General features: G+C 42.2%; 2 protein-coding genes and 1 pseudogene across 5 annotated transcripts; 1 reads left to right on the forward strand and 2 right to left on the reverse strand.

Moving 5' to 3' along the window:
- Positions 1-4,784: 4,784 nt before the first annotated feature.
- LOC127223919 (phosphoglycerate mutase 1-like) lies at positions 4,785-5,571 on the reverse strand (annotated as a pseudogene).
- A 14,184-nt stretch (positions 5,572-19,755) lies between these two features.
- Kcnk2 (potassium two pore domain channel subfamily K member 2) lies at positions 19,756-194,156 on the reverse strand. Of its 4 annotated transcripts, none has more exons than XM_051186603.1 (7): positions 193,822-194,156; positions 130,834-131,144; positions 102,935-103,052; positions 72,951-73,111; positions 69,655-69,841; positions 55,411-55,550; positions 19,756-21,902 (listed from the first exon to the last, which is right to left on the reverse strand). In XM_051186603.1, exons 1-7 carry the CDS (start codon positions 193,853-193,855, stop codon positions 21,585-21,587), a joined length of 1,269 nt encoding a protein of 422 aa, XP_051042560.1. In that variant the 5' UTR covers positions 193,856-194,156; the 3' UTR covers positions 19,756-21,584. The 4 variants fall into 4 exon arrangements, with proteins under 4 accessions (XP_051042560.1, XP_051042561.1, XP_051042562.1 ...); XM_051186604.1 differs by lacking the exon at positions 193,822-194,156 and adding an exon at positions 134,898-134,997; XM_051186605.1 differs by lacking the exon at positions 193,822-194,156 and adding an exon at positions 134,223-134,238.
- A 51,945-nt stretch (positions 194,157-246,101) lies between these two features.
- LOC127223920 (aurora kinase A-interacting protein-like) lies at positions 246,102-246,682 on the forward strand. Its single transcript, XM_051186606.1, has one exon. It carries the CDS (start codon positions 246,152-246,154, stop codon positions 246,665-246,667), a length of 516 nt encoding a protein of 171 aa, XP_051042563.1. The 5' UTR covers positions 246,102-246,151; the 3' UTR covers positions 246,668-246,682.
- The last annotated feature ends 41,676 nt before the right edge of the window (positions 246,683-288,358 follow it).

Raw genomic sequence — 288,358 nt, forward strand, 5'->3', positions numbered from 1 at the left:
TCCCAACAATGATTCTGTTTTTGGTTGTGAGCCTAGCCTTTAACGGCTGAGCCATCTCTCCAGCCCTCAACAATGATTCTGAAATCAGCACACACACACAAACACACAAACACACACACACACACACACACACACACATACACGTGCGCGCGCGCGCGCACACGATATACCATGATCATTGACATCAGGGTGAACCTGTATCATTCCTGTTTTTATATATTTGCAAGATTGAAAATCTCAATATTTTAAAGACTCAAATCATATTTCATTATATTATTCCATTATAATTTTCCAAGTATGTCAATTATTTACAATTGATGCTAATAAAAATGTAATGAAAATTCAGCTTTGAGCCTTGCTCAAAATGCAATTAAGTCTGGGCATCTTAAGGCTGGACTAGAGTCCCAGCAACAACGTTCTGGGACCAGAAAGGAGCAGTGAATGTCAGTACAGCATAGTGACTACCCCTTCAAACACACAGGTTGCCCATGGAGACTCATCTCTGTATCTGGGGCAAAGGACCTAAAACAAAAGTTAACATCCCCAGTATTGGGCCATACAGCAAAATTGCCTTCATTGTCAACCATCTTGACACTAATGATGGCATGTGAAGCTACACAGATATCAGGGATGGCTTGTCACCAGAGAGCAGGGACAGCAACAGAAAATGGGAGAAGGCACTAATGAGTATGGTAAAGTCCACCAGGAAATTTGTTTATGGCTACTCAGGGACATACATGTCTGTAGTTGCTTACACTCACCTGAGTGAAGATCATCTTCCAGAAGGGAGGAAAATCCCAAGAATTTCATGTTCTTGCCAATCATGTGTCTCCCTGGGTCCCAGCTATCTAATCATCCCTGGGAAAGTCAGGAACATACTTAACACATTTTCTAGTTTCATTTTTGTTGCTGTGATAACATACCCCAACAAAAAGCAACTTAAGTAAGAAAATAACTTATTTGACTTATAGTGCTCAGTTGTAGTCCATCATTCCAAGGGAAGAAAAGGTAGGAACTCAAGGCACCCAAGAGCAGAGAAAGAAGAAAAATGGCCTTACTTACCCCATGGGCTCAGCTCACTCTCTGCTCCTGTACATTTGGGGACACCCAGCCTGGGGAATGATGCTGGGACTTCCCATATCAATTAGCATCAACAAGATAATCTCATGCACACGCTGGCTCCTAGGCTAACATGATATAAACCAGTGGTTCTCAGCTAAAATCCACAACATGAGGAGCCATATTAAAGGATCACAGTGTTAGGTAGGTGGAGAACCACTGGTCCAGGGAGTCCCTCACTCACACTCTTCACCAGTGAGCCTACGTTGTTGATCTGGCAGTCAGAGCTAAGCATCACACATGCTGAAAACATTTTGTATTTGAGGGTTTTCTTCATCCCCCTCTTTAATTCCTTATTCCTTGGAGATAGTCATGTTGGGGTTGAGGAGGCTACAGACTGTTAAGTAATATTTATGAGTCTTTTGAAAATATATTTTACTCATGAAGACAATTGTATAAGTCAGATCCTTTAGGAAAAATGTTAACTGTGGCAATAGATACACAATTACTAGTCTTCTAGGCTGTGTCATTCTGCACAGCCTTTGCTCATTCCTGGGGAGATGTTAATTAGCCCCTTTTTTCACTCCTTTTAATTGACCAGAGGAAAAAGCATGGCTGCTAAGTAAATGTGATTGGACACAGTGCAATCATAAAAACTTATTTAAGATGATTACATCTAATCTCCCTAAGACATATTAGGAATGTGCATACATTGAAAAACAATGGGGGATAGCCTGGTTTATTTGGCTCACACTCACCAGCACCCCCAGGCTATTTCAGAAGCTTCCTTATCTCTGAGTCACTTCTGTCATGTTTAGCTTTTTATTTCTGATTTAGTAACCTAGTCTCTACAGTCCACCCCCATCTCAGAAAATGAGTAACAAGTCGAATTGGTCTTCATGAAGAAATGATTCTTAGTAGCATAAGGAAAACCCTACAAGGAAATGCAGAGACATCACACAAATGAACATAAACCAAGTAAGTGTGATTAGGCAGGGACAACTGGCTCAGCAGGTAAAGGCCATCTCTGTGATCCACCCTGTGCAAGAAAACTAACACTGCTTAAGTTGTTCTCTGACCTCCACACATGTAATGTGGCCATGGTCTCTCTCTCTCTCTCTCTCTCTCTCTCTCTCTCTCTCTCTCTCTTTCTCTCTCCATCTCTTTCTCCCTCTCTCTCCTTCTCCCTCTCAAATGCAATAAAAAGTTCAAAAAGACAGTGAGCCACCTGTGCGTGTGTCTTCTTCTGTATGTAATATTGCTGTAAGGAGGAGATGCCCTTCTGACTTTCATCTCTGTATCACTCTGCAGTGATGACCTCTTGCCTGTGGTACCATGATCCTTTCATTGAAGTTATAGTTAATATTTCATGACAACTTGTACATAGAATGAAAATCAAAGAGCCACAGCCTCAGGGTGTCTCAAAACCAACTGCTGTGAAGTTTTCAATTTTTATCACAGTTCTCCCCTCAGGTCATAACAAAGTATTCCCTTTGACACAGATTCACTTCTAGTTACAGGGGGTCAGACACAAATATATCTGGCTCTAGGATTAAGGTGCAGTCAAAATAAGAGTGGGTGAGTCTGGGGTTGTCTAAGTTTGAGGGCACAGGTGACCAGTAGAATTGTGTTTACTGTTGGGTCACTCATTTTTAGCTGAAGAATCTTAGTATCCATATCTTACCTATCAGGTGTGAGTTTATTAGGCTGTGAATAAGGAGGATTCTGACAACTCCTGTTGAACAACAGCTTGATTGAGGTGTCCCTTCTTTTAAAATTGATTTGGTTACGTGTACATTTGTATTCCTACATGTGTTTATGTGGACCACACATGTACAAGTGCTGTAGGAAGTAAGATTCACCCATAACTGGAGTTACAGGTAGTTGTGAGCTGCTTAATGAGGTGCTGGGAATGAACCCAGATTCTTTTCGAGAGCAATAACTTTATCACTGAGCCATTTCTTCAGCCCCTCTCCCCACTTTTAAATGGATATATTCTCACTTTTAAGTGGCCTATGCAATTATATCTTCCTTGGAGTGATGAAACTGCTTGCAATGAGACATGGCAGTGTCATCCATGAAATCCAGTTACTCACTTGGATTCAGGTTGATTAGAGTCATGTCCTTCCACGTTGCACCCCAAACACCAAAAGTGTGTCCAACAAGATGGTTATGTCTTCTGGGTATAGATCTGGCTTCGGTACATACAAATCCTCAACAAGTATGGTTTTCCAGGGATCTGAGGAATGCCAGACCCACATGATTGCAATACTCAACAACATGTCATTAACTAAAGGATGCACCTCACAGGGAGGGGAGTGTGGGAGTGGCCTGTGCTTATAACTCTGGGTTATATGTAAAAAGAACCAAGGAAAACACCCTGATCTGACTTGACCAGGGCTTGAAACCCCACAAATTCCTGAGCTTGCCCTAGAATCAGGCAACAAAACCCCACCAATACCAAGTCACCCTATCTCTCAACCCTACTCGCCACCCAAGAAACCCTGTACAAGCTGGTTGTTGGTGGTGCACGCCTTTGATCCCAGCACTCGGGAGGCAAAGTCAGGTGAATCTCTGTGAGTTCGAGGCCAGCCTGGTTTACAGAGCAGAGTTCCAGGACAGGCTCCAAAACAGTACAGAGAAACCCTGTCTTGAAAAACAAACAAACAATCCTATTCAAGCTCTGTATCCTGTTAAGTTTGCTGCTGCTACACCATGGAGGCAACCATTCTCCTGGATGTTTCCTCCCCAATAAATTTCTTGAGTGAAGTTTGCTGTGCAGTGTGACATTTTTCTCAGGAATGTAGCCCAGCTATAACAACTTTTTTTTTTTTTTTTAATTACACATCACTCCTTTATTATACTGATCTGGAAAGATTTAGTAGTTATGCCCAAACAAATTCTGAACCCACATGGTAGGGCCAAGCAGCTGGAACATGATTCAGACAGTGAAAGACAAAATCTGGACATGATCAAGGGCACTTCACCTCTACAAGACACAGCAGAGGTAACCAACACACAGCAAGCATTCCTGCCCCGGGAGGACAAAGAGTTTATCCCATCTGACAGGAATGGCTTATTTTCTGGTGACCACATGGAACTATTTCAATCACGGCTAGAAACAGCAGAGGGGCTTTTTTCTGCTGATAAATATACACGTACCCCCCTCCTTTTTTTTTTTTTTTTTTTTTTTTTTTTGTAAAAGTAAATGTAACACAGACTTGACAGGATTGATCCCAACCTTCCGGGGCCAGCAGCTCCTTTAGGCTCAGAGGAAGGTAGAAGGTTTTAATCACCATGTGAGTTACTTTCACCTTCCACTGGAAATGACTACAGCCCCCAGTTACCTAAATGCAGGAGAGTGCAGGATAAGCTCCAGGGACAAAACCTGGCTGCAGCTTCTCATTGGTCATTCTACTGCCTGGTTCCTTCCTGACCTCTTCCTAAAGCAGACCCTTAGTAAACAGAGGACTAAGAAAAACTAATTATTACTCTCAACCCTCCTGGTAAGAGGAGCCGTCCCTGGATGGTGAACCAAGAACCTGCACCCCAGGTGTTTTCCTGACTGGGTTCTATGAAGGGAGTGGATGCAGGGGATAAAAGACTAAATGAAAATGGGAGTCCCCATCTGCAGCTACAACTTAAATTTAAGATCCTAAAGATGTGGTCAGGAGTTGGGGAAGGGTGCAGGAAGTGTAAACAGGCAGGGAGGAGGGTATTAAGATAGGAGTCTGCCTGCTCGCCTCACTTCTTGACCTTGCCCTGAGCGGCCACAGCTTCCATAGCTTTCCGCAAGGTCTCTTCATCTCCCAGGAACTGCATGGGTTTAATAGGCTTCAAGTTCTTGTCCAATTCATAGACAATAGGAATGCCAGTTGGCAGGTTCAGCTCCATGATGGCCTCTTCTGGGAGCCCCTCCAGATGCTTGACAATCCCCCGAAGGCTGTTGCCATGGGCTGCAATCAGAACTCTTTTACCCTCCTTGATCTGGGGGACAATTTCTTCATTCCAGAAGGGCAGTGCTCTGGCAATAGTGTCCTTGAGGCTCTCACAGGAGGGCAGCTGGTCCTCAGTAAGGTCTGCATACCTGCGATCCTTACTGATGTTGCTGTAGAAAGGATGGTCGGGTTCCATTGGAGGTGGTGGGGCATCGTAAGATCGCCTCCAGATCTTTACCTGTGCCTCACCATGCTTAGCAGCAGTTTCTGCTTTATTGAGACCAATCAGACCCCCGTAGTGTCACTCATTGAGGCGCCAGGTCCTGACCACTGGCAGCCACATCTGGTCAATGGCATCCAGGACTGACTAGAAGGTCCGGATTGCTCTCTTCTGCACGGAGGTGAAACAGATGTCAAATTCATAGCCAGCATCTCGCAACGCCTGTCCGCCGTGCTTCGCTTCCTCGTGGCCCGCCGGGCTCAGGTCGGGCTTCATACCAGCCACTGAAGCGGTTCTCTAGGTTCCAGGCGCTCTTGCCGTGCGGGATCAGCACTAGCTTGTAGGCGGCCATGGCGACAGAGACTCAGCTATAACAACTTTTGCCAGAGTGAAGTAGAGAGCTCTCATACTTTCCCTGGGATGACTTGATGTTTTGTGTGTTAAGAAGGTAATTACATTGGTTTGTTTCTTGTATCATGGTAAGGGAGTCTTGCCTAACCCCTCTTTTGACTGGGTTATTTAAGAACGTGGAGCAAGAAACTTGAGGCTGGTCACAGTATTTACTGGATGCCCTCTTCTCTCTCTCTCTCTCTCTCTCTCTCTCTCTCTCTCTCTCTCTCTCTCTCTCTCTCTTTCTCTCTTTCTCTCTTGTCTCCAGTCTGTTTCTCTCTTCAATCCACACTCCTCCTTTCAAGCACGAACCAGACAAGTCTGCAGGATCAGACTCTGCTGGAGCAGAGTTGCTACACTTACACTGGGGAAACCTTTCCCTGGGGCAGGGCTGAAAGCTGCTATCTATGCCTATAGTGACTTTGTGCTATTCCTTGGCTCCCAGCTGCCAGAATCCCTTTCCATCTCTACTGCTACACTTACACGGGGACCCATTTATATAACATGCCCTGAAATTCAGACACAGCTGGCTTTATACATGTTTTTAAAATATTGAAAATATAGCTACTTGGGGTGCATTATTTTTTAAGAATGAGATGTTGCCCAGCTGGATAGAGGACATGCATTTAATCTAGACCTCTGCATGGCACTGTGCCCTAATTAGGATATATAAGTCTAGGAACCAAAAGATGGGAAACATGGCTCTATATTTTATCATGCCACATGATTCATTGGAAAGGCTTCAGAAGCATGTTGCACACCCTAGCTCCCACAGCAGAGGTCACACATGTTCTTACATGTGTACTGGAAGCATCCCATCAAGCTTTGTTTGGCATTAGAGTACTTTGAACTTTGTAGTTTCAAGGTCCTCAGGTAAAAACAGGAGACAGCATTTTGGCAATGGCAACTGACTTTAATAAGCAAAGGAATGTCTACAAGGATGACCACAATTAACAATCTAAGCAGTAGTGGAGAGACTACTTTAAATGCCCTTCCCTGATAATGAGATTGATGACTGCCTTATATGTCATCCTAGAGCCTTCATTTAGTAGCTGATGGAAGCAGAAGCAGATACCCACAGCTAAACACTGAGCCAAACTCTTGCAATCCAGTTGCACACAGGGAGGAGTGATGAGCAAAGGGGTCAAGACCAGGCTGGAGAAACCCACAAAAATTGCTGACCTTAACAAGGGGGAGCTCATGGACCCCAGTCTGATAGCTGGGAATCCAGCATAGAACCAACCCAAACCTCCTGAATGTGGGTGTTAGTTGGGAGGACTGGGCAATCTATGGGAACTCTAGTAGTGGATCAGTATTTATCCCTAGTACACGAATGGACTTTGGGAGCCCATTTCACATAGAGGGATACTCCCTCAGCCTAGACACATGGGGGAGGGCCTGGGCCCTGCTCTAAAAGATATGACAGACTTTGAAGGCTCCCCATGGAAGACTCCCTCCCTGGGGAGCAGAAAGGGGGTGGGATGGGCTTTGGTGGAAGGATCAGGGGAGGATGGGAGGGTGTGGGAAATGGGATTGACATGTAAAACAAGCTTGTTTCAAATTTAAATTTAAAAAATATAAAATAATAACAAGCAAAATAATGACAGGCTCACTCATATGTAATGGAGCAATGAAAGACTATGGAACTCAGGTGACTTTCTGGTATGTCACCTGACACTATCACTAACCTAACTGGGACTGGTCACAAGCAACAATCCAGATAAGTGGGAATTTGGTGTCTCCAGGAATAAATGTTAGAACCATTTCTTTAAGAAAGGTATGGACCTCCTTGAGGGGAATCTAACATGAATTGTGGATTAAAGAGACAAGTGCCAGTTGCAGCTACCAAGACCAACTGTAGCTATGGGGGCTAGACTGTCATACTGCCAAGTTTCCTCTCACGAAGACATAACCACAAGAACCACAGGGAGTTGCGGTCTGGATGTGTGGGAGGTAGGGCATGTCCTGTAGACCCCCCTCTTAGGAACTTCTTAGGGAGCACACTGGTTGACAGTCCTATCTTCCATTCAGGTCATGCTTCTGCAAGCTAACGTTGTAGTGGGGCGGCAGAAATAGGTCATTTCTTCTATGCTTCACCTACAGTCCCTTTATTGGTAAATTCTGGCTTTGGAGTCCTCAGCAGCCTGGACATAACTCAGAACTGTTGCCATCTGCAACTCTTCCTGCTGCTTCTTTAATTTTCTCTTTTCTGGGTATCTAATTTACACTGCAACATGAGGACTCTCCATGGAAACTCCTCTTGCCTTCTATGTTTTAAATCTTGTGATCAACTGAACAGTGTCTTGCAGAGAAATGTGTTGATGTTCTAAACCTCAGTTACCAGAAAACGCTACCTTATCTGGAGATTGGAGATGTAATGAAAATTAAGATAACACCATTAGTTTGGGGTCATAATCCACCATAACTGTTGACCTTATAGTAGGAGGGAAATTTGGAAACAGAGCTGGAAGATGGCTATGTGAAGAGAGAATCAGTTATCAAAGTTCTGACGGAATACCTGAAGCTTCTGGAACTGGAAGAGATGAGAAAAGATCTTTCACGGAGGCTGTGCAGGAATCATGGCGGCCCAGAGTTCCTTTCATTCTACTGTAGTAAAATGCCTTGGCTGAGGTGAACTAAGGGAGAAAGGACTTTGTCATCACGGCAGGGGAGCCAGGTGACAGGGGCTTGTGGCCATTGTTGACATTACGTCCACACTCAGGCAGCAGAAGGGAAGGGACAAATGCATGCTGCTGCTCAGCTCTCTTTCAGCATCTGCATCATCTAAGTGTCCAGCCAGGGCCACTGTGGTCCCACACAGTGGAAGGGCTTTCTCATCTCTATTAACATAACTAAGATAATCCCTCACAGCCATGCCCAGCGGCCCGCCCTTCTCCCAAGTGATTCTAGATTCTGTCAAGTTAACAATTGACACCTACCACCACTGTGGCCCTGCCACCTTGATTCAGACATGAAGATTTCAGAATATGAGCAAGAACTTGCTTGAAGCCAATCATCTTGTGGTGCTTTGGGGGGGGGGTCTGTGATGGTAATTAAAGTATTGCACCTGCGTAAGTCAAGAGACTTACCTACCCACCTGTTTTCTTCACTGTGTCTTGGTGAACACAGACAGTGACATATCTAGTTTAGAGAAACACTGAGTGACATGACCTATGAATGTCGAGGAAAAGGGGGGGGAGGAATCAAGAAGATTCAAACAAGGCTTGTTTTCTCCTGATGTCAAAATGACATGGTCATTACTGATTGTGTCACACCCACTGTCTCTTCCATGCAGTCTTCTGTGAGCCTTAAGATCAATGAGGCCTTCCTCTGTCAGGGTCTTTGCGATTCTATGGGCTGACACATATTGCTGGTAATCTGTGCCCTTATTGTTTGTCTCTGCATGAAATTCCACTTAAAAATTGGTAACTGCTATTTCAAAACTGATAGTAAATCCTTTATTATTTCTGATATTATATTCTGATAGATATCTTATTATTTTTGATTATGTATAAGATGACAAGGAGTCATGTATGTGTGATTACAGGTGCCCATGGAGTCCAGAAAAGAACACTGGACCCCTTGGGGGCAGGAGTTGCTAGTGCTTGTGGTCCCTTAAAGGGGGTGTTGAGTACAGAACTTGGGTCTTCCACAAGAGCAGCAAACATTCTTTTTTTATTCTTTTCTTTTTATGGAAGAAAGAATTTATTAAGGCTTATTTACAGGTTCAGAGGGTTAGAGTTCATCACCATCATGTTGGCAGAAGGCAGGAAGGCATGGCACTTGAGCAGTGGCTCTGACCCCCACACAAGAGGCAGAAAGAAAATAAAAAAGAAAGAGTATGAGACTGGGCCTGACATAGGCTTGTGACACCTCAAAGCCCACCTCAGTGTCACTCCTGCTAAAAATTCCTCAACAGTTCCACCAGCTGAGCACCAAGCACTCAGATGTGCAAGCCTGTGGAGGCCATGCCCACTCAAACAACCAAAGAGTCATTATTTCCTTTCCAGGGAGGATAAAACAAGTTTGCAAAGGAAAACAAGTCAACAGCCATCTTTGCTTAGTCCCGTGTCTTCTGTGGGAAGAGCAGCAAACATTCTTAAATGCTGAGCCATCTCTCTAGTCCAATATCATATGTTTTAAATACCATCTATCTTTGAACTTAGTGCTCTGTCCCTCCAATAAAATGACATCTTCATTTTGTTTCTCAAATAAATAAGGATGAGGGATTTGGGGAATAACAAGTCATGAGTTAACTCACAATTCTTTGATGTGACATGGTCTGTATGACTCATTGGATTATCCAGTAGAAATTTATAGTCTTTAAAATAATGTATAGTGTCTGGGAAAAAGGCTTAGTAGTAGAATGTGTGCTATGCATTAGCCTCTGAACTCAAACAGTATAAAATATAAAAAAAGAGAAAAAGGAATATTAAAAGGTTAAGTTTTATACACACACACACACACACACAAACACACACACACACACACACACACACACAAACCACGCACCGAATTGATACTTCTGTCTTCTACAATGCAATAACATAGTTTTTATTTAGCTATCCATAGTCCCCCATACCTTTGTTAATTATTCAGAGCAAACATGTGAAATACATTTCAAGAATTTCCACCCTGTGCCCTTGAAGTAGAGGTTGCTCTTTACAAATATGAGCCTTTCTTTTCTGTCACCCCCACTGTGCCCTAATCAAGCCAGCAAGCCCATCCAATCAGGGCTCAGCCAGTTGTCCTTATTCTTTCTGAATTATATGCTCACCTAGAAATGGAAGAATGGTATCAGCTAGTTGGATTTAAAAAGATTTGTCATAATTTAAGCTGCAGGTGTGTCACAGTCTCTCCCCGTTTGCATAGGACCATGAATAGTCTTCTTTTTCATATTAAAAAATAGGATTATAGGTGTTAAAAATAGTATTCCTCTGCAAACATACTTCCTGGTAACAAAACAACAAGGTAGTTAATCTAGGTATGTTTTGAGTATTTAGCATCATGGAACATACCTTATTTATGAGGAACAAATATATTGTATTTGTCTTAAAACAAGATTTGCATTTTTAAAGGATGGAGGAGGGTTATGAGTTATCTGAATATTGACATATAAAAATAATTTTCTTTGTGTCAAAATCTAAAATCAAATGTGGGTTTTCTTGGATATGGGAAAAGCCCTAAGTACCGCTTTATACAGTGCAATTATTTAACAGTTTCCATATAATGTCATCTTCTCCCCACTTTGAATATAGATCTAACTAGATCTCATGGTTCACTTTTAGTAAATACATCTTAAGTGAAATTGGCTATGTGTGATAACAGATATAAATCACAGATAGCCCTGTGGCTCCCTGTTTGCTCTCTTTCTCAGATCATTGCCATGCCATGAAGCTCCTCAGACATGTGAAGAGATAAATTCACTTAGGCCTCCTTTCCACAGCCACATGGAACATCATCTTTGGGGCTGAGACTCATACTCAGTCAAGCCAAGAGCTTTACCACAAACTATTAGGTCTCAGAGTTACACCACTCAGCCAAGTCTCATGATCCCCTGAAGGTCTGTTTTAAGTTAACTTCACCTAGGGGTAAATTAACTGGCACTCTTCATGCTGTTAGCTTGACCAATGGGAAATGCTCTACATAAAAATTGCCCCCACAGTCTTATGCATGTGAACACTTGGTTCCTGCATAGTGGTTCTGTTTGTAGAGGTTATGGGACCTTTAGGGGGTGGAGCCTTGCAGGAATAACATCACAGGGGGTGGGGCCTTGAGAATTCATAGCCTTACACCACTTCCAGTTCATGCTCTTCTGCTCTGTCTGTGTCTCTCAACTTCCTGCCCTGAATGAACACTTGCCGCTGTGCCTCCCATGTCATTAAGGTCTCTCCATCTGGGACTGCATGCCGAAATAAATTCTTCCTTTGGTAAGTTCCCTTGGTCATGGTGTTTCATTGCAGCAGTGAACTGTAACCCACTGAATTATTTATGGCATTTAAGAAGTAATTTACTTTAAAAAATGAAATCATAAAACATCCTGAAGGTGATGATTCATTAAACACCCTTGGGGAAAACTGGCATGAAGCTTTGGCACTTTTTAGTCATCAGTGAAAGCATGGATCTGTCCCTGCTGAACAGTTCCAAAGTGGTTGCTGTTCCTTAAGGCCCTCCTGGGCAATGTGGGTGCCTTGGTAAAAACCCGCCCACACCCTGAGCCTTTGTGTAGTCAGTCCTTTGCAGTGTGCAGAGGCGATGACTGCATCAAACTGACAGCGCATATCATCAGATTCTGGTGAAATAAATATCTCTCTGCTAAGACGACTTCATCAAAATCATTCATGAAAATGAGTGCCCCTTATTGTAATGTTGATCATGTTCCGTAGCTCGGCTGTAAAAGCGATGGCTGTAATATTTCAGATTCTCCACAACCCAGCTCTATCATGGGGAAAAGCATCCATAAATTAATAGGAAATGGGTTCTCTCTCTCTTTGCTGAAACTTCAAGTGGAGGCCTCATTTTGCTGAAGGAAATTGCTACTTGAATTTGGATGCATCGGAGACTTTTTCAAGGACATTCCGCCACTGCAGCTGACTTCCTGAGAGAACCACATGGGGAAAAGCTCAGAGAACATTTACAAAACCAGCAGGTATATGGGGCTTTGGGGATGTGTATTCCTAGGACACTCACCTCTCAGATTCACAACCAACTAACAGCTAGTTAGTTGTTCATAGGACACAGCCTCTGAAATTCACAACTAACAACCCCATGACAAGAAGAGAGTATGCCACACTGTCTGACCACTTCTCCTGGTTATTAAAGTTGCCCATGGCAAGGCATGGTGACTTGAAGGAGGGTCTCATTCCACTGGTTCCAAAGCCATAGCCCTGCTCCAGAGGACTCTGGGGTAGCGCTTTTAGGCCAACTCTAAGGGAGCCACAGGCAGCTGAGACAATATCCCTTGTGTAGCTGTTTCCCTCTCCTGGTTCATTGAGTCTTGCCTGTGAACCAAAGCTCAAGCAATAGTCAGTGTGTTTTTAAGGATCTCTCAACCATTTTTACAGAATTAGGTATTCATTATTTCTTTCCCCAGAGCATGCAATTTCCTTGTTGTGTCACTGAAGAAGTCCTTACTACAGAATACACATTTGATTTTTGTCCCACTGAAAACATTCGGCAACATCTGGAATCATTTTTGCTTTTGGCAATTGGAAGTACTTATAGGTAGTTAGTAGGCAGGAGCCTCTGATGGTGCCAAATACCCTACAAGGTACAAGAGAACACCCAGGCTTAGTTAAATGCCAATTTCCAGTGGTCTGCCTTTAGCTGTCTATCACTCTTCCTCCAACCACAGGAAACTTGTTTCTGAGTGAGCATTTTACCCAGAGTTCTTCACTTCCCAACTACCTCTGAAATGTGTAAGCTAAGGAGAAACTTAAATCATGGAAAAACCACACTGACTGTGTCTTAACTTGACTGACCTCAAGGACGATGAAGAAACTGAGTACCTCTCATCCTTGCACTCAGCCTAGAAAGCTGATCAACCTGGTTTCAATTTATTGTAGTGAGTCTCTGTATTTTGTTCAAATATCAAGGAAAATCACTACGTAACTTCTACTCTTTGTTCTTCTATTCCCCCCCCACACACACATATGCACTATGTATGAACACTTAGGGGGGCACCACACACACACACACACACACACACACACACACACACCATGAATGAATGAATATCTAGAGAGCCCTTTCTACCTCCACACCTAGATTGCTTTTCAACAGCGTAGAGCTGGAAGATGGAGGGGGGGTGCTTCTCTAATGACAGGTGCAAAATTTTCTTCCTAGAAACACTTATAAGACACAAATATATTACACTCTTCCCCATGTCTTGTTGGAAAGGGAGTGAGCAAAGCGCTTGTGGCTAGGAAGACGCAGTGGGAACTACATTTTCTCAACTTAGTGGACAGAAGATACACTTGTGAACTCACAGCCATTATGTTGCCTGAACAGGATCAAGGCAGTCAACATTTGAATCCCTACCTCAGGAGCAAACCACAAACAAACCCATTTCATTTATTATATTTAGGGTTTTATTCAAACAGAGTAGATCCTAGTAGACCATTCATGCTCCAACAAATTGGACTAAGTGGGTTATTTTTTTTTTTAATGAGGATATGAAGTTAGGAGTGGGAGGAAGGTGAAAAGGGAGGAGATGGAGGGGTGTGGGGGAATGTGATCAAAATATTGTGTATGCTTGCATGATAGTCTCAAAGAACAAAACTGTGTTATTATTTTAAAATATTTAAAATCAGCTGGGCGTTGGTGGCACAGGCCTTTAGTCCCAGCACTCAGGAGGCAGAGGCAGGCAGATCTCTGTGAGTTAGAGTCCAGCCTGGTCTACAGAGCAAGTTCCAGGACAGTCTCCAAAGCAATACAGAGAAACCCTGTCTCAAGAAACCAAGTGTGTGTGTGTGTGTGTGTGTGTGTGTGTGTGTGTGTGTGTGTGTATTTAAAATCCATCAAATAATTAAAAACCAACAACTATGGAAAGTCTGACCTTTACAAAGGCAAAGACCATGAAAATGTGTGCTTGAACCTTATTGACAAATAAGAAGATATGGCTCCACTCAGCTTAAAGGTGTCGTATACATAACATGCACATAAATACTTTAATATAACCCACTGAAATACTTTTCAAGGGTTACTGTGGGTAGTTCCCAGCCATGACTGTTACCTGCATGAGGCCTACTTATGCCTGTGTGCCTGGGACACTGTCTTCTATCTGGCTTCCTTCTTAGGATCTGGATACACTTTCTCACCAGTGCCAGTGAGCTCTAAGCCATTGATAAATATTTCCTTTTGGCTGCTCTGAAACTGAGAGCTATATCAGAGTCATCAGTTTCCTATTTAAAAAGTGAGGACTCAGGCAAATGTGAGGTTTATGGACGTGCACCAGGAGAAAGGGCATAAGAAAAGAAGGGGCGGAGAAGGCTATAGTGAAGGATGTGGTCTAGTGGAATATACCCATGTGAAGGCAAAAATCTCTGCCTTTCATTAGCCTTATGTCAGTTATTGTCTTTGGAGCATCCACTGTGGTGAGACTGGAGCTTGATACTTTCTCATAAAGGCAGTTTCCCATTTGCAGATCTGTGCTAGGGGTGGATCTGATTGTCCCCATGTGTCACTCAGAGCAGCCAGTGCCTGGGCTGGTGGTACATCCATGGCAATTTTGCTCAAGAAGCAACAGAGTCTACACTGCTGGGACTTTGCCATTGCTAGTTTTCTAGTTCTAATGCACTGAGTTCATTGTACTTCCATCTTTCAAAGAGGAAAAGATGTCCTGGGAGAGAGGAAGAGAGAGAGAGAAGAGAGTTTGTGTATGTGTTAATATTAGCAGCACCAAATGCAGTAGACAGGGCCAATGAAACTCTCATTCTCTTTCTCTCTCTCGCTCTCTCTCTCTCTCTCTCTCTCACACACACACACACACACACACATACACGAGGAACCAATATACACATACATGCATGCACACACTTTGCTGCTCAGAATTGCTGACAATGAAGACCCTTCACAGTAACACATACCACCAAGACAGACCATTCACGATGCTTGGTTAAGAGTTGAACATGTTCCATATTTTCCCACTAACCCTATGAGAGGGTTTTAGACTTGCTATGAAATAGACCTATACCTGAGCCACACATATCACTCCATGGTGGGTTCATATTTAGAAAGTTTGTTCTGATTAATTGTTTCACTATTACTACATTTAACTATTTATGTAGTGTATGTGTGGGTATGTACTTGTCACAGAATGTTACAGAGGGGAAGACAGCAGATACTGGTTCTCTCCTATTACCACATGTCCTGGGGATTGAACAATTAGACTGTCAGGCTTGGCTGTAAGCAGTCTTACCTGTTGAGCTATATCCCCAGCCCTTTTCAAAATAAATCATCTGTCTGTCTATATGTTCCAGTAATTAAATCCAGGGTCTGTGTGTGCCAGGCAAGAACTTTACTACTGAACCAAACTCCCAACTCCTCATTCCTATTTTTTTAAACCGTTAGCTCTATTGGCTTCAAGTATTCACTATTAACATGTAGAACTTCTAACATCGGCAACTGACACATCCATTCTTCGTGCTATCCCTGATCTGGACTCACGTGAGTACTTCAGCTGCCTGTGAGTGTTTGGATGTGAAATGCCCTCGACTGGCTCCTGTGTGTTTGAAAACCTAGTCTGCATCTCACAGTTCTGTCTGAGAAGGGTCAGGAGGCAGGGCCCACTGGAGGAAGTGGGTCTTGGGGAGGCTGTAGCCTGGTCCTGCTTCCTGTCTGTGGAGCTGTGAACAAGCAGCCTCTTGCTTCTACTTCCACAGCCCAAAGCTCTTTGTGACCAGCATGCTTTTTCTTCCATGATGATATGTACCCTCTATTGTGAGAAAAAAGAAAGCAAATCCATCTTTTCTCAGTTTCTCCTCTCAGGAATGTGTGTGTGTGTGTGTGTGTGTGTGTGTGTGTGTGTGTGTGTGTGTGGTGTGTATGTGTGTGGTGTGTGTGGGGTGTGGGTGTGATGTGTGTGTATGTGTGGTATGGTGTGTGTGTGTGTGTGTGTGTGTGTGTGTGTGTGGTGTGATGAGTATACACTGGTGAGCACATGCTATGATGAACATGTGGAGGTCACAGGAAAACTTCTGAAAGTCCCTTCTCTGCTGCCACTATGTGGGTTACAGGCTTAGAATTCAGTGATCAGGCAAGCAATTTTACCTAGGAGCCATCCTGTCAGTCCGTTTGCATAGTTAGACTCAGATCTGTCTCTCAGGGCAAGCAATTTTACCTAGGAGCCATCCTGTCAGTCTGTTTGCATAGTTAGACTCAGATCTGTCTCTCAGGGACCAGTGGGAGCTTCTCTGCCTTCCCACCATGCATCTCTCTGTCTTCCAAGTGGTTTTATATCTTTAGTGATTGACACATTGAAGGCTCTTGGTTCAATGCTAATAGGAGAAAAGGCCATGTTTACTTTGTACACATACTGTCACCACAGGGAGATATATGCATTTGGCTAACCTGCTTGGAGACCTTGGTAATGCCAGAATCAGCTTTGTTTATATGTGAGCAAACTCCTACCTGACAAGAAGCAAGGTGGCTTAATCAGATGCATGGATAGAATCTTCATGCAACATTGTCCCAAATATGAAACACTTGGTTACTGATTATATTTTAATCTGGGCCAGGAAATGTCACTGATGCTTGTTTAAAAATGTTTAATAAACTCCAGAAACATAAGTCTAATGTTAATATGATTTGAAGGTCTAATTTGTTGTTGAAACAAAGTAGACAGTACAAACTGATTGACATATTATTGTCTCTTCATGTATAATGCAAAAGGGAAACATCACCTACAATGTGAGCCATGTACCCCATGAGAAATACTCTGAGTTCATTTAAAAAATCACATTTTGAAAGTAACTAATAGTCCATATTGGAAATAGCCCAAACGTGCCAAATACTGGATTCTCTTCCAGATGGCTTATACAGTTATTTAAACATGAAAAAAAGTGAATTTTGTTTGACAAGGATATTAAGTGTGCATTTAGCTAATGCCAATAATAGACATTCACTTATTAGTATTAGAAACTATGTTCAGAGGCTAATATCTAGACAGACTTACAGAATTAAATAATTGAAAAGTTGTGACAGTAGGCACCAGGGATCAAAAGTAGGAACTGACAATAATAAAGCTCTTATTGATAGGAATAAACATGCAGTAACAGGCAAATGGCAAGCCTTTAAGTTGAGCTGGGACTTACAGACATCAGCTGGATTTGAACATTGTGTGCTTAAGATCCCCATCTTTCAGGGTGGGACAGTTGTGGGTTTTGTGGAGATCGATTATAAAAGAGACAGAAGTGTTTGATCTGGGTTGTGGGTGACAGGAAGATGAGCCTTATGACAACTCCCATTGTAAAGTAGCAAAGGGTGTCCTCTTCCAAAGTTCCCACAAGGTAGACAGATAGTGCCATACTACACTGGATGTGATGTCCGAGAACATTCCAGGCAGTAATGCCATTATAAACAATATTTAAGTGAACACATGCTAGCACAAAACAATATTAATAATTTGGGGACTCAAATAGACATCTTCATATAACCCCCACAAACTCATACTCCTACTTTAATAAGAAATGAAAACCATAAATGTAGTATGAATTTTATGAAAACAGCAAAAATTTAAAGAAATATGAAAAATAAAACCAAAAACTGAACAATGCATAGCTAGCTCAAGCCTCCAGAGTATCTAGATTTGTGTTTGGACATTTCATCTAAAACTTCCTGAGATCTCTTTAAACATCTGACTTCAAGAATTAAATCATTCTATTGACTGATATGTGACCCAGAATTTGGTGGGATTTTATCTCTTTTTATCCCATCTGTTTCTTAGAATTTGAGAAAGGTGCAAAGTCATATACTTCACCCCTCACCTTTTTTTTCAGAGGCTGAGGAACATATTTGAGTCTCTCTGAGCTTCAGAAATTTCATATTTTATTGCATTAAAAGAGAGAAGCATAAGAAAGCACACATAGCATAAACTATGGAGCAATGACTAAAAGTTTACAAAGGAATCACTTTCTAATTTAGTAGCTGAAGCCTTAGACGAAGAGCATTGCTCCTGCCACCTAGGTCTGAGAATAAGAACCTGGGAATTTCTGACATTTACTTCAGTACTAAATTGCTTTTTCCAAATATCCTCCAAGATAGAACTCATGCTCTTATTACTGATCCAAAAGAAAACCACCTTGCAAGAAAATAAATCTTAATCAGTATTCTTCATAGAAGAAGTTAAATAAAAAAAAAATAAAATAAAATCAAAGCTTGGGTAAGATAAAAGCAATCTCAATTGGTGTAATACTCAAGCCATGGTAAAATCTCCCCAGTCTAGAGGTGATTTCACATACGTGCTTCTTTTACACTGTTATAAACACCCTCACCAAAAGCAATGTAAGAGAGAAAAGGTTTGCTTGGCTTAAAGTCCCCGAGTGGTAGGAAGACCTGGCAACAAGTGGGGGGAGGCATGACAGCAGACACAGGAAGCTAACTGGCCACATTCCATTCCCACTCAGTAAATAGAGCAAGAAAGAAGTGAGCCCAGACTAGAAAACCCCAAAGTCCATCCTCTGTGATCAGTGATGTACCTCAACCTCTTAAAGGTCCCACACACAGCCTTCGCAAGCAGCATCACCATTTGAGGAGCCAGGGTTCACAACATGCATCTTTGGGGGCATTTTGTATTCAGACCACAGGTTTCAGACCAGTTTTTAGATATGTACACAGAATGAATTAGTACATATGTGCATGGTGTTGCACATCTGTAACTTGCCAAGACAACCTAGTGTAACCCCCACAAGAAGACAGAAAGGGAGTTGTGGCTATGGTTCCATGGTAGAGCACTTAACCAGCATGCTCAAGGCCCTAGACTTAATCCCCAGTACTGCAAAAAGGAAAAAAATATGGGGGGGAATGGTAAGTAGTCAATATTTGGGGATGAAGTCTAGACAATTGATTGGTAGCTGCCTTTCTTAAGTTTTAATTCTACCTAGATATTTATTATTTTCTACAAACAGTAGTTGCTTGTCTGTGCTCATTTTCCAGACTAAGTATCAAGACAAGTTCTAACAATGATAAAACAACTTAAGCATGCAGACAAAACATAGTAGAAATAATCTGGAATTAAATGACCCTACAAGCATCATCTTCTGAAAACTGCTGTCATTTGTTCTGGGCCAACACCCTCCAAAGATGAGCATGTATGTATTTAAGAGGGCAGTGTGAAGCATCATGAATACTTACAGAGGAACAGACATGGTAGCATATGACTATAGCTCCAGTACTCTGAGGGGAAAATGGAGGACTCACATATTGGGAATGGCCTGGGCTATTCTGTCCTAAAAACCAAGTAAACATCAGCGCTGTAGTCCTTTGTCTACTGTGTGTGCAAGGCCCTAGGTTCAATCACCAATAAGACCGACCCAAGCCATTTCTTGGCTACTGTGAATGAAGAAATGTCAATGACTCAGCTGGAAAACCGATACCCCTCAGTTCCTTTAGGCGTGGATTAGACTGAAGTTCTCACAGCAGACAGGAAACTCTGGCTTTAATTACAAACTTTATTTGTCCACCTGGTTCACAGTTTTTACGTGGCACATCCCACCATATATATCAGCTTTCAGAACGGTTACTGAAGGAATGGGTGGTGTAGCTTTCTTTGTAAAGGAGCCTGACTTGCTAAAATTTTGGTTAGAACTTTCATGGGTTTATAAAAGTACTCTCTGCAAGCTAACTGGATATTTACATTTTAGCTTAAATGCAAATTTTGGAAAATATGAATCTTTTAGATTATTTTTTAAGATCCTGGGTTTATTTCTTAAGACTTTAATCTGAATGCCACTTGTTCACAAATGCCCATCCCTCCCCCAAAAGGAAAAGAAATCAGTTTTGCAATTACATGTAGAGGAATCATTTTCCTTCTGCACTTTAAAAATTATATATACAGTATACAGTAGATGTAAGTATGAAAATAAAGGGAAGTGTAGTAGTTTACAAGATGCAGGTATTGAAATTTTTTTTCTGAATCTTGAAACATCCAAAAGAATTATAGGATATACATTTAAATTAAATGGATTATTAGCCTTTCTCTTATCTCAAAAAAAATAATAATAACTCTGGAGATGTAAATTGTGCTACTCAGCATTTTCTCTACTGGTAGAGATGATGTAGGTTGGCAGTCTGCATCATTCCCTGTGCAAAAATCACAGTGGTCCCCAGTCCAGAGTGTGTGCTCACACCCAGTCACCTCTGCAGAGGGACCCTAGATGGCTGGGACTGTACCCCCTTTTCCTGGGCATCACTCTACCCTACAATTTGGCAAGAACCACTCAAGAAAAGAAAGGGTGTTATCCTTCTATACCTCATGGGCTATTCCAAGCTGGCAGTGAGCCATTTATTAGCAAATACCCATCATGGCTTCACTATTTTCTTTCCATAAGAATGAATTCATACCAACTGATCAGTTGAGACAGCTTCCTTCTATTAGATCACTTATATTATAGATATATGTGCTCACTTCTTTTGCCTTTAAAAAATGACTAGTTACTAATAAATGATAAACTCCAAATACTGCCAGGAAAGGGGGGGGCTGTGTAGAAGTAGCCGATGTTACCGGCCTGGTAGTTATTACTCTGTACATATATATAGATGTACCATTGGTACCCCAGTCAAATAAATACTCAGAGGGCCTTCTCTGACCTCCCTTCTCTGCGGTGCCTTGTGACGTCAGAGCTCCTGAGTGTTGCTTCTATGCCCGTGGTTGGCATCTGTTTTTTCCATCAAACTACACATTGCTTCCAGCCAGGTACAGTATGCGAAGGGGAGGGGGAGAATGAGAAACGGCAGAGGTCAGCGTAGGGCAGGGGCAGGGAGGGGAAACCACAAACCCACTAGAGAGGGTCCTATTTCTTCATAAAGTTAAGGCACTGACAGAAAATTTCTTAGGTAAAAGGCTGCATAAGAATTTTTCTTGCCATTTACAAAAAGAAATGTTGTCATCCCTAAGTGGTCCGTATCCAGGCTCAGTTAGGTGAACCCTGAAAAGTCAGGGGCCGATCCCTCCAAGCTACATGACTACCAAAGCATCCTGATTCCTTCAGAGGCCTTATGGCACATTAGGAAAGAGGGGGAGGGGAACAGTCTGGGCATGAAAAGGCATCAGACACTGCCTGTCCATCACTTGCCACTCAGTGGACAGAGTGCCGCCTCAGGACTCCACACTCCCTGGATGTAAGGTGACCAGATGGTGTATCTATTTGCTTTCCCTTTGAACTCAGCATGCACAATGTTTAAATGCTACCGGCAATAGTCACAAAGAGCATAGAGAAGCACTGCCCTATGGCTATACCTCAGACTCTTCCAAAAGAGAGCTACTTCATGTTCTCAATGACAGCTATCTCTTCACCAGCACACGGAGGGGTGAGGCCATTAAGATAGATGCTCTCGGCCTTCAGCAAGGGAGGTAAGACTTCCCTCTCACTGGTCAGATGGTTCACAGACAGGGTCCTCCTACAAGGAGTCAGTTCCTGGCTGTGGTTCCCTGCCAGCTCTGCAGAGAGCTTCCGCTTCACGGACGTGGCACGCTGAAACTTGTCGTAGATCTCCACGCTCAGCCGCCTCCTTGTTTCCTTGAACTCAGCTGTGACGTTGGCTGTCCACTCAGCAGCATGTGCTCTGAACTCTCCTACCTGAAGCATAGAGGCCAAGAAGAGAGAGGAAGCCATTAACACAGGAGCTACATCTCATGTGGTTCTGGTTTCATTTGGGGGGATTTATAAAGAAGTTGTCTGTTCTGACAGTGACTGTGATTAGCAGCCATGCAGACAAAACATGAGTCAAATCACTATAGAAAAAGCTCTAAAATATGAACATAAACCCGAGAAGTAGAATTATATTTCTAAGGCTTTAGACATACTTTTTTTTTTAAATGCAAGAGTCCTGTCATAGAATTATCAAATGCTGAATCAAGTGCATTAGGGAACATGTGGATCCCTAAGGCTTACAGGCCAGCCAGTCTAACCTAGCTTGAGAGCTCTGGGCCAGTGAGACATTGTTTTAAAAACTAATGAATGAATGAATGTAGAAGCCACCTGGGGAACATCTGAGGTTGACCTCTGACCTCTGACCTCTACAGCTATGCATATACATATAAGCTATTCCAAATGTGATAAAAAGGGGAATATCTTAATATCCTCCAAATCTTTGAGGTATTGTCTATTGTTTCCATTGGCCGGTAGCTTCAAGGACCTGGATATAGAAGCAGTGGTACCAAGGAAGAGTCTGGAATATTAGCTCAGATGACTTGGTTGGCATCTGGTAACACTGTTGCTGTTAGCTCAGGATGCACTCAAGGGTTTAGAGCTCTCAAATCCTGCAGGACCTTTGTATCCAACCTTGTGTTACCACTTAGGAATCCTCAGTGTCTAAATGAGCAAGAAGATAGTTATTTCTACATTGGGGAGAACAAAGAGATGAACACAAGAATGTCTACTGTGAGATGGGCTTGAGGACCCATAATGATCAAGGCCATTTGACTTGCCTGACTGGCAGTCCCACAGATGTTAACCTGGCAGCATGGTTGAATCTAGGAACATCACCAACCATAAAGACCTCAAAGGTGAACCATTTTCTTCTGATAAACACCTTCCTAAGTTCTAGCACCTACAAACCAAAGGACCCACTCCATAACCTAAGCCACTTACAAGTCTTTGAAAGCTATGCATGCATGTTTGCATCCTAAAATAGAAAAAGGACCAATCTTTGAGGGACTCCACAATTTCCTCCTTAACTAGCTAAGTTTAGGGGTAGGTGCTTCCTAACAGGAAGTTGTTACTGCATTTAGCCTCACCTTCCTTGTGGTACCCAGAACACTATAGCATATGAGGAGCATGGTGAGGCCGTTGTACACAGAAATCACAGCAGTTGTGACTGCCTGCACAAGATCTGCACATGGCCAAGGCAGGCCAAAACCCAGCATGGAGAGGGTCTCATAGGGTTCTGTCCCTATCTGAGGAACAATTAGTAATTGCTGACTGCTTGGGGAATAGGGGGAGGGTCAACTTCCTCCATATATACCTCCCCTCCCCCCCAGATTCTATCCATGCTCAGTAAATGGTCCTATACCCATGTACCTACAAGCAGCACTAAGTGGACTTGGTGTGTTCAAACAAAAGAGCAAATGATATTGGGGGTGAAAAGTGGGGTGGATGGGGGAGGAAACAGTGCATTTGATCAAAACACAATATGTTAATGAATGAATATTAAATAAAATACATTTTAGAAAGCAAGTGACTGTTTGCTGTCTTGGTCTGCCCCTGGTGAGGGAAAAAGCTAAGCTGCAAAGGTGAGAACTCTTTGGTGACACACCATGTTAGATCAAACATATGGTTACCCCACAGCAGCTTAGTGCTCAGAAGCTAAGAGTGCATTTGAGCCTGCAGGTGGGGGCTGTCACACATAGTAGCCTGTCAACTAAGAACAGATGATTAAACTGTACCTTGATTTGGGGAGGGGGAGCTACTTGGGTTTTGCCAGCTTGATAGATAGATGTTAGTCATCTGAGTAGAGGAAGCCTCATTTGAGCCCTCACTAGATTGACAGGCAAGCCTGTAGGGAGTTTCCTTGACTAATGATTGATGTGGAAGTGCCCCGTACTGCTATAGGTTATGCTTCCCCTGGGCAGGTGGTCCTGGGTACTATAAGAAAGCAGGCTGAGCTAGCCATGAGAGCAAGCCAGTAAGCAGCATCCCTCCATGCTCTCTGCTTTGGTTGCCGCCACCAGGTTCCTGCCTTGGCTTCCCTTCATGGTAGACTAAAAGGTGTAAGCCAAGTAAATCCTTTCCTCCCTAATTTTCTTTTGGTCTTGGTGTTTACCACACCAATAGAAAGAAAACTAGGTCAGGGGTGCTCTTGGGCTAGCAAAGCACAGACATTGTCTATGGGCAAGAAACCCAACCACTCAGCTCTGTTTCCCTATGAATCTTACATGCAGTGGTAAATTGCCATCCACTGATCATACTATGCTCCCATTTCTTAACCAGCTATTTCCCTGCCCAGGCTAACTGTGTGTGAAAACACAGTCCACATCATCTTTACATCTAGAGTGTCTGCTGTCTGACACAGTGAAATGTTTTTCATGAATACTCACTATCCTTAGGTTTTGAAATAACACAGGTAACATTACAAGTTGTAAGATTTGGTTTTTCTGCAACTTATACTTAATTTTAAAGACAAATTATAGCTTAAGGATTAAATAACTCCATTAGTAAGGTCTTAGATAAAATAGTTTCTGTTTTCCAATGTGTTAGTTATCTCACTTTACTTCATAGCCAACAATCCTAAAAGAAATTCTTAAAAATATTTGCAACAAGGTCTCAGTACACAGCCCCATTGTGACCTGGGAGTCACTGTCTCCTTCAGCTCCAGGAATTTGGTTGATTACAGGCAAGCCTCCTGGCCAGGCCTGGTGTGAAATCTGAAGTTTATTGTAAAATGAGAGTAATTATTAACAAACTAAAATGATTCCACCTGAATCATTTCCAACATTACTCCTACTGCTTATGATTTTAGAGAGGAATCTGCCTACTCTATTTCACAATTCATAATTAACTAAGAATAAGTTCAACAAGTATTAGTATACCCTTTGATGAGCTTTTCCTAGCAGAAGTTTAATATAAACTTTAATATAAAGAGAAAACAAACTAATCTACATTTTCTGTTTAAATAAGTGTCTGTCCAGGAATGCAAGAATCAGATTTGAAGCTGGGCTGTGGTGGCACATGCCTTTAATTCCAGCACCCTGGAGGCAAAGGCAGGTGGATCACTAGAAGTCTGAGTCCAGTCTGGTCTGCAGAGTGAGTTCCAGGACAGCCACAGCTACACAGAAAACCATGTGTCAAAAAAAACAACCAACCAAACAAAAAGAATCAAGCATCTCAACTTATTTCCATACCCCCCAAAGGTGACTACTCTATTAGAAGACTCCCCTCCCTTTTCTTAGGTAAATCTCTCTCTCTCTCCCTCCTTAAAAATATTTTTTGCTATAAAATTTACACTTTGCTTATTAAAAGTCAACAGTTAATATTTTCATTGGTTAACTTTCTATTATTTCTAGCTAGAATATAAGTTCTCTGTATACCCTCTGAAGGCACCTGACCCTCACCCAGCCCCTTGCTTTAGCAGCCATGATAGGCTGCAGAAAAGACCCAGCAAGATATAGGCCTCTGACTCAGCACATGTTGCTTAGTTTCCCCAGTCTTCTGACCTTGACAGACCTGCCCTGGTCACTAGGAGTTCAGATACCCACCACGTGCCAAGGAACCAATTATATGTTAGTTGTGGGTTTCTGGACTGCTTTACAGTAATAGTGTTGTAACAGTGGCATGCAGAGCATAGCAACTGCTGTGGGAAAGCCTATAGACCATAGCAACCAGTTGACCAATCAACACAGGACACATTGCCCAAGCCCGGAAGTGTACCGATCTTGAGACTGTTGCATAACCCTAGACACTCCCCTTGTTCTATCCAATAAATTCCATGCCTTGTAGTCCCTTTGGGTCCCTCTTGCTCCTGCCCATCATGTGGGAGGGACAGAAGAGCTGTGTTAATGCAGTTAACTTGTTAAATAATAGACTCTATGCTTTTGCGTCGGAAAGGGTTTCTTGGTGATTTTGAGGTTCAGAATTTGGGCACAACACCTTGACACTAAGTACCTGGTGTGTAGCATATGCTCAATAAACGCCTATTGAATGAACAAACAGGGCACTAAAATCACATTCTTTCAACATGACACATTGCTGACAAAAGCTAATGTTGCAAAGCCCACATGCTGCCACCACTGTTTCTTTCTCTATATGCTCATCTTATTTTCTTCCTCTTACATATTTTGTAAAATAAATAAAGTCCTTAGCAAATGAGTTGTTTTTCAAGTGTGTTTCAAACCAGTCTGGGCTTCTTTCCATGTTAGTGCCTACTTGCCCTTTGTGGTTTGTCCGCAGCCTAAAATTTCTTAGTATGGTGGGTGCATCAAGGCTGGGATGTGTCATGTTTCCCATGAGCTCGTGGTTTTGAAGACCTGGTCTCCAGACACTGAAGGTTTGGGAAGGTTGTGAAACCTTAAGAGATGGATCTGGGGTGGTACTTGAGCCTTTGAAGCCTGGTCGTCACTTCCTGCCTGCTCTCTGCTTCCTGAATGCCAATGCAATATGACTAGCTGGCTGATATTTTGCTGCCATGCCTGTCCTGCCATGATTTGTATCCCCTTGAACTGTGGCCCCCAAGTAAATCAACCCTTCCCTTCCTCTTTTCCCTCTTTTCTTCTTGTTTTTTTCCTCTATCCTTCCTTCCCCTTCCCTTTTCTTCCTTTCTTTCCTTCCTTCCTCTTTTTCCTTGCTTGCATCCTCCTCCCCTCTTTCTTTCTTTTCTTCCTTCCTTCCATCTTTTCCTTCCTTCCTTCCTTTCTTCCTTCAGTTGCTTCATCAGGCATTTTGTCACAGATTCCACAGCAAGTTGTGAAGTCACTAATAGGAGGGTGGTGGGTGATGTCTTAGTGATGATAACTGGGTGGCCTTTTCTTCCTTGTGCATCTGGGTACAGTTAGACACAACAGTGAGCCTGTCTGGACCACATCTTTGCAAAATTTTCCCTATTGTTGCTGCAACTGGAAGCACAGAGACAGACTAACTTTCACTTTTTCGGACACAGATTTATTGTTATTATTATTATTGGGAACAAAACCCCAAGTATAAATCCTCACCCTGCCAGTTGGTCACTACAGAGCTGTGTTTCTCAATCTCTCTGCTTTAGTATAATAGTCTCTGTGGGTTGAAGACAATAATAGAATCTCCCCTATACAGTGTTAAAACAATCTAATAAAGAAGGTTTCCTATAAAAGCAACAGAACAATCTAATAAAGGTTTCCTAAAAAAGCAACAGTAAGCACACATACACACTACATAAACATCCAGGATATGACACAATACCAACCAGACCTGGGTTAGTGAGCACAGCTCTCTTTACTGGGTTCTAGTTGAGCATTATTTCAGGGAAAATTCTTCAGAGTACCACTATAACCTATTCTGCATAGCCACACAGAAACTCTGCCTTTCCAGGTCAGAAATAGGACCCAATTACTGGCACCCCACAGAAAGCTAAAAATCCCAGCTCTGTCTTCATTGCAACTTGAAAGTGAAGAGTCCTTGAAGGCCTGGAGAAAGCACAAACCTTTCCTTGGCCTTCACCTGAATTTTCTCAAGAAGCAAATTTTACAAAGTCAGCAGGACCTCCCAGGATGCTGGTGATAGAGGACTCTGTTCCGAGCCAAGAAATCCTCCCTGTGAGCATCAAGCCAAACAGGAAAATGGCAACTGCAAGGAGGCTTTGGCTTGCCTGAGTCCTGAGGCTGCTGGCCTCTCATCTTAGTTGTGCTTGATCTCTGGCATGGGTGTGTGTTTCTGTCTACCTTGGGGAATGGGATTTTCCTAATTTTGTTAGAATCCCCAGTGGTGGACAAACAACCTCTGGAGGGCATCACAGCTTAAGTAAGAACATTCAGAAATAGGCTGGGAAATGGGAGAATGAGTCAGTGTGCAATCGCATCCTGTGTGCCCATAGGTGGCCACTTGGCATCTCTATTGAGCATTAATGTAAAACAAGAGAGACAGCTGCTACACAAGAGAAAACTGAGTGTGGACACATATGTACTCATGTGAGTCTGTGAGTTTCGTTTTATTGTTGTTGTTGTTTTGGGGGGGTTGGTTTTTTTGTTTGTTTGTTTTTGTTTTTTGAGATAGTTTTTCTGTGAAACATTCCTGGTTGTTCTGGAATTCATTCTGTAGACCAGGCTGGCCTGGAAGTCACAGAGATCCACCTGCCTCTGCCTCCCAAGTTCTGGGATTAAAGGTGTGCACCACCACTGCCCGACTGTGTGTGTCTTTAAAATACAAAGGACCCTGTGGTTGATAAATACAATGAAACCAGTGGTGATATAATGCCTAAGAGTATCTTTATTATTTATTAATTCTAAGACTGGAAATCTTATGGAGAAATGCAAAGAATTCACACTAGATGGAAATCCACCCTACAACTAGTGATGCTACTAGTGTGTGGCTCCAATATCCTAAAAGAAACAATGAGTTAACTTGTAAAAACACACCCTTTGGCTCTTCATCAAAACCAACAATAGTGCCATTCTTTCCTAAGCATGTCTGTCTTCACTATTCTTTATGATACTGGACTTAGGAAACATAACTGCTAAGCTTTGAAAATATGGAAGAAAAAAAAATTCCTCAAACAAAAAATTGAAACATGCATATGAAAGAAAAATTATCCCCATTCCTTAAGAAAAAGATTAATTTGTTCCCAGTACTGAAGAAAGAAAAATGGTGACTTTATACAACTGTAGCATAACATACTCATTAACCATCAAATAAAGGGTCCTAAAGTACAGAATCATTTCAACACTGATCAATAATATATCCAAAAAGTGAAGATGCTATGTTAAAAAAAAAAAGACAAAGAAAGGAAGGAAGGATTAAAGAGAGTGAGAGAGAGAAGAAAAGAAAGGAAGGAGAAAAAAGGAGGAAATAAGGAAAATGAGAGGGAAGGAAGGAAGAAAGAAAGCAGGAAGAAAGAGAGAAGAAAAAGAAAGGAAGGAAAAACAAATCTGGGGTAGAGAGATGACTTGGCATTCAGGAGCATTTGTTCTCACAAAGGAGTTAGTTTGCTTCTTAGCACCTATATGGTTGCTCAGACAACCATCTATAATTCCAGTTCTGGAGGATCTGGTGCTCTCTTCTGACCTCTGTGGGCACTGTACTCACATGGTGAACATACATGCATGCAGAGAAAATATACATAGACATAAAATAATTAAAATCTTTTAAAATTTTTCAAAAGAAGTTCCTTATACATCAAATGTATATGAAAAAAATTTGTTGTCTGAAATGTTGATACAATATCCTGGAAAATTAAAATGAATTCTCATGCATTGAATTGGTTTGATTGTTTGATGTTTTAAGAATATCTTATAGCAGCTGAAATAGTACTCCCTCTTTCTTAGACACACAGTGTACATTATTTAGTGATGGAGCTGAAGGCCACACTGGGGTCCTGAACAGTCACCACGGACATTCCTCAGTGTAGGCATTCCCTAAAGAACCTTCTCTTGTGTGCTAACAGTCAGATCAGTGTTTCTCACCACAGATTTTCCTCAGTGTGGGCATTCCCTAAAGAGCCTTCTCCTGTGTGCTAATAGACAGATAGATCATGGCTTCTCAATCTACTTTGTGCCCATTTCATTGCATCTTCCCCTAACTTCCTCCAGACTCTGGTCTTCTCTCTTTCCTTGGATGAGCATGTCTTTCTGTTCATCAGTGGTCATATTTTCTGATAGCTCTTTGATCTATATGTCCAGGTGAGCTCTACTCTGAACACATAGTATCCAATGGACTGATCAGTGGGCATCTCACTCTAGAAGACATAAGTCATCATAAGTTCATGTCTCCCCAGGTGACATTGCTGAAGTTCTCAAGCCACACTTTGGATGTTTGAGGGCCCACACCAACACAGCGCTTGTAGGCACTAAGCTGCTAAGATGTCAGCATCATCTTCTCCTTCCTTGGACTTACTCTCACATCAAAAACACCTGCTGTTCCATTCCTGAAGATCCACTTTCTCCTTCACACCATCCCCCCCGTGCTGTCTCACCTAAACCACCCCATAATCTTCCAGTATCCCCCACCCCACCAAGCACATTCTCCACGCAGCAACCTCGACATTCTGTAACATTCCAACTTTTCCAAGGATCTCATGCAATGGGACTTGTCTACCCCACAAGAGTCAACTCTAACCAGCTGCCCTTGCCAGCTCTACTCCCAGCATCCCTCTGAATATTTCTTTCAGCTTCTGGAAAAGGGCTACACTTGCTCTGCCTCCTAGACTTGCCAATCCCTCAGTCCAGAGAATGTCTGTCTGTCCCTCTGGGATAGTTCCTGCTCATAGGGAACTGAATATTCTCATGAAGCCATTTCCCAATCACCTAGCATATATTCTGATCTCTTTGTTCCTGGGCCACTCTGTACATGCTGTTCTCTCCTCTCAGTGCTCTCAGTCTAACTTGTTATAATTGCTGGTTTAATTTGCTTATCTGGCTTCATGACAGGAGTCAGGTCCAGCTACTGGGTCCTGTTGGACATTCCCAGCTCCCAGATATGGAGAATCCCTCCAGTGTCAGCTGGACAAATCAGGTGAATAAATGGCAAACTAATCAGATTTTTTTTACACACAATCAAGTCAAAGGGCATCTGTTTCCTCAATCTGATAAAAACATCTTGTTCCTCTCTGCCCACAGAGGCAGCCTGTGAGAAGCACTCATGCTTAGTCAGCTCTGCAGAGTTAAGGTCCAGCATGTGTTTCCTCAAACCTGCTAAGTTTCTAGTCATGGAGCTGTAGGAGAATCACCAAGCCTTTGAGGATTCCTCTAACCAGATTCTCCTTCTGTGTCATCTGCTAACAAGTCCCCTGTCCAATTTCACATCTCCAACTGCTTGGCATGGCAACACCTTGTAAGCAGTCGTAGACTCTGGCCATCCCCATCTGGCCTAGCTAGTAATGGGTCTCGCAGGGCTTTTCCAGAGAGGATTAAGTGGACACAGAAGAACCATTCTGAATGCAGTGCAACTGTCCTATCAGGGGAGAGGGCTTTGGGGACAGACTAAATACAAGGCAAAGGACAAAGCCAGATGAGCTCCAGCATGAAACTCTCTGTGCTTCCTGACTGTGGGAGCACTATGACAAGCTGCCTCACATAGCCCTGCTACTGTGCCTGCCCCACTCTCAAACTGAGATCAAAGAAAAATAGATCACTCCTTAAATTGATTCTTGTCAGGTATTTTGTCACATCAACAAGAAACGTAACTAACACACTGTCCTTATGGGATGCATCCCCTAAAAGTAAAACACAACTTTCACTTTAGAAAACCAAACATCTTCCTTGGCAGCTATAGGCGTTTGCTTAGAATCTGAGGTCTTTGGAGGCAGCAGAACATCACAGCAACAGAGCCCTGTCTGCTTGCCTCTGCAGCAGTGGTCCAAAGCCTAAGTCTCTTCCTTCTTCCAGTTATCCTAGCAATACTAGGAAGGCCCTTAGAATTGCGACATTGTATTTTTTAAAAAAGCACTTGCAATATTGTATCCTTTTCAGGGTAAGTTTCCTAAATCGACTGATTGACAGACTGTTCTGTGAAGGGCAGCTCTATGGCTCTTTTGGGTGTTTACAATTAGAAGTTTTACATGAGGCTTAGTTGTTCATGGAAGTATTTATTACTCCATTGTCTCCCATCATGGATAGGGCAGACTCTTTGAAAGCTGAAGGAATACCCCTCCGTTTCCCTAAACGGGGAAAATTATAAGACAACATCTACCATTGTGCTTGAAAAGTAGTAACTCAGAGAAGTACACTCATTTTCCACCTTGAAGGGAATACTTCAGGAATCATACATATTTCAGAATTAGTGTGAAGCTGCCAGTGGCTGCCAGACACAGACATCCTCCTGTGTGGACACTAGGTCCTCCATTGTGAGGTTGCTATTTACATGATTACTGAGTGACTGCACTGGCACAGCTCAGGGACAAGGAAACCCAGAAACCTGGGGTTCTGTTCATTTGCTCAGTACAACCTAAGTATCAGAACCAATTTTAACAGTACAATATATTCATATCCCGTGACAAAGGCCAGTAAAATAAAGAAACATATTCTGGTCAAGAGTTTCTATAAAAGTCACAAAAAAAGTCATACTCTGAACACAGCAGCAATAAATATATAAGATGTCACTGCTTTCTGAGAATTCTATTGGCTATAGGAACTATTTTCTACTGATGGGGTTAAGTGTTAAATAAAATTGTTTCATAACTAATTATTACCATATATTATAATGAATATCTACTGATGGGGCTAAGTGTTAAATAAAATTGTTTCATAACTAATTATTACCATATATTATAATGAATACAAGCAGAAGTATTAAAAGAATATAAAATGGTAATTGGATTCTAATGATTGGGCACCTGTTAATATTGAGTGTTGGGATTTGTGTTGTTCCTTGGAAGGTATAAAATTTTTGGTGTAGGGCTGTTTTCTTTTCAGTTACCCCTTGGTGCCAATATCTGTCAGATGAAATATACTGGAAAGCTAACTTCAAACAACGCTGGAAGAAGAATCCTCAGATGCTTTTCATTTGCCCAGTACAGCTGATGCTCCAGGACTGGATGCAGACATCCCTGGGCATCTACATGAACAGGATGTCAAGGCACAAAACCATGGCTTGGTGGGATCTTCAATTTTTCATGTTATAAAGCAAAAAGAGAAAAAAAAATAAACCTGAATCTGAGTTCAGACTCCTGAACTATAACTCAACCTTGTTTACTTACTAATGTACAATCTCCTGCCTTTTGCTCTGTGCCATGAGACAAGGCTTTATCTGGTTTTTGTGGCTGTCTAAATGAATGCAATTAATGATGTCTCTTCTCTCCTCCCCCTAGTCTTCACCGGAAGGCAGAAAGCCCAAAATGGTTTTGGAGAATGTTCCAGTCTTGGAAATGATTTTCAAATTAAATATCAAAAAGTAAGGTCTTTTTAGGTGCCTGTATGAAGAGATCATTTTCTTCTATACAGCTCTAGGAAATATCAGCTACATACTTCCTCAAGAAAGGAGAACCCTCCTCTGAGAGGTAGAAAGTCAAGTGCATTTCTGAGAGGCAGTACCCCTATACTTTCTCTGCCTTCTAATCTAATTATATTAGCCACATTCCTATGAGAAGAAAATTTCCTGTCCTGCATTTTACTTCTTCTTCCTCTCTTCCCCATTGCTTAGCTGAGACTTGCTCATGGGAAGCAATTGTTCTAACATAGCTACACCACTCATTTTTAGTAAGAGACTCACTTCCAGGATAAAATTAATGGAAAAATGTCTTCCCCACAAAGCAACAGTCATGATCTTCCGACCACTGTTGGATCTCAACCCAGGTTGCTTCACATAAACCTCCAGTATTAAACAGAGCTGTCTCACGAATCCTGTTTTGACACAATTTTGTTACTAGTCACCAAGAAACTGGGCATCACTTCATTTTAACCATGCTGGCTATAATAATGAGAAATTCATCAAATTTAGAATAATTCCAAATAAAATTGTTTACTCACCTTGATCAAATAACAAACAGTTGAGTAAATTGGAGCCAATGTCACATTATATTTTCATGGCTACCTTAATTATGTCACTCAACCTCAAAACATTCCAAACCTCTGCCTCACCCCAACCACATCATCGGAGGCCCTGTGCTTCCTCTTGGAATTCTCTGCTTTGGTGTGCCACCCATGCAACACACTGCCCCTGCCATCTGCCACCTTCCAGATTCTATGATCTTTTGGGTTCTAGTCATGAAGAGAAGAAACCCAAGTTTGGCAATATTCTAAACAGACTCTCTCCAAAAAAATGAGTACCCCAATTACAGCACGTCCATCATCTGCAGCTGCCTCAGATGGACTCTTGTGTTTGGAGACATGGCGAGCATCTAAGGCAGCTTGGGACCAGAGAGCAGTCATACTTTCTTTCCCACAAAGTCCCTTCAATGACTTGTTCCACTGACTTGCTGCCTTCCCATGCTCACTCCCTGCACAAAGTCATTTCCTTTCTTCCTTCCTTCCTTCCCTCCCTCCTCTTTTCATCCTTCCTTCTTACTTCCTTTTCTCCATCCATTCCCCCTCCTGTCTCTTTCTTTCTTTTCTTTTCTTTCCTTTCTTTTCCCTTCCTTCCTTCCATCTGTCCTTTCTTTTTTTCTTGTCTTTATAATGTTTCTCTAGTAGTCTTTTCCCTATACAGCTTACCCGGCCTAATCTGTTTTTTCCTTCACTTCCCAAATGATCTTTTTGAGTAGCAACCAGTATGTCGGGTCAGCCAGTTCCTCTCCAAGACTCTAAGCTGATGAGCAGTTTCTCCCTGTAAGCCTGAAGTCTGTTCAGGTACCAGCACCCAGTTCAAACACTAGGCAATACTTGTGGGTGTTAGCCCTGTTTCTGGGGCTCTATCCCCTGTTGCTGGCGTAGGCTCAGTAACACAGAACCTCTTCCCTATGGCAGGTCCTCAAAGCCCAACACTTAGGACTTGGTAGAAACATGAAGGAACCATCATCAGGAGCAGAGTCAAGCGGGTCTTCCTAGGCCTTGACCAGAAATCTTCCTGTTCCCTTAGATGGTGAGATCATAGTGATGGGCTTTTCCTGGCACTCATCTGTTCAAAGACCTTACTTAATGCATCCAGGAAAGTTAAGTAATAAAAGCAGCCAGCTGGGCTGAAAACACCCCTCTGGTTCAATGTGTAAAAATAATCGGAAGCCTACTTTGCGTTCCATTTTCAGAGACTGCCAAGACATAATTCCTAACAATTAGCTTTATTCAGTTTCTGAAGTATTGACATTTCATTTTATTGTTCAACGGCACTGTTAAAAAGAACAAATTAAATAGTCTCTTTACCAACCAGGTTAAAAAGTCCCCCCCCCAACCCAATAGGAGTACTTAAGTGTCAAGTTATTCTGACAGAACAGAATGGTATGCAATTTTGCCCCCATTGTTTCAGGAAAGTTTATATAATACTCATAAAGTCTCCTTACCCTAAACTACCTGTTATACTTAATAATTCTTGAACAAACAATGAATATGATGCGTAAAGACTAAGAACAACAGCACAAGTTTTGTTATTAGTATTGAGATTCTCCTTGATGCTCTATAATTGGGGTTTCTGTAGCAGCCTGTTTTAGGAGAGCCATCCAGCTTACACAATACCTTACAAACTGAAATACTGAAATATATAAAATAGTTGAAAGCAATTGTGTACCACTTACTAAAATTTCTACGTGGTTACATGATTGAGTTGTTGAGATTAGATATTTGCTCAACTGTTGAGTCAATTTGGAAGTTTTTATGAGTGCCAAGGTGAGCAGGTGGGGTGGGAATGGGGTAAGAGGTGGGGCTTTCTCCATTGTCTACATTAAAGACCCAGTGAGGGGCTAGAGGTAGGTTGGGGGAGTTGAAGTGGGGACAGGAGGAGGAGTAGGAGGGAGAACTATGATAGAAAAATAATAAAATAAAAGAGAATACCAGACTAGCCTGGGTTATATAGCAAAAGTTAGTTTCAAAGCATCAGACAATGGCTAGAAAGACACCTCAATGGCTGAGAGCATGTACTAGTCTTGCAGAGGACTGAGTTTAGTTCCCAGCCTGAGCACCTGTAATTTCAGCTCCATGATTCAATACCCTTTGTCTTCTGGATGTATTTGTACTCTTGTGTGTACACCTCCTCCACACACAAACACTCTCTTTCTCTCACACACACACACATACACACACTCTCACACACATTCACACAGACACATACTCTTACCCACTCTCACACATACACTTACTCACACACAGATACACACTCATACACAGATACACACTCACACACATACTCTCTCTCACACACATACACAGACACACTCTCTTACATACATAGACACAAACACTCACACAATCTTTTAAAATATAATACAAATAAACAAATTGGCAATTTGAAAGCCTCCACACAAGATTGTCAATTATCCAGGGGAAAGGCTCATTTTAATGAAGAGGTCAGCAGTGTATAAACCATGTTTTATACAGTCCAGGCTCAGGGCTTCTGGCAGAGGAATCAGGGAGGGCTGTCTCCTTAGACATGCGCCAGGGATCCAGGGCAAGTTACTATGATGTTTGCATTTTTATTGTCACATGCAAGGAGGACCCCAGAAGACACACAGAAATGCCACAGTGTTAAATTTCACACCGTCACTGTGGCCTTTGCAAAAAGAAGACTATTAGAATTTAACTTAAATGCATATGGACAGGGGTGTTTTCAAGAAAATATTCTGGGATTTCACAAATAAACAAACAAAAAAATGTTAAGATTAAGGTTCAGCAAGATCCCTGTGCCAGTTAGGGCTTTGTTTGTTTGCTTGTTTTATAAACTTGACATGAGATTGGATGGGGAAGACTCTCAACTGAGAATACCTTCATCAGATTGTGTGAGTGGAAGCATTTCCTTGATTGATGACTGATGTGGAAGGGTGTAGCCCATGGTGGGCAGTCCTGCCACTGGAAGGTGGTCCAGGGTGGTATAAGAGAGTAGGATGAGCAAGCCGGGAGGAGAGAGTGAGTATGCGGCAACTTCTCCAAGGCCTCTGCTTCAGTTTCCTGACCTGACTTTGCTTCATGATGGACTACAACTGTATGCTGAGACAAACCCTTTCCTCTGCCCATCCCCCAAAGATTAAGGTTTAAAGTGACTGCTGGTCAAATACAGACATGGCTTGAACAAGTGCAAGAAAACATTTCTGTCACTCTACCCACTCCTTGTTCTTGGTCCATAGAAAGAAACCAGGGTCACTTTGTGTATGGGCGTACATACATGTGCTCACTTGCAAGTGTGTGTGTGTGTGTGTAGAGGCCAGAGTCAGAGTGGGTGTCTTCCTCAGTCACTAACCGAGGCAGGGAGTGCCGGTTACTTTTATATCAATATTACTCAAGCGAGCCAGTGAGAGAATGGCTCCATCAGATTGGCCTATAGGCAAATTTATGGAACATTTTCTTGACAAAGGTTGATGTTGAAGGGTTCAGGCCATTGCGAGAGGTCCTTGGGTGAGGAAACGGCGGTAAGTCATGACCTCCATGGTCAATGCTTCAGTTCTTGCCTCTAAGTTCCTGGCCTGCTGGAGTTCATACCTTGTTTCCCTTGTTGACGGACTGTGATGAGGATGTGTAAGCCAAATAAATACTTTCTTCCTCAAGATACTTTGGGTCATGGTCTCTATCACAGCAAGAGAAACCTGATGGATATGCAGGGTCTCTCACTGAACTTGGAGTTCACCATTTGCTTTGGCTGGCTGAAACGCTACTGACTCTACTCCCCTAGTCTGGCATTACAGACACATGCCACAGACATATGCCATCATGATGCCAGAGAGGAGAACATGGACAATAGAGAGGCCTAGGCAGAATGGCTGAGTGATGAGGAGATTGCAATTAAGAAACCCGGAAGAATGAGTTGCAAGGAAGAACCCTGTCCTCCAGGGCTCGCTGCACACTGGACAAATAATCACACAAAATAACACAAACTGGTGAAGTAAGATTAATACAAAAGTAAAGCCAGCCATTAAGGCACACACCTGAAATCTTAGCACTTGGGAAGTGAAGGCAGGAAAATAACGAGTTTGAAAACAGGCTGAGCATAAGGCCCACCAAGGCCACAGAAGACGCTATGTCTTAAGGTTTCTATTGCTGTGAAGAGATACCATGACCATGACAACTCTTATAAATAAAAACATTTAATTGGGGCTGGCTTACAGTTTCAAAGGTTTAGCCCATTATCATTGTGGCAATATACAGACAGATGTGGTGCTGAAGGAGTCCAGAGATCTATATCTGGATCCACTGTGTGCCACTGAGCCTGGGCTTAAACATCTGAGACCTCAAAGCCAACCTCTACAGTGACAAACTTCCTCCTGCAAAACCACACCTATTCCAACAAGGCCACATCTCCTAATAGTGCTACACCCTATGAGCCAAACATTCACACACATGAGTCTATGGGGGCCATTCCTAATAAAACCACCACACCCTGTCTCAAAACAAACAACAAAAGTAAGACAAAATGAAGACTTCCGATAAGATCCTGAAATGAAGGATAGGGATAGTTTAGGCTGAGTACCAGAGACTATTGGCTATTGGCAGAGATGTGGTACCAGACCTGTCATCTGAACAATCCACCATCAGCAGGGTGACAGGTGTTAATAAGTGGGATCAAGGCCATGGCTCCACACTTGGAAGGTACAGAGCCAATATGTAATGGAGCCTGGTACATCCAGAGCATGGAGAGAAGGCTCTGGAAAACCCACCAGAAAAATGTACAAGATGGGCCTAAGAAGTAAACAGAATGTGAGGTGCATGTGATTACCAGTCATGCAAAAGATTTTCAGCTTGATTCTCAGAGCCACACAGAGATTTTCAGAATAGAGAATAACACTATCAGTTTTGGATTGTTTTTAAATTCTACTTTAGTTGACAAACTATCATGGGGAGAAGGGGGAAATCTACTGTGATTTATCACCGTGTTACTATAGCACTCACTACACAGAGTCACAAAGGCGGTCTTATATAACCTCATGGTTCTGTGGTGTGGGGGTGTGGGAGGAATGCAGAGGGCAGGCAGATGCCCTGGGTGGGAAGGTGGACAGGAACCCTCCCCTCACTGCTTCCACCACACAGAGATGTGTGATAGGTTATGAGATGTCAGCAATGGGGGAAAGAATCCTAAATACAACTCCTGTCATGTTGCTTGGATAGATTTGGCCATGGGCATCTTATGTTCCAATACAATGGTTCTTTGAGGTAGGATATTTACAGATAAAGTATGTATTTTCTTTCTTTAAATTTCATGCTCTGCTCTATGATGAGAAATGACTTTGCAAGATGCCACATGACAGATATTTTGCAGGAAAAAAACCCCACCATACTTACTTCCTTAAGAGACATGAGATCCATGAAACATGAAACATAGGTTACTCTTCAATTGTTTTTTTTTTTTTTTTATGTGTTCATGGAAGGAGAACATTTTGAAATGCATGCTTAGAAATACTTCTATATATGTTCCAATAAAGAGTGTAAAACTTTAGAAATCATATTTAGGTAGCTTGGAAGAAGGGGTTTAGGCTGTTTGAAAAATCCCTAAAAAGAAGGTTTTCAAAAAAATTTTAACAGAACAAACCTTAAAAGCAACAGTTTAATATTGGTGGAGATGGCAGTTCCAGCTCTATTTACATATTTAGCAAAAGACAAAAACAAAGATATATTCTTTTTTCATTTGAATCTGTATGTATACAGAAATTGCCATTTTCAGATATGACAGCTATTAAGTTAAAAATCAAAATTAAAAAATTAGGGCTTAGTATAGCAGTGTTAAATCTATATATAGAAGCTGACAAAGCATATAAATCACACTGTTGTTACCAATTTTTACCAAGAAAAACAAAGCTTTTATAGTATGAAAAGTATAATTAAAATATATAAAAGCTAGCTCACATTCATTTTGTTAGCATTTATTTATTTGCATGCATTTTAATACCTTTCCTTTTAGAACAGGAACACTGTAGTATGTTTTTGTAATGTGTAGATAAATATGTAGAGGCACATGATCAATTCTTTTTTACTGGTAACTTGTCACACTGAAAACCTAGGGATCTCTAGAGAAGACAAGTGGATTGATGGAAGTTACAGAGCAAAGCAGGCTGTGCTGTGGGGCTGTTGGAGCAATGGATTAGATGGACTGGAGTAGTCATGGGGTTTGTGGATCTAAGTGATGGTGTGGAAACACAGTGTGAGACAAGAAATTAGATGTACTGTGGCCACAGCATCAGGAAAATCTGTGACACATGAGCCAAGTGGGTGAGGAAGAACAAGATATAACAAATGACAAAAACTCTTGTCGTGGGCTACTGGATGGTTGTTGGGTGATGTTTCCCAAGAACTGGGACATTTCTGGATGCTATGCTGACAGGACATCAGGGCCTCATGTGAGTAATGACAAAGCTGAGATAATAAATGTCTGCCTCATTGATTCTGTGTTTCCCCCTCCCCACATTCGAGATGGCTGCAGGAATACACAGCCTTCCCAAGATCTCCCTCAGCATCCTCAGCATCCCAAGATCTCCCTCAGCATCCTCAGCATCCCAAGATCTCCCCTAGTATCCTCTGCATTGTGACCTTGGCTGTAGGTCAGCTCTCACTTGGATGTTGCTATCCTGGACTGAACCCCTCACCACAGACCAATTCTGACTCCTTACCTTATTACTTGACACCATGAACTACACTAGTCACCTGGTCCTGCCCACTGGCATACATTCCTCCATCCCCCTAGCAGCCTATAAAATTTCCATTCCCTTAAGTCTTATTGGTGTATTAAACTCTATTGAAGTATAAATCTCAGCTCCCAGAATAGTCTACCATGCACCTCACAGTGGGCTCTTTTAATCACCAATATTGATCTCAATGTCTGAAATAAAATGTTTAAAAATCCAAATTATTGTTACCATACAAATGAATTAATTTATCTTTAAACTATTCAGTCCAATTTGTTGTACAATATCCATTATCAACTTGAGTCAATGTGGAATCACCTAGGATACACATGTCTGGCTGTGTATATGAAGAAATTTCCATAAAGGATTAATTGAGGGAAGAAAATCAACAATGAATGTGAGCAGTACCATCCCATGAGTAAAATGGGGGAAAGAGAAAACCAGAAGCGTGCCCAGGAACATGCATCCCCTTCTCTGACTCCTCATCCACCAATTATGATCCAGTAGCCTCCCAGTGCCACACACAGCACATTGTCCCCATGCCTGCCTGCCTGCCTGCCTCTTCTTTTCTTCCTTCCCTCTTTTCCTCCTTCCCTCCTCCCTCGCTCCTTTCCTCTCTCCATTTCCTTCCCTTCAGAATGGACTCCATTTCTGAACCACAGGGAAAAAAAAAACAAATATTTTTTTCTCCTAAGTTGTCTCTGTCAGGTATTTTGTCATAGCAGCAGAAAAGCAACTAATACAACTACTAATGTCTGAACACAGTGCAAGTGTGATAGGGATATTTTATATCTGGAAGCCATTGTGCAGAGCCTATATTCACTACACATCAGCACACTGGAAACTCTATCCCAGGCAAAGTAGATATGGACATTTTTCTCTATAGAAATCACAGGAAAGGTTATTTTTTGCTTTCCAGGCTAAAGTAGTCTAAGATAAAGCACATTGCCAGAATAGTGCAGCTGGGGTTCTTGAGAGTGTGATGCGCAGGACGGGACTGCAGGGTAAGGGCTGCTGGTCTCTACTCTGCTTCTCCCCTGCTGCTGCCTGAAGAAGCTGACACAGTCATCTCCAAACCAATGCTCTACTGGTCCCAAAATATTTTACCACTTTCTAACTGCACAGTGGCATGCTCAAGAAAATATTCATGAGACCCAGAAAGAAGTATTTATCCAACTTCTTTTTCAAAGGAGAAAATGCTTCCAGAAATTTCTCTTAAAAGCAAACTTTCTAGGGACTGAAGATGGCTCAGAGGTTGAGAGCACCGACTGCTCTTTCAGAGTTCTGTTTCTAGCACCCACAGGGAGGCTCACAACCATCCATTTCCAGAGGATTTGATGCCTTCTTTTGGCTCTGGAGGCCCTGTATACACATAGTTCATAGCTATACATGCAGAGAAAAAAATGCCCAAATACAGTAAATAAATATGCATGCTTGCTATTAATACATATACATAACATTAACTTCACTTTCAGTAAACAGTTTTGATGATAGTGTTTAGAAATTTTTTAGACATAGATGAATTGTGTTTGTGCTTGTACATTATTCACAACTATTGGGAATATAAAGTCAATGGAACTCATGTTTATTATATAGAGCAATGTATACTCTATGTACTATGTGATGCAAAGCATGAAATATAATGCTATATTAATAACTTGCATTACTAGGAATGCTATGTAAACTTTATATTATCTTATTATATACTGTGGTTTTACATATAATAGATATTATATTGGGACATACATGTTGATATGTAATATATCTTGTGTATTGTGGTTACGTTATGAAGCACTGGTCTAGAGATGCCCTTATGTCACGATCTTGAATTGGGACAGTGATGATTCACACTTTTGTCTTCTCATGAACAAGTAGGAAGCTTTCAGAGACGATCAGAGATACAAATGAATAGTCAAAGTGGATATGTACTTTCTAAAACCAGCAGTGTCTCCCACCCTATTTTAATGAGGGAAGGCAGCAGAGAGGGTCTAATAAGGCAGAGTGTTCCTGTACACTGTGCAAACGCTCCCAGCTGCCATTCATGAGCTAAATATAGCACCGAAAAATTAGTCCTCAGAAATACTGCCTGCTGCTGGGATCGCTCTCTCTGACAAGCATGGGGCTCTATTCTCATTATGGTGTCAGAGACACGAGAAAAAGGGGGAGAGAACAGTAGGACAGGCGATGGGAACAGGGATGTAGGGAGGGCTAGCCTCTCACTGCAGCAGAGCAGGATGGCATGCACCTGAGCCAGGTGTCCAAGTGATTCTATCCCCCAGGCTGCACCTCTGCTAGCCTGTGAGTAGGGAACTTAGGGAAAACAGTGACTCTAATGCAAACAGAAACAAAAAGTCAAAGAGCTCTGCTAGTGTGGCTCCTAGTATCTAGAAGACAGCGTAGCCAGAATCATGAGCCATACCCTGCCTATGGTGATCACAGCTGGCTGATGTAGTCACTCACACACTGTGTGAGAAGGAAGGGACTTTGTCAAGACAGAGGGAGCTCCCACTCTCTGTCCATCTTAGCAGACAGGCTGACTTCCACATTTGGTCCTTAAACCATCACTTTGTATCTCAGACTACACAACTTGATCTGTTTTTGTGTCCACGTAGCACAGAGCTGTGCAGCAAGGAGTCTCCATTATACCTCACTGTGGCTATTTTAAGAAGCCTGCATTACAACGAGTACTTAGGGAACGAAAAATATTCATGAAAACCAAGAAAAGCGAGAGGGAGCACTGTCATACCTACCCCTTCTCTGGGACTTTGTGGAGACACCATTGCTATTCATCCTAGACTGGTGAAAATAAACAGAGCTTCATTCTTTCTCACAATAAACCACTCTTGGAGGGGCTGAATCTGGTGGCCCTTCTGCCTGTGTTTGGTTCTGATGGCTTCAGGGCTTTAAATAAAACTCAGGGAGGCTTGAGTTTTTTCCAAGTCTTTATCTTTTCTGTCAGATGAGCCTGAAACTTGCACATATGATTTGCATAACAGGAAACAAAAACTTCCAGGGAAAGAGAAGAGCGAAGAGGGAATTGGGGTTCACAGATCCTCTTTCCTGTAGTCTAAACACTCATCACACTACCAGTCTCTCTAGGAGGCCACCCACAGACTGCTTTGTGGTGGAAACATACCTGAGCATTACAGTACACACAAGTCTACACCACTATCAGTGGGTGATAAATGGTGACAAGAGGAAAATATTTGTGACAGTTCAGAGGCCAAAGATGCAAACATAAATCCAACCCTCTTCTGCCTCATTAAACTGTGTCTAGTTGGAAATAAATGAACCGCAGTTAAAAACATAACTAAACACAGCATTAAATAACAATTATAACTGAACACTAAGGCTATCTAAGGTCCCATCTCACTCCCATCAGAATAGCTACAATCAAGAAAATAAATCACAGGGGATACTGGCTGCCTAGGGTGTAAGCAAAGAAGATCTTTAGGGCTGATGGGAGGTGTGTAAACTGTTGCAGCCTCTATGAGAATCTGTGTGGGAGTTTCTTTAAAAGCTAAAAAAGAACTACCTTGCGACCCACTCTTGATCAAACACCATATGGATGCTACAAGACTCCTACAGCAAACTGTACCTATCCATGTTCACTGCTGCTCTATTTACAATAGCTAGGAAACAGATCAGCCCGGATGCCCATCCACTGATGAGTGGATAATGAAATTGTGGTACATATATACAATGGGATTCTATTTAGGTATAAAGAGAAATTAAATTATGAATTTTCAGGTAAATGGGTGGATCTGGAAAGTACTGAGTGATGTAACCCAGGCCTCAAAAGACAAACATCCCATGTTCTCCCTTCATAATTGGCTCTTAACTTAGAATTTTAGACCTGTGTATTGGCTGGGAGTGCCTGCAGATTCCAGGAAGCTAGATAGGAACCGCTTGGCAGAGGGAAGAGGCCTTCATATAGGGAGAGGAATAGTTCCTCCAGGGATGGGAAGGTTTAAGTGGAAATTGAGAAGATTAAGAAACAGGGAAGAATGTCAACTAAAACTAAGGAAGTGTGAAAAAGCCGTATAGAACCCTACTATTTTGTAAGCTACTAAAAACAGAATTAAGAAGAGTTTGAATTGAGGTAGCTTGGATAATGTTGGTCCCAGTGCTAGATGTAGGACACCTCCTTATAAGCCGTTGGCCACTGTCATGATTTGAGTGAGAAATGCCCCACATGGGCTCCTGTATTTGAACACTGGTTTCCCAGTTGCTGCTGCTGTTTAGGGAGGTCAAAGAACATTCAGGAGGCAGAGCCCTGATGGATGAAGTATGTCCATGGTGGTGGGGTCTGTGAGGTTTATAGTTTGGTCCACATCCTGTCCTCTCTGTCTCTGTTCCCTGTGTATGGTTCTCACTGCTCTCTGACTGTTAGGTCAGCCCCATGTTCATGACTGCACACCTTCCCTACCATGACCATCTCTATCTTACTGGAACTGCAAGACAAAATCAGCCCTGCCTTGCCCAAGTTGGTTTTTGATTGTGGCAATTTAAGGCAGCAACAGAAAGGGCTATTGCCCATTTGCCAGACTCCCCAGCTGAACTACATGGAAAGATCCCATTGCTAAAGACATTATACATGCTTTGATTGTAAGACATAGACTCAAGCTGGTGCTTAGCTGAAGCATTCTTTCCTCTGGCTAGTTTTCATAATGCCAGGATGTGCCATGAAGGCTACCGGGGTTGAGGCAACGAAAATCATTAACAGTGTGACCCAGCTGTACGACTTGCAAGCTACAATACCGTGCAAACTGCTCACCAGGGCAATAGTGGTATGACTGCCTTGGTGGTAACCAATCTGGTTGGCTTTGGGGACTCAGGATCAATTCATATTGTAAATCTTGTCCAAAGCTCATAGATTTTGGATTTGAAGGATCAAATGGAATTCATACTAGTTACTGTAAATCTGGTCAAAGGTCGTAGGCTATAGAGGATACCTACTATTGCTGTTTTTGCTATATTGACTTTATATCAAACTGCTTTCTAAATATTTATGTTTCTAACACAGATTAGTGTTAATCTCAGTCTTGGTCAGGGAAGCTTTTGGTTTAAAATGAGCGGAGGTTAATGGGTAGATCGCTAACTGGCACAAGTGCTGGAAATAAGTGACTGTTAAGTGCTCACAAAAGTGGGACATCTCTATTATCCCCTCAGAGGCTCAGAGAACACTACAGAAGGATGGGGAGAAAGGCTGTGCAACCATATCTTCTACCATGACATGGGTGTTCTACCCATAAACTCACAGCAGCAGTAGGTGTCCACAAGTGTGCACAGGACTGGGCCTATCAACATTCCATCACAGAACAGGGAGGGGCCCATAAGGCCCTGCCACTCAGCAAGGAGCCATAGGAAGCTAGCTGATGGTTGCTGGGAGGAGCACAGTTCCTCAGTGGTGTAGCTAGAGACAGGCTTCCTTGCTCAAGACAATGAACTCCCCTCACACTCAAGTATATAACCCGGTTATATACAGCAATCCAGGAGCAAAGGAGACACAAAACAGGGAGGGGACTTCCTGGGAAGAAGGTGGAGCTATGTAATAGCATATTTGTGATGGAATTGTGAAAGGACAAATTAAAACAAACAACCTTGTGGAGAATGTTCCTTATGTGGGAAGCTGATGTGGTCATACATGGGAGAGACGGAATCCTTTTCAGCACAGCAGCATGTCTCTTAATTGATTTGTCATTCCTGTGTCTGTGTGCATGTCTCCACCAACACCCTCTTTCATCTCCAACACAGTATCAACCCTGTTGCTCCCAAGAGCTGATATTACAGATTCCTGCCCGCCCTCCTGGAACTTTCTCCTTAAAGGCAAGTGCTATGACCTTCCTAGATTTTACTAGGACCTGTTCAAAAGCTAAACATGGCTTGAGCCCTCGAGCTCCATCTAATGAATCAACAGTACTGAGACAGTGAGAAGTAAGGTCTTCAGTATATATAGAACATTTAGAAGTAGAGCAGAGTCAACATCCCAGAGAGCCGTCCAGAATGAGCAGCCAGAATGAGAAGCCAGAGCCACAGGTGCAAGAAGGCAGGCACGCTCACCATTCAAAGTAATGCGCGCAGCTGCACATCCCCTAACAAGCCCGTCACTCCGCTAATTCTTATCTTGATGCTTCTATTTTAATAAAACCATCTGTGGGCTTTTGTTTGGCTTGGTGTGGTCTTTTTTTGAGATAAGAACTCACTCTGCAGCCCAGGCTGCTCTGGAATTCACTATGTAGCCTAGGCTAACCTAAACTCACTCAAGTTCCTGCCTCAGTCACTCCCACTAGTGAACCCTAAGGAGATAAGTCCTGACAACTGTACCTAAGCTTTTCAGAGAGTTGGAAACAAAGGCAAAACACAGATATGAATGTAGCACACAAGCTCATAACATTCCAAATTGTGATTACTATTTTTTTAACTTTCTTTGAGCTAAAGAAATAACTGCTAGAAGTTTCCAGAATAGTCATGATGGGGAGGGGCTCATACCAAATAAGCCCCACCCCTTACCCCATCTCAGTGGCTTCATGCAGCACGGGTTCATTTCTGGTTCTTTCTGGACACCCAAACGTCAGCAGAGACTGTCCCCTGTGGTCACACTGAGACTGGGTTGACACAGCCTTTCTTTCCCTGAGGTGACTATACCAAGAGCAAGCAAGACCTCAGGAGGCTACAGGAACAATTAGTTCATCCAATTTGTTCCTATCAGTTCTGCCTACACTTGCTGGGCAGCTCTATTTTTATGACTCACCAACCACAAGGGAAACAGATGTGACTTTAAAGTGTCTGGGAAGGAAAGACACATGAAAGTACCACTGGCCATGGTACTGATGACTTCCACTTTCACTGGGGAAAGAACAGGGACTCTTCTCTGAGGTTATGAGATTGCGTGCACACGCTCATAATGTGTATACATGCGTGCAAACACAGTCGTTAATTGAAAGCCATTTTATTGGTTCAAATCAAATGTGAAGCAAGAAGAGAAATTCCCTCGCTGCAGTTAAGATGCCACTGCACTAGACAAACCATCACACTTTGGTGAGAGAAGAGCATATGATGTTAAATTCCAGAGTGTCTCCTGCTCTTGGCCTTAAACAACCACAGATGTTTGTTTGGATAGAATCCTCTAGGTGTCTGGAAAGCAGGACCAGTGGGTGTGGTGCTTACTGTGAAAGCATGAAGGCTTGAGTTTGATCCCAGCACTCTCATAAACAGCCAGGAGTGGTGGTATCAGACTATAAACCCAGTACTGGAGAGGGATACATGGGGCTTGCTGGCCAGCCAGTCTAGCCAAGTCAGTGAGCTCCAGAGTCAATGAGAGATGATGCCCCACCCCCAGGTAAGATGGATAGAGACTGAAGAAGATATCAGATGTCAGCTCTTGTATACATACACCACACACATATACATACATATACCATACACACACACACCACACATATAAACACACACCACACACACGCACATACACCTCATACACACAACACACATATACATATATATACATACACACGCCACACACATATACATACACACCACACACATAATATACACACACCTCATACACACACATACCACACACCATACACTCACACACACACAACACATACCACACACACACACCACTTGGGGTTACATGTATGAACACGTGAGTGTGGACGAGTATAAAATTTGCTTTATTTCCATTCTAAGGATGAGAAAGCATACTACTTTGTGATTAAAGAGAGAGCTCAGAAACACTTTTGAAAGGAAAGTTAATGGTGGCCACCTTTCCAAACACAGGGTCTCAGGGATGACAGTTTCCAAACAATTAAATGAGGTTGGCAACCTTATATCATCTGTGTGCACTCATTTGCTATGAAATAATCTTAAAGTAAATGAGATTACTTGTGCACTGTCTGAAGGCAGTGGCTATTGACTTCTTGTTGTACTGCCTATGAGCCAAGAGGAAGAATCTCTCAGGTTTCTACTGGCAGACAGGAGTCTGGAACACATGACACAGAAAGACTATGCAACTCATCAACAGTGTCTGACCTGTCATTTCAAAGGAAGAAAAGAAAGAAGAGAATAACCCACAATAATTTTTTATTTAAGATGGCAATAAAGACACTGTCACTTGCTTTAGCAAAGGGAAGAATCCATATGGATTCCTCCCTATATTAAGACAGGAAGACCCAGAAAATTTTGTGCATTGAATTCAAGAAAGGAATTAATAGCTTTCTGAGTATACATAAACAACATTTAATGTACAAGTGAATGTTAGATTCACAGAGTAGCTAACAAATTTCCCTTATAATATTCTGGACTTTGATTTTCTGATGGAATTCTGCCAATATACATGGGGAAAATGCTGTCTTGTTTCTCTTTTATTTTGTACTTGTTCATTATTTCAGCCATAAACTGTTGGTAAGTAATGGGTACCCAGAGCACAAAGAAATGGATTGGAAGTGTACACAACAGCATGTGATGCTATGCAGATGGCAGCCACAGAACTTAACAAAACACGTAAAGAAGATTTTACAGTGTGTATGTGTGTGTGTGCGCGCGTGTGTGTGTGCACACACGTGCACCCATGGAGGCCAGAAGAGGATGTTGGATCCCTGGGATCTAGAGGTACAAGCCATTGTAAGCTGCCTGATGTGGGCACTGGATGCCAAACACAGTTCCTCTATAGGAGCAGCAAGTGATCTTGAGCCAACTCTCCAGTCCATAACAATTTGTTATCATGGTCTTTACAATCAAGAAAGAACTCAAACACCGAAGGAAGCATTTGGCCACAACACAGTGTGCTCACAGAATGTTTCTGCAGTCATAAACACTACCACCCCATTTTATAAGAAAATGAAGACTTCAGGTTATAGATTCTCCCAATTCTAACTCACAGTTCTGTGGGCTTCAAATCCCATGAGCTTTTCCAAAATTATACACATGATTATAGAATCATTTTTGTTTATAGACAAAAGGAAAAAATCCACTTAAAATTAGACATGAACTGGAGCCTGCCAGTTACTACTGCCTTTGGGGGTCACGGCGGTCTTGTTTGAGTAGTATTACTTTCTAATTTTATTTACTTGCTCTTTAGTAAGTCCGTGTATGGTGTACATGCCTGTGTATATGCCTGTTCACATGTCTGTAGACACACATTTGCAGGTGTACATGCATGCAGAAGTTGACAAGGGATGTCTTCCTCCCTCGCTGTCTACTTTCCTTAGTGAGGCTGAGCCTGAACCTGAACTTGCTGACTCCAGCTGACCTAGCTAGCCAGCTTGCTCTTGGGATCCCTGTCCCTCTGCCTCCACAGTGCTGGAATTACAGAGGGCAGCCATGCCTGCCCTGCATGTATGTGCCTAGGGATCTGAACTCTTGTCCTCACATTTGTGCACCAAGCACTTTATCTACCGAGTCATTTTCCCAACCTCTCTGCTCTTTTCTTGTGACTCGCCTTCTCGATCCCTTCCTTACTCAATAAGAAACTCACAGAAGGGAGGCTGAAACAACAATGGGAAGAAACTGTCCTTGACAGAATGGGTTGGAGTCAAACACCAACCAGCACAAGAATAGCAAAGCCTAACACTCAGATCTTTGCACTGTGGCAAAATGAGAGGCATCCCCATCTCCATAGGATGCTAAAGCCTGAATTTTTATAGCACCTGCCTCCATTCTATTTTTAAAATAAGACTTTTAATAAGATTAACAATAAGATATACTTGATGGATGTAGCTTCATTCATAACACTTCAGTAAGGGTAAAAGAATACATATACACACTAAATATAAATCGGAGAAGTCTTAGGATCATGTACACCATGTCTGTAGTATCTCAATAGGAGAGAATGTCAAAAGATTTAAAAATTATACTAACCCATATTGTCATTCCTCTGTAATATGTTAGAAACTGAAATTTAAAAAATAACTACAATGTCAACTATACAATCTGGAGATGGAAATGAGACAGGGAAAGAGGGAGGGGAAAGGCATAAAAAGGAGAGAGAGGAAAGGTGAGAGAGGAGAGAAGAGAGAGAGAAGAAAAACAAAAGAAAAATCCCTATATTAGGAATTGTGTGTGATGAACCTCCTAGAAGACCATCTTAGGATATGGCCACTGTGTTCTGCAAACTCCATGGAATGGTGTTTTTATGGCTTTCTAGAGGGGTGGCATTCAAGTGGCAGCTGCCCCAGGGGGACATGAGGCACTTTAGTAATCTGTTCATGGGATGTTGTGTTTTTCTGTGATGTGTTTTCTTCTCCACTGTCTTTAGCCAATGCAATCCATCATTTTGTCATCCTTCAACATAATCTTGTCTCTTCAACAGAATCTGCCACCAGAAGACTCATTGAGCTGTGTGAGTCCCTGCCTTCAGCTTCAGCTCCTTCAATGAACGCTTTCCCCAGGTTTCCCTTTTACCTTTGTGCTTGTCTCACTGTACAAATATTAATGAAGACATTTCTACACTCACAAACTCCATTGTCATTTATAGAGTTATGATTCCCAATATCTTCCCAGCTTCCATTTTTCCATTTATCTAGGCATGCAGACCCATTATTTTACACTTGAGTTGATCATTTGAATGTACAAATTATCCATGAATCAATATATGTCAAGATGAAATTATCCTATCCCTCCTATCTGTTCAATATTTCTTCATTTCCTGTGTTCTTTCCTGTGGTAGGTTAGTAACCTACTTAAGTTAGAATCATGGACACCATCTTTTATTTTGTTTTGTTCTCTCAGCATACAGACTAAGAAGTAACTAAAGTACATTCCTTCCAGCCACAGCCACCAGGTGTTTCTGGAATAAATACTTTTATCTCTACCTCATTGTACCAAAGACTTCCTGGACCAATCCCTCCCAGCTGAGTGTTCTCATCTGCATCTTCAGATTCATCTTTCTCATTTCTGTCAAAGCATTTATCCCACTTTCCTAAAATCCTTCAGTGACTCCCAAGGCTTTCAGAAGAAAGTCGAAGCTGTTGTAAATGAGACATGAAAGCCTTGAGTGTTAGAAAGCAATTCTCCCTTCAGCGATGCTGAACAGCTCCTGTTTTGCAAAGCTCCCCAGGCTCAACCCAGACATCTTCTTCAGTTATCTGTTTTCTGGACATGACGTTGATCCCTAAGTTTCTCAATGGGTCTCTACCATGCTGAGCAAGGTGCAGAGATCAATGATATCACTACATATCCAGAGGAAGAAACATTTCTCCCCCCATATTCTTAGGTTACTTCATCATCCTGGGACCAGTTCACAGTCTTTCCGGGCCAGAGCACTAGAGGCCACAGACGCTGGTTATTTTCCTAAATAACAGATGATCAACTCACCAAAGTTGGAGTCTGAAATCTGTAGTGAGATAGTCCTTCTGTGGCACAGACCACACCCATTGGTGGTGGAGCCATGGGCGGAAGTGACCTGTAGAAGGAGGTCGGAGGAAGAGCCAGGAAAAGCTCTTGCTGACGGGTCTTGGACAGGAGAGCATCGGGTGGAATTTCCTGGTGTTCATCTGTCTAGGTTGTAAGTTATTTCTCCCTGAATAAACATCTATTCGGCCTATTTGTTTATCCTGATCCTTATTTAACCGCAATAGAAATCCACATCAATATTTCCAGAGCATAAAGAAATAGTATTTGAAAAAAAGAAACAAACAAACATTACTTGGGCATCCATACTATTTACTTCTAAATTTCATCTACCTTCTCTTGGAACTTAAAAAATAACAAAAGAGCACAATTTTCAGACATGCCTATGTCTCCAGGAAAAAATGGGTAAGATTTTCATTGCTTTCCTTGAGAAATGAAGACCAACTACGGTTATGTGTGGCGCTTCTGGATTAATTTCATGTTCTTCCAACCAGTGGCTTCCTTCTCAAGCACTTCAGAAGGATTCATTAGACCAACAACATTCACTCCATCATGCTGAGGGAAAACTATGCTTTTCATTACTTCCAAAGTCTTAATCCCATTGAAAGGACTCCTTGATGGAAACAGCATATGGTTTGACATTTGAAACCATATAAATCCATATATATATATATATATATATACATATATATATTCATATTTTTATATATTCATATTTTATCACTATGGTTCAGTCATATTTCAAAACAATAATGTAATGCTTAGACTTGTTAAATTAATATCTGTTTATTCTAGTTGGGGAGAGTGTGAGTTCTAGAATTATCACTTGGGGTCCTGAGTCCACACTTGGTTTTACTGTGGTCATACCCTTCACCGAGTTATTTCAAAGTGTGAATTATCTATTACCTTCTCATTGTGATAGATAACTATGAGTTATGGCATTTATTAAATTCCTGGTCCACAAATTAGTTATACTGTGCCTTCTCCCCTCACCCTACATTCTTTGCTGAATCTGTGGCCCTGTTCTGCATCTCCCTAAGTTGCATCATAAATCAGAAAATACACATCTACTCAAATTAAATTCATTCTCCATGGGTTCAACCGAAGCTGCTGCGGCTCAAGGCTTACAACGTCTCTGGCCACAGCCACCCTCATGTGACTCTACAGAAGCTGTTTTCAGAAAGCAACTGGCACTTGGGACACTGGGTAGCAGTTAAATGGTCTGTGGTAAGGGAAAAAATAGCTTCTTCCTTTAGCCTTCTCCATGTTGAGTTAACATGAAAACACTTTTACTCCTACTCATACTTTTAGCTGAGAGCCAGGGAAATCCTTCATTAATTGGCATGTGACCTCACTATACACATGTAACAAACACATTTTTGGAAAAGTAAATTTATTTGAAAAGACAGTATCATAACCTGTACTCTACTCTCCATAAATCCCTATGTAGAAGCCAGGTGAGGATACAGCAAGACAGAGGCAATGTGTAAGCCTCATCATGGCCCACACCAGCTAGAACCTATGCAAGCCAGGGATCAAGGACTCACCATCCACCATGCCTGCTAGCTCCTGCGCAAGCCATGGAGAGAGACCTCACCTTGGACCATGCCTGCTAGCACCTGTGCAAGCCATGATAGGGAGGCCTCATCTTGGACCATGCCTGCTAGCAATCATACAAGTCAGGGAGTGAGGCCTCACCATGGATCACACATTCCAGCACCTGTACAAGCCAAGGAAAGAGGCCTCATCATGGACTACACCTTCCAGCATCTGTACAAGCCAGGAAGAGAGGTCTCACCATGGACCATACCTGCCAGCACCCTCTTAGACATAATGGCTTGCAGAACAAGGAGAAAGTAGAGGTCTTACTGCATTTCTTCTAACAGCCCCAAACACAGACATAGTTGCTGTGTCATTCATTAATCTGGAGATGTGAGCTGGGGCACTGTCAGCTTGCACCATTGAGAAAACACCACGACAAAGTTTCCACACTTAAACACATACCCTAAAGCAACTTTACAGACTGTGTAAAGACACAAAATCTTCTATTCCCACATTACACCTCAGTGGTATCTAGACATCCTGTCTGAGATCATGGTAGTATTAGTGTAAAAGTTTTCACACTCAAACACATACCCTACAGCAACTTAATTGTACAAAGATAAAAAAATCTTCCATCCATCCCCACATCACACCTCAATGGCATCTAGACATTCTCTCTAGTGTATATATGTATTTAATTTACAGCACATATATGTGTGTCACGCAATAATATTTTCCCAACTGTCAAAGTTAGAGCTTTAAGAAATGATGGTGTGTGCATGCATACTTTGTACCAATATTTTGATGCAATTGAAAGTAATTTAAATAGACACCTGAGTTATTTTCTTTTTAACTGTTATCCAAAAATGTTTCCTTACTACAATTTCTTTTTATCCCTGAGAATTTCAAGATTTGGAAAGGTATACATGAAGTTCATATAAACATCTACTTTCTCATTTCCCACACCACACAACCCAAGCCCACAACTTAGATCCTTTCTGGTCCCACTGAAAAGGTCTTTGACCCAATTTAACATATGGAGCATTTTATCTTGCTGATTTTCTCACAATAAAACGATTTCTGGCATATGGTATAACTGAGACACAGACAAACACATCTAGACTAGATACTGGGCAATATGATACCTATGGGATGCAGCATTAGGTAACACATTCTTCTTCTTACCACAAGCACTTAAGGTATCAATAAACAATGTATGAAATGACATGCCTCAAAAACAATAAGACAGAATTTGTAAAAGGAAACCAAATCCACTATTTCTCCTTTTATTCCCTTTCTCTTGGATAGACATTTAAAGAAGGTGTGCTTTTAACAAGCAAAGATTTGACACTGGTGCAGTCTGGCCTGTGGACAGCAGATAACGAAATGAACAAGCTCACTAGAGGAAGTCATCAGAGTGCCATGGGTACAGGTCAGACAGCCCTGTGACTCCCCTAAATAATTAGCAAAGTTGGCAAGTCCCACCAGGATAAAAATACATTCATAAATAAACAAACAAACAAGCCAACAACGCAGTCATCCTCCAACAACCAACCGTACTTCTGCAAATATAAATACAAAATCAAAACTGAATATCTAAAGAATAAATGTCAACACTTACATTTTAAAATTCCCAAAAGCTTCATGTATCAGAAGTCTCAACATCAGTACAATACATTTTGTTGTATAAAATATGCAAAATTCTGAATACTTGCAGGTTCTTGTGAAAAGAGCCATAGTGCACACAACTTTCCAATATATAAATATATATATGTGTGTGTGTGTGTGTGTGTATGTCCATGTGTGAACATGAATGTCCATGTATGAACATGTATGTTCATGTATGAACTTGGACACATTTATATAGATATAAGAAAAAAAAGGAAATAACTTAGGAAGGTAAAATAAATCAAATCACTACTATTTAAAATATTTACTCTTCATTCCCTAATACACTGATACATTTCCCCCATTGCTGTGAACTGAACTGAACTTAGGGTTCTACGTATGGTAGGCAAGTGCTCTACCACGGAAGTATATTACAGCCCCAAGAGTTTTCTTTTATTTTTTTCTTTTCATGGAATCAACTTCACTTTGTGCCATTGCACAAAAAAAGAGCACAAAAGAAAAATACATAATTAAAAAAATATTTTAAATTATATTTTTTCATTACAAATAAACCTGAATCCTTAAATATCCACTGACCCATTAATAAGTATTCAACAAATACTGAAATTGACTTAACTCCTGTATTTTTATTACTTCATACAGTAAATTCTATGCTAATGAAAACATTAAGAGTTTACACTTATGAATATTTTTTTAAAAGAACATAAAACAAACCCTTTACTTGATGCTGTTTCTGTGTACCCTCATCCTCACCTCTTCCTTCGTCTTCTTAGATATCACCCGCAGCCAGTCTCCAATCATGCTCAGAACAGCGGCAAAGTAAGCAAGTCCAACCAGGATCCAGAACCACACGACAGGCTTGTAGAAGTCCAGATACTCAATGTCCGATCCACCTGCAAGAGAAAAGCAAAGTCATTGGGCACAGCAATCATATTCCCAAGAGTCAACAGCAGAGATCTCACTGGCTGACCTGTGGTTCACGGGCAGATCTATCAGCCTCCTTCACTGACCCAGGATCTTCCTTCACACCAAATTTCTCACTTACACTATTCTCAGGTTTTCAAGGACAAGTGTGAAAGGTGCTTTTGAAGGACGCTTCCTTCCCTTTCCAGGTCATGGTAATTGTCTTTGTTTCCTGTTTCTTTTGTCACTTATGAGTATCTGTCTCTCAGAACCCAATTGCTCCATGTGTACTAAATCACTCTCAGAAATCCTGGCTGTAGTCTGTAAGGACTTTGTGAACACATCCCCCATGGAGGGATAACTGCCTTAATCTAGAGACAGGAGAGAAGCCCTAGTCCCTACTTCACATGACCTGTCAGACCTACATGACCCCAACTGGATGGCATTCCCCTACATATGGAATTGGTGTGGGGAGATGGGAGGGAAGGAGGTTTAAAGTGCATGGGAGAGGGCAGAGAGGGTAAAAGGGAGGGAAGGAGGGAGGGAGTGAGGGAGGTTGGGAGGGAGGGAGAGGGAACTGGGATCGACATGTAAAATAATTAAATTTAAAAAAAAATGCTTTGGCTCCAAAATTTAAGTTGAAGGACAAGCTACTGGGGAAAAGGATTTCTATTTTTGTTTCCACAGAAAATGAAAAGATGTGGATTCCTTCCAGACTAATGTGGTTTAATCAAGCCAGACCACCTGAAACTGAGTACCAGGTGATCTTATATTCAAAACAACTGGAGGACCAACTTCTTAGACACTGGGGATACACAAAAACTCAATCCATGGCTAGGAGAAAACATGTGCATACTACATTCAAATGTAAAATATTAATGGAACATTCCTCTAAACAAATTGGACATTGGAGACCACACAAAGATCTTTTGAACATGCAAGGAGCAAGACAAATAGGCAGAGAGGGCTCTAGCAGGTAAGAATGGTGAATAGATATGCAGTCTGATGACAGCAGAGAGCACACAATAAGATGTCATCTAAGATAGGCCCACAGGCACATGAACAAATGTTTTCATTTCACTGGAATCCCTCCCAAAAAGAAAAAGAAACGAGAACCCCAACTTCACCCAAGTGGTCAGGGCTCTTCTGATGCAGGAGCTCATGGACACTCTGATTTTAGCACAGCCCAAATTCTGGAGATGACATTTTATGTCTTTTTAATAAACAGGATGTTACAGTTGTAAAGGGGTAAGTTAGCTTAATCACCAAAAGGCCTATATTTGGGTAAAATGTCTAACCCAGAAGTTTTAGTGATTCAAAGTCATGAAAAAGGTTTTTCCCCTTTTCTTAATTACCACTCTTAAAATGAAATACTGGCATCTAGATGATCTAAGAAGAAAAGCACCAAGAAAGAAAGCTTTGTCAGACAACTATTTATGCTATTTGCTTCCCAAACCTGAGACTTACAAGTTAATTTCACATTAATCAGCTGATTTGATGCAAAAATATTCCCTAAGTCAGTATATCTGTAATGTTGAGATAACTTGATGGGGGGGTGTATTTTAAAACAAGGAAATTATTAAAATCTTTTTTTTAGTTTCATGTATGTGGGTAAGAATGCACATATGTGTACACATGTGTGCAGTGCCTGCTGAGGCCAGAAGGGGAGGTCAGGCTCCCTGGAGCTGGAGTTAACAGCAGTTCTGAGTTGATGTGGGTGCTGGGAACCAAACTCTGGTCTTCTGCACAAACAGTAAGTGCTTTTAACCACTGAAAATACTTTTTTTAATTCGAGACTATCGTGAGTATTAATTTTCAACCTATTGTTTAGGGCATCGTCCAGATGTCTCTTTTTAAGACTGTGAAGTAGGTGGGAACAGCAGCTCACATCTGTAATCAGCACATGGGATACTGAGAGAGGGCTGGGAGCCTAGAGCAGCCTGGAGGACACAGTAAGATGCTGGGTAGAAACCCTAAGTGATGTCTCTGTCCTTTCTTGAATACCTCACTGCCTCCGGTGCCCTGCCACTGGAGTCTTTCCCCTCTCGCCGTCGCCGTCTGTGTTGCAGACTGCATCACGCAGCTCCCTCCCTCCCCTCCTGCATTCTCCACCCACTTGGCAGAATAGTTTTCCCACTTCATTTTCTCCTTGTTCCCATAGAAAGTGTGCACATAAGCTCTTTCCATTTTAGGAGCTTTCTGGCTCATTCTAAGAGAACATACAGATAGCAATAAAAATACCAAAGAGGGGTGGGTGCAGGCAGCTTCTCACCAACTTTCCCAATAGTTACAGGAAGTCTAAGCTTTCTGAGCCTCTTCCGGGATATGTGACAGCCTCCTTTTTGAGATCTCTCTCTCTCTCTCTCTCTGTCTCTCTTTCTCCCTCCCTCTCTCCCTCTCCCTCCATCTCCCTCTTCCTCTCCCTCTTCCCCTCTCTCTTTCCATCTCCCCCTTTCCCTCTCACACTCTATCTCTTTTCCTTGACATTTGCAAGAGGAACTCAGCCAGAGTTTGATCCAATGTAGCGGATTATATTACTAAAAATATAACTCAGAAAGGCTCATGCTGTTCACAAAGCTAGGAAGTGATTCTCTCCACAAAGTGGGTTCCCTATGCACAGTAGCTGGAACCTTCCCCTGTATCAAGCAAGCACTGAGAGGACTTTCCTACCTGCTCCCCAAGAATCATGGCTGGGGGAAGATTGAGAATAGCCCATGGAGACATGCAAGAGACCTTCTGACTCTGGGTGCCCTACATTCCTCAATCAATGTGTTCATTTCATCTCATTTGTGGAATATTCAAAAACATTACTGGGGGAGATGAGAGAAAGAGAACTTAGACTCATTGATTAGCTTCCATGGCAGGAACCATCCCATCCTAAAGGATAGCAGATGGTGCCAAGGGGAGCCATCCCACCCAGAAGTTCTGCATGTGGGTGCTGAGGGAGCTGAAGTCCCTATATTTGGGCCAAGGCATCAATCACACCTTTGGGCATAGGTTTAAGCTTGGTCTCCATCTGCCTTCTCAGAAATAAATTTGATGATGCAAGTTCAATCTGTCCAGAACTTAAGAGTAATTGCTGGGTCCACACACTTCTTTGAAATTCTTGTGTCTCAAAACCAGAGCTTTCAGAGTAGGGAAAGCAACCCACAGCAAGTCACATAAGGACAGGAGCTGTAGAGCTCAAATACAAACTCAGCTGTGTCGCTCCAAAGCATGGCTTCTTTTGTTCAGCACCCACGTGCTCAGTTGCTAACGGCCATCTCATTACCCTGCACCTTAGACCATACAGCAACCTCCAGCCTGGTGTTGTGGGAATGCTCTTTGTATAGGACACCAACAACAAACTGAGGTCCAACATGGGCCTACTTACACATCATGAATGAGGGGTTACTTACAAAAGCGTAGAGACCTCAAAGTAGCCACAATACCAAAACATCTCACCCCAGCCCAGATGAAAATGACATCCCATAACTGCATGGATGGAGTTCCCCCATCAATTTTCCTTTCCCAGTCTGTATACTGTAGCACTTCCTGAGACCATGAGTCTAGGGATAATTAGGACAGAATGACATACAACTAGCAAAGAGGTACTTGATGGAGCAGTCTGAATCTAATGACCCTTCTGTCCCCTCCTTCTAAGAGCCAACATCAACAGTCAACAAGCTAGACCTTGGGGTCCCTTGAAAGTAGGGGCAGTTGTCCTGACAATGGTGGTGGCTTTTATACTCATAGGACAGTGCTCTACAGCTCTCGTGAGCTGGGGAGTTAATACGGAAGAGTTGTGTTAGGGTCTTCATGCTGTGTCATCCTATGACAGCAGGAGGAAAGGACAGAGAGAGAGAGAGGGAAATTGTCAGTACACACAACACCCACCCACAAGGGTGAAACCCTTGTGACATAATAACCCATAAAAGTGACACCTCTTAGTGTAATTAAAGGGGTAATGGAAATTTAGGAGTGAATAATAAGTAGACTACTGCATCAACAAAACTACTCTGCCCACGCAGTATGGAAAGTGCTTATCTAAGGAGAAAGACACCAAGCCAGGAAAACACACAGGCCTCTTTGGGTCCACATAGAAGCCAGATGCATCAGGAGATGGGCTCTCTCCTGACTCCAGGAGTTTCCAGAAGGTGGCACTATTCTATTCCACAGAACTTGAGTTAGGGATCAGGTGAGTGTTTGCATGGCTACCACAATGGAGCTGTGGTGTGTGTGTGTGTGTGTGTGTGTGTGTGTGTGTGTGTGTGTGTGATGTCATTACAACAAAGCTATTTTAAAAAGTAAGAACTTGATTATTTATTTATTTTTGAGACAGGCTTTCTCTGTGTAACAGCCCTGGCTGTCCTGGAATGTATTCACTCTGGAGATCAGGCTAGCCTGGAACTCACAGAGATCCACCTGCCTCTGCCTCCAGAGTACTGGGATTAAAGGCATGTGCTACCATAGTCTGGAAAAAAAAGAACTTGAAAACACAAGGCTCTGTCCCCTTAAATTTTTTGACTTGTGATTTTTATATTTTTTCTGAATCACAAAATATTAATGATGAAACCCCAACATACCCTGGTTTCAAAGAGTTGTCACTCTTGACCAAGATGCTCAATTCCAGGGCCTCCCTCCCATTCTCTAACGTGATACACACATTATATAAACATGTTGAACAGAAACACAGTATCACTCTAAGGAAATGAGTGATTCAGCTTCACATTGCTATAACAAAAATACTTAATGCAATACAACTGCCAAAAACTACTCCCCCATCCATGCCTTTGGGTGTTCCAGTTTGGGGTGAGGTGGCCTCATTGATTTAGCTCTTTGGTGAAGAACACAGAGAAGCAAATAATGACAAGAGTGTGTGATGGGCCAAGGAGCCAAGAAATAAGAGAGTGTGGCCTACAGTGACCGAAGGGCATCCTCTGAACCTCTAGCTCTTGGGGGACAGAGCGTGCATTCCTGCTGGGGAAATTCTGATTTACCAAAGAAATGAGGTATCACTTCTCTGCAAGTATTTTAGTTTGGATATCAAATAATGATCTTCATTTTTGGCTTTGACTATCATTTTATTAATGGTGTTTTATTATGATTTTGATGAGGCTTTATTTCTGCTGTGTGCATCTTTCTTTTGTGACATCAAATTGCATAAGGAACAGAAATATTCTTACAGGGGCATGGACAATCTGATGACTTCAGTCTTCAACAATAACAGACATATAAAAACAAACTGATGCCACTGAGGCAGGAAAATATAAAGCTAGGGAAGTTAATTGGATGGGCAGTAGTGGTCCACACTTTCAATCCCAGCATGGGGCTTGGGGGCAGAGGTGGGGAGATCTCTGTGAGTTCCAGAACAGCCTAGTCTACAGAGTGAGTTTCAGGCAAGCCAGGGCTACACAGAGAAACCCTGTCTCAAAAAAATCCAAGAAAGTTATTTATTACTTTGTATAAAGTATTGTATTTTGTTTTTGTATAGCCTGTATATTTGGTATTTGTCTTGCATAGTATTTTATAATATTTTTCCATAATCATGAGGTCATTTATGGTTTCTATTTAATATTGGAGGAATGTTAATCTGTGTATTTCATTGCTGTAATAGATCATGACCCCATAAATTTATCATTACATTAGTCACATATGGTCTCAACCTTCCTCTCTGTCCTTCTGGTCCTATACATTCAATCTATCTTGTGCTCTGTTTTACCTCAGACAGGGTTCCAATCCCTAAGAATTGAACATTTACCTCATGCAGGGGCCATCTTCGAGGCCAAGATTTATTAGTTATGATAGTTACGTCAGCCCCTGTGTCAAGTGTCTTGTCAAACAGTCTGTTACTCATCTTAACTATCAATCTAAGCCTTTGACTGTTTATAGAGGTTTGCCAAAATATACGTCTTTTATTTTCTTTTGTTATGTTTGATTTAACTTCTGCCATTAGTCTGTCATCCAGAGTAGTATGAGTTTTTATAATAGGCACAGAATTTTCTAATTGTCCTGTGGGAGATTGTCCTCCATTGTGACTGGGAATGTTCGGACCACCTGTGACGCGGGGGCCTTCGAGAGGCCCCCCAAGGAGTTTCCCAATGGTAAAGGGTTTCCTTGCTTGTCTCTGGTTGATCTACATTCATTTGCCCAGTGTCTACCTTTGCCACACCTTCTAGATAACCCAGGAGGCTGAGGCCTTCTGTTCGATTCATTCCTGGAAGTATTATTTTTAGGGATGCTTTGCCTACAATTTCCTTTTAGATGTCCTACCTTATCATAGTTATAATATTTGATATGTTGATACCTTTTAAAACCTTTGGAGATGGCTTTTCTTACCCAAGCTTCTATGTTATCATAGTTAAGACCTCTGTTAACTTAGTGTCTTCTCAGACCTTTAGATATGGCTTCTCCTATCAATCACTTCATAGACATGTAGAACATGGCATTTAAATGTTTTAATATTAGTACTCTGTTGACATGAGACACTGTTGCTCCTGACAGCACTGTGCACTTTCCCGAAAACATGTTGAACACTGTTGTTGCTCCTGCTGGAGTCCATTCTTGCCTCAGCTAATGGCCTCTTGGGCAAAGAACTGCCCCCACCTTGACCACTGATTTGGACATGCAGTCCTATGTGCTTGCAGGAGACAAATATAGAAGACTGCTGAACCTTGCCAAGGTTGCTATGAGACCTTGGGTGACTATCCAGGTGGCTTGCTGTTTCTGTCCTTTCTGCACCTTTTGGAAGTTGCCCATCCGCACTTCCTGTCTACCCTAGTATTGTTATTTTCCTTCTCAGGTCTTGACGAGGTTAAAGATTAAACTATCACGACTATTATTCTCTCTTCCTAGTTAGATATATTAGGTACTAGACTTAACTTTTCCAGCTTAGGACAACTCTATTGTAAACTCTGTTATGCCTTTACCCTAGGACTAGATATGTAGGTCATTTTGTTCTCGATTTTCCTTTTCTTAGAGCATACTTGTTATTCACTGTTTTGTATATAGTTTTGTATCAAACCTAAATTTTTTCTTTAGACTAAAAGGGGAATTGTAGTGGGATATTCACTTTGTCTCCTTCTGTGGAACTGACCACGCCAAATGGGGGTGGAGCCAGGAGCAGAAGTGACCTGTGAACAAGGTCTGAGGAGGAGCTGGGGAACGCTCTCTTGCTGGCTGGACGCGGAGAGGAGAGCATCTGGTGGAACTTGCTGGTGTTCATCTGTCTAGGTTGTAAGTTATTTCTCCCTGAATAAACATGTATTCGGCCTATTTGTTTATCCTGGTCCTTATTTAACCGCAAAAATTATAGGGCTAGAGAGATAGCTCAGCTGTTAAGAATACTAAATGTTCTTTCTGAGGACCAGTACCTACATAACGTCTCACAACAAGCCATGGCTTGAATTTCAGGGCATCCAATGCCTCTTCTGGCCTCTGAAGATAGAAGGCATGCATTTAGTGTAGAGATACACATACAAGCAAAATCCTCATACACATAAAATGAAATTTAAAAAAAAAACTTTAAATTATTTTTAAATGAAGGCAATTAGATCTGCCTAGCATTTGAAGTTTTAATTTTGGATTTCAGAGATCAACATTCAGATTTAGAAACCAGCCCATTTCTGTGCTTCATATACAAGCTGCTATAAGAAGAACAGGAACCTCCTGAGTGTAGAGAAGGGAGATCCGCAGTCCTCTCACTTGGCCATCTTTGCGATAGAGGGATTCTGTAGTGTGCAAGAGTTAAATGATCACTTTCCCCAGAAAGGACCTCTAGGTCTCCATAGAGAGCAGTTGGGAGTCTCTACTCAGCACCAGTGCCATCATAACCATCACTCGCCATCACAATGCCCCCTCCTTTGCTGTCTCCCTGTGTTTCTACAATGCCTCTAGATGCCTGCTGACCCCTGAAAGCTCGCTTCTTGGCTTGCCCACAGATGCTGTTTAGTTCTGCTAATTAAACAAGTGCACAGCTATCAATTCTCTCATCACTGGCTGAAACAGGATCAGCAGATTTCTCCTGTTCCACAGAACATGGAGCCCTGCTTAGTGGCTGCTCCTTAATTTCATATACTACACCCAGAGGAGCAGGAACCACGACTATCATTATCACTGAGTGCTTAGTATAGTATCTCATAAACAGTATGTGTTCATGACAGCCCAGAGTAAATGGATCTGCATTAAACAAAGAGTGATGATTGCCATAGCGAGCCAGGAGAGGGCTCGGTGGGTTAAATCTCTTGCCTGATGGCCTCAGATCCTCAGATCCCGAGAACCTATGTGACAAGCCAGATGCATCTGCAACCCAGCACTCCTACAGCATGATGGAGGATGCAGACCGGAAGCTCTCCTGGAAGCTTATGGGCTGATTGACCTTGGGTATGCAGAGGCAAAAGAGTGACTTACCTCAATATGACAGAAGAGGATACACTCTCTCTCTGTCTCTCTGTCTCTGTCTCTCTCTCTCTCACACACACACACACAAACTTTTGATTAACATCTTTTTTTCTGAGTGGTCCTTGTGATGAAGGGTCACTGTTCTACAACAGTCCTCCTTCCTCATCAAGTACTTTCCTTGACATCTATTAGATCCAGCAACATCTTCCTCAGCAATCAGCTTAATGGAAGTAATTTTGGTAACTGGCCTCAGAGATAAGTGCACAAATCATAAGTTGCATCAAGCACTGTATCCTAGAGAATTTTTACCAACAATAGTTCCCAACAACAAAAACATCATCTTAACTTTTAAATGGCCTTGAATTAAGTGTGTACTCATGGCACAAGTCACCTCCAGGGTTAATCAGGAAGAATATCTTTGGTTATGAAAAGCTTCACTTCCAATGATAACTTATAACATATAATTCCAGGAAGAATCATTAGAAGACCAAGTCAAAAATGTAACGACAAATGGCAATAGAACTTGGAAAAGTTACGTTTAGAAAGTAGGTAACATGCCAGGGGGAAAGTACCATGTGTAAAGCATGACCAGCCAGGGATGGGCTCCAACCCCTGTGGGATGAATAAGCTCCCAGCATTTAATAAAGCATACTTTCAGGGACAGAAATCCCATAAAATACATACATATATTTCTGATAATCTAATATATATATATATATATATATATATATATATATATATATGTACACACACACATATATATATGATACACAAACATACATATCATAGTTACATATTCCATATGTATCATGGAATATATTTCTTTATTTTTTCAATCAACTGTATATTGTGCATGTGTGTCTGAATGAGTTTGTGCAGTAGAGTACAGTCTCCAGGAAGTTCAGAAGAGGCCATTAAATTCTCTGGAGCTGGAGTTGCCTGTGCATGAATTGCCATGTGGATGCTTGGAACCTAAAACCCCCTGTCTGGATGAACAGTAAGCACACATAGCTAACGAACCAGCTGGGAAATGTGTGTCTTTGTACAGTTGTCCATGATGCTTACTTACAATGCTTAAATTGGGTGGGGGGGGGCTTAAAAACATAGGTGTGTGAGGAAATGGCTTTATTGAACTATCATTCATACCAGGCTGTCCCTCATCCACTTTTCTTCTGAACCAACCTAAGCTGACTTGGGAAAAGAAGTGTTTTAAAGGATTTCAGTGAGAAGCACACTTGGGGGTTACATATCTTCCCTCTTACTGACTGTATATAGACTTAAAAGGTCATTGGTTTTGAAAATGCAGTCTAAGTTGTGGTAAGCAAGGTCACAAGGTCTCTCCAGAGTTCACGGATCTAGGCTCTGTATCATTTTCTCTCGTACATTCATGGACCAAGCATATCAGTTGTGGAAGCAAAGCCAAATAAGTAGACATTAAAAAAAAAAAAAAAAAAACAAGACTAGATCTTAAGAAATAAATGTAGGTGTAGTCCTGATTCCATAAGGCAAACATGACTTAAGAACATGTCATTCTAGGTATTTAAAGAAATGAACAATCAAGTGACAGGAATGAGGACATAAACATTAATTCTCAGGTACGACTTTGCAGTGTATTTTAACCCACCCTTACTGCTCTGACTATGCTTTCACAACCAAGTAGATGACACTGACTAAGTCATCTCATTCTCCCTTTTCATTTTTGGGCAAGAGCTACTACCCACACTCTTCTGAGCTGTGGGGTTGTGTTCTTACCATAACACAAAGCCAACACCTAGTCCCCTCTGAACCTTCTCAGCCCCAGGACACTGAGCATGAGCGAAAGGACAGAATGGATCAGCCGCAAGGATCCTATGTCAATCACCAAGGTAACCAGCCAGCCACTACAGCATGCCCTGATACCAGCAGAAACAGAAATATAAAAATTATATTGGGTAGAGAGCTGGGTCTTTCATTATGGGTCAGGGCATCAGGCAGCAAGAGGGAAAGTTCTACAAAGAAGACAGCCAGCCTCTCCCCAGAGGAGCCCTGGAGGGTAGCTCAGCAGCTTACTGGAATCATGAGGTCCCCAAAGCAAAGGCTGACTGTGTTGACTCTGTTGAGTTATACATGGCAATCACTTCACAAGAAGCTTGAGAGACAAACACATTTTCTGTTTTCCTATGATTACTACAAAGGGCACATGATTCCTGCCCTGCCTTCTCCATATTTGCCCCGAACGCTTCCTGGATGTGAGGACCTGACATATATGTCCACAAACACCAGCATAGACCAAGGGGGCAGAAGAATGATCAAAGTTCCTCTCTTCTCCCTCTTTCTTTGTCCTTTTTAATGATTTTTTTTTAATTTCATGTTTATGAATGTTTGTCTGCACATCTGTCCATCACATGGCTGCAGTGCCCAAAGAGGTCAGAAGAGGATGATGGGTCTTATGGAACTGGAGTTGTAGACTATTGTTAGCCACTATGCAGGTGTTTAACCACTGAGCCACCACCAGTCATTTTAATCAAAGCAAACTTGTGTTGTAATAATTAGCAGGGTAGATTTCTATCTTCTAAAAAATTCCTTTACAAAACAAAAATGGGATGAAAGTAACATCTTTGATGAGGGATTCAATGAAACAAAAAATACTAGTGGCAAGAAAAGCCATTTTCCTCATTATCAATTGCACAAATTATCTTTCTTTAAAAATATCCATTTTATTTATGTCTGTATGAGTTTGTGTGCATTCCTGTACAAGTGCCCACAGAGACCAGAAGAGGTCATCAGATCCTCTGAAGCCAGAGTTACAGGCAGCTGGGGACACTCACTGAGGTAGCACTTCTAACTCAGGTTCTCTGCAAGAGTAGGAAGGACTCAACTGCTGAGCCATCTCTCCAGCTTGAGGAGAATCATTCTTGCCACCCTATCCTTCTTTGACACGAGACCATGACTCTGGACTCAGGGACCTCACTAGGACCCATGGGACATTCCCACTGAATGCCCTTCCTTGGGCAGGGGGACAACAGCCACAGAAAGACCTACAGGATCTTTTCGGTTTAAGAGCTTTGTCCTCCCTAGGTGAATTCGAAGTAAGTCTTTTTTACTTTCTTTCCAAAACTTTGGAAAACATGTTTTCCAAAACCATAAAGGAAAATATTTGGAGTTTTACCTGCTCCAAGCCAATCTCAGTAGTGGTCACAGAAACCATTATTTTAAGATTATATCCACATTTTTCTTCACTTATGAATTTTGTATTTTTAAAGTGTCAGACCATGAAGGCTACAAGCCAGTTTGACACAATCTGTGGGTTGTTTAAAGTGTCCCATTCCACATTCCGCTGTTGGCCTGAAGTGTAAGACTACCATCACCTAACACCCATACAACCAATGAATTTCACAAGACTGTAACTGTTTATGTAACTAGGTAAGATAATGAATTGAAAGTGTGTTTTTGTTTTGATCATGCTACTTCACCTTGCCCTATAGGAATATATTACTCAGTTGTGTTTCCACTAACTCATACAGCTTTGAGGGAGGTAGGAAAATGGACATTAGGACAGAACCCCATGTGCTTACTTGAAGCTACAAACATCAGAGACTACTCCCATCATTTTGATAATTGTCCAACTCAAAGATACCCCCTAGACATCTGCCCCGTCACCCCCCAAGCTCCTCCATCTGGTACCGAGAAGTGTACACGGTGCTTCTAGCACAGGAAGAGCCTCACTCATGAGAATGACACACTTCTTCAAAGACATCGCCATTCCTCACAAGGGGGCTTTACCAACTTCAACCTTGGTGTCAGCACAAATCAATGGCCTCCAGCCCTTTGTGACACTTTACTGAACAAAGCAATAGAGGCTCTTCCCTGGAAGTATTTAAACAAGAGACTGAGGTCAGGACAGAAAGATGGTTTGGCCGGCAAAAGTGCCTGCCATGCAAACCTGGCAACTGCATTCAATCACCAGAGCGCATGGGGAGCTAACTCCCACAAGGTGTCCTCTTAGCTCCATACAGTGTGTTTGCACACCCACACACCACACACATATACAACACAACACACCACACACACACAACATAACACATACATACAACATAACACACACACAACATAACACACACAGCATACGACACACACACAACACAATGCACATTACACATACACATACAACACACACATACAATACACATACATATGCACCACACACAACACACATACAACACACACCACACACATATCATTCACACAACACACATACAACACAACACAACACAACACACGTGTGCGCATGTGTGGGCAACTGTAATAAGGAACACAAGATATTTTTTAAAGGTCTAAATCATCCTGATGTGCTTACTTTGAGAATTTAATGACATGTTGCTATTTTATGGCAACAATATTTGACTATTGTATTTTCTATCACACCAAACTGGAATCATAAATTAATTAGTGGGCTGAATTTGGAGAACTCATTAAAATAATCCCCATTTATTCTTACTGTCAGTGTTTAAGTTTGGTGCTGGAAGATCATTCAGTCAGGGAAGAACATGTGGATATGAGTTAGATTCTTGGCATCCATGTAGTGAAAAAAATGTAAGTATGACAGCACGCCCCTGTAATCCCAGAGCTGGCAGAGCAGACCCAGGAGGACTCAGGGCCTTGCTGTTGTGGCTGAATCCACGACTTCAGGTTCAGTGTGCAATTCTGTCTCAGACAACACAGTGGAAAGCCATCATGAAAGACACTCTGTCCTGCATCTTTGCACACATACTTGTACCCACATACACACATGCACACACATGAACATATACACATAAAAACAAAGACTTGAGCTGGAACAATACAGCTGAGAGTGAGGTCTGAACTGGTAAAGTAAGACAGAGAAACAAGGGAACATACATCAGTCACCACATACAGAAAAGGACAAATCAGGTGACGAGAATGATGTACCATGTGACCCCCTTCAGCTGGGGTCAGAACTCCTGCCCTGTACTGAGGATTAAACCTTCCAGTGTCACAGGCAACAGAGAATCTTCAGTGGCCAAGAATAAAATCACCATCCAAAGTTGGCAAAGTTTTACAAACTACGGCAAAAGAAAGTAAAAAAAGATGGAGAGGAGTTGAGCTTTCTTACACCCGGGGGGGGGAGTGGGGAGGGAGCGAGAGAAAGAAAGTATTATTTATAGTTATTTCACAAAACATAAGTGAGTTCATCTTAATCCTTCTGTTTCCCTCTGGTGTAAAGGAATCACATTCATCACTGTCACTGTTAGGGACTGGATCATACCCTCCCCAAAGACATGTTGAGGCTCCAACCCCATGTACCAGAGTATTATTGTATTTGGAATCATGGCTCTTGCAGTCATCCTTAGCAAAGATGAGCTCGCAGGGGAGCAGGGTGGATCCTTCACTCAGTGATTGAATCCTTAGAGGAAGAGGAGAGTTTGCACCTGGAAACATGCAAGACAGCTGCTGCCTATCAAGACTGAGGTGGGAATGAGTCTGCTGAGAAGCCAGGATCACAGGAGGCCTGGCAGCTTCCCCCTGTGACTAGCAAGGGGCAAGGAAGAGTCTCAGAGGGATCCAAGAACTCCCTCCATTTACAATCACTTAGCTGTGAGTCTTTGGCATGGCAGCCCAGTCTCAAGACAGCCTTGTGTTCCAATATAAACCCATGTGAGCCTTAACCAATAGACTTGGGCTGGGGGGAGCAGCCGCAGCACAGGAAACCCCTACCTGCCACGTAGTCACCGAATCCGATGGTTGTCAGAGTGATAACCACAAAGTAGATAGCATCCAGGGCACTCCAGCCCTCTATGTGCTTGAAGATGACTGCAGGAAGGGCTACAAAGAGGACACAGCCAAACAGGATGAAGATGATGGTGGAAATGATGCGAATCTTGGTCTGACTGACATTCCATTTCTGTGAAGACAAAGTCATGGGGAAGATGGAGGTTACTGACATGCCCACAAGTGCGACCCTGCGAGTGAGTACATTGCTTCCTGTCCTTCTGTCCTTCCTATCCACTGTCTGTACTCATTAGAAAGGAGTACAAATAAACAATTCACAACAACCCCTGTCAATAAATAATGCTATTTCACACATTCATGGCTTTGCCAAGGGTGAAATATTTTCTCAAAATTGTAGTGTGTTTGTTCATTTGCTGGGAGGGTGTGACTTTGGATAGGCATTAACAGTCAGTCACCTGAGCCACTAATGAAATCTGTCTATGCTGTAGGCACACAGCTGACTGTGGGCCAGGTACAGCCGAGGGAAATGTGACACTGAGAAACCTGGGCAAGCGCTATGCATTCACAGCTGGGAGCTGGGAAACATGGACAATGACATCCATTCAGTTGGCCAGGGTATGATACTAAGGAAGTTGGCCTTTGAGACCCAGGTAAGCCAGCTGCCTGTGGGGCTATAAAGCCCTTGGATCTGCAAGTATGGGTGTGACTTCACAGCCCTGTCCACACTGCCTGTCACTATGGCCCCTGCTTAGTTTAGTTTAGTTATTTTTTTCTTTTTTTAACCTACTTCTTCAGTTAAAAAAAAAAAAAAAAACGAAAAGAAAAAGAAAAAGAAAAATCCCTATAATGTAAAGTATGAAATAGGATTTGCCTCCAGCTCTCTATCTGAGATTAGTCACTTTCTTGTTACTTTTTTGTAAAGCAAAACGTCACTATGGTGTATTCCAGACTTGCCTGGAGCTCCTGACTCAGCCCCTAGAGTGCAGGTGTGTCATACAATAAACCATGCTGGCATAGTTGCCATGCATTTACATTTACTGGCTGACTGTCTCATGCACTGCAACAGCAATAGGTTATAGTCCATGCTCCATGAATATAACTGAATGGGGGTGATGAACTGCCTCAAAAGATAAAGGTGTTTGCCACCAAAAAAGACGAGTTGAAGCCCAGAACCCACATGGTAGATAGAGAGCCAATTCCTGAAAATTATTCTCTGACCTCTACATGAACAACATGACATATACAAATACAAATAAATAAGTTTAATTTAATTTTTTCAAAAGGGAAACCACCTAATAATAGTCTGAGATCTTTCTAGAGATAAACACTATAAAATCACAGAAAGGAAATGACCTCAGGGAGCTCTCTCGTCTACCATCTTCATCTCATGTGTGACACTGTGTAAGTTGTTCCAAAGTGCTTGACATCAAACATCATGGCACCGTGAAGGTGTGAAGGTTTATAAATGACCAGCAGGAACACAGTGTAGCAACCACAGTGAAGGATGGGGTGGAGGATAGTCAAACTTATGCTGACTGTAGGAGTGAACAATTCATTATTATTACCAAGTTGATGCAATGAATCTGCCTTCCTGGTGAGTGTAAGTAACTAGAGTCTATCATATACAAGAGAAGGGAAAGTCCTATTTTGTTGTAATCATTTCGTCTACTCCATCGTAAAAATGTTGAAGGGCTAGCTTCGATCTTCAGTAAGAGAAATCTCTAATGCTAAAATTGAAACAGGGAGTCAATAGTTTCATTTCACTGGCGGAATCAAGAATATATTGTTTCATTGATGATTATATGAAATGACAAAAAAATAACTGAATGATAATTGCAATGCTTTGCAGTACCACGTGCAACACCATGTGCAAACACAACCATTTTATCCTTCCATGATTTTCCTCAAGGATACATACTTACAATAACAGATTTTTATTTTTCACTTAAAATTCAATAATAGCATTTTTCCTTTGATTTTTCTTTGTACAGCCCTGTCTGTCTTGGAAATCAATCTGTAGACCACCCTGCCTCTGCCTCCCAAGAGCTGAGACCTGGGATTAAAGCATGTACCACCACCACTACCTCCCCTCTCCCTCAGCTTCAATAACAGCATCCTAATTTTATCCACATACCTCCTAAATATAACACGATCCCAAAACCCTCATGTTTACTATCTTGAGTTCTTCTGAACTGCTGTATTTTGTAGATAAGTTTTGTTTGACTGAGTCCTAATATCGAGTTATTTTGTGTTTACTATTTATTATTACAACCTGCCCAAAAAGACCACAAAATAGATCAATGTCAACAGTAATCAGGACAGATACCAAAGCAATATTTCAAAATAAAAGTACTGCCAGCTATTTGCTTCTGGAGTTAAACTTTAGCACTTACTGTTTAGAACAATGTAAAGGAATTGTTAATGGTGCTCAAAATGAAAAATGAAAGTTTGGGGCTGGAGAGGGGTCTCAGCAGTAAAAATCACTTGTTGCTCTTTCAGAGGACCTGTGTTCAGTTCCCAGCATCCACACAGTAGCTCACAACTATCTGTAACTCTAGTTCCAGGACATCTGACACTCTCTCCTGACCTTTATAGACACCAAGCATGTACATGGTTCAAAGACATAGGCAAAAAATTCATTCAATAAAATAAATAAAACAGAGGTTTGAAGGAAAATTAACTACTTTAAAGGACGTAAGGGGAACCTAGGGAGATAGCATAGTTATGTAAAGTGCTTGCTTTACAAGCATAAGGACATCTGTTCCACCCACAGAACCCACAACACAAAGCCAGGTGTGGAGGTGCATGCTTGTAATTCCAGTCCTGGAAAGGCAGAGAAAGACAGGTCCTGAGGAGTTCCATGGCCAATCAGACAGTGAGAATATGGGTCATTTAAAGACCTAGTATAAAGAAACAAATTAAATGATACTTGAGGTGACACTTAAGGTTACCCTTTGACTTCTACACACATACACACCACACCACACACACACACACAGAGGGGGGGAGAAGAGAGAGAGAGAATATAATTAGGACATCATACAACCTCAAGTGCAACCTAGGAAGGTTATAATTCTGCTTTCTTGAACATAATTTTTAGTTTCTCTCAGTAGAGTATGCAAATAAATCAAATACACTGGATGGCATGCTGTGAGGCATAGAATTTGTTATGTAAATGACAACTGAATTTCCACCTCATCTAAGGTGCTAGAAGAGGTAATGCATTAAAAAAAGAAAAACAGTAAATAGATATAGTAAAAAAAAAAAATTGTGGTACTCACAATAAATGTGTCTTCCACTTTGGCAATTCCTTTTCCAAATATGGTCCCAAGCTGATCACCAACCCCAGCCAACAGAAAGCCAAAGAGGGGAATTCCCAGCAAAGCATAGATGATACAGAATATTTTTCCACCTTCAGTTCGTGGGGAGATGTTTCCAAATCCTGAAAAACAAAAATGGAAAAATTCAGTTGTTCACAAATGAGTCATAGTTTAAAACACCCATCCCAAGCTACTTATTGCAAGACATGGACTTTTTATTTCAACTGGAGAAGACTCACTTTACATTATAACTGTAGAATTAAAAGCTACTATAAGCAATTATTCCAAAATTACAACAGACAGCTAATGTTTTGATGAAACTTTGATCAGACGATGAAAAAATGAGATGTTAATACACCTTATCAAGTCAATATTTCATCTCTTTACTTCTGTCTCCTGTGCACAAAACTTTCATGACCATTTATAATGTATTTGTAAAGATACATTGAGAATACCTCAAAATGTTTAAATTGTCTAAAGAATAAAGCCATATTGCAATTTATGTCTTTTTACTCAATTACATTCCAAAAAAAATATACAAATGTAAAAATAACTGAAGTTCTGAAAAATGTTAACCTTCAAAGATAGGCACTGGTCATGACCTTGGCAGCTGCATGTCTCTCTCTTCAGAACCCCTAATGTTAACCAGCTCTACCTGTTTGGGGTGAATCACCCACAGTCCCAGAGCACAGGAACACATCTATGATAGGCAGTCCCTTCTCTCTCCTCCATGGTAAATTAACCTAGAGCTTTTGTCCAAAGTTTCTCTTATTCAAAAATATAAGCAGATGGTATATTGGGGTCTGCCCCCCTGTTGTTGCTGCTCTCTACCTGTGTTATGAAGATAGTGGCTGGGTTTGGGTTTTGTTTGGTTGTGTTTTGATCTATTAACACTCTGTGGAACCACCAAAGGGAACACCTACAGAAGTCTCTCCCGCCTTTGCATCAGAAGAAAGCTGTGGCTACAAGGTTTCAGAAGAAGTCTGGACAGCAGACCCCGCAGCAGGTGCTGGGCACCGAGAAGCAGCTGTGAACTGGTAGACATTGTGAAGAATTGGGATGTCATAGGATTGATGAACTCGGTGAAGTTTATCATCAAACATGGGACCTTGCACAGATTACTTCCTTGGCTATTAGGAGGGTATGTTGCTATTGTACACTTCTTCAAGGTGTAAGGACTGAGTGGAGTACCACATGAAGTGTTAGAAAAGTTTGTTATACTGTGTTGCTCAAAATACCTCAGGCAGTATGAAAACTACTGCAGTTATTACTAGTCATAGTATTGATAGAGGCAAAGATGGCAAAATCAAGGTATTTCGTCTATCGGTGCATAAAACAATAATCAAGCAAATGGCATTACCATCACATGATGGTCTTCACCATGTTTTGGAAATCTCTGACCACCCATGGGTGCCATTCTTCACAACAGTCATTAGAAAAACAGCAAACATTGCAAAAGGCCATTTCTCCCATGGAATGGTTGGAAGGACCAGGGTACTTATAATGAAGGTAAGGAGACCCACAGTACAGGCAGGCCCACTAGGGAATTTCAGCTGTGATCACAACACAGAAAAGGTACTGGACCTACCTGTGTGCTTCAAGGCAAAGAACCAAGAGCAGGTGGAAGTCACACAAAGGAACATGTAGCCAAGGAAGAATAGCTTGCCACAAGAGGTAGAGCTAAGTCAATCACATGCTGTATTCAGCAGCTGGAACAAGGACAAGGTTACCTACTCTTGTTCTTTGGGAAGAACCCACTGAGCACCTGCTAATGGTCAGACTCAGTGGCAAGCACTAAGAGTATAGTAATAAAGCAAGCTGGTCCTATCTCTCAGAGCTAATAAGCCAGGGAGGAGGGAGGTCATGACTCCCTAAGTGAACAGGTATGGAGGTGTCACAGGGTCCAGAGAATGTTCTTGGTACCCATGGGTGTAGAAGAATGAAAGAAGCCACACATAAACAACCCCAAAGTGGTGGCCAGAAACAGTAGAAGTTACTTAGGGTTCTGAAAGGAGGGTGTTCTTGACAAGGTTGAAGAACCAAAGACAGAGAATACCAAGGGGGAGAACTGAGAAAAAGATCTGTCATCTCTGAGAAACTGAGAAATGGGAAAACAAGGGGGGAAAAAAGATGAATGTTGAGGAATGTGTGTGAGTTTCCAGTAGACACAGGAAGAAGGTAAACAAGGACACATTACAAAACCTGTAAGGCTTTCAATGGTCTGCAGGGATGGGATCCACCTTGGTACCATCGATGTCATTTTAGGTCCAAAAGCAAGCATGTTCACAAGGAGGGAAAAGGGAAAATGTTAGGCTAGGATTCTGGCCTGGATAACTGGCGATCTTGAGAATGCTTCTTGGAGACAAACAAACTGTAACATGACTAGGCCTGGGGACACCACAGGTAGGACCAAGGAAGGTAAACCCTCTTTTGGTAAGTGTTCATCCAAGTTCTATGTGCTGAAGACTTGCTCGTCAGCGAGCTACTATTAGGGATTGATGGAAAGCAGGGAAGTCAAGGCATCGGGAACTCAAAGTAGCTGATGACATCATATCCATGATCAAGAAGAGAACAACAGAGGCTGCTCAGCTCCCTTTCTCCATTTACAGAGTTCCAGATCCTATCCAATCCAGGGAGTGATCCCATTACAGTGGGCAGGCCTTCCTGTCTCACCAGTGTATCAAGATAAATCACCCATAGGCATGGCTAGAGGCAACATCTCCAGGGATTCTAGATTCTGTCAAGTTGACAGTTGATTATCACAGTGGATCCTGGCAAGAGATACTTACATCATTGGCAGTTTTCCATTAGGGGAGATTGAGCTACCAACCCCTTCCTTGTCTCCTTGACCACAGTGTAACCGCATTGCTCTGCTCCCTCTTTCCCCACCAGTTTCTTCTTTCACACACACCAGAGGCATTCTTAGACTGTGACCTCCAGAACTGTAACCACAGCAAAGCATTTCTCTTTAAAGTCAGTTCTCACCTTTGTAACACAAAGGTGACAGCAAAGATGGTGAACCAGCTATGGACTCAGCTGATTTTTAATCTCTAGTCTAATAACCAAAGGGGACACTGCATGTCACATTCATAAGCCTGAAACTCAGGAGACAGAGGCAGAACCCTGAACTGGCATAGATTATGAACTAGATTAAATAACCTGCAAAAAGAAAAGTATAGACTCTAAAGATGATAAATCAGGGACGATACTTCATAGAACATCAACAATTGACATGTAGAAGGGGACAATCAGAGTCTGGCTGTGACAGGGTAAGCCAGTCTCAAAGGAAGAGAGCAAGAACCATCCCCAAATCACCCCCAAGGGGCTTAATGAGATAACCACCCAGGAGTACCAAGGATTTAGCAAGAATTTGTCACAAAGACACATCACAAAAGGCATTTCAATGGCGGAGTGCCACAAGAAGCCAACTATGCTGCTCTTCAGACTATTTTATCCCCCTTCTTTCCTTCTGGGCTCCCCCTTTCATTCCCTACTCTCTTCCCTCTTCTTTCTTCTCCTTTTACCTTTGATTTGTAAATAATTTTAGAGTCATGGGAAAGTCATAGGAATGCCATACAGAATTCCTTAAAATATTTCCTTACCTGTCAACCATTTCCCACTTTGCCCTCCCCTCCCTCCCCCACCTCTCCTCTCTCTCCTTAAATGTGTTCTTTCTGGATCATTGTGTAACAAGCTGCTTAGACAGCATTTTTATTTGTTTAAATTTTGTTGTTCTTTGAAATGAGATCTCCTGTATCCCAAGCTGGCTTCAAACTGACCAGATAGCCAAAGACAGCACTGATCTGATCCTCTTGCATCATCTCTGAGTACTGTTTACACAGCACCTGGGATCCAACCAGAGCTTCACATAAACTAAGTAAGGACTCTACCAACTGAGCTACATTCCCAGCCCATTTATCCCTATATTCTTTGTTCTTCCCTTTCATAAAAAAGACACTCTCTTAAATAACTACAGCACAATTTTCAAGCTTGGGTAAATGAACACAGAAAAGGGATTATCACTAAACTTAAAATCTACACTGAGATTTCATCAGTTGTCCTATTAACCCTCTTTACCACATTTTCCGCAGTGCTAGGGCCAACTCAAGAGCACACACTGAATCCGATTGACATGTCTTAGTCATTCTCAATTATCTCCTACCTTTTTGCCTAAAATGAGTTCATATTCAGTATCCTCTTGAGGAAATCAAGTTTTAGGTATGGCTCAGATGTGGCTAACAAGACTGACAAGGAAGACAGCCTCAAAATGATTATAAAACGAGGAATGTAGATGAGTCAAGCTCTTGAAAGTGGTGGCACAGGACCTTAGAAGGGTGGGAAATATGGGTTGCAGGATAGGCTGAAGGGGCTTGGGATGAAAACTGTTACATTTTTAGGTGTTTCCCAAGTCTATGCAATTCACCTTAACAGATTGAAATCATCTCTAGTAGGAATATTTCCATCATAGAAGTTAGCAAACACTGTAACTTACATCTTTTTTTTTCTTTCTTTCTCTGGCAGGTACTATTTACATTTGTCAACCTGATAAGATCTCAAATCACCCGGAAAAGACAGTGTTACTTACCAGGGACCCCCTTATTAATGATAGGGCTTGCGTATGTTTATCTCTGTGGGGATTTGTCTTCTTATGGCTAAATGGGTTGGTAAGACCCAACCCAATGAGGGTAGCAGCCCCTTTCCCTGGGTTCACATTCTGGGCCATATAAGTGTAGAGAGAATAAGACATTCACATCTCTCTGCTCTACTTTCTATTGATGGGTTATGACAGTTTCAAGTTCCTACGATGATGGAGTGTAACCAGAAACTGTGAGATAAAATTAACCTTTTCTCCCCCAAACTACTTTTCATGGGTATTTTATCACAGCAACATAAATGAATCCAGGGTGCCATCCCAGCACTGATTAGACACAGTAACATTCAGTGGACTTGTGGACCATCTGATGCAAAGAGTGGGATGGACATCAGTCACCTCTGAGTTTACCACAACTGTCCTCTCTTCTCCATGCCACATTCGGGAGCAGAGCCTTCCTAGAAAGTCCACCTTACCTGGATTGTCTAGTATCAGGTCCATTTATGCCACTCTTGCTAAGCAGTCCCAAAGGTTTGGGCCATTTTTCTCACCAGAAGTTATCTGTACTAAAAATAGATACCTCCCTCCCGTTCCAGCTCTGTACGACTGTAATCATATAATTACCTATTTGCAGTATCAGTCCATCTCCTATCATCTGACTTCCTATTTAATAAGAGTATAGACTCAATTATCACAGAGAGAAGGAGATGGATTGGTGGAGGAATAGAAGGAGAAGGGAATGAGTAAGGAAGATGGAGAGAACAGTTACAGCTTCAAACCCTTACTAGAGGGCCATTGGCTCAACCGGGACATAACTGAAAATCAGTTGGCTGGCTGCCCCATAAATGCACAATCTCATAGGTTAGAAAAAGAGTAAAGACTTATGATGACCAGCATTAGCTATTTACTTGACTAGGCTCCCTGGGGACTCAGGCATCTGAACATGCTTAAGGGGGATTATTTTATGTTAATTGATGAGGGCAGTGGCATCTTAATTGTGGGTGGACACATGCCCTGGGCTAAGGATTCTGGGTTGTATGAGATGGAAAAAGGAACAAGAGTGACAGCATGAGTCCACTCATCCCCTTGCCTTCTGACTGGGGTGTGATGTAATCAGCAGTTTCAAGCTCCTGCTGCCTTGACCCTTCACCATGATGGACTGTGTCTTTACTGTGAAGCAGAATAAACATTTCTTGTCAGGGTTTATTATAGCAGCAGGAAAAGAAACTGAGACACGAAGTTAGAAACACAAAGGAGAGAAGAGAAGAAGGAAAGGAAAAGAAACTGGGTGGCCCTGTGTTTCGAGGAAGGGGAAATAGAAAACGGTGTCAGAAATGGGGAAAGGGGGAAAATGAAACTGGGAGGGCAGGGGAGGGAAGACTTTGCAGAGGGACAATTATCACAGAAAGCCTTTTGAAGGAGCCATATTGAAACCCACTAGTGTTAAAACTTCCTAAAGTATATAAAGGAGCTTGGGTACAATAATTCAACTAGACACCACACACTATGAAATTTAAAAATGCAGCACCAGGAATTAGTTCTATTTTTGAGTTGCTAGCTGTTGGGGTCCCATAAACCCTCAAACACAACAAGCTATTGTCTGTGCCATTGATTATTCCCAAACTTGATGGTAAACCCTATTGCTGAAGATATCACATACTTTAGTGATAGAGTATGGAGATATAAAACTGGTACTCACTTGGAAACTTTGTAGGACAAATGACAAAAACCCAGAGACAGACACTGGGGTTCAAGCTAAAGATCAGAGAAGCAAAACAGCCAAATCACCAGAGAGCTCTCACCTCTACCAATGCTTAGACCAAAGGGGGAATCCACCAAATCTCAGACTGCATCTCCAGACTACACTGCTCCTCACCAAATCTCTAACTGCTCCTGAGACTGCACTGAGCTCCTTATATGTACTGAAGTTAAAGGCGTGAGATCTCTTTCTTTTTTAGACTGATTCACTCTCACATAGCCCAGGGTGGCCTTGAACTCACAGAGATCCATCTGCCTCTATCTCCTGAGTCCTGGGATTAAAGGTGTGTGACACCACTGCCCAGCTTCTATGGCTATGGCTAGCTTTGCATTCTGATCTCCAGGCAAGTTTTATTAGATCATAAACACTATATCACCACAAAGCTTCACCCCTACTGGCTAGGTTTTATAGTGCTGGAAGATGTTATGTACACTCCTGGCTAATTATCAACCTTAGCCAATATGACCCTCACAACTTCAATAATGACCTGCCTAGCAAGACATGCCCACTAGTAGAATAGTGCCATAAATTTTATGGGAGTAGCCAACAATTTGTTTGCTTAGATTTAAATCCAGCCCCAGGGTATGGTACTGATTCTCTAAACTGTCAATGAGGCCAAGAACCTGTGACTAGATAAATTATGGGCCATAGTGAAGAACCTACTGCTGTTATCCAGTTAAATGGACAGAGCATGAGATACTACCATAACCACAGATCAGTGTATCATTTAGTTATCATCAGAGAAGCTTCTTCTTAAAGTAGGTGACATTACCCAGATACCCACAAGTGGTCAGCTTACAAAAGATTTCAGAGTTCTCAGACCTAAATGGGACATATATATCAAGTGCCAGATGTGGTAGACAACTTCTGGACACAAAGGTGCAGATGTGCATACATACTCCCAGTGGTTGTGACAGCAAGCACAGGACCTGCTCAAGTTCAAATCAAAGTCCCAGCATGGAGGGGCTGAAATGCGCATGAAGTCCAACCCTTATTTTAGGAGCTGTCGGCATTAGGTGGCTGATAGCAGAGGGTAGGTCTGTCTTCCTTAGTGGGGTGGCTGCTGTGTAGTAGTCACAATGCAAATCAGGCCCCACAGCCAGGAGTTTTGGCCAACACAAATTAGACTGGGTGGGGATAAACAAAAAGAGTGATGGCATGTAGCCTGGGGGAAGAGAACATACATACAAGCATGTGCACGACAGTGGGTGGGTAGGGAGGTGGGGGTACCTTGGAGGAGGTTAAGGAGTGTATTAATATGATCAAAATATATTGTGGGAAATTTTCAAATAATGAAAATATTATTTTAAAAGGAAGGAATATGTAAAAAGAAACACCGAGTAAAAATAATGAATAAGCTCCCTGAGTAATTAATAAATTAATTTCTAATAAAAATGCTTTGCTTTTAAAACATTTTATAAGTTAATGGTAGCATTTTATGGTTTATCAAAATAAAAAGTAATTATCAATAAGTATTTTAAAGACCAAAAGGAGATAAAAATTCTTTTTAAATTTAAAAGAATGTTATCTATAGCTTCGATAATTAAGATCGTATGGGACATAAATGAATGAAACCAGTAGAGAAGCTGAAAATGACTCCAACAAGTACATGAACTCAGTGTTTAACAAATGCATTTAGCAGTAATTGACACTTACTAAGCAATGATGTAGTGAGTAGCTACTAATAAATAAGTTGTTCCAGGACCATGGGGATGACTCAGCAGATAATTGTGCTTGCTACACCAGAGTGAAGACAGAAGTTAAAATCCTTAGCACTCACGCAAAAAGCTGGGCATGGCTGCACTCATGCCCAACCCTGGTGCTATAGGGAATGGAGACAGGAGGAACTAACTCTAGGGCTAGCTGACTGTCTTTCCAGTCCAGATTCATTAAGAGATACTGCCTCCAGGGAATAAGGTAGAATATGTAGAGAGAGACACATGACACCCTCCTCTGCTACCTTCACATGCTCCTGGATAGGCACACATGGTACACATAAACACACACACACACACACACACACACACAGAAATAAACAATGCCCTTCATTCACATGGCACACTGATCTATCAGATGGATAATGTCATCAAGTATTAATAATCCAATCACACAAGACTATGAGCAGGCTATCTGGACTTCTCTTGTCCCAGTCTCCTTGGACTCCAGGAATAGCAGAACCTCACTGGAAACAGTTAACCAAAATCACGAGACAGAATTAACCTTCTCACATGAAATAGATTCCCCCTCAGGCAAGCAGGAACAGGCACAAAGGTTTCCTCCTCACCATTTAGAAGCAGAACCTAGATTGTGATAACCCAGACCACAGCTGGATTTTAAAATCCAGCTTCTGTAAGGCAAAGGACACAGTGGACAAGAACAAACGGCAGCCCACAGACTGGGAAAAGATTTTCACAAATCCTATGTCCGACAAAGGGCTGATCTCCAAAATATACAAAGAACTCAAGAAACTAGTCAACAAAACACCAAATAACCCTATTTAAAAATGGGGTACAGAACTGAAGAAAGAATTCTCAATAGAGGAAATCAAAAAGGCTGAAAGACACTTAAGAAAGTGCTCAATATCCTTAGCTATCAGGGAAATGCAAATCAAAACAACTTTGAGATACCATCTTCCTCCTGCCAGAATGGCTAAAATTAGAAACACCAATGACAACTCATGCTGGAGAGGATGTGGAGAAAGGGGAACACTCCTCCACTGTTGGTGGGAATGCAAACTCATACAGCCATTTTGGAGATCAGTATGGCGGTTCCTCAGGAAAATGGGAATTATTTTACCACAGGACCCGGCAATCCCCCTCTTAGGGGGATGATCCACATCCAGGCAGCAAAGACATCTGCTCAACTATGTTCATAGAAGCATTACTTGTAATAGCAAGAACATGGAAGCAACCTAGATGCCCCTCAATTGAAGAATGGATAAAGAAGATGTGGCATATCTACACAATGGAATACTACTCTGCAGAAAAAAATAATGGTATCTTGAAATTCACAGGCAAGTGGATGGCACTTGAAGAAACCATCCCGAATGAGGTAACCCAGTCACAAAAAGAGGAACATAGTATGTACCCACTCATATATGGATTTTAGACCTAGAGCAAAGGATCATCAGCCTATAATTCACACCACCAGAGGAACTAGGATACAAGGTGTATTCTAAGAGATTCATATAAAGTTCCTCACAGAAGGGGTAAGGGACAAATCCCCCAGAGCTCAGGGGAAGTGGAGGGGGGCAGCGAATGGAGAGAGAAGTAGGAGAAAGAGAGGGGGGAGGAGAGGAAAACACATCTGACTAGGAAGATTGAGTCAGGGTAGGAATAGAAGACAGGAGAGAGAGAGAGAGAGAGAGAGAGAGAGAGAGAGAGAGAGAGAGAGAGAGAGAGAACATAAAAGAGGGAGCCAATATTGGTTTGAAGAGAAAACTGAACCCAAAAAAAGGTCTAGAGACCTACAAGACTGCCACCAAATATCAATTTGAGCATCCATGGAAAGGCTACCATAAATGCCTTTCCCAGATAGTGAGATCAACAACTAACTTATCCATGGAGCCCTCAACTAATGCCTGTGGGAAACAGGAGCAAACACCCATACATAAACACTGAGTCAAACTAGAACCCAGATGCAGATGGAGAGGACACATAGAGACAGCTGACCTGAACAAGGAGGAGCTAGCGGGCCCCCAGACTGATAGCTGGGAAGCCAGCATGGGACTGACTCAGGCCCCCCTGAATATGGGTCTCAGCCAGAAGGACTGATCAGTCTAAGGGACCTCAGACAGTGGAACCAGGATGTATCCCTGGTTCACAAAAGGACCTTGCAAACACATCCCCCATGAAGGGATAACTGCCTTAACCTAGAGACAGGAGAGAAGCCCTAGTCCCTACTTCAAATGACCTATCAGATCTACATGACCCCAACTGGATGGCATTCCCCTACATATGGAATTGGTGTAGAGGGACGGGAGGGGAGGGTGGTTAGGGTGCATGTGAGAGGGCAGAGAGGGTAAAAGGGAGGGAGGGATGGAGGGAAGGAGAGGTAGAGGAAGGGAGGGAGGGAGGGGGAACTGGGATCAACATGAAAAATAATAAATTAAAAAAAAAAGGCAGGGTAGTTTATAGGTCAAGAAGCCCCAAAGCAATGCTGTGTAGCAGTCCTTAAACTTCTACAAAAACTAGAGCTGGTGTCCTTTCTCCAGCCTGGTCATTGTTGCTCTGTACACTCATCAGAAAACTTCCTTTGCTTCTGACAGAGCTCATGCAGAGATGCACAACTGGTCAAAATTCAGAGAACAACTGACACATCTACAGTGTACCTGTACCCAAGGCTCGGAGAAAGTCACAGAAGACGGGGTGGAAAAACTGTTAAGTGCCAGAGAATGATATCTTACCATGTTGTAAGGGATGGTGTGACAGGGAACTTTACACTCACATAATTTCAACAATATGGTAACTAAACATGACCTGCATGATGACAACACCGGTTGAGTTGTCTACATGATGACATGATGGGGGCAGGGGTGGATCTCCCAAGGTCTCACTCCCAAGTAGAGAGCTACAGATGGTTGATGGAAACTGACAGAGGGAGAGAATCAGTTTTACTGAAAGACAAGCTTTCTGACAGTCTCTAATCCTAAGTGGTCAGCTCTATACGCATACACATATGATTCACACTAAGTGGACTTAGCAGGTTTGTGTGTGTGTGTTTGACACACACACATACACATACATACATACATATATACATACATACATAAATATATTAAATTCCCTTAAAGTCTGGGAAAAAGGTATCCATTTTCCAACCACTACTTATTGGGCTGAATGTTCTAGCAGATTAATGACAGAAAATATTAAAAGGAATAATTGTTATAAAGAAGATGAAAAGCAGATTAGTGTAAGTGGAATTAAATATACTGTAAATAAAGAATATGCAAAATTGTTAAATTTTGGTAAAAAGCTGAATGTATGAAAAACACAAAATGAACCAGCAGCCTTTTAGTATTTGAACATACTCTTATACATGGAACAAGATGGAAAATACTTACTTAAAATTAAAAGAAACATCAAATGCCTATGAAGACATATATAAGAACTTTAGGGAACAGCTTGATCTACAAAGGCTAGGAGGGAACAAAAGGGAAAAGAATAGACTAAGGGCTGGGGTGGCACTCAATGTATCATTAAAACAAGCAGGACAGTTGAAAACTGAATAATCATTAGTAATCCTGGAGCAACTTGTTACAACTTCAGAGAAAAAAATATCCAACCTGTGTATCTTCACAGTACCAGGGTAAAAACCACGAACACATCTAATTTTTAGTATTGATTCCTTATGTTTCCCCCTTTGTTTAGAAGCATCCTTCCCCACTGCTCACTACCTGGCTCGTGACTAAGTATCATCCATCGCTTGAGTTTGACATCAGTTTCTCTATAAATCGTGCTACATACACTCCCAAAACTAGACTTATCTCATCATCTCCTCTCTAAGAGCTTTCTCACCAAATGAATTAGAAGTTTTGTAGGACAAGAACCACATTTTGGTTAGCACTCTGGCCCTAACCAAATACACTCCCCACTCCTCATAGCTACTGGCCTATCATCTCTGCCTTATCTCTGTCCTCTCTTCCGTCTACTTCTGTCCAGTCCCCTTCTGGTTATTTTAAGAGAACTTTGACCCAAAATGTTCTCACAGAGCCCTTCTGCCTTATCTGCTATGAAAATGGTGGACTTGGGGAAAGATGGCCCATGAAGCTACTTCACACCCTTCACATGCCTGTCACCCTTAGCATCTCCTCTGCTGGAAGGTTTTATCTGCAATTCCAGGTTACTGCCTGAACTTCCTGACCAATACTTTCTCCTTTTAAAAATAACCAGACTACAGCTGGGAATAGCAGTGTTGATACATGCCCGTTATCACAGATTTGGAATGTGGGGGCAGAAGGAACGGGAGTTCAACATCTCCCTTACCCACAGAGCAATTTCAAGGCCAGTCAGGACTAAGTGAGAACTGGTCTCAAGAAATCAAAAATCTAAAAAGGCCAACTGACTTACTTATTCTCTCTTCTTCCCTTCGGTCTTCAGTGTTTTGTCCTAGGTGATAAGAGTAAGTACTGTAGCTTACATTGTCTTGACACTCTCTACTGTGACCTTCATTAAAGTCCCAAAGATTCCATCACAAGCACATTTGTATACTCCTTCACTGAGACTTCCTCTTCTCCAGCCTGACATTCACAGGAAGCAGGCCCCAAATTCTGTGATATGCTGGACAACACCCTATATGTCCCTCACATGCTCAGTAACATGACTGTGACACAGTCAAATGACTCACCACTGATCAGAATCATCTAACTCATCGATCCCCCAATGCCATAAGCCATAGGGGCTTTGTAGGCAGCTTGGCTGGTGGCCCCTTTCTATCCATGCTTCACAGCCCACCCCTTGTTCCCACACTACGGGGCACCAGAACAGCTTGCCTTGGTTCTCTCACCTTGAGTTCATCTCACAAGAGCTTAACTCGAGTGAAAGCACAGCTTCTGTTTTTGTAAGTCTGGAGTTTTTAAAGCCCTGAAATACCCCAAGTCTTTTCTTTCAAATCCCCAGTCTTTACATGCCAGCATGTATAGCTTGGTAGTTATACCATAGCTACCATTATTCCCAGTGAGAAATATGTTGCACTCTCCCAGTTCCTTAGTCTTTTACGGCATCTGCTTCTTCCAGTGGCCTTCTATTGCTGTGATGAAGTCTCCTCTGCCTTCCTCACACACAGCAACTTCCAATGCACAGCTATGCTTCCCCTTTCAACCAGCTGGGCTTGCACACTCTTTCAACGAACACACTCTATTATTCACTATCCTTATTGCTGTAGGCAAATACCTGGCAAGACTTATTTTGGCTCACAATTTGAGGGAATACAAGGAATAATCTCAAGGAAGGGCTCTGACTATGAGAGTAGGAAGTATTTGAGTATATGACCTCTGTAGTCAGAAAGAGGTCAAGCTAGCATTCAGGCCAGGACATAACCTTCAGTGATGCCCCCCCTCAGAGACCCACCTCCTTCTGTGGAACCCTACCTCTTAAAAGTTACATGATCTCTCCAAAACCATGCCAGCAACTGAGGGGCAAGTGTTCACACACTTCATCCTCAGCGAACTCCCTCTTAGTCCAGGAACCAGATGTCTGCAGTTGGAAGAATATTTCACAGGATGGCTACCTTGCTATTTTACAATATGGCTACCTTGCTGTTTTACAAGCTTCCCACCATCCCCCCCACACCCATTTGCTATTTTACAAGATGGTTATCGCTGAGAGAGTTGCTTTTAAAATCCTATGCCTTATAGAAACAGCATGCATGAAGGGTTCCCATGGAACATGGTTAGTTTTAAATGCGATTTACCACATCCTAGAATCAAGTCTAAGAAAAGAGTATCACTTAAGGAATTATCTGGATCAGACACGCCTGTGAATATTTGGGAAATTATCTTGATTGTTAATCGACTGAATCCCTCTACCATTTTCCTTCTCTTCCCTCTCACTTATGCTGAGTGCAGTACTATCTCTAGGCCATACCCTGAACTACATAAGAGTAAAGAGAACTAACTATGGCATCAGGCTGGTGCTGTCGGTCCACCTGTTTCTCTCTGCACTTGATGATGGATGTGATATGAGGTTGCTTGAGTTCCTGTCTTGACACAGGCAGCGCTCCTGACACTCAGAGCACATGTTGACTATGGATGAAAATAACAAAGAGGATGATGGAGAAGCTAATGACAGCAGTACTTTTCCTCCTTAAATGTGTCTGAGACTTGAGGAAACATTCTCTTTTTATATTCTTTTGAAGACTAAATCAAATAATCTACCAAGTGAAGTGTGGTTCATATTTCATTCCAGACCCTAATAAGCAATATCAGCTTTCAGAACATCTCATCATTAGCCAAGTGAAAAACATAAGTGTTATGTTGGTAGAGTCACTCTAATTGGCATCTCTCATAAACATAGGATGGCCAGGTACAGTCTTGTGTGAGATGCCTAATTACGCTGCTATCGCCACAAAAGAAAGTACCAGTAGCCAAGGGGGAAGCATTAAATTTAAAAAATTAGAAAATTTTAAATAATAAAACTGAGATGGCCAGTACAGTTTTAACCCCATCACTGCATAAATACCCAAGTCAGACTTCAGGAAATGGAAGTACAGGTGGCAATTACATATCACAGCTTGAAGAGCTAAGACTCAAACTTTCAAGTACTAACTGCTGGCATATGAAACAATTTCACTTGGAATCCAGGTGTGAGCATATGCCATCACTATAGCTGTTATTTTAAGTCAATAATTTTGATCTTATCAACTTGTCAGTTGAGATATATATATATATATATATATATAATGATTCTGTGAGGTATGTGGTTACAATGGCAAAAGTACCCACCCATATTGATAACTAACCAGACACTGACTAAAAGTAGTGGTGATTGGGCTGTTCAGGTCAAAGTGTCCATCACTGAAGCCATATGGGGAAAGAAGCCCCTATAACCAGATTAAGTGCAGTAAATGGCCTATGGCACCTTTAAGCTACATCTCTGCTAGATTTAGATCTTGATACTTTCAGACAGAACTATGCCAGTTGAATTTTATATTAGGTATGATAAGACATTAACAACAGTAACTAATAACAAAACCCAAGTATTTTAAACAATGTGCTATGATAACAGCTGTGCAAAACATATCTACTATCTGGAAGATTCCATAGTGTGGAAGTATACACCACACACTAGACACATTTCCTGCCACGTTACATATCGTCATAGAGACCACAGCAAAGGCAACTCTCAGTCTGCTATGACTTTCTTGACCTTTCAGAGTCTCCTGGATTCTGTGCACTACAAAGAAATCTCCACACTATATTTATCTCTACCAAGCAAAGAGCTATTTATCCAATAGCTGTTGGTGACTACTGGTGACCATGTATCATTACTCTTTTTATTAGTTCTGCCTAATCTAAGTAATATAGTTTCCATGTGAGGAATTTCATTTTGTCTAGAGTTGATTTGCTTCAATTTCCAACAAAGGCTACAGTGGGTACACACACACACATACACACACACACACACACACACACACACACACACACACACACGTGGAGGAGGGTGTGTGCAAATACACACAAATATTCACTTCTCCATTTTTAAAATGTATTAGAAACTTGGAGGTTTTAATTTATGGAAAAATCCTGGAGAGCCCATGAATACCTCTCTGTCACGCCACCTTTCTACGCTCTGATTCCTTGCACACTTCTCACTCATCCCTAAAGTATGTGCACAAGGAGAACATGTATCTGGTGCATCCCGACCCTGTCTGTAACATACCCACAATGGGGGGTGGGGCCACTGCTCAAGTTAAGTGCTTTACCCTAAATTTATTCTCTTCAAATGCAAACAACAACAACAACAACAAAACAAAAACAAACAAACAAACAAAAAACACAGAAAGAGCTCCCAAAGAATGCATAGAACAGTGGCTAGAAACACTCCAAGGTCTTGTTTCCACTACCATTTGGAGCCCATAGGGAGAGAATGTAGGAGGATTTCCCACTCAGCAGAAGAAAGTGGGCTGGCATGTGCACCATTCAGAAACTAATTAAGCTATGCTACTCCACCAGCTAGCATGTTCAAACTGCAGAGAGTACAAAAGATTGGAGACCCGCGTCTCTCTCTGGGTACACAGCTTAAAAACCAATAATCAAAGATAAAAATGGCTCCTGTAGAAAGCTGGAAATCCATCCCCTCTCCCCCCCCCCAAGCATGGTAGAGGCCGAGACAGAAGAATCATTAATTCAAAGCCTAGGTGGGTAAGTGAACAATTTAACAAAGCATTCCTCCCACCCTTGGCCCCTATGCCTGGCTTACTCCATGCCCCTTGCCATCACAGGCTGTATCATTTATTTGTTTTTTTTAATTCTGTGTCTTACTGGGTCTTGTGTGTTGGTTTGTTATGTCTCTACCTTCTAGAAACTGTCCCGTGAATTCAAGATTGATATTATCTGGGTGAGTGGATGACTCAATGAGCACATCTCTGAAGATGAGATACTGCAGGACCCAAAACTTGATTGGAGTAACAATAGATGAGAATAAACCATTCAACCTATAGATCTGGAGTCCAAACTCAATGGAAACTGAAATAACTGGTACTTAAAAACAAAAGCATAGAGGACTCTGGGTAGCACAGTGGTAGGTAGAGTCCCAGCCCAGCAAAGACAAAGGTCCTAAGATTAATTCCCAATGCCACCAAGTAAAAAAAAATAATAATAATAAAGAAAAACAAAAAAATGATGATGTAATACAGATGGGAAGTTGATGTGCAAAAGTCAGAATTAAAATCAACATTTAAGGTGATAAGAATTAGAGGGAAGAACAGAAATGGCAGAAATTCTAATCAGTGCACAGACACAAAAGGTTTCCAAGAATTACAGAAAAATAAACATGGAAAAAATTTTAAGAAGCAAATGAGAGAACTAATAATAGAAAAGAAACAAAAATTGCCAATGGCATTGAGTGTAAGAAATCAAAATCAAAACAGACCAACAAAGCTACAATTAAGATTTTTTTTTCTAAAAACTAAGTAAATAAATGAAGCAAGTGAAAGATTAAAAGGAAATCTGTAAAGCAGAACATGGGAAGGTGGGTTTTTAGAAAATGTCAGTGCTGGAGAGATAGTTGGCTCAGCAAGGAGCTTGTCTTAAAGCTGGAAGATGTGAGTTCAACCCCCAGGAACCCTGTAATTCCTGGGTGTGGTTGGCTATACTTATAATCCCATCATTAGGTAGGCAGAAACAAGAGGATCCCTGGGGCCACTCATACCCACAGATACACTTACCTGTGTGTACGCGCACGCACGCACACACATACCACAACTGAATCTACACACAAGAGAAGAAACAAGACATAAAACCAAATAATCCAATTAAAAATGGGGTACAGAGAATTCTCATCAAAGGAATCTCAAATGAAAATGAACAAGAAACACCTAAAAAAAAATGTTCAACACTATTGCGGTTTAATAAGGATCAGGAGAAACAGATAGGCTGAATAGATGTTTATTCAGGGAGAAATAACATAGACAGATGAACACCAGCAGGTTCCTGGTCCCAAGGACGCCTCCGGATGCTCTCCTGTCCCTCCTGCAAGCAAAAGAGCTCCCTGAGCCCCTTCATCAGACTTAGTTCCCCCAGGTAACATGCGCCCCTGACCCCAATGGGCGTGGTCTGTGCCACAGGTGTGGACAAAGAGAATATCTCACTACACAACATACCTAGCCATCAGGGTAATATAAATTACCCAGGATAAAGTAACTCTGAGAATGGATAAGATCAAAACCACAAATGACAGCTCATGCTGGTGAGAAGGTAGTGTAACGAGAACACTCCTCCATTGCTGGTAGGAGTGAAAAGTTGTACAGCTTACTTTGGAAATCAATATGGTGGTTTCTCAGAAAATTGGAATTGACCTACAAGACCCAGCTATACCATTCCTAGGCATATACCCAAAGGATGCTCCATTCTACCACAAATACACTTGCCTAACTATGTTCATAGAAGCTTTATTCATAATAGCCAGAAACTGGAAATAACCTAGATCCCTTAACCAAAGAATGGATAAAGAAAACATGGTACATTTACACAATGGATTATCACTCAGCTGTTAAAAAAGCTGAAATTTTCAGGCAAATGGATGGAACTGGAAGATCATCCTGAGTGAGGCAACCCAGACCCAGAAAGACAAACATGGTATGTACTCACTCAGAAGTGGACATAACTATAAAGGAAAGAATAACCATGCTACAACACACAGGCCCAGAGAAGATAAGTTACAAGGAGGGTTCAAGAGGGGTGGGAAGACACAGGAATCTTCCTGGGAAGGGGGAGTAGTATAAATATAGGATAACCAACCTCAGGCAGGAAGCAGAAAGCAAACAGGAAGTGGATACCAGCTACTAAGCCTTGTCCCCAGTAAGGCCCTTCCTCCACAACCTTCCCCCAAAGTGCCACAAGCCTGGGACCAACTACCCAACTACATTAATCTATGGGAGACATTTCACATTCAAATGACAAAGCCATCAATACGTCAATAGTTATGGAATGACAGTAACTATGGCAGGGAAACTATGGTAGTAACTAACACAGGGAAATGTTCATATGTTTGTAAAGACAAAGAATTTCATTTAAAGTGAGCACACCATTCATTTCTCACTATCTTTCCAGTCAGCAGTGCCACACAAATGACCTCCTCTTTATACTGACAGGCGAATATTAATCTTAGCCACCTTGATTTATGCTTCCTAGTGTTTCTGTGAATTTTAAAAAAGCAATTAACATGGCACATTTTCAAACCTTCACAAACACTTATGAAAGTCAATGAACAATACTGTAAAAAGACAAAGAGTTTCCAACATGTGATTTATGATCATCTGGCCCAGGAGATTTTTCCCTTTCTATAACTTAACATCTTTTCATAATAACCCTTTTTATGATAATAAGTCTACATAACTCCAAAAGAGTATATTGGCTTCTTTTTCTAGCAATTAGATTTTATTTTTCCCCTCTCAAATTCTTATTCTATTTTAAACCCAGAATGTCACGGCTTGACATTAGTAGAACTCTAGTTTTCTGAAGCATAACATTGATAATCATGTTTAAAGAATTCTACTCAGAATCTTGGAGTTGGAGAGACAAAATACATGACACATTGATGTCACTCAAATGGGCATGCCCAACTTTTGAACACTGGGACTTTGAATGTTTACCTACTTAAAATATGATGGGCTTTCTTTCATGATTTTTTAAAAATTCAGTTGTATGGTTCCTTAATGAGAAATATTTACTTATTTACTTATTTATTTATCATTTATTCATTTTGGTATTATTGAGACTGGCTAGTATGGAACTTGTTATGTATATGGAAATCCTGAATGTCCCAGCTTCCTGGGTGCTGAGATTAAATGAATGAGTCATTACACTATGCCCACCCCCGGTGGATTTATTGTATAAGAAACTATAGTAGTAACTGGAGCTGTGTCCAAATATTTGTGTATTCTGGGTACCTGCACACTCTTGAACTTGGCTATGTCAGTGTTCTGGGCTATGTCTGCACTAGTGGCCAGAATGCCAGAACGCTCTCTCTCTCTCTCTCTCCTCTCTCTCTCTCTCTCTCTCTCTCTCTCTCTCTCTCTCTCTCTCTCCCTCTCTCTCTCACTCTTGCTCTCTCCCTCCCTACCTACCTCCCTTTCCCTCCCCTCCCCTTCTCTCCTTTTCTTTCTTTCTCTTTCTTTGTTGTTGTGTTTTCTTTGTTTCTTTTTCCATACAGAGTTTCTCTGTATAGCCCTGACTGTCCTGGAACTTGCTCTGTAGACCAGACTGGCCTCAAACTCACAGAGATCTGCCTGCCTCTGCCCAGTGCTTGGATTAAAAGCATGCACCACCAATGCCTGGCTATTTCTTTGTTTTTTGTTTTTGTTTTGAGACAGGATTTCTCTATGTAGCTTTGGAGCCTGTCCTGGAACTCATTCTGTATATGAGGCTGGCCTTGAACTCACAAAGTGTGAGTTCCCAGGTGTTGGGATTAAAGGCATGAGCCACCACTGCCCAGCAGTAGAACTCTTTCTAACCCTAGGAACAGCAAAGGGGCCTGCAGGTGAAGACTGTGGTCTGCAAAGGTATCAAGTGTGGTGGGAAGAGGCCTCTTGCCTTCCCATGCTGAATCTGCACTGTGAAGCAGCAAGGCACTTGTATTGTGAAAGGCTACCAGATTGGTCCTGGAAGTAACTTAGCTAATATTAAGTAATGCAGAAGCACAGACTAGTCTATGAATGTGTATATCATGTTCTTTGGTTGTTATTACTTAGAAGTTCATGTATCTAAATTTCTGTGGAATCAAATAACATTAAAATATAGATTCAGTAAGTTGCCTGTCCAAGCTTTCACTTACATTTGCTATTTATAGGAATGGCTTTATGGAGAGATGGTTCGGTAGTTAAGAGCACTTAGTGCTCTTGCAGAAGACTTGTTTTGATTCCCAGCATCCATGTGGTGGCCCATAACCATGTGTAATTCAAGTTCCAGGGCATCTGCCATCCTCTTCAGGCCTCTATATGCATTGCATGCATATGGCACACATACATGCAAGCAAAACACTCATTCATATAAAACAAATAATTTTAAACGCCCATTCTTTGCATAATACCTACTTAATTGCTTCTAACTCATTTCCTGCCTTTCACACCATTGTGAGTTAATAACAACACATGTTGACTTAGGCCTCCATGTAACACTCTTAAAGACCTTTGTAATTTCTTGAACCATAGAGGTATACAGAAGAATCCTTGATTCTATTATGTGGACTTTAGCTAGTTTGGTAGCTAGTTTTAATTGTCAGCACGACATAGGCTAGAAGCACCTTGGAGAAGGGCCTTTGAGAAGGTCTGTGGGTGATTATCTTGATTATAGCCACAGAATTGAGAAAACACATCCTGAATGTAAATGGCACCATTTCATGGACTGGGCCCTGGACCAGATTAAAGGAGAATGATGTTCGGCACTAGCAAGCAGGCTTACATTCTTTGCTTTGCCCCTTGACTGGATGCAATGTGACCAACTGTCTCAAGCTTCTACCACTTCCCATTATAGAAGGACAGGAAGCTGTAGGAGCCATTTCTCCCATCCTCTGGGAAGGGGGGAAGAACCAGAAACTGGCACAAACAATACATATCTAAGGACAACACTAGAAATCTCTGGAATGCCTGGAAGATGCAGCTCCACACAGGCTTCAGGCCTCATCCCAAACAGCTTGACCTGTGTATATCTGACTGCAGTTATACTGTGCTTTATAATAAAAACGGAGAAATGTAAATTGTTTCCCAGCGTTAGTGAGAAGCTTCAGACCTAACACAAGGAGGGGCCTGATTCCAGAGCAAACAGTATAGGAATCTGGGCTCCAATCATGGGTCTGAGTCCTTCACCTACAGAATCTGATGCTACCCCAGGTAGACAGCATCAGAACTAGCCTGAATTAGTGTCTGCTGGAGAATTGCTTAGTATGGAGGAGAACACAAATGTGTGCTGTCAGGGTGAGAGCTCAGGGGAAAGAGTCTGTTCAGTTTTCTTTTCTACCCTTCGGTCCTTTGTCCTACCTTGCTGCTGCTAACCTTTAGCAATTATGCTCTCTCTCTCTCTCTCTCTCTCTCTCTCTCTCTCTCTCTCTCTCTCTGTGTGTGTGTGTGTGTGTGTGTGTGTGTTGTATGCATGGTGTGCACATTTGATTACATGGATGTTGATGTATATACAAAGAGGTCAAAGGACAATCTCAGACCTTAGTTCTTGCCTTCCACATTGTTTGAGACAACATGGGTCTCTGTTTTTAGTTTTGTTTGTTTGCTATTGTTTTTGTTTTTGATGGGTACATGAGATTGGGAAGCCCCTCCCTCTACCTCCCATCCCCCACAGGAGTACTAGAACTATAGGTGTTTACTAATGCTGGGTGTAGGGTTTTTTTTGTGTGTGTGTGTTGGGGGGGTTCAAAGTACTCAGATCCTTAGGCTCCCATGACAGGCTTTTACCCATTGAGCCATCTCTGGAACCCAGCAATCGTTTTCCTCCTTAGCATCTTCAGAGAGCTATGATAGAGCATTCCCTAAACCTGGACACTGTTGTTTTTATTGCAAAGGAATGTTGGAGGTGAGGGTAATTTAAGGCCAGGAGGTAAAGAATAGTTCTGACCACTTGAGCTTTCAAATTTTCTCATTAGCAGTATTTTTTTTCCTAGCTGTGTTTTAGAACCAAGAGCTTCCCAAAATTCCTTTATTCCTACAGTGAGTCCAAGTGCCACACATAAGCCACAATGGCTAAGCATGAGTGTCACCTGGCATGAGTCCTTCTGTCAACATCATGCTATGCTTAAAGTATGACACAGCAATGCCATCTTTCCAAGAGTAAGACTGCGTTATTCTAAAAACCTTCAAGTAAACACACACACACACACACACACACACACACACACACACACACACAATGGACAAAAGCAAATGTGTAGCATAATTACCAGCTGAAAGTAGAGAAGCTTGACTAAATATTAACTCTACACCTTCCTTATTAAATGAGACACGGGAACAGTGTTCTTAAGTGTCCTGTTCTAGTTTAATCACATTGAGAGCCAAGCTTGGCTATGCACTGGCCTGCCAGATGTGCCACATAGCTACATATTTTACCCCAGAGGTGAAAGGGAGTGAGGGGGGATGAGAAGAAACAGTCAAGGTGCTAATTCAGGGCATAAAGATACACTGTTCATAACTTGGGGTGTAATTTTTTTCCTTTTTATGGCTTATTTTATTTTGTATGAATGAGTGTTTACCATGAATATGTGTGTGCCTACTGTGTGTGTGTGCGACTGGTGCCCACTGAGGCCAGAAGGGTGTTGGATCCCTGGAATTGGAGTTGCAGATGGTTGTGAGCCACCACGTTGGTACTAGGACCTGAACCTTGGTCCTCTGGAAGAGCAGCTGATGCCTTTAATTGGTGACTCTTCTCTACAGCCCTTTTCTGGAGCAATTTCAAGGTCACAAAAGTTGCTTTCCAGAAGGTTAAAAGTGCCTTATTGCAAACTGTTCAAAATTATTACAAAAAAAAAGGAAAATATGGTGGGTTTTGTTCTAATAACAAGCAACCTTGAAACTCAGTATAGACCTTGGTGAGTGAGGCCTCTCTCTTCTTACTGGAATGTGTGCAGTGAAACCAGACCTAAACTAGAACACTCTGGATTCTCCTGTGACTGGAGAAAAAGGCTAATGCTTAGGGAAACTACATCCCAGAGGGTTCCAAATCCCTTTTCAAGCTGCACAAGGTACTTGGTGTTCCTTTGCAGGCCTCCTCTTGCCTGGCATGAATACATATGCAATGAGAAGTTAGCATGACTAATTTAGCTCATCCACTTAGGAGTCTGTAACAGTATTCACAGGAATCCAGCTCCATTACCCATCCAGCAGCTTAACTTTGGACTCTGCAAACCTAGCTCTATCCATAGGGCATCTTCTCTGATAGCTACTGTTTCTCTCCTCCTCCTCCTCTATCAATTCTTCTTCTTTCTTAGATAATACACAAGCTTGCATGCATACATTAAATCTTGATATGAGTTTTAGTTAGTGTAGCAGAAGAATCATAGAGTCAAAGACACAAAACTATTCATTTGTACTTCTGCATTTCAGTAGAACAATACCAGGATTTCTTGTTGTTGTTGTTATTTTAAATAACCATCCTCTTTAATAAGCTTTTTAAAATATTGTGAGTCCAAGTTAGGAACTTTGCAAAATGGCCCACCTTAAAGTTGCCTGAAAGAACCTTAACTTTCATTTAAAATGGGCTTTCAGAATCCAGCATGCAGCTCTTTCAGAGACCAGTGAAATACGACAGACACATGCGTATGCTAAATTAGTAAGTTAGCACTCAACACTCAGAGCCACAAGGACGTCATCTCCTGGGAAGGCTTTGTGGCAAATTCTACACCACTGCTTCGGGGCCCTTGGTCTCCACGTGCAGGTCAGACTCCTGTACTCATAGTAGGGAACACAGAATGATGGGAATTTAGCCTCAGAGTTTCAGGTTTATATTTTTCCACTCCATACAGGAAAAAGGGATCAGCCAAAAGTCAGCACAGGGCTTTACGGTTTCCAACACTCACTGTCTCTTTCCAAAACATGTTTTCCCTCCTCCTTTTCTTCTCTCCTCCTTCTTCCTCCTTCTTTTTCCTTTTTATCTAGAACTGCTTGATAAAATTACTCCAAACCTTTCTTTCATTTTCTTCTTCTTCTTTTTTTTTTTTTGTTATAATCTGTTTCTCATCAGTTAAGTATGATACCTAATGGGATGCAATTTTTGCAGAAAGTCAGGCATCAATATCATAATATCCTTAGCAATTCAAGCCATGTAAAACTGAAGCATTATTCTAGTGAACTGGTTCAAAAACACAGAAAAATACAGAAACCACACAAACCATAGGGACCACATACATGAACTCAATCCCAATACTCTGGTAGTGGAAACTGAGTGTTCTCTGCAAGAGGGACAGATGTCCCTTAAAAAAAAGAAAGAAAGGAAGGAAGAAAGGAAGGAAGGAAGGAAGGAAGGAAGGAAGGAAGGAAGGAAGGAAGGAAGGAAGAAAGGAAGAAAGGAAGAAAGAAAGTTTTCTACTCAGAGAACACCCAGGATGGTAAACTAAGGTGGATCTTGAGTCCGGCCCTTATGCTAGCAATGCAAGTGTTTCACCCTGAGTTCTCTCCTTAGCCCCATCCTTCTCTTATGATGATATCTGGCAATGGCTTCCCACTTCACAGAGACCCTCACCATGACCCTCTGAGCCCCTCGTGCTTTGGGGCCTGCTTATCTGTGACCCCCCCCCATGGCTTCTTCTGCTACTCCTCCTTCTAGATGGCCAGGGTCTGCTCCGTGGCTCATCTGAGTTCCTTGAATGTGCCAGACTCCATCCTACTCAGGATCTGTGCTGCGGCTGTGCCCTCTGACTGAACTCATCTTTCCACTTGTCTGTACACAGCTGACTTCTTCTCATCCTTCAGGTTTCAGATGGATGTCGCCCCCTCAGAGTTCCTGCAGCAGCCTCTTTGGGAAAGCCTCCCACTCCTGGCTCTGGTTTCTCTCTATTATTGCACACCAGGTTCCTCTACAGCATTCAGCACCCTGTTTATTAATGTCCTGGTGATTGGTCACCTGTCTTTTTAACCCCAACACAGTAATGAGGAGTAACATAATTGAGCCAGCACAATTAAAGAATAGCCAAAATAAAGAAAGAAATAAAAGCTGGCAGAGGGACGGGAGGGATGAAGTACTGAAATGAAGCTTCCTAAAATAACACAGCATTTAAAACCTTGGCTATTTTTTTCAACTCGGTTTTCTGAATAGGATCAACGAGAGCTCTCGATGAATTACAAGTCTACCATCGTCTAAATACTCACTTCACTTCCAGTGTTCTCACTCCCTCTCTCCATCCTGTTAGTCACCAAGCCCGGCTGCTTCCCTCATCTGGTTCTGACAACACCCTGTCTCCGACTCTTCCTTCCACACCATCTCCTGCCATCCCAGGCAATGTTCATGCGGCTGTGTGGGTCGCTGTCCTAACTTCCTAATTGTTCCATTCACTGGGCTCTTTCAACTTAGCCTCTTTCTGAAAGATGCATCCTAGTGTCTCTGTTAGCTCTCATTTACTTTAAAAGAGATCGATGTTTTATCTTATTTAGTAGGTACAAAACCCTTGAGTATCGATTTGTCTTGAACTGCCTTTCCCCCTCACCTCCAGCAGTCAGCATTGCCTACTACCCCCTTAAATGAGCCTCTGGTCGACACAAATGTTTACCTGTACACCCCCACACCAAGTCCAGTTCATGTTCTGTCTGGGTTTTGGCTTGCTGCTACCACAGACTGCCCAGCCTTGCCCTTCCACAGGCAGACACAGCATGTTTTCTTCAAAAACACAGCTCAAGTTCACAGCTCATATCCAACTGGGATTCATTTGTCTTCAGGTGCATTCCTCACTCTCTCCTTCCCTACTTCTAACCACATCGAAAACCAGCTCCATGGCATACTTGGTCACATGACACCTACTGCTGCTTTTCCTGTGCAAATGGCAGAAGACTGTGTCCTTGCTTCTGTAAGCTCCTAATGGTGGCAAAAGTAGCAACGATCCAGTATGAGCCACTTGGACAGGCGGCAAGTCACAGGACCTCAGCATGAGGCTCTCCAGCATCAGCAACCATCCCAGATGACCCACAGCCACCTGTGGATTTTTACCTTCATCTCTTCCCCAAGCTCTCTGTATCTGAATTCTCCCATCCGTATGTGTTTGACTTGAAAATCACTAACTCTTTTTCCAGTCTTGGAGACAACATCTAATAACCAAAGGCAATTATCCTTGCCCCTACATCCCCACCCACTTAACCTTAATATCCTGTAACGTACACCACAGGTTCCATTAACTGCTCTTAGCTTATACACCTGGCACCCCTGTGTTTGCTTGCTTCTGTGTTTATCTGCCTGCCAACCTCCCTGACTCATTGCTATGCAAGTAAGAGTTGAAGACTTTGACTCTTTATGGCATCAGAGAGGGAGTGTTTACTATCTACTAAATAAACAAATGCACAAACAAGCAAGCTCTTGATGAGATGTGTTGAACAAGCCCTTAATTTAGTATCATGTCCATCATTTTAGTGTTGAGTAACATCCACTAAGCCACAGGTCACACTGCTTATATGCCTATTTGTTTTCAATTTTATGATCTTTTTAAGATTTTTTGATTTATGTATAAATATGTGTGTCTGCATGATTTTACATGCAGTACATGTATGTGGGTGCCTGTGGAGTCCAGAAGAAGGCCCCAGGTCTCCTGACAGGACAATCTTTGCTGCCCTGCATCCTCTTGCAAGAGCAGCAAGTGTTCTGAGACACCATCCCCATATTAAATCTTAAGGATCTACTACATCTCAGAAATAAGGGAAATTCTGGGGGAATAAACAAAACAGATAAGACCTCCTGGCAGCCTACTATCAGAGACAGGCACAGGGCTATGGCGTTCTTTTGGTGACTGGGTTGGAAACACAGGAAGGATCTGAGTCAGGACCTCTTCAGTACAAGTGATGTGGAGAGAGCCTGGTCTGAACCAAATAAGCAACAGTTAGAAAGGTGAGCAGTCTCAGCTGGGTTTGCTTCAAAAGCAGTGCAAATTCTGTGAGTTGATGGGCTACAAGGAGGGTATGGGACAGGGCAGGGGCAGGAGTGGGGTTGGGGTTGGGGGTGGGTGGGGGGATAGGGTGATGGGGGATATGGTGGTGGGGAGAATGGCCATAGACACTGACCGCATTGTGCGCAGCCATGGAGTGGAATTTGGGGAAGGTGGTAGAAGGATCTGATTTTGGAAAGGGTGAGTAATTTGGAAGCAATTCCTTAAATTTGGGTCTTAAAGTTTAATACGGCACTGTGTGTAATTAACTTTCCCTTGAACACTGTTCCAATGTATAAGCTGCCTAGCTCATGTTCACATCTTAAGCTGATAAAGCAAAATAGAAAAGCCAGGAACATCTGCAGCCCACATGGCTCCATGAAGTACCACTTTCACAAGACACCCTACAAATGACACTGCAAGTTACCTGGGCAAACTCTCAAGCTGTAGTTTCCAAAGCACCAGTGCAGCATGCAGCAAGGTACAGCCCACGTAGCTGAGAAACACATGGCCACGAGAGCTTTAGTATTGGCAACACTGGCTTTTATTCCTTTAATTGCACAGATTCAAAATCTGTGTTAATTAAGTGTCACATGGACACTTTAAAAAAAAAAGCAGTGTTTTCACCCTTAATCTAGTCCAAGGTCAGAGGAAATGGCCTTCACACAGGAATAAGAAAGGCCTGGGAGCAAAGGATCCAGAGGGGTGACTCAGAATGACTTGAGTCACCTAAGGCTTCAACTGAGATGGATGGGTAAGAGATGAGGCTTCCGGGCAGCTTCCTAAGCAGCCTGTATGACCAGCTACTGTGTTTAGTGCCTATAATTTGGGGGTAAAGCTGGTAACAATGGTTTATTTCTTTTCATGCACTGAAGTATATGTCTGCGAAACTTACGAGACTGTTTATAAACATACAGTGCAGCACTAAAGGCAGATAATGACTGTCTCTTGCAAAATAATTTAGTGGCGGTCACAGTGAGTTGTAATGTGATCTTTAGTCATCCTTGGACAGAAATTAAACATTCTCACTCAGTCTGTGAGCCATTTTCCCCCCTTGCTTACAGACTCTAGGTAGTTTACACAATAAGCAGTTATTTCCACAGTAGAAATGGCCAAAATGTCTAAGTCTCAAACAGAACCTGTGATTGTGGTAAGGGATCAAAGATGCCATTCTCCTAGGTTTTCAGTCACAACTTTTGACCTTGCTGATGGAAATGCCAGCATCCACATCGTTTCTTGACCTTGTGACAATGGTACATCAGCATGGAAAGGTACTAATCTTGCTGGGAAGTGGCCCCAACCTATATCTACTATCATGCGATCATGAAGCAGGCACCACACACTCCCAGCAAAGAAAGAATTCCAAATTTTAAGTGTTCACCCACAAGCTTCCATGCTGTCTTACCAAGAACTTTGGTATAACATGTGGATCTGAAATTTTCATATGAATCATTATAATTTGTTGATGGCAATAAACAAATAAAATTGCAACCTTCACAGTCTTAGTTCATTCCATAAGCAGAGGTCCTGCCCCATGAGAGATGAACACACTTCTATTATCCTTTTTGAAATGCATTCATAACTGTGATGAATCCATGTCCTCCTTATTCTCAAAAATCATGGCTTTACACATTTTCTTTCTAAGTCAGAAAGCTAGAATGGTGAAGGTAGCTCACACTATAGGATATGATGGGGGATGTTCTTCTGTATTTATGTTTTTCTTATTGGTTGATGAATAAAACACTGATTGGCCAGGCAGGAAGATAGGCTGAACTAGGAGACAAGCATTCTGGGAAAGGTGGAGGGAGATGGTAGAGATCCCTTGCTGCTGACAGAGTAGCATGCCTGATTATGGGTAAACCACAGCCTCGCCAATACAGATTAACAGATATGGGCTAATAACTTAGAGAGAGCTAGCCAATAAGAAGCCCAAGCCATCGGCCAACAGTTTCATAGTTAACATAGCATCCCTGTGCTCATTTGGGACTGAAGCAGGCTGGCGGGAAAGAACCTCTACAACAGGGATATGCACAGAAATCTTGTGGGAAGCTCTGCATCACTGAAGGCTTGAGTACTGGAGAGAGGACTTCTGTGTACCTTCATTTGGATGTCACAAATGTGCTGAGCACACATAAGACAAGTCAAAACAAAGGAGCCTCCACTGAAACAACATTCCCAATGTTATAACAAATAAAAATAAATAAATAAATAATGAGATTAGGTAAGACATCCAGGGTTCAGCCTCACATCACAGTTAACACTTTATATGTCTATGCTATTACCAAAATATAACATGTGGGCAACAAACCCTGAAGGAAACCTAAACATGAGCCATCAATATAACAACAGGTATCCTGTCAAGGGAGGGTTAAGATCGATAAACTGAGATAGGTAACATCGAATAAACACATCAAGCCAAAGTCAGATGAAACCCTGTCCTGCTACACTGAAGACAAGAAGTGGGGTTGGGGTGGGGGGACTGCTTACACAAAGAAACCATCATCTCAAACTCTTCATATATTACAATATATTATCCCTTATCAAACGTCTCCATCATATTGCTTCCGAGTTTTACATTCTGAACTGATGGCTAGTTTGCTTAATTCAAACTTTTCATTCACTGATGGCTAGTTTGCTAATTCCCTCAATTCAAACTTTTAATTCAAAACCCTATGTATTATACCCTAGTTTTCTATCTCAGACTACTTAATCCAACTACATAAAAGAAATTTGAACAGATGAATGTCAGGTCACAAACTATACCAAAAAAAAAAAAAAAAAAAAAAAAAAGGAAAATAGAAAGTGATTCGTCTCCTACCTATGGTTGTGATAACAGTACCAGCAAAGAAGAAAGAGCTTCCGAGGTCCCAGTGACTAACTTGATTGGAGCTGTTTCCTAAGGGGATAATCCCTGCATTTATTGCTGCCACTATTTGCTGCAAGTTTAAAAAGAAACTTATCAGTACATGTCAAACACACAGCGGCGTCAAACATCTCTACTCCCACCCCAGGAACCACAAGTTACACAAAAGGAATCAACTTTAAATCTTTGATTTTTCAATTTAAAACGTGTTAAAGAATTAAAACTTTACTCTGATAAATGTAATATCACTTAAATCATGATCATTTTTACATTCCATAGCAAGTGGATGGATTGGCATGGAGCTCCTAATAGTGTACATTTATAGCAGATCTAATTGTATGTTTAGAAACATATTTGAATCAACACCTAATTATATCAGTGTTCTCTAGTAAGCAACACAGATTGGTTATGTATTTTAATATCAGATTGCAGACTACATTAAGTAATGCATACTCCTTCATTAACATGTTTCTGGTTTCAGATGTGAATGGTCATACCAAAGACTGGGCTGTCTACAAGAGCTAAAAGCACATTTCAAAAGATCTAAGGAGACAGACTGGGATGAGAAAAAACAGACCAAGTTAAGACTATCTTGTTAGATCTAGGTGCCTTGTGTTTCCTCAGGTTCTAGTAAATTCTTCAAGGAGAATCACCCAAGGTCGTCATAAGCCATATTCATGGGGACCACAGTATCTGTAGGTTCCTTATGTATGTCCCCCAAGAGGTAGACTGGAGGACAGCAGGACAATCCCCTCTGGAAGTGTAAATGATGTGTACTGCATCAGAAGACAATGTGTAGCCAAAGAGAAGCACCACAGTGGCCAGATCACATGTTTCTTCTGAGCCTGGAGAAAGCTTTGTCACTTATCTTTCAGATTTTAGAATTTGGAAGAGTATCATTTGATAGGCAAGGAAAAGGTCAAGACAGAACAGTTTGTTTACAGTGTCATTGCAGTTACCAGCAAAGGGAGAATAAAGCACACTCTAGAAATGTGAGGATGCTCCACTGGCCACTAGCTGATAGAGAGAGCAAGCAACCAAGACTGCAAGTAGATTTCAAATCTCATTTCACAGCTGCTCACAATACACAGATTAAAATGATAATACTCATGTGCAAAATCAACTGAATCATGCTGCTATTCTTTATTTTACAAGGCATGTTCATTGGAAAAAGAAAATTAAGAAAATAAGGAAAGATGATAAAAAAGATAAAAATATTCACTATTTCAGAACACAATCACTGCTAACATGGAAAGGGGAATTAACCTGATAGCCTTTTACATTATATTTTTTTTGAGATAGGGTCTTGCTATGTAGCCCAGGATGACCTTAAAGTCTCAATCTTTCTGTCTCAGCCTTGCAACTAGTTGTTATTAAAGACATGCATCATCATATCTGGTTCAATATCTTTTTATATAGATTCATAAACTATGTTAAATGCTGAATTATCTCTTCTTATTTAATTATGATAACTTGGTAATTACCAAGAAATAACTGTGTACTGACTAATGCTAAGCAATTAATAACATATTTAATAATGCTCTTACTAGTAATATTGTCTCACTTGTTTCTATTTGCTATTCCCATACTTATCATAGTCTAGTACATAGGCATGTGCTGTTACAAATGTGATATATTATAAAATACTCTTTTGTAAATAAATTTGTGTATAAATACTCCAGTATCTTAACATTTCTTTGGGAAATATTGCTAGAAATAAATTACCCACAATATAGATTATTAATATTTTATAATGCTGGATGAAAAATAGCCATTATCTAATAGACTTTGTTTACAACTGTCCCCCAAAAATAGTGAAAGGCTTAGCAGTCATTCTAATGCTAGTAACACATTATCTTCACTGGACTGATAACAAATATTCAGATTATACATTCTTTATTGTAAATAATATTAGATACAAGTGTTTTGCATTCCACTTCATGAATGGAAAAGGTTTCACATGCAAACATGTGTACAGCATGCAGTGAAGCTATTTCCGAGAAAGTTAATTCTGCTTGCCTGACTCTGTGTTCTTAGTACCAGATAATGAAGGCTTCCTTTCACTATTAGTCTATTGAAATATTCTCTGTTGAGCCTGGCGCAGCAGGCCTGTGATCCTGGCTACTCCAAGAACTAAACCAGGAAGGCTGTGGAATTCAAGACTTGCCTAAGCTACAGAGTGAGTTCAAAGCCAGCCTGGGTAAATTACCAAGACATTGTCTCAAAACTAAAAGAAGGCAAAGAGGAGGGCAAGGAGGGAGAGAGACAGACTAGGGCTAGAGCATGATAGTAAAACATTTACATGGCTGAGTTCTATCCCCAGCAGCAAGCACAGACAAAATTAAAACACAAAAATCATGCTCTTTGTAGTTTTATGCAAATTTTGCTTCCACAGATCCAACATATTTTAAATGCTAGTCAGGCACAGTGACGCATATCTATAACTCCAAGCAGACGCAGGGGGATTGAGAGCTCAAAGCTGGGCTATAGAGAAAGACCTTGGTTCATAGGTTCATATTCTCTCATGTGGTATTATGTGTACCTCCCTTTCTCTCCTCTCTCTCTGTCTCTCTCTCTCCCTCTCTCTGTCTCTCTCTCTCCATCTTTCTCTTTTGTAGACTCTTAGCACACAAACCAAACATTCACATATTTAAAATACATGCCATCTATAAAAAAGAAATTGAACAGCCCCACAGCAGTCTAAACTTCCTACCACGGCCACAGCTTAAATCTTTCCTTCATCCTAGGCAACACAGTTGGGGTGTTGTTCTGGATTCCATAGAGACATATGTGATTGCTTTTAAAGAATTTACTTTTTCTGTTTTAAATTAAAATTTATTTATCAGTGTTGAATGGATATTTCTCATCTTTTGAGTTATCAGTGCTTGAAAGTTTTTAGTCTTAGAGCCATTTTGTAGCCTCACCACTTACTGAAGAAATCCTTAAGGTTTTATTTTGTATGCTTATAAATATTGGTCTTTAACTGCAAATAAGTAGTAAGAAGAGAGGTGGCTTTGTGATTTTATAAATATTTTTAATATCTGGTTTAATCCAAGACAGATGTATTAATATAAGACAGACACACTTCCACAGTCAATCTTTTGGAACAGCCCATCACGTAACCTTCAGAAAACTGCAGTGTACTCAAGTAAAACAGAACACAAAAGACAAAAACACCTTCATGTTACTAAGAAGACTCCTTTGGGGACTGGGACAATGGTTCAGAGGTTAGGAGCACTAGACCCGGGTTTGGTTTGTGCCACACAGGGGGGCTCATTCACAACTTCCTTCAACTCTTGTCCAGGGGATCTGATACCCCTTTCTGACACTCACAAGCACATACTCACACCAGGCATGCACTCAAATAAATCTTTAAAAATGAACAAAGATTGATTTGATGTTGTCATAGCTCCAAGAAGCTCCTAGGGACCAAGTTGGAGAACCACTGCTTGAACTTGTTACTTCGTTATGTTTGTTCAACTTTGTTTTCTCCCAGGGGAAAAAGCTTGCTGCTATATTATGCCCTTTACCCTGTGATTTTCAATAGCCGTACTTTACTGCATTTCATCTTTTTATCACAATTCCTGCAGCAAAGTTGAGTGAGGGCAATGAAAGCAGTGTTTCCATCATACAAAATTCTCAATAAAGAGAATGTGTTATTGAATTTCTTGAATATTGGTAAGCAAATTTCATTTAAATATTTTGTTTTAGCAGGTTTAAAAGGACATAAGTAAAACACACACACACACACACACACACACACACACACACATATATATATATATATTATTTACCTATATATTTAAATATATAGGTAAATAAAGACTGGAGAGATGACCCTGTGGTTATGAGTATTTGCTACTGGTTTGGTTCCCAGAACCCATGTTCACTGGCTCACGGCAGCCTGTAACTCCAGTTCCAGGCCATCTGTGTCCTCTTCTGGACTTCACAGACACCTGCATATGCTCACATTCAAAAGAAACAGAAATAAAATAAAATGTTTTATAAACAAATCTTAATGAAGGGCACAAACCTCCCGGTTAGCAGGTCAACTAATGACACAAACGCCCAGTCCCAGAACATGTCAGGCATAGCTGTAGGCTGTTACAATCAGCAGTGACATAGGTAACCATTCTTTGCACCAATGCTGGGAGTCGTTTTCAGAATCTGAACCCACAGCAGCAACTAACACCTGTCATGAATCTGAACCCATAGTGGCAACTGGGTTTCAACCCTGCCACAGATCCTCCCCCAGGGACACCATTTCCTCCTCAGTTGAGTTAAGCCCATCTTTGAAAATACTTAAGATGGGAACAACAACAGAAGGTGTATAAAAATTAAAGAGATGTGATCCTAATTAATTATTCTGTCAGCCCTGGCTATGTGCCAGCATAACGATAACCTGACTCTAGATAATCTTGAAGTTTATCATTACAAAAAAATAATTTCATACAATTTATTCCCATCATAGTCTTTTCCCGCTTCTGACCTTCAGATCTTCCCAACCTCCCCACCTACCCAACTTCATGGCTTTTTTCTTCCCTTAAAAAAAGAAAATCAAATGAACAAAACAAAACAAAATAAACCAATAAGACAAAAAGAAAATAACAAAACAAGATGGGACAAAAAGCCCACATAAACAGCAGAACAATATGGAGTCCGTTTGTGTTTGCCTGCTACTCTTGTGCTGGAGGCCTGCCCTGGGGAGTGGTTTATAAACCCGGTGACACTCCATTGGAGAAAAGTGGCTTTCCCTCTCCCCTTCCCCTCCCCTCCCTCTTCCCCTTCCCCTTTCCTGGCAGATAGCAATTGCAAATAACTCCTTGATTAGGGCTGGGGCTTCCTGTGTGTCTCCTCTTCTGCCTTCTCTGTCCTGGGCTTGTGCCTGCATTGAACCTGTGCAGGCCTTGTGCATGATATCACAGTCTCTGCTCAGAGTTCTGGTGTGGCTGAGAGACACCATTTTCTTGGAGTGGCCCACCACCTCTGACTCCTCCACTATTTCTGCCTCCTCCTCCACAAAGATCTCTGAACCTTGAGCGAGCGGAGGTTGGTAAAGACATCCCACTTAGGGCTGAGTGCTCCCAAGTCCCTCCTCCATGCACACTGTCCATCCAGTGGGGGTCTGTGTCGATAACAATTTTATCAAAAGGGAACTACTCTGAAAGGCCCTGCATCACCCAGAGAGTATCTCAGGACGGGCCTTGCTCTGCTGGAGTCTGGCAAATCCCAACTGGCATGTCTGAATCATTGAAGAACCACTGCATTGGATTACACGCTTCTGAAATTTGCTGGACAGACTTGTCCCTAATGTTATTTACAGATATCGAAGATGCAGGAAGTGGCTCTTCTGAGGTCAGAGGCAGTCTCCATCACAAAAGCTGCTTCTCTGGTCATTACACACAGATCAGGATGAGACTCCCCCGGTGAGCAAAAGCATATGTCTTTACAGTCACTTTATGGAACTGAGACAGAACAGAAAAGTGGAAGGAACTGTGGAGACAAGAATGGAAGGGAGCCCCTTGCACCCTAGTCTTGTTCAAATCTCTTGACAGATGAGCAGAAAGAACTCTGAAGCAGTCAACAAGGCGCAAGGCCTTTCTCCCTTCCCAGATTAAAACCTGCAGTTTCTAGGACTCTCACTAGAAACCCCTGTGAGTCTCCAGTGGGCCATGGTTTTATCCCACACAAGGCATCTCTGAGCCATGCAATAATCTCAACTCATCAAAAGAAAGAAAGGGTTCTTTGAGATGTAAACATTAACAAACTTAATCTACACCCCTCCCTTGAGGAGAGCCCACACGTGTGCCTGAGCATGTCCAGTCCCTTCCCTGACTGTCGCTTTCTGTTAATGGTATGCTTAAAATTTATATCAAATACCTATTTTAAAGATTTATCTTTTATGTGTATGAGTTTTGTTTTTGTTTTTGTTTTTTGCCTGTTTATATTGAAGTGTATCATGTACATCCCTGGTACCCACAGGGACAAGAGGAGGATCCTGAACCTCCTGGAACTGGAAATAAGGAAGGTTGGAAGCCACCTTAGGTGATGCTGAAAACTAAACCTGGGTCCTAAACCTTGCAAAAGGAGCAAGTGCTCTTAACCACAGGGCAACCTCCCAGCCCTACATATCAAAGTGTCTTTAATAAACCCCATCTCTTCTTCACAATGGTCCACCTTGATTCCCCTGTGTGTGAGAGCCAAAGATCTGGTTTGACTTGCATTGAGGTCCCTAAAAATGTAAGGGGACTCCTTGGGCTGCTTCAGGCAACCAGGTGGAGCTACGGCTCCATTGCATTGCTGCTGGCAAAGCCACACCAAATCACATCCCTCACACCACTGCCCAGGAGGCAGGCCAATATTCTCCTTTTGTCCTTCTACGATATTCTGGTACTTCAGGGAAAGCCTGGTGTTCCTGAGTGAAGTGATCTTGACAGTGCCTGAATCCTCAACACCCTGAAAATCCACCAGGGGAGCAGGCAGGATCTTGACACCACGTGGCACCAGCAACATGCTCTTTAAAAATATTCTAGCTGTGGACTGGAGGTCCTAGAAATAAAGTTACATCTCGGCAAAAGATTCTAGGAGTCTGACTAGTTGATTAGAGTCCTAGACCATGAACAGCTAGAAGGCTGCAGGTCAAGAGTGAAGTTATCATGGGCTGTCTTTGGTCCCTTTAACATCCATTTATTGCTAACCTCTGCATTGGACCCCACAACATTTCAACTACTGAATGTTTTCACTTATCAGAGCGCTACCTCCCACCAACCCAAAAGCTAAAAAGCCTTCAGACTGTATGGAGACCTATTCCATTGGATCTCCCTGCTTTGTTTTAAACTTCGTACTTGATGTTCCCATAGTTTCTTTGTTCTGTAACTAGTTTAGAAAGCATGAAACCACTTCCACTTTAGAATGTGTTATCTGATGAACCTGAAACTGGGTCCCTTCCAGTGATCACTCATATAAGAGTCTAGGATAAGTGCTCTCTCTCTCATTCCCTTTGAGGTGGCAGCTGAGCTTTGCATTGATACAACTAACAATAGCTGGGTTAGAAGATACAAAATTACTAATATCTGAAAATGTGTGGCATGCAAGATGTCAACTTAATATTGGCATGCAAAAGAATAGACTGGCATGTCAATGCCAAGACTGTAATAACATGCTTTCCACTGCAGGGTGACACCCACTGCTTCAGTTTTAACGCTAATTCGAGTTAAATATCATGTCACTAGGAAAGTTATCTTCTGAAAATTCTGACTGACTACTGAATTCTTACTGAAAACTCAACTTGTGTCCAATTTTTGCACATATCTGATAAATCCCAATTTAAGATAATCACCTATCTTAAGATTGTGTGATCATGACTTTACATCAATCATTCCATTCTAAATCACATATAAATCTCACTTCTAGTGGTAAAAGTGGGTTTGTAGCTCACCAGATGAAACTTTGCTTTTTAGAAGTTGCATAGCCACATGGGCCCAACACTTGTCTGACTATCCAACTTCAAGTCCTAGGGGAAAATGAGGTATGTACACAGGTTTAAAAGAGAAATAGAAATGCCAGTGTTATGTTCCATAATCAAATACAAAGTATAGTTGATTAAATTACACTGTATTTAGATATCAGGAAAATGTTGCATTAAGGTTTTCCTAGGGTGTATTTTGTAAATAATCTTTTTAATTTAGTGATAATTACTAGAAACAACTTGAGTTAAAATATATTTCCTATTTTGTTTTGTTTGTTGGTTTTGGGTTTTGCTTTGAGAAAGGGTTTCTCTGAGCTTTGGAAGCTGCCCTGGAACCAGGCTGGTCTCAAATTCAACAGAGATTCACCTGCCTCTGCCTATTTTGTTTTTAGAAAGGAATGCTTTTAAGGAAGGAATGACCCAAATGTAACCCTTCTATACAAAAGGAAGCCTAGCTCTTCTAAGCTGGGAAGAACAGCCTTTGCTACAGGAGGGGACTCTGCACTGCAGACTCCACAGCTGCACCCAGGGTTACCTCCTCACTTCTCTCCTCTATTTAGGGATTGTGCATTTGCAGGTCAAAACTATTTTTATAGCCTAGTGAGGTGTGCAGCTTGTTTGTTGCTCTCTTTGAAGTATAAGCTGAGCTACTATCAATAGAAACAAAACTTTAAAAATCCATGGTAGAGACAGCAGGGCTGAGGGCAGGTGTCATCAAAGGACCAGAAGCAGTGGCACTTTGGGGTATTGGGGGCTGACTTCTCTGGTCATGTGCACTTCAGGTTTTGATGATAAAAATAGTATTGAGTTGCCTGCTGCTCAGAGATGAAATGCTGAAAGGAAAAATAGCTTCCGGTCCCTAAACCAGAATGGCATTTACAACATACATGTATTTACTTTTTTAGTGTCTGTAGCCCTTCCATCCTGCTTTGCCTGTTATCACACAGCACAAACACGATCTCAAGCATTTTAAAGTCTTTAGAGCTACTCTCTTTTTAGAAGTGATTCGCCTGCATGTATGTTTGTGTACAACACGTGTCACATGTGTACCTGGTGCCCATGGAGGGCATCAGATACCCTACAACTGGAGTTATAGACAGTTGTGCATCGCCATGCAGTGCTATGAATCAAACCCAGATCTTCTGGAGGAGCGGCCAGTAGTCTTAGCCTCTGAGTCGTCATTTCACCAGCCCCAAGCCCTTTTATTGAGACAGGATCTCACTGTGTAGCTCAGGCTGCCCTGGAACTAACTATATAGACCAGGGTGGGCTCTGTTTCACAGTGTTCTACCTGCCTCTGCCTCTGGAGAGCTGGGATTCCAGGGGCATGCCACCAATTTTAATAATGTTGGAATCTCCCAATTTAGTTGTGGGTAATACATTTACACTGGATATATTCAGATTCATTTATGCAATTGGTATTTGAGTGGCAGTGGTTGATGGAAATGGTGCTGTATATAATCAAGGGATGACCTTGAGCCACTCAACAAAATGAACACAATATAGCCAGAAAAGATAAAGCATGAAGAAGAAACAGACCCTAGAGTCTTCACAAAGCTGAAGGAGCCAGAAGAGCGCTCATGAAACACAGAGGGAGCGGGGTACCCTGATATACACTCCCCCACTCTGTCTAGATGCTAGAGTGCTGTACAGATCAATAATACTTATGGAATATTAAATTTAATCTTCATGGCCACCTTCTGACCCTGTCTGTATGTGTGGTGGGGTTAACCAAAGAAAAGGAAAAGATGGAGAGAGGAGGAAGTAGAGGAAGGGAATGGAAAACATAGAAGAAAAACATCCAGGTGCCATTCGAACAGCAGGGAAGAAAGGGTTCTAGAAGAGGGGACAGGGCAAGCTACTGCCAAGTGCTGCTCTAGGAGATCCCTTCAAAGACACTGTCTTCAAAACAGGATTTGGCAGGCAGGAGAATGACACTGGGTGACAGCAGCTAAGAATGTATTTTTACAATATTTTGCCTACAGGGTGCTGCAACAACCAAAATATACATATATATTACAGCTCCAAAGTCTAGGTCCCTAAACTGATGAGAAGAAATAAGCTAAGCCTGGTGTGGTGACACATGCCTACAATCCAGTCTACATCAGCTACATGGTAAACTCCACAGTTGCTGGGCTGTATGAGACCCTGTCCCAAAAGAAAATAATGAGAGGCATTAATTCTTAAATCTAAAATGTGACAAAGGAAGCTTTATTTGACCAGTTAACTACATACACAGCCCTTCTCATATTAGGAAAATGATATTCATGTTTTCCAGTTGCAAGTCGGTGATCTCTACTCCCTTGACTTTCAAATAAATACCTTTTAGCCTGAATATCTGCAGAGACCCAGGCTTATACAAAAGGAGGTATCCTCCAGCTGTATAAAGTCATCATGGGAAAGTGCTTAAAGAATGTATTCAGGTTTCTGCAAAACAGCGATCTTTTCTAATGTATAAACTAACGGCTTGTCCCCTCTCCTTCTTGAACACATAACTAAAAATTCACAGCAAAGGTGGAGAATCCAGAGCTGTGTGTATACAAACACGTGACAAATAACAAGGGGATCAGTTAGCAAATCTATATTTGAATCAACAAAATCCCTACAAGCCAAATTAGTCATCAACAATGCCAAACTATGCCCTCCCTCCCCCTAAAATAGGCACTCCAGTACTGACTGGCAGATCTTGTTTCAGGTCATGGGAGAATGTCTATGTGTCACCAGCCCTTGCTGACTCACTTCTGTCACCAGGACTCTGCTTTCAAACCCCAGGCACTGTTTCTTAACACACTGCAGAGGACTTTCCCAGCAACCCGCTAAGCTTGTGGCGGACACGGAGCCTTGAGAACTCTTCATATGCTTACTTTTCCTGGCTCCATGTCACATAATGGAGACAGCAAAAATAATACACACAGAACATCCCCTAACATTGTAATTCATTCTCATCTAAGTTTCTTATCTTCTCTGCAGACATACCCGGCCCCTCACCAATCATGGAAAATAGTAAACTGGTTGAAGCAACCCCAGCAAAACTCATAGGTCTATTTCTCTCTCTCTCTCTCTCTCTCTCTCTCTCTCTCTCTCTCTCTCTCTCTCTCTCTCTCTCTCTCCCTCCCTCTCTCTCTCTCTCGCTTGCTCTCTCTCTCACACACACACAGAACCCCAATGAAACTCATAGTTCTCTCTGTATCTCTATCTCTCTCTCATGCGCATGCACACACACACACACACACACACACACACACACACACAAATGCATGCACGTGCACACACAGGCACACACAATATGAAAGCCTCACCGAGATGAGTCAACAGAAGGAAGGGAATAGGAGAAGCAATGGTGGTGGTGGTGTGAATATGACCAACACACACTATATACAGGCATGAAATGGTTACAAAAGCCCCTTTGTCATGCATAATTAACATATGCTAATATAGGACATTTTTAAAAATAACTCTATTTTGTGGGGAGATAAGGATCAAACTCCTCCCACTTTCTCATGGCCACTGGAACAGAGCTACCCATGTCACCTGTCCAGGAGTTGTCACACAACCACCAATTAAACTCTCCCCTCAGGCAGCACTCGGGCTGACAGGAGAATGTCACCCCACAGCCACCAATGTAGCAAATCAGCCTGACACCTCTGTTCAGGCAGGATACTTAGGTCACTTCCATCTAACTGTCCATCCTCATTCAATAAGGGCACCAACTTCAAGATAGTCCCCTCTGCAGCAGGGTGGAATTATGGAAATCCCCTTGCTAAAGCCACTGATGGAGAGACCTGATGCACCAGCCTGCCCTAAGCATCTCAGCAGCCTCTGTCTTCCTGCCCTCTCACCCCACATCCAATCTCTGTTCCTGCTTGTGATACAGGAGACAAGTGGGAGAGCTTAAAGCTGTATGGGAGAACCCTGAGGGAGCAAACCTCTCTGCTTTGCTGTGGTTCTCAGCAGTTACCTCCCCGTGACCTATTCATCTGCAAGGCTGTGGCCCCTACCAGATCCCATACCACGCAGTTTCCCCAGTGTCCTAAGTTATAAATGGAAACCCTGCCTAAATGGGTAAGGCGCTAATGACTGGCTTTCTCTCTTTCTTCTTTTCTAGAATCTAGGACTTTGGGGGCCTTTAACAACCCTGCTCAGTCTTCAGCTCTCCTCAGAAACCCGAAGCTTCCAAGCTTTGAGAGCTGACCCCAGGAGGTCAGGATCTGCTGTGATGCTCAGTCTGTGTCAGAATATTTAAATTCCCTCATCTCCACAGTGACTAGTGCAGATTTATTTTTCTAGGACATCTAAAATAATTTGAAATTGCCTTATGTCTTTCTACTCACAAACATATTGTTTCTATAATAATAACAATTGCCACCTGAGTTGCTCGTGCCTTTACAACCCTAAACTTCAAGAAAGGTGATGCCAGCGAGACTATGGGACAGGAAGTACTCGCTTTTTCATCCTCTCACTGATTTGGGATTCAATAAACATTTCCACTCCTTTGTGTGGAAAATGGAGCCATGCAAGAGTCTCCTGCACCCTGGGAAACCCTGAATCCTAATGAACCAAAGAAAGCAAGAAAACTCACAGTGCTTATTTGTCATAGCCCACCAAACACAACCCCTAGTCCAGTTCTGGCCTACAAGAAAAACTTCTGCTCCATGGAGAGAGATAGGAACTCATGTGTATGTTAAACTGGTGATTTTTTTTTTCCAGGAGCTAACCAAAGAGCTGGCTTCTGTAGAGTCTAACACACAGCAATGGGTCCAAAGGCCTGGGGGACACTATTGGTCCAGGCGCCTCCTGTAATCCTATAGAAAGACACTAGAGGGAGTAAGAGACTAGATGCTTGGGTCAGGGGGAATGGGTCAATTTCTAGCTAATAATTTACAGATGTCCAGTGAAGGGCATCCACTATGGCCTCAGGAGCTCTGACTGAGTAGAGAAAGTCTTCCTGTATAAGAACTAAGCCTTCAAACTTCTCTGGGGGTGGGGAGTCATGCACTGTTTTTCAAGTGTGTAGAAGCCATCATGAAAGTTATAAAGTACATAAAGAAAAGGGGAAACATCATCCAATTAAAAATCGATGGATATATATAACCAGACATGAATACTCAAGAAACAGATGGATATTAACCACCTGGTAAAAACACAAAACCATTAACAGAGAGCTGCTTAAATGAGATTAGGAAAGCATGAATTAAATGAAGACATCAACAAACAGATATAAAATTGTATAAACAAGAAGGAACTACAATTGAGTCAGAAAGCTCACTGATGTTCCATGGCAGACTTAGTCATGTTAGCAATGGTTGTGCAAGGGTGAGCTCAAAACAGTGTATATGCAATTGTCCAGCTACGAGAGAGAGAGAGAGAGAGAGAGAGAGAGAGAGAGAGAAGCAAAAACTTCAAAGCTCAGTGAGACACCATCAAAAGGCTTTTGGTAATTTGACAATATACCAAGGGTAAAAATAAAAGTAAAGTTTTCCCACTACAGTAAGAAACAAGGTAAGGAGACCTATGCTCACCAATTGTATTCAAATAACAATAGAAATCCTAGCTACAGAAATTAGGGGAGAAAAAGCAATAAAATATACAACTCGGAAAGGAAGAGTTGGTTTTTGTTGATTATGCTATCTCTGATGTTGAACGCCTTAAAGCTGGGCTGAAAAGATGGTTCAGTGGGTAAAGTACCTACCATGAAAGGATGGGACCTGAGTTCAGATTCCAGACACCCTCAGAAAAGCCAGGCGACAGCCTCATCAAAGGACTTTGTTAGTCAGCCAGTCTAGCCAACTGGTGAGAACAACTTTCAGTCAGAGACCTTTCCCAACAGTTGAGGTGGGAATTATAGGGAAGATATGAATGTTAACCTCTGACTTCCCTCTCTCACCACACACACACACACACACACACACACACACACACACACACACACACACACACACACACACACACCAAACAACAACAATGAAAAAATCCAGGGGTTCTGGGGCACAGAGAGATGAGAATTCTCCAAACATGGAGGACCTTCAGGACAGTGACCCTACTCTGTCTAATATTACCATGGTGTACAGATGGCAACATGCACATGTCTAGAGTGTACACCAAAGTCAGCCCTAACATAAACAATTGACCTTGTATGATGCGGGCTCATCAACAGTTAACAGAGGTGTCACTTAAGTAGAGACAGTGGAGATGAAGAGAGCTACAAACAGGGGACCTGGGGTACAGAGGAAACACTCTGTTTCCTGTTCTGTTTTGCTGTAAACCTAAGAGGCCCTTTAACCGAGGTCTGTTATACAGTTAAGTAAGGAAAGAACTTGGAGATAGGAAAATAGGAAAAATATTTCCTAAGCAAAACACACCACATTGTACTGACAGAAAGACATACAGACCACACTTATGTTGTTAAATGGTTTTAAAAAGGATGTCAAGGAAGAGGCTAGTCTCATCAACAAATAGTGTTTGTGAAACCAGATGGGTGCACGAATGAAGTCAGGTTCCAGTTTTACACTATGCCCAAACAGCAACTCCAGTCAGTAGAGTTAACCCAGAAACAACAACACTCCTAGGAGAAAGTTTACTTTATATATCTCCAAAAGCCAAACAAAGACATCAAAATTGGACAAGTTAGACACCATCAAATTAAGGAGTTGTTTCTAGAAGCTGGAGAGATGGTTCAGTGGGTAGGATGTTTGCTGCCCAAGTGGGAGGACCTGAGTTCAGTATCAAGTGCCCAGATGAAAAGCTGGGCCTAGCCATGCTCCAGCCTGTTAATCCAGTATAGTGTGGGAAGAAGACAGGTGATCTCTGGGGGCTTGCTGGTGCCAATCTAGATCCCAGTATAGACAGAGACCCTGTCTCAAGGGAGTAAGTCAAAGGACACTTGAAATTTTCCTCTTGTTTCTACTTGTGTGCACAGGTACATACATGTACACACACACACACACACACACACACACACACACACACACACACACACACCAGGAGGGGGTAGCTACATGAAGGAAACAGCTCATAGAATGAAAGCAGGAAAGAAAATAGTCTCTGATGGGGGTGTTCTTCTGTATATATGTTTCTCTTATTGGTTGATGAATAAAACACTGTTTGGCCAATAGAGGAAGAAAGATAGTCAGAACTAGGAGAGGAGGAGAATTCTGGGAAAGATAGGCAGAGAGAGACAGCAAAAAGACCCATGTAGCAGAGGAAGGAGTAATATAGTCCCAGACCCTTCTCCTGTAAGACAAGACCATGTGGAAATACTTAGATTGATAGAAATGGGTTAATAGTTAAGACAGAGCTAGCCAATAAAAAGCCCTTGTCAACAGTTTAATAATTAATATAGTGTCTCTGTGTGTTCATTTGGAGATGAAGTGGTGGGACTTGGTGGGACAAGAAACTCCAGTTACAAGTCTCAAATCCTATGTTTAATAAACAGTTAATAACAAGTCTAGACTCAATGACAAAACATTTTGATAGGCAAAAGAATTAAATAAATAGTTCTATGGAGTAGACATGCAAGTGAACAAGATGTTTTGGTTGTTGTTGTTTTGTTTTGTTTTAAGACAGGCTCCTGTATATGTGGGCCAGTCTAGCCTCTTTATACAGTGCTGGGGCTTAAGCCTAGGGCTTTGTCATGCTATGCAAACACTCTACCAACTGAGCTATAACCCAACTAAAATGGACACATTCACCATCACTATCAGGAAATCCCAAATCAAAACCACAATGAGACTGTTTCATATGCTCCCCTTGGGAAAGCAGTCATTAAAATAGCAGAAAATAAGTATTGGTGAGGATAAGGAGTGTCAGAGTCTGTGCTGGGAGGACAAATGACACAGCTATTGAAAGAGAAGGACACAATAGTATCACTTGTGTATGCTAATCCAGAAAACTTAGAATCTCAAAGAAGCAAGAAGTATGTACCACGCCATGATCATGACGGTCTTCCTCACAACTGTCCAATTAGGTTGAAAAAAACCACAAATGTCCACTAATAAACACATTGAGTAAAGGGGGCATATACATAAAACAGAGTATTTACCAAGCTTTACAAAGAGAAAAGCCTGTCATATACTACCCTATGGATGACCTTTGAGGATGTCACACAAGGTAAGTGTGTTTCCATATATAGGAGACATCTAATGTGATCAAATGAATATATGCAGAAAGCTGAGGTCATGGAGAGAGTGGAGGACATGCTGATTGGTAGGGACAGAGTTTGAGTCATGCAAGATGAGACATTTCTGGAGATCTGCCACAGAACAAAGACCACATAACAATGTCCACGTAATCAACAATGTTGAGCCATACACTCAACAATTAATGAGTTAGATTTCATATTATGTTTTTGTACCACAAGTTAAAAATACATTAAATGTCTCAGCAGGACAATCATTCAAAAGTAATGGTACCTCTACTAAATGATACACAGCAAACCGTCTAAAACATCTCTATAGTTCTATGGTAAAGACTGAGTCAATCATGTTATGAAATAATAAGTATAATAAAAGTAATTTATGAAAAGGGAAAATTTTATTGTCCTATACAAAGCAGAGCTAAGAACAAAGTAGGCAGTCAATAAATACATACAAATTTTCCTTCTAGTGCTGGGAATTGACTGAACCCAAGGCCTGAGCATACTACACAAGTACTTAAATACACACACACACACACACACACACACACACACACACACACACATCTTGTATATTTCTACACAAGGGCTCAGCATATATCTCAGGTTGCTGTGACTTCACTCTGCAGCCCCGATTGTCCTCCTGCCACAGTCTCTGGGCTCTCCCATGACAAGGATGCACCACTATGTTAACAATATTTTTAACTTCATGGGAAACTCATTCATGTTCAAACAAAAAAAAAATCTTAAGTTTTCTCACCACTCTACTGATATGTGCTGGATTTACCATGCTTAACTCATTAAATCTTTGTGACTATAATTCTATTTATAGCTTCATTTGGTGATGGGGTGATAAGAGCTTTAACAAAGATAGTCCCTCAGATACTTTCCTCTGTCAGGATCTTTTTCAGACTACTACATGAAGAGAATTTTTCTCACTCAGTGATAGCTAGAGGATAGAAAGCAACTCTGTTGAACAGACTACGATGACTAATTCAGGACAAAGAGTGACAAGTGAGAAAGGTCAGGGCAGACTGCCTCGCAAGATGGAGAATACAATATATGGCTTACTTTCTTCAAAGAAATGTGTGTGTCAGTATGGCTACTTCTGACCCTAGAGGGCTGGTGCTATTTATAAAAGAGTGAGGAAGACAAGTGGTGGGGTTGGGGTCAGAGAAACCCAAAGTCAGAGATGCAGTATCTATTTTGTCATCAGTACTGTGCTCTTAGGAAAATGCTAACTACTTGTTCTCTCGATTCTGAAAGGACAGAGTTGATAAGACAACTGCTACTTTAGGTCCCAAATCCCAAAACTACACCTAAAAGTCACATCCAGACAACCTAAGATGTGCTCTAACAAAGTTAGCTGGCAAATTTTATGGTTTGGTTAGACACACCCCCTCTTTCAGATTCAGTTGCTATTTTTGTTTGTATTCTGTATTTCTTCAAACTCAATGGCACACATTTAGGTTTGGCTCCTACGTAAGGTCAGCTCTCATTACCTTCCTGTTGTAAAGCTTGTCTGGGGTGTTTATCATTACATCCGGGAAGGACCACGACAACTAAGAGGCACACATGCTTACAGAAATACACACAGCAGCTGCCTGTGACTCAGGAGTCCTGAGTAATGCAGAGAGTACAGCTGAGTTCCTGTCCTGTCAAAAAATACTGATTAGCATAATAGCACTGAACAGCTGCCCCAGAAAAACCAGCATTATTACAAAATAACAGCCTTTACAACATTAATTAAACAAAATTATTAAAAATTACCCTCATGAAATGGATTTTTAGGCCTGCTCAAATCAAGAGCCAAATGTCACTGTCTGATCCAACACCCTCCAGAAACGAATGCCAAGGTGAGACCTTGGAACGTGCTCAACAGACATCCATCTCTATTAAAGAAAATCTTTTTGATGGCATGTCAACTGTAACAAGCCCAGAAAAACCCATCCTGTAGGAATATTTAGGAAATAATATTTTAAAAGTGAAATCTATTTAGATCTTTTATCTCAAACAGATGTTGTAATTTAGTCTGAGGAATAAAAATGAAGGAGTGGACTCTTCCATGCAGAACTCAGAATTTTCTAGTAATTATACACATAAAATTTATCTTGTTTTTTTTTTTCATTTTAATTATTTTTATTCATTTCACATACCAACCACAGTTCACCCTCCCTCCCCTCCTCCCACTCCCCCTACCTCCTCCCACTCCACCCCCATCCATTCCCCAGAAAGGGTACGGCCTCCCATGGGGAGTCAATGAAGCCTTGTTCTTAAGGAATCTTAGATATATTAAATTCAACATTTCCTACCAACTTCCAAACTGTTCAGCCAGCTGTCCCCTTTCTCCCTTATTCTTTCCCCAGAAATATCTCCATTACCTCAGTGTCTCTTCCAGAAATTTCTCTTACCTCCTGTTAATCTAAAATTTGTCCCCTTATCATGTCCAGTCCTTCAAAATTCTTTACAAAACCAACTTTTATTACAATATCTCCAACTATATTTCTAGTTAATTCCACCCAATCCACAATGGGCCATGTCTTGCTCATTGAATAATCATGATGGAATTGTCTGTTCCTTTCTGACAATAACTGCATTGGCTTCCCATTGTCATTATACCTAAGCCAATGTTATTAAGGTCTGTAGAAATGTGGCCTGCCTTCCTCCTCTCCTTTGCTAGGCCATCCTGGTTGCGACAGTGGCCTGACTACATCATCAGTCTAAGTGTACAGGTCCTAGAACAGGACAAAGATGTTCCAGCTTTAGCCTGGCCACCCTTCCTTCCTGGGTCACTCTCTACCAGCTGTTCACACACCTCACTCTTTCTCAGCCAAGTTCCCTCTCAAACTCTGCATTGGAAAGAAGTTTTCAGAGGGTGACCTATCTGAACGAAGCCCACCTCTATTATTCTATCCCTTCAGACAGTTGTCCAGTCTTCATGGCATTACCAGAACATGAAATTATCTCATCTGGGTATTAATGTGTTGACTTTTAATTGCTCTTCTCTGTTATAGTAACTGCACAGGCACAAGTTTTGACCCTGAGCTATTAGACCCCATGGCTAGAAGAAAGTTTCTCAAAACTCAGAACTGTTCAATGAATGAATGGATGGATATGTATCCCCCTTCTTGCTTTCTATGAGCAGGTGGCCACAGCAAACATCCTACCTTGACTCTCCATTACATCTCATCTGATCTGTGAACATGATACATAAATGTAAAACTGTTGTTGAACAAGGGTTTAGGAAGAGAATTTAGAATGTCCAGTGTGTCTTTAAATGTCCAAACAGTTTGGATGTGAAAACAATGGTACAAATTACTCCCTTTCTTTCTTCTGTGAATGACGCTCAAACAGAACCAAAGGTTTACCTGTGGCCAGCGATGCCACTGTGGACATCAGTGGACATCAGAGGAACACTATTCTGAGAAAGGACTCATTGCAGCTTTGGCCTACACCATTTTACTTACCAATGGCCAGACCTACTTAGCCCTTGCTTACTGTGCATAATACGGCTGATTTACAGGTTGGGAGAAATTGAAAACAGCCATCACTGGCTAACCTGCTGAGAGGCAGCATAGACAGGGGTCCTAAGAAAGCACCCCTGACCTCCAGTAGAATAGGAAGTGTAATTATACCCAAAGCCTTTATATTTCCATGTGAATCCTTACAGCTCACATGTGAGTTTTTATTTCCTATGGGGGGGGGGAAAGAATCTCCAAAACTAGCAACAAAGTCAAGGCCACCTGAAGAGCCAATGTAAGAAACTTGCTGTCACTGCTAATCACATTTCTCTCTTAAGGTCTTAAGGAAAACAAGACCTTCCTTTTACCATGGATGGGAAATGAAACTACAGGAATCCTAGAACATCTAATAACTACAGCTTTCCTTTCTTGTCCACTTGGGTCATGTGACTGGTAAAACTATTTGGACATCCCAAACATGCCACTATGTTGGGGACACACCACACCAAAGACTGACTCTTGGCTAGGGACTCTTGAGTTAATGGGACTGTAGCTCCTGAAGGTCTGGCTACAAGTGTTGAGGAGAAAAGAGCTGGCTTCATCTTTACTTGTCAATCTCAGAATCTGCTTCTCCGGAGCCACTAGAGCAAGTGGTACTGAAGCCACACACGTCCAAGGAGGACAAGCTCACTTAATGTCAGTGACACCAATGTTCCCAAACCATTCCTACCAGACCCTCAACAAAGGGAACAGGAAAGAAATTTCTGTCTGCTCCAAAGAAACATGGCCTGTTTTAGCAATTATGAGTGACTGATGAATCTCACTGTGTCCTCCACAAGAGCTTCAGCAAAATAGGGAGAATAACTTCAAAGTAGCCAAGAAACCATATTGAGACCTTAAAACAGACAGTGTGAGAATTGAAGATGCTTTCCCCTACATGGTCATGGGAAGAGATGTCTACTGGAGTTACAAGTATCTACCTACTCCCCAGTGGCTTCCTGGCACTGCTGTGCCACCAGAGAGCACACCCCATGTTATACATATATAAGCTTCTAGTCAATTCTGCCTCCTTGAATGCATCCCTAAAAAACAGGAATATGAACATTTTTACCTGGCAGGGCTGGGAACTAGAACTGTTCATCTTCAAGCACAGTAAGTTATAAAGAAGTCGGAGTTTCCTAAGAAAACTTAAGGCAAACCCCACTGCAAGCACAAACAATTGTTGGAAGTCTAGCTAATCACAGGGTGATTGACAGTTCTGCACAGAAAAAGTCCATCCACCAACCAAGGTGAGGACAAGAGGGGGTGACCTGGGACAGGAAGAACGCTCAATGTGCAGAGTATGAGTGGCTATAAAGAGACAACCTGCTGCCATAAGTGATTGCGTCTAATGAGAGTCTGGCTATGGATGGACAAAAATGAGTCTTAATGGTTAAGAGAATGGCTGAATGGTAGGCTGCACACTTAGGTTATGTGCAACCCTGAGTCCCATGTCCAGACTCAGAAAAGGAAAACAGCAACACAGGGGATGTAATAGAGATAATAAATGTATATATTAGGGGAGGGGCATGTCTGAACATCCGTTCTTGATATTTTCAATTAAAATTAAGAAGTCTGCAGATACCCATGTGGTCTGTAGACAGTGAAACACCCAACATTACATTATTTTTTTTAAAATCTTACAAGCCAAAGGAATGAGAAACATAAATGACAGCAGGTTTCACCCTGCTCAGGTGAAAACTAGAAGATAACCCTAGTGAAGAATCATTTGACCACCTTAGAAGAAGGATCTAGACTCCAGGAATCTGCCTGAAGACAAGTGTTCAACAGTGCCAATGTGCAACATAGGAGGTGAGACTAGAGAGACTATGGAAAGAAAGGGGGGAATGCTGGAGAGATGATTTAACACCACCAAGCCTGTAAGCGGACTTCTGTCAGTCACTGTAAACACATGGTGGGGGGAGAGACAGTCTCCCACAAGTGTCTGCCTGTCTATCTCTGTGTGTGAAATACACACACACACACACACACACACACACACACACACACAGAGGAACATACACACACAGGCACACAGAAACACATAAAAACATGTACTCACAGTCACACATGAACACACACCCAGGAATGTACACGCACATGCACACAGCCACATGCATAGACATACTCACACAATACAAACACAGTTTTCTTGATAAACAGAGAAATAGCCACCAGCAAATTAGCTGTTTAAATGTTAAAAGAGCCTGAGGGGAAGAGTAAGGCAGGAGAAGGGAGCAAGGAGAGTTGGGGAAGAGCTCCATGTCCATAACTCCTAATAGGAGAAAAAAGCCCATGGCTCTCCATGCATGAATCCTTAGTGCTGTGGACACTGTGGAGACACCATCCCTCCTTTTCCATGCATTTCTCCTGTGAAACCATGTCTCCAGTCTGTACATGAATGTGTAACAGGTCAAACTGCATCAATATCCATGGGCTAAAGTAACTAACTCTTAGTAATTGCACACTGCTTTAGTGATGAAACTTCAAAGATTAAGTGTTCAGACAAGAAACATGACCTGGAATGGCTCTGCTAAGCCCCATCTATGTGGCACTGGGCAGTGTGAAACCAAAGATGAGGCTTCGGAGACCTAGGAGGGACCTTTCTATTTGAAGAAACCCTACATTCCTACTTCATTTTGTCCTGATGCTAAAACAGATCCTCAGAAATACATGCTATTTATGACCATGCTACCTCTTATCACTGATGACTTTGGGAGCTGAGTAGATGGCTCATTGGTAAATTCCTTGCCTTGGAACCAAGATGACCTGAGTTTGCTCACCAGGACACACAGTGCCAGAATCACCAGTGCTTATAATATCAGTGTTAGAGCAGAAGAGACTGACAGATTCCCCAGGGCTTACTGGTCAACCAGGCTGGCATATGTGAACAGTTTCAGGCTAATGAGAAGCCCTGTTTCAAACCACAAGGTAGACAGACAGCTCCTTAAAAATTACACCCAAGATTGTCTCTGTGTCCGCACACATGTCACATGTCAGTAAAATGGTTCCCACTATTAGGCTCCTTAGAGGGCCTTTGCCAGAAACAGCAGGCATAAGGTGGTCCATAGTCCAACATCACTGTCTGATGGCCAGTGGCCAGTTTGCCTCTGTCAGAGATAGAAGGCACATTGTCTCCATTCCTCCATTGTATTAATATGAGTTACAATGTGCATGACTCCTGATGTACTTAAAGTGGCATTCAGTGCTATGATAAAAAACATGACCAAAAGCAATTTGATGAAGAAAGGGTTTGCTTTAGCTCCTAGTTTATAGTTCATCATGAAGGGAAGTAGGGTCAGGGACTCAAGGAGGAACTGGAGGCAGGATAACTATTGCTGGCAGCCAGCATCTCCAGAGTGTGGAGTTTTGTTTGAGTGCTATACTCTAGTACACTGTATTATACTGTATCATTACTGTATTATACTGTTTTTCTCAAAAAAAAAAAAAACGTGGCTTTGTAAACACTGCAATCTGGTGCCTCAGGGACCTTCAATAACTGAAACCTGCCTGCCTGACACCACCAGGGCAATATCCTGGAAATTCCCACACTGGAAAGGAACCACTGTCTTTTAATTCCTTGGGGTGAAATCTGACAGGGTATGGTTGTGTCTTGACATTTAACTGGTCCGTGGGTAAGTTCTACCTCATTCTCCTTCCAAATCTACACAGAATCTGACCGTGTCTTGATCGAGATCCCTACTGCAGGCATCTCCAGATAGAGTTACTCTGCTCCTGCTGACTGGACTGTGTGCTAAGGCAAAGACTGGGGAGGGGCTGTTGGAACACAAGCCACAGCAAGCAGAGACACAGACTCCACATGTTTAACTTGTGAAAGTGGACATGGCTCTGCCTCTGAGATGGCCAGTTTTAATTACCACCTTCATACAATAGATAGTCACCGGAAAAGGGAGTCTCAGAGAGAGATTACCAAGGTCAGATTAGCCTATGGCATGTCTAGGGGAGACTGTCTCTGTCCTGATGTGAGAAGACCCAGTCTGAAGGTGGGAGACACAGTACCCAGAGTGGGTAAGAATGGGAGCGCTTGCAGAGCAGGACACAAGAGGACCTCGATGGCATCCTGCCCTTTGACTGCTGATGTGGTGTGAACAGCCGCTTCAGCCATGGCTGCTGTGGTCCCTCCACAGTGATGGACAGCAACCTGGAATCATAATCTAAAATAAACCATCCTCCCCTAATCAGCCGAATGCCAGCAACAGAAAAGAAACGAGGGCAGCCCCCATGCCCTGCCCAACATCATCGTCTCCTCCCTCTCAGCCCCCTGGCAGTTTCTGCCATCTTAGCCTGGGCCTTTGCATATGTTCAGCCCCCTGCCTAAGTGCTACTCTGCATCTGACACCTGTTTGTCTCCTAATCCAAAAAATCACCGCATCAGTGACAGTTCACTAGTGACCTTCTTTCAGTCCATCTTCATTTCCTCACAAACCCCCAAACCTGGCCTCACTACTTGAACCTTCTGGAACCTATCATTATGGATGAGCACCCACCCCCCAATAGAATACAGGCTCATGGAGGGCAAGAATCTTCATGCTCTACTCTCCAAGTATTTCAGAACTTATTTTACACGGCAGACAATCAAAACAGCATTTGCAAGTGAATGGATGATATACAGCTAATATAATATTAGCACAACAAAAAAATATAATGTTTACTTATTTAAAAAGTCCAGAGTTAGTTGTATCTTAGGGTAGTACATTCGTACCCTGTAGCTCTCAGTATCCTTTCACAAATACAACCAAGTACCAAGCAAGACTCATCCACTACAGATGGAGAACAGGCCTAGGATGAGACCAACTTCCGTACTGTGCAACATTAGGGCCTGGCCAATGCTGCGGAGTGCTAAGCCTGCTTGTGGCCCTGTGCCTCAGTGTCTAGATAACTCTTCTGCTAGAAGAGCATGTCGTGCCTGCTACTCCTCTGATCTCCTTTCTTCCCCCTCATGCAGCCTGTCTTTGCCTCTTCTGTCTCTCCCACCAACATTATGTGATTAATATCTTCCTTAGTATTCCAATTTTGAGCACTCCTAACTCCAATCTGTAAGCATTTCTAATGTAACTATATTTAAAGTGACCCCCCCCATACCTTAAGAGAAGCCATGCTTTTCTCCTATCATTTTAGGTGGCTAAATACCTAGCAGAGAAGTCAATCCACTGAAGATCCTCCATAAATACCCATGAGAGAAACAAACTGTAAGGAAAAAATTACACAAAGATAATTCAGTACTGTTCCTGTGGAAATCCCAAATATCTAGATTGAGGTCACTACATACCATCATAAAAATCTGACAATTTTTTAGCTCATAACAGAGAAGGATAGCTTCCCTACCTAGGTTTCATGGAGTGCAAGTTCAGCTAGAAAGCAGAGGACAAACACCTATAAGATATCTTGGTCACTAATGCACAGGTCATAGATTTTGCAATATATTTTAAATCGCTAAGTTGACTCATCAAACATTGGAATAGCTAGACTGAAGGTAAGGGGTGTCTAATGTAACCATGCTTCTGCTGGTCTATGGCTTTCAAATGGAATACTGATAAGAGTTCTGTTGCCTGGGAAGAACATTGAAATCTAGCCAATGTACTCACCAGTTTAGAAACACAGACATGTAATGTACACCACTGCATATGGAGATGATAATTTCACATTTATTACACCTTAATGCACAGATTACCAGAACACTTCCAAGAAAGTATTTATTAAGGGGTTTTAAAAAGCAGTAAACACAGGAAGTTAGTGTACACGTTCTTGAGTCCGCCCACTTGGGTTTCAATTAACACTCTACCACTTAGCCCTTTCCTGCCTCAGTTTCACAGAAATTATTTATAGATGATTAGGCTAAGCAGTTATGAGAATTATATGAGCTAAAGAATCTAAAGGGGTTAGAACAACGTACGCACTGATGACAGTATTTGAGAGTCTAAAGCTCAAGGGTGTTTTCCTGTGTTTCTGTGGCCATACCACATTAACTGAAGTACCATAGAAGCAGATACCTGCTCTGTTCTCAGATCCTGGCCCAGAAAAGACATTTGTCATGACACTCTGTGTCTAGAACCTCCACCCATCTTATTGAAAAGCTTGACTGAAAGTGTCATTAGGGAATTGATGGGAATTGCACGGATGCAAACGTATCCGGCACAGAAGCCCTAGAAGCTGTCACCTGCCTCACTGTTTGTCCATCTCCCTCAGCCCACCGTGATAACACAGCATGGAGGCAGGTGACTGGTAATAATCTGTGGACCAGGACAGCCTCATTGTATCAGACACTGTCCTACTGTCTAATCGCTTCCCTCTCACCACCAGCAGGATGAACTGCTACTGCCCACTTCCACTCTCTGCCTCCCACACTGCAGGAAGACAAAGGTCCCTGAACAGCAGAGCCGCTTAGCACCGATGCCAGACTCTGCAGACTGGACCCCTGTTGATGTCTCTGGGAAAATCACCTGGACTTGCCCTGTCTGATTTCCCAATCCATAATGCTGTCCAGCAGACCCACTCACGGGGCTTTAAGCGATAAAGTAGTAAGAGTAGGGTGACACCAGGCATTGGAGCTATAGGGATGGGATGGTGTTCTCACAAGTAACCATGTTGTCATTTGCCTTTATCTGTTTTTGATCCTTGAAGTCTGAAATTTGGATTTTATATCAAAAATATACATATTTGGGGGGGGTGTCCTGAAATGATTGAGTTATAAAGATATGATAACTAGTAACAGGCAACTTCTAATGAAAATGATGAAACATAAATTTATGTTTAAAGAGCAATAACACTCATCAGCTGTGCTTAGTCATAAAGCTAAAATGGATGAAGCATGCAGAACAGAAATGGGGAAAGCAGGTCATATTTGGAGCTCTATTAAAAAAAATGTGTAAAAAAAAAAATCTCTATTCACCACTAGTCTGCCCCATCTGCCATGACCTTCATGTTATTTTGAGAGTTCTGGGTAGACTTGGACAGTGATATCATTCTCCAATTCACACTTGGTTCCTCCAGCATCCTGCATGATTCTTTCCCTTCGCCTGCCCAAGACCAATCACACTTTGCACCAGCTGTGAGGGTATAGTTACCTGAGTTAACAGCTACAGTATAATAAAAAGAGGAGGATGGGGAATAGCCCAGTGCTTTTCCTGCCCCTCACTACTGCAGGTTGGTTATCCTTGCCTCTCAGCTCATCACACCTACTGGATGGGAAGTCTCTTGACATTTCAGAGTGATCATTTGGGGCTTAAAAGGAAAAGTTGTTTATCTGTGAAGATGATTTGGTAAAGTGCTCACACATACCTATCTAAGCCCAGAGCTGAGGCTTTGAACACCACTCCCATCAGCTTTCACTGACACCTCCAGGCGCTGTGCTTCTAAAAGCAAAATAAGTGAGGATGCTTTAAAGACATGCTGCATCTCATGAGCGGGCTTAGGTGGCACCAACAAAGAATGAAATGAAGAGGAGCTTGCACAAGATCTGGGGGGAAAGGAGCAGCTGGGACAAGGGGTTAGTTAGCTGGATGTTTGTCTGTCTGAGGATACAGAATATGCCACCCGGTATCTACCGTCCTCTCAAAGTAACAGAGTAACTTACTATGTGAATGTGTGAAGAATGTTTCAGAATTTAAGACTGTGTCAGTTGAAAACTGAAACAAAAAATGAACCAAATTAAAGTTAAATAGAGAGGCGTGGAAATGCCCAATGATGACAGGACCCCAATGAAGTTCAGGAGTAGTGGACCCCAGCACTGACAACTGTCAGTCATGTGTGAGTAAGGCTGTGTCTCCTTTGCTGGCTGGGAATAATGAGTAGTCAACATGAGATGAAACTAGGGCAAAGGTCCTACAAAAACATGGGATTAAATACAATAATAAATCTCTAAATCTATTATCCCAGCTCATTCAAATGATATAAAAACCCAGACACAAAATGAGGAAAAACACACTCAAATGATGACTCACAGATCACTTTCAGTCCAATTTGAATTAAACCAAGCAAGAAAAAGAAAGCTGTCTAGGAAAATAAATGTGTACATGGTGAGAATGTTTTCAACAACCAGCAAATCCCCTTGCAGGAGAATTTGAGGGTTTTTCTTGTCACCTAAGACTTGTTTTACACCACAGAAAACTACAACTCAAATGTGACATGTATAAGAGGCCTAACTCAGACATACATAATCATGGGGGGGGAGTTAATACTTAAAACATGTTTCACCATACTGATGGTGCTCTGCTGTTTCAAGTTAAAACTGCTGCTGATTTTTCTTCAAAGACTTCATTTTTCTGTGTGATGGTAAGCTGATCTTAGTTGAGATCCAAACAAGAAATGACCATTTAATGAAGCTATTTTTGTGTGGAGATTAAGGACTTGGGCGATGACAACTTGTTCACAGTGAAGAAGGTCAATCTCAAGAGTGTCACCCAACAAGCAAGTTTCACTAAGTGGTGATGGCCACGGCCCAGGTTAAAAGCTCTACTGTTTTCTCAAACCAGTACTTATCTGTGGGCAATGGCTCCCCAGTCATGAGGGCCTGCAATGGAGGAAACCCCTGTCAGTTCTAAGATGGAGAAAAGAAAACAAAGAAGGGAGATGGTGGGCAGGGTTAGAGACAGATGGCAGGAGGGAGGCATGCAGGACAGGATGACACCACCAGGGAAGTAAGACCATGCTCTTGGGGACCAAGAGGTCCACCCTGGTGCCCTAGTCTTTCCTTCCCCTTAGGGTTAAATGGAGCCCAGCTAGTCTGGGATCATTACCTGGATGAGCTCGTCCAGTTCGGTGGAGTTGACGCAGGCATGCTGGGCTATGAAGGTCTGTTTCTGGATCACGATGGTGGTCCTCTGAGAAATCTCCTGAGGCTGCTCCAACGCCTTGAACACAGTGGCTCCAATGATCAGGTAAAGGACGACCACCAGGAAAATCGTGGACACTGTCTTCCATTTCATAACATTAATGGCCGTGTCACTCTCCACCCGGGAAGCAAGCACAGTAGGTTTTGCGGAGAAGGATAGCCTCGGTTTGGAGTTCTGAGCAGCAGACTTGGGATCCAGCAAGTCAGGGGCCGCCACTGACAACAACAGAGAATTCTGGTTAGGCTAGAGGAGTCTGGAAGCAATGGGACTAGCTGCTTCTCTAGGGGTCAGCCAGGGCTGGCTGAACTCAGGCACTCTCCTAGTGGGAGCTCAGGAACCTCACCCAGCAGCCTTCTCTAATCTCTTCCAGAGGCTCTTGTAGGCTCAAGGGAGGGGGCGGGACTTTTGCTCTCTGCTGCCATTGGAGGACCAGGTGAACAGAAAAAAACAGGGGTCAGACCAAGAAGTCAAAAACTCAACAAATAAAAGAATGCCCAAGGGGTTCCTCATTAATTTCTAGAGTTGTTTCTGTCCATGATTATGTATGTGTCAAAGAAGATACCCTGAACTCCCAAGGGCTCATGTTACTAAACAAGATCTCTGCTCATGAGAAAGGCTCAGGGCTTACCCCTGTGTATCAGACCTTTATACTGTAAGCAGAGTAAAGAATGTTCGCTATTTGGGTTTTCAAAATTCTTACAGTGAAGGGCTGGCGATTAGTGGGGTTCAGGATTTTTTTTTTCCCCTGGCAGGGACAGACCACTCAGCACAGTCATATCTGGAATCCATCTTCCAAAGTGAGCACATTATGAAACATGGTTCTGCTATCTATCACTCACATGTTCAAAACACAAGCGTTATTGCTATTCTTGAGCCACAACAGCAAATACTGGACAGAGTTCCTCTATTTCTCCAGCAAAAGCAAGAAGAAGGTGCCTTACACCTTAGACCCTTAGGCCCTCCATGTTCTGCACAAGGCTAATTGCTCCATTAGAACTCCCAGATACTGTGAGGTGACTCCAAGTCCATCTATTATTTATTCCAGCTCTTCAAAATCATCATTAATGGGTTTCATTTTAGAAAATACAAAAGCTATTCGATGGCCACTTGTAGGGCAGGGGTGGAGAATAAGCCACTCACCACAGAATATTTGATTGGTGAGGCAGAAGCAAACTAATATGGGTTAACAGAATGGTCAAAAAAAAATGGAGTCTTAAACACCAACATGAATCATTAGTTCAAAACTCAGCACTTATACAACAAACAAACAAAAAAAAATCAAGCCAGATTACTGCATTACTGCCTTCATAAAAATGATAACATAATCTAAATTTTACTTTTCAATATACCTATAACAAATCCCCATGGAATTGCACCCTAAGGCCTCCAAAATTACTCAAGAATAAGACATTCTTAAAGAGCATCAATTTACACACAGCTACCCATCCCACCCTCCTGCCTAACACTGTGTGTAAATGTAGGCTATCACAGTGTGAGTTCCTAAAGTACATCTCCTGTTGGCCATCAAAAAGACACTTGCCAAACAAAGCTATTTGATGCACTAGACGAAGGAGAGCTGTAAAATGAAGGCAGCTGACAGGATCTCCTCAAGCAGCCAAGCTCACTGGAAGTCCTGGCTTTGAAGAGATGAAATTGGAGCAGACATGAGGACACAGCTCCCACCCCCACCCCCACCCCCACCACCAGCTCTTCCTGAACACTCCACAGGGTCAACTTCCTAAGCCAGGGAGGTTCAGCACCTGCTGGGGCTCTCCCCCCTCCCCAGCGTGAATGCCCCCATCTCCACCCACTCACCTGATCCGAGTAAAGTCACCAACTAGAAGTCCCTTTACCAAATTGGCAAGGGCGATGCCACTCAAAATAAGCGCTTCAGCAGGTGCTCTTTGGATTTTTACAATCTAAGAGAAGTGTGCTTGCTATCACCTGTAGCCACCCCAGCGCTCCCCATCCCCTGCCTGCCCCTCAGAATGTGACTGAAAAACAAACAACCTAAAATTGAGCCATCTTTAGCCTTAAAAAACAGAACACAACAGAGGAGTCCCACATCACCTCTTTAGTGATAGTCTGGCCCCCCACCCCCACTCCAGGGGGGTGATTTTCATTCTAGAGCTGCTTTCTCATCCTGAGATTTAGAAACCACTACTGTTTACCCAGGAGTCTGAAATCCCACCAAGATAGTGTCATGATGTACTTGAGAAAGAAAAGGCAGATATGGTATTTTATTTTCCCCTCTCTCTCTCTCTCTCTCTCTCTCTCTCTCTCTCTGTGTGTGTGTGTGTGTGTGTGTGTGTGTGTGTGTGTGTGTGTGTGTGTGTGCTAGGTCGATAAATTTCCTGAAGGAGTTTAATTCTTTCAAGCAGTGACTTTATATTTAATTAGCAGAAATATATAATGCACAATTTACAGACTGAATGGACAGAAGCTGGTGAAATACAAAATAAATACTCAAAAGAAACAAAAAGCAAAAAGCAGCCTTTCCTCCGGATCTAATCTAGGCACTCTGGACTCTCAGCCTCCACTGTTTGCTGATAGCAGAGAGGACAAGAAGCTGGCTGTTCACACACCCTCAACACCATCACTACCTCTCCCCCTCCCCCAGCCTTCTCCTCTTCACACTCCTGGTCTCTCATCCTCACCCATATGCCTCTTGCGCTGGCCTCCAATGCTCCCGAAAGGACAGCCGAAGCCAGCTTTTTATTTTATTTCCCCCACCACCGTTGCATATCCTCCATGCATGGGCAACAAGTGTGATCAAGGCCACCGTGCAATCTGCCTGAGGGCTACTCTTCTCCAGGGCTGACCCTCCTCCCTAGCAACTGTCTTAAGATGCACCAAACCCACACCGAGGGAGGCAAACGCAAACACCCCAGGCACCCACAGAAGAGCAGAAGACCAGACCGGGCTAAGAGAGGATCCGGGCTGGGGTTGGGTCGCCAAGCCCGGATCACATCCAACCCACGGAATGGAAAAGAAAATGAGGAACCGTGGGACCTGCGCCGCCCTTCCCGGAGAGCGCGAGGCTGGGGTGGGTGCCTAGGGGTCTCACCTCCTGCGGTATAGCCGGGTCTCTCCCGCGAGGCGCTGGCAAGCATGAGGCATGCAGCATTCAAAATGTTTTTTTTTTTAAACACAGACTTGATGCTTTTATGTTTTTCTTTTTTCTTTCTCTCTCTTTTTTCCTTTTCTTTCTTTTTTCTTTCTTTCTTTCTTTTCTTTTTTCTTTTCTTTTTCTTTCTTTCTTTTTTTTTTTACCAACACGCCATTGTACTCACTCCTTATTCCAAGATGGGCTGCGCGCTCCAAGCTGCACGGGCAGGCATTTTCCCCGGCTTTGTTTTACAAGGTGGGGAGAGCGGTGCTGAAAGCGGGAGGGGTGTGGGGGGAGCGTGAGAAGGAACGAAATCGCGGGAAGGAGGGGAAACCAGCGGCCGCAGACTGGGCAGAGGGCGAGGCCGAGGCCAAGTTGGGCTCGGACGCGGCCGCCTCCGCGCTCCTTGGGTCACCCCGACTGCGCGGCCGCCTTGGGTCCCGCGCGGGCCCTGGGTGCGCTCAGCCGGTGGCTCGGCGCTTCCCTGGGGCTCGGCGCGGGGGTGATCACTGCAGCCCGCGCGGCCGAGAGCCCGGGTGTCTTTGTGCCGCGGCCCCGCGCAGCCCCTCTCCGCATGTCTTTGTGCGGCGCCCCGCCTGGCCCGAGACCCGCCGGGCGCCCGCAAGGGGGGGTGTGGCCCGGGGTGGCCCGCCCGGCCCCGCAGCTCCACTCTCCCCTCGCCTTGCCGCTCTTCCCTCCTTTCCGAACTCCCTCCTCCTGCCCCTGCGGTGTCCCCGCCCGGGATCGCCTCCCCGCAGCACCCCCCCCTCCTCAGCCCTATGCGTCGCCCCAGCTGCCAATGCGTCCTCCCCATGGCTCCCTCGGCCCGCCTCCCGCCCGAGATCAACACGAACCTCACCTGCACCCATCACCCTGAGTTCCACTGCCACCTCTTGCTCTAGCTGTCATGCATACGTTTTCCACGGAGCTCCAAGCCATGCCTTCTTGAGTCCTGGTGTTGCGCGAGAGACCCCAGATACCTACAGGTGAGTATCTTCCTCTCTAGCGCCCCTCCAACCAGGGTGGCACAGAGACACCATCCTGCTGGTGCCCTATGATTCACAGAGAGGGGTCTATATGAGGATGCAAGGTCTTCCAGGCTACACTGGCAAGGAAAAGTCTTGGAGCTCTCAGGTCTACTTGATTTGGACCTGGGGTTCCTGAATCAGAAAGACAGGCTCAAGATGCCAGAGTCAAGGGGGAATGGAGGAAATCCGACTGCTTTCTCTAGGACAAGCCCCCTCTCCCCCTCCAGCCCAAAGCTAGGACTGTGGACATTGAATGCTGTGAGTGTGGGCGGATGCTGTGGGACCCGAAGCCAGTCGTCCTCAGGTTGAATTGTTCGCTGACACCCCTCCCCAACACCCATGGAAACCCCAGATTGGTAGGCAGCAATTCTGTCCAGACTCCTGGAGCTCAGTGTCTGCATTGCTTACTGAACTCTTGGCGACAAGGACTGATTTGGATCAGAACTGGCCAAGGAAGGGAAGGAGACTAGATAATGCCTCTAGGAGAATTTCACTGCCCTTCCAAAATGCACTTTGCCATGAACCACCTGATCACCACCTTCTGCCCTCATCACTGTGCTTTGCAAGAGCCAGTATTTTCCCAGGTACACGAAGGAGGTCACGGACGACACAGCCGTGGCTGTAACATGAACCTCATAAATCATTTACAAGACTCTGCAACAACGATTTTTTTTTATTCCAGAATAATCCCAGCACCTGTTTCCTCCACTGTAATAAAGCGTCCATCTTGCTTCAATTTAAGCACCCTTTTCTTGACTTCTGGTCTCAAAAGTAACAGAAGGCATTTTTTTTTTTTTTTAAGAGTCTGAGATCACCAGCAGACTTGACCCTCCTTCCTGGTCACAGCTCATGCTGTTGGCCCTACTGCAGGCCTTTCTGGGTCCTGTGGCCTTCTCTCTCAGTTTGTCCCAGTGCACACCTCCTCCCACCTTACAGGAGTAAAGGAATGTGTCCATAGAGTTCTGGACACAGAACATTCATGTGTGCAAAAGCACTTACCCAGGGGATTAATTTCAGGGGCCTGGTTCACACAATTCCTGAACCTTGCAAAACTCTCTAGAATCCTAGAGCAGCTACAGCTGGAAGCTTGAGGCACAATTTCATCTACTCCAGGAAGTCTCTTCCATTCCTGAGTGGGTGACTCCCACCTACTTGTCTAGAGTAATCTTGAGCTAACTCCAAGGATAAAATGTCTATACAGCGTCCCTTAGACTCCAGATCAGCATTCAGTAAGAACTTCCATGCTGGGTGAGGTTTCCAAAGAGCCCTAGTCTGATGACTAATCCTTTCTTTTTCCTGGTCAGCTTTGCCCTGGCCACATGCACTATCTTATGGGTTCTGGGAGGGCTTAGCATGTCCACTAACTCACAGGACTAGTGAGGGATGCTGAGTTCACAACTGCTGATAAACACAGACATTATCATGTTCCTGGTCTCCCTCCAATCTTCCGGAGCAAGGATTCCTAACTTGTATAGGCAATAAGGCACATTCTCTAACTTGAAATCATTTTTCCCTATATAGCCATTTTGCTGCCCAGGAAAATGACGCCGGGCTATCCTGTCGCTCCATTTCTCCCTCTTTCCTTCCTTTCTTTGCTTTCCCTAATTTGTTCCAAACCTTGGGGATCCTCTTCTCTCTCTGGATCTATCCATGCCTCGTCTTGACTGATCTTCTGTCACAACACCTGAACATTGGTGCCCCTGTGCCTTTCTGCACACATGCCTCCCTTCCCCCACATTTGCATGCTTTATGGCTCACCACCAATCCCCATGGACTGCTCTTCTCTGTCAGCTCATTGTCATGTGCAAGGTGCTTTGGTTAATGTGTGGTGGGAGGGGGGATAGCTGGCTCAACAGTTAAGAACATTTGTTGTTTTAGGAGAGGACCCACATTCAGGTCCCCACACCTACATGGTGGCTCACAGCCATCTGTAACTCCAGTTCCAGGATTCCCAATGCCCTCTTCTGACCTCCAAGGGCACTGCACAAACCCAGTGCACATAAATACATGCACACAAACACTCACACACATCAATAAAGATAATTCTCTAAAAACAAGAAAAAAATCAAAAAAAGAAAAGATTCTAAATTATACCATCATCGAGACTTAATCTAACACGCTAAAATTTAATCTCCACAAATAATCTGAAAGGGCCACAAAATTGCCTAAGGTCCTGGATGACTCTAGCCTGGTTCTGTTTCCACAGCAGCCCCACAGTCCCTCCTCCAGCCCCTTTCAGTGACTTTAAAAGACACTCATAAGAGTGTTTGAAATACAAGGAAGAAGACCAGATTGTGTGTCACTGAAACCAGAGAAACAGGAAACAGTTTGGGCTGTCCTATCAACAATGTACACTCCTATCACTCTGTACACACCAACCTCATCAGCGGTATAATAGAAGGGCGGAGAGTTGCTTTCCTCGTGTTACAGTCCTTCTCATCTCTTACTTTTATTTTTAATGCACAAGAAAGCCCAAAATACATAGTGCAAAGACTGGGCTCCCACAAAGCCTTCTTATGGTCCTTTCAGAATACATATAGAAATCCAGCTTGCAGCCTGAACTCAGACCTTCATTCTCATGTTAATTTTGCTTTTTTTGTTTTGTTTTGTTTTCTTTGTGATCCTGGCCATCTCGAAATGCCCTAGTGGGGGAGAAAATAAGAAATGAGCATGCTTCTTTATTATTAGTATTATTATTTTGAGCACATCAAAAGGATTCTTCAAGCTTCCTACCTCCATTGCTTCTGAACTGTAAATAGAATCATCTTTCTGAGGGTCAGTTTCCTGACCTACAAAACAGGGAGTGCTCAGTTCACTGCACTGCCAGGAGATGGCTGGAAAAGCCAGGGTGAGACATCATTCCCATTGCCATCTTCACACTAATATAACAGAACTCTTGGGGTGACTAACCTGGAGAGAAAAGGCCTATGTTGTCCTAAAATTCTGAAGGTTCCAGTACACCACATGGTCCATTTTATGAGACTCTAACCTGGTCAGGAATCAAGAAGAGAGAGCTGCACCACTTACAACATAAACAAAGAAGCCAAAGAGAAGCCTGGGAAGCCTGAATCTCACAATCCCCTTTTGAGCCAGGCTCCCAGTCACCTGAAGACCTCCCTCCAGGCCACAGTACCTACAAGTCCACAGCACGTCCAGATACTGCCACACTGAGGTCTTAGCCTTCCACACTAGAGCCTTTGGGAAACCTTCTAGATCCAAACACTGGCATCATTTACATGTTTAATAAGACAATTCACCCATTAGCCTAAACTCATGAAAAAGGGAGCTACTGATGAAGTTAGATCACCAACAAATTCCAACTCCTTAATGTATTTTGCCATTTATCTTCTAGAAAACGCCATTCTACAGACACGAGGAGGAATAAGGCATACTGATCAAATATTCACTGAGCATCTACTACACCCTGAACTGTTCTGCAGACACAGCAAGCACAGTGCCTTTGGTCTGAAGAGGGCAGGTATATGTGGGCACACTTGTAACATTTCGGTACACATCACTGAGAAAGTTATAGGCACTGTGCCACCAGTATTTCACTTTGAAAGCTCAGACTCTTTGAGAAAGTGAGCATATGTATGAGGAAGTAACAAATGTAAGGAAAGATCCCCAACGGAAGAGTTTGCCAAAGGCCTGTGGTGGGAGACAGTTGAGAGAACATGGGGAGCTCAGAGATCTGGGGCAGTTGGGGAGGTTTGTTCTGTGGCAGGAGAGAATAGTTGAGGCCTCCAAGAGGCATGCATCAAATGTCAGCTAGAACTAAGCCATGCAATGACTTTAAGAATGCAATCCTTCAAGGCCAGATGTCCATGCAAGCAATGTGTAGGATTGGGTGTCTTCAACTTGAATTAGAGCCACCTGATGGGGCTGGCAGAGCCCACAGGCTTCTCCCACACTCAGAGTTCTGATATTTTCTTCTTCCGTAAGAATGGAGAACTGGCACCCATAATTAAGTCCCACAGCACTTGTGTATTGGTCACTTTTCTGTTGGTGTGATGAAACACCATGAGCAGATGTAACTTAAAGAAGGAAGAGTTTGTTTAAAGTTCCAGATGGCTAGAGTCCAGTGAGGCAAGGAAACGTAGTAGCAAGTGGCAGGTGTGGCTGCTGAAGCCGGAAACTGAGAGCTCACATTCTCAACCACAGCTGCAAGTAGAGACAAGTAAAGGTAGCATAGAGTCTAAACTCTCAAAGCCTGCCCCAAAGGCATGCTTCCTTCAGCAAAGCCACACCTAAACCTCTCCCAACAGTGCCACCAACTGAGGACCAGATACCCCAGCCTATGGGGGACTTCTCCCATTCAAAGCAGGGCACCTCTGTGTCTCTGCCCTGGTGGCTCTCAAGACCTAAAGGCTGTTGGACAAAGTGTTCCATGTAAAACTCATACTTGTTACCAAGGACCTCTGCTAGTGCTGCAGCTTGTCTTTGCTGGGTACCATAAAACTGACTATAGTCTGGGAAGAGGGAATCAGCCCAACATCCCCTTTGAGGCTGTCACAGGCAAACAGACAATATAAAGAGAGACTCCCTGAAGACACGTCCTACAGTGTGCAGAAAGCAAAGCTCCTGATGTCCCCACCTCCTCTTACACATTTTTGTGCCTGTGACTGAGCACATGTGATAAATGCCCAAGGCCATAAGCTAGGCGTGTGGAAGATTTAACATTAGCTCTCCTTGGATAGCCCAAGCCATATTTCCTCTAGAAGACAATCCTAAAATACAATTACTTTCTATTAGATTCAAAATTTGGTAAAGTGCTCAAGGATTTTCTATATTTCCTAAAATATTTTCTACGTCTGGTAAAATATGACCCAGGCACTTTGACTTCCTGTGTGGTCTATCGCTGTATCCTCTTAGTTACTTCTCCCCAGGGCTTTTCACCAAAGGCCTCCTCTAAGAAACAAACCATTTCCACACCACAACATCACAGAACTTTTGAACATAAAATGTGGTAGTGGTGAACCCCTATGCACCTTTTTCTTTCTCAGTGCCTTCAGAATTCAGGCCACAGTGTGAAAGGTGTGCCAGGGACGAGGGTAACCTTGCTTTATCAAAATGAAAAAGGAGGAGGAGAAAGGGTAAGAAGGGGCAGGGAGGAGGAGGGAGAAGGAAGGAACAGAATCTGGGAGGAATGAGATAGAGAACCTGTACCAAAGGTTCACCATGAGCCAGGTGTATTGGAGACCTTTCATTTGTAAGTTGATCCTCGTAGGGACCATATGAGATACATGGTTATTAGTCAACTGACTTCCCCCAAATAGCATGGGCCTGCAGCGAGTGCATTGTGAGCTACAGAGGCACTTCACCAAGAGCTTCTGTTTCTCTGTTATTCAGCCACCAGCTGGATTCCAGCTTTTTGGATGCATCTTACCACTTCTTCCCTAAGAGAACTTGTGCATGCCAGTTCTTCAAGCCTGGACTGTGCCTGCCTCTTTCTTACCAGAATACAATTGCATTCACCCATCAGACCTCAGCTAAAATAGCCCTCTTCCAAAAACCCACTACCTTCAAAGCAAATTCAGCCCACTGCCCTGAACACATGCTCTTACAGCGCAGCCTGCACAACTGTCCGTACAGCTTCACTGTTATTAAATATTTATTCAGACTGTCTTTTGTTACTAATGGAGCAAATATGTGGGTGGCTAAAAACAAGAGAAAATGTGTGGTCTGTGTTCTGCAGACCAGAGGTCAGAAATCAAGGTGTCCCAGAGCCATGCTCCCTCACAACTCCCCAGGGCCAATTCTGTTGAATACCAACTCCTGCAGTTGGCTGAAATCCACAGTGTTTCTTGGCCTGGAGACAGCCCGTGACCCGGGCACTGTATCCTTGTCCTCCTTCATAGTATGCGTGCCCTTTCAGTGGTTAGTTTGCTTATCCACACTTTTCCTTTTTAGAGGAGCATGGTGGTATTGCTCAGGCCACTCTAAGCATCTCACCTTAATTACTGCTGCAAAGATCTTGTTTCCCAGGAAGCTCACATTCCAAAGTGCTGGCACTAAGATTTTATTTATTTTCCCCCCCAAAAAAGATTGCGGGTAAATACATGATTCAGCCTGTATTAGTGCCTGCAAGATTCTAATAAATTCAAAGAGAATTTGGCATCTTGTTCCTCTGCATAATAGTCAACATGTATTGAGTACAAAGATCCAAAAGTCGATGCTTATCCCATGACTCAAATCCCAGAAGAAGTGTGACTAAGAGCTCATCAGCCAGGGCCCAAATCTCAAAACCTACAGCATCACAGAGGTACCATTTACAGATGAAGTGTGTATCAGAAATGGGGCAGACATTCCAGTCAACTTCAGTTGCTTCCTGCCAGAAGGGAAATTGACCCAGTGTCTGAGAAGACAGATTTCTAACTTTTTAGAAGAAATTTTTCTAATTTTCAAATTGAATAAAATCAGATGAACAATTACTGACAACAAATCAAAAGTGTCCATAGGTTAAGCATAGTCGTGAAAGCCACCTGACTATGGCTTCTATGCCAGCACAGCCTCAGATGCCCTGCGAGGGACAGCGACAGTAAAATGTGATTTGTTCGCTGAGTTATAGTCTGCATTGAAGTCTCTCATTTTGATTGCTCTCATATGGGACTAGTACTAAGACGGCTCTCCCTTCTCTAGTATAAAATTGAAGGATTGTCAAGAAAAACACAAAACTAAGTAACACTTCACTATAAAGTTTGGAAAAATCAACATTAAGACCTAAAATCCCTAATAAACACACATAGGATATGACCCTGCACTGTACAAGCAGCCCTCCCTTGTGTCACCCTGACTGGGTCCTTCTCTATTGTCACCTTCCTATTAGTCCATGAGGTCAGGAGCCTTCTCTGATTGTGACAAATGCCAGAGATAAGTCAACTTACAAAGAAGTCGAGTTTACTTTTGACTCCCAGTGTATGGAAATGTCCATCTATTACAGACAGACTCTTTTACTTTGGACTAGTGAGAGTACATTGTAGTGTCAACATATGCAGACCAAAGCCGTTCACCTCACAGTGGGAGTCAGGAGGCAAAAACAGGCTTGACCTTTGCAATCCCTGCAAAGACATGCCCCTCAGGACAGAAGACCTCCCATGAAGGCTCTACCACCCCCAAAGAACAGGGAGCTAGGCTTTCTTTCAGGAGCCTGGTGGGGTGGGCTGATATAAATAGCTATTAATCTAATTTTAAATTCCCAGATTCAAACACTAGCAGTCATTGTCTATGGGACCAACCTTCTGACCCATCAGTTTCCCTTTCTTGAAGCTCTACCTACTGAGCTAACAGAAGCACCAAGCCACCAGGACCAGGTGCCTAAACATTCCTTCCAGGTCCAAGGTCGTGAGCCAACTTACTCATTCTGCAGATTCCTGCACTCATCTCCCTCCCCTCTCAGAAAGGACAGGTCCTTCCCCTAGAAGCTGCTGACCCTTGACTGATGAAGCTGCCTCCTTGATAGTTTGTCTCCCAAGTTTCTGCCTAAGTGTTATGCTCTTCCACTACCCTGATGCTTATGATGTGGCGGCGTAGCCAGCCCTACAGCAGCCTGTTTCAGGAGCCCCCAAAAGGAGGCAAGTTACCCTGGAATGTCCTCATATTGCCTCTACAGTCTGGATGGAAATGGTATCTGAAGTGAGGAAGGCATTGGGATATGGAGGCCGCTCTGACCTTTCCTAAGCAGCCACTCAAAAGCTTCTCACCTGTCCAAACACAGTTTGCCTCCATGGGACAATGGGAATGATTTGGTAATGAATGGGCAAGCAAGTGTTGATTCTGAGTAGTCCTCCAGAGAGTCACAAGACATGTCCACATCATACTCAAATTAACACAGTTAATTATGCAAATGTGTTTTCAGAGTGTCAGAACACCCGTTGAAAAGCTACTGGGACTAACCCGGCAACTTCTTTCTTACAAAACCGCCGACCCAGATGGAATCGAGAACCAACAGTGATGAAGAAGGTTTAGTTTGACCCCCAAGTTCCTGTGACATATGCTCCTTCATACATTAGGAGATGAAAGATCTCCATTTCAGAACTTTAGATTATAATTATTTATATTTCTTGAGACATCCAACTCACCACACAATTTGAATAAACTTGTCTGTAACGTTATGGATGAGCTTCACCTCTGGTGAACTCGAACACATTTATTATATGCTTATTTGCACTTAAGGAATATTTTACCCTGTGTGGACTTCTCTTTATGTGTGCCTTCCCCTGCTCAAATAAATGCTAAAGGAACAGGTAAGGGCCATATCTTACCCGAGTTCCTTTTTTATTTCTAAGCACACCTAATATACATTTGAATGTTTTTTTATTGTTTTGTGTATATGTATGTACATTCTACCTGCATATATTTTATTATTTTATGCATATGTATAGGCATTCTGCCTGCATATATGTCTGTACACCCCATACATGTGGTGTCCAGAGGCCAGCAAGGGTATTGAACCCAATGAAAACAGACTTATGGGTGGCCATGAACTGTTATGTGGGTGCTAGGAGTTGATCCTGAGTCCTCTGCAAGAGCAGTCTTTGCTTTGAACTACAAGCCATCTGCCCAGCCCCTGTTTCATTTGTGGAATGAATGATAGCAACATCACCACTACCCACACACACTCAAAAATCAGTTCTTATAATGTCCAAGTGATGACAGTGTTCATCACCAACAAACGTTTATCTCGCTTCTTTTGAGGCATGGATCGTCTATGTGTTTCTCCCATGTTTTTCATTATCACAAGGGATGATTACAACAGATCCATGAGAACCAGCACAGCCCACTGGATGAAGGTGGATTTCCATCTTGGCTCAGACAAGTGTCACCTGTGCCTTAGTTTTCTCACCTGAGAAAGGGAAGTTGAAAAGTATATCATCCCCAGTGTGGTAATGTGACTCCAGAGAGGAAACCCTTGAAAATGTGCAGGGACTCAGTAAACCTCAGCCACAGCTGTCACTGTCATTGGCAGCCATGGTTCAAGAAAGAAAGAAGGGAGACTTCTGAGATAAGAAGGAGAAACAGAAAGAAAGAGGCCACCTTTGCCCCAGAAGTCTCCAGAAAATACTTGGAAGTTGCCTTTTAGGAACCATGTGAGAATTTTGAGTTGGGATGTAATTAGATAGCCCAGAGGAAGTCAAAACTCATCCCTGTGCTAGAGAGGACTGTTAAGTGGTTTCCTCTTGGGGCTGGGAGCCTTTCACATACTCCCTGGTATGAAGTCCTTAGCAGGAGACAACAAAGGGGTGGGAGGCAATCAGTCAGCACAGTCATACAGGGTGGAAGTGGGCCACAGGGGCTCCCAGAAACTGACATAACCGACCTAGAAATGGCCACCCCATCATCTACCATGCACTTAGTCAAATTTCTCTCTGCTGTGCTCCCCAGGGGATGGGCTAAGATGCGCCTTACACTGTATTCCTCTTGTTTTCAGTCCCCTTAGCCATCACAGTTGCTTAACAACCTGTGTCTTTAACAGATGGTCTGTGTTTCTTCCTAATAAAGTTGTCCTGTGGACACAGGTAAAAGTCTTTTTTACAAGTGGGGTTTTAGTTAAAAATAAATTTTTCTAAGTACAGTTTGCTGTACAGTTTGCAAAGAGAACCAATGTATGTAAAAACTTATAAACATATGAATGGATAAGGGCCCTGGAGAGGGTGTGGGCTCCCAGCCAGCAGGTGCACCATGCACCTAGCACTGTGACTCATACAGTGTGTGGCTTCACCATGCACAGGTTACCGGGAATCGCTCCCATCCCTGCCACCACAGTACCACACTAGGCTCTTTCTAATTAATACACAGTTGTCAAATATTTACCAAACTATTTTTAACAACTGGTAGAAATCTGTTAGCCACTAAGGGTAGCTATGAATACAATTTCATGATCTTTTTTTCTTCCTGTTTTTGTATATTTACTCCCAGCAGTGGAATGCTAAGTTTCATGGTGGTTTTTCTTTGAATAAAAATTGGGCGGAAAAAAACAAGAAATTTGTTTGGCATTCTCCATTGATGTTTTCTCAGGATGTGGTGCCAATGTTGCATTGCTTAGATTCCAAACTGACTCCTAATGTTCTTGGTAATGAACTGTTCTATTTTTGTTTATTATTATTATTTTTTTTTACTGGAGTCACGGTTGTCATTTTTGGACATGTCATTATATTCTGCACATGTACAAACTGCATGTCACATAGCATTGATGTTGATGGCAGCTTTTTTGGTCTCTCTGGACCTGAACATTACATTTGGAGTTAGGAAGGTGTCTTGAGTAAGTGTTCTGTTGCTATGAAGAGACACCATGATCACATCAGCTCTTACAAAAGACAGCATTTACCTGGGGCTGGCTTACAGTTAAAAAGGTTTGGTCCATTATCATCACCCTGGGGAGTGAGGCAGCATGCAGGCAGACATAGTGCTGGAGAATCAGCTGAGAGTCCTTCATCTGGATCCACCAGCAGCAGGAAGTGAAGTCACTGGGCCTGCTTTTGGCTTTTGAAACCTCAAAGCCCACCCACCCGCAGTGACCAATCAATAAGACCAAACCTCCTAATCCTTTCCAAGTAGAGCCACTCCCTGATGACAAAGCATTCAAATATAGGAGCCTATCGGGCCATTCTTATTCAAACCATCACAGAAGGCCTTGACTATTTTAGGCATTTGATAAATATGTAACCATTGTTTCTTTTACATAGGATGATCTTAAATGCTTCAGGGAAAGGATGATAAACACATTATCAGACAGCCACAATGGTAAAGTTGAACATACTAAGATTCCATGAAATGCCCATAATGAAACACAAAGATGGGTTTGGAAGGGAACATGAAAGAAATGCCTACCAAAGTGTGCATTAGTTACTCAAATAAATTGCACAGGACACTAGCCAGTTGTATTTTGGAAGACTGTCTTTAAAATTTACTTGATTTGCAGTCAGTTGAAAGACTGTGTGTGTGTGTGTGTATATATATATATATATATATATATATATATATATATATATGTATATATATGTATATATATATATGTAAAATTTAAAATTGTGTGTGTGTGTGTGTGTGTGTGTGTGTGTGTGTGTGGTGTCTTACACCTGTGGAAGGTCAGAGGATAATTGTGGGAGCCTGTTTTTTCTTCCAAACATGTGGGTTCTGGGACCCAAACTCAGATCACCAGACTTAGTGGCAAGCACCCTTACCTAAGACATCTTGCCAGCACCATAAATTATGCTCTTAATTCAACAACTATGATATGTTGGCCATTAATTTGGCTTATATTTACTTAAAATCTTCTAGAAAAACATCACCATGCTTCAATTATTCTGTTTAGAAAATGTTATATAAAACATGACTATGCTACCATGATGCACTGAGGGTCTGTTAACAACCTCTCTCCTTCTTGAGGGTGAGTTGCTTTGGGTAGGGACCTTGTTACCCCATATTTTATCCTCAATGTCTGTGATAAATTCTCAGTAAATTCTTGTTGAAATCAACTCAGCTATTTTAAGAGTCCTGAAGACTTGAGTATCAATCAATGGGTGCAGAAATGTGGCAACCAGACACGATGGAATATTGTTCTGATACAAAAGTAATGATGTTCAGTTGTTTGAAGCAGCATGGATGAACCTGGAAGACAGCACATGATTTTGCAAGTTGTTAGTTGTTACATATTTCAGATGTATGAAGGAGCTGGAATGTGCCCATAAATTTAGATTTTTAAAGTTGCAGACACTTTCCAGATTTGTCTCAGATAGATTTTCTTTTTGTTTTTTGTTTTTGTTGTTGGTTCTTCAAGACAGGGTTTCTCTGTGTAATGGCCCTAGCTGTCCTGGAACTAGCTCTGTAGACCAAGCTGGCCTTGAACTCATGGTTTTGTTTTTTGTTGTTGGTGGTGGATTTTTTGTTTGTTTGTTTGTTTTACTTGCAGGAAAAAAACAACTCAGTTCATTACAGTTCACCTGCCCCCTCTTCGTCCTCACCCCTCTCTTGGAGTTGGCATCTACCCTTCCTGTGAGCATAGATGTGTTTTTCTGATGTGTATATGAAGAAACAAAAATATGAAGCATTTTTACATTTATAAACATTGCATTCATTCTAATATAAGGATTCTCTTCAACTTGCTATGTCATTAGACATTTATGTCATCCAGATTCACCCATCTTGTGGAATACAAAACTTTCTTGGAACAATACACTTTTCCCTGTTCAAAACTGAAGTTATTTCTCTAAGTTATTTGTATTAATTTATATTATTGTGATAAAACAAACAGACAGAAAACAACTTGGAAGAAACTTTAAGTTTGAAGTTCCAGAACAACAGTCCATCATGGCCAGAAAGATACCATGAGAGTCAGGGAAGACATGGCAACAAGAGCAGGAAGCCCATCAAAATGTGTCTGTGCTTGAGAAACAGAGAGAAAACAAAGTGCCTTCCCCATCCCTTGAGTGACAGGTTTCCTCCCATATCCTCCCCAAACAGTGCCACCAACTGGGGAACAAATGTCCAAACCCATGCACCTATGGGGGGCACTTCATATTCAAACCCCACACTATGACTTGCCCTAAAGTTATGAAAATGAAGTACATCTGTAGACAAAGAGAGAGATGAAGGGTCTCTGCACACCTCTTCAAGCCATCAGGTCCTATTAGTGAGCCCTCTAGTCTAACTTCTCTACAGAAAACAGAGATCTGGGTTTAGAGCTAGGGATGAAAGAACAGCTTGAGCTGTCCTCACTGGTCCATGGGCTCTTATCTTAAGGAGCCCTGAGCCAACAGTATCCACACTTTCTCTGGGCACTGGCAAGGAAGAGGTGGCATGGATCCTTTTCAGAATTTCAAGGAGATTTTTCCCTCCCAACTTTCCTTGCAAAAGCATTGACATTGTTCACCACAGACTGAGCGACAAGTCCAGATTTCATCAAAATAAAGGCAAGATAATGGCTTACAGAGGAAAGCTCTATCATTCATTTTGTTAGCAAGTTTTAAAAATCATGTGTCTAGATGAATTTCCTTTTGCTATTTAGCTCCTGGGTGAGTAATGCATGTTTAATGTGACATTAAAACATCACCGAATGTCTTAGTCGGGGTTCTATGGCTGCTATGACCAAAAGCAACTTGGGAAGGGAGGGGTTTTATTTCAGCTCGTGGCTCTGAGGTCATACTCCATCACTGAGCAGGAAAGGAGCCTTGAGGCACGAGGCCATGGAGGAGTACTGTACTGACTTGCTCCACATGGCAGGCTCTGCCTGCTTTCTTATGGAACTTAGGACCATGTGCTCAGTGGAGAAACTGCCCCAGAGCATCAGGCCCTTCCACATCAATCATTAGTCAAGAAAATGTACTACAGACTACAGGGAATCTGATGAGAGGATTTTCTCAACTGAGGATCCTCCATCCAGATGACTGTAGCTTATGTCAAGTTGACAAAACAAACAAACAAAAAACTAACCAGAACACCAAGCCATAACTTACCCCTACCAAGTAACTAGATGGTCACTATGAAGAAAGTAATGTTGGCTCTAAGATACTAAATAATTAATGATTATCTTTTATATTGCTTGGTTTATGTGATATCCCTTTCTTGATTTCCTTTTTTTTTTTTTTTAATTCCCAAAAGTGTGGCTAAAGCTAAAGATAAATCAAAGGTTCTTTGAAAAAAATTAATGAAAGAACAAGTTTTTCTGCACCTCTGGATTACAAGTGTATAGATTTGAAGATTCCTATGTAATAGAATCCAAACTTAAGGAGAGGGAAAAAAATAAATGGAAACCATTAAAGGATTAAGAGCATCTCTCTTAGGGCTTCCACAGATTAGAATGGCTCATAAAAATCCATTACATGTTTTCAAAGTTCTCTTTACAGAAGAAATAAATGTAGATAGTTGCTGGAAATAGTAAAGTGTGTGGGGACAAGAAAACAAAGCCCCAATTATGTGACTCCTAATTACCCAATTTAAAGCTACTTTAAATAAGTAACATGTTGGAATACAGAAACATTTTACATCCTGTCTCTTTTTTTTTTTTTTTTTTTTTTTTTTTGCTTTCCAATGACTCCTCAGACTAAATAATACGATAATAATACGATTGTCTGCCCTCATTAATGACCTTTGTCATCTCTGTGAATAAATGCCTTGAACAGCTTGAGGAGGAAGTCTCCATGCAGGCCATACTTTTGAAAGATTCTGTCTGTGGCTACTTGGCTCCATGTTTTTGAAACATGAGAGGCAGAATACCATGGTGGCTGGAGAGGGCCACAGGAGTTTCTTTCTCTCACATGGGGCAACAGACATGGAGAATGGAGAAGACAGGTAGGAGCCAGGGCACAATGAAAGCCCAAAGATGTACCCAAAATACCTATTTTATCCTGAATGGACCCATTTCTCCCTCTTTCCACCTCCCAGTAAAGACAATAACATGACTCCATGAAGGGTTTAATCCTGACTGGCTCAGAGCTCTTATATCCAAGGGCTCTGAAAACACCATCAGACACATGAAAGGGTGTATACCATCAATCTTCAGGATGTTTCTGAATCCAATCAAGCTATCAATCAAAATTAGCCATCATGTTGTTTGAAACTTACCCTCTCACAGAAACCAGAAATAAAGAGGGTGCTTCAGGGGTATTGGCAGGAAGAGGAAATGCTCTACATCTGAAGGCACAGAGGAATTTAACACAACTGATCAGGCAAGATGGGAGTCCAGGGATTGGCTGTTGCATAGCTCTGTCCTCCAGAAAGCATGGCCTTGAGGGTGACAGTGTGGCTCTATCTCAAGCCCATGAAGTCTGTCCTCTTCAGTAGGGCTGACCTCTTCTTCCCTGCAAGGTTCCAGCTGTGCCATAGCAGGTCAGGGACAACTGAGTTTTCTGCCTCCTGCTCTAGATCATGTCTGTGCTTGAGTGTTGATTCCTCTGGGAATCATGAGCAAGTCCAAGCCTGCTGCAATCAGCCAAGGAGGCAAGCAGTGTTCTAAACATGCGTTCTGCAGCCTAAGCACCCAGGCAATGCATCCATACCCCCTGCCCTGAACTGCGAGCGAGCCAGTCACCTATTGCCATTGGTTGGCTCCAAATTGAGTACATACACAATATGCACATTTACATACATACCACAGATACACATACTCAGACACACATGCACACTCACAATCACACTCATAGACACATGTGCCTATTCACACATGCACGCATATATGCACACTCACACCCATACATGTACACATACCCATGTGTACACACATTCCTATGTTTATTGCAGCCACTCTTCACAGCACATATGCCTTAACAAGTGTAAAACTGTCTCAGTATCATCTCACTCAGGTAAAAATGATATTTTTAGCCAGGTGGTGGTGGCGCATGCCTTTAATACCAACACTCAGGAGGCAGAGGCAGGTGGATCTCTATGACTTTGAGGCCAGTCTGGTCTACAGAGTGAGTTCCAGGACAGCCAGAGCTGATACACAGAGAAACCCTGTCTCAAAAAAAAAAAAGATATTTCTAATTCTCATTCTATGACCACAAATTAACATATAGCTTAAGTCCATTACAAATGAAAAATTCAAAAACTTTTCATCAAGGATTGATAACTTTCTGAGTCTTGTCATGCATGCCAACCACTTGTCCCACTTACACATATCAAATTTCTTTTCATATTTTAAACCTCTACTCAAGCAGATCCATGCATCAAACCTTCGCAGACACTCTAGTGCCTGCTGCCCCTCTGGTTACCTTCCACTCTGACATTTACACATCTGTGAACTTTGGAGTCCCCTTTGAAGATGCTGTGGAGAGAGGTGGTCTACCTGCACTGCCTCTTTACATTCTCTCTCCATGCCCACTTGGCTTCCTGTTTCTGGGTTCTAACAGTCCATTCCCATGGTTATGACCCTTCCTCTGTAAGGGACCGGCTAGCAACCACACATCATCTTTCTCACCTATTCTCCAGCCACTCAGACATGCCCAGGTCCATGCACCACTCTTCCAGAGGTGAAAGGAGGTGGCTAACGTGCAAAGGTTCCTGGTGGTGGCTGTTTCTCTCACATAGCACTGAAGGAAGCCTTCTGCAGAGAATGTGGGAGTATTATCCTATCAGGCAGCCACAGAGATGCAGATAGGCTGAGGAGGCCACATGACCAGATTCCTGCAGGAGTCTCTGTTTGACCCTTGTCCCTACCACATCTGTTTTCTCCCTCCTGCGCTCCCAACTATGAACCTGGCATTAGTGTCCTGGCAGCTTTGCACAGCTTCAGAAAAACTGAAGCCACCAGCAAGAAAGTCTTGACTTGCATTCCCTGAGCATCACAGTCTACCTCACTATCACATGACCAGGGTTCACAGCCTCATAATAAGTAACTTACTATTCCCCAGCTCGTTGGTGCTTGAGGCCCCTAAGTTCTGCTCTGGTCCTGACCCACATCTATCTGGCTAAGGACATTTTGCCACCTTCAAACCTCCCTCCTTCCCAGCCTGCCACATCCCTTCTCTCTTCTTTGGTCAGGAATTTGCTGGAGTCCGTCTACCACCAACATTCTCCCCTTTCTTTTATACTGTTCTGTATGGCATTTCTCTTCTGTTTTCTTTATTTCATGTGCATGTGTGTGTGGGGGGTGTGGAGATACATGTATGCATGTTTGAATTGTGTAGGTTGGCATGTGGAAGATGGAGATGACTCACACACATGTGTGCATTTGAAGACGCAATGCTGACACTGGTGTCCTCCTAGATCGTGCTTCAGTTTTTATTGAGGTAGGATCTCTCGCTGGATCCAGAGTGTGCTGGTTTCAGCTAGGGTGGCTGGCCAGCTTGCCCTGTGGCCTTCCACTGTCTCTGCCTCCCAAGTACTGAAACTACAGTGGCTGCCATGCCCATCCAGTCTTTGCCGAGTTCTTCAGGCTTGTGTGACAAGTGCTTTCTCTACTGAGCCATCTGCCCAGTTTGTCTTTTTAAATAAGTATGTGTATCCTCCCTTCAAGTCAGAGCCTTGTGTGTTCTACCTCTTAGCTTTAACCTTCTGACCACAACCCCTACACACACACACACACACACACACACACACACAAAGATGAAGTAGATAACTGGTGTAACTGGTGCACAGCACATTCAAAGGACTTGCTCAAATATAGATTAATATAATTTTATTCGGGAGAAATCACTTACATGTGATGTAGATGACTGCCACAAGTCCCTGCTCTGAGGATCCACATCAGCTGCCCTCCATGGCCCTCTTGGGCACAAGAGAGCAAGCCTGTCCCGGGCCCCAGACCAAATACCACAAAGTCACATATGCACCTGTAACCACTCCCAAACAGGCATGGTCAGTGCCACAGGTAGGGCTGGATGGATCTCTCACTACAATTACCTTTTTAGTCTAAACAAAAAGATTTAGGCTTGATCCAAAACTATGTGCAAAGATAGCAAATATCAAGTGTGCTTTAGGAAAAGGAAAAAGAAGTACACACCTATTGCAATGAAGCAACAAGAGCAAAATGGGAAGAGGTACATAATGAGAAAAACAAAAGACCCAGAGACTGATATTTGGGTTCAGACTGCAAGCTGAAGAACAGAAAGTAGTGGGCCACTAGCTCTTACCACTCCCTCAGGCTTAATGGGCTGACCCTGCTGACAGCGTGGCAGGAGAATCCCGAGACTGACTGTCTTCCTCTCCTCCTTGATGCTGAGCCTTCCAATCTTCAGTGTGGCTGGAGAATGCATGCCTCCTTCTCAATACTGAGGACCCTGCTTCTATCCTCTATACCCCTCTAGTGCTGGGATAAAAGGCCTGTGATCTGTTACTCCTTTAGACTGATTCAATCTCATGTAGACCTGGGTGGCCTTGCACTCAGAGAGATCCATCTACTTCTTAATCCTGAGTTCTAGGATTAAAGGTGTGAACCACCACCTCCTAGCTTCTGGCTGATGGGATTAAAGGTGTGTGCCTGGCTTCTATGGCTTGTAGATGACTTTGCTTTCTGAATCCTCAAGCAAACTTGAATAAGTCATGAATAATATATCAACACACACATACACACACACACACACACACACACACACACTACTGTGAGGAGATTCTGTGAGGGGGGAAGCAGGGAAGTGTGAGCAGGAGGGGCAGGCAGGAAGTCACCCCAGTTAAGAATACATATTGCTCTCTTGTAGAGGACCTGAGTTTGGGCTTCATAAATGCCTGTAACTCTAGCTCAGAGGATCAGAACCCTCTTAGATTCTATGGATAACTGCACTCACACAGACACAAGCATGTGTGCACATATACACATAATTACAAAAACAATTTAAGTTTAGAAATGAGTATTGTGATGTTATTTTACAGGTAAATATGAATTGGAGATAAAATTGTTTAACAGAACATAAAAATACTTTGAGGGTCAGCTTTTGACTTCTGACATGATTTGCACAATGCCCTATGTGGTAGGTGATAAACTTAGTCTACCGTGTGTGCCAAGCTGACTGCTTTGTCAACTCGGAGACTGACACCATGGGTGTCTCCAGCATGTCCCACCTACAAGTCAACACCCGGTGTCGTACAATGGCTCAGGGACTTTCTATGTCACCAGGCTTGCCTTCTGAACTCACAATGCCTTATTCATATCTTAAGGGGTTTAAATTGATCCAGCATTGTACCCTTAAGAAAAACAGTTGTAGCCATTCAGACTCAGACTGACTCAGTCTTTGTTTCCAGCACAGAACTCATCTCACCTCTTTAAATTAAAGCCCAGACGCTTATCTGCATCTGTGGTCTCTAGTACAATGTTTCTTATTCCCTGAGAGTCATTTGGCCTTTTGAACAGACTTAGGCAATTAACTCTGCCAGAGACCTGTGCAGGAGTTAATGAAAGCCATGCACTGGCTAGGCCATGAAGGAAGCTTTACTGTTATCGTCACACTGTGTGGAAGACTGTTGGCACAGACTATTAGGCTGCAGGAATCTTCAAAACCCGATATAATTTATTAATGATCTATATGAAGTCAATGTTTGATTAAAATGTGTTCCTTTTTTAAAAAATAAAACTAATTAAATTCACTAATAATTCTTCTATTTCCTACTGATGTGTGTGTGTGTCTGAGTGTGTGTCCACAAGGGTGCATATGTATGTAGGGGTTGTGTATGCATGTGTGAGTGTGTGTATACACAGACTCGGAGTAAAAGTCAGGTGTCCCTTTACCTTAATGACACAGAATTTTATATAAAACCTAGAAAACTCTGGTACAGGTTCACTGTCCAGCAAGCTCCAGGCACCCTCCAATATCCTGCTCCTCAGTGACAGTATGACCAGCTATTGATGTGGATACTGGGGACCCAAATTCAGGCCTTTGCGCATTTTACCAACAAGCCATGTTGCCACCCTCTAACAAGTCTTTACCCCCTTCGCCAGCTCCCAAATCGTCATCTTCAGAGCCTGAGCCATAGTAATTCCAGCAGATGTTTAGTCATTAAAATTTACTCCAAGGATAACTGTTTTTATTAGAAAAAAAAAATCATACCTCTGAAATATTTTTGAAGGAACTCACTTCTTTTTTAAATCTACTCTATTAGCCACAGGAACTTTTAAAATATTTTTATAGGAAGGCTCCAGGTGTGAGTGCTAGTGCATTGATTGACTTTAACCCCCAAGACTATTCCTATATTGGATAAGACTATAGCTATGGAGGGTATTTTTGTTTTTTTGTTTTTTGTTTTCTTAAAGCTGAATGAAATACTTTTGAACCACAAACTCCTCACACCAGTAAAGCAATTAGAACTGTTTTTTTTGTTTGTTTGTTTGTTTGAGGGTTAAAACATTTAACTTTTAAATACAGAAACACTCACTGCACTTTATTTCTGAAGAAAAACGAGGTCAAAGGAGCCAAAGACTTTTCACAGGTATGCACAAGCTCAGTCAGGAAAAATGAGCTGCCCACATTCTAGAAAGTCTCACACTAAAGTTCATAAAATTCATAAAATGCAAAATGAACTTTACATTTTAAAGGAGGCCACATTCCAGTCTTTTTTACATGGGAGTTTAAAGCAAGTGCTTCAACATATTTGGGGAAAGTCAGAAGTAATATTACCAGAGGTCAGTCACAGGTGGTAAGGATTCCATAAGGTGTCTTGCAGCCAAGTCAGAGGAACTGAGTTCAATCTCTGGGACCCACACAGTAGGTAAGAGAGTCAACTCCAGGCCATCCTGTGACTTTCGCTTGTGTCCTGTGGCATGATCTTATCCAACTCAACAAATAAATGTAATAGAGATGTTTTAATTTATGACAAATCTAGCCATAGGAAACTTCTATTATCTTGTAAGCTAGACAACATATTACCTTTTCTGGACTTTGGGTAACACACAAAGTTTTATGTATAGACCAAAGTGTTTCCACAGAAAAAGTTCTAAGTCTTTATTTATGATAAGAGCAACAGTCAAAGTCTTACTGCATATGCATTTTGTGTATTATGTCTATGTTAATTCTGTTTCTCAAATTATCTGCTTCTATTAGTGCACAGTGATGGATTCAGAGTTCCCTAACAGTCATGATTTCTATAACTAGACAGCATATTTAGGAATTTGAAGTTAGTATGTGTGTATAGTATGTAAGTATCCATGTGTGCATCTGTATGTATGAGTGTGGGCATATGTATGTCATGGCACAAGCACAGAGGTTGGAAAATGCCTGAGTCACACCTCATCTGAGACAGGGTCTCTTTTGTGTTGTTCTCAGCTGCAAGGAGTCTCTCTCCCTGCCTCCCAATCCCATAGGAGAACTTAGATCAAGGGTATCCATGCTATGCATCCAATGTTTACATTTGTGCAGCTAGTGCTTTAACCACTGAGCCATCTCTTCAACTCCATGTGCTAGCATAATTAATTTCCTATTCTCTAGAGACAGCAATTATGAGTCATTGAATGCCTAAGGTGTTAGAAAGCATGTATTTCAGTTTAACACCATAGAATGGGATATAAAGCAAACCACAGATATGTAGATAAATACAGATTCATGATATGGCTAAACTACTCTGCACTTTCTCATAGCTCTCCTGATCCATGGCATAGACCTTTTTTTTTAAAGAAATTATTCTGATGAATTTAAAAGTGCATGAAGGCTGCTAATTCATACCAGACACCTTGGTGTTAACTGTACTTTGGAAACATTTATGCTTCGTTCCTCATTCTTGTCTTTCCTGGATCCCTTCAGATAACACCCAGAGGAAAGGGGATATTCATAGCCTCTCTTGGCACTGGCAGAAGACAGCACCAGCCAGGGTCAGGCTCTTCCTTTGTTAGCCATTAATGAGGACACTCAAGCGTGAGCATTGGAGCACTCTGCTGGCAAGCATTCTTGGCCTCTCTGGTCACTTCTCCCACATTCTTCTCTGCACTGAGCTAAGCATAGGCCCTGCCTGATCACTTCTATTGGCTGTTGCTGTGGATCCCTAGTGTCTCTGCCCAGGGCAGGCCTGCTGGCTCTTTCTAAGAGCTTGTGTCACAGGAAGCCTAGGTGTAGTTCTAGGGGTGATATAGACACTAAATGCCTGGCCATGCTGACTTCTATGTCAATCCTGTTGGAGGCCTCAAGCCCAGCTGTTATGCTGCCTTGACCCTCTCTGTTTGAGGTGACTTACTGCCGAGAAGGCAGGTGTCACACCTTGGGTCGCACACAGGCACTGCCGGGGTCCCAACTAGAGAGGACACAGCTGTAATGCTCTTCTGCCTCTCCCCATCTTTATTCCCTCTGTCTCAAGCTGGAAACTATGGACTTGTCTCCTAGCTATTTTTTTCTGTTATAAATTATACGTTAGTTAAATTCCACAATGAGGTTTGGCTAGACCTGATATTTCCAACTATTCAGGAGACCTACCAAGATTCTGAAAGGCCTCTCTCTCAAGTCTTTCTACTCTCAGAGCCACTAGTTTGTTTCATGACCTAGTTTTGTAGCCATAATAAAATGGATACTTTGTATTTACCTAACAATCTTTTTTAAAAAAATTATTTCTATATTATGTGTATGAGTGTGTATATATATACATATATAAATATATGTATATATATACGTATATATATATATATATATATATATATATGTATATATATCATGATGCTAGTGAAGATTCTATATTGAGAGGCTGAATCATCTATTTAGCAACAGTCCCTGAAATAATTACTGATTCTGTATTATATTCTGGACATATTTCTGAGCAATGAGAAAAGTTTTTATGAACAATGTGAGCAAAATCTCTGCTCCCCCTGAAGACTATAGTCCAGGGAGGAAGAGACATGCACACTTACCTGCTACCCCCACAGACAGGACAAATGCCTGTGTAAAGAAACAAGACTGTTCTGTGTGATGCAAGATGTTTGGTGGCTTTCATATGGAATAATGATTTGAAGTTCATCAGAGCATGGCTTTTAAGCTAAAACCACTCAAGGTGAAGAGACAAGAGATCGAAACTGGCAGACATACAAAGAAAGAAATGGCCCTAAAGGGGGAAAGGAGCAAAGTTTGGATATGCAAGGAACTTGGAGAAAAGCAAATATCTTCAGTATGGCTGGAGGGCAGATTGCAAGAGAAAAGCAGAAGGAAGAGGGAAAGGCTGGGTTATGGGGAGGGGTACATAAGGCTTTATGAGCAAGAGATATGTCTGAACTTTACCATACAGTGAGGGGGGAGTGCAGCTGGAGAGGTTCAGTAGATGGGGGCAGGAGGATGACCACTTTGTCTTTGGAGAAAGAGTGGAAGTAACTAGAATAGAAGCAAATGATCAAAATCCAGGAAAAACTGAGATGGTAGTAAGAAGGCGGGCATCAAGTAGAATCTGATGCATCTTTTGGGGATAAAGTGAACAGAACACATTGATGGGTGACAGAAAGGAGAATCAGGAACATTGTACTTGAGTGGGGTAGGCTTAGATCTCTTTCCATTCTCAGAGCTGAAAGTTTTACTCTGTCTTCAATGAATTTTAGTTCCAACCAACAGAGACCCAAGTGTCAGGCACAGCTGCCCCTCCTGCAAGGGAAAAGGAATCGGGAAAATGTCACAAAGCTCCTAGACATAACAGTAGGTGGGTAACTGGCAAATACTTATCTGGTGGAAAGCTGTGGCTCCAGGTAAGAGACTGTAGAAGAATGCTGAGGGCATGTCATAGTCAAGGAACTTTGGTGTTCAAAAGCAAGTGTTTCTAGGTAACCTTTTCTACCTTTAAAAACAAATAATGGCACCTTCACCTGCCTTCTGCCTGAGATGAGTCTGGGACCAGCCCAGGCCAAATCTGCCCCACCCCTACATCCTTTCTTTGGAACTCTTTGGGTCAGCTCTGCATCTTGAACCCCTTACACCTTTGGCCTGAGTGGTTCAGTCCTGGCACATGGGACCATCAGGAGCCCTGCTAGGCCCACTGCTTGGGGTGAGTGTTTGGCCAGAGCTCTGGTCCAATGCCCCCACCCTCTCCTTGGAACTTCCTGGGTTGGCTCTTCGCATATTGGACCTGTCCCTCCCCGCTACAACCTGCCTTCACCTGACCTTTGAGCCCCTTCACCTGCCTTCTGCCTGAGTGTTTAACATCATCCGGAGCCTGTCTTCCCCACAGAAGCACTGATACGGCCTCTGCTTGAGAGACCTCCAAGAGAGCTGGGAGCATCCAGAGGTACTGACATTGAAGTCCTAACCCACCTATACCCACCAGAAGAGGGGAGGAGAGAGAGATCCCACCTGCACCCACTGGAAGAAGTGATGGGAAGATGGCAGTACAAGAAAACATTCAACAATAGAATGACCAGTATGACACACCAGAATCCAGGGACTCTACACCAACTAGATCTGAACACACCAAAGCAGATGAAGCAGAAGAGAACGATTTAAAAAATAACTTCACGAAAATGACAGAGGCCCTCAAAGATGATATGAGAAAATCTATTAAAGAACTGGAAGAAAAACAAACAGAAAATTGGAAGAAATATAGGAAAATACCAAGCAAAAAAATACAAGAAATGAACAAATTTCTTAAGGAAAGCAGAGAAAAAAATCAAACAGATGAAGGAAACAATTCAAACAGTTCAAGACCTGAAAACTGAAATAGAGACAATAAAGGAAACACAAACAGAGAGAATGCTGGAAATAGAAAAACTGAGTAAATGATCAGGAACTACAAATGCAAGCATAACAAACAGAATACAAGAGATCAAAGAGAGAATCTCAGGTGCTGAAAATAAACTAGAGGAAACAGACTCATCGACCAAAGAATAATCTTAAATCCAACAAATCCTTAACATAAAAGATCCAGGAAATGTGGGACATTGTGAAAAGACCAAGCCTAAGAATAATAGGCATAGAAGAAGGCAAAGAAGCCCAGCTCAAAGGTGCAGAAAACATATTCAACAAAATCATTGAAGAAAAATTTTCCAATCTGATGACGGACATGCCTAAGAAGTACAAGAAGCATACCGAATACCAAATAGACTGGGCCAAAAAGAAAAAGAAAAAGAAAAAAAAAGGGGGGGGGGTCCCTTGCCACAAAATAATCAAAACACCTAACATACAGAAATTTAAAAAAGAATATTAAGAATAGTGAAGGAAAAAGGCCAGGTAACATATAAAGGCAGACCTATCAGAATTATACCTGACTTCTCCATGGAAACTCTGAAAGCCAGAAGGTCCTGGATAGATGTTCTGTAGAGACTAAGAGCCCATGGATGCCAGCCCAGGCTACTATACCCAGCAAAACTCTCACTATGGATGGAGAAAACAAGATATCCCATGACAAAACCAGATCTTCACAATACATATCCACAAAATAATCCCTACAGAAAGTTCTGGAAGGAAAACAACCAAGGAAGTTAACTACACTCATAAAAACATAGGCAATAGATAATCCCACTTCACCAGAACCCAAAAAGAAAAACCAGGGCAAATATACTCACAATACCACTGCCAACAACAAATCTAGAACGAACAAGAAGTAACAATCAATGGTCTTTACTTTCTCTCAATATTAATGATCTTAAGTTGCCTATAAAAAGATACAGGTGAGCAAAACGGATAAAACAGATAAGAAGACAGAACCCATCCTTTTGCTGCATACAAAAAAACACATCAAGCTTCAAAGACAGACATTACCTCAGGGTAAAGGGTTGAGAAAAGATCTTCTAATCAAATGGACCCAAGAAGCAAGCAGGTGTGGCTATCTTAATACCTAATAAGTTAGGCTTCAAAACAAAATCAATCAAAAGAGATGAACAAGGTCATTTCATATTCATCACAGGAGAAAATCCATCAGTACAAAGTCTCAGTTCTGAACATCTGTGCCCCAAATACAAAGGCACCCACATTTGTAAAAGAAACATTACTAAAACTCAAATCTCACATGAAACCTCACACACTCATAGTGGGAGACTTCAACACCCCACTCTCACCACTAGACAGGACCACCAGACAGAAACTTAACAAAGAAACAAAAGAACTAACACAAGTTATGTCCCAATTGGGTTTAACAGACCTCTATAGAACATTCCATCCAAACACAAAAGAAAATACCTTCTCTAAACTCGACCACATACTAGGCAACATAACAAATCTCAACAGATACAAAAAAAAATTGGAATAGTCCCCTGTATCTTATCAAACCACTATGGTTTAAAGTTGGAATTCAACAACAACACAAATTGCAGAAACCCTACAAACTCATGGAAACTGAACAATGCTCAATTGCACCATTCTTTGGTCAAGGAAGAAATAAAGAATGAAATGAAATGAAAGACTTCCTAGAATTCAACGAGAATGAAGATATAACATACCCAAATTTATGGGACACTTTGAAAGCAGTGCTAAAAGGAAAGTTCATTGCACCAAGTGCCCATATGAAGCAAATGGAGGATAGTCATATTAGAGAATTAACAGCACAAATGAAAGCCCTAGAACAAAAAGAAGCAAACTCACCCAGGATTAATAGACATCAGGAAATAATCAATTTGAAGGCTGAAATCAATAAAGTAGAAACTAGGAAAACAATACAAAGAATCAAAGTAACAAAGAGTTGGCTCTTCGAGAAAATCAACAAGATAGACAAACCTTTATCCAAACAACCAAAGGAATAGAGGGGACATGCAAAATAACAACAGAAATGAAAAAGGGGACATAACAACAGACATTGAGGAAAATGCACACAATTTTCAGGTCATATTTTGAAAACCTGTACTATACAAATACAGAAAACTTAAAGGAAATGGACAAATTTCTGGATAGGTGTGACTTACCAAAATTAAATCAAGAACAAATAAGCAATTTAAATAGACCTATAACCCCTAATGAAATAGAAGCACTCATCAAAAGCCTCCTAACCAAAAAAAGCCCAGGGCTTCAGTGCAGAATTCTACCAGAAATCCAAAGACAAGCTAATACCAATATTCCTCAAATTGTTCCACACAATAGAAGCAGAAGGTACATTGCCAATCTCTTTTTACAAGGCTGCAATTACCTTGGTACCTAAGCCACACAAAGTCACAACTAAGAAAGACCAATTTCCCTCATGAACATTGATGCAAAAATACTCAATAAAATGCTGGCAAATCGAATCAAAGAACACATCAGAGAAATCATTCACCATAACTAAGTAGGCTTCATTCCATGGATTCAGGGATGGTTCAACATATGAAAATCCACCATGTAAACAAACTGAAAAGAAAATCATATGATCATCTCACTAGATGCTGAAAAAGTCTTCAACAAAACCCAACACTCCTTCATGATAAAAGGTCTTGGAGAGATCAGGGATAACAGGATCATACCTAATCATAATAAAAGCAATATACAGTAAACCAACAGTCAACATCAAACTGAATGGAGAAAGGCTTAAGGTGATTCCTCTAAAAACAGGAACAAGACAAGGCTGCCATTTCTTTCCATATCTCTTCAATATTGTACTCGAAGTTCTAGCTAAAGCAATAAGACAACAAAAGGAGATCAAGGGGATACAAATTGGAAAGGAAGAAATCAAACTGTCACTATTTGCAGATGATATGATAGTTTATATAAGTGAAAAGAAAAACTCTACCAGGGAACTCCTACAACAGATAATCACCTTCAGCGAACTACCAGGATACAAGATAACCTAAAAAAAAAAAAAATAAAATAAAATAAATCAGTAGCCCTACTATATACAGACAATAAAGAGGCTGAGAAAGAAATCAGAGAAACATCACCCTTTACAATAGCCACAAACAACATAATATCTTCAAAGACCTATATAACAAGAACTTTGCATCTTTAAAGAAAGAAATTAAAGCAGATACCAGCTATCAGAAAATGAAAAGATCTCCCATGCTCTTGGATAGGTAGGATAAATATAGTAAAAATTGAAATCTTGCCAGAAGCAATCTACAGAGTCAATGGAATCCCCATCAAAATCCCAGCACAATTCCTCACTGACTTTGAAAAGATAATACTCAACTTTATATGGAAAAACAAAAGACCCAGGATAGCCAAAACAATCCTGTAGAATAAAGGAACTTCAGGAGGCATCACCGTCCCTGACTTCAAACTCTACTATAGAGCTATAGCCCTGAAAACAGCTTGGTATTGGCACAAAAATAGACAGGTAGACTAATAGAATTGAATCAAAAATCCTGATATTAACCCCCACACCAACAAACACCTGATTTTTGACAAAACAGCTAAAAGTATACAATGGAAGGAGGAAAGTATCTTCAACAAATGGTGCTAGCATAACTGGATGCTGGTGTATAGAAGGTTGAAGATAGATACATGCCTATTAACATGAACAAAATTTAAGTCCAAATGGATCAGAGAACTCAACATAAATCCAGCCACACTGAACCTCTTAGAAGAGAAAGTGGGAGGTACCCTTGAACAAATTGTTATAGGAGACTGCTTCCTGAACGTAATACCAGTAGCACAGACACTGAGATCGACAATTAATAAATGGGACCTCCTCAAACTGAGAAGCTTCTGTAAGGCAAAGGACACAATCCACAAGATAAAACAGCAGCCCACAGAGTGGAAAAAATTCTTCACCAACCCTACATCTGACAGAGGGCTGATCTCCAAAATATACAAAGAACTCAAGAAACTAGTCAGCAAAACACCAAATAATCCAATTAAAAAGTGGGGTATAGAACTGAATAGAGAATTCTCAATAGAGGAATCCAAAATGGCTGAAAGACACTTAGGAAAGTGCTCAACATCCTTAGCCGTTAGGGAAATGCAAATCAAAACAACTCTGAGATACCAGTAATCTTACACCTGTCAGAATGTTTAAAATCAGAAACACCAGTGACAGTTTATGCTAGAGAAGATATGGAGAGAGGGGAATACTCATCCATTGGTGGTGGGAGTGCAAACTTGTACAGCCATTCTGGAGATCACTATGGCAGTTCCTCAGTAAAGTGGAAGTCAGTCTACCACAGGATCCTGCAATTCTACTCGTATACTCAAAAGATGCACATCCATGCAACAAAGACATTTGTTCAACTATGTTCATGGCAGCATTATTTGTAATAGCAAGAACCTGGAAGCAACCTAAATGCCCCCTAACTAAAGAATGGATAAAGAAGATGTTGTACATTTACACACTGGAATACTACTTAGAGGCAAAAAAAAAAAAAAAAAAAAAAAAAAAAAAGGAATCTTGAAATTCACAGGCAAATGGATGGAACTAGAAGAACCCATCCACCCATCCTGAGTGAGGTAACCCAGTCACAAAAAGCTGAACATGATATGTACTTACTCATATATGGATTTTAGACATAGACCAAAGGATCACCAGCCTACAATTCACACTGCCAGAGAAGCTAGGTAACAAGGAAGACCCTAAGAGATTCATACAAGGTCCCCCAAAATAGTGGAAATAGACAAGATCTCCTGAGTATATTGGGAGCAGGGGAGGGGGCGGCAGTGAGGGAGTTAGAAGAAAGAGTAGGGGAGAAGAGGAGGGAAGAGGAGAACATGAGGGACCAAGGAAGATTGAGTCGGGGGACAACTAGAGGAGAGCAAGAAAAGTGATACTATAATAGAGGGAGCCATTATAGGTTTGAAGAGAAACCTGACTCTAGAGAAATGTCCAGAGACCTACAAGGATGATCTCAACTAACAATCTGAGCAACAATGGGGAGACTACCTTAAATGCCCTTCCCTGATAATGAAATTGATGACTACCTTATATGCTATCATAAAGCCCTCATCCAGTAGCTGATGGAAACACAAGCAGACACCCACAGATAAACACTGAGCCTAAGTACTGGAATCCAGAAGCAGAGAGGGAGGACAAGACCAGGCTACAGAAACCCACAGAGACCTCTGACCTCAACAAGGGGGAGCTAATGGACTCCAGACTGATAGCTGGGAATCCAACATTGGACTGACTCAGACCCCCTGAACATGGGTCTCAGAAGGCTCGGACAGTCTAAGGGACCTCTGACACTGGAACCAGGATGTATCCCTGGTGCACAAAAGGACTTTGGGAGCATGTTTCCCATGGAGGGATACTCCCTTAACCTAGAGACAGGAGGGAGGGCCTAGTCCCTCCTCCAAATGACTTGATGGATTTTGATGATCCCTCCTGGAAGGCATCACCCTTCCTGTGGAGTGGGTGGGGAATGGGATGGGAGTGGTTGGGGGTAGGAGAGGGAACTGTGATCGATATGTAAAATAAGAAAAATAATAAGAAAGTGAAAAAATAATTATGTATTTTTTTATAATTTTTGTTTACCTGTATGAGCACTTTGCTTGCATATATGCATATATGCATGTGTGCCACAAAGGAGCCTTGGTACCCATGGAGGCATTAGATGCCCTGGACCTTGTGTTACAGATGGTTATGAGCTGCCATGTGGGTACTGGGAACTGAACCTCTTTGAGAGCAGCCAGTGCTCTTAACCACTGAGCCATCTCTCCAGCCCCACCCCCCTTTTCTTCCTTAACCTCCACGTTCTTTTCTACTATCCCCTGGCCCCAAGTTTCTTCTCAATCTCTTTTTATTATTTCTTCAGTCATTTTAATTTAGATTTTCACTGTCATCCTAGTTTGAGATTGTTACTGCGATTAAAAACTAACCAAAACCAACTTGAGGAGGAAGTGTTTTATTTGGCTTACATGTTACAGTGAATCGTAGAGAGCAACCAAGGCAGGAACTCACGCAGGAACCTGGGAGCGGGAACTGAGGTAGAGGCCATGGAGGATGCTGCTCACAGCTTTGCCTTGGCTTATTCTGCCTGCCTTCCTACACAGCCAAGTCCTACCTGCCTAGGGATGGTATCTTCCATGGTGGTCTAGGCCTTCCTACACCAAGTAGCGATTAGTAAAATGCCCCAGAATCCTGGTGACAGGTCAATATGGTGGGGACAATTCCTCAATCAAGACTCTATTTTCCAAGGTATGTCTAGGTTTGTGTCGAATTAAAAACTAGCTGTGTCTGCCTAAGAACACAGGGACCCTTAACTTTTGTGATCCCTTGTAAAGCATACAGGCACAAAATTCATTGTCCTATACCTATACCTAGAATACTTTGGATTCTAGGAACAACATGACCTGGCAGCCAACACAGACTGTTCCAAGATGAGAGCAGCTGTCCACGAGGGAGAGACAGCTCTAAAGTAGCTCACATTACAGGAGCCCAGCTCCCTGGAGATTGTAGAGGTGAAAGACTTATTGCACTACCTTGCCAGACAACAATGGGTAGGAACAAGTGCTGATTGGAATTGAGTGATTGTGCATACCTGCTGTCACTCACCCCAGTCTTGAGAAAGCTGGTGTCAGGACTCACCGGAACCCTTGAGTTCCCCTTTCTCTGCTTTTCAGTAATACTTGTCTCTTTCACTGATGTACATGGAGGCTGTTTAACCCCAATCTTTTCAGAAGCTCAGGGCCTTTGCCCGGATGCTCTGACTACATTAACCATTTATTGAGTGCTAACCTGGTGTTTTCCATCTGAATAATATCTTACAACTCTCTGTAGCAAAAGCTATGATTAACTCTCTCAGCAGGGAGCTGGGGGGAGATGAAGCAGCTTGCCCAGGCCAGGCCAGGAAGGATCAGAGCCAAGATGTGAGAGCAAGCTTGTCTGCTTCCTGAGCTCCTGTTTTTAATCTCTCCACCTTCACCCCTTCACTGTGCAGTACCTGCTCTCAGGCTCACCTCCTTTCTCTCCTGGCCTCCCTCTAGGTTTTCCTCCTCCAGCCTTCCATCCCTTCTTCTCTGTTCTCATTCTTCCTTCTTCTACTTGGCGCAGACTGCCCCTTCCTGTTCCCTCTGTCCCACTTGGCCTTGATGAATTTGAAATTCTGTGTTCTAGGAATAGGGAGTAGACTCCAGGGACTATTGTGGTGGGGGGGTGGGGGGTGGAGGTGTCCAGTGGCAGGACAAGATACAAAACCAGGTCCACTGTGCAAAATCACAACTCCTAACACAACCATAGACTGTGAGAGGAAAGCCGTTTGTTTCTCATTAATATCCCATGAGTCCCACACAGTAAGATGGTGTAGGCCTGCCCTGACCACCAACCCCGTTCCTCTATTCTTTGGGGTTTTGCCATCTGTCCACAAGGGTTCTGCACACTTACAAGATCTGTATCTCCCCAACTCACCCCAAGGTATAATTCAAATACAAGTAACAGCAAGCCAAAAGTAAAAGCAAAGACAGTTTTAAAGTTCGACAGATTACCTCACAACTCTTCTATGCTTAAGCACACACTGTGCCAGCCTTCCAACTCCTCCAGAGAGCAACACAATGGAGGGAGGGTTTATTTGGGCTCATGGTTCTGGACATTTCAGTCCATCATCTCATAGAAGCAAGCAAGAAAAGACAGAAAGGGAGTGAGAGGAGAGAGAGTCTATAGCAAGCAGCTTCTCCCCCCCCCATTCCATTCTGACTCCTGTCTGCCAGCCCTTGGCACCCACATTCAAGACAGGCTTTTCCTCTGCAATGAATCCTCTCCAGAAACGCCCAGGGGTAACCTTCCCTAATTTTCAGGCATTTCTCAATCTGATACAGTTGATAACCAAGATTAGCTACCACAGGCAAGTCTTAACTTCATTCCTGAAACAGTATTCCAACCTCTAGCTTATGGTTGCCTCAAGCACCAGGCTTAATCCAATGATGTAATGAATATTCATGGGGGGACAGGTGTAGCAACAGCAGTTGCTTGGCGAGTAGGACACCCATAGGTGCTCTCTGGGCAGTATGAGGTATTACATATGGTCCTTACAACAGCTTAAACACATGTGTTCTTCTTCTGCTGCTGCTGAGGGAAGTTAGGTCTCTGGGATAGTAATAAATTTCCAGCAATTGAGCTTGATGTTTCTGTCTCCACCATGTCATGAAACTCCACCTCCTTCATCAATTGACTTGAAAACATGGCATTGATGCTACTTTTTTTAAAACAAACTTTTCACAAGTTAACACAGCTAATCATCATATTGCTGTTTTAATAATTTTCCATTTTCTAAATAAACTTTGGAAAAGTCATTACACTGGAATTTCACCATTATCCATAGTTTCTGATAACACTAAAAATAGGTACAGTTGTGTGGATGCCTGTAGGTGCACATATATGTGTGCAGGTGTGAGAGTGTATGTGACCACCTGTGCATTTACATGTGAAGACCAGAAGACAACATCAGATATTTTCCTCAGAATCACTGTCCACCTCCTTTGAGGCAGGGTCTTTGGCCTGGAGCTTACAACATAGATCAGACTGGCTGGTACCAACCCCCAAATGTCCTCCTGGCTTAGTCTCCCCAGAGCTGGAGTGTGAGTGCTTTCTTCTATGTCATTCCCAGGGTTCTGGGGACCAAACTCAGGCCCTTATGAAAACAAAGCAAACACTTCACTTTCACACAATAAATGAAAAGTCCTTCTTTACCCAGGAGACAGAAGAGCATGTCACTATCGTCTGCACCCAACTCCAGTGCCCTTAGGCCAAGATAAGCAATGCTTTGTGGGTGCTCGGTGGTATCTTGTTTAAAATCAAGGCACAGTGCAATATTCACTTGATAGTTCTTTTTTTATAAGGCTTTGTTAAAGGGAATATACATTTGTGTGTGCTATGTGCATGTGTGAACATGCCTGTGGGTCATGCCTCTGCCAACTCCACCTTTTTCGCTTTGGACAGGATCTCTTACCAACCTGAAACTTGCCATTTGAGCTATGCAGGCAAGCTCCTGGAGATTTGCCTGTCTCCACTTCCTGCCCCCCAAACACCCCACTGAGTGCTAGAATATAGGCACCTACAGTCATGCCAAGATTTTTTAGGTTGATACTGGTGATTAAAACTCAAGTCTTCATGCTTATGAACACAGCAAGCACTCTTACCATGGAGCCATCTACCCAGCCTGCTTGCTTGATATTCATAAGGCATTAATACATGCACTTCTATCTCTGAAACCAAAGCAGTGTGAGGATATAGAGCGATTTGGTATGGATAGTAACTGCAAGATCTCAGACACCCAGGTGACAATGATACACACCTGTATAGTGTTGACTTTTAGGTATATGGAGTAGTCTTAGGTACTACCAATGTTCAAGAATTTAAGAGACAATGTTCTTGGGGGATGAGAGATGGCTGCTTTTGCAAAGAACCCAAGTTCAGTTCACAGTACCCTCATGGCAGCTTGCACCCATCTATAATTCTAGTTCCAGAGGATCTGATCCCCCTTCTGGCTCCCAAAGGCACACGCATGGCACACAGACATATATGCTTCAAAATACCTATGTATGTAAAATGAAATAGAAACGTGTTTTTAAAAAGGGGAAGTGCTCTAGATATTTCTGAAATTATATGAAATTATTCAAGGCCAATGTTCAGAATCCTCATGTGCTTTAGGTTAATGATAAATTAAGATGGCTACATGGTGAGCATAAATAAACATTCCATCAAATTGAGTTTAAATCAAATTTTATGTTCATTATTTTCAATTAGCAACCTAACATTTGAATTCTGTGTTCTATGTTTAAATTTGTGATTTAAAGACATGTTTTCAAGGACGTTGTACTTTTGCAAGTATGTGATGCTTGGTGAAGACAATTAAGGAGGAACTATTTGAGAAGAACATACTAGAAAAAGAAAATCTTCAAGTATAACATACTGAAAATAGTTCTTTGTTGACTTTTGGAAAGGCCAAAAGCCCCTCTCCGATAGCACAGGAAATTTCAACTGCCAGGTGATATTTTCCATGTCTTCTTCTGGTTTTTATGTTTTCAGTATCATTGATACTTAATAGGAAGATGCTCCTCTTTGTGCTATGATAACTCAGAGTTAGTGCCTTCCTGTCCTGGGCAGAGCCAGAAACAGTTGTGGGTGTGCAAACAAGATTGTGGGAGTTGTGGGTGTGCAAACCAGCCTGCGGGGGGGGGGGTTGTGGGTGTGCAAATTAGCCTGAGGGAGCTGTGGGTGCACTAACCAGCCTGAGGGAGCTGTGGATGCATTAACCAGCCTGTGGGAGTTGTGGGTGTGCAGATCAGCCTGTGAGAGAGTGGACCACTCCAAGTGAGCTTTTAGTGTGTGTGTGTGGGGGGGGGGTAGCTGCGTGGTGCAGACTAGAATAATAATATTTGGATTTATGTCTCATGATAAAACCAATAAGACCCACATCTTTTACAAGAATGTGCGGACAGAGGGAGACTGGAAAGGGTCAGTGAGAGGGTGATAATGGTGGGGTTGGCAATGGGACACATGTGACATGAAGTGGAGAAAGGAAAACATTTCAGGGACTGAGACTGAGGGGACAGATGGAACGCTTGTGAGTGGGAAGGGGAGGGAATCAGAGAGAGGAGGAGGTGGGAGAGGGTCAACCAAAACCAATTACTCATGAAAATGCAGCAAGGAAACTTGCTACTTAGGGAGCTCTTCAAATTTTCTAATATTTACAGATGTGTTTTATGTAAATATCATCACCTTAATTTTAATTATATATTTCTAAATATTATAATATAAAAACATGCTTGATCTTTATAAAATTGATCCAGACTTTAAAAGACTCAAAACAAAAATCTAAGCTCTGATCATGCTCAACACAACCTATGTTTGTTTATCCAGAGAGCAGCCTTTTCCTTACTATGCTACACTAACCCTTTTCCCATGAGATTTCAAAGTTGGGCCAAGAAGCATCAGATGAGTAATTTAAATCAGAAGATAAAGTCTCCCCTAGCTCCATATTCTTATGCTTTCACATAACACCTAGAAATATTAAACTGAGATTGCATTAAAATTTGAATGCATGAATACACATGTGTCTATATTTCACTCTTTGAGGATTTTGTTACTATGACACGTTCCCTTTTTAAAAAAGATTATCAATTTGTACTTCATGTGTATGGGTGTCTGCCTGCATGTATGTAAATGTACCACATGTACACCCAGTACCCATGGGGCTAGAAGAGAGCACCTAACATCCTGGAACTGGAGTTACAGACCATTCTGAGCTGCCATGTAGGTGCTGGAAACCCATATCACTTGCCAGAATAGCACATGCTCTTAACTGCTGAGCATCTCTTCAGCCACAACACATGCTTCTTCTTCTTCTTCTCCTCCTTCTTCTTTTTTATGCCTTGGCTCATATCTACAAGATGAAAAACTCTTCTAGTTCTGGGACTACATTTCCTGTGCCTTAAGCATTTGTTGACAGACATTTATTGTTACCAAAGAGGACCGTTCTCCTGGCTGTGACCTGGATTGACAAGTAGGAATATAGCTTCATATTTGTGAATTACTCCTCTGTTGTCACCAGTTCATGACAGGCAAGACTTCTCCATGATTGCTTGAAACATTAAATATGTACTTCCATTTCTCAGAATGCTGTAGAATTCCAGGGGCACATTCTAGAGTTGCTCTCACAGTATAATGAATGCCTGCATTTTGTTAGTAGCAAGCCCTTCAACCGAGTACTTGCTACAATCGACTGTCCATCAGGAAGGAGATGAATCCATAGTGTGCACACACCAGTACTCTTACAGAAGCATGCACTCAACAGCAGGACAAAATCAGGCAACAGAACAGAAATTCCCATTTCTAGGTAAAAGCCCAGGACTACTGCAGACACACAGATCACTTTGGATAACTACCCAATGGCAATGCTTTGTTTTTTATTCATGGCCAAGCCATATAAGAACAAAAATGAGGTTTTTCAGAGAGGGTCCAAGGACAGAAATTTCAGGTGCAGTCAACTAACTTGAGGAAGGAAAAAATGAACTGTTTTAATACTTATTTTGTAGACATCCAAGACACACATGTTCTTTGAAAGTCTTTAGCTCAAGTTCCTCTCACGGCCACCCTATAATAAACAGTAGTCCAGTGGAGGTTTTTGTAAAACCAGTAAAGATGTTTTACTGATAGGAAAAAAAATGTTACTACTTCTATACTTGGCCAAATTTGTACACAATGTCATCTTTTTAAAAAGAAACTCTTGACCCTGGAGAGAGCTCAGCAGGTAAAGTTTGTGGCCTAGAGATATGTGTGTCTGTGTGTACATTTACACACCAACACATGTACCTACACAAATAAATGTATACACAGTGGGATAACATGCATACCACATTCATACACACACAACAGAAATTCTTGTCAATTCACAAGAAACATGCATATAAATGTAAACACACACACACACCTTACCCAGATATCAAGTAACACATCACTATGACTAATTGGGATCCCAAATTACTACCTACTTTTTGTATCTCCACATCAAATTGCATTTGTCTGTAGTCCTCCTATTTCTTCTTTTGTATTTTCTGAGTTTGACAACCTTTATGATTGATTCCTCTACTAATTAAACCAATTTATCAGTTACTTCATCAAGTAATCTGTGATTGTTTGCTTTAAATGTCAACTTAGAGATACTTAAGACTCACCTGACAAGTGAGCATCCATTGAGGAATTGTCTTGACTGACTTAGTGTGTATGAGAAGACCCATCCCAAATGTGGGCATTGCCTTATGGTGGAAGCTCAGATAAAAAGGACATTGTAACTAAAAGACTATTGGCCTTATGCTGGTTAGTCCCTCTCTCTCTCTCTCTCTCTCTCTCTCTCTCTCTCTCTCTCTCTCTCTCTCTCTCTCTCTCTCTCTCTCTCTCTCTCTCTCTCTCCATCATGTCTCTCTTTCCCTCTCCCTCCCACTTCCAAGCAACCAGGAGATGAACAGGTCTTCTCCAACCTGCATATCCTGATGCTATCACAGGCCCAAAGTGTTGGGTCAAAGAAGCTATGGGCTGATATGCTTTTTCTCCTTCTTGCCTTTCTGGAGATTTGGTCACATTCTTTCAGAGCTGGGTAGTATAGCATCTTGGGAACATGGCATGATGATGTACAATAGAGCCTTCTCCCTGGAAACCTTCAAGGACACAATCTCCCAGGTGAAAACTCATGGAGCTTATGTACAACCTAACAGAGCCTGTGATCCTGTGTTAGGCATCTGGAAGATGAAACTGCATGTATTTGCAGCAGGGGCTGCACTCTGCTCATTTGCTAACTTGTGAAGTATGAGCATCTTCAGGTTAGAATTAGGTGAGTGAGAAATCTGATGTCGCTGAGGAAGAGCAAAGAGCAATCAGGACACAAAATGATACTCTTGTTGCCTTCGGTATGTCAGCAGTTCTCACACAAATGAGTCCAGATGAGATGTCGTGTCCTCATCGACAGCAGTGAGACAAAACATCTAATTGCTGATTTATGTCTCATTCTACTGCAGGCACAAACATCCTGCATCTTTTTATTTCATCAGCATTATCTGCCCAACCCAATTTCTACCCTAACTGAAATCTTATTCATTTCTTTTGAAAGCATAATTGTTCCCATGGCAACAACAAAAGATGCTGGTGAATGATCATAACATATTGATAAAGCATCTCTAGATATCATTCCCATAATAATCATCTTGAAGAGGAGAGAAAATGGAGTGGGAGGAAGCAGATGTTTTGGGAATGAATAGCACTTTTGGTGATGTTTTTCAAGGAGTCACAACGAGGAGACCACTTCAGATAGTCCTACCTTTGGACTGGTAATTGTTGCTAGCAACCATTGCTTTAAGTCCAGGGTCCCTTGAATTAGAGATCAAGTCAATTGATTTGATTTTTATGTCTTTTTGCAAATTCCCAGAAACAAATGAATGTAATATATTAAATGATTTCAAAGCTTTTCTTCAATGTTATAAAGTAAAAATAAATGAAGCTTGAGCCCTGACATGGAAAGGGTTGTCTCCTTAACACTGGACTTGTACCCATATTCTGCTCTTACTGCAACCATCCATCCTGAGGGACCCAGGACTGACTGATGGAGCAGCAGGCAAGGCATGTGGAGGGGATAAGAGTGAGACTATGAACCTCCAACCCCTGGGATCCCCAAGCTCAGAGGACAGCCCTGTCAACTCCAGGGCGAGGAACTGAATGAGGAGTCTAGAAAAGACTGGCTTCCATGACACTTGGATCCCATGAGTGTGGTCAGTGGATCTTTGATGTCATGTGGAAGACATGGTCTCTCAGAAGGTTCAAGAAGATGAGCAGGTGGAGCACCATCATGTTGAGGGAGCATAAGGAGATGGGGAACACTTAGAAAAAGGAAAGTCTATATATCTGAGCACACAGTTACCTTCTAGAGCCTTGAGTTAAACAAGTAAAGAGACATATAACTGGACAAGAAGACTAAAGAAAAAAATTGGCCATTATTAGTAATAGAAGAGATCACTTCAGATTCTATAAATAGTGAAAATACAGCAAGGGCACATTTTTAAGAAGTTTGTCACCAGATGGTGTTGGTGAATACCTTGGAAGGCAGAGACAGGTGGATCTCTGTGAGTTTGAGACCAGCCTGGTCTACAAAGTGAGTTCCAGGACAAGCTCCAAAGCCCCAGATAAACCCTATCTTGAAAAACCAATAACAACAAAGAATAAGAGGCAAACCATTGATTATTACAGGGACACAGAAGATTCATCTAATAAAATTCTATGTTCAATCGTAAATAAAAACAAAATCTCTCAGTGGCTTCATAGATCTGATGAAAGTTGGCTAACAAAAATTAAAACAACAAACATTAAAATGATGTGGCTTAACAGCATCAATAATGCTGAAATAGTATTTAACTATACTGTCTTCACCTATTGGGATCCTGCATGTTATATCTGAGTTCTTATGCCTTCCAAGGAAACTTTTTCATGCTAAGCTCTCTCTCAAGCCCAGCTTTGTCCATCTTAGGTCAGGGTACCATTCCCATTAATATAATACAGAGCCTAAGGTCTGGTAAAGGCAATAAGACAAGGAAAAAAAAGAATAAAAGGAACTAATGACAAGATGATGCAAGCCAGTTCTGTATTCTAGATGGTCTTTCAGAAGACCATAAGGTGTCTACAAAGTAAATATTAAAACAGAGAAGTGAACTTACCAAAGCTGCAGTCCACACAGTCAATGCTCAAAGTCAGTCCAGTTCTTATGCATTAGCAATGAATGACTAGGAAACAAAATTAAGGAAGCAGAGCAGCACCCAATTACATCAAACCACACTAAGTGCTAAGAGATACCTGAATAGAGATGCTTGCAAACTTTGTGTGTTGAACGCTTAGAGCAGAGTAGAAGATTTGGTAAGTGGAGTTCTGTAGTTTGGTCAAGCACTACAGGAGTGAATCCTGTAAAAATAAAATTCTCCCCAAATTAATCCTTAGCTATAACAATAAGGTTCAAGATCTAAGTGGACATTTTGAAGAAACAGTCAAGCTTGTTCTAAAATGTATTTGAAATAGCCTTGGAAAAGAAGGACAAAGTTGAAAGACCAATGTAAAGTGGAAACTAGATCAGCATCAGAAGAGAAGGTCCAATTGTATTCCTATACATACATAAATGACTGACCAGTCAACCAAAGCATCTCAATGAGGGAGGACATTTTTTTCAACCTATGTTTCTAGGACAGGTTGTCCATATGAAAACAAATCTAGCTATCCAAAATCAATTTAAAGGTGAAAACAGACTTAAAGGTCAAAGCTGAAATGATGTACTTTTGAAAGAAAAAAAAACTTTAAAGAATACCATCACACACTTGAAGCAGACAGGTTTTTTACACAATGTACAGAATATTAACTATAAAAATTAGATAAATTGGAATCCATGAAGATGAAAGCCTTATGCTTATTAAGAAATACTGCTAAAATATTGAATAGACAATCAGTGGATGACGGAGAAAATGTTCGCTATACACATGTCTAACCAAGGTTAAGTGTCCAGACTACATAAGACCTCCTGAAGATCAACTGAAACCATCACACCAAAAGCTGGTGAGGATACAGAGCAGGAGGGATACAAAACAAACAACCATGTTGGAAAACAACCTAGCTCTAAGAAGAAAGTGAAGCATATAATTACTGTAGAAACCTAGCAATCCCATTTATAGGTATATTTATAAGTAAGTTTAAAAAACGGCAGCTGGTGAGATGACCCAGTGGGTACTATGCAAGCCTGGGAACATGAGTTCAATTCTTGGCGCCCACAAAAATCCATATGCACTGGCATGCATCTATAATACCAGCACTAGAAGGTCATGGGACAGCTAAATGGAATATTCTGTTCACAGGCAAAAAAAAAAAAAAAAGACTCTGCCTCAAGGTATCAGGAAAGAATGATCCCTACAAGTTAGCCACTGACCTCCATAAAGGCAACATGGCATGCATGCACCAAGACTCTCACCCAAATTCAATAACAGATTTTTAAGTAAATTAAAATCTTAAAAAAAAATAAACAAAACAAAACAAAAAACACTTCTCATAGAACATGCAGAAATCAAGTTGTGCCTGACATGAAAGCTCCTTCCCTACTGGCTAGCAATAGCGATGGGAAGTGTTGTGCAAAATATAAAAGTAACCACCAATCCTACCTGTGAACCCTGTGAGCTACTGTAAAAACTGGCCTGCCAGTGCAATGGTGGCATGAATGTCATGGGTATAACCACTTTCTGATTGGATGTAAATCTTGCTCAATAATATAAAACCCATTCCTTGTATTATTACTGAGCAAATAACCTATAGTTATACAGATCATAGACCCTAGGAGAGAACCTAGTATTATTATTATTCTGAATGTGCATATTTATAAACAAACTCCTAATGATATCATTATACCTGCAGATTAAGACACCTTCCAATCTCCATCAAAGAAGCTTCTGTTTGCAGTATATGCTGACCAACACACACACCTACAGCTGATCTTAGACTTTGATCAAAGTCTAAGAGGATAAGGGACTTCAAAATTGTCCATCCCTAAATAGAGCATATTACTGCACTACCCTCTGTAAAGCATCTGTGATCATTGCAGAAGGCATACAAAGTGTCAGAGCCAAAGGTAGTGGATAAGTACAATGAAACCAGATCTTCTGGATATAGCAGGGTTGTTGCATATATGAACTCATTGTGGCTGGCACAGCATGCATAAGACCTGTTCAAGCCCACACCTGATGAAATCCCAGCATGGAGAGGGGAGTTACATGTGAAGTTCTATCTTTATACATGGAGTTATTGGTAACTATTTGTTGTAGGAGATTGGTTTGTGTTGTTATTCTGAGACTACCAATGAAGTTGGACCTTCATTCGAATGGCGGAGTTCACACTAAGCTGACTGGACTGATCCATAGAGTGAGTTTTCTTGTGGACTAAGTGCAAGCTAGAGGGATACACAGGATGAAAGAGGGGGGACCTAAGGAGATGGGTGGTCATTTTGAGCAGGGAAGGTGGGAAGCGGGTGACCATTTCTCTGTGACTCTGTGGATCTCTTAGGTTTAGTTGCCTAATATTTAACTCCAGCTTTGAGTCCTTGTAAACCTTACCTTGTTTTCTGGGGTTATTTATCTTAAAACTAATAGCAAGTCACCTGTTCTAAGATAAAGTTACTTTAAAGCATGGAAAGTACTGACTCCTTTCAGCATTAAGAGAATTAGAACCACCTGGCTCCTGAACTCAGATACTTGCATTGATGTGAACAGCTCCTGAGGTGGAACTCATAGGCCTTAGTCATGAAACATATTCTTGTATTTATGTTTATTCATCAAAACTCTATATTATTATTGTTATTATTATTATTATTTCAAATTAGACAGTACAGATTAGAAAAGCTGTCATCTTCTTGATGATCCACAGGTTAAAATTCCCAGCAGAGCAGTATATTTCTAGGAGATAAGCACACTATATTATAGGCAGTGAAGATCTCCCCACATCCACTCACACCATGCTAGATATCAAAGAGAGCAACAGCAAACATGTAAAAGCACAGCAGAGTAAACAGCATTCTGAGGTCTCCAGTCCTGTGGCTTTGCCAAAATGAGATTGGCTCATCAGAAAGTTTTCTTCTGGAACTTTAATTGCCACTTGCTGCTCCTCTGGCCTGGCCAACAGCACACAGAGCAATTAAAGATTTAATACCCATTGTTAAAAATCACACTGCTCTGGATGTGACCAAAGACAGAACAACTTCTATAGAAACAACAAAAAGGGCAGGAGAGACAAAAATACAAGTATTTTGGCAAACTGCTATAAGTTATCAGAGACCAAAGCTAAAAATACAAGTAAATGGCATTGAAATTTAGGGTTATGTAGACACAAGTACAGATGGAACAACAATTTCACAAAAATCTTGTCATCCAGACTGGCCTCTTCAGGAGGTAAATGTTCATCTTCTAGGAATTAGAACTTTACCTCATGTGAAACAAAGTGCAAGGCAGGTCAAGTATATAGAGCCAGAAGGACAGAGAGGAGAATTAAAGCCACATATGGCTAACATAGCAATGAATTTATGGGAACATCGTTTGTTGCAGAAATGAAAAACACATTCCTTCAACCTCAGAAGCAAACTGTAAAATAAGCAATGCTTCTGAGAATAGTAAAAGGTATTATCAAGAACAGTCACAGACTGTTCAGGTTATATATAAGCAGGGCACAGCAGCTGGTGGTCTTTCAAAGGCACCAACAGCCCTACCTTTAAAATGGCCAATTGACAAACCTGTATAGGTGGAATGATGCCTTTTGACATCAAAAAAGTTACAGGTACTAGAACAGCTGGTACAAGAGCAATTAGATGCTCATCATATTGAAAAACTGACAAATCCTTGAAATTCTCCTATATTTGTCATTAAAAAGAAATTGAGAAAATGGAGAATGTTAACAAATTTAAGAGTCATAAATAAGGTGAGTTAGCCAATGGGCTCTTTACCAGTCTGGCATTCCCTTGCTTTCTGTATTACCTAAAGGATGGTCTATTAATGATTGACTTAAAAATACTATTTTTTACTATACCTTTAGAAAAACAGGATAGAGAAAAATTTGCCTCCACAGTGCTTACTTAAAACAATTCTCAACCCATTGAAAGGTATCAGTGGAAAGTTATTCCACAAGGTATACTAAACAGTCCTACTTTGTGTCAATATTTTATACAACAGCCATTAGAAATAATTTATAAACAGTTCCCTCAATCTATAATTTACCATTAAGTGGATGATATCTCATTAACTTATTTAGATGCAGATTCCTTTGAAAAATGTTTGAAGAAGAAAAAAAAAAATGCCTTGTTGGAGATTAGAAATTGCCCCTGAAAAAAGAATGCAAAAAAAGAGATTCTATTAACTACCTGTGATATAAGATAGGTTTACAAAAGATTCAACCACAGTAATTATAAGTCAGGAGAGATCAATTACAAGTTCTTAATGATTTCAAAATTATTGGGAGATATTAACTGCCTAAGGCTCACAATTTGATTAACAACTCAAAAGCTAATTAATTTATTTCAAACCTTAAGAGGTGATAAGAACTTAAATAGTCCAAGAAAATTATCAGCTGAGGCTGAGAGAGAATTGGCTTTGGTAGAAAAGAAATTACAGGATGCACATATGGAATATTTGGACCCAAAGCCTGATTCCATTCTGGTTTTTTTGTTTGTTTGTTTGTTTGTTTGTTTGTTTGTTTGTTTTTACCTTCTATGCATTATCCCACAGGAAATTCTTATGCAGAGAAAAGATAATATCTTAGAACAGATATTTTTACCATAAAATCGAGTAAAAAAATTAAGACCTATGTAGAAAAGGACTCTGAATTTATCCTGAAAGGAAAATTGAGACTTCATCAATTAGCAGGAATAGACACAGCAGAGACTGTGGTACCTTTTACCAATGCTGAAATTTCCTCATTATGGGCAGAAAATGAACATTGTCAAGGAGCTTGCAGTAATTTTTGGGGAGAAATTAGCAACAAATATTCAAGAAGCAAGAGACTTCAGTTCATAAAGAGTGAATTGAATCCTTCCTCACATTGTATGGTGAACACCAATTTATGGAGCCCCTACATATTACACTAATGCAAATAAATCAGGAAAGGCAAGTTACATATCATAAAAAATAAGTGGCTAAAAGCCCTTATGATTCGTTTCAAACTCATAATGAAGTCAATCAACTCTTGGTAGGAAATGTGCTAGAAGCCTCTCAGTATTTCATATGAAACATCATGTTACTAGCAAAGGTTTGAAGAAAGATTTTTCTATCACTTGGCAACAAGCCAAGTATAAGGAAACATCCTACTTGTTCTTTGTGTAACCAAACTCCACTACCTGTGGGAAGTAACACAAAGGATACTCAAAGAAATGAAATTTGACAAATGGATGAGCTCCATTTTGCAGAGTTTGGAATATTAACATATGCACATCATACCATAGATGCACATTCAGGATTTCTATGGGCAACTGCTTTGAGTTCTGAAAAGGCTAAACCTGTAATTATACATTTAATAGAAGTTAATGGCCATCAAGGGGGATATCTGTACAAATTAAGACTGGCAATGCTCCAGCATATGTTCTTAGTAAAATGAAGGAGTTTTTGGATATTACAATATAAAGCATATTACAGGTAGGCAACACACTTCTACAGGACAAGCACCTATAGAAAGATCTAATTGCACTTTAAAAAAATATTCCTAATAAACAGAAATGAGTAATAACCCCCCAGAAATAGATTACACAATGCTCTATTAACTTTAAATTTTAAAATGCTAATAATAAAGGAATGACAGCTGCTGACACATTGGATAGTTAAAAAAAAAAAGATGCTGAATTAATTAGCCTGCATACCTAAAAGATGTGTTAACCTCAAAATGGGTGTTACTTTGGGAAAGAGGCTTTGCTTTTGTTTCCACAGGAGAAGAAAGAAGAAAAATCTTTATCAAGATTGATAAAGATTAGATCCGAAGAACAGAAGGGACCTCTTGATTAGGAGAAGAGGCAATAGTTCATCAAACATCTTGGTCATTCAATCTAAATAACTTGTAAGACTAGAAAATACCTTTCATTTGATCAGACACTACCTGCCAACAAGGGAAATTCCCCAAAGTTAGGGTTGGGACAGGGTTTTCTTTTGTCTTTCCAGGAGAATGAAAAGCATCCAACTAAGGAATCTGAAGAACACTGGAGAAATAAACCATATGAAGAAGAGGGATGAATCATTCATACAAATGTTTTCAAGGTCAGAGACATATTTTAAGTAGATAGATGATCTTCAAACATGTCAGAGATCTACAGAATATGGGATTTAAAATGTTTCAGTAACATAAGGCTTTTCATGACAGATAGGTCTTATTGTCATGACATATATTCGTTTATAACTACACAGACATGTGTCCATATGTGTAAGCCCACTTCTGGGAGAATGCTATTACTGCTTTATTTCATGTAGTAATAGTCTTAGCATTTTGTTAGGTGCTTATAGTACATCCTAATAATATACTTTGTTCTGAATTTCATGTAACTTGAAAATTTATATGAAATGAAAATATGTCTGAATAACCTGAAACAAAAATAAAAGGATAATTAATTCAAAACAAGTATTGAGATATTCCACAAGGCAAATGAAATATAATGATGTATAAGTCCATAAAAGTTGATCTTTAGAAACTGGGGGAATCATAAAAGATATGATACATATATAAGAATTTGACATATGACCAGAGTGTGATTCAATCAGGAAGGGGAAAAATGAAAGAGAAAAAAAAATTAACTCTGGGCTGGACATCTATCGTGAGTCAGGATAGTTAATTTATCTTGTGTCAAATACCAAACAAAAACAAGCAGATGGGTTAGAATGGTGTCTCTCAAACTTCCTAATGCCATGACCCTTTAATATAGTTCTTCCTGTTGTGATGACCCCAACTCAAAAATTATTTTCATTGTTACTTCACAATTGTAATTTTGCTGTTATGAATCATAATTTAAATATCTGATGTGTAGGACAGTGACCCCTGTGAAATGTGACCCCTGTGAAATGACCAAAGGTGTCATGACTCACAAGATGAGAACCACTGTGTTAAAGTGGTAACTATAAAGATACTATTGGTATTGACTGGGATGTGTGGGAAAGACCCAGACAGATGCTAATGAATAACTGTTGTGTAGCAGAATATGGAATAAATAAAGATATTAAACAAATGGCAGATCCAGAAGACATGTTTGCAATGTGGCTGACAGACTATGATTTAAAAGCTATAATTACAGGAAGAGCAAATTAACAAGAAACTGACAACCTAACAGAGAGATGGGCAACAAATATAAATAGACAATTCATAGACGAGAAAAAACAAATGGCCAGCACATACACATAAGCATTCTGTGAGTTTACTAACAGGAAATAGAAGCTGAAGCACAAAACACGGCATCACTTCAGATCCATCAGAATGTCAGGGGGGAAAACAGCAGTAATAGTAACAGTACTGGCTGGGACTTGTGAGAATTGCTGATAGAAGCATAAATTTAGAGGCCAATCTGGGAACATTTTTAATAGGAAGAAACATAAACATTCTGAGCCCATGGCCCCTCTCCTGGATACACAGGAGAACACCCAAGGGTACATGGGAGTCCAGATGTGGACTGGAGCACTAGCACCAACGATGATGCATACACACAGGGAACCCTCGAAAGACCTCTGCTGACTCGGGATTTACAGACGAGCCAGAAGACAAGACAAAGAACTATAAAATGTCATCCTCATGACTGCAGAAGGCCTCACAAGACCAGCTCTGTCCACAATCATGATGTGGGGGGACTCATGGGACCTCCTCCTTTACACCTGAACTGTTGGCTATTGATAGATTCTGGGAGGAAGGGATCACTGTCTTCAGTTACACACCCACTGCCAACCCTACAAGCTCCAATGGATAACTCTCAACCCAAGGCCACACACTGCCCTGGTTAAATTCGGTGTGTCACAAAACAAAATGAATAGATGTGAAGATGAAAGGAATATGTCTGCTGGGGGAGGTGCAGAGATAGTAGGGAGATGGGAGGGGAGGAGGAGTGAGAGTGGTCAGCATAGGTCTTGGTTGATGTTTTTATTGCTGTGTTGAAACATTATGACCAACTTGTGGAAGAAAGGATTTATTTTGCTTACTCTTCTATATTACAGTTTATCGCTGTAGGAAGTCAGGTCAGAAACTCAAACAGGACAGGATACCAGAGGCAGGAGCTGATGCAGAGGCCATGGAGGGATGTTGCTTACTGGCTTGCTCCCCATGGCTTGTCCAAGCTGCTTTCTCATACAACCCAGGGCCACCAACCCAGAGGTGTCCCCTTCGACATTAGACTGGTCCCTCCCACATCAATCATTGAAAATGTTCAACAGGCTTCCCCACAGAATGGAGGCATTTTCTCAATTCATGTTTATCATCTCAGATAACTCTAGCTTATGTCAAGTAGATGTAAAACTAGGCAGCATAGCATGTCTAGAAATAATTTAAATTGGGAAATCAAAAAAAAAGCAGTACAAAAGGAAATTATGTTTAATAGAGGCTTCACTTTGCATATACTTGCACATGTGATTATAAACATACATATGTACTGCATGTATATTGTGAGATGTGGACTGGTAACCATCTGGAAACATCCAGAAGGAAGTGTGTGCAACTATTTGTGAAAGGACTTTGCATTTAGAAAGGTGTAATGTTAGTTAAAATGATAGCAGTAAGAGAGGAGCATAGCTTCAGGGGTTAAGAGCACTGGCCGCCCTCTAGTGGACACAGGTTTGGTTCCCAGCATCCAAACGTGGCTCACATTCATATGTAACTCTAGCTCTGGGGACTCCACCACCCTCTTCTGGCCCCTGTGGACATTGCAGATGCATGTATATGGGTATCTATGCAGGCAAAAACACTCATGCACATAAAATAAAAATATTTTTTTTTTGCAAAAGAGGAAAATACAGGTAAGAGAAGAGTTAGAACAAAGGAGAAAGGAGACAGGATATCACATCCAGAGCATCAGAGAAACCCCACATATGTGTGAAAGCACAAGTCTTCATGCACCTCCTGGCCTACAAAGCAACAATAAAGATCTCCATTGCTGAGTACACACCAAGAGTTTTATGTACTCATTTTTTTCATCCCCTCCCACCATGCCATAAGGTTCAAACCTTTACCATCCTCATTTAGCAAATGATAAAACTAAGAGATGAAGTAACCTTTCTAAAATTACTGTTATTCAGATTCGGGGCTTGGATTTGAACTCAGGATAGACAAACCTGAAATCCTGGCCCATAACCACTAGACATATTGCCTCTCAGAAAATATGTGTCCAGGACATAGTGTTGCTCCAAATATACAGGTTACACCGTGATCATGTATGCTGATTCTGTTTCAGTTTTTTTTTAAGTCATGTGTACAATGTATATATTTGAGCAAAAAGGAAAATGCACACAACTTTCCATCTGCATGCTCTAATTTGGAGGGTAGAATGCATGCAAAGACAAGGATAGATGATTTTGGATGCCATTCATTTGTGTGGTTTTGGAATAGGGTTTCATGTAGTCCAGTCTGGTTTTGAATTCACTATGTAGGCAAGGATGACTGACCTTATACTTCTGATCCTTCCGGCTCTACTTCCTAAGTTCTGGGTGAAGGCATGCATCACTGTGACTATTTATGAGCCACTGGAACTTGAACCTATGGCTCTGTGCATACTGTGGGCACTCTGCCAAATGAGCCACATCCCAGCCCCTGGTGTTTTGTTTTTAATGTGTTCCTGAAACATATTTGAAAAGAATCTAGTCTTAAAACAAACAGAAATAATACCAACAAAACAGTTAGGCTTTTCCTTCTCTTGGATAAGATCTGGTGTTTAGGTAGCACTCTCGTACTGGAAATGCCAGGCACACACATTCTTTCATGTAGGAAGCGCCATTCAGTTCAGGAGGGATTTTGACAAGTTGGAGGAAGAACATGACAAATAGCTTAGAAAATGCAAGGCATCTCTGGAACATGGGCTAGGGCAAACTTTCTGCATGAGAGCAGGGATGTGCTCTAGAAGAGTGTGTGGGCCTGTACAGGCTTGAAATGCAAGGAAAAAGAACATATCAACCACATGGATGGGGCTCTTGTAATACTGAGCTTCATGTCCCAAACACTCTCAGAGTGGCCCTAACACTCACAGTGCTTTCCTTCTATTCCCATGGGTCTCACTCAACCACACAGCCTAACCAGAGAATGCCAGAGTCTCAGTGTGATGCCTAGTGGTGCCAGAGAGCTCCCAAGTGTTATAGCGAGTCTGTGCCTAGTGGAGTACTTGTCCTATTTGGTTCTCTATCCATGCTTGGCAGTGATCATGCCACTTACCTTCTTCAAGAAGCAAGTAAGGGGACCAAGAAGGAAACCTCCTGACCTATCTGGGTCCCAGAGACAAGAATATCACATGCAGTCGAATGCAGTAGTGGAAGACACAAAAACAAGCCAAACACAGTGTAAAACAAGAGGCAACATCCAAGACGGCAGCCACCAGCACGTCAGAATCGGCATGGTGCTGAGCCATCTCACTTCCATTTTTCCCCTCACCCATAAGGCTAAATGCTTTGTTATCAAACAAGCTGCTGCTTTTACATTTACAGTAGTCCATTATAGTTTCTAGTTTGTTGCTTATTAAAAGATACTCTGGTTGGTGGGTGTGAGTTGCAACAGTCTTAAGAAGACAAATCTGTGCATGGCATGGCCAGGCTTGCTAACTAGGGCATGCAGCCACTGGCCATGATTGTCTTATACTCAACCTAAATGCTCTCTTCTCTTCCCATTGTCTAACTGCTTCAACAGAGCTCCACTCAAGCTATAAAAACACTGGGGATGGCATATTTATAGCCAGGGGACAGATTTTAAAGATGATTCATTGATGGTTCACTGGACTGGCATGCTTAGCTTCCTGGATTTGGGTAATATAGTGGGCTCTGCTTTGTCAAAAGAGGTGGGCAGGGAGGTGTGTGCAGTAGCAAGCTAGCTAGTGACTAGAGAGTGCTTATGGAGTTCTAAGGAGAAATTCTTTCCTATCTGATCATAAAGCAGGAGATTTTTTAAAAGGCAAAATAAAACAAACAATCAAAAAACTACTAGCCTCAGAGAAAGTTGCTAAAGTTAAGGACAGGTTTTGGAGAAGGGATTTACAACATTGCTTCACAGTAGCAGTATCTCCTTGGAACCCCAAAGTTCCCATTTTAGGATCTCCACCTTCAGTCTCCAAATCTGTAGGTTTGACAAAGCTGTTCAATGGCAGCCATGGGGTTTGTATGCAGGCATTGTGTAATACAGCTATTTCGCTTTCCAGTTTTATTTGTTACTCAGGCACTGCATAATTCAGCTATGCCTCCTTCAATTTCTAGTAATTCTCTTCCCTTCACATGGTCCTCCCCCACTAATACAGTCACCACCAGATTCACAGCTCCTAGAAATGAAAGAAGACAGAAGTCAGTCATTGGCTCTTCACAAATCTCAGAAGCCAAAGTTCTCCCACAAATCTGAAGGCTGAAGGGACAGTGTATGAACTCTGAAGTTCTCATTTTGTTTTTTCCTCTGTATGAAAGATAAAGGTGATATAGATAAAAAAGAGAAAATTAAGAGGATATCAAATGCTCCTATGTCCTTGGGAAGGGATCCTGAACCATCTAACCCTGGATCATGTTGGGTATGGAGGGGGGCCACAGCCTCCAGGGAGGTTAGTAGGGTCAGGGTGACTGCAACTGCAACTTCCTTCAATGGATCCCAGCAAAGTATTTGGAGTCTTAAAATACCCTACTGTGCAAGGACATGCTTGATTATCAATGTCCACAAAAGCTATTCAACCAAAATGGGATCTGGGACCATGTCAGAAAACACCAGCAAGAACACAGCCACACAGTTCTCTTGTCTCATGAGAGATGCTCAGAAATTACTAAACAGACTTGAAGAGAGCTGACATGTAAGGCAAGGCAGACACAACAACATGGGAGGACTCAGTGAGTAAAGACACCACAGCAGACAACAAATTTTAAAAACTGTAAAAAACAATACTTCTTATTATCTATTATGTAACTATCACCCCCATTGAAAGCCCATGCTGTGCCTGTTTTCAAAGTGCCAGATTGCTGGAAATAAGAAAGATTGTTTTCCTGGCAATGTTGAAGAAGTGCTGGTCCCAACAGAAGATAAGAATTAGGCAGAGCAGGGTATTTACAAAATGAGGTCCTGGGATACTCCCTGAACACCACATTTGGATTAGCGATCTCCCACTCCCAGGGAGACTGAGAGTGTGTAATAGGAGATTAGCATAAAGTAGAAAGGGAACTTTCTAGAGTTCACACATCCCAAAGAGGACTATTCTTCCACAATCACACTGAGGAGCCTCTGGGTTTCTAAAGCATCGATGCTGAAAATATCCTAGGCACCTTTGTTCTGAAGCTGGCTTCTGAGGTAGTCCATGACCCCATGAGACGAGTATTATCATACACTGTGCAGCACAGCTGCTGTACAGACCACTTGAGGAAAGAGTCCCAATGCTTTTGTAGTCAGGCTATGTCCTTCATTCCTGACAAGGTTTCCAAGCTGCACAAAGTATGTACTAGTTTTTGTTCCAAACATTATTGGCAGAGCTCACAACACAGAATGTCTTTAGAGAGGCATCCCATAGCAAGGCAGACTAGAAGAAGGAGTATTGGGAGGGATATTATAACACTAAAGACATTTCAAAAGTTTATATAGGAACCTGTTACTCTAAAAGCTTCATAAAATGCATGCATATGCATATATAGAAAGAGTTTAAATGAAGTTACCCTATAACAGGGCAACAATAACCCTACTGGACATTACAAGCTAACAAAAAGCCTAGTGCCAGGCATCGGTTACCTTTTTTGAAGTTGTTAGCTAGTGAGTACCCATAGATCCCCAAATCAAAGCATTACAAAGTATTGCCAATTCTCTTGCTTACCCAGAACTTGACAGTAAGACCCTATTGCTGAAGACACCATGAATTTGAATCAAAGACCATGGAGAAACCAAGCTAGGACTGACCTGCGAGCCTCATCTCTACTAACTAGCTTTCATAGTGTTGAAAGTTACTGTGAATGATACAGGAGGAGAAAAGTAATCATAAATCTTACCATCTGTGAACCCTGTGAACTGCAATAACAACCAGTTTGGCAAGAAAGGCTCCTGCACAATTGTGGCACAAATGTCACTGGGGTAACCAACCACTTTCCAGTTGCATTTAGGGTCTGATCCACAAGTTGAAAATTGTGCTGATAACTATTACTGGGTCCATGAATCTGTGTCTAGAAAGTCCATAGACTCCAAGGGGAAATTACTACTGTCATAAATCTGCTAAATGGACGTAATGCTAAACTGAATTCCAACGACTTCTCATTATATCCATAGATTACTGCATCTATCAACCATCATCAGAGAAGTTTCTATTTGCAGAAGATCATGGTTAAGATGGAGGTAAACTGGTCAAGGTATAAAGAATGAGAGACTTTGGAGTGCTCAGTCCTGAATGGGATATCTATATGGTACTCCAAGGCTCAAGGACCATTGTAGAAGAGGGAACCAAAAGATTATAAGAGTCGGAGCTGATGGATGACTACAAGGAAACAGTCTATCTCTCTTATCTGACACTCTGACATCATGCAAGCAGGGTAACTTCTATCTGTATCATCAATTGGATAGAGTGGGTTTCCATCCAGTGTAGTAGTGTCCTCTCTCTGTCTCTTTCTCTCTCTTCCCTGTGTCCCTGTACAGGGGAGTGAGGGATATGCCAAGTGGACATGGCCCTATCAATTTATAGAAAAACTCATAGGCAGGTTTCATTTTCTATATGCAAGAAGATGAGAATGGACAATGTTGTAGGTTCAGTGAAGTTTCTCAGCTCACTTCATATTTGAATGAACATGCTAACTAATTCTCTTATTTGAAGAAAGTTCATTGAATTTCATCAATAATATGCTCCAGTTTTATTAGTTATACATTCTCAAGATTACCACCCTCTTGATCAGACAGTATTTTCTATTGCTAATGATTGGCTTCTCTCTATTAATTAACTTAAACATGCAAATGCCAGTGGTATAGGCCAAGAGTCTTCTAAGTAGATTTGTGAGATATTTTGGAAGCCAGAAGTTGCCTCACACTATTCAACAAAAGGGCAGCATAAGCAAAGAAAGTTCATGCCAATCTCTCTCATGCCTACATGTGAAAAAAAACACCCTCAGCTAATTTTTACCACCACCATATAAACAAACATAAAGATGCTTCATAGCCATCTAGAGTTAATACTAAATATTGACTTGTGAAAGATTCAAAATTCAACCTGGCCAGACTAACAAATTATAGGATATAAAATATGTCACATAGTCATAAGAATGGCATTGAGGAAAAATGAGATGTACTCTATAACAAATCTCTTAGCAAACTCAGAGCTAGACCAGGATTATTTGAATTTAATAGAGAATATTTACATAAACCTCTATCTAACATCATGTTTAATAATAAAGACTAGAGCTCTATTCCTGCTATGAACAGAACAAGGTGAGGATGTTTATTCACCATGCTCCTATTCCACACAGTACCAAAACCCCTCACCAGTGCAACAGGGTAAGTGAAAACACGACAGCTGCACTCTGGGAGAGAAGAGATAGAAATGTCACTGTGAAGTGACATGTTCTCTACCAAAAATAACTTAAATCATTTCTCAAAAGAAGCTCCTAGGAGCTAAGAAGTAGAGAAGGTCATTAGTGCCGTGTCAGCCAGTACATAAAGATCAACCCAACACATCTACGTGTTAGCAATGGACATTGGAGGTGGGGGCTCTGGAAAACCGTTTACAATAGTTTAGAAAGGTTGCATGCTTGGGCGTGAATCTAGCAAGTTAAATGTGCAGAATTTGTAGGAGGAAACCATAAAATGCAGATGACAGAAGAGCTAACTGTGTGAAGGAGAAGGCTTGACATTGTTAAGTTGCCATTTCTCCCCAGACTCTGTGTTGAGTCAACTAACTTACACGCGACAGGGTATGTATAAAATAGCATAGGCCAATTTGAAAACTTAGGTGGGGAATGGCTGCAGGGACTGCTCAGTGGTCAAAGCACATATAGCACAAGCATGAGAGAGAACAAAAGTTCAGATCCCAGAAGCCATTTAATGTCAGGTGGGCCTAGCAGCCTATCTGCAACCCCAGCCTCCTATTGATGGAGTTAGAATCCCCAGAGCAAGTTGACTAGCAAGACTAGTCATATCCACAAGCTCTAGGTTTGACTGAGGACAAGGTTTGCTTCAGTTCACAAGGTGGAAGGGCAATAGAGGAGGATTCCCAAAGTCAACCATAGTGTCCACATGCACACTCATATGTGTGCAAAACATGCATGTGCACACATGCAACACACACATAAACACATGCATCTCTCTCTTTCATATACACACACATCCACACACAAAGAGGAAAGACACAAATGAAACATATGAAATGGCAAATAACTTGAAAACTGATTTTGTATTGTAAAATACAATACTGCCCAAGTTTGACCTCAAGGACCAATGAGCTATTGGCTTATTTTATAGGTCACAGAGAGCCATTGCCTAAAGGAGCATGGATGACCCCAAAGCAGCAGCATGGCAAGTCTTCACCTAGCATGGATGATGGCTTTCCTACAGCCATGTGGATGGAGCCTCAACCTCCCCCAGCTTATATATATACTCTAGTGCTTCCTGTGAACTCACATATAGTAGAATTGCATACAAATGTCTGCGAGGAGAACTGGAATCCCAAATGAGGGTCAAGCGATACTCCCTACACCCTCATATGAGGTGATGTCCACAGTCAATAAGCCTGATAGTGACGATTACTCTCTCTCACACGAGCAGGCACTAATGAAATGGTAATTGTTTCCCTTGGAGGATAGTAATCATAACAGGAATTATAAAACAAAAATCAAATGAACAGACATGAACACTCTCAGCCTCCCTATGTAAAGAGGACCAAGAATTCAGATACTCAGCTACTTTTGCACTCTTGGCTTGGGCTGAACCCAGTTATACTGTATTGTCTTCATATATAATGGGTGGGCCACTGTGAAGGGTATATAACACAAAGTTAGTGCTAATTAGTGATCAAGTTTGAGATTCCTATTAACATGTGAGAGCAGGAGATGAATCAAATATTTCTGGGTAAACATCAGAGATGGCCATGAAGCCATTAAACAAATTGCACAATGTGCTAAGTGTCACTGCTTCTTAAATAACTTTTTACTTCAATAAGTTGGCTTCATGTCTGCATTTTTATCCCATGCAGAAGATGACATGTAGCCTCCATATCCACAACAGGAATAAGAAAAAATAAGATCATCAATGTGGAGGTTTGTGGGAAAGAAAGTGATACTATACAGAGCAGGATCATAATTTTAATGACTATGCCTACATGTCAGTGATTTTTCCCAATTGAAAACTCTAGGCACTTGGTTATTTCCTACCTGGGACATGGGGATTTAGGCAGCAGTGCAACAATTCTGGTCCTGCCCAAGTGCTTTGCATGTGTGCTTGGAACAAGTAGAGTAGACAGGATAAATTAAATCATCAAAATACATTACCCACAGAAATCTTTGGTGTTTTTGTTTGTTTGTTTGTTTGTTTGTTTTGCAAGCACTGTGGAAAGATGCCATAGGAGACATTTTTAGACCTTGAGTTTGCAAAAGGTCACTTCTGCTGCAAATATCTGTACCACCATCTACAGCAGGTTTTCTAAGATGAATAGACAGGCTATATGCAAACACTGAAAGGGGAAATTAAGTAACAAAAGTCAATGGAGTACATGGTCTTACAAGTGTCAAGGACCATAAACAAAAGGATTTTGACCCTTGCCTGGGAAACAACAGGAAACCCCTTCATTGCTTTTAACTTATGCAACCTGGTTGCCTTATTCATTCTGCTTTGTTTTGCTTGTCTTTTGAGGCAAGGTCTCACTCTGTGGTCTGAGATGTCTTGGAACTGAAGATGAGCCCCCTACCTCAGCCTCTTAAGAGCTAGAACAATAGGCTTGAACCACAACACCTGCCTGGTGCTCATTCTTTTATTGCACATTAAACTTTGCTTGACATTTTTTATGTCTTAGCTGACCAGTACTCAGACAACAGATATTTGATATTTTATCAGTTGGCACCATTGGTTGATGTTTAATTCAACTATCAGAATTCAGAAACTTAAGTAAGGTCCCTGAAGCTTATATAATTTAAACATCTTATCACACACTTACTCGTCAGACAACCAACATAATGACCTAATTTAACCTTTACAAGTGTAAGAATATGAAGCTAGAAATTGCATTTAGGCAATTGTTCCAAAACCCTACCATTTATAAATGGTGGCTCTGGAATTCTAACACATCGTTGTTTGACTCAAAATATCTGACCCTCCTTTTTTTACGCCTACTGCCCATAGTGGTAGACACTCACCCTTCTCAGTACAACAGACATTGTGAAACTCTGCCTATGGGTCTTCTGGTGTCCTGTTGCTGACTGAAAAAAATCAAAATGTGCCACAGAAACATCAAGTTATCATCTGTTACCCATAAGCCTCTCTTGATGCTGAACCGCTAAAGGGTTACACCTACTTTCTCCAGGTGAAGATATTCCCCAATTCTGTTGTTTTGTTTAGTGTGGATGAGATTGGCTCTCACTGAGCAGCCGAGACTGGCTTCTAACTCATGTTCCTGACTCCCAGGTGGAAATCTCCAGAGCCACAGTCATTGCAGCACCCTCTGCCCTGCTTTCCTTTCCTTTGCAGCCTAAGGCTCCCCGTTTTCCTCACTGACAGGGACCAGTGTGAGAACTCCATGAATGTTGCATCATTTCTTGATGGAGATCCCAGAAGTGTGTATAACAATTCCAGATGACTCTAGCCCAAAACGGCACTAAAAGAGCTGCCAGGCTGTTGCTAGGGACTATCTTCCTCTAGTTAGAATTTCTACCTGGTAATGGTATCAGTGAGAGTCACACCTAGGTTGCCTGACTGCTAAAGGGATAATTTAAGCTTAGCCATTTTTATATATGATGTTACACATGCTATAATTTAAGATCACCTAGAAACTACATGTAATTATATCAAAGCATTTCACCTTACTGATGACTCTTGCTTAGTTACAGCTTTTGCCAGTTCCTAACCCACGGATCCAATTACCACTTCTAACATGTGCACAGCTTTCCTCTTCCCTACTTGTGGTGGAGAAGGGCAGGTTCAGTTTAACAAACATCTTTGCCAAGTACACCAGAGGAGAATGCCAGCAGAATGATGCTGCCTGGAATTGTGAAGATGGTGACAGTGTTGCAGCTCTCCTCCTTTAAATGACTTTCTCTTGTCACTCTGGACTCCAAGAACTGTTTTATCCATGCATATCTCAGTTTAGTTTCATACCTCTTACACCTTAAAGATGATCAGCCCAGTGCAGGACATGGCCAGCATCTTAGCCTGTCTGTTCACCCTCAACAAAGAGAAATCCTAACATGCTAGTTTATCCAATGTCCCAGCACACAGGCTAACATCAGGACCATATATTCTGCCTGGAAAAAAGTTAAAAGTTACGCTCCGCTATGCTCCAGACTGAGCTGTTCCAGGGAGATACCCTTCCAAAGAAACAATAACTAAAAAGAAGTGTAACCAAAGTGGCAGTGAATTAAAAATTTGACTTTTAAAGAAACGCCTTACCAGAAAAGGCAATATAATGAAATTACATTATTATATAATCCTTCGGTACACACAGCTCAGTCAAGCTCATGAATAACTTTAGAGTGAATAGAGATTTATCTTCTGATTAACTCAGCAGAAGATTTCATACAACATTCAAAACTGTGTACTAACATCTAAATCTATTATGTGGTAGACACTAAGAGTGCAACTTGCCGCATTTAATATCTACACAGAGCTAAAGTTTTGATAGGCTGGGTTCTCATTCGTAAGAGCATGTCAACACACTTAGACATAAGTCTTAGTCTCAAGGTGACTTGTTGAACACTACGGATTTAAACTTTGGAAATAGAAAAGGAATGCCCAGGTGTCAGTTCCAAAGAAGTCTACTTTCTGGGGTGACACCCTCTCCTTGCCTGTTCACAGATTCTAAACATCTCTTCCCAACAGGAAGATATGACAGATAAATAAGATTCTCTCTAAACCCTGATAATATTACGTGACTCTCTATACATTCATGTTTTGATTACAGGATGAGCCACATGAAATCAAAGTCATTGAGTTTAAACTATTTGCATGCGGATTGATGAGTTATGCATTGCCTGAATAACACATAACACAATAAAGACTGTCATGATATGCCTGCTATCCAAAGCACTCCTAAATCAACCTGCAGTTTCTCCCAGCATTGCAGAATCCTGGAAGGCATTCCAGCAATGAACTTTCTGCTATAGCCACCCAAAGAGTTTAATTATAGAAAAGTCTGCAAATGGAGATCCTACATCAAACATTTGCTCAGAGATCTACTCAGTAAGTAATATGCTTGCTCATGGCAAAGATACTTACGGTAGAAGTTCCTCTTCACTCGTGGGTTCATCATTTGGGGACGTTTTCATCAGGAGTTGTCATGCTTTTGATCTTTAGCGGCGTTCTTCCTCCAAGGTTTCTTGTCCGTAATGTCCAAAACAGAGTCACTTGAACTAACAAGCCATCGTCCCATACTGTTTCTTCTTTGTGTGTGAATGTTACCCTGTAGATCAATTTCCTGTCCAAAAACACTCAAAACGAACAAATGCTGCTCTGTGCAACTGAGATGCGCTGCTCAAGTCCTCTGTTTTTGCAGTTTAGTTCAGGAAGAAAACCCTGATTAAAATGAGGAATCATACCCCAGTTGTTCCAGGGAACTTAAAAGACAGACGCTCGTTTCTTCCTTGTGAATGGGCTTATCAAAGTGGCCAGTATATTTTGCTCCTGCTAGCTTGTGTCTGCTGTACTATTTACACACAAATCATCTATGTGCCTCGTGCGGCTTGAAGTCCCACCCCATAGCCACAGTAACACAAGGACAAGCTATATTTTCAAGTCAGGCTTTGTGGGCTTTGAAGTATGTAATGCTTTCCATCCCTGAAAGGACAAAGAGATCTACATTGTCAAAGTTTATTTTTAAGCCCATGTGCTCGCTAAGTGCAGTGGCAAACAGACGTTCTGTGCCTGGTGTACTATGACTGGAACCTATTAATACAAACAGATGAATCGTTGGCCCTACTCCATATAGGCTTTTACTTCTTTATTTCTTTCACCTTATCTAAATTGCATCTGCATTGATTATCTTTTTATTTTTATTTTACATTAGGAATGTTATCGGTTTTATAGCCTGGTTTGTTTTCAGTGGGTTGGGACAGAGAAAAAAAGGGGAGAGAGGGGAATAAGAACAAAGTTTCAAGGGGTATTGGCTGAGATAAGAAAGCAATTAAAGTTAGAGTCTCCTAGACTAGAGCAGAGGGACATTCAGAGACCGTAAAAGTGACAACAAACTTTAAAAAATATTGGAAGCTAAAAGGAGACAGTGAAGGAGGGAGCAAGAGTTGCCTTGACTATCGGCAGTAATTCTTAACATATTTTCTTACTGTTGGGAAAGCAAACTGCTCTGTTTTGTATAACCCCCTACCGGTCTGCTCAAACCACCAAAATCAGCCGGCATGTCATCCAATACTGGACGGAGACTGTGGAAACACATCGTTGCTCTGTTAAAGCTGTAACAAAACACAGCTGAGCAGGGAGCGTGAGGTGTGGGGTGACCCTGAGGTAACACAATCCGTGTTGTGGAGTTTCCAGTCCAGATCTTAAACATCTGGACTCAGAACAGTACTGTGTGGCCCTATGCATTAAACGCTGGCGGGAAGTAACCTGATCTTCCCATCAGATGGGGACAATCTATGCTATTGAAATCATGCAAGAAACATAGACTCACTTTTGTTCACATATTTTGAAATGTTTGTTCTGTGCACCCGTGTATTCACACCATAACATACTCTAACATACTTATCTCAGCTGGGTTGTTCAGAGCTTAGAGCCGGTTTAATCACTCAGCTGAAAACTCTGCTTCCAGGACACCTTTTGCTAGATGACACTGATTCTTGTGGGACCTGCCTGTAGAAGGGACTGGAAATGGAAATATAAGAAACAGTCATGCTACCTAGACCAGACTAAGACCCCTGATCTTTGTTTCATTAATGAGCTCTTATGCTATAATCCGATGAAGTTGCCAGCTACTGGCACCCCAAAGAATAAACAGAGTCAGATGGTAGCTGTCTCATAAGCTTCAGGGGAAATGGCTTCTGTGTCTCCACATCAAGTAACATCACAGTTAAATACCACAGAACTCACTCAGTGATGGAGTGCAGAAGTGATATTGCTTTACATTAGCACCTAAGCATGGGCCAGTGAGTGGGAAAGCAGTACCTTAATAGCCATGTGCTCCCTTTTTATATTCACACAAGGGAAGGACAACAGAGTGATAAGGATGTTAGTGAGGGTGGGCAAAATCTTCTGGAAAAAAATAAAGTCACCCTTGGAATAGCAAATGGTTTGTAAAATATGGGACTGAGAGATAAGGATTAGTCAGGGTTTATCTAGAGGAACAGAACTGATAGAATGAAGTAGTTGAATGGATGGATGGATTGATGAAATGGAAAGATAGATGATAGACTGAAATAGATAGACAGACAGACAGATAGATAGATAGATAGATGGTAGATAATAGATAGATATTAGACTGAGATAGATATTGGTAGAGCTAGATTATAGATAGATAGATAGATAGATAGATAGATAGATAGATAGATAGATGATAGATAGATGATACATAGATAAATAGATAGATAGATGGTAGATAATAGATAGATAGATGATAGACTGAGATAGATATTGATAGAAATAGATTATAGATAGATGATAGATAGATAGATAGATAGATAGATAGATAGATAGATAGATAGATAAAGGGTATTTTTATTAGAGTGGCTTATAGGCTTGTCCAGCTAGTCCAACATTGGTTGTCTACCAACAGAAAGTTCAAGAATCCATTAGCTGCTCAGCCCATAAGGCTGGATGTATTAGCTGGTTTTTAGTTTACACTGGAATCCCAGAGAAATAGGCTCTAATGCCAGGGAAGGAATGGACTTGCCAGTAAGAATAAGAGCAAGCAGGCAAGGAACAGAAGCTTCTTTCTTCCACGTCCTTTTATACAGGCTGCCAGTGGAAAGTATGGCCCAGATTTAAGGTGAGTGTTCTCATCTCAGAAGATTGGATTAAAGGTGGTCTTCCTAGTTCAAATTATTTAATTAAGAAAAACTCCTCACAAAGGTACCCAGCTGCTCATGTTTTAAAGATATAATCAAGTTGTCAACCAGGAATAACTACCACAAGGATGAATCTAATATTGGTGGAAGGCTCTTATGGTACAGGAAGGGAAATATAGTTACAGGGTATTGTGAGGCCATCTCTCTCATCAGCTTCTATGGCATCCTAGGTGATACGCTGAGAACATAATTTTGTGTTTAAAATATAATCATGTTACCATGCACAAAAGCTCAAAAGCTGAAAGCAGTTTTCGATGGTTGGCAAACTTCAGGCTGCTGTCCAAGCTGGGTTTGGGTGAGAAGTAGAGTCTGTCATACAAGAGGTAAGTACTCCCAGAGCAGTGGGACAGGCATATGATACCCAGGCATGAGAAGGATCACATGGGGTTGTTATGGAGAAAAAGTACACTGACCACAGGAGGTAATTTGGTCCCCAGTCATTTCATTTCTTCAACCATCTAAACAGACAAAGCAAGTCCAGTCCACATCAGCACCTCAGGTATCACTAGAACCTAATGGGTTTCTGACCAACTGATGACAATGTCACCCAGCTCCCCAGCAAGGGGTGTGTGAGAACATCCTGCTCCAGCAGGATCCTGTTCTTTCTCTTGTTCAAAGTATGTCTGAACATCAAGAATACTAAACGTTTATTCAACCCCTTGGTTTCTGCTGACGTTCAGAGCCTCCCGAGTCAGGTGAGGGGCATTTGAGAAAAGCTGGCACATAATACAAACCTCAAGTGCTCTTTCCTGGTTGGAGCCAAACCCAGGCCTTTCCAGAGGCGTGAAAACACACAGCCACATTGGTTTGGCGTTCCTTCCCCAGGCTGCTCTCTCTCCCCGCTGGTGCTGGCCAGCACCACACAGAAAAGTCTTGCGACATGAGCCATCTCCATGGAATTTTAAGTTCTGCCAAAAACAAGAGAGATTGGAAATTTCGTGAGACTGGCTATTCTTAGGAGGTTTCCATCCCAGATTCCTAATGCGTGTGGCTCAGATAAGTATCTGCCCGGCGTTGCCAGCATTCTGAGGTCCAAAGCGGATGTGCCTTCTTTCCACTCACAGCTCGGCACTGAGACCTCTAAGCAGCAGTAAATGCAAGGTTTGTCGGAAATAGTTGCTGCATGCCAGTCCTAGATTCCCTCTGCCCTTGTGGAAATGGGCTTAGAGTGTCATTAGTTACACAAACATTGGGTTTGAACGTCCTCAGAACACAGTCAATTTTTAGATGGCACATTTATTTTTCTTTAAAATCAAATCAACCTATCCTAAAACAACCCTTCAATTATTTTATTTCTGTTTGCTTCCTTTTCTCCTGGTCAAATCAAAATATTAAAAAAAAAATTTTTTTGGAAAAGGGTTATGGCTCAGGAGATTAGTGCAAGTATGAGCACCTGAGTTCAGATCCCCAGCACCCATGTGAAAACAAAACAAAACCAAAAACAGGCATGGCCACATACAGCTAAAAGCCCAGTGCTGGGGGTGGTGGGGAGGACGCAGGAATAAGGAACACTGGACTCAATGGCCAGCTAATCCAGCCTAAAACTGGAGGGTTTGAGATTCAGTGAGAGACTCTGCCCCAAGGGAATGAGCCAGAGAGTTGTAGAATAGGACACCGGATATTCTCCACTGGCTTCACCTACACACAGACGGGTGAGCACACCGCACACACATGTACACACACAGGCATTCGCCACACATATACACAGGTGTATCACACCTACAAAGACATCCCAAGGCATATTAAGTGTGTAGTAACTCAAGCTCCTTCTATGCCTATCTTTCACAGGAAAAACATACATTTTAAAAATCTTTAGATTTATTGTATGTGTATGAACATTTGTCTGGAAGTGGAATTACAGATGGTTGTAAGCCACCTCTGTGCCGGGAATTGAACCTGGGTCCTCTGCAAGAGTAGTAAGTGCACCTAACTGTTGAGCCATGTCTCCAACCCTGAAATGAATGTCTTAAACACAACTACAACTCCACTAGAGGGATAACCCAATCTGTTAACTATTTTTGAGGACTGTCTGCTTTCCCTCAGTGGCCCGGACAATGGTCACAATAGTCACTTCCTTTTTTTTTTTTTTTCCCCCTCCTGAGAATATTTCTATTTAAAATTTTCTGAGAATTGCACATATGCATGTTGTATTTACACCATTTCCACCCCTCCCTTTTCCCCTTCTAACTCCTCCCATTCTGCATTCTGCACTCCTCCTTCTCAAATTCATGACCTCTTCTCTAATTGTTATTGTTTTACACACACACACACACACACACACACACACACACACACGTTACTGAGTCCATTTTGTGTTGCTCACATGTACATGTGCTTAGGGGTGACTACTTGGGATTGAAGAATCTATCCGGGAGTTCTTCCCTGGGAAACAGACTCTCTATCTTGGCAACCATTGACTGCCAGTAGCTCTTCACCTAGGTATGAGGCCCTGTGAAATTTCACAAATTCTACACTGGCATGTCAACTTGTGTGGTCATTATGTGAGTCTAGCTTCATGGCTGTGACTTCCCTGTCAGATCTAAAAGACAATATAGAGCAATGGGCACCCTGATGTGTTGCCCCTGTCAATCTTCCTTCATTGTCCCTGAGCTGCAGGAGCAGAGCATTTCTTGTTCACTATTCTGTGGGTCAGCATGACAAATGTGGTATCATTAGGGCTTGTTCAAGCATGTTGGGTAGGGGACCGATAACCTGAGCAAGAGTCTTTAATATGGCATTGATTGACTACATGCTGGTCCAAGACAGGCTCAGCTGGGACAATTAAGGCTTTCCCCTTGAGTCTCTTACATTTGCATGTCTTTCATACAGGCAAGCCCAGGCATGTCCCCAACACTATAGTGAGCCAAGACAAAAGAACAGTTTAGGCATGCTGGCCACCCAGCCTAGTATCAAACTGGCAAGCTCCAAGTTTAGTCAGGTTCAGTTAGTGAGAGGCCCCGACTCAAGAGGATACAGCAGACAGCAATGGAGCAGGACACAAGAGAGCATAACATCATCCTCTAGCCTCCACATCTGAACACACATGTATATATATACACATACTCTCACATAACACACAGTAAAGTCTGTCACATTCAAATTCCCTGGACAGGGTCTCTCTCACACAAAATGAGATCTGTCAGAGAAGAATTAGCTTTCAGCCTCCACACAGAACAAAGTCAAACCCCTGAATGGATGGGAATGTCCCAGGATGGTGCAAGCAAAACACCAAATATGGTTGGTGCCCATGTCAGAGGCTGAGTGCAGGCTGGGGCGGAGACAGAATTGAGGAACAATAAAGAGCGACAAGCAGGGTGGGAATGAAGGTTAGCAACTTCCAATGGAACAGTAAACAATAAAGCCGTTAGGTGATAGGTCTCTGGAGCAGTTTTGGTGTGGATGGTTTGGGGGCAGGCTAACAGTTACCAAATCAGGGCTTCTGAAGACTGACTAAAATGATTTGGTTACATGCTGCGGCACGTTTGGAAGAGGTAACTGGAGAGCACTGTCGAAGGTGTCCTGGTTACTCACCCCATGGCAGGGGCTCCCTTCAACAACCCCCAACCCATGGTTCTCTTTAAGAAATAAGCACCCAGCATGCTCAGGTCTGGACATCTTATTTGACATTTTCTGGTCTTTAAAATTCTTAGAAAGACTTGACAGGAGGTGAGGCAAGTGTCTGAGGCCAGGGGCTAGCTCCATCTACAAAGTATTTGCCTTGAAAGCGTGAGGACCTGAGTTTGAATGCTTGATGGCATTCACTGGTAATTCCAATGCTGAGAAGGTAAACAGAGGCTGATTCCTGGACATTGACATGCAGGCAGTCTAGCCAATACAATGAATGAACTCCAGGTTCAGTGAGAGACCCTGTCTCAAAAAGCAATGTATACACTCACACGCATGCACACAGGTGTCCCCCCCACTTGTACATGTGCATGAGCACACCCTCCCATACACACTGAAAATTATCTTCAGGAATGCTATCCCCCAAAGGTAGCCATCCTGTTACAGAGTAGGGCTTTTATTTCCACAGGGTGACATTCACCCATCATAACCAGACTCTACATTCATGGATTTGGGTCATGTATCAATGAATTAAATGCTCTGAAATAGAATATAATTCATTAGCATTGGGTTATTCAGAAATAAACACAATTAGGGGGCTCTTGAAAGGATTTTTATTAGCCAAAGCTGTTTATTCATGACAAGAACTATGTTGCCCAGGCTGACCTCAAACTCCCTATTAATCCTCAGCCACCTGTGGGCTCTGACTGCAGGCTTGAGTTTCTCCTTCCCAGTAGTAATTTCATAATAGTATTCTTGTGGGCCCTTCAAAAGTTCTACCTCATCCCTCCATATCCAGCTTTGGACATTTTATTATTTAACTATTCATCTATATTGACCTGATCTATGTATTTGTTCATTTATTTGATGTTAGTTTGTCATTCAGTTAATTGTTTAGTTATTGATGCAGGACCTACTATATGGTCCAGGCTAGCCTCAAACCCATGAATGTCACAAATATAGACACAAGGCACTGTGCCTGGCTTTGTCTGATAATTTAAGTATGATCCCTTATATAGCTAATTTCTAGAATTGTATAGGAAATATATTTATAATTCAGCATTTGATCTTGTTCCTCCAAGACTTCTGCCTACACTGATCTATTAGAAAAATGGTTTTATAAGACAGGACCTTGCAGATAAGACTTTTAGCTTCAGCACTTTACTTCTTCAAAACCTGTGAGGCCTAAAATCAAAGTTCTGCTTGGGGGGGGTGCTTCTAGCAGGGGTGTGTTAATGAAGATGTACTTTCAAATATAGGTTCCTGTGTTTTAGCCAGTGCCCACAGCCAGTGCCCAAAATTTCTACTCATGTTATCGGGCAGATGACAAACTGATCATCTATTACCTTCTAGCAAAATAATATGAACCCTTTCAATGATTTAGGTTTTATACTTATTTCCCAGTTCTTAACGAATAAAGGATAAGTATATACACATGCAACTGAATACATATACATTCGCTCCAAAAATGGGAGGAGTATTAATTTATGGGATAACGGTTCAGTAATTTTAAATTGAGATCAGTATTATTTATATAATTTTCATCACATAGCCATTTCCTGCCTGTGAATAAAGAACAGCAAATACACTCCCTGTTTGTGTGGTAGTCAACACTCATGGAAACAGCAAGGAATGGTAGTGACCCACACTTGAGATGAATCATGTATGTAATCATGTATGTATATATATATATATATATATATATTATAATATAACTGTCCAGCATGGGGCCTGGGAAAGCTACAAAGGTATGCATATTTTGTTGCTGGTTTTGAGATATGATTGCAGCTGGCACTGGTAGTGTGCACCTTTAGTCCCAGCATTTAGAAGGCAGAAGCAGGCAGATCTCCTAGTTTGAGGCCAGTCTGGTATACAGAGAGTCCCAGGACAGCCAGGGCTACAAAGAGAAATGCTGTCTTAAAAACACAAACAAAGGCAGGAGGGGGAGCTATGGTTGCTGTATGCAGCCCCAGCCTGCACTAACTTCAGCTTCCTGTTTTGGCCTTCTGAATACTAAGGTTATTAGCATGTGTTAATAGACATGGTCAAGGCTGATCTTTTTGACTGTGCCTTTTTTTCTGAATTCTTGTTTCTATACTGCACAGCTATTGGTGAAAACTCCCAGACACCTGTGCTACAAGGGCACAAGGCCTGGACCTTGGGCACTAGGCCATTGAGAAGCATCTGTGATATGCTTGGAGCTTGTCCTTCCAGCCTGGACTGTTGAGAGCTTCCTTCCAGCCTGGGCTGTTGAGTGTGTCCTTCCATCCTGGGCTGTTGAGAGTATCCTTCCAGCCTGGGCTGTTGAGAGTGTCCTTCCAGCCTGGGCTGTTGAGAGTGTCCTTCCAGCCTGGGCTGTTGAGTGTGTCCTTCCATCCTGGGCTGTTGAGAGTATCCTTCCAGCCTGGGCTGTTGAGAGTGTCCTTCCATCCTGGGCTGTTGAGTGTGTCCTTCCAGCCTGGGCTGTTGAGTGTGTCCTTCCAGCCTGGGCTGTTGAGAGTGTTCTTCCAGCCTGGGCTGTTGAGAGTGTCCTTCCAGCCTGGGCTGTTGAGTGTGTTCTTCCAGCCTGGGCTGTTGAGAGTGTTCTTCCAGCCTGGGCTGTTGAGAGTGTCCTTCCAGCCTGGGCTGTTGAGAGCTTCCTTCCAGCCTGGGCTGTTGAGTGTGTCCTTCCAGCCTGGGCTGTTGAAGCCAAGCATGACCCTGTCTTCCAGATCTGGCTGATAGAAGCCCAAGAATGGAATGGTGACTGGGGCTGGGGGGCATCAGCGGGTGTTCCTGTACCTAACAAGGCTGGCACACGATGGACATCCCATGGGGCTGGAGATAATGGAAGCACTTCCTTTCTGGGTCAGCACAGCATGAATGGTCTCTTGCAGATGGCATTGTAGTGTATGTGGCTCATGTGTTACCTCATTCTGAATACCATTGCCTCTTTCTCTGCATTGGGACCCAAGGAATCTTTGTTCCCAGAGGACTTCAAGGATGTAAGGAAGAAGAGTCAGCCATATGCATTCTGGAGTACTCACCAAGTCATGTGGTGAGGAGACTGGGAGCCATACATACACTGGGTCTATCGAAACACATGGATCTTACCACTCACTTTCCATCTTTTGGCTTATGCCCAAAGCAGATGCTAAGACACAGGGGACTTGGATGAAGGTAGCCAGTCAGAGGCAGACTCCAAAGAGCAGGAGAGAGACAATGAGGATGAAGAGCGAGGGAACAGCTGCTTGCTGTAAGCAGCAAGGTCTTGACAATTTTATGAAAAGCATCCTAATGCTTCTTAGAACTGCCTGAATGGACATGGACTGTGCTTCACTGAACCCTGTACCCAACATTTCATATCAAGGGTATAAGAGACCAAAGAATACACACACACACACACACACACACTTGTTTTAGGTCAGTGCATCCTAACCTGTGGGCCTCCACCTCTTTGAGGGCCTTGGAGCAGATACCCTGCATATCAGATATTTAAATCACAATTCACAACAGTATCAAATTATAGTTACAAAGTTGCAAAGAAATAATTTTATGGGTAGTGATCACATGATGACACATATTAAAGGGTTGCAATGTTAGGAAGGCTGAGAACTGCTGGTTTAGACAAACTTAATAGCTTAGCAACTTAAAGGGTCTTTGGACAAGCACCTCCCACTTGGTGGCACCTCACTCACTCCCCATCTTATTGCTAAACATGTCGCTTTCCAGGCACACATGAGCCATCTTCTGAGAAGCCTTCCATCTATTCTTCAGCCTTGGAAACTTGGCTTTTCCTAACAACATTCAATTTCAACCTATGAGAAGATATATAAACCACCGCATCATTTCTCTCCCTGCCCAGCAACAAGAGCATAGGGGTTTGGTGTTTTGTTTTTCCAGTAAGACCTTTTAAAACTATTTTTGAGTAAAAGGAATGTGGTTATAAACCACTTTTCTACACTATTCTTTCCGTGAAATATAATACTACAGTGAAGTATTCGATTCCCTCTTTAAATGTAAGGCTCATAGTAATCTCCCTCTTAACTTCTTATATTTATAAATTTTCTTTTAATTTAATGGTTTGGGCTTGACATGTGCCTTTCCCCACCAGACTGCAAACTCTGGAGTGCAGCAAGGCAATCAGAGTTAGCCATCTGATAAAACCCTCTCTTAATGTAAATAAATGATCCACTCCCAATTATGTTCAGTGAATGAATGGATATCTAAAATCTAATTAACTTCCTCTTACATATATGGATGAAAAGAATCAAAAGGGGGATGAAAAGGACAAACATGTAAAGGCCCAGAAAAGTGTCATGCCTTGCCCAGTCCCGTGGCTGGTTCATAGCAGAGGTCTTTAATAGGTTTTTCTGTGTATGTCTTGGCCCTCTTTGAGCTTGTGTGTTAGACTGTAATTCACAGAGCCAGAGTATGCATTAATTCAGGGTTTTCTCCCACAGACATGTGCTTAACTGAAGAAATCTCAAAGGCAATTGCTCCTAGGATTTCTTGACATTTATGCTCCTGAAGAGAGATCAAATGGGTTTACACCTTCTACGGACAGCCAGCACCCTGGACCTTCACTGCTCTTTGGAAATGGCTGCTCTAAATTGTCTCTGTTTCCAATGGGGCATTTGGTGACTTATGGCAGGATTGTTCATACATGATGAATAATTAATGAGGGTTAATTTTCTGGTTCTCAAGAACACAGCAGATAAAACTGTAGTAATGGGTAGGCACTCCTGGTCCTGTATATGTGATGACTTGGAGGGTCTATCTCTTTGTGGACTTCACAGGAGCTCAGAAGTTCATGTACACATCAAAGAGAAACACTATGGTCTGAACGTGAACTGTCCTGGCAGGTTTCTGTTCTGAATCTTTGATTCCCAGCTGGTGGTCTTATTTTGGAATGTTCTAGAAACATTAAAGAGCAGACCCTTGCTGGAAGAAGCAGGCCACACTGCAAAGTCTTCACCCAGTGTGGGTGATGCCTGTGCTGCAGCAGCAAAGACAAAGGTCCTATCAGTAAATCCCCCAACCTCGATCCCCTAGCACTCCTCAGGCCAGAAGCATATGCAGTTAGGACAGAACCTGCACCCAGATGGCGAGCAGAGGCAGCCGTAATCTCAGGTGAAGGTCCAACAACCCAACAAACCCAACAGCCCTCCTCAGCACCTTAGTCTATGAGGGAACATCGATCATCAACAAAGCTAACTTTGAGGGTCTTGTACAAATACTCACAGTTCTGATAAAGATTATGGCTATTGTCCAAGGACAGCATTTTACAACATGAACAATATAATGTCATGTGTGCCTGGCCACTGGGATCAGCAGACCCTTGGCGAGCACTGCATTGCATAGGCCTGGACCAGCAGGCACCTGGCTACCTTACTAGGGAATTAGCTGTTGGGCATTCCACGCTACAAGAGCTCCTTCTTCCACGGCAAGTGGGATAACAGGATCATCAAAGGCCTAAAGCTCCACCCCCTTTCAAAAGGTCCCCACTCAATAAACTATTTTCCCAATCCTCTAGTTAACACTATCCAGTTTGCCTACTGAGTATGTCTCATGCACTGCTTCTGTCATAGATACCTGGTCCCTGTCACTCAGTCTTCAGTTGCCTGTCTCACCACTCACATCAGATCATCACATCAATGCCTTTGCTACCCCCAAACTCAGCTCTGGTTTTGCTGTATCCTGGTACCTACTCCAAGTGCTGCAATGATTCAATGATTCATCCCCAAGGAGGCATCTACCCCTTCCTCATAAGGACAAACCAAAGTATGACTTCACCAAAGCTCAGCCTTGGGAAGCAATGAGTTCATTGCACTTACTGAGCACAGCTAAGGGGTTGCCTATGGGAGCATTGGTGACATGGAGTAATCAGCATGGGAAGAGTCACCCAGCAGGAATCATGGCTGCCCCCACATCCTTCCCAATTAACCTCCACAGCCTGTAGATTATAGTACCTCCTCAGGCTCCAGCATGGCCACCTGCAATTGAGGGGAAATTGCATGGGTGGGAATAGCATCTGTAATGAACTTCTCACCCTCCTAAGATGTCAACAGCCCACAAGCCCCATCATGATGGGCTCTTGCATGTGGGTACAGTTGATCTGATGAAGATGGTGACTGTTTGTTCAAAGGACACTGTCCTACATGGTTTCTTTGCAGAGGGTCTGGAATTGAACCCATATCACCACCCAAGCATTTTGCAGTCTGTTTTAAAATATGAGCTTCAGTTAGGAAAGCCTCCTCACCCTTAGCTTTCAAAGGATGCCAAAACTTGTAAAGTGCAGTAGAACTTTACTATTCCCTAGAAAGTTCTGGAGAGAAGGCACTGGTACAGGGCACAGAGGTCACATCGGTTACCATGTCAACACTCTGAGAAATGTCCTTACACATATATACATTCTGAATGGTGAATCTTCAGTGGAAGCTCAACATAGAGTGTCACACAGATTCCAACTGAGTGGGCTAAGTTCAGTGCCCTTTGCAAAGAGTAGACTTTCAAGCAATCACCACTGTGCTCTCTAGCAAGTGAACTACCACTGGAAGCAAAGCTGACCAGGCTGGTTATATTCCCAGAAAGATGCCATGCATATATTCTCACTGAAGAAGAGGGTCCACCATATAACTTTTTTTCCCCAGAAAAACAGAACAAACTCGGCTATAGAAAACATAGGGTAATTTCTTGCCTTAATTTTCATTTCTTTTAATACCTTACTCTGGGTCCTGAAGCCGATGGTGCCATTAAAAAAAATGTTCCAGCCTTGTAACTCATTCCATATGCTCAGCATGCTTCATAAAGTAATTCCACATTAATTTCTCCAGCCTTGTGTTTAGATCATGACATCTGTGGGCTTTGTTTTTCCTGTGTTTTCATGATTTATTTTGGTGTCCACGTGAACTTGTTCTATAAAAGTAAAAGGAATTTGCTTAGATTCCTTTTTCCTGGACCATCTCCTTGTGTCTTACAGACCATCAAGCTTCCTACCCACTGATGATCCAAAGAAGCTCTGTGGAGCCCAGCGCTGACACTGGTTGGGGTAGGAAATCGCTGTGCAGGTTGTCTGCTCTTCCAGACCTCAGTTCCTACAAATGTACAGAGGAACTGATAGCTATCCCCAGGGTGGGGAAGGCTTCAAATAATGCCCATATATATATAGGTACCATGATCAGAGGCAGACTACAGCAAGTCTTGGTTCCCCTGCCTTACCCTCCTTTACCTGCCTTCAACCATCTTTTCATTCAGGTAGACTTTCCACAAATAGCCCTCAAGTATTAGGAAATATACCTAGTACTAAGTTGAGCTGCACTGTAAACTGAGCTAAAAGGATTCAGCAGTGCAGGTCTTATCATCACCTAAACATCTGGTGTGCTGTTCATAGATCTGACTTGTTCAGATTTGTTAAATTATTCCATTAAAAATACATTAAGAATCTTGGTGGCTGGTTCTTTGGGCTTCCTTAGCTTCTTCCTATAAACCCAAATTAAATTTTGTGCAAAGTGAAATGATTTGCTTCCTTCATCCCATTCTGACCTTAGAAATTTGTGAGCAAAACAGACCTAGTCCAACCCTTGAGTCATTAAGAGTTCAGTGGAAGAGGATGAGTATTGACAAAATTACTACAAAAAGATCTAAATTCTCTCTTAAAAGCACAAGGGTGTTATATTTTCCTTTAAGCCTGTAGGTGAATATAATACATGGGCTTTGATAGTAAAAGCCCAGGATTTTACTTATTTGTAAAATACACATTAAGAATTGTTTTGTATAGGCCAAGCACTACTTCTGATACGAGAGGGGAATAGGGTATGAATCACTTATATTTTCATGGCTTTTTCTTTGGATGTTGAAAGGAGATGATAAAGAACACCGAATGGACCACAAGTAACATAACACTGGGATGCAGAGAGAGAGAAGGTAAGAGTTCCAAGATTACCTACATAACCACTGGATTGTGACTTTCAAGAAGTGACATGGGAAGAAAGCAATGTAGACACTGAGAGAAGATTGAGTCCAGACAAAAGGAGCATGCAATGGACCCCAGGTGGATATGTGCCCAGGGTACTTAAGAAAGTAGTGTGGCAAGAACAGTGTGCTCAGGAATTAAGGTGGAAATGGTAACAGATCAGGAAGGACTGGGGAATGGAAATGAGGGTTTCACACCAGCTCACAGGGAGCTCACAGGAAGGATCTGAGTGGGATGGAGAGCCCTGATCAGTGCCATGGTGGTCATCCTCCATGAACCAGAAAAGAAGCAAGACCAGCACAGCTGCTGCATGTCTCTTGGGCCACATATTTTGATGAGTTGGAACGAGGTAGCAATGAAGATGGTTACATTCAGAGGGTCAATAGGATTTGCTGTTGGTTCAGGTGTGGCTCCAGAGGGAAAAGTCAGCCAAAGGCACCTCAATGTTTGGAGCCTGTGCAGTGAAAGAATGAAGTCACGCTGAATGAGGCCATGAAGGATGTAGTCTGAGAGGGAATATATAGGGGCTCAGAACTGGTTGGAACATTGGTTCCAAGAATCTAATAAGCACCAAATGTTTATAGCAAACCAGAGTCCATGTTTGAACTCTAGAATTCACTGCCGCCATTGGGTTAAGACAGAAAACATATCATCAACAGATAAAAATCATACCGTAATGGGTAGAGAAACCTTGGGAACAAAGGATTCTAAAACATAGAAGACACAACCAAAGGAGACCAAAGGGATCCAAGAGGGGCTGGTAGAGTGCAATGAGCTTCAGCTCACGCTGAGGGGTCAAGAACACTGGGGAGTGGGTATTACTCCACAGAGAACCCTGAGAGTGACCTTGGGAAGAGCAACTTAGCAGAGTGGTAGTAGGAACACCTGATCCTGTGTCCAAAAGAAAAACAGAGAGGCTTTTCAGAGAATTATTTTGAGTTATGCTATAAAAAGAAGGTGAAAATGGGACAGTGACTAGAAGGGAAAGGGAACTCAAGGAAGAAAAAAAAACCTTTGCTTCATGTTTAAAGATGGGGGCAAATGTTGCCTTGTTTGTACAGAAGACAGTAGTTAGAAGCAAGTATGATGTAGTGGATAGCAGATCTGAGATGATGATGATGATGAAGGTGGTAGTGGTGATTATGGTAGTGGTAATGATGATGGTGTGTGTGTGCATGTGTGTGTGTGTGTGTGTGTGTGTGTGTGTGTGTGTGTGTGTGTGTGTGGTGTAAAGAAAGAGAAATGCCCAAAGGTCAAGAGGAAACACTCTACACCTCCCCCAAGTGAGATCTTCTAGAAACACAAATGAGAACCTGACTTTCTCCTCTAGAACCTGAGAATCTGCATTCCTAACACTTGTCCACATGATACTGAAGGTCTTCAGAAGCCACATCTGTAGGGCAAATCATGCTGCGGGATCAAAGTACCTTAGAACATTCTAAGTCTGTGGCTTTTAACAAGCTACAGTCAACTAAATCCTTGTCCACATAAAGTTCATTTTAGTTTTTATCAATTTAAACAGCATCTAACAATTCCTCACTAGAGGTTGGAGAGATAGCTCAGTGGTTAAGAGGACCTCAGCACCCATGTAGTAGCTCAAAACTGTCTGTAGTTCCAATCCCAGGGACTCTAAGATCTTCTTCTGCCCTCTATGGGTACAAAACATGCACATGGTATACAGACATATATGTAGGTAGGGCACCCATATACATAAACTAATTGTGGCAGCTTGAAAGAATATTGTCCCCAAAGGGTAATGCACTATTAGAGATGTGACCTTATTGGAGGAAGTTTGTCACTGTGGCAGGCTTTGAGGTCTCCTATGCTCAAGCTATGGCCAGTGAAACAGACTACTTCCTCTTGCCTGCAAGTCAAGAGGTAGGACACTCAGCTACTTCTTCAGTACCATGTCTGCTTGCATGCCACTGTATCATAGCATGGCAATAATAGACTAAACCTCTAAAACATAAGCCACTCTAATTAAATGTTTTTCCTTTATAATAGTTGCTGTGGTCATGGTGTCTCATCACAGCAATAGAAACCTTAACTAAGGCAGTAATAAAACAAAATTTTTAAAGTCACCACTAAACTATTTCAATGTACATTTCCCTGTTTCTTTGTACAATACAGAAAGGGTTTTATTTCAAATAGTGGAAATTTAAATGTGTGCTATTTCATATTGAGAGAAGAATATGCTTTCTTAATTATATTACTAGCATTTTCTGTCTCTCAATTGTTTTTGTTCATTCCTTTTCATCCATTCCATTTTTTATCTGGATCCTATTTATTTATTTACTCACTCATTTTTTAATTCTTTATGTGTGTGTATGCAGCTTTGTGAGTGTGGTGTATGATCAAATGTGTGTAGTTCATATGACTGTGTATAAGCATGTGTGCAGTCCAGAGATGTTGGGGTGCCCTGCACTGTCACTCTCCACTGAATTCATCTGAGACAAGGACTCACTGACACCAGAGCCAGGGTGGGAACCAGCAACCCCCAGTGATCCTCCAACCACTGTCACTCATGGTACTAGAGTTACAGGTATGCACACAGTCATGCACAGTGTTTAACATGAAAGCAGGATTCAAACTCAAGTCTCCACGTGTGTGCAGCAAACACTATCCCACGCTGAGCCATCTCTCCAGCCCTTACATTTTTCATTTTAACAGATATTGAATATGTATCTACTAAATATTAAACATTGTTCTAGAACTTGAGGCACATCCATACACAGGGTTTTCTGTATCTTAGAAAGCTGTACTCCAGTTTAAAAAGAAAAAGACAACAAGCAAATAAATGAATTCATACAGTAAGGCAGATGTGATCGACTTTTGGATGATAGTGATAAAGGGAGAGAAGGGAGATGAAAATAGGATGGGGATTCAGGGAAAATCTCCCTCAGAAAAGAAAGGAGAGGGGAAAGATACAACCATAGGAAGACAGTTCCAGACAGGAAATAAAAAGGCTCAGGGTCTAAGGCATGCCTGGCCAGCATACAGGAAGGAAACCCCCTATACGCTGGAGGGTGCTGGACAAGGAGAGTAGGGAGCACAGACACGAGGACAATGTGGGTGTGGGATAATGCAGGCTCGTTGGCCGCTGAGGTGCTGTGTACTCTTCTCTGTGAATTAGGAGCCTGTTTTACAGAGAATTTTGCACAAAAGATTAGCAGGTGTACTGCAGTTACTCCAAGCTCCTTAGCTTGGTTTAGACCCACTTTCCCTGAGTCTTCGTTAATTGCACTGACTCTTCTTCCAGTTTCTAGGGGCAGGGTGTGTGTGTGTGTGTGTGTGTGTGTGTGTGTGTACATATGTGTGTGTGCATGTGTGTATGTACCTCTGTGTGTGTGCATGTGTGTATATGCATGTGTGTGTTGTGCATGTATGTATGTGCCTCTGTGTGTGTGCATGTATATGTGCATGTGTGTATGTGCCTCTGTATGTGTGCATTTGTGTGTGCATGTGTGTATGTGCCTCTGTATATGTGCATTTGTGTGTGCATGTGTGTATTGCCTGTGTGTGTGTGCATTTGTGTGCACATGTGTGCATGCATGTGTGTATGTGCTTCTGTGTGTGTATGCATGTGTGTATTGCCTCTGTATGTGTGCATGTGTGTATTGCCTTTGTATGTGTGTGCATGTGTGTATTGCCTCTGTGTATGTGTGCATGTGTGTGCACATGTGTATGTGCCTGTGTGTATGTGCATGTGTGTATTGCTTCTGTGTATGTATGTGTGTATGTGCATGTGTGTGTACATGTGGCTTTGTGTCTGAGTGTGTGTGTTGTGCATGTGTTATGTTGCCTCTCTGTGTGTGCATGTGTGTGTGTGCATGTGTGTGTGTGTGTGTGTGTGTGTGTGTGTGTGTGTGTGTGTGTGTGTGTGTGTGTGCGCGCGCACCATTTTGTTGGTTTGTTTTTTTCTGGAAAACATTCTCAAAAAAAAATGTAAACTTCCTTCATCCTTAATCTGTGTCTGAGTGACACTTGATTTCCAGTTCATTATAGACAAACTTTCTTTTAAATACAATTTAAATTTAATTACAAGTGGCTCCCAGTAAGATGCTTGAAGGGCTCGAATTTCTTTTGGCTTTTGTTTTCTCTTCCTCTCTGGGTCTTTTCTCTCACTTGACTCATCAGTGCTGACCTGAACAGTGGCCCTGTGCCATTCTGTGTGACCATCACTCATCACCCCAATTAAAAAGCATGACATTGTCCTGTGAGTTCTGAGCAGTCAGCTTCTATTACAGCTTTGATAATTCTTTTCCTTTTCTGTGTTCCACTCCTCTCAGGAATTTCCATAGGATGAACATTGAAAGCTCAACACTTACCTCTTGCATTTATGTCTTCTCCTTTTACTATGTCCCTTCCCCCACAACTTCTTACCTCCTCATCTAACCTTTCTGGGTGAGTTTTATGTTTTTATGCAAACAGGGCTGGTGTGGTAATTCTGGGTAGATTTTCCTTAATAAAAGATGCACTACTTTAAATAATTTATGCAAATTTTGCCTAATAATTATTGTCTGACACATTCATTTCTCTGTGAAGATTTCATGTTTGTATTTGGCAGACTCCTTGGGAGAAAGCGTGAGTCTAAACGTGTTTAACGTGGCTTCCAGACACCACCATGAACTCCACATTCCATCACATCAACAGGATATTCTTCAGAAAATTTTACACCATGCTAAAAGATGGCAAGCAATAGACTCTCACCTTGAAAGAGAAGGGAAAACACATAAAATGTGTACTAAATAGGTAGCTGCCAAGAATACACTTTAACAAATTCTAATTATACCCTATATCTTGGCACCCATTTCTCCTTGAGATAACTTAGGAAAATTCCATCTCCAGAAATGCGTGCATCTGCAAAGAGAATCTGACATGGCCACACATTGTTCAAACTCTCTCCTCAAGCACTTATGGGAATTTCAAAGGTACAAACGAGAAACACCAAATATATGTGTCTGTACACAGACAAGTGCCCACACATGTGCACACATTCATGCTTATGTGTGACCAGCCAAATGCCATACACATGCACCTAGACAGCAGCATTGTGTTGCTAAATGTATAGCTCAGCAGTTTCCCAAGGTCTGCAAAGTTCTCTACATGAATATGTGTGTGTGTGTGTGTGTGTGTTGACAATATCCATATGATCAGGTATCAATCCTTAAAACCTTCCACCATTTGTTTGATTCAGGCTATGTAATTGGACTGGAACTTTGAGGAATGGAGTAGCTGGCCTGTAAGCCAGGGACTTCCTGCCTCCCCCTCCCTTCTCAATACTGGGGTTACAGGTATGTTACTATAGCCAAATTTTGACATAGGTTAGGACATAGGATCTGGACTCAGTCCTCTTGGTTTTAAGGTAAGCACTTCACTGACTAAGCTATCTCCCCAGCCCATTTTTGTAAATATTTGTAGCTTGCTTGTAGCATCAACAGGATGTTTGCATTAGAGGACATTTAACATTCAAATATAGAACTGTTCTTTTACTCGGGGACACAGCCTGTCTTCTGTAGTTGTCTTTAAGTTCCTTATTTAGGAATCCTTCGACCTGAGGAAGGATAGCCTCAGTCTTCAGGGTGTACCACAGCTTGTCACCAGCCTCCCAGTGTCCCAACACTACTGTCAATACCATGCCCCTGATAGCTTACTTTGCAACTCCTTTGTTTTCCATCAGCTGTAGCCCTAATTAGCCAGAGTAAGAATTCTATCCGCTCCTCTCTATAAATGTGTGGAAGAGGATTGAAAGCAGGGCCCCCTGGGCCTGCCATTTTGATTATTTATAGTGAGGCCACCGGGATCAGCAGCTACAGGAGGAAAGAACACAATCCATTCTCTAATCAGGGAAGCTTCTATGTGACATTCCTGCTCAGCACTAAAAGCTTCAGTGTGGGGACAAACTGAGTTGGTCTGTGCTTTCTGACAATGGTATTGGAAAGGGAGAATTAGTCCCCACTTATCTATTTGCAGAGCTGACAGCCTGTGTCATGTGGGTTACCTGAAATTATCTCTACTACAGCAATGAAGAGAATAATATTTCAGGGCGTAGAGGTGCCTTACATATTAAAGAGGTTAACATCGTTATTTATCTAAAACAAACAAACAGAAAAAACTTCTCTCCTTCCTTTGTCCCAACTTCTATTGGCTTGGATTGTACTGCCTGATGATAACACAAAAAGACAAAAACATGAAAATTTGGATGAAGATATTTCAAAATTTATTAGGAAAAAATAATTCCCAGGGAAGAGGAAGTCGTTGCTTCCATTTCAATCAGAGAGATGCTAAGGAACTGAGTTTTTGTGTGGAAGAGGAGGGTAGGAAAACTTCAGGGGGGTTGCACATATACACTCACAGAGATAGTGACAGTGTCCACGTGACCTGCACAAGCCCAAGGCATGGAAACCTCATTGTGGAGTGGGCTAGGTAGACATGAAGTCCACACCTACACATTTGACTGCTGTTTGGAGAAGGAAAGTAGTTCTTCTTCAGTGGAGTGACACCTGGTATACAGATCACACTCTATGGCAGGCAGGGCCCCATGCCCAGAAGTAGTTGGCCAACACAAGCCAGACTCTATGTTGGGTTTTTGCTGTTGTTGTTGTTTAGTTTGTTTGTTTGTTTGTTTGTTTGTTTGTTTGTTTTTAGAGAAAGAGAAAGAACATGAAATTGCTTAGGTAGGGAAGGAGGATCTGGAAGGGGGAAAATGAATAACTTCAAAATAAATGGTGCAAAATTCTCAAAGAATTTCTAAATAAAATTTTTTTCAAAGAATTGACATTAATCACTGTGAATATACTGCTGATTTCCCCTGTGATAAAGCTACCAAAGTGTCTATGGAGGGAAAGTGTGCAGGAAAAGGAATGGTCTTCTGACAGGAATGTGTGTTTGATATAAGATGTAAGAGGAGAGACATGGGTCAGAAGGTATGCTCAGGGCTCTGAATCATATTATCCTGGACTCAAATCTTACTTTGATCATGCATTCTCAACTTGAATTTCATTTTGCTCATGCAGTGGCCTTAATTCAAATCTCATTTTGATCCCCAGATCAACAAATATGGATGTATGACCCAGGCTAATTTAATGCATGTTATAAGACTCGGTTTCCCTATCCATAAACAGTGATATCAAGATGGACTTCACAGGCCCTATGTAGGCATGATAATGATACAGTCTACAGACAGAGATGAAGCATAAAGAAGCATGTGTGGTACAATATGAATGATCAGAAACTGATAGGAATCATTGATTTGATTGGAAAGAACATGCATGGAGTATGAAGAAAGTATTCTTGCATACACACACACACACACACACACACAAAAAAAACACTACACACACACACACACACACACACACACACACACATATATATATATATATATATATATATATTTGGAGTTCACCCTTTGCTATTGAGTGGATAACCATGGCTAAGAGAGAGATTTAAAAAAAAGCCCCATTGGAAAAACAAATGAAGGATGGACTGTTAGATTCTTGTACTCCCTTCCCCTCTCCTCTCATCAGCTGCATCCAATGCTTGAATTACTCAGGTTGATTCTGTATGTGCACATGACAAGTCCTGGACACATGTTCTGTACCAGCTGCAGGTCGAGAGGGGACTCTTTTTTCTTTGTACTTCTCTTGCCTAGCAGTGCTGAGTGGAGAGAGAAAGGGAGTCTTAAGCATTTTGAGGTGATCTAGCCAGGTTAATGTTAGGTCATGGCATTGAATTGTTATTGAATTTCCAAGGCTATTAGTAAGCAGGGTTCTTGTCTCTCTCTCCTCCCAGAAAATGCCACTCAACACTCAATGCTCAGATCTTGTCTCAGCATTTCTTTGTGGCCAAATAAACTCCACTGACTGATTCAACCTGTCAGGTCCGACTGCTGCTGGCTTCTCTTCTGTTCATTTCCAATCAATTCAGACTCAAAATCAATTGTAGGGCTGTATGAAGAGCAGCTTCAGAACAAAGCTGCTATTTTGCATTGGAAGTAGAAATAGATCAATACTTGTAGTTCTTTCATTTAGACAGAATTTACATGTGTTTTTGTTGGGACCCCACCTGAGTTGTTACTGGAGATAAAATAAAGCAGAATTTGCAGACTCAGAAATAATATGTCTGGCTGCACAGCATTCACGGCATCCCTTGGGTGAAGGATGCTGCTCATTCCAGAGGAGCCAAGTCAGAAAGGCAGGGACTTTGTCCATCAGGGCGAGATGGTGAGACTTGGATGTAAGACTGTATTCACCCTTATCACCCGTTCATAACTGAACAGTGGGGTGAATACCTGCAACAGAATGGAAACAGGGAGGAAGGAATGACTTTGGGGGAAAGTGAATGGTCTGCAGATAGAACAAACTGCTAAGAATTATTGAAAGAAGAATACAGGAATATGGCTGGTAGTTCTAATAGTCACACTGACACTTAGAAGGATGTGGAAGCCATGTCACTGCACCAAATTGGTTACAGGAGGAAGAGTCAAATGGATTCTCCCAGGGACTTTCTGACATCTTGAGTCACAGGAAAGACATATAAGCATGTAATGAAGGAAGGTGCCACTGACATTTTAATCCCTGGTCCTTTCTGTACCTAATGTGGCCTCTTATTCTGAGCATCTTTGTGGTGTGGTTAATTGATTAAACATCTCCCAAGAGAGGACATCTGAGTGGATGGCTCCGTGGGTAAAGTTATCACCATCACCATTTAAGTATGAAAACCTGAGTTCTGACTAGCATCCATATTAAAAAAAAAAAAATGGAGCCAGCATTTCAGAGTTCACCTCCAATCTCACAATGGGGAAGCAGAGACAAGAAGATCCCAGCTGCTCACTGGCCAACCAGTCCAGCAGGATTGGTAAACTTTGGCTTTAGTGGAAGATCCTGTCTCAAAAATAAGGTGGAGAAGAGTTGAAAAAGACAACCAAGCAACATCTCCAGCCTTCACATGCACACACATGTCTACAAATGCCTGCACACATACATGTCTACGAATGCCTGTACATATACATGTCTATGAATGCCTACACACCTACATATCTACAAATGCCTGTACACATACATGTCTACAAATGCCTTCATACATACATGTCTATGAATGTCTGTATACATACATGTCTACAAATGCCTGCACACATACATGTCTACAAATGCCTGCACACATACATGTCTATGAATGCCTTACATATCCATGTCTATGAATGCCTGCACAATACAAGTCTATAAATGCCTGCATATGTACATGTCTAAACAGGAAGGGGATCTTGAGGGCATGGAGCATGGTGCATACATCTGTGAGTATCATGTGGCTAGCTCAAGACAGGACACAAACTGAATATTCTGCAAATACTGTGACATAAAAGGCTAACTAAATAGGTGTTATTTCTTCTTAGCCAGCCATACTTTAAGTCATTTCCTAGGCATTTTTCAGACAGGCTGTTTATTCACTAGCTTCTTCTGAAGCAAAGACACACTTCTGACACCCAAGAAATATCCCAGAAATGGAAACAAAGCCAAGGGCAGGACTGGGTCCCCACAAGGGTTTCTCTGACTAGCAAAGTATTTCATGTGCATGATGAGAGAGTTAAAAACACAGTCTGGCACGGAGGCAATGATAATTGACAGGCTATAAAACTATGCTTTGGCTAGTAGATAAAAGAGGGCTGGGAGTTTGTCACACACTCCCAGCTTTAAGACTTTTCCTGACAGCTGTCTGTCTGCCAGGCTAAGCAAGGAGACAAGCTGAGGACGCCTACATGTGGATATGGAAAGGCCTTGCTTTCACTGCCAAATGGTTTCATCCCCTGGGCATAGAAACTGGAATGTTTTCATGATCTCAGGTTGTTAGAAAAGTAGGTTTCTGGGACTTCAAGTCACTTGTAAAAATGGGACTTGACTGCCCCTGTTCTAGTGCCTAGGGACAAGATGACAAAGGGTACAGATTTAGATCTGAGAGACATCTTTAGGCATATAAACATGAGTAAATGGGCTGTGTTTCTGTTCAATCAGAAATGCCTATGACACCTGATTCACCAAATTGCTGAGGCTGTAAATACAGTTCCTAGAGATAACAGACTAGAAGCTACATGGAGCTATGTCCTAAATGGAAGAGTCTTGTTCCCTGTTCCCTCTGTGGGTATTTCACAATGACTTTAGGCATTTTGAGTTGGAGCAAGAACTACCATCACCTGGTAGGAGAGTTCAGACTGGTGCTCAGCACCCTCCAGCTCCCCTCTGTAGTGGCAAGTGTTGTCAACAGGGCAGAATCTAGAGCTACCTGGGAGAAGACAGGCCTCTGGGCATGCCTGTGGGGAGTATTGTGATCTTTAACTGAGGTGGGAAATGACTGTGGGTGCTTCCACTCCATAGCTTGGATCTTGGACAGTGAAAGTTGACAAAGGGAACTGAACACCAGCCTGCATTTATTGCTCTCTGCCTCTTGATGGTGGTGTGATGTGATTAGCACCATCACGCTTCAGATGCCTTCACTCCCTCACCACAGTGGACTATATCTTTGAACTGGGGGCCAGAACAAATGCTTTCTCCTTCAAGTTGTTTTTACCAGAGTGTTTTATCACAGAAATTGGAAAATCAACTAAAACAATAGCATACCCCTGACCCATGAAGCGTTATCTAGCTCTAGCTGTCAACCATAGCAGGCTGAGAAGTCCTACTGGAGAGAGCCTGAGTGCTCATGCCTGATGTGGACCTGGTACAGACACAGGGTGACTTTCCAGAAAGCTGGTTGTCTTCATTTTGCTGAAATATAGAAATCTACCAAATGACTGGAATTCCACTTTGAAAATATAGGCTTAAATTTATTAACATTACCTCAAACAAAAATCTAATTTTACATGTTTAGCAACCATATTTTAGTGATTAAGGGAACCATCTCCCTCTGCCTCTGCCTTACTTTCCTCCAGCCTCAAAAGTCCCTAGGACACCTTCCTCCTATTATTCCTCATTCTCAGATACTCTCTGGGGTGACATGTGGTTCTCTGGTACCATGAATCTGTTCTCTGGTTCCTGGCTCGTTCTGGCAAATCTCACTCACCATTCTCTGTCTAGAAGCTGTTATAGACTGAATTGTACCCCTTACCCTTCCAGATACATGTACTGGAGTCCTAACTTCAGGACCTCTAGACTGGAAAGAGTCTTGTTAAAAAGCTTAGTGTGCTGGGTAGTTTTGTTTTGTTTTTTGTCAACTTGACATACTAGCATTGTTAAAGAAGTAGGAGCTTCGATTGACTGTCAATTGACTTCTATTAGACTGTCCTGTAGAAAAGTCTGAGCCATTTTCTTGAGTAATGATTGACAAGGGATGGCCCAGCCCATTGTAGGTGGAGCCACCCCAAGGCTGGCAGTTTTAAGAAGGCTGAGCAAGCCATGAGAGCAAGCCAGTAAACAGCACTCCTCCACGGTCTCTGCACCAGCACCTACTCCCTGCTGCATGCCCTGCTTGAGTTCTTGTCCTGACTTCCTCTAATTATGATCAGTGATGTGTAAATGAGGCCAAGTAAATCCTTGTCTCTACAATTTGCTTTTGGTCATGGTGATTCAGCAACAGTAACCCTAACTAAGACATTCTCCAAGTTTCTCTGGGACATTGTCTTCTTCCTAGCAATAGGAAACAAACTAGAACAGCAAGGCTGACCTAGAAGTTGTGATCATCCTGCCTCAGTCTCTCGACTACTGGGATTCAGGCTGTACCACCCTGCCTGGAAAAGGCAGGAGTACTTACATTAAAATGAACTTGTATGGATAGATCCTTACCCATGGTTGCTATCCTTTCAAGAGATTAAAACTGACACACCTGGAAGGAAGACCTTGCCAAAACAAAAAGGCAATGACCTGGAAACCAAAATGCAAAGTTCAGGCAGAGCCATCCATGCTGACATCCTGGCTCTGCCTCTTGGGGCCTGCTATTTAAGCCACTGAGACAATGGCTTCCCATTTAATGCCTGGTCCTCTCATTGGAGCTGGACATGATGTCTAATTTAACCTAGCACTGGGTGAATATGTGTGTGTGTGAGGGGGTGCATATGTGTGTTTGAATGTGTTATGTGTTATAAGGATAGCTCCTGGGAGTCAGCTCTCTTCTCCCACCATGGGATCTGGGAATTGAACTCTAAGCCATCTTTCCAGCCCCTCCCTGGATTATGACAATCCTTTCAGCAAACATTTTAATAACAGTCCTTAAGGTCTCTAAGTGTGGACCCCAGACCACCAGCATCAGCTTCACCAAGGAACTTGGTAGAAATGCAAGTTCTTGGGCCCTGCTCAGACCCTCCTAATCAGGACCCCTGGCCCTAAGGCTCTGATTAAAACCTCCTTGAGAAGATTTTGTTGTTTGTTTCTTTCTTTTTGAGGGAAGGTCCCTCTATGTAACCCAGGTTGTTCTAGAACTTGATACTTAGAACAGGCTGGCCTTGAACTCACCTACCTCTGCCTTCCCTGGATTAAAGGTGTGTACCACTATGCCTGGCTTGTAAGGAGACCTCTTGAGAACTTGATTGCTGGTGATTCACAGCCTCAGTTGCTTGCCATGGTGTCTTTCTTTGGCATTTAACAGACACGACCGACGTCTGCTGCTGATCTGCTCTGCTACAGGGGTTAGAAGCCAACGTCAGCTGTCTATCCTATGAATATTCAGACATTTGGAGTGGGTAATCTTTTCCACTCAGCTACATGATGACAGAAACAGATTATTTCATTATTCACAATGTCCCCAGGGCCCAGGACAGTAACTGGCATGTAGCAGTACTTGCTATATTTATTTTCTGAATTAATAGACACATAGAGAGTAAAATAAAAGGGGACCTACAATAAGAAAGCAATTTATTGTAAAGAAAAATTTAATTCCAAAGCTAGCTCGGGTGTGGCTTGGGTGGTGGAATACTTGTCCATCATGTACAATGTGCCCTGGGTTTGGTCCCCAGCTCCATATAACCTGAGCACACAGGGCATGCCTATAATTCCAGTACTCCGAAACCCAGGGGCAAAAGAATTAGGAGTTCAAAGTCATCTTGATTACATAATAAGTTCCAAGCCATTCTGAGCCCCACTTCAAAAAGGAAAGATAAAATGTAAAAGAAGAAATACTCATGCCAGACTAGTGTATGAGGAGTGCTGAGCGCCATCTGAAGCCTGCTGCTGTTCCCATTACTTTCTGGCATATCGATAACATGCCTTACCCTGTGGTTCTAGCAGAGTTTAGCTCAAATTCCAAGAGTGTGATGATTGTAAAGCAGATAAACAAGTGTTCTGTTTCACTGAGATCTACATAATACGTGGAGGATGCATTATAATGCTTTGCTTTACAGTAGACAATAAACCATAGGAACTAGCCATTCAGGGAAAACAGCTTTGCATCCCAGCATCCATCTGGGAGGCAAGAATCCATAGACATGAGAAGGGAGGAAAATCCCGGAAGCCTGAGTGAGGAATGGCTGACCCACATAGGCCAAGAAGAGAGTGAGCAGAGACACAGATCAGTGCTAGCCAGAAATATTCCATGAAAGTCTAGAAGCAATAGGGACCTTAGGCTCTCCAGGTAGCCTTGGGTCCTGCTGAGGTCTAGTGTGATAAGACTCCAGACTCCTCCCAATAAGTGAAAAGGTTGTTTAGCACAGGTGAGGTCCTCCCCGGAGCTGCGTGAACTAACTGTCAGGTATCTAAGGTGGGAGCAGAAAGCCAAACCACACATGGTAGGCAAGCAAAGGCACATAATCATCATGATTTCTGTTCATTTCTATTGTGGTCTCTTTTGCTCTGTGGCCTGGGGACATTCTGACTGTCCCAACACTCGCCCTGACTACTCTATAGTCCTTAATCCTGAAAAAACAGGAGACGTGTTCATTTTGAAAATCCCAACTCTTGGCAAGACATTCTCTTGTTAAATAAATACATGAAGATTAAATGGTGGCATTAGAGATTCGGAAAGGCAGTTTTAGTCCATGGCATTATTGATATTGAATTTTTCACTGTTTTCTTCTCCTGGAAATATTCCAGTAATAGTATATTCATTCTGACAAATCATGATACTTTAACCACGTCCCCCAAAAGTCTTCAGCCAGTCAGTCTTCTTCAAAGTCTGCTGCCTCAAAGAATGGCCCTGAAGAATTCAGGGTCAAGAAAGCCTGCCAAAACCCACATAAACAGAGTCCCCTAGACACCACAAAACAAAGCAGAGAGGGAACAGATGAAACAGGAAAACAATCTGACCCTGCAGGGGCCCACTTGTCTTCCCTTACACTGTGAGGCACACCTAAAGCAACAAGCGCCCATTGGACCCTGGGTTGCCAGGAAACAGACTCCAGGCCCTGCACACTACAGCCCTCACCACTCTGAGAAAGCGGCTGGTCGGGCTCGGAGGGAAGGCAACGCTTTTGTTGTCATGTATTGGATTTTATTAATTAACAAAAATGTATTTATCATGTTCAATGGGATGTTTTGGTCTATAGACACTCCCTTTGAGGGCTGTACTGAGCTCCAGATGCAGCATCATATGTAGACTGTGAGAACGTAGGAAAGGAGAGCCTTTAGCTCCTGCTGGTGGGAAACAAAATTGGGGTAGCCATAATGGGAAACAGTGTGGAGGTCTTTTAAATAATAAAAAGCAGAACTATGCTATTATCCAGATAATCCATTACTAGATACTCTCTCATTCTCCCCCCCCCCTCTCTCTCTCTCTCTCACACACACACACACACACACACACACACACACACAAACAAGCACATATGATGGGAAATGTCATTCTGTAAATATGTTTCTCTTATTGGTTAATGAATAAAGCACTGTTGGCAAATAGGAAGGCAAGGTAGGGAGGACTAGGAGACAAGGAGGATTCTGGGAGGTGTAGTTGAGAGGAGTCAAAATGTAGGACCAAGAGGAGTAAGAGGTCTAGACCCTCTCTCCGGTAAGATAAGAACACATGGAAACACTTAGATTGATAGAAATGATTTAATAGCTAAGGCATAGGTAGCCAATAAAAAGGTCTAGCCATTGGCCAACAGCTTTGTAAACTACTAGAGTCTCTGTGTTTTATTTCTGGGCAGATGAGGCTCTGGGACCAGGCTGGCAGGAATATGCACATACAAAATGGCACCCAATGTGAGTTATGAACCCTAGTTAATGTTCACAACCAATCTCTTTTAAAGGAAAAAAAAGGGGACCAGGCTTGTGGGAAACTGCTCATAACACACACATAGAAATGCATGGGAGTGCATGTTTAATGAACTGGGCAAAGAGATACCTACAGTTGTGTTCATTATGTTTACACATAATAGACAGATTACAGAATCAACTAACCTGACCACTAAAATTCAAAGAAAAAAATGTGATCTATGTATACAGTGAAATACTATTCAAGTCACAAAAGTAGAAAAGATGACTTTTAGTGACCCTTCAATTCTAGAGGATGTAAGAACAGTGCTGTACCCCTGACATTCTTAAATAGTGGGCATCCTAGGATCAAAGTGCAGTGCCAGGGGAAGGGAGTCATGTCCATCACTTGTCTCTCTGAGAAAACATGGAATTTAAGGAAGGAAAGGCTTATTCTGGCACATTGTTGGAGGACAGTGTCCATCATGGCAGAGGAGCCATGGTGACAGATGCTGAAATCAGCTGGTCATGGGGCATCCACAGTCAGGAATCAAAGAGTGATGCATGTTTGTGCCCAGCTCACTCTCTTCTTAATTCCTTCACAGATCCCAAGCCAGTGGTATTCCCCACATAAAATGTGTGTCTTCCTATCCTACCCCAATTACCCTAATCAAGAGAATCCCTCATAGACATGGTCAGAGATTTGTTTCCATGGTGATTTTAAATCTCAACAAAGGTGATAATCAAGACTGATATCAAAACTTCTCCCCTTGTTAACTTGACATCCAAATACATCACTAACGCATTCAGTCTGATATCAGAAGGCCTCCCCATAATCTTTAATATTCCAATACAGTCCAAAGGTGGTGCAGACTCTCCTCTGAGAGCCAAGTGATTTCTATTCTGTGCACCAAGTTTTGTTTTGTTTTTTAAGTTACATACTTCCAGCATACATGGCTCAGATAAGCATGCATAAAGAGAAGAATGGTATATGGCGACAGCACACATGGTCTCTTTCTTAGGCATCTCTACTTCATGCCTGTAGCTTTCCTCAGCAAATATCCCATGGCTCTGACACCTACAATCTCCATGTCTGAAACTTTAAGATTTCTCACACATCATTAACCCTTACTGAATTTTAAATTTTTCTTAATCCCCCCCCCTTTCTACCTTGCCCCTGCCTCTCACACACATGAGCATGGCAAATGTATGTATCCTGGATCTTTAAAATCTGCCCACTTCCTCCGCCTTTTCCCCCACTGTTTCTCTGAAGGGTAGGCAGAACCTTTCAGGTCCCCTCCCCTTTCTCCTCCTCTGTCCTCTCTCTGTGTCTCTTTCCCCTATTTTCTTACCTCCCCCTCCCTCAATAAAACTTTCAACACACACACACACACACACACACACACACACACACACACACACACACGGTGGGGGGGCACCTCTAAGTCCAGCAGAGGTAAAGCAATAGTTGTGAAGTAACTGGGCTAAAGGGAGTTTTGGAAGCTAGAAGTGGTGGCACACACCTTTAATCCCAGCACTTGGGAAGCAGAGGCAGGCAGATCTCTGTGAGTCTGAGGCCAGCCTGGTCTCTGGAGATGGATCTTGAGTAGCAGATGAATGTCCCAACTTTTCCAGAGATTTGGCCACACCTACAACTCTATCTTTGCAGAAATCCCATTTCAACATGCCCATCAGTGTTTTCTCTGTCTTGGTCCTTTCTTCTGAACCACAGACAAAAACTATATCCATTCATATTTGTATACATTACTTTAAAGAATTTAATAAGCAAATGTTAACTGAAAATGGATCCATGTGTATGCTGCCACAGATTGAATGTGGAAAGTAGAGTTCCATATGCACCATGTTTCAGGGATTAGGAATTCTTTGTTTACTTAATTTTTGACAGGGCCTTGCTAAGTAGCTCTGGCTACCCTCAAATGCACAATCCTTCAGCATCAGTCTCCTAAGTGTTTGGATGGTAGGTACACACCTCTGTGCCCTGATGGTATCTTATATGTAGGTGGTAGAGAGGTATCATAGTTTCTCTGCAGGAGTAAAGGTCAATCTCATACATAACACCTAAGGTGAGCAATTGACAGACTGGGCAAGGAAGCAAGAGCCAACGTCTGTGTTGATATTCTGGGCCACAGATGATTATGGTATGAATTAAACTCACAGTGATGGGAGTACAGAAGTCAGAGGAAGAGGTTTGGAGATAGGATTTGGCTTCTGCTTCAAAGTGGACTTGAGAGGGGGTGTCCAGAGAGACCTATCAACATGAACTGAGCATCTGAACAGTCTCCCGAGGACTCTAGGGAGACTCAACACACAGAGATGATTGGCAGTCCTGACACATGGGCCCAACCCTCTAGCACCCCTGTCATTGCCAAATCTTCTTTCTTTGAAATTGCTAGCACCATTCCCTGAGATCAATTTGGCCCAGGTATTTCACAAACTGCCACTGTACTTGTTAATTTTATATCTTACATAATTATTCCCTTTTGTGCCTTAACTGTCAGAGCTCTTGAAGTGACATTGGAGTGGCAAATCAAGTGACTTCTGCTAAACTTGGGAAATGCTGCAAATCCTTAGAATCTCACCCCTGAGGATGCCTCTAGTGGGGCGTACTTACTTCTTAAGCTGGAAGATGTCCTACTGTCCTTACTGTCACCACCATGCCACATGTGGGGGTGAGTCAGAAACTGTCCTCTAAGACGGAGATTCCTGGGGTTCTAAACAAAGGGATACAAATATTTAAGATGGAAGGGTTAGGAAGGAGATGTTGTCAGCCTGATTCTTTTCTTCATTCCTACATGTCTAGAAAAGGAGTGTGAGTTGAGGGCTGAGGAGGGGGAAGGAAGTTGCCATTAAGGAGGGGCAGGAGAGGCTGTGCTCAGACTCACAATTCCTCAGCCTCAGCCCCCATGAGGCCCCAAAAGCACTTCCATCCTTGGAAGTGTCCAGATCTGAAGTGCAAAGTCCACAGCATCGATTTCAGGTGAAGTGGTTTGGCACGCAGTTCCTGTTGCCATGGAAAGTGGCCACCTTGTGGGACAAAGTGAGGGGGCCGGGAAGAGCCTGGGAAGTTTCTCCAGCCAGGGGCCAGGGGAAGTCACTGAAAGGATGCTGGAGTCCCCCATCCTGGGCACAGCGGCCAGCTGGAAGACAGTGCCAGTGGGCTGCAGGGGATTTCAGCAGGAGTGCTGATGCAGCCGCCAAGAGCCTGTTCAGCAGGGGTTCAGCCGAACATGCTGTTCAAATGCTAGATGCCATTAGGGTAGAGACAAGCCTGGGGGTCAAATGAATGGACCTCAGCAGGCCATCAAGACAAGCCCACATCATGTCTCCCTACCATGTGCATGGTCTCCCAAGTAAAGCTTTGATGACGGAGGGGCGTGGGGAAGAATGCAACAGAATGAACTTTGTCCTGACTGACAACAAGCTGACACATGACTGAACATCCCGGGCGATGCCTAAACTCCAGTGTTTGCACTGAAAACAAATGAGCCAAGACAGGAATTATTTTTACTGAAATAATGAAGAAGCTCACGCATTGGCCTACGAGTAAGTAACCATAAATTTATACAGAAACTTTATAAACTTGAGGACAAGGGGTAGCATATGGCAGATCTACAGCTGAGGCCAGCTCTGTAATATTTTTTTAAACAATAAAGTTAATGAAAAGATTCTGCTCTCTTTCCTAACCCTTTGCAAGCCAGAGCCATGGCATCTTTCCTTTTAACTTTGGCTGGACAGCTGAGCCAAGCCACATCCCTAAAAATCAGTCTGTCAGGATAACTGCCAGGACATCCTCCTGGACAGGGTAGACTTCTAATTTAGTTGATGGCACTCTGATTCTGAGCATAGGCTCCAGTCAGGCTCTGGTGGGAGAAGATGATGAAATCAAAGTGGTGATGGATTAGATGGCGCTTGCGAAACATTTGGTGTTGAGAACTTGAGATGTCAAAGCTGGGAATAGAAGCCTGTGTGCACAGTGAGTTCCCATGAGATAAAATAATGAGGGCAGGAGACACTTATTCTAGCTGGGAACATTAACAGGATCAGAAGGTACAAGCCAAAGAAGTGTGGAGACCCAAGCCTTCAGAGAAACATGCAGGAGCCAATGTGCAGTCCTCACCTGCATGTCTCCCATCAACCTGGTGGGCCCAGCAACAGGAAAGTCCCCAGCACAAAGGGGATCAGCCCTTTATTCACACCTGCTCTTTACTGATTTCTCTGGGTGCAAAACATTGCTGAAGCCCAAAGTCCCATCCCTTCCCCCCAGAGAGAATCAGTGTTCTTTGTTTGCTATCTTTCACTGATCTGTTTGCTATCTTTCACTAATATATATTTCTCTATTCTTTAGCTCCATGAAGCTTATACTCCACAATGATACACAGTTTTGCTTTATAAACTTCACAAATATATATATATACGTATACATATACATACATACATACATGCATACATACATATATATATATATATATATATATATATTCCATTAATTTACTTTTTGTCATCCCAAAGGGATTTGGGATAGTGAGACCAGGAACTATAAAAATGGCAAAACATACATTTGAGTTTAAAACCTTAGTGGCATCGTGAATAAAACTAGAAAAACAAGACTCGGGGGAAGATAGAGAAACAAGGGTGCCTGTGAGTATACAAAGTGCTAAATGCATCAGATGATTGTGCTTTGAGTTTGAACCATGGGAGTTTACTGGAGTACATCTAATGGGGATGGCCCTGCTTCCCTATGGACTAACCCTTCCCTCTTGCATCTTTCTTACTAGCCCTCCAGTGGCCTCTGTCTATAGAGGGCAATGTGAAGCCCCATAGCCAGCTGTAGACATAGTCCCAGTCACATCTGAGCCATTTGCAGCACCAGAATCATTGCCAAGACTGATGAGACCTGTGTATAGAGATGATGATATGCTGTACTCTTCCGGCACCATCTTTGAAATCAACAGAAGCCAAGAGAGGCCTGTTGCTGGAGTTTCTTTCCTGCCAGGTCCTACCACTTCAGCCCCAAATGAACACACAGAGATGCTGTATTAATTATAAAACTGTTGGCCAATGGCTAGGGTTTCTTATTGGCTAGCTCTGTCTTAATTATTAACCCATTTCTATTAATCTAGGTATTTCCATGTGGTTTTATATTACCAGAGAAGGATCAGGACCTGTTACTGCTTCCTCTGTTACATGGTGTCTCTTTTTCATGCCTCTCTACCTACCTTTCCCAGAATTCTCCTTGCCTCCTACTCCCCCCATCTTCCTGCCTCTATTGGCCAAACGGCATTTTATTTATCAACCAATGAGAAACACATATACAGAAGTGCATCCCCCATCAGAGGTCAGAGATTTGCCTAAAGTCAGCACTAAGTGTCACCTGAGTCACAGTTTTACTGGTGGTACTCAGCTGCCTGAGGTCCTACTATGTGCTCATTATACCACTATGCCACCCTGTCTGGAATCCTGAATTCTCTGTACCATTGCAGGCCTGGTCTTGTGATTTGATCCCTAGAATAATCAGGCCAAGGTTTTGTCTGTGTCTGTGTCTGTGTGTGTGTGTGTGTGTGTGTGTGTGTGTGTGTGTGTGTGTACATATGTATGAGTATATGAGTGCAGGTGTGTGCATGTGTTCAGGTACATGTATATGTTGTAAGTGTACATGTGTGCATGTATGTGCATGCATTCATATGTGCACATGTATACTCACACATGCATGTATATATATACACAAATTAAACCCAGGCCCTCTGTACACTGCACACCCACTCTAAGCTGCACACTCCCACTGACCTGTACCCTAGCCCCAAAGAATACCCGTGAAACCCTTTGAACCCTTTGTTCCTCTCAGTGTCTTTTAAATCAGACATGTGTGTGTGTCATATGTGCATAGGTGTGCATGTGTGTCCATGTATTCGTATGTGTATGCATATGTACACTGCACACTCATTCTCCCACTCAGCTGCATGCACCTGCATGCACCCTAGCCACAAAGTGTACCTGTGAAATCCTTTGAATTCTTTGTTCCTCTCAGTTGCTTTTAAGTCAGAGATTGTTAAGAGTTTACCCATCTTACTGGAAAATATTTAACATTGAAAGAACCTCAAGAGGCCCATCTGGAAAACCCAGAAATAGACATTTCACATTTCATATTCTGCCTATTTTCCTATACTTAATTGATTCCATTATTCATGCCTCCACACCCCAAACGGGGTTTTTTCCCTTACTGCTCATGCATAGTTATTAATCAAGGGTCTGTGTTCTCTATTAGCCATTTTTACTCACAGTAAGATGTTTCAGACTCCCTCATAAGCAGCTCCTTCAGCTTCCTCATTATGTTCATCGCTCACATCCAAGCTCTCTCCAAATTATTTGAGGTGTGTAAAACTCCCATCGTTAGCAAAGTGTGACAGCACAGGCCTGTCACCCCAGCACGTGGAAGGTAGAGGCAGAAGGATCCAGAGTTCAAGGGCTGCCTCAGCTACTTAGCAAATTCAAGGACTATCCTGGGATTCATGAGACCTTCTTTAAAAACACGAGAGGCTTGTTAAAAATTTCCACAGAAATGGTACCTTATTTCCAAAACCACCCATTACTATTGTCTAACTAAGTTACTTGGATTCTGTTTTGCTTTCTATTCGCTTGCCAAGTTCAACTGTCTGCCTTTCAAGATGGCAGCTCTTCTGTTTGGCTTCTGACCAAAGAATCTCCTTCTGATTATTCACTTTCCGAATTGAGGTGAAATTATAATTAACTTGGTACTTAAGAGCTGAAAAAAAAAGAAGAGGTCAATTACACTTACTCAAAGAGCCATGTCCAAGTGCAGAGCACAGTGACTCTAGAACTTCTGGGCCTTAGCTCCTTGAAACAAAGACATAAACAAGTCATAGGTGGTTTTAAGGCTGTATCAACTCAGGCACCCTTATTCAGCCATGCCTTTTGTCTCCAGTCACTCCCAAGACACTGGGAGCAAACAGGTTTGATAGCATCTGAGGGGTGGAAGTGAACATATTTTTATGAGAAAGGCTAAAATAATATCCTTGGCAAAATTTGGCTCATTGTGCCAAAATGCCCAGTGATCAGGCTACCCCAGAGTAGGTTATGCTCTGAGAAATGAGCCATAATGCAAATCTGTCATTGTGCAAATACAGCATGGATTTATACAAGCCTATTTGATATAGATCAATCACTTGGTGTGTTTGTTGTTGATTTCATGGGTTGCTGTCAGAGAAAAATTGCATACCATTCACATTAAATCTGTTTCATAGATATTTTTTAATGGAATTCATGCTAAAAGTAAATGTCAAGGGGCTGATGAGATGGCTCAGTCAGGAAGTACTTATTGCATAAGCATGCGACCTGAGTTTAGCTCACCAGCATCCTTGTGGGAAACTGGACAAGGAGGTACATATACCTGTCATCCCAGGCCTGGGGAGATGGAGACAGGAAGAGCTCTGGGGCTTGATGTTCATCAACCAAGCTGAACTGGTCTCAAAATATAGGGTGGAGAATGATACAGAAAGACATCTGTCATGAACCTCTGGCCCCTCCATACTAACACAAGTGTTTGTGTACCTACATGAACAGGTACACACAGACACACACACAAACAGAAATTATAGAATAGTTAACGTATAGTCTACTGACACAGGCATTCATTAGTATACCTAGCATTATGTATTAATGCTAAAGAACTTATCTGCATGTGTGTTAGACTATCGTGTAACTTTTGCTGTTGGGCTGAGGGTCCCAGCACTCAAGGCCTGTGTGACAGCTGTAAGAAAACAAGGTCTTGCTGCCGCCTCCTCCTCCTTCCTCTCCTCCCCCTCCTCTTCCCTGTCCTCCTTCTATGGCTGCTGACTCTAAGCACAACTGCTGGAAGTTGAGATTATAATGGCAGTCAAACTTAGGGCTGCTAGTGTTACAGTTTTCAGTAAAACATCTCCAACTCAAATGCCTAGGTCCATATGTCTGTGACCTCTAAAATCTGGAGCCATTGGTCCCCGGCTTACAAAGCTTAAAGCTGTAAGCCTCTGGGGCCACCAGGTTAGCCCTTGGACCTTGGGTGCTCAGGGACTCACAGTTGCCAGCACTTATCATCTATGATTTGCACTCATGTAGAGCAAAACAGACCAGTCAGTGGATTGATGATACAATTGCTACTAAATACACTAAACCTTAAGGAAACTGGACTCTTACCCATAAATTTGCCAACCTGGTAGATACCATCATAGACTCACCCCAACCCTGGCTTACAAGGTTAAGACTTGAGATGATAATTTATGAACAAATTGAATATCTACTGAGTCAAAAATTGTGATATACCAATACATTGGGGATCATGCAGATAGAATTTTGTTGTTAACAATCATCTCTCTCTTCCTCATCTTCCGTTTGCAATCTTTTGATTGTCAAAGTCAGAATCTTCTGGGTTATCCATACATGAGATATAATGATGGAGATAAGCCTTTAATATCTATAGTCAAGAAGTGAGCAGAATCAATAGAAATATACTCACTCCTAACCAGTGCAGGAACATATATGAGTTGGCGTCGTTTCCATCTGAATCCATACAGGAGCTCTGAACCTCCCTTCTCATTTCCCTGACATCACAGACATTTCATAATCTCTTCCCTCATCTTGTTCTGCAAAAGTCTAAGATGAAGAAAAAAGCCCAATTAGCAGGTCTCATTAGCTTCTTAATGGACAGCCCTGCTGAATTTTTCAGTGTGTCATTGCGCACCATTTTCTTAGGCAGGATGTATTCAGAAAATAGATGGCAAAAATCGTTCCTAAAGATGACTACATGGAATTGTTTCTCAACATGGCTAGAAGGAAGGTCCCATTCCCAAGAGCCCGTGGCTTGCCTGGGGATTCTGAATTACCAGTCCCACATTGCTTTGAAACAATCCCAAAGAGTAGAAAGCATCTCCACTTGTCAGATGGTAAGTCTAAGGCTTGGCAGCTACAAGCTTACAATGCTTATGAGCAGTGGGTGAGAAATCAGATCCACATGCCCAATCCCAAAGCCTGGATGCTGCTTGCTACACTAAGTTATCTCTGTGGGGATGTCATCATTTGAATACAAAATGCTGGGCTCGCAGGTCTGAACACTCAGTCCCCTCTGGTGGTGCTACTTCAGGAGGCTATAGAATCTTCAAGAACTGGGGTCTAAGGCTGGAAGAATGAGATCACCAAGAGGCACACCATGAGGTTTTGTGGCTCATCTCACCCCATCTTTCTGCTTCCTGTTCTGTGAATTAAGGAATCCCAGCTATGTGCTCCAGCTATTGTGGAGACACCAACTACAAAGTTTTTCTCTGTCATGACAACCCGTAGCCCCTCGAACCTCAAGCCAAAATCAAACCTTCCTCCCTCGAGTTGCTTCTCATTGGGTGTTTGGTCATGGCAATGAGAAAGGTAACTAACACAGATCATCAGTGTAACCTGAGGAGCCGGGAGGGGGGGGGAGGGGGGAGCTCACACACACAGCTCTACAAGATCAGTCTCAGATTTCCTTAAAGTTTCTAAGGCACAATTAAACTTCACATCCTGCAGGGAAGCAGGGCTGCTGATCAGGGGAGCCTGGCTGCAAGGAAGAAATGACAGCTGTTCAGGAAAGGAAGAGCAGGTGGGCAGTTAGCAGAAGATCACTAAGAAAGCACCTCTTCCCAGAAGGAGCCAGGCCCTGATAGCTAGGTGCTTAGAGTTATCTGGAGCAAAACAACACGTCCTCAACCTCAATATCTGTGGTGGTTTAAATGAGGAACATCTCCTGTCAGCTCATTCATTTCAACACTCGGTCTACAGTTTGTGCAGGTTATGGACCCTTGAAGAGGATTGCTGGAGGAAGTACCACTGGGGGGGGGGGTTGAGGTTTACAGTCTGGCCTCACTTCCTGTCTCTCCTGCTTCCTGACTGTGAAAGAAAATATGACCAGCCAATTTCTTGCTCCTGCCACCATGTCAATCTTTTGGCCACAGCCTCAGAAAGGCAACTGATGAACCCTCCAAGAGTGCTGACACAGGCACTCCAGAGAAGCCCTCTTGCCCACAAGCCAAAGAAGGGGCTTGAACCAGGGCACTTCCCACAAGGCAAGTTGACGACTCTGCAAATGGCTAGTGCCATTTTGTAGCCCCTCCCGCAATGTACTAACTAGGTACTGGAAGGTTTGGCCCACATTGAGTTAATCAAGGCACTTCTTGATGTCCTGTACTACTTTGGCTTCAGTCCCTAACAAGGCAATTCTGACAAGACATTGTCAAGACACTCAGGAGGCAGAGGCAAGTGGATCTCTGTAAGTCTTGACAAAGCTGCCTCAGAATACTGGGAGACACCACACGCCCACACACACACACACACCTACCTACCTCACTCATTCCCACTCCTCTCTGCCCCTACTCCCGCCCCCACCACATCTGGCAGAAGGAGCAAGGAGCCAGCCCTTATCAAGCAAAGGTTTCTAGCCAGCACCAAATAAAAATAGGCAAGTTGAATAGTTCTGTTCACAGAGCAAAAGCAGAAACAAATTCCCTCTTCAAGATGCTCAGCCTCCAAAGCCTTATGACTTCTCAAAGAAAGGCAGGTCTCCCAGGATGCCAGCAGCTCCCCACTGTGAACCTGCTTTCCCAAGACTCCCAAGCTATAACTGCCACTTAATCTTTTAGGTACATGCGGTGTCTCCCAGTCACTAATGGAGGAGTGACTTGCTCCTGTGTGCACTTGGGAGACTCACAATAAAAGATGGAGTCTACTTTCAGGTGTGTCATGTCTCCTCCCTTATGGGTCAATCCAGATGGGCCAGGTAGAAGGGCTGGCTCAGGACCACCCTTAGGAAGGAGGATCTGCTTAAGACAATGCAAGTTACCTTCCCAGAATTCCTTGTCCCTAGTGAAGTCCCTACAAACTGCCATGAAGTTCAACCCCCCCTTTCAGGACTTAGCAAGGCCTAATTATTCCATTTTCTTCTCTACTGTCTTTCTCCTTCTGATGCAGGGCAGAGTCTTCACACATGGGCCTCCTCACTCATTCTAAGTCTGCCCTCCCCACAAGGTGGCTACCTGTGCCATGGAACTAACCCCTGGCCCAGCCTTTCTTCTCCGTTCTCCTCCTTTGAGAAGCTGAGGTTTTTACATCCTGTCCTGGCATTTTTCTTTTGAATTCTAATAAATTTTCCTGGAGTTTCCATTTGAGCCCATTATTGGTATTTTATTAACGAGACTTTTTACACTCTGAGCCTTCCTTCTCTTTATCTTGATTGTGCCTTTAAAAAAATAATTAAAAATTTAAAAATATTCTTCTTCCTCTCTCTTCTCCCTGATGGGGATTTAGAACAAAAGGTTTTAGCTTGTGTTCTAATCATGTGGCAATGTCAATAGTAAGAATATATGAACTGTGACATAAACAAATCCAGCATTTCTCTTTCACCACATAAAACAGTTGATCTACAGATCACCTTGAATTATTTCAGAATAAGCAAATAATTGCATTTTATAAGGAAATGGAGTTACCATAGTTCAAAACTTTAAGGGCTGCTCACCTTGTGATATCTAGGAAACAGACAGCTAGAAAGGGCAGGTGTCACTTCCTAAGAGGCCCTCAGTGACATCCCCTGAGAAGGGCCCCCATCCCCAAATGCCATCCCATTAGACTCTCTTGAGGAATTAGTCCCCACTGAGGAGGTCAGAGCCTTCAGGATCTAACCATTTCCTCAAGGCCTGTCAGCTGACGATGAAGGCATCCATGTGTAAGCCTGTTGAAGGGCCTTTCTGTCCACACTGTAACAGGAACCCAAGGTCCTGTGCTCAAGTCTTTGAATGACAGTGTTGAGCCATATTCACACTATAGAAATTATACATCTACTAAAGTAGCAAAAATCCTAAACATCAGAACCACCAAACAGAACTTGGTTTTTGTTCTATGCTTTCTTTGAAAGGATGGTCATGATATAAGCAGCTTTAGAAGACAGGACCTGTCTCCCTCTAAAGAAGAAGAAAGATTTATCTCCTCCTAATCCTTACCATAAAAATATTACCTCCCTCCAGGGCAAAGGCTGGGCATGAGTGCTGACAAACCATCTTTAAAGATGGAAGTTTCTAGCCAGGCAATGGTGGTGCATGCCTTTAATCCCAGCACTGAGGAGGCAGAGGCAGGTGGATCTCTGTGAGTTCAGATCAGCCTGGTCTACAGAGCTAGTTCCAGCACAGGCTCCCCTGTCTCAAAAAAAAAAAAAAAAAAAAAAAAAAAAAAAGGAAGTTTCTTGACAATGGGAAGATGGCTCAGTAAATATGTTCTTACAACCCTGAGCTTGATTCCCTAAACCCATTTTATTTTTTAAGTCAGAAATGGTGGTATATAAATGTGATTCTGGAGCTGGGGAGACAGAGACTAGTGAAGTTCACTGGCCAGCCAGCCTGGCCAAATCAAGGCACTCTAGGCCAGTGAGAGATCATGCCCTGGTTGTCAACTAGACATTTGCATACCAAGAAGTTGTGGGAGACATGAGTCATCTATATTTGTAGGAATGGGGGGAATCATAAGAAATAAGGAAGAAATATTAAAGGAGGTATCAGGGAGAAGAATGGAACTCTTATAATATGAGCAGAGGGGAAGACTCTTTGGGAGGATAAAGGAAGGTAGTAGAAGAGGTCTTGGATAAGAGTGGGATAACAACTGTGTAGGAAAATGGCATCACAAAACCCATTTCTTTGTATGATAGTGTGAAAATGTTTTAAAAAAATAGAAATGATTGCACCCAGTGCAAAAAATAAGACATGTCACTCCTCAGTGTAAAACACTTAGGCCACCTATGAGTCAGGTCAGAGACCCTTTCTTCAGTGCATGGTAATCAGTATGCAGAAGTTAGCCATGCCTCATGGCAACAGCCCAGAGGATTGAAGCTCAGGGAAGGAACATGAAAAGGCTAATGTTGTGTCTACAGCTCCAAGAAGCCTCATTAGATCTCCCACATGCTCTACAAACTCTGCTCATTGGCAGGCACCATGAAACTTCAAGCTCTCTCTCTCTGTCTGTCTCTCTCTCTCTCTCTCTCTCTCTCTCTCTCTCTCTCTCTCTCTCTGTGTGTGTGTGTGTGTGTGTGTGTGTGTGTGTGTGTGTGTGCTGTTGAGTTCCTCGTATATTCTGAACACTAACCCTCTTCAGAGGGAGTTTGTGAGCACCTCCACTCTGAAGATCCCTTCTCTTTCACTGCACAAGCTATTAGCTTTGGTGTAGTCTCACTTGCCAAGCTTTTTTTTCCTTATATGTGCTTCATAAAAATGCACAAATATGATATGTCAGCCAAAATCAAAGCTATACCATGCTAACCCCAGTTCTTTACAGTCCCTCATTCAAAGGCCACAGTATATTACTAGGAAGATTACACAGTTCCACACTGCAATTTTGTTGGGCATAGAAGCCTATATAACTCTTGAGATAGGAGCACAAACTGAGGAAATAAAACATTTCCTTAATTATGCCCCCATATTGACACGGAACACAAGAAACATAAATGCTAAAAATAATCACAGTTTTCAAGGATCCTGGACAAATCTTTGTCAAGATGTACCATGTAACCAAGGGAAATCCCATGCACTTCAGAATGGGCTCTCCCTCTCTCTACACACAAGCAACTGATAGCCTTGGCATTTAAATTTATCACTCAGCAAGCTAAGACAAAGCCCATGCCATACAGAGTACAAGAAGATGACAAGAGATGACATTTTAATGACAGTAAAATAATCTCTTAGCCAAAGTCTTCTTTAAACCAGCCACCAGGATATCTTCCAGAAGACTTAACTATTGAGACAACCATGAAAACATTTCAAGATTAATTTGCTGTGTCTGTGTGTGTGTGTGTGTGTGTGTGTGTGTGTGTGTGTGTGTGTTCATGTGTGCAAGGGTGCACATTGTGGGGGGATATGTGTGCACATGTATGAGTCTACATGTGGAGGGCAAAGACCTTGACTGCCATTCCTCAGAAGCCAGCCACCTTGCTTTTTGAGAAAGTGTCTCTAACTAGCCTGAAATTCATCCAGTAGTTTAGGTCAGGTGGTTGGCGTCCCTTGGGAATCGAGCTATTTCTGATTCTCTAGCACTTGGTTGACAGTCACATATCACCACATTTGCCTTTTTGCATGAGTTCTGGAGAACAATCTAAGGTCATGTGTTTGCAACTGAGCTGTCTCCCCAGCCCTGACTTTGTTCTCACATAAAACCTTTTAGTATGGAGGTCACCAAAAGACATCAATCTACAACAATCTTGGTTTTTCTCGTGATAAAAGCTCTGGCAAACTCAAGGAATGTGGCAAAGGCGAATGCATTAGATCTTAAAAAATATGACCCATTTCCCATTCTCGGGGTTTGGTTTCTTCTCCATAGCTGGTAACCTCACAGAGCCAGTATAGAGCTAGTCAATACTCAGAACACTGTAGTAAAACCATGGTACCTGTCTCCAGACAGCCCTCAGAGGCTCACCTCCTGCAAGAACAAACACAAGACCATACGTAAAGTTTGAAAAACATGTGGAATCCCAGGATCTTAAAATGCAGGTGACTTGAGAGGCTTTTCCTCCTGTTCCTCATCCTCAGTGGGTGGAAGGTTTGTCAGTGGGTGAAACTTCCTCATCCTCAGTGGGTGGAGCTTCCTCATTGTCAGTGGGTGGGTCCACAGCCCACAGCACATCCCAGCTCTGCTTCCTCTTAGAGATTTTCAGCCAGGGTTATCAGTTCCAAGCAGAGAAAATTGCCTTTCAGCCCTACTGTGATATTCCCTGGTGTTGGCTTGAGATTCTAATACACTGGGAAAATCTGGCTAATTAAAGCCTCAAGCTGAAGATCAGTACACACAAAGGAATGATTTATTATTGTTTTGCTGAGGAGACCAACAAATCTATAAGAGGGCAAAGGACTTCATTGTGGAAAGTAGGGCTAGCCTGGCCCCAGTGCTCTACAGCTTATGGTACTTATGGGACTTTCCAAACTCAACCCAAAGTCATGTCAACTATGACACCCAATCCTCCTTCACTCTGCTTTGGATTCGTCTAATGCATGTTTCCTTGCAGCTTGTGTCCTTTGATGCTACATTGTAGTTTAACTGTAAACTTAATGTCTTAACAATCAGAGAAACATGAGGGAGAAGGTGGCTCAGTGGTAAGGTGTTTGTATAGGAGGCACAAGGCTCTGGGTTCAATCCCCAGCTCCACAAAAGAGAAAAGGAATATCATATTTTAACTCTTTACTGTTGGCAATTAACAGTTTCTTAACAAAGATTTTTGTTTTCCAGCGAGTGAATTAATGCATCAAATATGACAACCGGATTGATACATTAGAAGCCAAGTAACAAGTGGGAAGATTCTTAAGAGAAGGCCACAGGCCACCATTGAGACTCCAAACTTCGGCATTAAAGCAATGTTGCAGGAAGCAAAGTAAATTGGGTTTGCATTTTTAAACTGTAATTAACATTCTCTTCTCTCCTCCAAGAGAGAGAGTTTGCTCCCAAGGCTATTTAAGGAATCGGAGAACAAAAAGTCAGAGGCTTCACCATCCTCCTTCCATCTCTAATTACCAGAATTATAAAATGCTGAAGAGTCCCCAAAGGAGTAAGGCAGGTTCCCACAGAGCAAATCTTCTGGGACAGACAGCAAGTGGGTGGGGGGGGGTTCTCCTCCCAGAATTCCAAGCAGCATCAGGGCATGGGGCAGCTCCATGATGGATGGGCTTCCCCCAAGAGACTAATTAATTCTTCTGGGAGCCACCAGATGCCCTGTGGGTCCATCAGGAAGAGCCTGCATCTGAACTGAGGACTGGATGCTCCTCATCCACACACTGCCCCCATCTTCTCAGTCCTCTGGGTTCCTAGCCTGGCCTGGAGACTCTTACTACTAAAGCTTTTTGTCTTTTCATAATTGATGCTCAGCATTTTCAATTAGCCTAACTTCTCTCCCATCAACTTACCTAGTTCTTAATCAATCTAAAAAAATACACTGCTGTCTAAGACAGTAATTCCCAGCTTCATGGCATGAGTACTTGTACTCATAGCTGGTATTCTGCATAGTTCATATTTCTGCCAATCTACCAGTCTGGTCTGAATGATTATGCAAACTAAAATCTCATATAATTGGGAGGTGGGATCTTTGGGAGAGGACTAAGTTATCAGACCACAACCCTTAGGAATGGGATCAATGTTATCTGTTAGGTTTCTATTGCTGTGGTAAAACACTATGACCAAAAGCAATGGGGAGAAATGGTGTGTTTCATCTTATAGCTCATAAGCCCATGGCTGAAGGATGCCTGGATAAGGACTTTGAGGCAGGAACTGGGACAGAGGCCATGGAAGAGTGCTGCCTACTGGCTTGCTCCTCATGATTTGCTCAGCCTGCTTTCTTACACAACTCAGGACTCCCTGAACTGGGCCTTCCGTATCAATCATCAATTAAGAAAATGCACCACATGCTTGCTCAGAAGCCAATCTGAGCATTTCTCAATTAAGATTCCTTCTTCCCTAATAAGTCTAGCCTGTGTCAAGCTAACATAAAAGTAGGTGCTTTTTATGCAAGAGTCTAAAAGAAAGACACCCCACCCCCAACCTATCTTATCTCTGTGTGAGGCTAGAGAGGATGACTCTCTGTGAGAAGTGGCCTTCAGCCAATACCAAGCACCCAGTTCCTGTATCTTAGATATCTCTGTCTCTAGAACTTTTAGAAATAAATTTATATTTTCTATAAACTGTTAGTCTAAAGTATTTTGTAGTTGTATCCTGAATGGGCTAAGCAGCCCCCATACCAGCAATGACACTATTATAACTTTAATATAAAAACAGGCAGAAGCCAGGCAGTGGTGGCACACACCTTTAATCTCACCACTCAGGAGACAGAGGCAGATGGATCTCTATGAATTCAAGGCTACTCTGGGCTACAAAAGATTGAATCAGTCTAAAAGAGAAACCGAGCTCACACCTTCAATCCCAGCACTTGGGATCACACTCAAATCCCAGCACTAGAGAGGTTGAGATGGGGGATTTGGCTGAGTAGAGAGATTAATATAAGTCGGGAGGTGATAGGAGCTCATTGCATTCAGCCTGAGGATCCATAGAGACAGGATAGCCCCTTTGGTCTGAGGATTCAGAAGAGGTAAGAGGCCTCTCGTGTGACTGACTCCTCTGCTTCTCTGATCTCTCAGCTTTCACCCCCTAATATCTGATTCTGGGGTTTTATTTAATAAGATGAATTAGACTTGCTGTACACAGTGCACTCAAAACTAGCCTGGGGTACATAAAGAAACTACCCTGCCTCAACAGGTAAGTGAATAAATAAGGAAGGACTCCAATGAATTGAGGATTCTCCCCAAATCCCTCTTTACAAAGGAATGGCTGGCACACAGACAGTGTCACAGTTAAGGAAGACTGAGTCAAGGCCAGGGCTCCTTCCAACGGTCAAGAGACCCTCAATCAGTACACACAGAACAGTGGGGAAACACACTCACACAGTGAGAACACACAATGATCTTCCTCATCAATTGGCTCAGAGAGACATGAGGAAAGAACCCAGACCAGGAGAGAGACCAAGCATTCAAGTGGACGGGGGAAACCATGTTTCTGCTACAAATAAGAGTTTGGGCACCTGAGCCAGGGAAGGGGTGTTGTCTGTGGGAAAGGCCAGGAGTGAGCAGACTCACTCTTTCTACCCAGGACACTTTGCTGTCTGAACACAAATTAAATTCAGCATGCAAGCAAGGATAGAGAAGGCCCAACAGTGGGAATCAGTGCACTCAGAGTCTCAGACAAGCATCATCCCCACAAGCCTCATGGTTGGAGAAACACAGGATAAACAACTTGCCAAAAGATGCCTCCCTGGACCAGGAGTGGGGACAGATGCCCAAAAAAAAGCATCCGTGTTGCCAAGGGCTAACGGTCTGTCCAGTTCCCCTTGACTCACCCTTTCCACTTCCTTTTACTCCATTGTTTGTTCTTTGATGGGACCTCATATAGCTGAGACTGGCTTCAAACTTGCTGTGGATCTTAGCTGGCTCCTCCCATCCCCTGGGTGCTGGGATTGCAGGCAGTAATTCTACTTCTGAGGGCAGAAGCCCCGGATTTAATTATCCCCCAAAGCTCCAACTCTTACCACCATCTTAGATTCCAACACAGGAATCTAGGGGAGACCCATCCTTAGAAACTGTGACACCATGCATTTGCTAATTGCATCTCCCTGCGCAGAACCAGTCTCTGTGTGGCCTCCCCCTTGCTGCCCTGTACTGCTCCTCAAGCACTGAGCCTTTTCCTCTGGACTGTTCTTTCCCCTCCTCAGCCCACAGCATTCAGTGACATGCAGATCAGATTGCACCTTATTTTGCTGTTATAAAATACCAGACAAAAGTAACTTCGGCTGCAGGAGCTTAGGGAGGCTGGTCACATTGCACCTGCAGCCAGGAGGCAGGAGCAATGGGCAGTGGTACACAGCTGGCTTTTGTCTGTGATGCCTACATATGGAACAGCATGTCCCAAAGTTAGAAAGGGACTCAATTAGTCTACTCTAGAAAATTCCTCACAAGCTTGCCCAATCTTAGATCCTGCCAAGTTGAAAACCAACATTAACATTACACAGACCCACCCCAAGATACCACAGAGCATGCCCCCTCATTCAATTGATGCAGCCCTCCCCACCCCCACCCTGTGCCTCTGTGAGCTCCTCTTTATAACTTACAGAACTTTAGAGGGCAGGCATGCAGAATGTTCCCACAGTTCCTAACAAGGCAAAAGAAAATGCTGCTCTTCAACACCCCAATAACCAGTGAGTCCTGACAACAGATAAATCCCTTCTAGATGTAAGCAGGTGAAGACTAGTAACTTTAAAATGGTCACCCAACTGCAGACCTCCATCCCATTCATAGGGATGGTATCATTCCTGTAAGTCTATAGATTGTTCCAGGCCAATGATACACCCTCATCCCACTCCCCATTGGTGCATCTCCAACGCTTACGCTCTCTCTTATAGACACTCAACAATGAATTCATGCACTCCATTGTTTCACTCACTTTCACAATGTTAAATCTGGAGAAACACTTCATAACTAATTAAAACCTGGGGTGTAACATCATCAATAACTCATCCACGCTAGGATGGTGAGTGAGTCTTATCCCTGCATAACCTTTCTTCTGCACCCATCTTCTCTCCCACTACTGAATAATTAAGCCCATGCCTCAAGATGCTCTGTAGCTGTGCTGAACTCTTGAGCACTGGGTGCAGGATCCTTAGGCTCAGACCTCTGCATACTCCCGCTTCACCCTGTGTGATTCGTTTATAGTGTTTTGTTTTTTGTTTTTCATTTCCATTCACAGCTCCTTCTTGGTAGTCTCTTCAGAATCATCACCACATTCCTGTGTGCTTGGCAAAAGCTTAGTTAAATTTTAATTATTAATAAGGTAATAAAAAGACAACATGGCTCCTAAAGAAAGATGTCACAGTTTGTAGGACTGGAAGTCACATAAATAACATCTTTTGTTATAAATAAACATATTTATTCTGTTGAGCCTAAAAATAACATCTGCTAAAAATGGAGGCAAATAAATGTAACTAATTTTTTTTATTTCCATGCATCTGTCAAGAACATGTCTGTTGCTTACTGACAGATTATATGCACAACCCAAACCATAGTAAATGGAAATAATTTCTACCATTTTGCTGTCATTATGATTATCAACATTAAAACTATAAGGGTGGGGTTTCTCCTTTTTGGTGAGGAAAACTTTCTTTGAATGACATTTAAAAATCTATGTACAGTGAAAATGTTTCCATCCCTGGAGCACAGACCTAATGCCTCTGTATTTCTCGGCACTGTTTTGCAGAGTGTGAACAATTGGTAATGGATGGGCACAACAAAGCAATTGTCACTCCTCTCCCAAACTAGAGCGAGTTCCAAGCTTGTAACCTGAGTAGTCTGTGCCCTGCTCAGTTCAACAGGAGACAAAGACTTACCAAAGGACTTAGCAGCATGGTGCAGAGACTGGAGTTGATTCTCTACTGAGTGCCGTACAGCAAAAAAGGTCTTGCCCTTGGCGCTGATGACTAGATATTCTTGATAGGGCTCTTCATAGTTTTTTTTTTTTTTTTTTTTTGCTCCTTTAAAAACATGTGTCCATTAATCATAAACAAATTGAGTCATTGCTATATAAAACCATAGTTAAACAGTATTGCCCAATTTATTTTACTTACTATCAGTGCTGGAGATTGAACTGGGGTCCTCGCACATGCTATGTACACTCTCTACCACTGAACTATTCCCCACCCCTTGACCAACTCAATAAGACAGATGAAGGAGATAAAGGGGACACAAGTAGGAAAGGAGAAGTCCAGATGATATTATTCTATACATAAAAGACCCTCAATGTTCCACCAGAAAACTCCTACAGCTGATAATACACTTAGCAAACTATCAGGACACAAAATTAACGTAAAAAAAAAAAAAAAAAAAAAAAAAAAAAAACAATAGCCTTCTTATACCCAGAACCAACAAGTATGTAAAGAAAGAAATCAAGAAAGCAATATCATTTAAGATAACCCCAAAAATAAAATATCATCAAGTAAATGTATCCAATGAAGTGAAAGACTTGTACAATAAAAATCTTAAGACACTGGGAAAGAAATTGAAGAGCCTATCAGAAGATGAAAAGACCTCCCATGTTAATGTATCCTTAGGGTTAATATTGGTGAAAATGGCCACCTTACAAAAATCAGCCAGCAGGTTCGAAGAAATCCCTATTAAATTCCAATGAAATTCTGCACTGCACAACAAATGGAAAAATAATCTTAAGTTTCATATGGAAACACAAAAGACCAGGAATGATAAAAACACTGCTAAAGTATCACCATCCCAGATTTCAAGTCATTCTACAGAGCTAGAATAATGAAAACCCATGGTAATGGCACACACACACACACACACACACACACACACAAGAAAAGAAACAAACAAACAAAAAAAACAGACACATTGATCAATGGATCAGAATTTGGGACTTATATATAATAATAAGCCCACCTGATTTTTGACAAAGAGGCTAACAATGCCCACTGGCAAGAAGATAGCATCTTTAACAAATGGTGCTTATCAAACTAGATAGCATTTTAACTTCCCAGCCAAGAGGATTTAAGTTTTCTGTATCTAAAACACTATTTTTTGACATATGGGAAAAACAGCCAGAAACTATATCTTGGTCATATAAAGAGGGAAGGAAGATTAAAAGGCAGAGTGACATAGAAACCCTACTTGTATATCTCCCATGCCTGTGGCAAGAACCTGCCATCAAATTGTAGCAACACAAGTCAACCATTTCTTTTTTCAGTTTAAATGACTCTGAGTTATTCCTATTTGAAACACAGGGTTCTGAAGGAGGAAATAACACAAAGTTGTAATATACCAATATGATTGAAATATCATAAACAATCCAATACTGAACACTAACTATATGTATTTCTACTCTGAAGCATTTTCAGGACAATTTTGATTTTTATTCTCTTTCTGAGCCACTAGCTTCATAGAGAATGCAACCTATGGTCAACTGGGTGAGCACTGCCCCTCAGGGCAGGTTGTGCTTCTCCCGTTCCACACTAGGTTCCCCTTCTTGTTCTTAGTTAAGACTCTCCCAAGCCAAATAGTTTTAATTAGTTAATAAACTGACTCCAGCTGCTCCTCTTGCTGTGAAAAATTCAATAGAAAGAACAAAATCAATTAGCACACACCTGACTATATTTAGAAATGATTTTGAAGCGGCTTTTTTCTAGAAAGATCAGAGCAGCCAATGCTGAAAATCAAACAATAAATGTTAAGAATATAATGAGATTGGAAAAGACAGACCTTCATTCCCACCTGGGGTAATGACATTGACTTGGCTAAGCAATCAGAGTGATGAGTAACTGCCGGGGAAAGTCAGTCAGCCTTCTATGACTGGGACAAAGTAGTTGATGTTGTGATTAAAGTATGAGCTGTCCCCAAAGGCTCCAGTTTTGACTGCTAACACCAGTGGCTAATCTATCTGGAGAGGTTGCAAAAACACCAAGAAGGAGATCCTTGTTGAATCAAGTAGGTCGTCAGTGGTAGGTCCTTGGGGTGGGTTCCTACCCTTGGCTCTTTATAACCATGCTTCATTTGCTTCAAGTCTATCAAGAAGTGAACAGCTGGGCATGCCACACTACTGTAATGTTCTGCCCAAGTGCAAGGAGCAAAGCAACTGTAGACCCTCTACAATCATGTGGGTGTCACAGTAGCCAAAGCAAGGGGGTGTCCTAGTAGGATTTCTGTTGCTATAGTGAAACACCATGACCAAAAGGTAAGTTGGGGAGGAAAAGGTTTATTTGGCTTACATTTTCATATCCCTGTTCATCACTGAAGGAAGTCAGGACAGAAATCCAAACAGGACAGGAACATGGAGGCAGGAGCTGAGGCAGAGACCATGGAGAAGGATGCTTACTAGCTTCCTCTCCATGGCTTGCTCAGCCTGCTTTCTTATAGAACCCAGGACCACCTGCCAGAATGGGACTGGCCCCTCCCCCATCAATAATAAAAATAATATCCTATAGGCTTGCCTATAGACTAATCTTATGGAAGCATTTTTCTCAGTTGAGGCTCCATCCCCTCCAGTGACGATAGCTTGTGTCTAGTCAATGCAGGGCAGTAAGGAGAACTGGTCTGATGTCTCAACGTGCATCCCCATCAAGGCCATGGACCCTATGATGCAATTGCATCCCACAGGACCCCACCACTTAAAATTCCACCATCTCTCAAGAGTGCCATAGACAGATGGCCAAAGCTTTAACATATGGTCCCTTAGGATGAGAGGTCACCGGCCCTCGTTGTCCTGGTTCCGTTTGCTTTGAGCTCCTGTGGCCTGGCCATCAACTCACCATGTTCCTGGCGCGCCTGACTTCACAGCTGGTCAGGGCTGGTCCCTGGGCAGGTTTCAGTCGTTCCTGGCTTGGCGCTGGGGTGATCGGCAGTCATGCTTCCCGACCCCTTTACTGTTTGCAGCCTGCAAGCCTAAGTCGGGCGGCCTCCCTTCCTGGTAAGGGGACCCAGCTGGAGCTTGACGAGTTCCTGGTTCCCAGGAAGATGTACATCAGTCCTCTAGAGAGCTGGCTGACTGCTCGATACCTATTGCCCAGACTGAATGTTGGGGTCCCAACGACTGTGGTTCCCTCCCAGTTCTACGAGTGTCCACCCAGCCAGGAGAAGGAAGCCAAACAGGAAGTCAGGGATGCCTGGGATGCCACTGTGGTGCAGTGCAAAAATGTGCTAAAGATCCAAAGAAGGAAGATGAACCACCACAAATACCACAAACTGATTGAGAGGACACAATTTCAGCAGCGTAAAGTCCGGGAAGGACATCTGAAAAGGAAGCAGATAAGTTTGAGAACGATCTGAAACGCATCTGGCTGAAGGCAGGCCTGAAGGAAGTTCCTGAGAGCTGGCAGACCCCAAAGATCTACTTGAGGAACAAATGAGTCTGAGGTCCCATCCCTCTGGCCCTCTTGCTGCTGACCCATTATAAAAAACATTGGAAGGACTCAGTTATTCTGGGCTGCCCCCCCCCCAAAAAAATATATGGTCCCTTATGAGGACATTTGTTTAACTCTTTGCAGAAAGGTTCCTAACTAAATTAGGTTGCCAAATTGAACAGGGTTGAGAACAATCTCTAAAGACCAATGGTAAGAATGGCTTCTTGCTACACAAATTTGAGGACAGAGATTATCTGGTGTTTTCTTTTTGTTTTAATACTCTTAAGAGGAGCTCTACTACAGGTGTATTTTTGAAGGGTCAATCAATTCTCAGCTTGCTTCCTGACTGATCACTACTGCTTCATGCCATTCCCAATGTTTTCCCTCCATTTCAAAAAGGTACAGTTATCCCCATCCAAACACCCATACTTCCAAGAGACACAAGTCAGGAACTCACCACCCCTGTCAAAGGAAAACTAGGTAACTAACATGTACTTAGGTCCAAGCATTGCTGTGATTGCTACCCCCGGCCCCAGGAACTCACTTCAGTTCTAGGGTTACCCCATGGGTAACTCTGCTTAGCCAGCATCTTGCAGATATTATCATCCTCATGTTGTGGGTAAAAGAACAGAGGCACAGAAATGTGTGCACTCCCAGAGACTGAGCAGGGGCAATGTGGGTCATTCTGCATATACTAACTTTCTCACCTCTAAGATGTTTTTCTCCACAAGACATGCACTTTCAGGAGAAAAGTTAGCAAAAAAAAAAAATACATATAAATTTATGAGAACACCCACACACAACTCAGTGGGAAAAATCTTCCAATGACCCAGACTTCCCAATTCTGAGTCCCTGATCCCTGCTCAGAACTTCTCCATGCTTCTAGACCTCTCATAAGAATTGTCTCCAAGTCCTTTGCTTATAACTGTGTGTATATTTATTGGCCCAACAAAACTACAGCTTCTTGAGATTTTGGGCATTTCAAAAGTTTTATTTAAAACACTTGATATAGAATTTCTTTTTCATTTTGGCATGGTACATGTGTTTAATAATCACATGTCAGCTGAATTAGTGTGTTAAGCCAAAACTGATTTTTGCCTGAAGCATGGGGGACAAAGCAGTTGACTCACTTGAAGCTTTTTTGAGAAAGACAAGGAGATAATGATGGAGATGACAAATTGGAGTAAGTAAACAGACAGGGAAGCTGAGAAGCAACCAGTGGTACTATGACCTTGATAATTCACTCCATATTCTAGCACATAAATACCACCCGTGTCTCTTTACATCACCTCAATAGTCCTGTTCACACAATGAAAACAAATTGGCTTCTTCCAATCTCATGGTAAGAAAATTGATAACACAAAAAGTTGAAACTTTCAAAGTGTCTCTAGCTTGGTGGAAATGCAAGACACCTTCATGGTATTCTTTGGAAATTAATTTATTAATATTCTGTATATGTGCAAAATGTAGGAGGATTATGAGCATGGAATAGCACATTGCAGATTTCAGAGGATGACTTCATGGAGTTATTCCTCTGCTTTCACTTTCATGTGGATTCTGATTGACAGGCTTCTCTGTCAGCTACTGAGCTGTCTTGCTAGCCTGGATTCCTATGACTTTTATTGCATAGTTAGTATAGTAATGGTAAGAGATGGTGTAAAGAAGATGATTTCCATAAGTAAGTCCATCATCCCGATTGTCTGCCCATCATGCTTGTTGGCATTTCCTTTCTGGGAGATGGCACAGTGGTGGGAAGCATGGACCGTGAGTTTAGACTCTGAAACTGAATCCAGAGCCGCTTGATGAACAGCCTCAAAAGAAGCCTGTGTGTGCTATTTCCATCCCGAGACAGGCTAATGACAGTCTCAATGTCATAAAATGGAAAAGTGGTGCAGATGGCATGCTAAGTACTCCAAACAGCAAATTGTATATAAAAACCCTCATTGCATCTGGGAAGCTATTTTCAAGGTGTCTTACTCCTGGGAGTCTTCACTCCCTAACATTATCCATTCATTGGGAAAACCCATCTACGTCCTAATTGGAATAGAATTTGCTAGCATGAGAAAAGATGTTGTCTGTTTGGTAATACTACCAAAAATGATCTCTTAGCTCTGTGTGCCCTGTGAGCAAAGGAAATGGTGACAGACATTATTTATTGGTTAACATAATTATTCTGTTATGAACTCTTATTTGTGCATGCTGTCATTTGGTCACATTAAGTCTTTTGTCGATAAGAACATCCTATTAAATCTCCATCTACTAGCAGCCTGATGTCAGGCTTGTGAGATGGGCCTGACTACTGATTTCCATCAACCACAGCAGGAAGATACTACAAGGAATTTGGGGGGTAGGGAGAATCATGTGGCTTTTTAAAACATCTGTAATGGGAAACTGTATTTCTTTTTTAATTTCTGAAAGGCTATGTTTTTGTTTTGTTTTGTTTTGATTTTTATTTAATTCGGTTTTTCCAAATACTCTGTGGTACAATGTGCACATTAGCTATAACCCTTTAAAGAATTAATTGGCTAACTTCTAATAAATTCCATGAGTTTTCTGATGACTAGTCCTAAATGATTGGGGTGAAAGCCAACACAGGAGTGAGTGAATGGGAGCCCCCACAAGAAAGTTTCTAAGCAAACTCTTGCATGATTTTTCGATATTAGCTCACACTTTTAATGCGAGCCGTATTTAGTAGCAGATTCCTGAAGCCTGGGATATTTAGTGCTCTCAGATAACAAGGAACATCTCAGAGGCTGCCAGGGCTTCACAGAAGGTCTGGATCGGGCTGTTAGATGACTCCAAACTTGACCTCAGTTGTCATCTGGTGAAACATAGATATGTAATTTGGATCTTGGCCAAACTCAAGGCTCCCTTCCAACTCTGGAAAAGCCTACTAATGTTGCTCCTTCCTGGGTTTTCAGGCGTCCTGAAAACCCACATTTTCCTTCTTTAAATCCACAATGTTTCTCTCTCTGTTTCATTGTGGATTCATTCACTCAGCTTCCCCTATCATCTTGAGGGTCTGCATTTCCTCATCCGACTGTGACAAGTGTGTGTCCGATCTCCTTGCTCGTCTCAAGTTAATGGGTATATATTTAAATGGGGAGTCACCCTAATGTCACTTAGTAGGTACCACTTATTTTCCTTCCTATTAATAAGAAAAAAATGAATGCAATTGTCTTTGCTGTAATTACTAGTGTGTCATATTTCCAAGCTTTTTGACAAATGAGTCTATAAAGCCCAAATCAATTTTGCCGTGATGACTAACACGAACACTTGATCAAAATAATCACATGTGTGTTTCCAGCACTTCTGAGTTCCTTCCATATAAAATAAAAAGCAAATGAAAGTTGAATAAAATGGCATTTTACCTGATGACAATCATTTCCCGAATCTGGAATCACTGAGTGCACAGGTTTTTTGCTCCCTAACACCTGCAAAAATAGCTATCCTCGTGGTCTTCTTCCAGAGAATTTTTCTCCAGTACAGCACTCTTCAGTGTCTAACACATCAACATCACGTCAAGTCCTCCAACCTCCTGATCTTCCTCGTCCTAGAAGTAGGTGGAATACTGAGTGGCATTTTCACAATTCTTTCCTAAATCGGAGATGCTCAGATCTGAAGTGCCACCGCTCCATAACAGTTTTCTCTTTCCCACCCTTGTCTCCACTACAAAGATAAAATCCCACCTGTGCAGGCAAAGCTAAGCCCTGGAAGAGCCCGGCCTGTGGTCCCCAGTGGATGAGTCCCACTCCTTTGGACGGCCCACACCCACAGGCAGCACGAACTGGTTTCAGTTACTTATTTATTTTAAAAAGGGGGACAAGATAAAGTTGAGAGGAAGTGTGGGGAGAGGTGGATCTGGGAGGATCTTGGAAAGAAGCACGGGATGAATATGATCAAAATAAATAAAAATGCTGTATTAATTTTTAAGCCTGCATATGTAGAGCTAAGAGCTTAATCCAAAATCAAAGCTAGGGTAGGAAGTATGAAAGTTTGAGGCCAGCCTTGGCTTCACAGTGACTTTAAGACCAGCAAGGGCTATAAGAAACCCTGTCTCAAAATGATGATGACAACAATGAAAAATGTCCATAATTCTTTAACCTATTAAATGAGATTTACCTGAAATTACAGCATCTAGCTTCCAGAATAACCTCAGACTCCTGTGAAAACTAAAATAAGGGCAATGGCTCAGAGGATAAGAGCACTGGCTGCTCTTCCAGAGGGCCCAGGTTCAATTCCCAGCAACCACATGGTGGCTCACAACTTGAACTCCATTCCCAGGGGATCCAATGCCCTCTTTTGAACTTCAAGGGTACCAGTATATTTGTCACACAAGTATATACAGGGAATATGTTCATAAACATAATAATCAATGTAAAAATTCGAACAATAGGTGGTAGGTGCCTCCAAGACTCTCAATAAACAGCAGTGGCTTCCATTTGTTTCACAGACAAAACTTGCTGGTTCCTATAAGGACATTTAAATTGGCCTGCTTGGAAGAAAGAAGGAGCTGAGATGACAAAACACAATACCCAGGTTTCACACTGTACAGGAGGAGAGTGGAGCATGACCAGTGACTTGCTGAGTGGCCCCTCCTGAATCCTTTGCACACACCAGAAGATCTCAGTGGAACCAATCCACTCACTATTTTCTCCTCTTTCCTGCATTTTCCCACCTTGTGTGGGTGTTTATAGAAATGTTGGTTAGCACTGCAGGGAATATTTCCTGATGTCATGTCATTTATTTTGAGTTCAGACAATTTGAAATCAAAGTAAAAGATAGTTTGCAAGTAACACTGAGAGCCACACTGATGCTGTTTCTCTCAAACTTAATGTTCATGTCTTCTAACACAGATTCTTACACTAGCTTTATATTAATATTATTTTGTAATCTTACATAGGTTTTAATGTGTGTGTACATGTATGGTGTATGTGTGTGTGCATGTGCGTGTGCATGTATGCGTGTGTGTGTACATCAGCATCTTCTGTTGCTCCCCAGTTTGTTTCTAAAAACAAGATCTCTTGCTCACCTGGAGCTCACTAACTTGGCTAGGCTGCCTGGACAACGGCACCTGGGATCCTCCTGTAACCACATCCCCCAGGGACTCCAGAAATCCACCAACATCATACCCATCCTTGTTACCTGAATTCTGGGGGTTCAGATTCTGTCTTCATGCTTACACAGCAACATATTACCACTCAAGGCACCCTCTTCTGTGGTTTGAATTTGAACAAAGTCCTCCTATTTTCTCTACTTGAGTATTGGGCTCCGGGGCCTATCCCAGAGAGACAGACTCCTTGGCACAATGACAATTTTACAGTAAAGGAATTTGAGAAAAGGCACTTTCCCTTCTGTTTTCCTATGGAAGTACTTGACACATGTTAGGAAGGATTTTCTGAAATTCCCAGAAGCTAGTCACAAAAGCACCATGTAAGAAGGGCCTCCTGGAACCCAAAGATACAAGGATGCAGGAAGGTAGCTCGATGAGCCAGCCTGCCTGACTTCCCACTAATTATTACTGTCACATTAAACTCTTTTATCTCTATCTTATTTATTCTCAACTCTCCATCTTCCACCAAGCCTGCTATAGAAAACACCCCAGTTTATCTGTGTCTTCCAGTCTTAGCTTCCCTAATGGGTCACATAGATGAAGAAGCACCCTTTCTACCCATCCCCCATACTATAGTTGCAGAGGATCAACTAGTTAATCTAAGATGGAAACGTGCAAAGATTGCATAACATACAGTGTTATGTACCTTAAAGACACTGCTTCGTTTTTCTGAAAAGTCATATGGACCCACCAGAAATATATGTTGTTTCTTTACAATAAAGCTGATAAGAAAAAATTAAATTGATTTTTGTCTGAATTAAAGAAGCAATTAATGTTGCTATCAACACTAAACCCTGAAGAATACAAATTCCCAGGTGACAATGCCTGTACTGCCCAAGGATAAACACCATGCAGATACCAGATTAGGAAATCACTATTCCATAACACATTATAAAGCTTACATGCTACATGCAATGAGATATAGTCTCACATCAACCAGCTTTAGTATTTGGAAGCAATTTCAGGTTGAAACTACACATTGTTATGGTGGGGACTTCAGACCTGCTGGTCTGCCTCGGGTATTGGTGAGGTAAGGGTGTGACAGCTAATGGCAACTGCAAGGGCATGCAGCAGTATACTCAGGTACTGTGAGCATCTGCTGTAGAATGAGGACCAAGGGTACAGAGATGAGTATCACTTACTGATGCTAGATCCTTTCTAGGAAGCTAGGGAGCCATCTAGCCCTGTCCCAGCCATGCCAGGCTCCTGTTTTGCTCATGATAAGGCTGCTGTCTCCAGACATTGCCTTTGAAGATCTGTGTTCTTCCACGAATTAAACTAAACCACCAACAGTTAAGGGAAAGAGCCTCCTCAGACTTCAAAGCTACCTCCCAACCGTGATCCTTTGGTGTCATACAAAACAAATCTCCTTGCACAGATGCTTTGGGGCCCAGGATGAGATTACTCACCAATAAACCCATTGTAAATTGAAAGTATCACATCAAAAATGGCTTAATATTCAGAACTTCCTAAACATTGTACCTTAGTCTTGCCTACCTCAAATGCTCCCAGGACATTCTATTGCATGACAATTGGGGGGGGGTCATTGTCCAACATAAAACCTATTTATAACAAAGTACTGGCTACTTTGTAATCTACATTAGTTCCATTTCTCACCGTTGTGGCTGAATACCTGACTAAAACAATGTAAGCAAAGAGTTTATTTTGGTTGCCAGTTCCGAGACACACAATCTATCATGGCAGCAGGGACATGAGACACCTGCTGGTCACACTACACCAGGGTCAGGAAGCAGAGAGAGATGAATGTTTGTGCTCAGATTGCTTTCCTGTTTCTATGCATCCTAGAATCCTAGCCAACAGAAGAAACCACCCACCTTTAAAATGGGCATCCCATACATCAAGTAACCTAATCTCGACACTCACTCCCACATAACATGCTCAGAGATATAACCCATATCTCCTGGCTTATTTTAGATTCTGCTATTTGATAACCAATGTTAACCTTTGGTGCTTGAGAGTTTGCTCTTGCAGAGAACGAGGGTTTGATTCCCAGCACCCACCTAATGTCTCACAACCCTCCTCTCTCCAGTACCACAGGATTTGTCACCCTCCTCTGACCTCCGTGATTCCAGATATGCATGTATCACACATATATACATGCACACAAACCCTCATACATGTAAAGATTAAGCAAATTTCATTTTTAAAGAAAATATTAAACCCACACAATTGAAATTGCTCTGAGAGTCAAACAGAACAGTTGTGTAAGTAACAGTTATATAAGTACACTTTGCACCATCAGAAGGACAAAGGAATTGTTACCTCTGTAATTTGCTCTTTATTCCCTCCTCATAATTCTGCAAACATCTTTTAATTAAATATGGTACCACCTACCACACCAACCTGGAGGCTTGACCTGTTTCTTGTGACCCAAACTAAAGAGAACTCTTGGGCTTAATTTACCTAGGTTTGCCAGAACATTTAATCCGCATGCGCGTGTGTGCGTGCGTGCGTGCGTGCGCGCACGCGTGTGTGTGTGTGTGTGTGTGTGTGTGTGTTTAACATGTTCCAAGGCCCACTCACCCTTATGGAGTCTATTTCTCTTGTTCCATGGCATCTCAGATGGCATACAGATGACAATGACCTTCTCATATAAAACTGGGTGGTTCAGGCCTGTTACCCTAACTACAGGAGGCTGAGGCAAGAAGACTGCTGAAGGTAACAGAGTAACTTGGAGGCTATCCTAGGCAGCTTAGCTTGACATCACCTCAAAATACAAAACATTTTTCAAAGGGATTGGGTTTGATGAGGTACATGTGAGGTCCCAGATTCAGTTTCCATAGCTGGCATTGGGGAGGTTGAATCAAAGGTCGTAGCTTCTAGTTAAGGTGCTTAGCTCTCCACTACTTCCCAAACTTATTGTGTAATTTACACCACCATGGATAAAAACTCATAGTGTTGCTTTATAACACCACACTCATTCAAATATTGTTAGTATACAACATATGCTGTTTAGCACCTTTTAAAATCATTATGAATTTATTAGGGCTGTTTCTCTTCATTCATTTATTAATCTTATCATTTCAGTGACTGGAAGCCACTTGCTCAATGGCTGATTTAAGTCTAGAATTAGAAACACAAAACGGGGCAATGAAAACAAAAATATCTAAGGATAAATGTTTGGGTATATTTATGACAGAGGAAGACGCTAATCTCTTGAAAGCTATGAAAATCTGTGTACATTGATAGGAATATTAGTAAGGTCCCAACAGAAAGAGACTGGGGACAACTAAAGGAGTAAAATCAAAGAGGAAGACGTGTAGAAATTAAAGTGCCAGTGAACTACACAAGCATGGGAACTAAGTGGGTAGTAGACAGAGATGTAAAGCAGAGATCAAATGCAAAGACTCAGCTACAGGTAGAGATATGAGAGCCAGTAGGGCACAGACAGCACTGAGAAGATAAATTAGACCATAGATGGAGAAAGCATGCAAAGACAGAAGAGGACCACAGTAAATGAATATATAAATACAGCACAGATAGCAAAGAGTGAGAAGACAAGAGGGAAAGGGGAGTGTGTTGTCCTAGGAGACATGAAAGAGGGCTCAAGGGCCCCAGCTTTTTGCACAATACATGGCAAGATGAGAATGGAGAAGTATCAATTGATGGTTATACCTATTTTTCTACTGGCTAAGTGGTATTACCCTTATCTTCATACTGATTACACTGTGAATAATCAGAGGCAGAAATAATGTGTAATTCTAGCTCACATTGTGTTGCTGCTCACAGAGGATGCATTCAATAACTATACCATGATGTACACCATTGATAGGAGACTTGAAAGTTACCTGGAAAATCTCCTCAACCCTATAAATCACAAACCCCTCATGAAAAAGTGGTTAAGCAACTTCCCAGAGTTGCTGCTTTGATGGAGACCTAGCCCAACATCTATGATATAGAGGCAGGGAAATCGCAAGTTCAAGGCCAATCTACAGAAAAAAAAATCTATTGAGACTTGCACTTGATCCCCCCCCCAGATAATACCTATCATTTGTGTCACATCAACTCCTAGTCCAGTATACCCTTTTAATTAAAGTGAGGGTGTTGTTTAATTTCACAATAAGTCAGATTCATCCTCCTATAGACAAGACAATGTGTTGGGTCAAAATTAGATGGGCTATGAACAGAAATAAAATGTTGAAAGCAGCTGTCATTGTGTTGAACACAGATAAACACGTTTCTACATAAAATATAGATGCCTCAATGGTGAAGACCAGAGGAAGAGAGGTAGCACTTCGAAGTGAAACACCCTTCACCAAGTGCCTCTCACTCTTATTCTAAACCATCAAAGTTGAAGTCTTCAGCAAGAGAACTGAGCTGATGAAGCAGTTAGCACAAGGAGTGACCTCTTTCTTACCTTCCCCAAGTTCACACACCCCTGCTGCTCCTCACTAGGCATGCTGGAGATGTTGATAAGTTACCTCAAGACTCCTGTGAACCGTGCACTTAGTTGTTAGTGATACCAGCTTTACACACTTGGTGTTTTGTTGTATTTTGAACACTGGTCTAAATTACTAACCAATTAAAAACATAGTATTTCTAACCTTAATTTTTTCAGGCACCTGTGCCCAACCCTAAACCCAGTACTGTTTCCATTTCCTGTACAGTAAGTCAGATGGATGTTTGCTCTGATTAAAAAAGAAAAGTATCCTCCTGACCAAAAGCAACTTGGAAGATGTAAGGATTTGATTGGCTAACAATCCCAGGCTGCAGCTCATCATGTCAGGGAAATCAAGGTAGAAACTCAATCACTAGTCACATCACATCCACAGTCAAGAGCAGAGAACAATGCATGTACCCTGGCTGCCTGCTCGCTGCTCTTACACTCAGTGAGCTTTCTTCACTTTTTTTTTTTCAGTACATATCCCAGCCCATGAAATGCTGCTGCCCACATCCATGGTGGATCTTCCCACATACATTAACAATCAAGACGGTTCCCACACAGACATGCCCACAGGCCAACCTTATTTAGACAGTTCCTCAATTGAAACCCTTTCCAGCTAATTCTAGGTTGTGTCAAGTTGACAGTTAACATTGATCAGTACAGTGATTCACTGTGAATATTAAATAAATCTGTAGGAAAACTGCATATGTTCCAGGACCGTCTCCACAAGAGGCTAATGGTGCTGATTCTTTCAACCTGGGAGTGCACATTCTTGAGAGATTATTGATACATGTATCATAATTACATGGGGTGTTTCTAGGATTTTGAAGGACACTATAATGTCTATATTCAGTCTGAAGATTTCCTACTACTTAGAATTAAATGCTGAAGCATGTCCTTACCAATTCTCGACACAGAGAGGGGCAGATGACCAGAGTCCTTAGTGTAATATTTCTGGTTTAGACAGATTTTTTTACTTATGTAAACAAAACCAAGCAGAGAGATTAATCAAAATGAAATTAACAATATTCAAATGAAGAAGACCATGGGGGTGTTTTAAAGAAATCTGCATTTTCACTTCCAGTTAAATTTGATTTCACTTGTACCACAGGGAAAGAGATTGTGATCATCCTTCCATCCATCATTTCTTGAAAGAGAGGCATGGCTGACTCCTAGTTTTGGAAGCTTCTCCAGTCAGTACCGTTACCTCCAGAGAGCTCAATACACTTGGCAGAATTACATGGCATTTGCCTTTTATACACAAAAGAAATTATCAAAATCATGTCTCAAAGAAAGGACATAATTTAGGAAAAACTCTGGGGCACAATTTGCCCAGGGAGTACTGATTGAACCCAACCAATTCTAGTCCTTGAAGAGAACCTGTCCATGGGAGTTGGCGCTTTCAACTCCTCGTCCCCCTACGTGGGACTAGGCTCCACCAGGTTTTGGCATCCTCAGTGATTAGGGGTGAATTCTCCCTTTGTTTTCTGCCTGCCTCATGGGAAACTGAACTAAAAATGTTTATTTAAATAGTCTAGAATAACTGGCTATAGCTTGACTATCATCAATCCTCTCTGGGAGGAATGTTCCACACACCTCTCTCTACCACACTGACTCTTGATACAGGGCACAGTATTTATAGGATCTGAGACTTGAGATGCCAATGTACTAGACTAGTTCCATCAACTGCAGCAAATATGATAAAACCAACGCCTGTGTCTGTCTCCTTCTCCTTGGTCCCATAAAGCTTTACCTCATCTGTATAATATGTAATGTTATATAATGATATATGTATATGATTATATAATATAATCATTGTATAATATAGTAAATAGAGAAGGTAATGCCTCCTTTGTAACTATTTCCCACAAAATACATAGAAAATCCTCCAAGAAAGAACAAATTTCATTGCACAGATGGTGAAGCCCTGATCTGATAAGCAAGGTAGTTTCACAGCAATTTCTACAAAGCTATTATCAGCAAAACCTTGACTTTATGTGAGGTAAAATATTTAGAATAAACTCAGGAATATTGTGATTCAAATCTCTGAACAATATCCCCAAGAGGCCTTTCCTGGAACTGAGAGCTAATTAAACTTCTCCTCATTGGGCAGTTGACCCATCACACCAACTGAGAAGTTAGAGTCCCTGAAGGAGCTCAAGGTCTACTCCTTGAGCTATATATTATGGGATGTTAAGCCTGTTCTCAATCTCCCAGGACATGTTCCCTCAGTGCAAAAAAAAAAAAAAAAAAAAAAAAAAAAAAAAAAAAAAAAAAAAACTTCCTTTTTTAAATCCCTAGAAGAATTAAACAAACGGATAACAATAAATAAAACAATACAGTGCTTAATAAATAATAAACATTCAAAGACATTATGGGTAGAGATGGAAGGTAGTAGAGGAGGATACTCCTGGTTTGGGTCCTCTTCTTTGACCTGGGGGGGGGAGAGGGTTCTGATTTTTTTCTTTAATTTGAGATTAAGTTTTATTTCATGTGCATGGGTGTTTTGTCTGCATATATGCGTAGTGTACACTACATGTATGCAATGCTCACAGGAAGCAGAAGAGGGTGTCATCTCCTGGAACTAGAGTTACAGACACTTGTGATCTATCATGTGGGCGCTGGGAATCAAACCTGGGTCCTCTGGAAGAACAGCCAGTGCTCCTAACCACTGAGCCATCTCCCTAGCCCCTCCTTTGAGTGGTTTAAAGTAAAAACTCAGAAATCAGGTCACCAACAGGAACTCCCTCAGGGTGGAGCACATCAGGCAGGAGAGGAGAGTTGAGGTAGAATTCCACTCTCAGAGCTAGGTGTTAGTTATCACATGACCTCAGTTCATAAAAGTACACTGCTTCTTTATGCTCGTAAAATGTGGGGCTTAAAGTTAAAAAGCAAAAAGGACACTTGGTCTTGAACTTTAAAAAGTTAACCACCTCTAAACCTATGTGTACTTTCCAGTTATAAATGGAAACATCTAGAAACCCTGTAGCAGTGACAGCACTTCCAGTTCATGACAATCAACAATGGAAGGCAGTTGGAGTACAGGTAACAGCAAAAGGGCTCCCAGAATGGAATAGAGTAGGCTCACATCGCCATAGTCTGGGTGTTGAATGAGCTCTTAAGGGATTGTGTATTAAAGGCTGGTGCCCAGACCATGGTGAAATTAAGAACAAGTGGAAGCTCCCTGAGGGCATGGCCTACCAGGAGGAATTTAGATAATTGCACACATGTCCATGAAGGAGATACAGGGACCCTGACCCCTTCCTGTCTCTTTCTTTGCTTCCCACGCACCATGATATGCACAGGTCTCCTCTGTCATGTGCTCCTGCCATGATGTATTACATTGTCACAGGCCCAACGTGACAGAGCCAAGTAATCACAGACAGGAATTACAAATATTTCTTCCTAAGTTGTTTATCTCAGGTGTTCTGTTACAATAACAGATAGCTGACTAATACATGCACAAATCTTTTAAGTTCATATTGTATCATTAAAACTATTCCAAATGTTGATGGGGCAAAGGAAAGCCTACCCCTCCACCCCTTCTCTAGCTTCCCTTGAATGAACTGGAAAAATCAGATTATTTGGATAAAGAACTCACAAACCTATTATGTGCATGGAGCCAACTAGGTGATGTCATTACCTACCAGCCCAGCATGATTCAGAGCCTTACTCAGAGGAAAATGGGAAAATAGATCATTTTGACATTTGGGGGGATCATAAATGGTCCAAGCCACAAAACTCAGCTTGTAGAAAGAGTACTGCTGGAGTTTGAATGAACCCAAGGGATGGCTGCTGTCCCACGGAAGGCCATCCAGGTGTAGTTTCTCCCACACTCTCCTTCGGAGAGAGATAACAGCATTGGAGGGTACAGACAGAGAATTATGCTCTCACTTTCAAATGACTGTCAGAATGAAGCCTCCCGCGTCTGATGACCATTCTGGGCCTTGTTTAAATCATCGGTCTACCATGGCACCATATGTTGGGGGTAAGATTCCCCAGGCTTCTTAATTGACAATGTAAGGGATGAACTTGGGAGGGAAAATGAAAGTGGCTTGGTTTCATGAAGAGAATGACAGAAACATAAAGCAATTATTTTATTTAATTTTAAATAACAAAGTCCAATTAAATGAAAACAAACATTTATAGACAATATTTGGGAATTTGGGCGTTGTTCTTTCCAAACTACTTCCTGCTGGTAAGGGGCACTGTCATGGAGGATTCTAAGAAGATGCAGAAATCCTGGCTGTAGTCTGTAGGGCTGCTTTGTCCAGCTGTTTTGAATGTAGGATCACCTGGTACTCTGTTTCCGGCAGTCTGGCTTGATCAAACCACATTAGTCTGGAAGGAATCCACATCTTTTCATTTTCTGTGGAAACAAAAATAGAAATCCGTTTCCCCAGTAACTTGTCCTTCAACTTAAATTTTGGAGTCAAAGCATTTTTTTTAATTTATTATTTTACATGTCGATCCCAGTTCCCTCTCCCTCCCTCCCTCCCTCCTTCCCTCCCTTTTACCCTCTCTGCCCTCTCACATGCACTCTAAACACCCTACCATCCCATCCCCCCACCCCAATTCCATATGTAGGGGAATGCCATCCAGTTAGGGTCATGTAGATCTGACAGGTCCTGTGAAGTAGGGACTAGGGCTTCTCTCCTGTCTCTAGGTTAAGGCAGTTATCCCTCCATGGGGGATATGTTTGCAAAGTCCTTTTGTGCACCAGGGATACATCCTGGCTCCACTGTCTGAGGCCTCTTAGACTGCTCAGTCCTTCTGGCTGAGACCCATATTCAGGGGGGCCCAAGTCAGTCCCATGCTGGCTTCCAAGCTATCAGTCTAGTGGCCCTTAGCTCCTCCTTGTTCAGGTAAGCTGTCTCTATGTGCTTCTGCCGCATGGTCTTGTCCTCTCCATCTGCTTCTGGGTTCTAGTTCGACTCGGTGTTTATGTATGGGTGTTTGCTCCTATTTTCAACAGGCATTAGTTGAGGGCTCCATGGAGAAGTTAGTTGTTGATCTCACTCTCCGGGAAGGGCATTTATGATAGCCTTTCCACGGAAGCTGAGATTGTTAGTTGGGAGCAGTCTTGTAGTTCTCTCGACCTTTCTTTGTGTTCAACTTTATCTTCAAACCAATATTGGCTCCCTCTTTTATGTTCTCTCTCTCTGTCTCTGTCTCTTTCTTACTCTCTTTCCTATCTTCCATTCCTAACCAGGCTCAATCCTCCTGGCCGCACATGCCTTCCTCTCCTCCCCCTCATTTTCTCCTACTTCTCTCTCCATTCGCTGTCTTCCCCCACTTCACCTGAGCTCTGGGGGACTTGTCCCTTCCCAGTTCTGTGAGGGATTTTATAAGAATCTCTTAGAATACAGTTTGTATCCTAGTTCGTCTGGTGATGTGAATTATAGGCTGGTGATCATTTGATCTAGGTCTAAAATCCATATATGAGTGAGTACATACTGTGTTTCTCATTTTGTGACTGGGTTACCTCATTCAGGATGGTTTCTTCAAGTGCCATCCACTTGCCTGCGAATTTCAAGATACCATTATTTTTTTCTGCAGAGTAGTATTCCATTGTGTAGATGTGCCACATCTTCATTAACCATTCTTCAATTGAGGGGCATCTAGGTTGCTTCCAGGTTCTTGCTATTACAAATAGTGCTGCTATGAACATAGTTGAACAGATGTCTTTGTTGCATGGATGTGAATCCTTTGGGTATATGCCTAAGAGGGGGATTGCTGGGTCCTGTGGTAAACTAATTCCCATTTTCCTGAGGAACCGCCATACTGATCTCCAAAATGGCTGTATGAGTTTGCACTCCCACCAGCAGTGGAGGAGTTTTCCACTTTCTCCACATCCTCTCCAACATAAGTCATCACTGGTGTTTCTAATTTTAGCCATTCTGGCAGGGGTAAGATGGTATGTCAAAGTTGTTTTGATTTGCATTTCCCTGATAGCTAAGGATGTGGAGCATTTTCTTAAGTGTCTTTCAGCCTTTTTGATTTCCTCTATTGAGAATTCTTTCTTCAGTTCTGTACCCCATTTTTTAATAGGGTTATTTGGTGTTTTGTTGACTAATTTCCCGAGTTCTTTGTGTATTTTGGAGATCAGCCCTTTGTCGGATATAGGATTGGTGAAAATCTTTTCCCAGTCTGTGGGCTGCCATTTGGCCTTGTCAACTGTGTCCTTTGCCTTACAGAAGGTTCTAAGTTTGAAGAGGTCCCATTTATTAATTGTTTCTTTCAGTGTCTGTGCCCCTGGAGTTATGTTCAAGAAGCAGTCTCCTATTTTTATGCCAATACCAGGCTGGTTTCAGAACTATAGCTCTGTAGTAGAGCTTAAAATCAAGAATGGTGATGCCTCCTGAAGTTCTTTTATTGTATAGGGTTGTTTTGGCTATCCTGGGTCTTTTGTTTTTCCATATAAAGTTGATTATTATCCTTTCAAGGTCGGTGAAGAATTGTGGTGGGATTTTAATGGGGATTGCATTGAATCTGTAGATTGCTTTTGGTAAGATTGCCATTTTTACTATGTTAATCCTACCTAACCAAGAGCATGGGAGATCTTTCCATTTTCTGGTATCTTCTTTAATTTATTTCTTTACAGTCACAAAGTTCTTATTATATAGGTCTTTTACTTGTTTGGTAAGCGTTACACCAAGGTACTTTATGTTGCTTGTGGCTATTGTAAAGGGTGATGTTTCTCTGATTTCTTTCTCTGCCTCTATGTCTTCTGAAAAAAATAGAGCTACTGATTTTTTTGAGTTTATCTTGTATCCTGCTAGTTTGCTGAAGATGTTTATCAGCTGTAGGAGTTCCCTGGTAGAGTTTATTGGGTCGCTTATGTAAACTATCATATCATCTGCAAATAGAGACAGTTTGACTTCTTCCTTTCCAATTTGGATCCTCTTGATCTCCTTTTGTTGTCTTATAGCATTAGCTAGAACTTCTAGTACGATATTGAAGAGATATGGAGAGAGAGGACAGCCTTGTCTTGTTCCTGATTTTAGAGGAATTGGCTTAAGTTTCTCTCCATTCAGTTTGATGTTGGCAGTTGGTTTGCTGTATATTTGCTTATTATATTTAGGTATGTTCCTGTTATCCCTGATCTCTCCAATACCTTTATCATGAAAGAGTGTTGAATTTTGTCGAAGGCTTTTTCCGCATCTAGGGAGATAATCATATGGTTTTTCTTTTTCTGTTTGTTTATATGGTGGATCACGTTGATAGATTTTCGTATGTTAAACCATCCCTGCATTCCAGGTATGAAGCCTACTTGGTCATGGTGGATGATTTCTCTGATGTATTTTTGAATTCGGTTTGCCAGTATTTTATTGAGTATTTTTGCATCGATGTTCATCAGGGATATTGGTCTGTAGTTTTCTTTCTTAGTTGTGTCTTTGTGAGTTTTGGGTACCAAAGTTATTGTGGCCTCATAAAAAGAGTTTGGCAATGAACCTTCTGTTTCTATCTTGTGGAACAATTTCAGGAGTAGTGGTATTAGTACTTCCTTGAATGTCTGGTAGAATTCTGCACTGAATCCATCTGGCCCTGGACTTTTTTCGTTGGAAGGCTTTTGATGACTGCTTCTATTTCATTGCGGGTTATAGGTCTATTTAAGTTGTTTGTCTGTTCTTGATTTAATTTTGGTAAGTGATAGTTATCCAGAAACTTGTCCATTTCCTTTGAATTTTCAGTTTTTGTGGAATACAGATTTTCAAAGTATGACCTGAAAATTGTCTGGATTTCCTCTGTGTCTGTTGTTATGTTCCCCATTTCGTTTCTGATTTTGTTAATTTGCATGTTCTCTCTCTGCTTTTTCATTAATTTGGATAAAGGTTTGTCTATCTTGTTGATTTTCTCAAAAAACCAACTCTTTGTTGCATTGATTTTTTTGTATTGTTTTCTTGGTTTCTATTTTGTTGATTTCAGCCCTCAAGTTGATTATTTCCTGGCGTCTACTCCTGCGGGGTGAATTCGATTCTCTCTGTTCTAAAGTTTTCAGTTGGGCTGTTAATTCTCTTATGTGACTATCCTCTGTTTTCTTCATATGGGCACTTAGTGCAATGAACTTCCCTCCTAGCACTACTTTCAAGGTGTCCCATAAGTTCGGGTATGTTGTATCCTCATTCTCGTTGAATATTAGGAAGTCTTTAATTTCTTTCTTTATTTCTTCTTTGACCTGGGAGTGGTGCAATTGCACATTGTTCAGTTTCCATGAGTTTGCAGGTTTTCTGCTATTTGTGTTGTTGTTGAATTCCAATTTTAAAGCATGGTGGTCCGATAAGATACAGGGGACTATTCCTATTCTCTTGTATCTGTTGAGGTTTGTAATGCCACCTAGTATGTGATCGATTTTAGAGAATGTTCCATGTGGAGCAGAGAAGAAGGTATATTCTTCTGTCTTTGGATGGAATATTCTATAGATGTCTGTTAACCCCAGTTGAGACATAACTTCTGTTAATTCTTTTGTTTCTTTGTTGAGTTTCTGATTTGTGGTCCTGTCTAGTGTTGAGAGTGGTGTATTGAAGTCTCCCACTATAAGTGTGTGAGGTTTTATATGAGCTTTGAGTTTTAGTAGTGTTTCTTTTACGAATGTGGGTGACTTTGTATTAGGGGCATAGATGTTCAGAATTGAGACTTTGTGTTGATGGATTTCTCCTGAGATGAATATGAAATAACCGTCTTCATCTCTTTTGACTAATTTTAGTTTGAAGTCTAACTTGTTAGATATTAGGATAGCTATGCCTGCTTGCTTCTTATTTCCATTTGATTGGAAAATCTTCTCCCAACCCTTTACCCTGAGGTAATGTCTATCTTTGAAGCTAAGATGTGTTTCTTGTATGCAGCAGAAGGATGGATTCTGTCTTTGTATCCATTCTGTTAGCCTGTGTCTTTTTATAGGTGAGTTAAGACCATTAATGTTGAGGGTAAGGACCATTGATTGTTGATGTTTGTTTGATTTAGGTTTGTTGTTGGCAGTGGTATTGTGAATATATTTGTTCTGCTTCACCCTAGGTTTCTGGTGTAGTTGGATTATCTGTTGCCTACCTTTTTGTGGGCGTAGTAACCTTCCTTGGGTTGGAGTTTTCCTTCTAATATTTTCTGTAGGGCTGGATTTGTAGATACATATTGGGAAAATCTGGTTTTGTCATTAAATATCTTGTTCTCTCCGTCTATATTGATTGAGAGTTTTGCTGGATATAGTAGCCTAGGCTGGCATCCGTGTTCTCTTAATACTTTTAGAATATCTATCCAGGACCTTCTCGCCTTGAGGGTTTCCATGGAGAAGTCAGGTGTAATTTTGATAGGTCTGCCTTTATATGTTACCTGTCCTTCTTCCTTCGCTGCTCTTAATATTTTTTCTTTATTCTGTATGCTAGGTGTTTTGATTATTATATGTCGAGGGGTCTTTTTTCTTTGGTCCAGCCTATTTGGGGTTTGGTATGCTTCTTGTACTTTCATGGGCATGTCCTTCTTCAGATTTGGAAAGTTTTCCTTGATGATTTTGTTGAATATGTTTTCGGCACCTTTGAGCTGGGCTTCCTCTCCTTCGTCTATGCCTATTATTCTTAGGTTTGGTCTTTTCATGGTGTCCCACATTTCCTGGATGTTTTGTTGGATTTATGATTTTCTTTGGTCAATGAATCTATTTCTTCTAGTTTATCTTCTGCTCCTGAGATTCTCTCTTCCATCTCTTGAATTCTATTGGTTATGCTTGTGTCTGTCGTTGCCGATTTTTTGCCCAGCTTTTCAATTTCCAGCATTCCTTTCGTTTGTTTTGCCTTTACTTTCTCAATTTCAGTTTTCAAGTCTTGAACCGTTTCCTTCACCTGGTCAATTGTTTTTTTCTTGGCTTTCTGTACTTTCCTTAAGGAATTTGTTCATTTCTTCCACTTTTTTGTTTGTTTTTTCCTCCATTTCTTTAAGGGATTTTCTCACATCTTCTTTGAGGGCCTCTATCATTTTTATGATGGTAATTTTTTAAGTCGTACCCTTCTGCTTCCTCTGCTTTGTTGTTGTGTTCCATTCTAGTTGGTGTAGATTCCCTAGATTCTGGTGGTTTCATGTTTGTCTTTCTGTTGTTAGGTGTTCTCTTGTATTGCCTTCTTCCCATAGTTTCTTCCAGTAGGTGTCGGTGGTGTCTCTTCCCTCTCTCTATGGTACTTCCCCGATGGGCTTATGTGGGTCTGAGATTCAATATCTGTAGCTCTGTGTGGTCCAAGCTCTCTAGGAGGTTTCTCCGCAAACAGGGATCCAGGGATGGGGTCAAGGATGAGGATCCAGAAGAAGATGCCAGCAGGTACTCACAGTGGTCCTCTGGCCAATAGCTCTGGCCAATAGCTCTGGCCTATAGGCGGCAGAAGAGGATGAGGGCTGAGCTTGAACTTGAGAAGGTTTTGCAGGGTAGTGGGATCTCACTGGAAACTGGCACTCTCCAGCTGAGACCTCGTTCTTTGGCAGGGGCCAGGATTTGGGGGTCAAGAATCTTGCCTGCATGAACTCCAAGTGGACGTGCAGAGATAGGTGGATCTCTGGGAGGGGCCCGGGACTCCAGCAGAGGACTGGAGGCGGGGTCAGAGACCAAGCAGGTGGAAATTATAGGTGGATAGTCAGGTCTCCTTTGTTCGGAGTTGCTCTGAGAAGTCTCTGAAGTAGGGTGGACCGTGGCCCACCCTCTGCCCAGTGCTCAACAGAGTGCAGGACCGTGGGTGGGGAGAGCACAGGGTAGGGGGGGGGGGGGGGGGGGGTGGGGATGGGTGGGGGGTACAGAGCCCAAGGGGCCCCATGGGGACAGGAGGCGGAGCACAAGATGGGGCCAACAGGGAGCAGGGGGGAGAGGGAAAAGAGGTGAGGGGACAGGCACCGATTGGGCCCAGACACCCGGCCAAAGCAGGCGAGAGACGAAGCGGGCTGGAACGAGAAGGTTTGCAGGGAGTGGGACCACTGGAAACTGGCACCCAGCGAGACCCACTTGCAGAGGCCAGGATTGGGGCAGGATGGGGGTCCCCCAGGACCCGAGTGGCCCGCAGAGCAGGCAGACTCTGGGAGGGCCTGGGCCCTCAGAGGACGGGGCGGGGTCAGAGACCAAGCAGGTGGAAATTACAGGTGGCCCGTGAATGCAGGTCTCCTTTGTTCGGAGTTGCTCCGAGAAGTCTCTGAAGTAGGGTGGACTGTTGGCTCCACCCTCTGTCCCAGTGCTCAACCAGAGTGGCAGGACCGTGGGTGGGGTAGGGCACAGGGTAGGGGGGTAGGCTGGCGGTGGGGATGGGTGGGGATGGGATGGGGACCGGAGACAGGAGCAGCAGCCATAAAGCAATTTTTAAACACATCCACTGGTTTATAATATTGTTTAGGTGGTATTCACATATGCGCATAGCATATCTTTTAAAAGAAAGTAGTTTTTTGAATAGGGCAATGTGCTAACTAACTCTGACCATACTTGGTAAAAAATGATAACTAACATCTCTGAAAGATTACTCTTCAGTGGTTTTCAAAATCTCATTTACATACAGTCCTCAAGTAGCCAAGTATGACTGCCAGGTTCCTAGCAGCAGACCAACAGCCAAATAGAACACTGGCTTTTCATTTGTGTCTTCCATGGCATAGGCATGTTCTCCCAGTCTCTGAGAAGACTAGATCATGTACACCCTGCCCCTGAGGTTCTTCTAAGCACCATAGGTGAGAATCCTACTGAGAAGCTATTTTTATTAAGAAATTTTGTCAACATGGGTTTTTTAAGTACACATAAAACACATTTGAAATTTTTCATATGCAATTATGCCTACTTATGAGAGTAGTATGGGAAACACCTTTGGCATTAACGGTTACCATTAGATACAGTGGTTGGTGCTGTTAAAGGCGTGTAAGGGACCTTCAAGTGAGAGACAAACTGACATGGGCCACCTCAGTGTGTTAACATGGTTCATTACACCTAGGAGAATGGAGCTGTATATATGTATATATATATATATATATATATATATATATATATATATATATATATATGAAAGCTACCCTTCCCATCCCAACCCTATAATAATCATCTATAAACATCTTTGAGTGGAAGCAAAATCATCCACAGCAGAAGGGAGAAAAGATGGCTGGCCACTGAGAAATGGAACAAATGCCTCTCTTCTGCTGGCTCAGATGTGAGGTACTGGCTAGCGAGTCCACAACAGCCAAGGGCTTGTCATCTGACTCTCAGAGAAGCTTCCTGTGTGCAGATTTGGGCTACACTAAACATTCAGTGAAGAAAATTACAAAGGCAAATCTAGAAACAAGAATTATTCTCTTCTAATTTTCTGCCTATTTGAAGTATATTTCAAACTTAGATTTACTCTTTATTTGTATTGTTAATTTGAGACCCCCCCACAAGCTAAGAGTCTTTATCTTCTCCTCCTCCAAAAATGCTTTGCATATTGACAGCAGTGTTTCAATGCCTATGTCTACCTAACAAGGGGATGCTACACACATGTGTTGAGACAACCAGAAGTTGAACAGGCAACATTTTAAAGGAAAGGCAATTAGGAGATTATGTGGCTGCTTGACTATTTTCACATGTAATATGCATCAGAACCTTGGAATAAATAAACCAAAGGGTTTTATTGAGGGCAGCACAAAACTCTTATCATACTTGTCCTGGTTGAATGCATTCCTCTGTGTTGATCTGTTTGTTCTTTTAGAATGTTGAGAGAGCAGGGGAAATTCAAGCTGATTAATCATGTTTTTCTCTGAGTTTGTTTTTCAAGTCCCAGGGTTCAGTATTTACATAGAGGAAGCCCTGCTGCTGTTAAATCACTCATCCGTGTTTGTCTAGAAGTGGTTTCATATAAAGCTAAACCCATGTTTTGCAAAGGTTGATCACCCTCCCGAACATCTACCCGAACTCACCCCTTCCATCATCGGTTTGTAGTTTAGACCTGATCTTTTGTAATGTTCCCTCATAAAGGACAATCAGAAATGAACGGATAGAATATGTCTTGCACAGAATAGTTGGGTTCTGTTTCTTCTTTCTCTTGAAGCCTCATGAACGTCTAAGGAGGGCAAACCTTGACAACTTAACTGTAAGAATGAAAAGGAAATGGCCCTTAGTATTTTTATCACTAAGTTGCACCCAGTATTTCTATCTTTTTCTTCAAATGGCAAAAATTCTAAAAATGTTTTGTTTTCTTTTTCTTAGTTTTGAGAACTATGAAGCACTCACTTAAAAAGTTATTTTACCATGTTCATGCATTTGGAAGACTGAAGCCCAAAGTACTGAATCCATTTGTGAAGAAACTCACAGTATGACCTTTCCAATCTTGCCAAAGCAGAGAGGTCAGAACTTACTCATATGCAATATAGTAAATTATAGTGACTTATTCAGGTCACCAAGAAAACCATCTCCCCAATCAAAACCCAAGGGAGCTGACCTACCAAGATGTAGGGAAAGCCTTGGGTTTGCGAAGTGGAGAGGCTACCATCTAACACCAGCACACTCTTCATCCTTACTGCTGTCCATGGCCGGGAGCATCAAGACCAATGGTCTACATGGTCTGAGCTCTTTTCTAACCCCTCAATTCACAACCCTTCCAGCTATTTGATTTCAAAACAAGCTGTGTTTTGATTCAGCTCCTTCCCATCCCAAGTTTGGATGATGGGAACAGGCCTCTATTTTGCTGGGTGGTGCTCCCCGCACACCCTGACTATTCACCACGCTTCCTCTCAGAAGAGATAAACATGTCCTCGTCTTCCACAGCTGTTCCTCCAGATGGTCCTGAACCAGGACCAAAATCAGCTTCTCTGTGCTCTCACTGTGGTCTTCTTGGGAACTCTTGTGAGAACCATTGCTTTCCCTGTGTGAGATCCTACACTACCCTGGGAGCTTAACAGAATGGAGTCTGATTCCTTCTTCAGGACCTCTGCCTTCCAAAAGCAGGCTGGGACTCCCAGCCTCCTTGGAAAGGGAGAAGCAGCCTAAGATCAAACTAAAACAATTGCTACCAGCAGAAATACCCCATCAAGGAGATGCCTGTGGAGGAAATCTGAGAGCTGGCTTGCTGTTGAATTCAGAATCCTTTACTGTGAGGTGACTTGTGGTCTGTATGAACTGTATAGTTCAGTTTTATCTCATCTTATTCTGTGATCTTAAAATTATTTATGTGTAGAAAAGAAAGTCATAGGAAATGAGGATCCTTTGGTTTGAAACTGCCAGACAGACACCCAAAGTAGTTTATATAATAAAGTATGAATATGACAGAGTATTGGCTCCCATAAAAATCTGCAGGGCTACATTCAACTCTACTACTCTACCATGGGGTAAATGTTTACCAGATATTTCTATTATATCATCGCATTTCTGCTCTCCACTCCCCTGTGTTGTCTTTATTCTCAGATAGCCTCTTTCTGTGTATATCAAAGACAACCTCCAGAGCCCAGCTGACATCATCTCCACAGCTAGAGATCCCAGCAGGAGGAAGGAAGCCTGGGGATTAGTGTGGTTTGAATCAAAACCTGAACCAATAGCTTGAAGGGGATGTTCTGGCCAAGCCAGGTCATTGCCCACAGGTGACTGTGGCATGATGATGTGGTCAGGCTCTGCAAGCCACAGAAGCTACCTCCCTGCCCAAAAGATGAGTTAATATCCCTCTTAAAGGTAAGAAAAGGAGGGATGAAGATATGACAGGGGGTGGGGTGTGTTAAAAGCACTTGCTGCTCTTGCAGAGGACCCACAACAGGCACCTACAATGATGTGCAACTCCAGGTCTGGGGTCCAAAGCTGTCTGGACTCTGGGGTACCTACACTTTAAAAATAACAAAAATAAAATCATTTTCAGAAGGGGAAAAAGGAGAAGATACCTCCAAGACACACTGTAGATACCACACACTTGGAAAGGGAGGTAAAAACCCCTACAGTGCTGGGATACACAACACCTGAATTGATTCAAATCCCAGAGAATACCCTAGAAAGGGCAGCTTGGAACACACCATAACACCTGCTGAACAGCAAAGATTGACAGGCTAGCCTAGAAATCACTGCTAGAAGCTCTGCAAGTCAATTAAACACCAGCTGCTCGAGGGTCTGATTCACTCAACCACTGTCACACAAAGCCATTAGAGAAAGTGTCTCTCAGAGTGATGGATTTTCAGAGTTTGACTTCATAATCATAAAATGTTTGCTACTCAGTCTAATAAGTATTCTAAAATACCGTTCAAATTTCCTCACCATCTTAAAGAGGGTATTTCAGAGGGATGTAATGACAAAATCGTCATCATAGACTTCAACTATTATGATTGATAGCAATATAATCACAGCCAGGGTGCTTCACATGTTGTAAATTTACAGTTCATGTCTGTTTTTGTCATTTTTCTCTCTTGCATTCTCATTTGTCAAGACAATATAAAAATAAAATGAAATAGTATTTTGAACACGATGAAAGAGCACCCATCCATGACATCTAGTCTTCTTCAGTGTGCCCTGCTGTCTTCTACTTTGCATATGTGTGTATGTAGGTAGATATTTGCATGTGTGGAGGAGTACATGTGTACTGGAGTGCATGCATGCATGTGTGTATGTGTATATGTGTGTATGTGGAAGCTGCACGTTGATCCCCAACATCTTCATTGATCTCTCTCCACTGTGTTTATTTAAAGTTTCTCGCTGAACATGGAGCTCACTGATTCAGCTAGATGAGTCAGCTAGCTGCCCCAGGGTCTCCTGTTCCTACTCCCCTGGGTCACCACACCTAGTTAGCTTTTACATTAGTGCTGGAGATCTGAACTCTGGTTGTGGAGTGCCATACCCAGTGACACATCCCCAGTCCCCTCTGCTCTCTTCTTGTGGGCTGCTTCAAAGTACGGCAGCTGAGACACCAGACAACCAAACACCATGAGAACAAGTCACACTATCCATGTTTCTCCATAATGAGCTTCTGCATATACTTAAGACTGATGACAGTTTTGTTGTATGACTGAATGCTGTGCCTGCACAGCCAGAGTACCGAGCTTGGCAGAGGGTGCCGGGATTGAAACACTTAACAGACCGCCATAAGAAGTGAAGAAGCTGCTGCCACCACTGTTTATTGCAGAGAGTAATGGGCTTATATACCCAAGACAGGGGATGGGCTAAGCATAGGAGGAAGTCATGCACCACCCACACCTACCTGGGGTCAAGGCACACCTGCGAAAGTTCTGAAAACAACCTTGTTTGCATGGAAGTTCTACAGCTGGGTGGGGAGAAGAGAGCTGTAAGGGACAAGTACTTAAATTTCCCAAAAGCTGAAATATTGAGAAATAACGTCCTAATGGGAAAACATCTGATTGGTAACTACATCGGCAGGGCAAAGTAAGGATGAGGCGGCTTATCTGTGTGTTCAACCTCCTCCTGCAGAGTTTGACAGGTGGAAGCCAACAGGCTGGGGTTTGCTTCAAAGGCAGAATGAATTTGCTGTAACCCCAAGAGTGGGTCCTCCCCCCTCCCCCAGTGAACTTCTTCGATCTACTCAGGTGTACAAAGCAGATAAGAAAAGACTCTGTGGGAGCTTTTACAGTGACCTGGTAAGACACTGTTTTGAAGCTCTGGTCACAGATACTTGGAAATGATGTTCAGATTATTATCGACATTTCTGTGGCTGCTGTCACTATTGTTTGGATCCAGTAGACCCCAATCATATGACGGGAATGGTAGGCTATATTCAAACAGTAGCTGCTTAGACAGAAGGGAGGCAGTGACTGAAGCACTGTGTCTTAGGGTCACAGTAACGAATCTTCCTTAACTACTTTCTAAACCCACTGGGGGCAAAGAAAACAACTGCAAATTATTTTTTCGTCTGGCAAATTGCAAAAGTAAATTCTTTTGCTTTTTCATTTGCATTTACTCTTCCGGGAGTGGTGTTTTGAGTATGGATAGTGGTGGACCAGTGATAAGAAGTTAACAGCACATTTTTTTTTGAAAAGTCATGCTCTATACCAGTGGGTAAAAGGTAAGCCCCACACTGCACATGGCATCTAGCAAGTGGTAAATCCAATTCTGGGGAAGAAACCCAGTTGTGCGACAAAACTTTTCCTGGGGAGACATTACACACATGTCTACTCATCCCAGATAGGAGGCCTACCACAGACCGAAGACAAACCAACACCAAAGTCCAACTTGGAAAATCAGAGTATTATGTTAAATACAGGAATGTGGGAGAGGGGTGACTTAAAGGAGTAGAAATGACTCACGGAGAGTTGTATCACTAAAGCCCATCTCAGCATGGGTGACAGCTCACAGATCCTGGGAACCTGCAGCACACTGCACAGCCTAGTCCTTTCCAGGTGCCTCAGTTGGTCTGAGAGGCTTCTAGGCAACACAGACAGAGTTTTCTTCTCCTGGCAGCTGGTGTGGTCTCAGAGACTTCCTTATAGCTTGACTTTGTTGTTTGTTGTTTACTCTGGCAGGGAGGGGCCTAGTGAGTCTGATCAGTTTCAGGGACTTCCTACAGCTATTTTGAGTTGTTTACCTTCCTGCTTAAGGAACATCACTGCAGGATGGAATGTTCAGTCTCACAGGAAACAAGACAAAGGCTGGTCATTGAACCATAAAACTTCTGTGCTCTGAGATCAAGGAAATGTGTATGGTGGGTTATTTTAAGGTGTGTGCCTTTTGCTTCATGCTGCATTTGTTTAACTCTGTAAAGCTGTGATTCTTTGCCTACCTAAAACACTTAGTGGTCTAATAAAGAGATGAATGACCAATAGTAAGGCAGGAGCAAGTATAGGAGGGGCTGGCAGGCAGAGATTATAAATAGAAGGAATTATGGAGGAGGAGCAGCAAGAGAACACGGAGAGGACATTGTCAGGGAGCAGCCACCCGGCCTGCCAGCCACCCAGCCTGCTACAGAGTTAGAAGTAGGGAAGGTAAAAGCCTCAATGCCAACATTAGATGGGATGATTTAAATTTAAGATTAAAAAAAAAAAAGACAGTTGGCTAGAAACAAGCCAAGCTAAGGTTGGGCATTCATAACTAATAATAAGCCTCCTCATGTGATTTACTTGGAGCTGGGTGGCAGGCCCCTCAAAAAAAGCCAAAAGAGCAAAATAATCGCACAACAAATGGGCCCTTCTGATCATCTACATGAAGATGCAGTACGAGTTGACAGAGCCTTGGCTCTAGTCTTCAGTTTCTATCTTTTAAGACACATTTTTTGAAAATATATATTTATTCATTTGTTTAATGTGTATCTGTGTGTCCGGGTGTCTGGGAGTATGTATGTACACCAAATACATGCAGGTGCACACTAAAGCCAGAAAGGGAAGGCATCAGATCTGCTGCAAACGGAGTGACAGACACTTGTGAGCCACCCCAGGTAGGTGCTGGGAACTGAACTCCAGTCCTTTGCAAAAGCAGTAAGCTCCTGTAACTACCGAGCTGTCTCTCCCATCCTTTCTGCCCATTTTTAATGGGGTAGTTTGTTTTGCTATTGGATAGTTTGGTTTCTTTATGTAATTTGGATATTGGGCCCCTTCAAGGTATGACTGACAAGTATCTTTCCTGGTATTTGGACTGGCTCTTTGGGGATGTTTGTTTCTACTGTGAATAGGAAGTTTTGATTGGATCTATTTATTTTGCTTTTATTGCCAATGTCTTGGGATCAAATCCAAGAAATGACTGCCCAGACCCTAATTGCGGAGCTTTTTCCAGGTGTTTTGATGTTTTAGAATTTCCCATGTTTAATCCATGTTGTGGTGGCAAGGGATAAGCCAGCTGCATTAGGTACTTCCACACCCCTGTGACCCCAATGCCTCACAGAAGCAAACCACACATGGAACAGTTTGTGTCACCACAGTTTCCTAGGGTTCACACCACCTTGGCACGGAGGGAGTGGCATGGCAGACAGGGGCAGTATCAGGCATGTCTTTCTCCCTTTTTATTTTATCCAGGCCCCCACACCGTGGAATGGTACTGCCCACGGCGAGAGTGGGGTTCACTCCTGAGTTGATCCTCTCTGGAAACACCATAACACACCCAGAAGTGTGACTGCTCAATCTCCTGGGTGATTTTAAAGTCATTCAAGAAAAAATGAAAATCAGCTATCAGTAAGAGTGTATCGCCTCTCTCCTGCACATGAATAGTGTTCCTCCAAAACAATTTGTTAGAGAGATTTTTCTTTTCCTGTTATGTGTCTTTGGAACCTTCTTGAAAAGCATTTGATTATAGATATGTGGATCTATTTCTTGGATCTCCAAACATATTCTACTGCCTAGTATGTGGCTTATGTCAGTACCATGCTGTGGTTATTACCAAAGCTGCATTAGTCAGCTTGTCATTGCTATAACAAACAACCTGAAGAAGGCTAACATAAAAAATGAAGGGTTGATTCAGGTCATGGTTTTTGGAGACTCGAAGACATGTTATCTGCATGGGCTCAGTTCTGGTAAGGATGACAGATAGTGGTGTATCATGGAAGTAGCATGTGAAAAAACCAGTATGGAAAGACAGACTGGGGATCCATGGTTATTTTGTAGGCACACTCTCACTGACTTGTGGGTACACTCTCACTGACTCAAAGACCTTCACCAGGCTTGCCACTCAAAGGACCACAGATGGTCACAATGCTGTCCCCTCAGGACCAAGCCTCTGCTGCTTATGGTCCTTTGCCAGACAGTTCTCTAAACCCCTTTGCCAAACCTCTATCTGCAAAAGTATTTATATTATGATTCGTAACAGTAGCAAAATTAACTTATAAAGTAACAAGGAAAATAATATTATGGTTGGAAAGTCACCACAGCATGAAGTACTGTGTTAGAGGGTTGCAGTATTAGGAAGGTTGAGGACCACAGTTAAACCATAGCAATTAGACCAGGGTGATAGATAGTTCAGCAGGGGACAGTACCTGGTGACCTGTGTTTGGTCTCTGGGACTACAGAGCGGAAGGAAAGGACCAACTCCAGCAAGTTGTCCTCTGGTCTCTACAAGTGCTGAGGAATATGCCTGCATACATGCATATCTGCACGCACATACATACAAGCATGTGTGAGGGAAGGAGACAGGGAAGAAGGGAGGGTAGTGTTTTTCAAAAGATAATGTCAAATCATACCAATGGTTTTATAATATATTTTGAGAGCTGGTAGCGTGAAGCCATCAGCTTGATCCTTTTTTATTGTCTTTTTGGCTATTTGGAGTCTTTTGTGATTCCACACAAATTGAGATTTTTTCTTTTCCTGTTTGTACAAAGACTAACTTTGGAATCTTTGTAAGTGTTGCACTCAATTTGCAGTCACTTGAGTAGTGAGAGGGAGTAGGGGGTATAAGTAAACAGGAAAATTGAGAGGAGGAGCTCTATGGTGGCAGCTTCTGCTCCCAGAAGACACTGCGAGGAGACACAGCAGGAATGAATTGGGACGGGTGTCTGCACAGGACCAACAAAAGAAGCAGAGGACCCAATAGCCCTATGGAACGCCCAGGCAAGAGTCTGTAGTGGCATCTGGCCTTGCCAGAAACTTGTATTAGTGGCCACACCCTTTGGGCGTGGTGTGGATGTGACCCTATTAAAGGAGAGGAGCTTCCAGCACAGAGCATCGAAAGGATAAAGACCACATCTTCTGGAGCAGGAAAGCTGCAGTGGTTATGTGATCTTCTCTGTAAGTTCTTCCCCAATGAAACACCTATTTATCTTTTATCTTGGGTCTGGTGAACTCCTTTTAACCCCACCTTCAAGAGTCCCCTCCCATCCCAAGGGTGCTGTTTACTACTTCAATAAAGCTGCTGTAGTTTTCTGTCTGTCTTGCATCTTAGAATGAGCTTTGTGATCCTCTAGACAACCACCATCACCACCGTGGATGTAGTATGGACTTTTTAGCAGTACTACGACAAGGTGCCCGAACTCCAGTGTAAACTGCAGCCTTATTCATGACAGCCATGTGACAGACTTTGATGATTTCCCCTATGGAAGGCCTCACCCTCCCTGGGGAATGGATGGAGGTTGAGAGGGGATTAATGAGGAAGGAAATGGGAGGATGGGATGGAAAGGGAACTGAGATTGATATGTAAAATAAGATTGTTTCTAAATTAAATAAATAGGCAGATAGATGTGGAACCAGCAGCACATGAGTTGAGGAAGGGGTCATTGCACTTGGTGGAATAATGTCAGCCCTAATAGAGCAGAAAGTTCTGTCCCTGTAGCATGGGTACATGTAGAAGACACTGTGCAGAATGACACAAGTCAGGCACTAAAGACACACTCCCCATGGTGTGGCCTGGGTGCAGAACCTGAAACTGTCAGCCCCAAGGGACCAGGGTTGAGGAGGAAAGGGGATGTGTTGGCCAAAGCAGACAGCTTTGACTACACCAGAGTAGTGGATTCTAGAACCCACTTTCACACAGTAATAACAACAGTTAATGGGGTGTGTTACATTTCATAATAGCTTCTAACATGGATTTCAAATGTTCTCACCATAAAGAAATTCATATTTGAAGTGGCAGATATGTTTACTGTCTGGATCGGACCTCCCCATAGAAAATCTGTATACTGACCATATTGTACCCCATAGCTATGTATTATAACCTGATGGGAGATGTCATTCTGTATATGTTTCTCATACTGGTTTAATGAATAAAGCACTGTTGGCCAATAGGAAAGCAAGATAGGTGGGACTAGGAGACAAGGAGGAAACAGGAAATAGTAAGGAGGAGCCAAGATAGAGAGTCTGGAGAGAGCAGTACGCGGCAGCCGGTTCCGGGTAAGAAGACCACACGGAAATACATAGATTAACACAAATGGGTTAATACTTAAGACAGAGCTAGCCGATAAGAAAGTAGTAACTGGCCAACAGTATAATATCAAATACAGAGTCTCTGTGTGTTAATTGGGGCTGGTGCGGCGGCAGGACAAGACCAATGGCGGCAGGCGGAAAAACCATACTCGTTACAATAACCTGCTGATTAAATAAAACATTTTAAGAGTAAGATATCAATGCTAATGAGCCAATCATAGCTCTTTCTCTTTGTCCCTTCACTTAAGGAGAACCACATGTATGCCAAGGACATACCTAATCACTGTCCAGTTTGACGCTTTCAACAACCTAGAGACTTGAAACCTGACTTCATACATAAGGAGGCTAAGGACTCTAGAAATGAACAAGTTACCTTCAATCTGTAGCTGATGAGTGGGAGAGCAGGAAGCCCATTTCTGCTGGTCTGAATCCAGAGTCATGGTCTGATAGCCTTAGAAACGGTCTGATATTCAAGCACCATAACCCACCCTTAAACACACTTAGCTAATAATACACTAAGTCCACTTGCTAAAAATACAAACATGCTCACTTTGGTTACCAGGATAGAGGGTACAGCTGTGCCTGTCTGTTCAGAAGCCAGATAATGTTTATAGAAGTAGTGAAAACTAGTGTGGCATTATTTGATTCCTGATGATAATAGAAATATCATTGTAAACTTGTCCAAGTGTTTTTGTCCATATGCTTTGGAAATTACACTGACTTAAGTCTAATGCAAATACCCCCCCAGGTGAACATTCCCACTCCCAGATTTGTCTGACTAGCTCTAGAGATATATCTCCCTGCTAACTCCTAGGGGCTTGGAGGCCTTTTGTGGTGTTCTTACTATTATTTAGATGGTCATATAATACTACTACAGTGGGTATTTTAATGTGAAAAAGTATAATGTAATATTCAACAATTTACTTAACACATATATTGCAATAATTAAGATATTAACTGAGTTCTTATTATGCTTCAGACAGCTTTCTCAGCATGGAACACACAATAATAAACATGGCCAACAGAATCCTCACACTTATGAGCCATGTCCACACACAAAAAGGCAATCAGTGAATAAGCTTGTGAAAATGACAAAGGAAAAGCATCATGAATGGCAACAGACACGACGAAAAACACAGATAGATGTGGGGAGAAGCAAGAGGGAGAAGGGGGCATCTTCGGCAGAGCTCAGACAGCTTCCTATGAGGTCCTTGAACCTGTGCCATGAGTGACAAAAACCCCAAGTCAAGAGCAGACACAAGGCTTTCTATTCCAGACTGTGGTGCAAGATGTGGCAGCGTTAAACATGGCCTTTGTAGCTACAGAAAGGCATCTGCTTGAGACCACAGAAGATGAGGATGAAGTAGGCATAGCGTAGGGGAGGGACAGATAGAATGGAGACTTGTAGGACACACAAAGGAGCTCAGATACAATTCCAGGAATGTTGAGTAGCCACTGGCTCAGGAGGGAGGGTTGGAGTCTGATTTGTGTGGAGGAGCCTGGTTGTTGGGAAAGATTCTCACTTTGTGACAGACAAACTCTTGAGTATCTCCTACTTGCCCCTGGATTGGTTCTTAATACACAAGCAAGAAGAAGACAGAGTTCAGAGAGTCACTCATTCAGCAGCACTGAGCTACACAGAGAGACCTTTGTCTCAAAACAAGAGACAAGGAGGGAGGAAGAGAGGGAGAGAGGGAAAGAGGGAAAGAGGGAGGGAGGGAGGTAAGGAGGGAGGGAGGGGGAAGGCAGGGAGGAGGAAGAAAGGAGGGAAGGAAGGGAGAAGGAAGAAAGGAGGGAAGGAAGGGATGGAGGGGAAGAAGGGATGGAGGGAGAAAGGGAGGGAAGGAAGTGCAAAGAAGAAAAAATAAATATGAGCAAACTAATTGGAACTCAGGTATGGGAAGGCTCAGGGTTGGCACTTAACAGAGCCTATATTTTTGCAAAGGGAAAAAGAGCAAATGAGTAACAAGCATTTAATAAAATATTACATAGAAACTCACTGTTTAGTGCTTAGTAAAATATCACACAACACAAAAGCAGATGAATGTGAAAGTGGAAACAGACCCAACTTTCATGGGTAGTTTAACAGTGTCAATTATATATATATGTGTCTCTGTCCCAGGGCATTTCTAGAGCACTGTCTCCTCTGCTCTCCTGCACACTAGGAAGACTGGAACAGCCATATGCTAGCACTGCATCTTGATTCTTCCACTATATTTTTCTCAGTCTTTTATTTTACACTGTCCTTTTCCAAAATTGCCTATTATTCCTTTGTGATTTGTAGCACCCTTTAAACAATGAGCACCTATAGATACCTCGCTATTGTTCCTAAGGAAGAGAGGAACTACCTGTATCTGTTACTTTCCATTGTTGTGACAAATATGCCCAATATAAGTAAAAGGCAGAGGGTTGATTTGGGTTCACAGTTTCACAAGATCTGGTCCATGGCCATTGGGCCTCACACACTTGCGTGAAGTGTCATGGTAGCTGGTGATGTGCTGGAAACTTTCCTTCATTTGTTTACGAACAGGGAGTGGGAAAATGGGAACACATGAGATGAAGGCAAGATATAAACCCAAGAACTGACTCCCAGTGCTCCAGTTTGTCAGCATTCTGGCATTCTGACTTTTACAACATCCCAATAAATACATAGAACCTGTCAGTCATCAAATGTCATCCCATCATTACATCAGAACTCACATGATACAGCTCTCCTTGGAGATACCCTAGAAGCCTCTAGAGATGTATGTTAGTAATCTTCTAGGAATTTCTTAATTCAGTCAAGTAGAACTGATGATTACAATTAGCCATTGCACAATATATTTTATGAATGATGTGGCTTCCCACAAAGATTTGTGGCAATACACTAATATTATTTTTAGCTATAAGTAACAGTAGTGAGGAGCATTTTACATTGCTTACTGAAGCATCCAACTGAGCATGCTCTCACAAGTCCTTTGACCCCTGCTATGTGCCATTGTTACCCTGTTTTACAGATTGTAAAACCAAGGTAGACACTGATTAAGTAATAGGCTCAGACTCCAAAACAGGTAACAGATGTAGCTTGATTTGAATTCATAAACAACCTGGTCATTCAATAAATGTTTACTGCTTGGCAGAGCATTTAAGAAACAAAATGAGGAGCATTAGTAATTTCTTTGAAGGGGAGGGGCTTAAGCAGCTTAGAATTTCTCAGTGGGTGATATACAAAATAGATATTTTAATAACATGAGCTAAGCCCTTTGAAAGGGTTTTGGCCTAGAAAGCAAGTCATGTCTGAATGCATGAATGTCAAAACTATAGAAACCATTAGATAATTCGTCAGTCTGTTCATTTTATCACCACCACCCATCACAACCGGGCCCAGCAGACAATGGAAACCCTTCAACCTGTCTACACACTCACTTTCCCAGAGTGGTTCAAATGCTTGGTCCTCTGTTCTGTGGGCTTCATCCTGGAGTACTGAACAGCACTCTAGATAAGGAGCCAAACAAAGCAGAGTGACAGGGAGCCCTTCCCTTGCCCTGAAGAGCTCCCCTGAACTAAAGCAATTGCATGATGACCTTGGTGCTAATGTAAACATTATTAAAGGAAAGGGTGTTCAGCCCATGCCTTCAGAGGTTTCTGTCCATGGTCTTTTACTTCCTCGGCTCTAGGCATTTGCTCACGCAGGACTTTGTGGTGGGAATTTTATGTGAAAGCAACCACTGAGTGAAAGAGAGCGCTGAGCCAAGGTCACACAGTCCTTCAAAGAGCTCACTCCCAATATCCTAACTTCCTCTCAGTAAATCCCATTTCTTTAAGGTTACACTGCCTTCCAGTAATGCTAAAGAATGGTACCCAGCCTTCACCACAGGGGCCTATTGGGGTCATTGTAGATGCAAACTGGAGTAGCAATAAAGACAGCTCTTGGAGGACAGTGTTATTCGGAAGGAAGTAGAGATCTTTCCTGCTTCCTGCCTCCTTTCACATACCTTCATAATTATCCATGCTGTAGCTCCTGAATTCTCATTCTGTTCCTCTTTGCACAGATGTCTTGATTGGAGCCCTCATGGGAAATCCAAGAGAGCAGCCGGTCACCAAGCCCAGCCTTCCCCCAAGCTTCTATTGGTAAATCGTTTTCCCATCCTCACAGGATCAGTGGAAAAAGAGTTTAACTTCAGAGCACACAGTGCAGGGATGACTTAACCAAAATCACTCTTCGACAGAAATTCTTGTCCCATCCTCTACAAAGGTTTCAGAGCAAGCCTATAACCCAATGTGTATTCTTCTATAATGAGATTCTGCTGAGCTACTCAGTTAATAGAGAACTCAGGCAAGGGGATATCTCCATCTGTAAAATGCTTGCCTTGGAAGCATAAGAATCCCAGCTCCATCCCCAGAACCCACATTCTAAAAAAGAAAAAACTCAAGGATAATGAGGTGGGGACAGGCAAGGTAGCACACACTTGTAATCCCAGTGCTTATCAGTATAGCTAATGCAGTGATACCCCAGGACAGTGAGAGACCCTGCGCTAGAGGAGGTGGATAGCACTTTGGTGATAACACTGAGGTTATCTTTTGGCCTGGATATATGCAAGTGCACACACACACACACACACACACACACACACACACACACCAAATGAACATATACACACATGTTCAAAGGGCAGTAGGAAGCCTTCACTGGAGACAGGTGACTGCAGTCTGGGTATTTATTTTCATGTGTCTAATGTGGTGATGTTGGCTGTTGTTACTGCAAGAGGAAACAACTTTAGGACAGTAAGTGTATGTCCTGGGGGAAATGTGCTATAATGTGGAAAATCACAGGAAAGATCTCCAAGGGTGCTATAGCCAAAGGACCAAGTGCCTGGCTCGGGCCCCTCTGCAGACACTGCCTCACCACACAGCAAAGAACTGTGTGCCCAGACCATTGTTTACAGAAAATGTCTCTGCTTTTGGTGTTTGCTGGATACACGGCTACTCCCCAGCTGATGCTCCTTTGATTGATTTCTCAGAAAGAGCTCCTGTTGTCACAAATGACAGTTACCTCTGAATCTATAGAGAAGCAAATGGAACTCACTGGGAAAATGATGAAACAAGACAGGTTTTGCTTAAATCAGAGAACAGGGAAATAGATAAGTATCAACTTTAAATTACTCACTATAGCAGGTAAAATGGGAGATGACGAAATAGTAGATGCTATGCTGAGAAAATGGGAAATTTTTAGGTGTGCAAGAAAAACACCATGTGATAGATTTGTGTCAGAGAAGAGAAGCCATGGGGATTCTCAAGGTGGCAGAGGCAAGCTCTCAACATAGACTTTGAAGAAAGGTAGGAATGTAGGGGTGTGTGTGTGTGTGTGTGTGTGTGTGTGTGTGTGTGGGTGGGTGTGGGTGTGGGTGTGTGTGTGGGGGGGTTTGTGTGTGTGTGGTGTATGTGGTATGTGGTGTGGTATGTGTGGCGTGTGGTATGGTGTGTGTATGTGTGCACGCACACGTGCATGTGTGTGTGTGTGTGTGTGTGTGTGTGTGTACATGTATTTACATGTGTATGGAGGCCAGAAGTCAACTTTGGGTGTCCATCCTTAGGAGTTATCCCCCCTGTCTTTGGAGACAGGACCTGTCACTGGCCTGGAGCTCACCAAATAGGCTGGCTGGCCAATGAGGCCCAAATCTTTGCCTGTCTCCCAGGGCTGGAATTAGAAGTATACCAGTTCTGAGGATTGAACACAGGTCTCCATGAATATGCCACAAACACTTTATCAAATTATCTCCTCAACTCGAAAGCACTATATTTAAGGGACTTCTACATTGATCTAAGACAATCTAACAACATGGGTTTAGAAGACTTACTTCACAGAACAAAGCAAAGCCTGAGAGAAATTGCTTGAACGATTAAGTAGGTTCATTATCAAGGTTACCCTCAAATACTCACTGTCTTAGTTAGGGTTCCTACTGCTGTGAAGAGACACGATAGCCATGGCAACTCTTATAAAGGAAAGTATTTAATTGGGGCTGGCTTACTGTTGCAGAAGTTTAGTCCATTATCATCACACTAGGCAGTGTGCATGCAGACATGGTGACGGAGAAGGAGCAAAGAGTTTTACATCATAATCCATAGGCAGCAACAGGAGACCTGTACCACACTAGACTGAGTAATGCTTTAACATATGTATGAGACCTCAAAACCCACCCTTGAAGTGATACACTTCCTCCAACAAGGCCACACCTCCTAATAGTATCACTTTCAATGGGCCAAGCATTCAAACACATGGAGCCATTTCTATTGAAACCACAACACCTATCATCTACATTTCTGCATTGGTCATTAGAAGTCTTTGTTTTGGCTGGGAGTGAGTATAGAAAATAAACTGCTTCTGTGCACAACCTGTGTGTGAGAATCCATGCAGTGAGAAGCCACAATTGCCGACCCAGACACAGCAAATCTTCATACATGTGAACATACCTTAAATGGGTTTGGAGCATAAAGGGAAGACTCTTCTTACATCTATCTTGTAAAACTTCTCTACTTTCAAGCTCACCAGGTTTGTAATACACATAGGCAGGTCTCAACATGACATGGTGGAGACTAGGCTATGATGAGGGCTATCTTGGGGAATTGCCTCAGCTTGTGAGAAAAAACGGGACAAATTCAAAGTCACCTCAAGCGCACAAAGTACAATGTTGTCACAAAGGCCAACCCTCTTTGTTCCTGGATTCCAAAGTACAAATCATATTTTAAAGTAGTTTTTCTACCACTGGGATCTATTTCTCATTGCATTTCCACAGAGACCTCATGCTTTGCAAGATTCTTATCTACTGAACTTCATTTAGTAAATTAAATTCAATTGCCACGTTTTATTCATCAAAGACATAAGTGAAGATCAAAGCTCCTAATCTGCCTGAGATAACTAATATTTCCACAGGGTGCTAATTACAATTCCAGGCTAATGCAAAGAAAGTGGCATTAAATTAGCATGGGCATAGGAAGTTGAAGCAATCCTGTTGGTTCTTCTGCAAATATCAAAAATAGCTTCCAGCTGTTTGATGGATCAAGGAACCTCAAGCTCACAAAACAAAGGAGAAGTGAGTTATCTGCCCCTGAAATGGGGTCAAAGGCCTGTGACGTAATTCCAGAGGGTCTTCTGCACTTAACCCAACACGCCTTCTTCAGGCTTTGTAGTCGTGTGTTTATATATGTATAACTAGAGTTTGAAGACTTTGCATTCATCTCTAATCATGTGATCTTCCATGTGTGTACTTGCCAAATCTCTCCTCTAACTCCTAACTCAGACCAGCAAAGCAGACAGTGTCACATGAATGAAAACAAAAGGAAGGACAGAAGAAATAATAACAATAATAACAGGGACAAAACTTTAGAATCTAAGAAAGTACAGGTGTAGCTAGATAACTCGGAAGGCATAAGCCTCCCTCCCAAAGCACAAAGCGATGCTCAGGGTGTGTTCATTACCTGCCCCTGACTAGACCCCCAAAAGCCCAGAGGGAAGGGGGGAAGGTGGCATGCAGGAGGCCAACCTTATGTGCACAGATGCAATGTAGATTCCTAAGGAAGCTGCATGGAGTCGCTGAAGACATTTGTAAGAGATACACAGATTGAAGACCTGTGCGACTGCCTTACCAGTGACACACTGGGAAGACCCTTGAGTCACCCCCGCCCCTCCCAAACAGTGTCCCTCACAGAGAGATCAGAATGTGCACCCTGGTATGTTCAAGATCATTGAACTGAAGACAAAGAGCAGATGCAGGAGGCTCACACACTCACACACACACACACACACACATATACCATATATAAATATTGCACACATCATAGACACACACACATGCACATCACATGTAAACATCACACACATGCATATACGCATGACATACACTACACACATCACATACACATAGAGACATCACACCACACACACACACACACATACACACACACGTATTACATACAAACATCACACATCACACCACGCGCACACACACACACATCATATACACACAGAGACATCACACCACACACATAATTACATACAAACATCACATATCACACACCACACACACACTACATACCACACACCAATCACATACACACAGAGACATCACACCACACACACGTATTACATACAAACATCACACATCACACACACACACACACATCACTTACAAACCTTACACATGTCATATACATGCATGCACACATCACATATACAGACACACAAAACATACACACATCACAAACATACACATCATACATACACATCACACACATCATATACATGCACATCACACACACATCATATACAGATATATCACATATATACACACATACATCACACCAGACCACACATACATCACATACAAACATCACTTACACACACATTCATCACTTACAAACACATCACATACACACAGAGATGTCACAAATACCACATACACACACATACTACACACATTTCATATACATACATGTCACACACACACATCACATACACAGATACACACACATCACATACACAGATACACACACATCACACATACCTCACATACATGCCTGAAAGCATGACAGAGAGACAAAAAGTATCTTGTCTCCCCTTCTTCAGGAAATACAAAGAGGCTTCGGGTTAATCGTGTCCCCTGAGAACTTATTCAATAAGAGCTTGATCCTCAGACTGAGGATTTTATAGACAGTGGGTGGGGCCTTTAAAAGGTAGGACTGAAGCCTGCTCTACAGAGCAAGTTCCAGGACAGCCAGAGCTGTTACACAGAGAAACCCTGTCTCTGCCACATGTGGGCCATGTGCAACTGCAGAAGGCTATGATGACATCCATGCCCTGTGCTGTAGCAGAGGGCTATGAAGGAATCCATGGCCACCTTCTCCTTCTCCTCCTTCTCCTCCTCCTCCAGGGAAGAGATTTGGAGGACTGGGAAATGAGTGTGATGGCGTTAACTTTGTGAAATTACTAAATAATCAATAAAAAAATTATGTGGGAGGGGCAGGTGGTGGTGGCACACATCTGTAATCCCAGCACTTGGGAGGCAGAGGCAGACAGATCTCTTGAGTTCAAGGCCAGCCTGGTTTACAGAGTGAGTGTCAGGACAGCCAGGGCTGTTACACAGAAAATCCTATCTGGAAAAAAAAATATGTTGGGGAAAAAATAATTTCTCAGAAAAAAAACAGAGATAGGACTGAGTAGAACTTCCCTGGATTGCTGGGAAGAGACCCAGCAATCTCTAATGGGATTGCCCCATTAGAGAGAACTGGGGCCGTTTTCATGGAATTCCTTAAGAGAACAAGTTGTTACAAAGGCCTAAGCTTTATCTTGAACCACTCTGGCTTTGTCTTTGTCTCCATGTCATTTCTCTCCTTCACACACATTCTGCCATTGTGATATCCTCCACCATAAGCTCCCCATGAGCCCAGATAACGTAACCACCAATGGGCTTCCAGAACTGTGAACTACATTTTTTTTCCTTTATAAAGATGCCCAGCCTCAGATATCCTATCACAGTAACAGCAAATGTACCAACACAGGAGGTTAGCTATTGGTAGCTTTGGACCCTTTGCCAGATGATGCCACAGTGATTTATATTAACATGTTTTGCTAACTGGTCATTACCAGCCTGTGCTTTGCTTCTCTAAGGTGATTTGCCATCTACAGAGACCCCAATCCTTTCCTTTGTCAGGTTTTTCTTGTTGAATATATACTACAGGTGGAAACTCAAAACTACATCTTAGAGAACGAGTTGTTTTCAGATTCATTATATGCCACATATAGATGTGAGAATACTTCTGCTTTCTTTACATCCTCCTAGCCGGTGTCTTTTCCAAGTCGGAACTCATGGGAATGAACAGGCCTTGCTTTCCTTTCAGGTTCTCTGGCCTCCCATTTCATTCCTTTGTCTAACAAGAAACCCAATTCTCTCTTTCAGTTCCAAATACAAAAGTTTCTCCTTCGCACTAAGCCCTCGGCTGTTGGGTGTTTGTGGGGGCGGGGGGGGGGGCTGCTCTGGTTTGAAAGCTTTACTGAAGTCTCAGTAAGCTGGAAAGAGGAGAGGTGTCCTTCTCACCCACCCTCCGTCCATCCACTCATCAGTCCCTCGCCCTCTCTGCTCTGGGTCCCTGCAGACACCCACCCCTTCCCAGGGTGATTCAGCCGCTCCCCACCAGTCAAGCCAAGACTCATTTCTATAAAAAGTACTCCTTCCTCAGATAGCAACAGCTCAACAGTTCCCACCTTGCTGGAAATTGTTGCGAGAAGGCAAAGTCACGATAGAAACAGGAAGGCAAGGTGCTGCTGGTGCAGCCAGAGAGGAAACAACAGAAGCCTCTACAGGGACAGCGCAGATAATAAGAAAATTGTTTGA

Source organism: Phodopus roborovskii, unplaced genomic scaffold, assembly GCF_943737965.1.
Source record: "Phodopus roborovskii unplaced genomic scaffold, PHOROB, whole genome shotgun sequence".
NCBI classification, from domain to species: domain Eukaryota; kingdom Metazoa; phylum Chordata; class Mammalia; order Rodentia; family Cricetidae; genus Phodopus; species Phodopus roborovskii.

Bases quoted from the DNA above. Each gene is read 5' to 3' on its own strand.
- Kcnk2 (XM_051186601.1), bottom strand. From the start codon at position 134,042: ATGCTTGCCAGCGCCTCGCGGGAGAGACCCGGCTATACCGCAGGAG. The intron at 73,112-102,934 runs GTAGGAGACGAA...TTTGTTTTTCAG, and splicing joins TACTGTTATCACAACCATAG to GATTTGGAAACATCTCCCCA. The intron at 69,842-72,950 runs GTGAGTACCACA...TTGTCTTCACAG, and splicing joins AAGTGGAAGACACATTTATT to AAATGGAATGTCAGTCAGAC.
- LOC127223920 (XM_051186606.1), top strand. From the start codon at position 246,152: ATGTTCCTGGCGCGCCTGACTTCACAGCTGGTCAGGGCTGGTCCCTGG.